This window comes from Mustela lutreola, chromosome X (genome assembly GCF_030435805.1).
Source record: "Mustela lutreola isolate mMusLut2 chromosome X, mMusLut2.pri, whole genome shotgun sequence".
Taxonomy (NCBI): domain Eukaryota; kingdom Metazoa; phylum Chordata; class Mammalia; order Carnivora; family Mustelidae; genus Mustela; species Mustela lutreola.
This window is the reverse complement of record NC_081308.1, coordinates 26288446-26576803: the sequence shown is the minus strand read 5'-3', so window position 1 is coordinate 26576803 and position 288358 is coordinate 26288446. Positions and strand designations below refer to the sequence as shown.

Genomic DNA, 288358 nt, shown 5'->3' with positions numbered 1-288358 from the left:
TCCGCAGACTTGTATATAATGGCCCCCACAGTCAGGCAAATTCTGGGCAAAAGCAATGTGTTTGGACCCCCCACCCCCAGCCCCAATGCTGGAACCACTCAGGACCCACTACCCAGGCCCTGACTCTAGCTCACGCTGCATACCAAGTCCCTCCACAATGTGCTGGCTTCAAATAATAAGCATTTATTAAATCCGCCGAGTCTGTGGATCAGCGGCGAGGTTCTGTTCTGGGCTATCTAGGATGGTCTCACTCACACGTTTGGTAGTTGGCCTGGGGGAGGTGGGGGGCAAGGTCTCAGAGGCCACAGCTGAGATGATGGTCTGCTCCCCGAAGACGCCCAGACCAGCCTGGGCTTCTTCACACTGTGGCCTCAGGTTTGCAAAGAGCACCAAGACAGGGCAAACCCCAAAGGGAGGACAGGAGCCCTCCAAGATTCTATTTGTGTCATTATTTGCTACCCAGATTCAAAGGGTAGGAAGATAAGACTCCACCTCTTGCTGGGAGAAGCAGCCAAATTAACTTGCAGAGGGAGTACATACCGAGATGGGAGAAATTTGTGGCCTTTTCTGCTATCAACTAAATGAACCACACTACCTGTGGCAGAAGAAATGCTCTCTAGGAGGCTTTGTCCAAAGTCCTCTGAGCGTAAATTTCCTTTCTGCACCAACGCATTATACAAGGCTACTCTTTCTTGTTCCCCACAATCATTTGCTTTGCGTCGTCAGTGACTGGATCCCACAGAGACATCACAATATTCCAACATGAGAAAATTTGAATAAAAATTGCTGGCATTCTATATTATCTCTTGATTTACATATTACATCCCCACACTGGTTATTTTTATCCTTGGGGTCATGCATGCATGCACCAAGTAAAACTTTTAAAAATGTATTGTTTTCCTATTAAATATATTTTATGGGACACTCTTCCTCAGAGAGCCTGCTGGTGGACAACGGCTTTCTGCCAAATAGCAACGTCACAAATTATATTTAGCGAATCAACGTGCTGTGAGACAGTAGCAGACTACATTAGAGATATAATGCTGGGCTGGTTGTTTACTGCATGTATTGAATATTTCTCACATATCAACGCATGGATGTTTAAAGGTCATGATTGCATTTACACTTGAGTCGTCTAAAATAAGAAAGCCATAACCAGGAAACTCAACAATATATTTTTCTGGGCACGCTCCATTTTCTCTCCGGCCAAGTCCTCCAGTATTCGGATGACACACAACCGAGCATGCATTCTAGGGTATGGGAGTGAGCTGGTGTCAAAGAGGCTGTGATTGTTTTTTAATGTGACAGGTTTCTAAGAAGAATTCGGTTTTCATTGGTGCTGGTGACATTTGATATGTTTATGTTTGGAAAGACCTGACTTTGGTATTTCTCCTCTCTACGTCTAAAATGTTATGAAATAGCTCAGTCACTTACAGCCCATCTATTCTACTCATAGAGAGAAAAGAGAAAAACCACCAGGAATCTATTCCAAATGCTCATCTCCTCTTAGAACCAGCTTTCTAGGTAGTGTGTGAATTCACCCTCTGTCAAAAGCAGCCATGAGGGCTACGTGGGTGGCTCAGTTGTCAGTTAAGCATCTGACTCTTGATTTTGGCTCACTTCATGATCTCAGGGTCATGGGATTGAGCCACGAGTTGGGCTCTGTGCTGGGCATGGAGCCTGCTTACGGTTCTCTGTCTCTGGGGCGCCTGGGTGGCTCAGTGGGTTAAAGCCTCTGCCTTCAGCTCAGGTCATGGTCCCAGGCTCCTGGGATTGAGTCCCGAATCGGGCTCTCTGCTCAGCAGGGAACCTGCTTCCCTCTCTATCTCTCTGCCTGCCTCGCTGCCTACTTGTGATCTCTCTCTCTGTGTCAAATAAATAAATAAAATCTTTAAAAAAAAAAAAGATTCTCTGTCTCCTTTTCCTCTGTGCCTCCTATCTACCCCCATCCTGCTGGCTCTCTCTTGTGCTAAAAAAACAAAAGCAAAAACCACCAAAAGCATCCATGAGCTGTATTAGCTGCGCTTACAGGTCATCAGGAGGTGCCCCATTTGTATGTGCATGGAGGTAAGTGTATCTGGGCACATGCATAAGAGAATATTGTTTCCTTCCAATGTGAAGCCACACGAAGTCCCAGACTCTTTGGAAACACGTCCACTTTGAGTGTAAATATGTCATGAATAATAAAACACAAGGTTTTCCAAACTTTTACTATAAAAGGCCAGATAATGAGTTTTGGGTTTCTCGGGACATATGTTCTCTTCCAACTGCTCGGGTGCACGGTTATGACAAGAAAGCCGCCACAGACAATGCGTGAGCACATGATGCTGTGTTCCAATGACACTTTATTTGTGGACCCCAAATTAGGAATTTCGTGTCCTTTCCACACGTCATGAAATAGTATTCTTTAAAAATAAATGTTGCCACCATCTGCAAATGTGAAAACCATGATTGGCCCTTGGCAAGTAGAGAAACAGGCTGTGGGTCAGATTTCGGCCATGAGCCATAGTTTAGAGACTCCTGCCTTGGTACATTTACGAAGGGAGCAGTCATCTGACAGAGGACAGGGATTCCAGCCTTCAGTTCTCTCAACTCTGTTTTGGCATGTCCCTTCTCTCTATAAATACATTTCTCTGGGAAAGCTGATTTCTTAAGAAAATTTTAAGCGACTCTGCTTTTATATATAACCGCAGGGAAGAATTGCTTCTTTGTGCTTCTGTATGTTTTTAAGTAAAGATAAAATCATTTGATAGCAAATTAGTTTTCCCTTTCTTTATTTGCACATCATTTCGTGGGTTTAGGTCTCTCCCTTTCCTTATTTATTCTTTACAAAGCTCTGGATTTCTTTGTCTGAGTGACGGGACAATGATCAGTGAATTGGCAACATGAGTAATAAATCACTAAGTTAAGGAACAAAACTCATTCCGATAATGGCAGCTCATTCCTCCATTCCAGAATCAGCAAATTTCATCCTTCGAGACCTTCCATTACGCATTGTAGTCCTAGCCCTGTATTGTCTTTGATTATAGTATATCATAAAGACCTGTGTTCAATCTGATCCTTTTTGATTTTCCAATTTAGATCTCAAGAAGTGAATAAAATCAATGTCAGCATTTTGACAGTGGTAGTACTTCAGACTTTGTTCAGCATTTTTTAGTAACTCATGTCGCTCTGTATTCTGATGATACATGAAGAATATTTTGCCGTGTTTGCATTGGTCTCATTGGATTGAAAGTTTTTGTCTGATAGGGAGGAGGCTAAATGCCTCCATGTCCAGATAAAACTGCTCCCCCCTCATTTCATTCCAGATGAATTAAACTGGTCTGAGGAATCTTTTAAATTTTTTAATTTTTTTTTAATTTTTTTAAAGATTTTTTTAAAGATTTTCTGAGGAATCTTTTAATGTTATTTTGCCATCCTATACCTTCAGATTTTTTTTTTTTTTGGTAAAAATATCATATTGGATTTATTTAATAGCAGCTTTAACTTTATAAATGGCTGTTTGAATTCTAAACCCATTTTGATTCTCTTTCTCCATAGTTAAGGTGATAGGATGTCAACCTGCTCTGAGTGGTTAAAGACTCCCCCAAGGTTCTTTTGAAGCACTTCCACTAACGTGTTATTTACAACCTGCTTCGTTCCTGTGTTACCACCTTAAAAAAATTGCATAAATCTCTGTTTTTCAGTGTAAGCCTTTTCCTTCTTTGGGTTAACCATGAATTCAATTCAATTCAGCGATTGTTGGAGACTCAACGAGACACCAGGTTTGGTGCCAGGTATTGTAGAAGGTACAAATATGCGTGGGACGATGCCCAGCCTCAAGGCATTCACACTCCTCTTGAGGAAGAAGAGCCCAAATACCAATATGGACCAAATGGGATAGAATGTGTGAACTGGGTTTCAGGTGGAGGACTCTAGATAATGGAGAGATTCTTTACTGCGGGTCTTACAGCATCAATTTTAAGCTTTAAGGGTCCTTGGCTGTTCATATTCAACTACTACTGTCATTGTCTACTTTGGTCGGATAAAATGAGTCAGCAGCCTCTTTTTGCCTTGAGATCCAATGATGAAACTTTAAACCACATTAAAAATGGTATTCCTGGGGCGCCTGGGTGGCTCAGTGGGTTAAGCCTCTGCCTTCCACTCTGGTCATGGTCTCAGAGTCCTGAGATCAAGTACCTGCAGTGGGCTCTCTGCTCAGCAGGGAGCCTGTTTCCTCCTCTCTCTCTGCCTGCCTCTCTGCCTACTTGTGATCTCTGTCAAATAAATAAATAAAATCTTTTTTAAAAATGGCATTCCTTACACCGACCAAATACACTCAGTATTCTTGCGGGGGTGGGGCAGGCTGAAATATGACATTGTTTGAGACATGACCTATTATATGTTTTGACTTCTTCATTTAGTGCAGTAAAAAAAAATGCTCATTAATTGCACAAAAAGTAAACCCACTGACTCAAAGAACGAAGTGCACCAGAGTTTGGGAATGTAAATTGAATTGCCTGTTTGACTCCACTGGTTCTCAGCTCAAAGTGGTAGAGCTAAAGCCTCGTTGGGTTGGGCCTGGGCACAGACAGCTGCGGTTATGGCAGGTGGAGAAATGCACAGGGACAGTTATTAAGGAACAGAGGGGAGAGGAAGTGACGGGGCTCACAAGTAAGTCAGCAGTGTGTAAGCAGTCATTATCTGGCCCATCTGAGATGAAGTCAGGGTAACGAGGTGTAAACAGCAACCGAAAAGCTAACCCAACGATCCCATGGAAAGGCAGTCTATGTGACTGAAGAAAAAAAGCAAGCCACCACAGAATCACTGCACCGAACCCCTGGGCCATTTGAAAGGGCTGGTGAAGAGACAATCAAGGGGATTGTCGTTTCCGGAAGAAAACGGGAAGAACATATTCTTTCACTTGGCTTCTTTAAGCCCATCACCAGAAATATACTTTTTAAAGACAGACCTTATCATTAATGAGTACTTAATTTAGCAAACTATGAGGTTTAACTTTGGGGATGAAGCTCTGTCTGAGGACAGATCCTGATGCTCCCAAGAATGGCGCTCAGAACATTGTAGAAATCGAGAGTTTCAAGCTTCTAGGGCTCACTCTATGAGTATTTATTTTTTTTTTTTAAAGATTTTTTATTTATTATTTATTTGACAGAGAGAGAGAAATCACAAGTAGGCGGAGAGTCAGGCAGAGAGAGAGAGAAGCAGGCTCCCGCTGAGCAAAGAGCCCGATGCGGGGCTCGATCCCAGGAAACTGAGATCATGACCTGAGCCGAAGGCAGTGGCTTAATCCACTGAGCCACCCAGGCGCCCCACTCTATGAGTATTTAAATGGCCACTCGGGAACTTGAAATTGGTAGGTATTTTCTTCTCCCTTTCCAAGCTGGCACTGCATCTTCTCTTCCTTATAAAGGACTATGTGAGAGGTGTCTGATAAAAGGTATTGCTCTGAAGGAGCGCAGGTGCCAGTGGAACAGAGCCCATCACCACCAGCTCAGTCCCGGAGACTTGTGTCTACAGATCACAGTGAAACTGAACACTGAGGGAGCCGGCCCCATGGACACATCTAATGGACCGGCGGCTGCCAGTTTATTATTTAAATGTTTGCCCTTCCTCAGTGGTGATTTTTCCCCCCAGAAACTGGCTCAAAGCAACATAGGATCCTTTTATATAATCTCTATAGATTGATGGTTTACTGCATAGCACTTGAAATTGAAAACACAAACGGATTCTTTGAGTGTCAGAGCAAAACAGCTTCGGACTTGCTCTGAAAATGCACATTGTGGAGATTCTTATCTGGAGGGGCCTTTGTCTTCCGGCCAAGTTTGGAGGAGGATAGTCTAATAATAACACAGTGAAGCAGTCTGAGTAGTAAATGCACAGAGTTTTTCAGAGAATGTGGAGATAAAATCCAAAATAGAAATTCTCCAAACAGTCCCCAAACCAATATATTCCGCTCCTCCAACACCCCCAAAATGAAAACGAAAGTGCAAAAGAGCAAGTCTCTGTGTATTACCAAGAATTGGTTATTTTTGCTCCATAAATAAATAAATAAATAAATGACACTTGTTGGGTATTTCTGATTACTTAAAAAAAAAAAAAATACATGCCAATTGTAGAAAATGGGAAAGTTCTGATAATCCCAGCACTCTAAGATAACTGTTCTTTCTGCAGACACGCGTCCTGTGTTTTTTCTAATGAAAGTGTTGTCATGGTGTGTGTACAATTTTGTAGAAGTAAGTTATTTTTGAGAAGGTAGCAATGGGGAGTTCAATCTTCAAGAAACATCAACCGTAAAGGTCAGCTGACAACACTTGTCACTTCCCTGATATACTTTCTCCCATGGCTTTGGCCAAATGTAATGCCTCTTGCAGGATCAAGAGAGACAGTGACACTTCAACCAATTAAGGAGAGACAAGTTAGATGCACGGAGAGTGAGGAGGGACTCAAAGGCCAGTCTGAGCCTTTTGACGCTCCCTCTGTGTTAATTAGCCCAGAAGTCTGTGAGCTGCTCATTTCATCCTCTTCTACACTCAAACCAAGCTAACTCCTACTTACCTTGGCCCCCCAAATGATCATGAATGCAAACAGAAATGTGCTCGAGAAGGAGATGGCTAAACCCACACCAAATTTCTGTGGCATGAGGAGGTGTGCACGTGCGCAGGTGCTGCTGGGGGCACACCCTCACCTGTAATGATCACCCCAAAATAAAGGCATTTTAGCTTTCTGAAGGGAGACCAGAAGGAATCATGAACTAATTATAAAAGCTACCATTTGCTAAGTACTACCTAGGCTCTGTGCTAGTCATTCTGCTTGCATTTTCGAATTACATTTCTTTCCTGATCACACCAGTCCAGCTGCAGCCTCCCTCCTGCCTCCTGCCCAAGGACCCGTGAGTCCCCTTACAACACTCGATGGGGCACGTTTTTCTATAAGGCTTGTCACTTTCATGAACTTCATCATTTACTTGTTTGGTCATTGTTATTACTATTATCTCTGTCCCACCATTGTCTCTTTTGTTCGTCGGTGTAACCAAAGCTCCTCAGACAGTTTCTGGTACATAATAGGGGTTCATTAGATATGTGTTCACTGAATGAATGTGTGAATGCTTTACTTCTTCATCTTCACACCAACCCTTTGAGATTGATGTTATCATCTCCATTTTTTTAAGATTTTATTCATTTATTTGAGAGAGAGCAAGAGAGCGAGCGAGCGAGAGAGAGCACACATGAGCAGGGGTATCGGGGTGGGCATAGGGAGGTAGAGAAGCAGCTTCGCCGCTGAGCAGGGAGGCCCAACTCAGGGCTCGATCCCAAGACCCTGGGATCATGACGTGGGCCGAAGGCAGATGCTTAACGGACTGAGCCACCCAGGCGCCCCAATCATGTCCATTTTAGAGAAGAGGAGGTTGCAAAGGAGGTTGCAAAAACTGACCTAGGGTCACATGGCTAGTAAGTAATAACATTTTGGTTTTGGAATCCAATCTCTCTCGAACCCAAATCTCGTACTTTAAAGAGTGGTCCCCAGACCAGTACTGTTCCATGAACTGTTACGATTGAGGTAAGTGAAATTGAGAGAGACTCTTTGGAAGCTTTTAGAATAGTTTGACATTGCTGCAACATCTACAAGAGCGTCTATCGGTGGACTGGTCTCATGGGACAGGGTGCAGAGCACCTTGGCTGTTGGTCACCCACGCCTGGTAAGTCACATACTGCGCCGGCTGCACATGAGTCATTCACTGTAAGACCACATTACACTACATCGTATTTTAGGATTATTCTGTCACCTGTAACTCTAAGTCTATAAGAATCAGAAACAATTTAGGAATTTATTTATTTTAATAATTTTTCAGTTTTTACAATGCTTTAACTCTTAGGGATTCACATGATTAACTAAATTAAGGAAGTAAATTTTGGTGCTGAATTACATTTGACAAAATAAGCTTTACCGGGCCATTTTTGTCAAGAAGATAAACCATTTATGATGGCAGCAGGAGTAGTAAATCAGATGATGCTAATCAAAGTTGAGTCCTGAAAATGGAAGGCCAAGAGGAGTTTGTACTAGTTTTAATTGCAAGTATTTTCCTTCAGGTGGTAAGTTCAGGCCTGCAGCCATAACTGATGGTAAAGTGCTTCAAACAGAGTGTACTAGTTGTAGAAATTTTCTAGCTAAGAAAGACAATAAAAATATCAAATTGAGAGCAGCATTTACAAGCCAAGCATAAGAAAGAAAGGGTATTGAAATAAAAAGCCAACAGAAGTTGATACTCGATTTTTCACATAGAAACACTAGTGCTATGTGGGCTTCTTTTTTAAAAGATTTTATTTGTTTATTTGAGAGAGAGAAAGCATGTGCATGGTTAGGGGCAAAGGGAGTGCGAGAAGCAGAATCCCTGCTGAACAAGGAGCCTGATGCAGGACTCGATCCAGGACCCTGGGATCATGACCTGAGCCGAAGGCAGAGGCTTAACCAACTGAGCCCCCCAGGTGCCCCATCTGTGCAGGCTTCCTATAATGGACCCCAAATCCATATATAATTGCCAACGCATCAGAGAAAGACACAACAAAGATACTTGCTTGGAAATGTTGGGTGACTTTGGCTCAGGTCATGATCTCGGGGTCCTGGGATGGAGGGCTGTTGGGCTCCCTGCTCAGCGGGGAGTCTGCTTAGCCTGCTCCCTCTGCCCCTCCCCCCGCCCCCCCTACACTCATGCACACTCAACCTCTCTCTGTCTCTCAAATGAATAAATAAAATCTTTTAAAAAGAAACTAATGCATTACACTTCAGGTTTGTGTCTATATTTTGTGATAACATAGAAGCTGAACATAAATAATGATTATTGCATACTGGGTATGATGATAAGCAAGAGAAAAGTTTATCAAGAATGTTTACACTATAGAATAAACTCAGCGTTTCTGCAAAATAGGAAACCAGTTTAATCCAACTTTTTAAAGGTAGGAATTAAACAGCCAGTTTGATATTTTTGTATTATATTTTCACTATATTTATGATCTGAGCTCTGTGCTTACCCTGTGCAAGGACATTGTGTGACTTGTTTTTCGACGGCAGGCAAGATCTAAAAACCAAAACAGAAGTTAGAACCTTGGAAGAACAAAATTCGTACAGATTGTTATGGCCTACTTCATAATTTAACAGTTATCACAGACCTGGGTAATGATCTCGATATTGCATAATCAGGAAAAAGTTTTCTTTGAAGACCTTACAACTCTGATAGAATATTTTGAGTTTTATTTTCCTTCAAAAAAAAAAAATCATGCATGGGAAATTCATGGATCTTTAACCCCTCCCTTTCAAAAAAAGAAAAATTTAGTTATATTTTATAAGATTAATTGTTAGAACAGGCTGCTGATGAAAGATTGAAGATGAATTTTGAAAATACGGCATGGCTTAGTTCATCTTGGATAAAAGTTAAAAACAAATTCCCCAGCTTGCTGAAACTGCCTTAAAATACTGTCTTCCCTTTCCCATACACACTTACGTAAGATTGATCTCTCTACTATGAGTGTTATTAAAACAAAACATAGAAACATTTTATTTATTTTTTAAAGCTTTTGTTTATTTATTTGACAGACAGAGATCACAAGTAGGCAGAGAGGCAGGCAGAGAGAGAGAGGAGGAAGCAGGCTCCTTGCTGAGCAGAGAACCCGATGTGGGACTCAATCCCAGGACCCTGAGATCATGACCTGAGCCGAAGGCAGAGGCTTAACCCACTGAGCCACCCAGGCGCCCAACATAGAAACATTTTAGATATGCATTATGGCCTGTGAGTAGTCATGTCTAGATTAGTTAACGAGCAAGAAGGAGGCCTCATTCCTTACCTCAAAACGGCAAATATTGGTACATACGATGTCTGTTCAAAAATGTATATAGGCATTTAATATAAGGAATTGCCACTTTGCTCCACTTTTGTTTAGTTGTAACTATAGCATAACAAGAAATTATATGTGATGGTGATTATATTCATCGTCTATATGCACATTTTTATAAACAACATATATGCTTTCTGTGCTTCTCTTTTTTGTTTTATTTGCTTTGATTATATTTATTCAAATGTAATTTTATGTCTGTTGAATCTAATAAGACAGACCTGAATTTTATGTCTTTGTTTCTTTTTTCTTTTATTTTTCTAGGCTTTGGGTTTTATTGCATTTTTACAAACGTATTGGTTTACTGTGGGCTGAAAATCTTTTAAATATCTAATCCTTTACCACAGATAGCTTGAGAAGCGCTGCCCCAACCGCCTCCACTGCAGGACCACGTTGGCCTAGCAGGGCATCTGCCTCCATGATGGTCCTGTAGATTTGGGCTGATCCGACTCACTCACTAAATCTCCCTGAGACTTTGGATCCAACGATTTAGCACAAACTGTTCCCTGGCATCCATGCACTCAGGACCTTCTGAGCCCTCTGGAACCCTTGATTCTTATTCTAGGACCCCAACCCAAAAGAAAGCATGACAGAGTCCTTCAGGCTGTTGGGACATGCTGATGGAAATATCTTCCCTTGTCCCTTAAGCACATAGATGGAATTGCGTTGAGCCAGGGCAGGCGAGATGGACTGAAAATCAAGTTGACAAGGAGAAACATGGTAAGAATGGAGCAGAGCCTAATTATTAATGACAAGGAAGCTTGCCAGCAGGAAGCAAGTGACCTGCTGGGCCTTCTGTTTGGTTTTTATTTGGTTTGGCTTCTGTTTCCACATTCCAGTCTGTGTGAGGCCTTCAGCGTGCCCTTGTCTCCGTGGAGAAGTGCTCAGAGATTTGGTAGTAGAGTCTCTACAGTCCAGAAAACATACACACAAAAACAAATCGTCCACAACTGCACCCATGAGCACTCTCAATTCTGTATCATGGGTCACCTCTTACCAACCAGGCACTTGAGAGGAATTGGGTCTTTCTTTAATCTTTACAACAACCTCATGAGCTAAATATTCTTAGCCATGTCTTACAGATGAGTAAAGCTCTAAGAATTTAAAGAAATTTTTACCAATCCACCTACTTTTCTCCTACTACATCATCATCCCACCTTGGCTTCCCCCACTGCCCCGCATCATTTGCCTGAATTCTGCTGATCTTTCATGACCCAGCACCAAACCTGTGGTTCTCAGCTTGGGCTTTATCTCGGAATCACCTGAGGAGTTACTGCTCTCTGGGTCCCATTCCCAGGGAGTCTGATTTCATTGATCTGGGATGTGGCCGATTAACATAGTCACCTCACTTTCAAGAATTCTAAGTAATTCTAAGGTTCCCCCAAAGTAGAACACCATTGGCCCAGTCTCTGAAGGTGAGTTAGATGCCCCTTTTCTGTGGACCCATGGCACCTTATTTTTGTTTGGTCATTCATTCATTTATTTACTTTGTACTACCTGTTATCAAATTTAACTTCACAGTATTCATATTGCCTGTTGTCCCCTGTAGATTTTAAATCATTGAAGGCAGAGACTTCCCTGTTCACATTTGTTCGTTCATTCATTCACTAACTTAGCAAGTATGCATCGAGTACCTACTGGAATCAGCCTCTGCTTTAGAAATTGACAATAAACGTGAGCAAGGTGCCATTCATCTCACGCTATCACACCACACAAAGAACCACCAAAGCATCATCTTCTGTCTTCCTCTTTATATATAAATGATTTTTTAAATTACCCAGAGTTTAGTGAAGGAAACAGAAAGTACAAAGACAATACATGTGTTCTTAAATATGCAGCAGAAGGATGCATTTGGAAGAAAGGTCTCAAGGGAGTAAGAGCCCTTTGGGCAAGAGATTCTTGGGCCCCAGCTCTCTTGAGAGGAACAAGCTGCATATTGGTATGGCCTGGTACAAAATGAAAATGCAAAGCCCCTCGTTCAAAAGGCAAGAGACTTGTCACCGTGTTGTTTATTTGCTATTTAATGCCATTCTAAAAAAGAAAAAGTAAAATTTTAAATTATTGGCATGAATTTTTATCATTCATCTTTATACCATGCAGTGCCAGTTTTAAATGCAAATATAAGGGGGGCCTGGGTTGCTCAGTGGGTTAAAGCCTCTGCCTTCAGCTCAGGTCATGATCTCAGGGTCCTGGGATCGAGTCCCGCATCGGGCTCTCCGCTCAGCAAGGAGCCTGCTTCCCCCTCTTTCTCTGCTTGCCTCTCTGGCTACTTGTGATCTCTCTCTGTCAAATAAATAAATAAAATCTTTTAAAAAAATAATAAAAATGCAAATATAAGAACTTTTCACTCATATGAAGGATCACTAAAATTACAGAATTCCCATTCTAAAACCAGCATGTGCATTTGTATCTCATTCTTACTGGAACAATGGAAAGCCTGCACAAAACCAACTCAACAGTTTTATTTCACTTCTTGATTTGTGCATTTTCTACTGATGGTCTGTACCTTCAGTTTCCTGATGAGTAAGGAAGGAGAGAAAGGAACAGGAACTGTGTAGTCACCTTTTTCCTTCTTTCTTTCTGTGTCTTCATTTTCAGCAAAAGTGGTTAACTAATAGAGGAGAATAAATGAGTAAGAAAGGATAGGATAGGGTTTCTTGCTTGCTTGTGTTTTCTTAGACTTCCTTCTGCCTTCAAACAAGTTCTAGTGCACGTGGCAAGTGTGGTATTTCTGGGTCGCTTGCCCTCACTGCCTCCATCATAGATGTAACACATATATTCTGTGCTTGCTCTGAGTCTCACAAAACTCCCACACATGTAGATCCAGCAGAATCCCAGGCTCAGGGGGAACTGTAAATGCTTTTGTGTTAGAGGAGAGACAGTGAGCCACCGAGAAGGAGCAGAGTGAAAATGCAGTGTACATCCCCTGCTCACGTGCATGCCCGCCATCCCATCGGACTTCATTTACAAAACACAAGCTCAAAGATAAAATTATGAAGCCTTTCAAGACAGTAATAGCAGAGTGTTAAATCAAGGGTGGGGCATTCTGAGCCCGGGGCCGTGGAGGATCACACAGAAGGCACACTTATGAACCTGGCCCTGACCTAGAATTTGGGCTTGAAGAGGCTCTCAGTGGTCACAAATTCTAAGTGGACTAAACTCAGGGGGTGTATTTCCTCAGTCCCATGACTCCTCATGTCCCCATGAGGACTGTAATCAAAAGAGGTCCCAAGTGGGACCCTCCACAGGCAGGTCCCATGGCAGGAGCGCTGTTCCTTGTGCCCGGTTCTGAAAGCATGGCATATGGTGACTTCTACTCCCAAATGAAAGATGGTGGGAGCGACAGGTCTGGGAAGACTAAAAGAGTTACTGTATCCTCAACCAAGCATATTGAACAGACTCAGTATATATTCATGAATAAATGAATGCAACACACATACAGCAAACAAGTGGTCATGCGAGCAAACCATTGAGAACATGTGTTTTGATGAAATGATACCTGACTTCCACTGGGAATGCAGGCCTGCATTCAAAGCCAACTCTTCCTCCGGTTCATTAAAATGTGATTTTACATATACCCTAATTGTGTACCATTCATCTCATGCTATCACACCACACAAAGAACCACCAAAGCATCATCTTCCGTCTTCCTCTTTATATATAAATGATTTTTTAAATTACCTAAACTAACAAAATACTGAGCTCTGTGCTTTCTTGCCTCAATTACGTTTTTCATCATTATATTCCTTCTTCAACCTTGAGAATTACTTTTCTTAAATTGCATTCCCCACATCTGGGATACAAACCATTCTGTTGATACAGCAAATGCATACGATAAGGGAATTATGCATCTGTTTTAATTCTCTAAAACCCAGGCAAGATTTGACCAAACAAATCACTAGGCCATTCAAAAATCCACTTTTTTCATTGAGTATATTCATACAGAACTGGTAAGAAGTCAACACTGTGGAAGAAAATGTTGCTCACCTATTTTTTTTTCCTTGGGAACAAGGCTGAAATATTTGGATTCTATTGTATGCCTTCTTTCAGTTTGATTAGGACAGTGACTCTGTGTCAAATATGTCCCACCACCAAAAAAGAAAAATTCATATGTTCACTGAAAGAAAATAACTCACTAAAAGAAAATAACCCACTAACATAGGCCTAATAGGTTCAATAAATATTAGCTCTAGTTTCTCTTTTCGCTTTGAATTTTGTGTTTTAAGCAGATACTCAAAAATCTCATTGCACAACTATGACCACCTAACCTTTATAAAGCAAAAGTACTTTTACTACAGTCTGAAACCTTCAGAAATTCTCCCTTCACTTTTGTAGCTGAATTCTCTCAACACTGGGCTTTTTTTCTTCAAAAGGCAGGTTTTGGTTGACAGACCCAACTCCTATCTTGCTCCCAGATGTACTTTCAATTACCTTCAACAATTCTAAGGCAATCTAATCGATAGAAATCAGCCTGATTTTAAAAGGCTATGCTAATTGCTCTAATTCCTTTTATTCACTAAACCTCCCTATATTTCACCCTTCCTTAAAAGAGAATGGTAATTTTTCTTTAGGAATCAATAAACTCTCCCGGAACCATTGAAGCTTCCAGAAAAGGCTGTCAGGTAAAATTTCTATTTTATCTTAAGTTCTTTCCATATTCATTGATCCCACTGGCTCAAAGACACAAAAATAGTACTGGATCTGAAAAAAATGAAATACAGCCACCAGAGCACAAAGTAATTAGTTAGCCATCTCCAGTACCAGTGGTTGGCCTGTGTCTGTCGCAGAGGAGGGGAGGCATTCAGGCATGATTTGTTGATTGTTTGACTGATGTGTAAAGGGCAAGCACTTGAGGGAAAATTGGAACATTCCTTATCATTCTATCCTTTCCAACTGTGTGAAATACTTGATTTTCTATAAATCATTCTCAAAATACGTTGTGTCAGTTTCAAGTATGAGAGAAAGGCAATTTGGATCAGTTCTCCAGCAATTTGTGATGAAAATTTGATGACAAAACAGTTCAACAGCAAACAGCATTCACATTTAGTGAGAAGAAGCTACAGGCCAGCCACTTACTAGGTACCAGACATATAAGATCGATTCCTTGACTTCTAAAAGTTCACAGTGAAGTGGGGGGGAATAGTGGTATAAATAATTATCATGAAACATGCAGGCTTGGAATACAGGTATGTGCAAAGCAGGGCAGGGACACAGAGACCCAAGAGTTGATGGCAATTCAGTAGGGTGGCGAGGAGCAGAGGCTCTGGAGTTAAATGGGGTTTGAATCCTGGATCTGTGATTCACTGGGTGACTTTGCAAATTACTTGGCCTCTCTGGGTCTCAGTTTTCTCCTCCATTACAGTGACAAAGACAGTACCTATCTTATAGGGTCATGGTGAAGATTAAATGAGTAACTTAGAACACTGTCTGGGAATACAGCACTCAAGAAATTTACACACTATTAATATGACCAGATTATACCTAAAAGGGAGCCTGAAACTTGACCTACAAAAGTAGATGGAGAAGTATAGGCTTCGCATTATAGGCATGCTTGGAGAATCCTGAGCAACTTGGAGAACCCGTGGCTGGAGAACAGATTGACAGAATGAAAATGTGAGGATAACACATGCTGATCTGGACTGTGACACACATGAACCTTAGTGCTGCTACTCACTCTCTAGCTGAGTGCCTGAGCGAGTCAGTCTGGAAGGAAAAGAGCAGGTGCTCCATGCACGAGAACAAGTATGACTCTAGGTGCATAGAAGGAAATGGTTTGACATTGGCACTGAAAGTCTGGCAGAGCTGAAGTTGTAGAAGCCTAGTATGTTAAATGCATTACTCCACTCCTGCCACAATAACGCCGTGTAACAAATAACACCCCCCCCCTCCAAATCTTAGCAACTTCCAACAGCAAACATTTGTTTTCTAATTCACAGGTGGGTCAGCTGAGGTTTGGCTTATTTTGGCTGATTTTTGCTGGGCCTCCACAAGTTTAGCTGGAGTTGGCTCCAGGCTGCAGACCAGTTCTGCTCCACATGTCTCACTCTGGGACCCATAACCACCTGCACAGAGAATGTATTTCCAGGCGCGCATTCCTCATGACAATAACTGAAACCAGAGCAGGGGATCCAAGCCATGTAAGCACAGCTGAAGTCTTCTCATGTCTCATCAGCCAAGATTCCGTTGACCAATGCAAGTCACGTGGAATGGGGAAGTATACTGTGTTCATACCCCGTAAAGCATTGCAGTCATGTGGCAAAGGGCATGGATATATAATTCTATTTGTGAGGAGAGGGAAGAATTAGGAACACTAATCCAATCTACCTACTTAGGGTTTTTCATTCGCTCTATAGATTAAAAGATCCATGAATGACATTATATTATGAAAATGAAGGATTAGACCTAAATTTTATTTTTTTTATTTTTTTTAAAGATTTTATTTATTTATTTGACAGAGAGAGATCACAGTACACAGAGAGGCAGGCAGAGAGAGAGAGAGAGGGAAGCAGGCTCCCTGCTGAGCAGAGAGCCCGATGCGGGACTCGATCCCAGGACCCTGAGATCATGACCTGAGCCGAAGGCAGCGGCTTAACCCACTGAGCCACCCAGGCGCCCTAGACCTAAATTTTAGAATGTTCATCCTGGTGACTATGTGGAAGGTGAATGGGGTGGGGAAGAACTCGAGGCATTTGGACCAGTGCTCTCCACAAGACATGGTTAGGATGTCGAACTGTATGAAGAGGATAAACGTGAAAAAAATTACTAAGTTAGGATTAGCAAGACCTGGTGACTAACTGGATGTGCCATGAGGGGAGGGGGCAGGGTGGCGAGAGAAAAAAGGTAGTGATGAGTCAGAGGTTCTAGGTTAGATGAGTAGGAGGATGTAATGAGACAGGGAGAGTGTCAGAAGGGCAATTTTTCTGAGAAAAAACGGCACAGCAAGATAGTGAATCTAATTTTGAAAAGGGTGGCTTTGTAATGTGTCAGCTTGCCTAGGCTAATCTTTGTTTCCCAGAATTCTTTTCAGTGAATGTGTTTGGTTACAGCTTGTCACAGGAGACATTCTGGGTGTGATTCAGAAGGCCAGTGCAGGGACACCAGGTAGCAGCTCATGCACATTGCCACTTATCTGCTGGCTCACCTGGTTGGTGTGGGTCAGCAGCTGGACCTGCCGCTGCTCTGTCTTCCACCTTGTCTACCTTCTGATTCTCTGACTGCTGGACCAGATGCATGGTTAGCCCCATGGCAAAGGATGCCAGATTCTCCTGCAGGACACCTACATCATCCAGGTTCTAGGCATAGGCTGCAAGAGACTGACATGGGTTTCAGTCCTTTCTCATGGATTCCTATTCGTCCTTGCATTAACAACTATCTTCCCTTCCCAGTTGCTCACCCTGCTATCTTTAAGCTACAGAATCCAGTGTGGAGACCACAGCTTTACAGAAGTAGTAGACTAACTTCTACAAGTACAAAAGTTCAAGTCCGTGCAAGAAATCATATATATGTGATTTCCTAGTGGTTCTGTCTCTGCTCAATCCCTGACTACTACAGATAGGTTGAGTTTGAAATGCATGTAGTAAATCTATGTGGAAATAAGACATATGGTCTATCGTTAAGAAAGAGAGCAGAAACTGGGCGCCTAATGGGCCAATCGCTTGGGTGACTGACTCTTGGTTTCAGCTCAGATCATGATCTCGGGGTCCTGAGACTGAGTCCTGCATCAGCCCCATGCTCAGTGTGGAGTCTGCCTGTCCCTCTCCCTCTGCTTCTGCCCCTGCTTATTCTCTCTCTCTCTCATAAATAAATTAAGATCTTTAAAAGAAGAAAAGAAAGGAAGTGAGCCAAAATGTAGATTTAATAGTATTTGCTAGGAAGTGGGAGTTATCGATACAGGAACAGATGCAATTCATTAGAGATTGTTTAAAGTAAAAAGAGAGACTACCTAAAGACAAGATGATAGGAAGTTCCAAAATTCAAAGATCTGGAAGACAGAAAAGAATCAGGAAAATGCAAGCAACAGTCAAAAGGATAAGGAGGGAATCAGATGTCAGGGATGCTCTGAAGCCACAGGAAGAAGTGTTTGAGAAGAAGAATGGGCTATCCACTGGGTGTCCCGGTTCTGCACAGAAGTCAAAGAGAATGAGAAGAGGATAAGGGGCCACCGACTTGGAGAATTCAAAGAGCTACAGTGGGTGGACAGGGCTTTGAGACAGATTCTGCTCTCAAAAGCTTAGTGAGAAGTCAAGGAATCAACAAGGCATCTGGTTTTTGCGTTTTCGAGGCATGGTGACGATGTCAAGAGATTTCCTTAGGATGACAGCAGTACAAACGCACTTATATTTGGAAGGGAGGAAGCAAATTAGAGATCAGGATTCCAGAAAGAATGAGGGTAATGGGTGTGGTAGGTGCCGGGGCACACGATAGGAAGCAGCACCTATGTATGGAAGTCAGCCTTGACGAAAACCAGTGGAGACAGGGCTTCCTCCAAGGCAGGCAGGAAAGAGGGAAGGATATGGTTGACAGTGTATGGGGATTACTTGGTGGGCATTATCTTCTTAGTAAACTAGGAAACCATGTCGTTATATCTGTCAGGGCTTTATTTCTAATCTGCATAAAAGCACTACGCTCACACTTCGCTGTGAGCCCTGAAGACTCTATCTGCTCAGAGTACAGACCTTTTTCTACAGATGCTATATGGGCTAGCACCAGCGCTGCCATCACTGGAGCCTCGAAAGCAACTGAAAAGGGGTGTCTGGGGGGCTCAGGTGGTTAAGTGTCTGCCTTTGGCTTCGGTTGTGACCAGGGGTCCTGGGATGGAGCCCAGTGTCAGGCTCCCTGCTCAGCAGGGCGTCTACTTCTCCCTCTTCCTCTGTGCTCCCTTTCTCTCTCTCTCTGTGTGTGTGTGTGGGGGGGTCTTCAGTAAATAAATAAAATCTTATTTTAAAAAAAGAAAGTTGGGGTGCCTGGGTAGCTCAGTGGGTTAAAGCCTCTGCCTTCGGCTCAGGTCATGATCCCAGGATCCTGGGATCAAGTCCCGCATCAGGCTTTCTGCCTAGCAGGGAGCCTGATTCCTCCTCTCTCTCTCTCTCTCTCTCTTTCTCTCTCTGCCTGCCTCTCTGCCTGCTTGTGATCTCTGTCTGTTAAATAAATAAATAAAATATTTAAAAAAAACTTTAAAAAAAGAAAGCTGAGGAGCATATGTCTGCCTTATACTTTGGGAAGATGGGAGTGCAGGAAGAGCGTTCTAAAGATTCTGGGAAGCTAAAAAAGCAAAATAAAGTCACACTCTCTGTGACTACTGAGCTAAAAGGGACGACAATTTCCAGAGAACCGTAAGTGTCTGAAGTTGCCATTAGGAAGATCAATAGTCATTAAGTAAAATGATTTCTCAGCAATGTGAGGTTACAAATAAGAATGGAACATAGAAGTTTATAATTCATTTGTTCAGTTAATTATTGAGCACATATTTTTTTAAATGCCATGTGCCAGGTACTATGCCGGGACTGTGGCGGTGAACGTAAAACTGACCGAGGTAGGCATCAAGGAGACAGTGATGAGGCGATGGTGAGCGTTTGGGGAGGGGAAAGCAGCAGGCTTAAGGGACTGAGGGGGATGGAAATAAAGACTGCGAGTATAGATGGAATTTTAAAGGAATGTCTCTCAAAGGAAGTGACATTTGAACAGAGCCCTGGATATAGTGAGGGAGAGAGCTGTATGAAGTGTCCCCCAAAAGCTGTTTACAGCACAGGTACCAGCAAGTACAAAGCCTTTGAGGGAGGAATAACCTTGGAGCCTTTGAAGAACACCAAAATGGCCAATGGGACTGTAGTAGGTGGCGTGGGGAGGGACGGGGGAAATGGTAGGATGTAAGGCCACAAGGTCAGCGAGCCTCTGTAACACAGGGCGGGCCTTGTGAGCCATGGTGAGAAGACTACATTTTAAGTGTGAGGACATCTGTTAGGGAATTTTGAGCAGGAGAGTGACATGAGTTGATCATGTTGATGACTGGACACCGTGTCAGCTCCAGGCGGGCAGCAGCGGTGGAAGCAGACGAGATCGGAAGGCATTACGCTGGTTTAGGTGGGAGATACAGCAGCTGGAAGAAGGTCTGAGTGGCAGGAAGCTGTACCGTAGGTGGCTGGCTTCAATAACATACATTTATTTCTGAGGCGCCTGGGTGGCTCAGTTGGTTATGCATCCAACTCTTGAATTTTGGCTCAGGTATGGTCCCAGGGTCCTGGGATCGAGCCCCATGCTGGGCTCCATACTCAGGAGGGAGTCTACTGGAGTTTCTCTCTCTCATTCTCCCTCTGTCCCTCCCCCCATGCATATTCACACTCTCTGGCTCGCTCTCTCTCTCCAATAAATCAATAAATCTTTAAAAAATTTTTCAAAAAGAGATAAGCACACAAACAAAGGCAGAAAACTAGAAAGTATGTGAAGCAGAATAAAAGCTACAAGAGTGCAGTGAAGACTGGATGGGCTGTGAGGATGGGGCATCGGAAAGGGAAGGTCGAGAAGAGATTGTTGGAAAAGTACGTGGGGGCAAGGTAATGGAGGACCTGCTTGTGTGCTTCCAACTGCATTTTGTTTAAGATTTTATTTTTAAGTAAGCTCTATGCCCAATGTGGGACTTGAACCTACAACCCTGAGATCAAGAGTCCTGAGCTCCACTGACTGAGCCAGCCAGGTGCCTCCAGATTCTATTTGAAAATATAATTCCCCTCTCGGAGAATTTTCTTTGCCATTGCTGGCATCAGGGGCAGTAATTCATGATCCCTGCATCCAGTTGTAGGACAGGAAATTTTCTGATCTTCTTGGATGACTTGAGTCTGGGCTGCAAGTTCATGGTAAGTCGGCTTCTGGCTTTTCCTGACTCCTAGAGTGGACTACTAGGGTCCCGACCCCTGACAGCCCCTGGACTCTGACTTTTACCTTCCTCGCCCTGAGAATCTGTCAAAGCACAAGTTGTTCTCTCAGCTGCCTGGTCAGGATGCTGCTGTCACCTTCCCAAATGTCCTCCTAGATCAGTCTCTCATTACTATTTCATTTACCCACTTGATGTTTTTAAGAAGACTGAAAAACTATTTTGTCCAGCTGGAACATTGTTCTGAATCACTTCGTTCTCCTTACCGGGTGTGGAAGTTCTGCTGAGTTGCTTCTTTCAATTTATGATTTAAAAACAAAACAAAACAGAATGAAAAAGACCTGAAGTGGACGCTCGGCAGCTGAAGTCACTCCCTCTTATTCTGAGAACACTGATGGATGCTTTCTTCTTTCTTCTCAAGGGGTCAGCACCCCTTGCTGCCTCCTCACTCTCAGCTGGGGCTCTCCATCCAAATCACGCTGAAGTATTAGAAGAAAATGAAACGGCTGCATCTCTCCCCTCCTTGTCGCCATCACCGCAGCCCTACCCACATGTTCCTCCTCTAGCATGGACGAAATGTCTCTACCCCTGCTGGAGCCCAGGGGTCTACTAATCACTGGATCCCAGCCCTTGTGCCTACTTGGCAGGTGACTTTCTCCTGTCCTTTGTCCCCTCATCCTGCAGCGCGCCTTTCTCTTTTCCAACCACATCTTCATGAAGACATAGCCATCACGTATTAACAAAATTTCATATTAAAAAGCAAAACAACAGCCTTTTCCTTTTAATAATTTTTGTTTATATTCAATTTAGTTAATATACAGTATAGTATTGGTTTCAGGGGTAGAGTTTAATGATTCATCACTGGCATACAACATCCCCCGCTCATCTGAACAAGCGCCCTCCACCCAATCACCCCATCTCCTGCCCACCTCCCCTCCAGCAACCCTCACTTTGTTCTCTATCATGAAGGTTCTGTTATGGTTTGCCTCTTTCTCTGCCTTTATCTTCTTTCATTTTTCCTTCTCTTCCAACAACAGCATATTCTTAACCACATATTCCCCCTCAGCTAAGCAAAACCTCTTGAAGGACATTTTTTTTTTTTTTTACTTGATTCTGTTTCCCTAATCTCCCATGCCCTCACCAGCAGGTCCCAGTTCTGGTTTCCTCCCCAGAACTCCACCATCTCCCTCTCCCATTGTGGTGGCTTATGACCTCCATCTTTTTAAATCCAAAGGTCAGTTCTCAAGTTTTAACATCGTTGGTCTCTCTCTTGTCTTTCAACTTTTTATTTTATGTTTTTTAAAGATTTATTTACTTATTTTAGAGAAAGAGAGAGTGAGTGGGAGTGGGGAAGAGAGAGAATCTCAAACAATTGAGCCCCAACATGGGGCTCGATCCCATGACTCTGAGATCATGACTAGGGCCAAAATCAGGAGTCAGATACTTAATGGACTGAGCCACTCAGGTCCCCCTGTTCTTTTCTTTGTCTAGCATTTTCCTCCCACAGCTTTTGTTTAATTTGAGGGACAACTGCCATTTAACATTATATAGGTTTCTGGTGTATCACATAACGATTTGATATTTGTATATATTGAGAAATGATCACCACAGTAAGCTTAGCCAACATCCTTCACCACACTGAGTTAGAGAATTGCTCTCTCATAATAAGAACTTATAAGAGGTACTCTCAGCAACTTTCAAATCTGAAGTATTTTTAACTATGGTCACCATGCTGTATATTACATTCCTGTGTCTTATTTATTACCTGGTTTGTACCTTTCTAACCAGTTTCACCCACCCTCTTTTTTAAACAGTCACTTCAACGAGATGTAAATTTATATCTCTCTCATCCAACAGTTCAAAGGAACAAAGGCCAAGCCTTCCGAGAGATATGGCTTCCGACTCTCCACCCAAGGCAGCTGCCCAGCTCTACCACGTCTCAGGTGGTCATCTTCCCTGCCATTCCGCCCACAAAAACCAAGTTCTTTTGCAAAGCCCACCTACTCTAGTAACTTGTCCTGGCTGGGAAGTCAGAATTCATCTGTTCCATCACTGTTTCTTTATCCATTGACTTTTTTTTTTTTTTTTTTTTTTTTTTTTTTTTTTTTTAAGATGAAGGTTTCTTGTGTATTTGACACAAGGCTGGGAAAGAAAAGGACAATGGAGTCACAGGCACATCGGCCTAACGGGCTGTCCAGAGCTGGTATCCACCAGGCCCTTCCTCTGCCAGGAGGCCTCTCTGGAAGGAGCAGACAGCTCACAGATGACCTGAATGCCCTTTGGGCCAATCACAGAAAAGTCAGTACTGTCCCTTTCTTGCCTACCTGCCTGGGCTCCCCGGGGGAACAAGCGGATACTTATCTAATCCAGGCCCAGGTCCTGCCCCTGTGTGAGGATCTCTGAGGACTGGTCACTGTGGCCAAGCTTCTCCTCGGCCGTGCCTATGCCACAGATGCAGGAGACAGGCAGCTGAGCGCAGGGCCTGGCAGAGCCATCTGCCACCCAGACCAGACCTGGTCACATACCACGTTCCCAAAGTGCTCAGGTTGGTCCCGATGGCTGTTGTGGCCGCACACAGAGGTTCTCCAGTCTGGCGGGCGCATGTGCACGTCCAGCCCAATGACAGGCACCGCTGGCAGGCAGGAACCGGAGAAGCCGCAGCAGCGGAGAAAAAAGCCATGCGTTTGTTTCTGGACTCTAATACATTCTGTAGTGTATCATACTTGTGTGTTGCTCACTCCCTAATATGTTGTGAGTCTGGAGAGGGCGGACCCTGTGTCTTGTCCATCTCTGTGTCACTGGCATCAGTGGCCTGGCTCTCTGCACAGAGGAAGTGCCCATAAACGTCTGCCACCTTGAACTTGACATCTGGAGAAGTGTCAAAGCTGCAGTTGAAAGCTATAGATTCTCTCTTCCAGTCTCCAGTTCTAATCAGATAATGCTCCCCGGTTTTACCCAACTTTGAAAAAGTTACTTTCAAGGTCAGGAATGAGAGAATATTCTGCCCATTTTCTTTTATGAGCAGACACAAAGATTAGGTTTGCCTTTACCTTTTTAGTTCTCTAGCATCAAGCTGATTGATGGAAGGTAGAGAAAAGTAATAAACCTTTATTCACAGACCCACCAAACCCTCTCTGGCTGCCACCTCCTTTCCTCTCAGGAGATAGATGGGGCCATTGCTATTTTGAAACATACAGCAGAGGGGTAGTTTTCCAGGAATCCCTCTGCTACTCATCTACATCTTGACTACTTGATAAAGATATCACCCTCTAGACAGAAGCTGTTATCCAAACAAGCAGGCCACATAGACCTCAACTCTTTGGTTTCTTAAAGAGAACAGCAGCCTCACCATGAAAAATGGCTTTTTTTCCCTGCATTAGAGAGCAAGCATACTGGGTCACCAGGAGAATTTTCAGCAATCCATTATTCATAATGTCCCACGCCACAGCACTCTCCCATTCTTTCTTTTAGTGAGTGACGAGTGGCTGGGGCCCAGCTGGCTGAGGGTAAAACCAGTGGGGATGACATGGCCCAGCATGGGTGTCTCGTCACCCCACAGCCTAACTCAGGCTCATTCCCATGGTGGTCTCGGGGCTCTGTGTGCAGCCACGTGGTGAGTCCCAGTACACGGGCTTTCAAGCCTCTACTTGGGTCAGGGTCCTGGGACACAAGGCCAGCCCAGATGGAAGATTGGGGAAATAAGGGCCCCCTTTGAATGGGAGGACCCATTCAAAGATGTACAATGTTCTCTTAAGAACATTCTAGCATGATTTTCCTCATTTGGAAGAAGCATTTCCTCATGGTTCTCCCAATGTGAGAAGCAGCACTCTCCAACTCCGAGGTTGTTGACTGTGGCCTGCTGGCCTCTAGTGGCTGGGAAGGAGTCTCCCAGCTCCTGGTTCTCCCTGGCTTCATTGTGAGGTGAGGGACGCCTGGAAGCAGCGGTTGGCGCTGTCTTCCCAATTGACCATGGGAAGGGCTTCTTGGGAACATTGGGCAATCTGCTTCTTTACCCAAACCACTATTTACCCAGATAAGAAACTTTCGTTGGCCTAGGACAAATCATGGAGGGGGCACTCGGGCCCAAACTCAAGTCCTTTGTTTCTGGGACGTGGATAACGCTCTGTGGATAAGGCTTTCTGGTTTCTCAGATGAAAGGTGCAAAAATTGATGGTGGACAAGATGTGTTTGGAGCAGATTCTTACAAGCCTGTGAGGAGGAAGTTCAAGTGGAAATGACATGTTTGTAAACTCTAAAGAAGCACATACACGGGGCACCTGAGTGGCTCAGTCGGTTAAGCATCTGTCTTATAGTTCAGGTCATGATCCCAGGGTCCTGCGATCAAGTCCCACATTGGGCTCCTTCTCAGCAGGAAGCCTGCTTCTCCTTCTGTCTGCTACTCCCCCTGCTTGTGTACTCTCTCTCTCTCAAGTAAAATTCTTAAAATGTGTATATATATATATGTGTGTGTGTGTGTATATACATATATACACACATATATATAAATAAAAATATATATAAATAAAAGTAATTACATATCCAACATTATCTTTAGAAAACAATCAGCAATCATGTGGCCTCTGTAATAGTCTCTTGGACATTTGCAACTCCTCCAAGCTTCGGTTTATTCATCTTGGAATAACAGTACATCCTACAGGCATGTATTGCTGAAATTATGTGAGTCAATAGGCAAAGGGCTCACTTGACCTTTTACTGTGTAGAACTGACACTGTCATAAATTTAGCTATCATTATTATTATTATATTGTATTATTATCGTCATCATCTAGGAGATATAGTCCCATCTTCAGTTTTATGACAGACCAGGAGACTCTTTCCCTAAATTGAAATTCTACTTCACAGTTGATAAAGGTTTTTCAAGTACCCATAGATCCCATTTAAGTAAAGCAGCACCAATAATTCCTCCTTCTCATGTAGTTGGAACCACCACTCTTCTAAGGGGAAGATATATTTGAAAGACCCCTTCATATGAAGATATCATAGAAGGGCTCTAAGTGGACTTTGGGGAGGTGACAGGATGGGCTTTAAAGCCCTCTCCAGGCCTATAATGCCACATCACATGACTCTAAGACCTGTGTTATTGCGAGCACAGGAAAACAGCACAAGAGACCAGAGATACATCACAGCACAGGCCCCGGGTCTGCCCTGTGCCACACCCTGAAGGGGAACTCCATCCTTTCATCCTCAGAGACAGGCACTCTGCTCCCTCCCAGCCACACAGCAATCCTCTCGGAACGGCACAGAGGCTGCCAGTGACAGCAGTCTCCCTCCTAGTTCCATGTGCCAAGAATGCTTTACAAGTAGACAAAAGATTGGCATCAAGCTGAAATAAATCAAAATAGTAAGATTTTGCAGGATGGCTGGAAAAACGAAACAGACCTAAGTAAATAACTGATCGTAAACACTGGCAGGGATGATTTAGATGTCAGTCTGAGTGCTGCGTGTTATAAATAATATCAATTCTTAGTAATGCAAATGATATCACATAATTTGTCAGTTCTCTATGACAGCAGTAGAGTTAGGAGAACTCTGTGATTAGTGTGCACAAGAAAAAAACATATATGTGTGTTTGGGGACATAGAGCATACATACACTCAATTCTTCAATACGGAAGGGCAAAATAACAAACAACTGTAGTAAATAATAATAATGAGCCAGAAACTGTTAAGAAAAATTCACCATTATAAATCAGCCACAGTTTGACATATAAGATATTTATAGTTTGGAACTACATGGCAAAAATATAATAATATCAAAATAGCTCCTTTTTCCTAAGCACTTATTGAACACCAGATGCTATGCAAAGTGATTTTCATAATTATCTCATTTAATTCTTTTTTTTTAACTTTTAAAAAGATTTTATTTATTTATTTATTTGAGAGAGAGACAGAGACAGAGAGAGAGAGCATGAGTGGATAGAGGGGCAGAGGGAGAGAAAGAAGCAGGCTTCCTGTGGAAGAGGGACCCCAACATGGGCCTGGGTCCCAAGACCCTGGGATCAAAACCCGAGTCAAAGGTAGAGGCTTAACCCACTGAGCCACCCAGGCACCCCTATCTCATTTAATTCTTCAAAGACATAGTGTATTATTCCATATGACAGATGATACTACAGTTCTTACAGAATTTTTTCCCTTCACTTTCATATAATTTGCTATAACTTATAATTACACATTTATTTCCTTGGGTATTTGATTGATGTCAACATGCAATTACAATGTATGCTTCTTGAGTACAGCAGCTATCACTGTTTTGCTAAGCTTTCCTTAGCAAAGTGCTCAGCACATAGCAATAAATATTTGTTAACTAAAGGAATGAATCTCAGAGAGGTAAGAAACTTGCCCAGGGTCACTCAACTTTGGGAAATGCTGCTTTAGGACCTGTTAACTTTTGGATATACTGCATATACTAAATTGGTTTTAAATACATGAAAATATGGAGCTGAGACAGCTTGAAACCATAAAAAGTCAGAAGTGACATCAGCAACATGGCTGAATAAGAGGTCCCTCATTCATATTTCCATTTTAACAACAATCTGGAATCTATTCATGGGCAAAAGTGCCTTTGAGGGAGCTATGTGATTGAGCACTGTAAGCCAAGGGACTCAGAAAAAGTATCACCCATCCCTGCATCAGGTAATGAGTAGACAAATCTTGATCTCAGCTGTGGACCCTGCAGTGGCCCATGAACTTGTTCCAGTCCCTTTTGGCCATGGTCCAGAAGCCCTTGGAGAACACAGTCTTAGATAGTTACCCATGTCCAAGAGAACCTTTGTACAAGTCCAGTTTTCCAGCGGACAAGTTGCAACACACCGCTGGAGGAAAAAAAATTATGAGTTTGGACCACTGGAGAGAGTAAGAGGAATAGAGGGACTTTACCCGTGGCACCCCTTTCCCAGGTGGCATAGCTCAGTGTCAAGGAAACCATCCCGGTCCATGATTCCTCCCATGGGGAGTGCGTGAATGAGTACCCACCTTCCCCAACTGTGCAGAATGCTGCTTAAGAGATCTATTTTTCTCTTTCACCCCATCTAGAGTACCAAACTGTGAGCTGCATGACTGAGGGGTGGGAAGAGGCTGGGGGCAGCAGGCAGGACACTTGAAGGGCATTAAAGGATGCAGATCCTAATAACTACACCCGGGATTCCATGTGCAGCTCAGAGCACGTCACCCACAGATCCCTGCAATGGGCCCTGTGCTTCATGCCTCATGCACATGCACCTCCAACCTGTGACAGGTTCCTTCTGCATGCTCTTGATCAGCTAAAGCAAGCTTTGGCAGATGGCTAGCGAGCATGTGTAGAAAGCCTGCCTAAATCTGTGGACAGGAAGAGACCACAAACTTGAGCTTTAGCTCTACCCTTGGGGACGCAAAAGGAAGGCTATCGCCACACAGGCCTGATACTTTGCAAGATCAACAGAGGCATCCAAGCTTAAGAATTCTGCCAAGAGAGGGAGCAGAAACACTGAGCAAGTATATCCATAGAAGGTCTGGAAAGCCCCAGAATCCCTACCAGCTCTGACAGAAGGTATTTATCTCCTAAAGACAGGCTAGTAGACTAGCAGACTAGTCTCCTAGTACAGACTAGAGGAGATGATGGTTACCTCAAATGGGGATACAGTGATGCAAGACTTCATAAGCATGAGAAATCAGAGAAACATGACACCACCAAAGAACCACAATAATCTTCCAGTAACCAACCCCAAAGACATGGAGATCTGTGCTTTATCTGATAAAGAATCAAAAACAATTAATAAAATGGCATGGGTAAATCGGAACTTATCAATAATTGCTCTAAAGGTAAATGAATCAAATTATCCAATCAAAAGGTATAGAGTGGCTGGATGGATTAAAAAAAAAGACACAACTATAAACAACCTACAAGAGACTCACTTCAGCTTTAAGGATACACATGGGCTCAAAGTAAAGGAATGGAAAAAGATAACCCATGCAAGTGGAAACCAAAGGAGAGCAGAGGTAGCAGTAGTTACATGAAATAAAATAGACTTAAAGCTAAAAATGGTAACAAGAGACAAAGAAAGTCATATTATAATGATAAAGGAGTCAATTCATCAAGAGGATATAATAACCATAAGTATATATGAACCCAACATCAGGGCACCTAAATATATTAAGCAAATACAAACAGATCTACATGGAGAAATAGACAACAATACAATAATAGTAGGAGACTTCAATACCCCAATTTCAACAATGAATACATCATCCAGACAGGAAATCAATAAACATTGCAACTGAACTATACTTTAGACCAAAGAGACCTAATACACATATACAGAATATTCCATCCCACAGCAGCAGAACATACATTCTTCTCAAGTGCACATGGAACATTCTCCAAGATACATCATAGGTTAGAACACAGAACAAGTCTTAGGAAATTTAAGAAAATTAAAATCATACCAAGCATCTTTTCTGAACACAATGGTATGAAACTAGAAATCTATAAGAAGAGGAAAACTGAAAAATTTACAGATCTGGAGATATTAAACAACATAGTCCTGACCAAACAATGAGTCAAAGAAGAAGTCAAAAGGGAAATTTAAAAAAATCTTGAAACAAATGAAAATGGAAATACAAGATACCAAAACTCATGGGATGCAACAAAAGCAGTTCTAGGAGGGAATTTTAAAGGGCTATCTGGATGGCTCAGTCAGTGGAGCATGCAACTCTTGATCTTGGGTTTAGAAGTTTGAGCCCCATTTGGGGTGTAGAGATTACTTAAAAATAAAATATCTTTTAAAAAGTAAAAGGAAATTTCATAGTGATACATGTCTATCTTAAGAGATAACAAAGATTTCAAATAAACAATGTAAGTATACCTCAAGAAGCAGAGAAAAGAGCAAACTAAGCCCAAATTTAGTAGAAGAAAGGAAATAACAAAGATCAGAGCAGAAATAAATGAAATGGAGACCAGAGACACAATAGAGAAGATCAACTAGACTAAGAAAAAAAGAGAGAAGATACAAATAAAAAACATTGAGTGAAAAAAGGCTCATAAGAGACTCTTTTGCATAATTACATGCCACCTAAGTAGATAACCAAGAAGAAGTGGATAGTTCCTAGAAAGATACAACTTACCAAGACTGAATCATGACGAAATAGAAAACCTAAACAGAGCAATAATAAGGAAGCAAATTGAACCAATAACCAAAAATCTCACAATAGAGAAAAGCCTAGGATCAACTGGATTTTCTGGGGAATTATACCAAATATTCAAAGAAGAGAGAATGCTGGGACACCTGGGTGGCTCAACCAGTTAAGATCTGCCTTCTGCTCAGGTAATGATACCAGGGCCTGGGATCAAGTCCCACATGGGGCTCATTGCTCAGTGGGGAGCCTGCTTATTCCTCTGCCTGCTTGCTCCCCTTGCTTGTGCTCCCTCTCTCAGACAAATAGATAAATAAAATCTTAAAAAAAAAAAAAAGAGTTAATGCCAATCCGTCTCAAGCTCTTCCAAAAAACTGAAAAGGAATTTACATCCCCAAAAACTACAAGACCAAACTACAGACCAATACGTGATAAATATAAATGCAGAAAAAAGCAAAATATTAGGAAACCAAATTCAACAGCACATTAAAAGGATCACTGACTGTGACCAAGTGCATCCCTGGGATGCAAGGATGGTTCAATGAATGCAAACTAATCTACATGATACACCACATAAATAAAGTGAAAGTTAAAAAATCAACTATACTGGAACTAAAATAAAAACTTAATAAACAAGAAAAAGAAAAGAAAAAAATCACACCACCATCTCAATATATGCAGAAAAGGCATTTAATGAAACACAAGTCCTTTTATGATAAGAATACTTAACAAATTAGGTACAGAAGGAAGTAGCTCAACATAGTAAAAACAGCCACAGCTAATATCACACTTAATGGTGAAAGACTGAAAACTCTTTCTAAAGCCAGGAATAACATAAGGGTGCTCACTCTTACCTCTCTTCAATACACTACTGGCAGCCCTAGCCAGAAAGATTAAGCAAGAAGAAATAAAAGGCAACCAAAAATGTAAATAAATAAAAGGCATCCAAATCAGAAAGAAAGAAGTAAAAATGTCTCTGTTTGCAAATGATATAACCTTATATATAGAAAATCCTTAAGACTCTACCCCTACCCCTGCAAAAAAAAAAAAAAAAAGTCCTGTTAGAACTAATAAACAAATGCAGTAAACTTGCAGGATACAAAATCAACATACAGAAATCAGTTACACTTCAATATATGAACAGCATAATATCTGTAAAAGAAATAACACAATCTCATTCATAATAGCATCAATGAGAATAAAAATACTTGGGAATAAATAAAAAGGAGGTAAAGATTTGTACTCAGAAAACTAAGACTTTGTTGAAAGAAATTGGAGAAGAAACAAAAAGAAAAATATTCTGTGTTCATGGACTGAAAAAATTAATATCATTAAAATGTCCATATTACCCCAAAACATCTATAGCTTCAATGCTGTATCTATCAAAATTGCACTAGCATTTTTCACAGAAATAGAAAAAGCAATTCTATATGAAAATTGCTTTGAAAATTTTGAAAAAATTCATATGAAACTCCAAAAGACCCTGGATAGCCAAAGCAATCCCAAGAGAGAAAAATAAAGTTAAAGGCATCACACTTCCTTATTTATAACTATATTACAACACTATAATTATTAAAACAATATGGCACTGTTGGGGAGCCTGGGTGGCTCATTAAGCATCTGACTTTGGCTCAGGTGATGATCCCTGGGTCCTGAGATCGAGCCCCACTTTAGGCACCCTGCTCAGCAGGGAGCCTGCTTCTCCCCCTCCTGCTTGTGTTCCCTCCCTTGCTGTCTCTCTCTCTGTCATACAAATAGATAAAATCTTTAAAAAGAAACAATATGGTATTGGCACAAAAATAGACACATAAACCAATGAGACAGAATCAAGAGCCCAAAAATCAACCCAAGTATATATAGTCAATTAATATTTGAAAAGGGAACCAAGAATGTCCATTAGGAGAAAGCATAGTCTCTTTAGTAAGTGGTGTTGGGGAAAGTGGATAATTATACAAAAAGAATGAAATTGGACCTTTTTTTTTATATCACTCACAAAAGTTAACTCAAAACGGATGAAAGGCTTAGACTTTAGACTTAAAACCATAAAACTCTAAGAAGAAAAAATAGGGGAAAATCCTGTTGACATTGGCCTTGGCAACAGTATTCTGCCTATGACACCAGAAGCACAATCAACCAAAGCAAAAAATAAATAATAGGACTATAATCAACAAACTGAGAGGGAAACCTACAGAATGGGAGAAAATATTTGTAAACCACGTAGCTGATAAAGGGTTAATGTAAATTGATGCAGCCACCATGGAAAATAGTAGGGAGGGTGCTCAAAAAATTAAAAGTGGAGGAGGAGTCAAGATGGCGGAGAAGTAGCAGGCTGATACTACATCAGGTAGCAGGAGATCAGCTAGATAGCTTATCAAACCATTGCAAACACCTACAAATCCAATGGAAGATCAAAGAGAAGAAGAACAGCAATTCTAGAAACACAAAATCGACCACTTTCTGAAAGGTAGGACCGGCGAAGAAGTGAATCCAAAGTGACAGGAAGATAGTGGGGAGAGGCCGGCTTCCGGCAAGCGGCGGAGCAACGGAGCACAAAATCAGGACTTTTAAAAGTTTCCTCCACTGAGGGACATTGCTCCAGAGACTAAACCGGGGTGAAGCCCACACAGGGTCAGCGTGGCCCCAGGTCCCACAGGGTTTCAGAAGGATCGAGGGTGTCTGAGTGTTGCAGAGCTTGCAGGTATTAGAGTGGGGAAGCTGGCTACAGAGACAGAGCCGAGGAGTGCGCTCTCAGCTTGGGTTTACCTTGAACCGGTCGCAGGCTTGGTGAGCTCAGAGTGCAGCCGGAAGCCAGGGAGACAGGAGTGATTGAGCAATCTTCTCTGAGGGTGCACTGAGGAGTGGGGCCCCGAGCTCTCCACTCCTCTGGGCCGGAGACCGGTAGGCCGCCATTTGTATTCCCGTCCTCCGGAACTCTACGGAAAGCGCTCAGGGAACAAAAGCTCCCCAAAGTGAACCCGAGCAGATTACTCAGCCCGGCCCCTGGTAAAGGTGGTGCAATTCCGCCTGGGGCAAAGACACTTGAGAATTACTACAACGGCCCCTCCCCCAGAAGAGCAACAAGAAATCTAAGACCAAGTTCACTTACCAAGGAAAGCAGTGGAATTCCAGAGGAGGAGAAAGCAAAGCAATGAATTCACGGCTTTCTCCCCATGATTCTTTAGTCTTGCAGTTAATTTAATTTTATTAATTTTATTTTTTTTCTTCTGCTAATTTTCTTTAACTTTTACCCCTTTCTTTTTTAACCTTTTTAACTAGTTTATCTTAACAATAACTTTTATTTAAAAAGTAATAATAATAATCTTTTTTTGAACCTTCATTATTATAGTTATACTTTATCCTTCACTGTATTTAACTTTATTTTTTTGTATACACATAGGGTTTTTTCTTCTAAAAATTTGGGGCACTTCTTCTAATAGATCAAAATATACCCTAAATCTAGCTCCGGGCTTGTTCTAGTCTTCAGCCTGAGCAAATTCTCTCCACTTTCTTTTTCTTTATTCTCCCAACAAACTTAGTTTATCAACTCCTTTTTCAGAAATTAAAAAATTTTTTTTTCTTCATCTTTATAGGCATATTCCATGCCTTCATTGTGTTTACCTTATATACGTTTTTCATTCTTTAAAATTTTGGGAGGTAGTTTCTTCTAAGAGACCAAAATACTCCCAAAATTAAGTGGGTGACCCTGTTCTAGTCACCAGTCTAATATATATGTATATATGTATATATATTTCTTCTTTCTTATATTTTTTCTTTGTTTTCTTTTTAAAATTTTTTTTCCTAAACTTCTTTTTATCCCCTCCCTGCCCCTGATTTGGGGTCTCTTCTGATTTGGTTAAAGCACATTTTCCTGGGGTTTTTGCCACCCTTTTAATATTTTATTTGCTCCTTCATATACTTTATCTGGACAAAATGACAAGGCGGAAAAACCCACCACAAAAAAAAGAAGAGGCAGTATCAAAGGCTAGGGACATAATCAATACAGATATTGGTAATATGTCAGATATAGAGTTCAGAATGATGATTCTCAAGGTTCTAGCTGGGCTCAAAAAAGGCATGGAAGATATTGGAGAAACACTCTCTGGAGATATAAAAGCCCTTTCTGGAGAAATAAAAGAACTAAAATCTAGCCAAGTTGAAATAAAAAAGGTATTAATGAGGTGCAATAAAAAATGGAGGCTCTTACTGCTAGGATAAATGAGGCAGAAGAAATAATTAGTGATATAGAAGACCAAATGACAGAGAATAAAGAAGCTGAACAAAAGAGGGACAAACAGCTACTGGACCATGAGGGGAGAATTCTAGAGGTAAGTGACACCACAAGATGAAACAACACTAGAATAATTGGGATTCCAGAAGAAGAGAGAGGGGGGGGAGCAGAAGGTATATTGGAGAGAATTATTGGAGAGAATTTCCCTAATATGGCAAAGGGAACAAGCATCGAAATCCAGGAGGTACAGAGAACCCCCCTCAAAATCAACAAGAATAGGTCCACACCCCATCACCTAATAGTAAAATTTACAAGTCTTAGTGACAAAGAGAAAATCCTGAAAGCAGCCCGGGAAAAGAAGTCTGTAATATACAATAGTAAAAATATTAGATTGGCAGCAGACTTATCCACAGAGACCTGGCAGGCCAGAAAGAACTGGCATGATATACCCAGTGCACTGAATGAGAAAAACATGCAGCCAAGAATACTATATCCAGCTAGCCTATTATTGAAAATAAAAGGAGATATAAAAAGCTTCCAGGACAAACGAAAAATGAAAGAATTTTCAAACACCAAACCAGCTCTATACGAAATATTGAAAGTGGTCCTCTAAGCAAAGAGAGAGCCTAAAAGTAGTAGATCAGAAAGGAACAGAGACAATAGACAGTAACAGTCACCTTACAGGCAATACAGTGGCACTAAATTCATATCTCTCAATATTTACCCTGAATGTTAATGGGCTAAATACCCCAATCAAAGACACAGGGTATCAGAATGGATAAAAAAAAAAAACCCATCAATATGTTGCTTACAAGAAACTCATTTTAGACCCGAAGACACCTCCAGATTTAAAGTGAGGGGGTGGAAAACAATTTACCATGCTAATGGACATCAGATGAAAGCTGGGGTGGCAATCCTTATATTAGATCAATTAGATTTTAATCCAAAGACTATAATAAGAGGTGAGGAAGGACACTATATCATACTCAAAGTGTCTGTCCAACAAGAAGATCTAACAATTTTAAATACCTATGCCCCTAATGTGGGAGCAGCCAACTATATAAACCAATTAATAACACCATCAAAGAAACACATAAACAATAATATAATAATAGCAGGGGACTTTAACACTCCCCTCATGGAAATGGACAGATCATCCAAGCAAAAGATCAACAAAGAAATAATGGCCTTAAATGACACACTGGACCAGATGGACATCACAGATATATTCAGAACATTTCATCCCAACGCAACAGAATACACATTCTTCTCTAGTGCATGTGGAATATTCTCCAGAATCAATCATGTCCTGGGTCACAAATCAGGTCTCAACTAGTACCAAAAGACTGCAATCATTCCTTGCATATTTTCAGACCACAATGCTCTGAAGCTAGAACTCAATCACAAGAGGAAATTTGGAAAGAACCCAAATACATGGAGACTAAACAGCATCCTTCTAAAGAATGAATAGGTCAACCAGGAAATTAAAGAAGAACTGAAAAAATTCATGGAAACAAATGATAATGAAAACACAATGGTTTAAAATCTGTGGGACACAGCAAAGGCAGTCCTGAAAGGAAAGTAAACAGTGATACAAGCCTTTCTAAAGAAATAAGAAAGGTCTCAGGTACACAACCCAAACCTACACACAGATGAGCTGGAGAAAGAACAACAAAGAAAGCCTAAACCCAGGAGGAGAAGAGAAATAATAAAGACCAGAGCATAAATCAATGAAATAGAAATTAAAAAAACAACAGAACAAATCAACGAAAGTAGGAGCTGGTTCTTTGAAAGAATTAATAAGATTAATAAACCCCTGGCCAGACTTATCAAAAAGAAAAGAGAAAGGACCCAAATAAATAAAATCATGAATGAAAGAGGAGAGATCACAACCAACACCAAAGAAATACAAACATTATAAGAACATACTATGAGCAACTCTACGCCAACAAATTTGACAATCTGGAAGAAATGGATGCATTCCTAAAGACATATAAACTACCACAACTGAACCAAGAAGAAAGAGAAAATCTGAACAGACCTATAACCAGTAAGGAGATTGAAACAGTCATAAAAAATCTCCAAAGAAACAAAAGCCCAGGGCCAGACGGCTTCCCAGGGGAATGCTACCAAACATTTAAAGAAGAACTAATTCTTAATCTCCTGAAACTGTTCCAAAAAATAGAAATGGTAGGAAAACTTCTAAACTCATTTTATGAGGCCAGCATCACCTTGATCCCAAAACCAGACAAGGATCCCATCAATAAAGAGAATTACAGACCAATATACTTGATGAACACAGATGCAAAAATTCTCACCAAAATACTAGCCAATAGGATTCAACAGTACATTAAAAGGATTATTCATCATAGCCAATTGGGATTTATTCCAGGGCTGCAAGGTTGGTTCAACATCTGCAAATCAATCAATGTGATATAACACCTTAATAAAAGAAAGAACAAGAACTGGGCACCTGGGTGGCCCAGTGGGTTAAAGCCTCTGCCTTCAGCTCAGGTCATGATCCCAGGGTCCTGGGATTGAGCCCCACATCGGGCTTTCTGCTTAGTGGGGAGTCTGCTTCCCACTCTCTCTCTGCCTGCCTCTCTGCCTACTTGTGATCTCTGTCAAATAAATAAATAAAATCTTAAAAAAAGAAAGAAAGAAAGAACAAGAACCATATGATCCTCTCAATAGATGCTAAAAAAGCATTTGACAAAGTACAGCATCCCTTCCTGATCAAAACTCTTCAAAGTGTAGGGATAGGGGGCACATACCTCAATATTATCAAAGCCATCTATGAAAAACCCACTGCAAATATCATTCTCAATGGAGAAAAACTGAAAGCTTTTACGCTAAAGTCAGGAACACGGCAGGGATGTCCATTATCACCACTGCTATTCAACATAGTACTCAAAGTCCTAACCTCAGCAATCAGACAACAAAAAGAAATTAAATGCATCCAAATTGGCAAAGAAGAAGTCAAACTATCACTCTTTGCAGATGATAGCTACTATATGTGGAAAACCCAAAAGACTCCACTCCAAAACTGCTAGAACTTGTCCAGGAATTCAGTAAAGTGTCAGGATATAAAATCAATGCACAGAAATCAGTTGCATTTCTATACACCAACAAGACAGAAGAAAGAGAAATTAAGGAGTCAATCCCATTTACAATTTTACCCAAAACTATAAGATACCCAGGAATAAACCTAACTAAAGAGGCTAAGAATCTATACTCAGAAAACCATAAAGTACTCATGAAAGAAATTGAGCAAGACACAAAGAAGTGGAAAAATATTCCATGCTCCTGGATTGGAAGAACAAATATTGTGAAAATGTCTATTCTACCTAAAGCAATCTACACATTTAATGCAATCCCTATCAAAATCCCACCCATTTTTTTTCAAAGAAATGGAACAAATAATTCTAAAATTTATATGGAACTAGAAAAGACCTCGAATAGCCAAAGAAATATTGAAAAAGAAAGCCAAAGTTGGTGGCATCACAATTCCGGACTTCAAGCTCTATTACAAAGCTGTCATCATCAATACAGTATGGTACTGGCACAAAAAAAGACACATAGATCAATGGAACAGAATAGAGAGCCCAGAAATAGACCCTCAATTCCATGGTCAACTAATCTTCGACAAAGCAGGAAAGAATGTCCAATGGAAAAAAGACAGCCTCTTCAATAAATGGTGCTGGGAAAATTGGATAGCCACATGCAGAAAAATGAAATTGGATATTTCCTTACACCACACATAAAATAGACTCAAAATGGATGAAGGACCTCAATGTGAGAAAGGAATCCATCAAAATGCTTGAGAACACAGACAGCAACCTCTTCAACTTCAGCCTCAGCAATATCTTCCTAGGAACATCGCCAAAGGCAAAGGAAGCAAGGGTAAAAATGAACTATTGGGATTCCATCAAGATCAAAGCTTTTGCACAGCAAAGGAAACAGTTAACAAAACCAAAAGACAACTGACATAATGGGAGAAGATATTTGTAAATGACATACCAGATAAAAGGCGAGTGTCCAAAATCTATAAAGAACTAAGCAAACTCAACACCTAAAGAACAAATAATCCAATCAAGAAATGGGCAGAGGACATGAACAGACATTTCTGCAAAGAAAACATCCAGATCTCCAATAGGCACATGAAAAAGTGCTTCACATCCTCAGCATCAGGGAAATACAAATCAAAACCACAATAAGATACCACCTCACACCAGTCAGAATGGCTAAAATTAACAAGTCAGAAAATGACAGATGCTGGTGAGGATGCGGAGAAAGGGGAACCCTCCTACACTGTTGGTGGGAATGCAAGCTGGTACAGCAACTCTGGAAAATAGCATGGAGGGTCCTCAAAATGTTGAAAATAGAACTACCCAATGACCCAGCAATTGCACTCCTGGCTATTTACCCTAAAGATACAAATGTAGTGATCCGAAGGGGCACTTTGCTGTTTATAGCAGCAATGTCTACAATAGCCAAACTATGGAAAGAACCTAGATGTCCATCAACAGATGAATGGATAAAGAAGATGTGGTATATATACACAATGTAATACTATGCCATCAAAAGAAATGAAATCTTGCCATTTGTGACGACATGGATGGAACTAGAGGGTATCATGCTTAAGGAAATAAGTCAAGCGGAGAAAGACAACTATCATATGATCTCCCTGATATGAGGAAGTGGAGATGCAACATGGAGGGGTTGGGGGGTAGGAAAAGAATAAATGAAACAAGATGGGGTCGGGAGGAAGACAAACCATAAGTGACTCTTAATCTCACAAAACAAACTGAGGGTTGCTGGGGGGAGGGGGGAAGAGAGAGGGGGGTGGAGTTATGGACATTGGGGAGGGTATGTGCTATGGTGAGTGCTGTGAAGTGTATAAGCCTGGCGATTCACAGACCTATACCCCTGGGGATAAAAATATATGTTTATAAAAAATAAAAAATTAAATTAAGAAAAAAATTTAAAAACTAAAAAGTTTTGAGAAATAAAAAAAATTAAAAGTAGAATACCATATGATCTAGCAGTCACTCTTTTGGGTATATATCCCAAGGAAATAAAACCAGGGTCTCAAAGAGAGATGTGCACTCCCATGTTCACTGCATCATTATTTATGATAGCTAAGATATATAAACAACCTAATTGTCCTTCTATGATGAATGGATAAAGAAGATGTAGCACACATATACAATTGGTTATTTTTTGGGCGAGAGACGGAAGCAAACTCCACCATCTGCAACAACATGGTTGGCTCTTCAGGGCATTATGCTAACTGAAATAAGTCAGACAAAGAATAGACTGTATGTGATCACTTACATGCGAAGTCTGTAAAGGTCGTCCTCATAAAAGCAGAGAGTGGAATAGTGTGGTTCACCAGGGGCTGGGTTGGGGCAAGGTTGGTGGAGATGCCAGTCAAGGGCTCCAACTTTCAATTATAAGATGAATAAGTTCCGAGAATCTAATGTACAGCACAATGACTATAGTTAACAATATTATATTGTATTATATATCATATATTTAGAATTTGCTGAGAATAACTTCAATGTTCTCGCTACAAAAAGGAAATGATAATTATGTGGGGTGGACTAACCCTGCTGTGGTAATCATTTCATAATATACAAGTCTATCAAATCATCATGTTGTATGCCTTAAACTTACACAATTCTGTATGTCAATTATATCTCAATAAAGCCAGAATAAAAACTGTAAGGGGTCAAACAGAAGGAAAAGCTCAAATGATGTACAGTTTCTGGCTCCAAAGTCCTTGAATTCCTGGAAAAATGCAAGCAACACCTAAGTTCAGACTTCCTGTTTTGAGGAAAAAAAAAAAGAGAGAGAGAGCCCTGTTTCTATGGAAGCTGTCATAAGGCAGCTTTTATGCTACTTGCAGCTTAAAGTACTCATGATGGACTCCCCTGTCCCCCTGAGAGCCACAGTTGTTCAGCTGCTCGCATGGAGAGTTTTGAACAACTCACCACAGAGGTCCTATGTTATTGGGAAAACAGTCTGTTTCACAGGGCAGTTGAGGAATTCGAGGGCTCTTGGCTCTTTGCGCTTCTAAGAATGGGTGGCAGAGAGGGAGGAAGGCAGGGACAGAGATAGTTTAGAACAAAGTTTCGGACTCAGCTCTAAAGACTGTGAGACTCGGGACCCCCAGATCTATTCTAAAATCTCTTAATGTGACATTAGGTTGACAAAGTGTTTACTCAACACAGAAGCCCTGAGGAGTACGGAGAAAAAGCAAACCGAGAGAGGTAAATATGAGGGGATGCAGAATATACCTGGAAATGAGGAACTGACTTTCAGGTTGACTGGCTTGACTGGCGTGGGTGAGCCCATGAAGACTGATGTCACAACGTAGGTCAGGAGTAGGAAGGGGAGCAAGTGGTTAGCCAGGCGAGTAGGCGTCCCAGGGCACCTGAGACCTGGGAACCTTCCTACTCATCTGCCCATGTGAGGCATAGCTCCATGCATATGCTCATGGCCTGAAGGACAGTCACAGATTTTCAGAGAGATCTGGGACCAAAAAGTGGTGGACACTCCCTCCTGAGTCCATCAACCTGATGAATTTCAGAATGCAGGTGGACAGTCATTTCAGCCACACGGTGATGCTGCACAGACATTTCCTAACACCTGGGCCCAACAGCAGTCACCGATGAATGCAACTCTTTGGTGCACATGATTTTGGATTCCGACCAGCTACTGTACTTGTGTCATTGAACTTCAAATTTGCATCCATGAAATGATAAACTTGTTACCAGACACTTGTTTGGATTGCTCATGCCTCCCGTATTAACCAGAACTGGAGGTGTTCAGGGCCCTGCTCTGTGTGTATGGTTGACAGAGTGCTGATTCCATCCCACCAGCAGAGCCCACATGGACTCAGAGAGCCATGGGTTGAGAAAGACTTCATAAAAGCAATCTCTTATTTTCCAAGTGAATAAACAGGCCCAAATGGTTACAAAGCTAATTTGAGTGAAATAAACAATATGCCACTACAATGTCATGCTTGTATCCCAGTGCACCCCTCCTGGGAGGGAGGTCCCTATGCAGTGTTTTCTAAAACACCCCTTATACAGTAGACATGAACAGACATGTCTCCACAGAAGACATTCAGGTGGCCAACAGGCACATGAAAAGGTGCTCAACATCACCCATCATCAGGGACACACAAATCACAACTACAGTGAGATATCACCTCACACCTGCCAGAAAGGCTAAAAATTAACAGCATAGGAAACAAACGTATGTGAGGATGGGGAGAAAAGGGAACCCTCGTGCACTGTTGTTGGGAATGCAAGCTGGTGCAGCCACGGTGGAGAACAGTATGGAGGTTCCTCAAAAAGTTAAAAATAGAGCTATCCTATGACCCAGCAATCGCACTGCTTGGTATTTACCCAAAGAATACAAAAGCACTAGTTTGAAGGGATATATGCACCCCTATTTTTACTGCACCTTCACTTAAAATAGCCACGTTATGGAAGCAGCCCAAGTATCCATCAAGAGAGGAATGGACAAAGAAGATGTGAGGAGTGTGTGTGTGTGCACACGCATGGGTGCATGTGGGTGTAATGGAATATTACTCAGCCATCAAAAAGAATGAAAATTTTTGCTATTTGCAACCACATGGATGGAGCTAGAGAGTATTATGCTAAGCGAAATAAACCAGAGAAAGACTAATACCATATGATTTCACTCATACGTGGAATTTAAGAAACAAAACAAATGAACAAAGGGGAAAAAAGAGACATAACAAAAAACAGACTCCTAACTCTAGAAAACAACAGATGACTACCAGAGGGGAGGTGAGTGGTGGGGTGGGGGTTATAGGTGAAACAGGTGAATGGGATTAAGGAGGGCACTTACCATGATGAGCACTGAGTAATAAATATATGGAAGTGTTGAATCATTATATTGTACACCTGAAACTAATATAACACTGTAGATCAACTATGTTGGAATTAAAATAAAATTTTTAAAAATAGGGTACCTGAGTGGCTCAGGCAGTTAAGCATCTGCCTTCAGCTTGGTCATGATCTTGAGGTCCTGGGATTGAGCTTCAAGTTGGGCTCCCTCAGCGGGGAGTCTGCCTCTCCCTTTGTTGCTCCCCTGCGCTGTGCTCACACACTCTCTCTTTCTCTCTCCTGGTTAAATAAATTAAATATTTTTAAGAAATTTAATAAATAAGTAATTAAACTAATTAAAGGCCCCTTATAGGGTTGCACCAACCAATGGTTATAGGAAGCTTTAGTGCCATATGGGATTGCCAGTATGTGATACGCATGTGCCTTTGGGAGGCAGCAATGACCGAAATGAGTCATTTAGCTGGAAGAAGGTGGGTTGACAATGCAGTCATTTGGAAAACCATTTAATTTAATTTCAGTTGCTGCCAACTTCAGATAAGCAGCATATACACAATCACATAAGCCAGGAGTAGCACTTAATACTTTTTCTAAGTATTTAAATATTACCACTTATTGGTGACTCCCTCTGCATATTTGTAGGAAAACAAATAAAATGAAACATATTACTGGGATATTAAGCTACATTTCGTTGTATGGAATTTAAATAAATTTTATATTTTAGTCTGCCAATTATGTTATTTCTTTCTAATTTCTGAATACGATTAATTAAAACAGTAATGGATCTACAATCCAAGTTTATATTAATATTTGGATTAAAGTACTGAGAGAAAATTATTTCCCACAAAACACATTTTCACTTAGCTAATTAAATAATTTCCCATTTTACACTAGGAGAAGAAAAGAGAGGTAGAAAATAACTTTGAGGTTTCTAACGTGAGCAACTCAAAGGATGAATTCACATAATTAGAAACACACTAATAGCTGTGGGGGAATGTTTGCAAAAAGAACTGCAATAATTTCCTCTCTCTCTACATGCCCTTGACACTGACTCTTGACTTGCCCATGTGACTTGCTCTGGTTAATGGAACAATAGAAGATGTGACGTAAGCGAAGACTTGAAAAGCACTTGAGCGTTGTTCTCGGGAGCTCTATAATCACAACTGTGCAAGTGAGCCCAGGCTAGCCCGCTGAATAATGAAGGACACACAGCCAAGTCATCCCCTGCCTCACTTGACACAGAGTCAACAACCAAACACATGAACAAACCCATTGGGGATGAGCCAACCGCAGCCTAGGTTATCTAGACCAGAAAAATAGCCAGGCAAGTACAAAGAAATTATAAATATTTCGCTTTCATAAAAAATGTCTCATGGGGGCACCCAAGTGCCTCAGTCAGTTTAAGTGTCTGCCTTTTCTCAGGTCATGATCTAAGGGTCTTAGGATGGAGCCCTGCATAGGGCTCACTTGCTCGGCAGGGAGCCTGCCTCTCCCTCTCCCTCTGCCCTCTGCTCCCCCTGCTTGTTCTCTCTCTCTCCCTCTTTCTAAGATATAAATAATCGTAAAAAAAAATCTTTTTAAAAATCTTAAAAATAAACAAATATGTCTCTTAAGCTTTTAACATTCTTTTAAATGTTATAAAAAGAAGCATCTTTAAACATTGAATTTATAGAGAGAGTAAAAGAAGATTAAACAATGTATAGCTCAGTTTCCTTATTCCATTCACAGTAAAATTTATTGGAAGAATTGTGTACACTCATTATGTCCACTTCCTTTCTCCTAAATATCCTTAATCTTTCAGTGGATTTCTGTCTGCTCCACTCTCTCGAAACTACTTTGAGAATGCCAGACTCCCCTGACCTACCACGCTTGCCCTTTTCAGTCTTTTTGCTGACTCTGCCTCTTCTTCCCAGTCTCTGAAGGTTGAGCCTCTGGATCTTCTTTTCTATCTTACACCACTTCCCTGCGTAACTCACCCCGTGCCACAGCTCTCCATGCCGTCTGTTCCACTCAGGACTCCCACACTTGGACCCCCCCAGCCCCTCCCCATCTTCGGAACGCCTGGCTTCAGGAGCCAACTACCTACCTGACTTCCACCTGAGTATCAAACTAACGTGTCCAAAATCGGACTCTCGATGCCCCGCCCCGGACACCCAACCTTCCCTGGCCACGGCTTTCCTAGTACCAGTTATTAGCATCTCCATCATTCAGACCGAACCAAAGGATAGACGCTGCCCTTGATTCTTTCCTTTCTCTCTCCCTTTAGGCAATCTGTGTTGGTTCTAAGCCCAAACATACCACAGGTGCATCCCCTTTTCTCCACCTCCTACTTTAAGATATTAGTTCAAAACACCGCCCTTCCTTTTCTGAGCTACCACAGTAGGCTCCTGAGGAACTCCTGTTCTCATCCCTTCTCTACCCTAATATGTTCTCCAGACAGCTATCAATATGGTCAATTAAAAACATCCAACAAGGGGCACCTGGGTGGCTCAGTGGGTTAAGCCTCTGCCTTCGGCTCAGGTCATGATCCCGGGGTCCTGGAATCGAGTCCCACATCGGGCTCTCTGCTCAGCGGGGAGCCTGCTTCCCCCTCTCTCTGCCTGCCTCTCTGCCTACTTGTTCTCTCTCTGTCAAATAAACAAATAAAATCTTTTTAAAAAATCATCCAATACGACTCTCAGTTTCGGATCAGGTCATGATCTTAGCATTGTGAAACTGAGCCCCGAGTCTGGCTCTGGGGTCAGCAGGGGGTTTGCTTGAGATTCTTTCCCTCTCCCTATCCCTTCCCCTCTGTCCCTCCCCATTCCCATTCTCTCGCAAATACATACATACATATCTTTAAAAACATCGAACAAATATTAGATCATATTACTACCTTGCTTAAATCCTCCAATGACTTTAAATTTCACCATAAATAAAGCACAATCTCCTTGCTGTATAATTAGCCTCTGCTTTCTTCTCTGACCAAGTGTAACTCCCCCACAAGCATCTTAAAATCAGGGACACCTGGGTGACTCAGTCACTTAAGCACCTGCCTTCAGCTCAGGTCATGACCCAGGGTCCTGCAGGGAGCGTCTCCCTTCCTCTCCGCCCCTCCCCCACTCATTCTCTCTCTGTCTCTGTCTCTCTCTCAAATAAATAAAATCCTTTAAAAAATGTCAAACTCATGACTTTTGCTTTGATTATATTTTTGCTCGTTGCCAGTGAGTCAATTCAATAAGCATGTATTAAATGATTCAAGAGTCATAAAGTGAATAAACGGCTATATTGGCACTTGTGTTTTTGATATCATCATTTTTTTTACTTTTTTATCTAATATGCCAGAAGTGTATGAAAGACATATACTTCAAAAACTTAGTAAATTTAAGTACCATGGTCCTTGAAACTCTGTGCTGACAGGTATCTGCAGGCGGTCACCGGATGCCTCCATGGAACTGGGGAATCTCAATGAGAATTATGAAATCGTGGAGTCATAAAATAAAATAATAGGGACATTTTCCTAGATTTCCCATGTATCTATATATTACAAACAATCAATGTTGACCATTATCTTCATACACAGTAATAAGAAGCATAGGACTTAAGGTTGAGCTACTCTCTACTGACCCATATTCCATTCTATCTCGTTTTGTGGCTTAGGTTGGGTGGGGTCGATGGAAGCATTAACAGGAGACTGGAAGGTGAGAGAAGAGTAAGGACAGGATTTTTTCTACTCTTCTGCTGGACTGGGAGTTGCCATATACTTCTCTCAAAGGCCATAAATTCTTTCTAGTGGTCCTTTCCATAAAGCCAGCTAGTCTGTCCTGGTTCTGGTCATTCTTTCTTCCCTCTGCTCCCTAATGTTGTTGCTAGCCCTGGAGAATGACACCATCCTTTCTTTGAACCCTGCCCCCACCTTTGTAAGCGGCTCCTTTCTTAACTCACCTCCATTACCCAGTTTAAATGTGCCGTAGGGTGTATGCCGGGTCCCCAGTTATTGGTCCCAGAATTGGCCCTAAGACACAGACCACTAAAATGGCATTCTTCGATAGGATGAATCACAAATTCGAGGAATCAGTAGAGAACTTCCTGGGGAACGTTGGTAATCCCTGGGGATTCAGTGACATCACAATAATTCAAATGATCACGCGGTGGAGGTGAAGGGCAAGGTTCTGTGAGAGCAAATGGTTCTGCATGGAGTTTGATCACCAAGCAGGGAGAGTAATGAAAACATGGTGGGATCAGCTGCTGTTTCTAGTCACCCCACAGCCCCAGAGCCCACAGGCCTGATATGACCAGAAGCACAGGGGCTCTGGTCTCTCCCCCACCCCACCCCCCGACTCACAAGTACTACAGTGGGAGGGATGCCACATGGCCTCCCTAGCAGCTCTTCAGCAAGGCTAGGTGGCAGAGCCCTGAGTGGCAGAGAGTTGAACCCTCCATATGGTGAACTCTGACCAATGAAAGATAGGAGAAGAGAGGGGCACCAGGGGGGCTCAGTGGGTTAAGCCTTTGCCTTTGGCTCAGGTCATGATCTCAGGGTCCTGGGATGGAGCCCCGCATCAGGCTCTCTGCTCAGCGGGGAGCCTGCTTCCCCCTCTTTCTCTCTGCCTGCCGCTCTGCCTACTTGTGATCTCTGTCAAATTAAAAAAAAAAAAAAAAAAAAAAAGACAGGAGGCAGGAGGAAGTCGGCAGACACCTTCCTCTTCCTTTTTCCTTCCAAAAGATGGGCTCCCAGGACCAGTGGCCAGCAAAGGACAAGTCACATGACTGAACAGTCAGCTTTTTTTTTTCTCTTGAAGGTCTGGCTAGCTTGTTAATGAATCACCAAGCGTTTGCTTTCCCTGATGCTTTGTCTTGCTTTCCCTTTTCCCTCATTGTTGCTGCCCTGGGATTGGACCTCTCAATTAGGGGGACATACCATCCAGGTTTGCCCAGGACTGATGGGGTTTCCAGGATGGGGGACGATCAGTGTTCAAACCTGGACAGTCACGGGCAAACCCCACTCTGGAAAACCACTAGGCTTTAAGCACTGTTGTCTGAAGAATCCTAGGAAAAACGGATGGGCCCAGTGGGAGCGGACCCCCGGAGTGGATCTTAAGGCTAGGTGGAAGAGAGCCTAGGGTCACCCAAGGACTCTCTTGTGATGCAGAGTTTAACTCCTGCCAGGGACACCTGGGACCGGTCTTGGTTCTTGAAGCTTTAGGCAGACAGCCAAGACGGCCTATGGCAGACAGGCTGAGACTGCCTGACAGAGCACGGAGCAGAGGTCACAAGGTGAGGGAGGGAGAATGTGGCAATGGATTAATATACGTAACTGGAGAGCTGCCATCCCTGACTTTTCTCTGGAGGGACCACAGGACCCCCCTTTTATTAAAGGAATAAGGAATGCACTGGAGAGAAGGGCCACGCTTGCTTTGAGAAATCCGGTGTAGCCACCCTCTGTATCTTCAAAATAAGAGATGCTGCCACGAAACCGCAGGCTTCGTAATACGAAAGGAGATGCAGCAGCTAGCCCTGGCCCTCTGGTTCCCACAAGGGCAGAGCACCAACAGGAGACCAGGGAACTCGGGGATGAGGGGCGCGGGGTGGGGGGGATATTCGCCCAGCGCCTCCCTTTGGGGTCGCCACAAGCTAGCCGCAACTCCACCGAAGGTCCAGGCTCCTGGAAGCGAGAGCTCTCCACACAGCCTTTCTGCCTCCAGGTCCATTTTCTCCTCCCTTCCCCTGTTAGTCCTCGGAAGCCCTTGTTACTAGCTCCGGGGAACGACGCTGTGACTGAGGGTTTCCCAACACCTCTCTCTACTGTGTAAATAACCCCTTTCCTTAAATTGATTAACTTGACTGTACCATCTGTTTCCTGCCGTGACCCCATATATGCTTAGAACACATTTGGAAATGTTTCCCAGAAACCCTGGAGAGAGGAACCAGGTGGCTAGGGAAAAGAAACGGGAGGAAAATTTTCCAGGGTATACTTTGAATTTAGAACCACATAAATGCATCCCTTATTTAAAAGAGCTTTCCATACTAAGGTATGCCTTTTTTTTTTTTCAATTTATTTATTTTCAGAAAAACAGTATTCATTATTTTTTCACCACACCCAGTGCTCCATGCAATCCGTGCCCTCTATAATACCCACCACCTGGTACTTATTGGGGTGCCTGAGTGGCTCAGTTGTTAAGTGTATGCCTTCTGCTCAGGTCACGATCCCAGGGTCCTGGGATGGAGCGAGTCCTTTGGGCTCGCTGCTCAGCGGGGAGCCTGCTTCTCCCTCTCCCACTCTCCCTGCTTGTGTTCCCTTTCTCGCTGTGTTAAATAAAATCTTTTTAAAAAATTTATTTATGTATGTATTTATACATAAATACATAAATACATACTCTACGCCCAACACGAGTCTTGAACTCATTACCCCAAGATCAAGAGTCACACACTCCGCTGACTGAGCCAGCCAGTCACTCCTCATGTACACCTGGTATACTTTTAATAGCTTTTAATAGCAAGGTTAAGTCTGTAAAAGACAGAGGGGAGGCAATGTGGCTTTGATATCATAAGTGACACAGTATTTTCAGTTCTAGAAATTGATTCTCAAAAAAGAAGAAAAGGTACAAAACTCATGTACATTACAGCCTTTCCCTATACAAAAGAACATTTGCCAACAATGTAACTCCCAACAATAGGGGCGTTTGGAAAGAAACATATGACAAACATCTCCATAGCCATCAAAGACTGTGCTTATAGAAATATTTTGAAGAACACGGGAGAATGTCATGATAGACAGTTATAGGGCAGAAATAGAATACAAATGAGTGTGTATAATTTTGTAAAATGTTTGTGTGTATTATCTCTCTTTTACCAATGAAGGCACCTAAGCAGAGAATAGCTAATACTTGAATGTGTTCAAGGTCACGGAACTTACGAATTTGGATTGGGGGGTGCTATGAGTAAAAGAATATCCAACTTAAAGAACCGAAGCAAGAGAAGTATTTACTTTTCTCACCAAGAGATCTGAGGGTGGCCAATACTAGGGGTAGTCTGGCTGCTCAGTTGTATCATTAAAGACCCATATTCCTTCTCTTATTACACTCTGTCACCTTCAGTGCGTGAGCTTTTTGTCCTCAGGTTTTTCACCTTAGGTCACAAAATGACTGCTGTAGTTCCAAACGTCACATCACCGCAGGCAAGGGCCAAAGCAGGAAGGCCTTCCGAGCCAGGATCTTGGGCTGGGTTAGCCCTCTGTGATGGCTTGCACCCATGATACAATCCAGGGTTTTTCCAAATCTATCTGCACTGCACAATGCGCTGCCTTATCATAACTGGACCATCCTTGCTTAAGTGACTTGAAACAAACCCAGAAATAAAGTCAAACTTCTAATGGCTTCTCTTCATCTGTAGAATGAGTAGGTTGGATGAGATCATCTCCGAGGTCTCTTCCAGCTCTGCCGGGCTCTGATGTGAAAAAAGCCTGGCAGAAAACCCACCAAATTATTAACCGTAGTTAATTTGGGATAGTGAGATTATGGAGCATTTTCATTTTCTTCTTTACACTTTTTCTTCTTGCCCAAATTTTCTGTAATGAGTATGTGTTATTTATGTAATGAGGAAATACATCATTTTAAAAATATCATAAAAGTTCTGAACTAGAAAACTGTTGTAAACTAACTTTATAAATGTAACATATGGGTTTTTTAAAGTTTGTCTGCCAGCAGTTCAGCCTGTTTCCATAGGATGTATTCCCATACTTTGACCACCCCACTGAATAGCTATAAATGGCATCTATATTCACGGTGAGAGGCATCCTTGTAAACTAGTGCACACAGAGAAGGGCAAGTGGTAAGCAAGTGATTTCTTCTCCTGTGAGCTTGATTGCTCTGAACAACTGAAATTCCTCCAAGAAAAGGCACAGAATATGTGGGTAAACTCATGATGCATTTAACTACCTGCAAAACTTACAAATCACAGGATCGTGAAAGTAATCACATCTGGATTTATTTACAAGACACTCAGAACTGCATACCAATCTTTGTACTTTGTTTCTCATGGAAACTGAGTTGTCTTTCAACAAATTCCAAAGGTCTTTGGGTCTAAGGCACCTCACAAACTCCTTACCATTCATGAGACACGGACCTGTTTCAAAACAAAACAAAACAAGAAGGTGAGCTAGTGTTTTTATTGGTAACAAACACTGTCAATTCAATTTCCTACAGTGACAGACTCACTTCATTCATGTTTGAGAAAACATCTACCAAATACCCACACAGCAACACTGTAGTATGTCTCTATTAGTTGCATTTTTTTTTAATTAAGTAGTCTCCATGCTATTAAAAAGGTATGTGTTCAAGGGTTGAAATTTAACAAAATTAACCATTTTTATTGCATATTCAAGGACACTGTAAGTGAAATTGCCTTTTTTGGGGGCAACTATGTGGACATAAAGACTATAATGACTATTAGTACAGTTTGTTGTCAGTGTCTTTATTTGTGTTAAGAAGTCAGCAGTTTTGCCCACATTTGCTTTTGCACCATGAATGCATTTACAACACAGAGAAAAATGCAAATAAAGTCTTGGTATTATTATTTTAACCTCACAGATACCCTGAAAGTATCCTGGAGACTCCCAGGGGTTCGCAGACCATACTTTGAGAAAACCACTGCTTTCGACTATGGGCGTGTAAAATTCAATTTTAAAAATAACTAAATGAAGAAGGGAATAAAACCAGGACAAAAATAAATTATATTTGTGAATGTAAAAAAGTAATAAAATTAGACTCTCATCCCTTAAATAAGTATATTCTATATTCTCAGTGTTCTCTGTAAGTTAAGTCTTGGGTAATAATAAATGAAAAGATAATTTGGATTCTTATACATTTTTTCTAAAATAATTTTTTTCTTACAGAGCAACATTCTATCACCCTACTGAATTTTCAAACAATTATTATGCTAGTTTGTTACATTATTCTCCCGATCCCAACACCACTCCACCCTGAGTTTCTTAAGATTAGAGACTATATATTATCCATAACTGAAACTAACAGGTGGCACGTAGTGAGTGTTCCACAGATGTTTATTTTACTGAATGAATATATTTATCAATCAAGAAAGTATGAGTTTTTAAAATTAAAACTGTAGGGGTACCTGGCTGGCTCAGTTGGTAGAACATGTGACTCTTTAACTCAGGGTTGTAAATTTGAGCTCCCCATTGGGGGTAGAGATTATTTATAAATAAAATCCTTGAAATATGATTAAAACTGTATGCAAGCTAGTTGACATAAGAAGCTAACATAATTTTTTTGGGATGCAGATATAAAATCTTACCTCCAATGAGTTCCTAATGTATTGGATTAAAGAGAATTTTGCCCAACATAACTTGTAGTCCTACTTCATTTTTCTTTATTCATATTTCTTTTTTTAAAGATTTTATTTATTGGGACGCCTGGGTGGCTCAGTTGGTTAAGCAGCTGCCTTCGGCTCAGGTCATGATCCCAGCGTCCTGGGATCGAGTCCCACGTCGGGCTCCTTGCTCGGCAGGGAGCCTGCTTCTCCCTCTGCCTCTGCCTGCCATTCTGTCTGCCTGTGCTCGCTCTCTCCCCCTCTCTCTCTCTGATAAATAAATAAAATCTTAAAAAAAAAAGATTTTATTTATTGACTTGAGACAGAGATACAGGGAGAGAGAGAGAAAAAGAGAGAGCAGGAGCAGTTGGGAGAGGCAGAGTGAGAAGCAGACTCCCCGCTGAGCAGGGAGCCCAACATGGGGCTCGATCCCAGGACCTGGAGATCATGACCTGAGCTGAAGGCAGATGTTAACCATCTGAGCCACCCAGGTGCCCCTCTATTCTTATTTCTTACTCCCCTAAATATCAAAAGCAGAATGTTTCCAATGTAGATGTGAAGTCTAGTGCCCTGAGAATCGAAGTCTAGTTTCAGACTATCAGAATGATTTTTTGCCACATAAAAAGCATAGAGCCAAGTCTAAAACCCCCACACATGAGCAAACACAAATGCATGCATGCACACCACAAAACACAGAAGACAGGAAACAAGGCATTTGACAAATGCACCAGAAGATAATAAGATAGATGTGTGTATGTCTGTGTGTTTAGCGAATGGAGTATGGTTCTCAGTTAGGTAATGCTACTATCTAGGCTAGAGGGTTTTTTTTTTTTTAATTTTCTTTTTTTATAATGAAGGGTTTGTTTTAAAGATTTTATTTATTTATTTGAGAGAAAGAGAGCACAAGCAGGGGGGAGGAGCAGAGGGAGAGGGAGAAGCAGACCCCCTCTAAGCAGGGAGCCGGATGCTGGGCTCGATCCTGAGACTCTGGTTTCTTGACCTGAACTGAAGGCAAACTCCCAACTGACTGAGCCATCCAGGTGCCCCTTTTAAAATTTTCTTTAGCAATTTTAAGCAATTTGAATAGGCCACAGAGGTCATTGATCCAATTCTACCAATTTAGAGATAAAGAGAAAGATGCCCAGTGAGCTGAAGTATTAACCTTTAAGACGATATAGAAACAAAGATGGGTTACTTTGTTGACATTTGGAACCCCTCCCAAGGCTCCCCATCCCCACAGATTTTATATATGAATGAAGACTCAGGGATTATGTCTATTATGATCCCCAATAGAGTGAGATTGCTTCTTCTAGATCTGCTTTCATTCATCGCCCCTGTTTGGCCAGCTGTTTATGAATGAGGCCATCTCCCTGATCAAACCCTCATTTGAATAATTTTCAAAACCGATCATTTTAGGTTAAGATACAGCTACCAGCAGCATGTAACCCGCATGATTGCAGCTTGAAAGGGGTTTCTAAGGTACAGGTCACTGTTTAAAGAAAACAGATATTGGGGTGCCTGGTTGGCTCAGTCAGTGGAGCATGTGATTTTTGATCTCAGGGTTGTAAGTCTGAGCCCCACGTTGGCTGTAAAGGTACTTGAAAATAAAATCTTTTATTTTATTTTTTAGTGGTGTCTGGGTGGCTCAGACAGTTAAGCGTCCCTCAACTCTCAGACTTCATCTCAGGTCATAACTTCAGCATCGTGAGATCCAGCCCCGTGTAGGGCTCGGTACTGGACATTGAACCTGCTTCAGATTCTCTCCTTCTCCCTCTGCTCCTCTAACCCCACCCCTGCATGCACACACACACACACACACTCTTTCTCTAATAAAAAGAAATAAAATAAAATCTTTAAAAAAAATAAAGATATTGCAGTGGAACTTCATCACCTATTCATTTAACTTATGTGAGTTAAACTATATATGTTAAGCAAAAAAGAATCAAATAGACAAATAATTATTTAAATATTATTTGTTTGAATATATTCAAATTTAAATAAATTGGTATTTTAATACCAGATGATTCTAACCGTTTCATTCAGTGAGATATGAATCTGATGTTCTCTCCGTTAGTGTCTGGATGTAGCAGCTAACAGAGGGTCATTCATTCAAAGTTTAGTGAGGATGTACTAAGCGCCAGTACTGTTCCACATTCCAGGGATCCAACAAAAAGATAAACAAGGTCATTTGCAAAATACTTGATGTGGGCTGGTTTGCCAGAGTTACTTTCTCAATGTCGCTGCTTCCAGCCTTGGAGTTCCCATTTGTGCTATACCGCTGAGACTGTGTCTCTCACAGACAGTGTGTGTCTCTCACAGACAGTGTGTGTCTCTCACTGAGAGTGTGTGCCTCTCCCAAGTCTGACCCCTGCCACCCCCACCCCTCCCAGCCCGCTCTCTTGCACTGTTAGTTTTACCTGATGCTTGTTGACCTGTGGTGAGGGCCAGGAGACAAAAGCAGTCTCATATGGTCTGATTAAGCCTCAGACTTAGAGTCTCTTGAGTCTCACAAGGGCACTGACTCTCCAGCTATAGTGTTGGCTTAGTACATGCTCTTTATTTCTTAAGTTTATTTACATGTTTTTTGTTAGTGATCTCTACACCCAGTGTGGCCTTGACCCCACAACCCAGAGATCAAGTCACATGCTCTTCGGACTGAGCCAGCCAGGCGACCCGACCGAGTACATATTCTTGCCTTTCCTTGGGAGGTAGAGTTGCTTTTTTTTTTTCTCTCTTCACACTACACTGGTTTTTCACCAGTGCCCTACAATAACTACTTGTGTTGTGCCAGTCCCAGCTTGATGCAAGCTTTGTCACCATCGTCCCTTAACTTCCCTTTGAATGCCTGGTGGGGTCTGAGGAGGAAAATCCTGCAAGAGAATGACATCTTCAAACTAGCTCACACTTGGCCTTGAGCAATTCTTTAAAAACTGTTGGCCGAATTCTCTTACCAGCTTCTCTGGAGTCCAGGAGCATCTGACCCGGATCACTAAATGTTCAGGTCCTCTACCTCCCTGCAAGAACTTGGCATTCCTCAGATTTTAGATAATGTGGTTGCCCTATAACCTCGGTTTTCTGTTTCATCCAAGAAAAATCACTAATTTCCAGTATGTCCAGATTTTCCTTGTTGTATGGATGGAAGAGACTCTCATCCAGCTCTCTACACCTCTAAGCTAAAACCGGAAGTCTTTAGAGGAGGGTTTTAAGCAATGCAGTAACATAATTGAATTTACATTAAAAGCACAGTGGGGGCTCCTGGCTGGCTCAGTAAGGACATGTGACTCTTGATCTCAGGGTTGTGAGTTCAAGTGCCGTATTGGGCATAGAGCTTACTCCCCCCCCAAAAAAAGGAAAGAGACCACTCACTGTGGCTCTTATGTGTCATATGAATGGACTGTGGAAGTCTAGGAACAGGATAATGGAAAAGGAGAAAAACCAGACAGAAAGCATTTGTTCCAACATGTTGGCGACTTGGGCTTGGCTGTCAGCAGTAGAAATGGGAAGGGTGGATGTTTCAGCACATGTTCTTGAGGAGAACGAGGAGAGATGTGGTGACGCGGGGTACACTAACCAGCATTAACTCAGGAGACAAAAGCCACAACCATAATTTGCAGTGGGAAAATTTAGTGTAAGTTATTATTAACTAGCGTGACTACTACTAAGAAGAGTGAAACTAGCTCTATAGGAATGGCAACGAAGGAAGCAGCCACTATTTCTAAGGCTTTGGGAGAGGAATCCAAGAAGGAACAAACTGGGAGAAAGGCACGGGTTCAGAGATTCAGACCTTGCTGGAGAGGGTACGGTCCCCTGGATGACCTCAAAGTTCACTGAGGTGCTCTGGGCCTGGGATGGCAAGAAGGAAGCCTGTATCTGTGTGCCAGAGACACTCACTACAAAGCTGCTGATTGTGATGCTTGCAAAATTCTTTGTTCTTAGATTTCGTGGTAAATTCTAACAACTCTATGCTCACTTTGACCCAGCAACGCCGTTTCAGGTATTTACTTAAGAAAAATGAAGATATATGTCTACTGAAAAGGCATGAAAAGAACTTTGTGGGATGACGGAACTGTTCTCTATCTTGACCTTGGTAGTGGTTCCCGTGTGTATACATTTGTCAAAAATCATTGAATCTTACACTTAAAATCAGTGTTGGAAGAAGGGGGGGGGATCTTGGAGATAAAAGAAGAGAGAAGAAAGTGTGAAATAGTTGTCGCAGATTTGGGAAGTGAATTTACAAGAGAAATATAATAGGATTAGCCAGGTCTACTGAAGGCTTGCTAGAGATCTGCAGTAACAAATTTAGCGAGTCCTCAACAGAGGTTGTATCATTTTTTCCAGCAAATTTCATGGTGGAGTAGATGGATAATTAACTATATCCAGTGTTAAGAATTCTGCTAGGAGAACATGATGACAGGGAGACAGACAAGGGGTTGGAGCGTTTGCAAGACATGAATGATTTCAGTGATGATCCAGTGGATTAGAAAGTGAATATTTAAAGATACAGAATGTGTGTGTCCCATAACAATGGCCCCAAACACAAGCCAATTATTTCCTCTAGGGCTCAAAAGAAAATTAACAATCTCTCTCAATAGCAGAGGGGAAAATGTTAGCTTTGATTGTAAACGGTAACTGCCTAAGGGATAGCCAATGGCAATTTTGACTTTACATGATTTTTTTTCCTTACACATTACTGGGAAACCTAACCCCAGAGATATAATGTGGCTTCACCATGTATCAGGAATGCCGTAGTTACTGATTGCTTCAAAACAAACCACCCTAAAACTTAGTGACTTACAACAACAGTCATTTTATTTGCTCCTGATTCTGTAGGTCAGCAATTGGGGCAGGGTTCAGCTCTGCAGTTCTTCTGCTGGCCCTGCTTTCATGTAGTTTCAGTTATCTAGTGGGTTCAACTGAGACTGAATGTTCCAAGATGGCATCACTCACGCACTGGCAGTTGCTGTTGGCTATTCACCGAGCCCTGAGTCTCTAGCTGACTGGCCCAGATTTCTTCACATGAAAATTGGATTCTAAAAGCAGCAAAAGTGGGCACCTGGGTGGCTCAGTTGGTTGATCAACTGTCTTAAGCTCAGGTCATGATCCTGAAGTCCAGGGACTGAGTCCCACATCGGGCCTCCCTGCTCAGCAGGGGGTCTGCTTCTCCCTCTGACCTTCCCCCTCTCATGCTCGCTCTTTCTCATTCTCTCTCTCTCTCAAATAAATAAAATCTTTTTAAAAAAAGGCAACAAAAGAGTAGGCAAACCCCAAAGCATAAGCACTTTACTAGTGTTTGCTTGTGTTCCATCTGCTAATGTCCCATTGGCCAAAGGAAGTCACAGGACCAAGCCTCCTGTCTATGAAAGGGACGGGGGACTCCCCAAGGGCAAACAGGGATGTGCTGTCCCTGGAGGGCTAGTAATTTAACCATCATCCCCAAGGATATTGGGATCAGTGTCCTCTTCTCACAGCCAGTAAGTAACAGCTAAAACTAAACTGAAAAGTGAACCAGTCGTGCTTCTGGAGAAGCAATCATTTTCCTAAGAGTATTATAACCTAGCCTAGGACATCTACAATTTTTCTCAATGTCACAAAATTCTAAAGACAATCAATTTGAAAATCCATGTGTCATCGAACATTTTGTGAAGAAAGAGTTCATACAATTGCATGGTGATAGTGTCTAGCAGCTTCAAAAACTGGTTAACTTGGCCCTTAAGCTCTGAACAAGCATGATTGTAGACAGAAGTCTGAACCATCTGACCTTTATTGTTCTTTTCCAGTACTGAGATTTTTACGATAACCCATTTAGTAATCAGTCTATTACAGCTCATTCTCTCTTGGCTGAGCAAATGCCCTTTTTTCTTACAAGCTTATACACATACGCCTCTGCATAAAGCAAAGCTCGGAGACAAATGACAGTTCTGTTTCATAATATTTGTCTCCTGACAGAAGAGGACCAGCTCTTGAGTTATTGCCTCATTAGTGAAAATAAAAATCATTGACAACTCCCAGGATTATGGGAATGGAAATATTGAAACCTTGATTTACAAGGGCTATTTCTGACTTTCATTTTTCTTCAAACACCAGAAACTCGCCTTTCTCTGCCCCTGTTCCTAGATTAGTGGAAAGGCTGTAGAAGGAATGTTGAAGGTCAGAAATAGCGAAACAATTTTGGGCACAGATAGAGAAGAAAAAAGAAGTAATCATCATCATGTTTCATGATGATGAGAAGGGAAAATAGAAATATTGTCATTGTTCTCTAAAGAATTCCCTCTTCGAGTTATAGTTCTTCTCTCGCATGGCATCAGGAAAGGAGAGCTTTGCTGACCCAGAATTAGATGCCCAAGTTTCTCATTTGATCTGCCAGTCCAGCAAAGCTTATGGGCAACTTATAATTGCCTCAGTGCCCAAAGGTTATGAATCAATCCCTCAGACTGCCAGTCATGCCAACTCTCGAGCCTGGGAATAGTCAGAGGCTTGGGATCTTTTTCTCACTAAGGCAAGATGGCTTATTGTGAGATTTGGGGGAAAAACAGAGTGAAAGGGAAATGCTATTGAGCGTACTTAGCGAGAAACATCATTTATATCTGACAGTAGCACATTTTTAATAATGAGGCCAGCAGGGAAAAGACAGAGAGGAGGAAAGATCTTACAAGGAGAGTTCTGCTCAGCGAGCCAACTCAGCTGGTGCGAAGTGGACCCAGAAGTCCACGAGCGGGGGAAAGAATATTATATTTTAAAAATGCAGTGTGCAGCATTTATGTTTATTTTTAGGGGGAAAAATGCTCGAGCGTCAACCCCACTCACTGACTTCACCTCATCTCGCCTCATTTATTCTTGCCAGCTAAAATGTCTTGATTACACACAACTGACATCTTTTTTTTTTTTTTGACAGAGCTTGTTTTGTTTTTCCAATTGTTCAAATATTGACATCACCTTTTTAAAAAATGGAAATTTCACTTTGCCACGGGTTAGTATTAGGTTGCGTCGTATGGGCTTGCCAATATTCTACTATTTTGGGCTCCAAAATAGCAACTCCATATTGTTTAGTTTCATAGGTGTATCTCTAAGTAATTCTACAATAGCTATGTGATATTTTTGGTGTATTTTATTTGTAGGGATAGGATGAATTATTGAAGAGGTTGTCCTGAGACTATCAGACAAGCACTTGAGAAAAAGTTAAGTAGGAGTCCTACATCAATCCATACACAAAAATCAACTCCAGCGGCACCTGGGGGGCTCAGTCAGTTAAGCGGCTGCCTTTGGCTCAGTTCATGATCCCACGATGCTGGGATGGAGCCCCACGTGCTCAGTGAGTGCACTCAGTAGCGCTCTGCTCCATGAGAAGACTGCTTCTCCCTCTGCCTGCCGCTCCCGCTACTTGTCCTCTCTCTGTCAAATAAATAAATAAAATATTCTAAAAAAAAAAAAAAAAAAAAAAACCTCTAAAAAAATCAACTCCAGATATTACCATTTACCTAAATGTTAGAAAAAATATAGAAAATGAAGAGAATTTGGACATTTACATAATTTGGATATTTACATAATTAAGTGCAAAAAGCACCTATCAAGAAAGCATGGGGAAAAAGCCATAACAAATTTAACTGAAATTTTTAAGTGCCAGAGCATCAATACATCTCTTTTAGAAAATCTGTAAATAAAATTAAAGCACAGCTTTAAAAGCAGGGAAAGTAGCTGCAACATATATGGTGGAAAAAAGCTGAGACCCTTAAAGAACCCTTAGCTATCGGGGCACCTGGGTGGCTCAGTGGATTAAGCCGCTGCCTTTGGCTCAGGTCAAGGTCTCAGGGTCCTGGGATCAAGCCCTGCATTGGGCTCCCTGCTCAGTGGGGAGCCTGCTTCCCTTCTCTCTCTGCCTGACTCTTTGCCTACTTGTGATCTCTCTCCCTCTCTGTCAAATAAATAAATAAAATTAAAAAAAAAAAAAAGAACTCTTAGCTATCAAAAAGAAAGATAAAGGCGCCAATGAAAAATGAGCAATTTCCAAAAGGAGACATCCAAATACCAGTAAACCTTACAAAGACAGGGCAACTGAAAACATTACTGAGATATCAAGCATCATATTTCAAATTAATAAAGTAAAAAGAATGATGTCCCAAGCACTGGTAAGAATACAGGACATACATAGCCTGCGAGGTGGGGCTAATCCATGATTTCTAATGGGCACTTGGTAAATTTGCTTCAAAAAATGTTAAAACTATGCATCTCTTCTGAACCCATTTTTGCAAGTTAGCTTAAGGATAAAACCACAAAGATGTCCAAAGTGACATGTGTAAGTAATTTCATGTGTAAGTAAGTAAGTAACTTCATCACAGTGGAAATTTAGAAGCTAACTAAATGTGCTAAAATAATGGAATTGTTCAGAAATCGCAAGGAAAAGGAAAAGACCATGCCAGGGATCAAACTGTGTCATAAAAAGTACTTCTAGACATGAGGAATGATATACTACTCACATGAAAAGAAGGGAGGGGAAAGCAGGTCCTCAGTCAATACATGCTCTGCGACCCCGGGGTGGGGGCAGATGCCACACCAGAGCGGGCACTGCGCACAGAGGCTTATTTCCTGGTCTTGGCCGATCACGTGACACCCGAGATGCTGAGATGCGTGATAGTGATTGGCTACCTACACAAAACATAATACTATCCAGCTTAGCCTTCTCTGGGGTGGGAGATGGACCATCTAGAATCATTGAGACACGGTTCTAGGTTGTCATGGTAGTGGTGGCTTAGGGAGGGGAGACATAAATCCCGCTTTGTGGGCTGGAGGAATCTGGCTTCACTGAAAACAATAGGAGTAATGAATTATTGTTATCCCAGTGGCGTGCCTCCTCCTACCCCCAAAACTTCAATTCTGTTTATCTTACTTTGTTTCTTCTGCATATACATCACCTTCTAATACTTTCCACAATTTACATACTTATTATTTTTATTATCTGTCTCCCCCTACTGGTATGAAGGCAGAAATTTTTGTCCGTTTTATTCACTTCCATGCCCAGCATCTGGTACCTGGTCTGCAGCAGGACCTCAATAAACATTAAATACATGAATGAATGAATGAATGAATGACGAATGAGTCGATGAAAAAAAGCTAGTATTTACTATATGCTTTCCATTCATTGGGCACCTTAATTCAATTGGTTGAAAAGAGCTTTTCAGGGGTCGGGGAAAGAGATCACAAGCCATATGCAGGGTACTGGAAAAGGGAGGAACTGTGACTCACCCTCTTGGCCTTGCTTGTGGTTGAGAGGGTGTTGGCTAAGACTTGATTGGTGATAAGTGAGACAAATGTCTTTTAATGCAAGTGTGGGGAGTTGCCTCTGTCTCCCCACCAACTGTCCCCAGGAGACTCTGCCCACTGGATACACAATAAGGACCCCAAAGTGAGAGAGCTAGGGACACCTCTCTCGTTCACTGTAGTCTACAGTAAAAGCTGATGGACACCTTACCAATAAGCCAGAGTCCCGCATCGGGGAGCAGAGGAGTGGCATTACATTATGTCTCAATAAAGAGCATAGTTCTAGTAGTAACCAGATATTCATAATGGTGGTCATTTCTAACGAATATTTTTATTTTATTTATTTTTTTAAAATATTTTATTTATTTATTTGACAGACAGAGATCACAAGTAGGCCGAGAGGCAGGCAGAGAGAGAGAGAGAGGAGGAAGCAGGCTCCCCGCTGAGCAGAGAGCCCGATGCGGGACTCGATCCCGGGACCCCGAGATCATGACCTGAGCCGAAGGCAGCGGCTTAACCCACTGAGCCACCCAGGTGCCCTCTAACGAATATTTTTAAAGCCACTTTTTTGGTCTCACTACTTAGAATCCCTCTTTTGCTTTCTATATTCAAATTCGTCATTCTCAGAAGGATCACACTTTGACGCTAGAAAGATTAGTTCTTTGAATCATACCTCGTTAATTACAATTCATTGTATTTTCCCGCTGAGCCAGATTAGCTTCGTGCTTGTTTAGGCAGAAGCGGGGTTTAAGAACGTGTGTCTTGCCCTTCTCTCCCCATGTTATCTGTCATAACTACTGGCTTTTGCCTCTTGCTGATCCTTGTTTGAATGTGCCTACAATGACTCACACCTTCATTACCGTGCATTAACAAAGGAAAGAAAGATGTCTCCTCCTGTGAGTATGAAACAGCTAGGTTTTACAGTGTGAACAGGGACTTCAAAATTATTGCCAGTTCCTGACATGCAAATAATTCTTTTAGAAATGCAGTGTTTCCCACTCAAATTATACTTGAAAAACTACCGGCTTCCTAGAATAAACTCTATGTAATAATGTCCAGCTCACACCACCCCCGCAGTTAACAGGAAGAAGACGGCCTCCTGTTTCTCCCTTGAAAGGCAGTGCAGTCTATCTGATAAGAGAACTGAGCAGACACCGGAAAACCTGACTGTATTTATGACTCTGTTTCTTGATACTGCACTTTTTTCTTTTCCTCTCTTGGCCTCTTTTCTCCCCCTCCTCCCTGTTCCCTCTCATCTCCTCTCTCCCTCCGCAACCCCTTTCTCTCTCCCTCTCTCTCCTCTGCCTCTCTCCCGTCAATCTGTCTCTCTCTCTCTCTCCTTCTAAAATGAAATATTTGGGGGCACCTTCGTGGCTCAGTCAGGTTAAGCATCTGACTCCTGATTTCAACTCAGATCATGATGGGGGTGTTGAGAGTGAGCCCCACTGCACCCCCCTTTGGCTGCACACTCAGCGGGGAGTCTGCTTGGATCTCTATCTCTCCCTCTCCCTCTGCTCCTCCCGCCTCTCTAAAATAGATAAATAGGGGCACGTGGGTGGCTCAGTGGGTTAAGCCTCTGCCTTCGGTTCAGGTCATGATCTCAGGGTCCTGGGATCGAGTTCCACATCCAGCTCTCTGCTCAGCAGGGAGCCTGCTTCCTCCTCTCTCTCTTTGCCTGCCTCTCTGCCTACTTGAGATCTGTCTGTCAAATAAATAAATAAAATTTTTTTTTTTTTAAAAAAAGTCGAGTTGTAAAACTGGAAATGCAAATGGATTCACCAGAGTAGGGCCATCTTAGTGGCTTCACACAATCAAGTTTCTTCCTTCTTCCCCCAAAGGCTATGTGGACATTCTTGTCCGAGCAGCTGTCCTGGACCTCTGTCCTCCAGATGACGACTCAGAAACCCAGAGACTTTCATTTTGTGTCTCCAGTAGCTCTGGTGCTAGCTAGTTAACAGCTGAGGAGACAGACATATAGACGAGATTGGGCCTAGGTTAGGCCTCGACGTGGCATACATCCATTGGGCCCAAATTCCACAGAGAACTCAGTCATACCATCCCACGTCTCATCCCACTCAGACGCAAGGGTGGCTGAGAAATTGGGTTAACTGCGTGCCCAGCACAGAGAAGAGCCAGACTGGTGACCACCAACAGTCTTGATCACAGCAAGGCTACTTATTGAGCAGTTTGAAAACTCTGAATGGCCAATGGTCAATGACTCCGAGGCGGCAGAAGGCTATAGAGTGGGGGCTGGAGATGGGGGAGGTAGGAAGGCATCTTGAGATAAAAAGTGCTGTGCTGGGGCGCCTGGGTGGCTCAGTGTGTTAAGCCTCTGCCTTCGGCTCAGGTCATGATCTCAGGGTCCTGGGATCGAGCCCCACATCGGGCTCTCTGCTCAGCAGGGAGCCTGCTTCCACCCCTCCCCACCCCACCTCTCCGCCTGCCTCTCTGCCTACTTGTGATCTCTCTCTCTGTCAAATAAATCTTTAAAAATAAAGTGCTGTGCTCCTCCTGGGGAATCGGGGAGCAAACAGTCGACAACTAAAACTAGGAGAGCCATTTAGGGCACAAAACAAATGCAAGGATACCCAAGAGGCAGAGAAAAAAAAGTAGCAGAGGGTGGGGGTCACAGTTATTCTGCCAAAGACATGACGAAATGGCCCCTTTGCTTTTAGAGCCCCCCAAGCCTGGAGCGGATGCATTGGTCAGAGCAGGAGTTTGGAATGGATCGACTGGACTGAATTGTCAGTAGATATCATTCCAGGAGTTTAGCTGCGAGCTCTAACCAGACACCACACACATTATTAGTTGGACTCTTGTTTTTTTCTCTTTGTCTATGTAGACTGAAACAATGAAGGACACTTGCTCAAAAATTTAAACATGCACGTACCCTATGATCCAGCAATCCTACTTGTGTGTGTGTGTGTGTGTGTGTGTGTGTGTGTATACCCCCAGAGAATTAAAAGCAGGGACACAAACAGATATTTGCACACCCACGGCAAATATTTGCACACCCACGGCAAACAAACAAACAAACAAACAAAAAAACACCCAAAGCTGTTCATGGAAGCTTTAGTAACAAGAGCCAAAATGTGGAAACAACCCAAATGTCCATCAACAGATGCGTGAATAAACAAAATGTGATGTACACAGGGATGCCTGGCTCGCTCAGTTGGTGGAGCATGTGACTCCTGATCTTGGGGCCCTGAGTTCGAGCCCCACCTTAGGCATAAGGCTTACTTAAATAAACAAACAAAAATTCAACATGCACATGCAGTGGAATATCATCATTCAGATTTAAAAAGGAAATTCTGACACATGCTACAACATGGGTGAAACTTGAATACAGTAATATACAGTTAAAAACAAACAACAAAAACCACACACACAAATACTGTATGATCTCACTTAATACGAGGGCTCAAGGATAAGCAAATTCATAGAGGTAGAAAGTAGAATAGACGTGACCAGGGGTAGGAGGTGGCAGTTATTGTTTAATAGGTATAGACTTTCTGTTTGGGATGATGAGAAAGTTCTGGAAATGGATAATGGTGATGACTGGACAGAGTTGTGACTGCATCTAATACCACTGAATTGTACACCTAAAAATGATTAAATTTCATGTTATGTATATTTTACCACAATAAAAAAAAAAATGTTCCCTCCCAAAGTGAGAGGCACAGGCTTTGGATTAGAGAAACAAATAACGTGTGTTAAGAGCCAGATAGAGGATTCCAGTTGGTAAACGGGGATGGGCGGAATCCAGTAAGGCTTCATATAAGAGAGACTTACATCAGCTGGATCATGGAAAACTTCTGGATGGAGATTAGAAGAGCAAAGACGGAGGATATAATCCGGGCTGTGGGGAAATGCGAGCAAGGGCGGAGTCATAAAATGATGCCCCCTAAGCCACGGAGAGTTTATTCCGTTTATTCATTGCATCTCCTCCTTTGCCCTGCTGGGGGCGCTAATACCCTCTCCCTGAAGCCGTGTTGCGTGAGCGCTAAATTGCTCAGCACTCCCTCGACAGCGTGCACGGCAGAAAACTCCTTGTGGGCTTAACCTGAAGAGGCATCACCCTCCGCTGTCTGCACAGAAATGTTTCCACTTGACTCCTACGAGGGGAGTTAAGATACAAGTGTTATCTTTTTCAAGAGGAGTCACTGTTCTGAGGAATTTCATCCACGGAATCTGTTTATATGTTGTTAGAGGCAGGAATGGATAGTCTCTGAAACGGTATCTACCGCGTTCTCCTCCCGCCCCCGCCCCCGCCCGCTTCCTCCTTTGTTGCTCCCGGCTCAAGCCGCTGGGCCAGTGTGTGCTTGGGGCGTCAGGAGCGAGCTGCAACAGAGGGGTGTGGTTTTCTGGGGTTCGTTTTTTAATCGAGGCATAAGTGACCTGTAACATATTCTTTTCAGACAGGGCTGTGTCTTAGATCCTTAGAGAAGTTAGGCAAGGCTCCTTTCTCTGGACAAGGCATCATTCTGATGCTCTTAAAAGCAACAAGATAGGGGCGCCTGGGTGGCTCAGTGGGTTAAGCCGCTGCCTTCGGCTCAGGTCATGATCTCAGGGTCCTGGGATCGAGTCCCGCATCTGGCTCTCTGCTCAGCAGGGAGCCTGCTTCCTTCTCTCTCTCTCTCTCTGCCTGCCTCTCAGTGTACTTGTAATTTCTCTCTGTCAAATAAATAAATAAAATCTTAAAAAAAAAAAAAAAAAAAAGCAACAAGATAGAAGTTTCTGAACACCGGTAGTCGGGTTTGCTTATTTGTGTATGCGGGATTTATAACTTTTTATTCTCTGCCCAAGGCAATTCTAAGCTATGTCAAGTAGTGTATTATCTGCACAGCTTTCAGCCTTCTGCTGCAGAACAGACTTCGTCTTCCTGTTTCTGAGCCGCCCTGCATCATGAGCTGCCTCAGTTTACCGGATCTGAGGAGTGGATTGACCTCACCCCTCAGCCCAGCCCTGGAGGCCTGCCAGATACACTCTTTGAAAGTGGGGAGATCTTCTGACCGTTTTCTTCCTTGTCCTGGGACAGAAATAAAGAGGTGGGGAGACAGCCCAGCTGCCCTTCATGCCTTACCCAGGGGCGGTCTCTCTTTAGTAACTGCATCAAACAGGAAGTCAATATAATTTCTCAAAACATATTTTTGTAGTAGAAAAATTAGACCATACTCTAGCCAAGTGATCACAGTTCACACCCCCAAGTAAAAGGCAAACAGACATGGGGAGCCTCCAGATGAGATACCCTGAGTCCTTAGCTTCCCTGAAAAGTATCCCCTCGTTGCTTTCAGGAAATTCGGGAGCATCCTCGTAATTAATTCCCTTGGTACAAAGATGTACCCTCCATGTCTCTTTTAAAGCAGTACTTCTTAAACTTTATTTGGGATCTTGCTCAAATGCAGATTCTGTTTAGTAGATCAGGGATGGGGCTCAACATTCTGCATTTCGAATAAACTCTTAGGTGTCCTGGGTATTGCTGGTCTGCAGGTTACATTTTGAAGAGCAGGGTCCTAAAGCGGGGGTTCTCAAAGTGTGGCCCCTGAACCAGCAGGAGCAGTACCCCCTTGGAATTTGTTAGAGATGCACATTCTCAGACCGGCTTCCAAGACTTACCTGCTTACTGAATCAAGAACTCTGGGCATGGGGATAACTAGGATTAGGCAACATTTAAGGAGGCATTTACTTCCTGGGTTCGTGCAAGTGCGAGGTCAGACCTGAGTCCAACAATCGGTGTCTTCCAATACACCCAGAAGATTCTAATACATGCCACAGTCAAAGAACCATTGTTTGCTTTCTTCTCACTGTATCACCTCACTCTAATAGCAGCCTAACTGTATTTAAATTATCTGGGCCCTGGGGGTGCCTGGCGGGCTCAGTCCAAAGAGCACGTGACTCTCAATCTCAGGATCATGAATTCGAGCACCACGTTGGGTGTAGAGATTACTTTTTTCAAAATTAATTTTAAAAAATTATCAGGAACCCACCTCAGACTCATGGAATTAGGACTTTGCAGGGGCAGAAAAGTGTTCATCTGATCCGTAGTAGGGTATGAATAAGGATGTTCCTCAAAGAGTTATTTGCCATGGAAGGATTTAGGATTAAAAAAAAAAATGTATCCACCATGATACACTGGATAAGCAAAATGTGTGCAGTCACACTGCAGTTGGAAGCAAGGAACTAGACACCTGGGTGGCTCAGTCGGTTAACCACCTGACTCAACCTCAGCTCAGGTCTTGATCTCAGAGTTGTGAGTTCAAGCCCTGCACTGGCTCCATGCTGGGTGTGGCGCCTACTTCAAAAAGGGGGGGGGGGGTGGACGAGGAACTAGATGTACTCAGAGCAGTGTGACAAAGGCAGAAAAAACAAAGAGACAAAATTTGGGAGAGCCTTGCTTTAGAGCACAATAACACTTATGTAAAATTAACACGAATATGTCTTCTTAAATACACTATTTCTTTTCAAATAAAGATCCATGAACAGAGTGGGGAGCAGAGTTGAAGTGGAATGGGAGTACTTCAACTCACTTTGAATGGATAAAGGAGGGCCAGGGATAAAGGGGAAAACACTGGTAAATAATGAGAGAAACAAGCAAGCATGAAAGGGAAGAGCTTTGCCCAGGCGGAGACGACAGTGGGCTTTGAGTGGAGGAACATGATTAAGTCAACTCCAACATGAGGTCCACTAGTTGGCAGGGTGTGTAGAAACCTCCACAGATGCAGTGAGGAAATCCACTGGAAACAAGACCCCCTAGATGAGTCTGTTGCATACCACCAACATACTTAATTCCAAAGCATTTTTACTTTTTAGCACTTGATTGATTGGGCTGCTACTTAACTCCCCGGTCACCCTGGCTTTCATGTGTCAACCCTGTACCATAGCAAATGTCATTATGTGTCCCACCGTCTATCTCATTCATGCTGTGTCTTCAGCCTGGAGCTGTTCTTTCTTTTTTCTTTTCTTTTCTTTTTTTTTTAAAGTAATCTCTATGCTCAACATGAAGCTGGAACTTCCGACCCAGAGATCAAGAATCAGATTCTCTACCAACTGAGCCAGCCAAGTGCCCCTGGAGCACTGTTCTCATCTTTCTTCACCTGCCTAACTTCTTTCCAACTCAGCCCACGTACCATCTCATCGGTAAAGTGTCTCTGACCTCTCTGGCTGGGTTAAGCTGATGCCCTGGCGTTCACAGGACTGGGTTACTTGGTGGTTGAAGATTATGCTGAAATCACGGATTTGTGTGTTTTTAAACCTCTCCAGCCCAAGGACTCGCTCTTACAATCTTTTGCACCTCAGTGCCGATTAATACGGTGCCTGAGATTTGATAGGGCTTCAAATGTGGAAGCCCTTAATCAGCACCAGGAATGTGATTTATGTATTCATTCACTTACACAAGACGTTGTTCAAAAAGGACTGAAGGCAGCACTTGAGAACTAAACTTCTGAGACACAGAATGTGGAGGTTCACTCTAACAGCCACCAGCAAAATCAGCCCTCTGCGGCCACAAGGATCCATCATGGCTGCCTGTCCTCACAGACCAAGATTGGAGCAGGAGACGGCAGTTCTGGCTGTGGCTGGTTGCCGAAAGATCTCCATCCCTGCCTGCTACTGCCATCTCCAGGGGACTGGTTGATTTTCAGCCAGCTGCAGGATGCCAGCTGCTGGGAGAAAGTCACAGCTCTGGGTAAAAGCACCTTCATCAATTAATGCAAAGACAGCTTCTTCTTCCTTCCCTTCTCAGGTCTCTAAGAGAGATGGTGCGCAGCCCTGTGTCTTCCGGTCAGGTAGAGAACAGAGACTGTTTTACATTGCTTCCTCACCTACATCAAATAATTTTTCAATCTACAGCCTCACAAGGAAACTCCAAAATACAGACTGCCTTTACAAAATCGGGGACTTACAGGATGGATGGATACAGAACATCGGGAAGTTCATTAGAAGGTTCACAAATCCTCCACGGAGAAAATTCTGCAGTTAGTTATAGTCATACTCCCTCCCCTCCCACAAAAAGGAAAATAAATGTTTTATTTAAATCAATGTTATGAAAGTTACAAAAAAAAAAAAAACAACACTGAGTCTAAAATGAATTTGCCTCTTATTTCCAGAGCATTTTCCAGTCTTATATCATTACATTTCTAAAAGAATCTTCATAAAGGACAGGTTCTTTGTCTTAACAGACAAAATTACACTTGCTTAATGATAGGAAACACGGTTTGGTAAAGCCCAAATTCAATTAGCTAAAATCACCTTTCCTATAATCTGTAAGGTACTGTCTCATAATGAATCAAATAATCAAGGAGAAAAACACAGTCATGAAAAAATTGGGATACTGGCTAAATCAGGATTTCTCAGCCTCAACACTACTGATATTTCGGGTGGGGTCATCCTTTCTTGTTGGGTGTGGAGGCTGTTCCACGTGTTGTAGGATGTTTAGCAGCATCCCTGGCTTCTGCCCACCAAATGTCCACCCACCCTCAGTCACCGGCAATCAGAATATCCCCTGGGTGAGGGAGGGGACAAGGTCATCCCCCATCAAGAACCACTGCACCAGACAAGAACTCATTAGCAATTTATAATGCAGCAACTATTCATTAAGTGTAGCAGTAGGCAGCATAACGCTCCTCCACCAGTCCAAGTCCTGATCTCCAGAACCTGTAAAGCAAAAGAGCTTTGCAGACGTGATTATATCAAAGATCCTGGGAGGGAGGGGCGCCTCGCTGGCTCAGCAGGTACAGCATGTGAGTCTTGATCTCAGGGTTTAAGTTCGAGCCCCAAGCTGGGTGTGGAGCTTACTTAAAAATATAATCTTTAAGGGGCGCCTGGGTGTCTCAGTGGGTTAAGCCTCTGCCTTCAGCTTGAGTCGTGGTCTCAGGGTCCTGGGATGGAGCCCCACTTCAGGGTCTCTGCTTAGCAGGGAGCCTGCTTCCCCCTGCCCCTCTGCCTGCCACACTGTCTACTTTTGATCTCTCTCTGTCAAATACATAAATAAAATTTTTTTAAAAGTAAAACAAAATCTTTAAAGAAAAAAATATCTTGAGATGAGAGTATCCTGTATTATCCAGGCAGGTTCAACGTAATGGCAAGGGTCCTTATAAGGGAAAGGGAAGGATATGTGATCCCCGAAAACAGAGGTCTGAGAGATGTGATTACTGGCCTTGAAGATGGACGGGGCCTGGAGCCAAGGAATGCAAGTAGTCTCTAGAAACTGAAAAGGCAAGGAATAGATCGTCTTCTCCAGAAGGAATAAAACACTGACCTTCAGAACAGCAAGAAATACGTTTATTTAAGCCACTAACTTTGTGGTTATTTATTACAGCAGCAAATAAAACTAGTGCAATGAAAACCCAACAGCAATAGTATTACCTGTGAAGCCAGGAGTCCATTTCATAATTTCAGTAAGCATAATTAATATTTTAAACCATAGTTAAAGATGTTGGACAATACAAAAATGCATTACCTCTCTCTAATGATAGCTGAGAATATCCAGCTCTTAGATGTTAGACCAAATGTATTACGATGTATTAATTCACTTAATCATGATATCAACACTGTGATGAAAATACTTTGAGGATTTCCATTTTTCTAATAAGAAAACCAGCATCCAGAAAGGTCAAGTATGTAACCATTTCGAGCTCACACAGCTAAGAAATGGCAGGCCTGGGCTTCAAACCCAGGCATACTGTCTCCAAAATCCAAATAAACACAACCCAGAGCAGGTCCATGAAGTTCAGAAAAGGAATGTTTAAAAAAAAAAAAAAATCCCCCTCCCACCTCCTCCGCCCACACTTCTACACCCGAAGAGGACGCTTGACCAGAAACACTATGGCACCTATTTGCAAAGTGTAGAGATGTCTGCTCTTTGGCCCAGCCAGCATTCCATGCCACCTTCCTTATTTGTCTGTTCGGTAGTTTATTTATTTTGTAATCTCTACACCCAGCGTGGGGCTCGAACTCATGAACCTGAGATTAAGAGTTGAAAGCTCTCTGCTCTCCCAACTGAGGAAGCCAGCCAAGCAGCTCCTTGCCCCCTCACTGGGGAGGGAGTATCTCAAATTTCGGTAGGCAATCACCCCCTCCCACACTGCCTACCATCTCTCTGGACTGTCAGTCAAAGTGCCCTGCCGTTGTTCTGGTCAATTTGATACAAGCCAGACCGATACAATCTCCTCCCCGCTCTGGAATGTGCAGAGATTCTCCTGAATTCCCTCCCGCCCCCTGCTTCCTGGAGTGTCCCTGGTTCCCATCTTTTCTAAGCCCTGCTAGGTCAGCTTTTTTCTGCTTTACTGAGCCACCCCATATCTTTCCAATAAAAGTCCTTTATCATTTAAGTGTACAGGAGTCAGTTACTTTCCTTCCAAATAAAAAAGTCTACCAGAAACTGAGCATTCCAGAGGCTTCTTACTTATTCCTAGCCCTAGCTGGGAAGTGACTAGCTCCGCACCCAAAAAGAGCTGGCACACTCGTCTCCTGGCCCCAGAGCTGGCAGAGCACAGGAAGCTCTGAGAGGACAGTCAGAGCTCGGAGTGAAGGAGGCTGCAGACCGCGGAGCCAGGCAAATAAAATAAAGCTGCCATGTGCTCATCACTCAGAGGCAGTTTGGGAGGTAGACCATTTATCCTTAGCAATCAGTGTTCCACAGACTATGGACCTAGACCCAACCGTGAGCCATGACTGGACCATCCCAGCATCCGCTAGTGTGGACACTGAACCCAGTCCACAAAGGAGGTGAGGTGAGGACCCCGCCGGCATGATGAATCCTCTTCTTGCCTTCGTGCTGCTGTACTGAGCTGTCTCGATCCAGTGGACATGAGGTGCCCTCGCCCGTCAAGATATTGTTGACAGAGTTGACAAATCAAATAAGGATGACTTCCAAGAGAATGCTACCTTCACAGGGCTTATTTCATTTATAGGTACCACACAAAAGTAGGACATGAATAGAACTGATTTTAGATCCCCTAGGCTTCAGCAAACCTAGGCATCCTCCTGATCTAAACATGTTTCATTGGGATGTGCTTTCCCTCCGCAGTACCCATTACACACACTTATAGCTCAAAATCCACAGCCTCCAACCCCTCCACCTGAAGATAAAAACTTTGAGATCAGCCACAGCTTCGTTGACCTGATTTTAACAGGTCTTAAAGTCACTTTCAGTTGTTAAAACTTTTTTAATTACAAAAAGCTACATTTTTCCAATAAATGAAATGTCAAACATTTTGAGAATGGTTGCCTGAGGCAGACTTTTTAAAGTATTTCGGTTTTTTTTTTTTTTTTTTAACTTTCCATTCGTGACTGATTCAGGGACATTAAAGTCCTTATGTATACTGTCATCACTCTCTCATCTTTTTCAACAGTTTTGTCCTAGATTCAGCCTATAGAAGGTAAGCTTTACTGTCACTCTTTAAGAATGTCACTGAGAAGTCACTGTACTTCTCTGAGATAGCTAACTCCATGATTAGTAGATCTTATGAAGAAAAAAAAAAATCTCCAGTGTAGTCTTTTGACTGAAAGCCATGCATTTCTAGGGACATTAAGAGAATAAAAGCAAATTAAGAATGCATCCAGATTTCAGTATTTTGTTGTTGTTGTTACTGAAATAGACTGCAGTGGGTCTGGATTCAACAACCATCGGGAGCTTGTTTGTTTGCTTAAATCCCTAGTACTTATGAGTCTTATAACTGGAAGTTTGTACCTTTTGATCCCCTCCATCCAACCCCTGCATTCCCCACAACCCGCCTCTGGCAACAAATCTGATCTCTTTGTCTATGAGCTTTCCAAAAAAAATTCCATGTATAGGGGTGCCTGGGTGGCTCAGTCAGTTGAGTGTCTGACTCTTGACCTCAGCTCAGGTCTTGATCTTGGGAGTCATGAGTTCAAGCCTCATGTTGGGCTCCACACTGGGTATGGAGCCCGCTTAAAAAAAAAAAAAAATTCCATGTATAACTGAGATCCTACAGTACATTTCTTTCTCTGTCTGACTTATTTCACTTAACACCCTGAAGTTCCATCCATGCTGTGGCAAATGTCAGCATTTCCTTTATTATGGCTGAAATACATATGTATACATATCTCACATTTTTTTAATCCAGTCATTCCTTGAGAGACATTGAGGTTGCTTTCATGACCTGGCTATTATAAATAACGCTGCTGAGAACATGGGATGAAGCTAGCTCTTCAACATGGTGTTTTCATTTTCTCTGGATACAGTCCCAGAAGTGGAATTGCCGGATCAACAGTCATCAGATCTGACTTCTCATCAAAGCACACCCACTAATTAGTTATGTATCAGGACAGATCACAAAAAAAAATCTCCCCAGTCCCTCGCCTTTCCCTGTTTCAGCTTCTACCATCCAAAAGTGGAGTCTAATTTCTCCAAAGAAGACATACAAATGGCTAACAGACACATGAAAAAATGTTCAACATCACTAGCCATTAGGAAAATTCAAATCAAAACCACACTGAGATACCATTTTACACCAGTTAGAATGGCCAAAATTGACAAGGCAAGAAACAACAAATGTTGGAGAGGTTGTGGAGAAAGGGGAACCCTCTTACACTGTTGGTGGGAATGCAAGTTGGTGCAGCCACTTTGGAAAACAGTGTGGAGATTCCTCAAGAAATTAAAAATAGAGCTACCCTATGACCCTGCAATTGCACTACTGGGTATTTACCCCAAAGATACAGATATAGTGAAAAGAAGGGGCACATCCATCCCAGTGTGCATAGCAGCAATGTCCACAATAGCCAAACGGTGGAAGGAGCCAAGATGTGCTTCAACAGACAAATGGATAAGGCAGATGTGGTCCAGATACACAATGGAATATTACTCAGCCATCAGAAAAGATGAATACCCACCATTTGCACGGACCTGGTTGGAACTGGAGGAGATTATGCCAAGTGAAATAAATCAAGCAGAGAAAGTCATTTATCATATGGTTTCACTTATATGTGGAACATAAGGAATAGCACGGTGCACATTAGGAGAAGGAAAGGGAAAAATGAAGGTGGGTATCAGAGGAGGAGACAAACCGTGAGAGACGGTGGACTCCAGGAATCAAACTGAGGGTTTTAGAGGGGAGTGGGTTTTCCCAGTGATGGGTATTAAGGAGGGCACGGATTGCATGGAGCACTGGATGTTATATGCAAACAATGAATCATGGAACACTACATCAAAAACTAATGATGTGCTGTACGGTGACTAACATACCATAAAAAAAAAAGAAGAGAAAAGAAAAGTGGAATCTATTTCCCTGCCCTTAAAATTGTAGCTGTTCTCAAGATTTGCTTTGGCTACAAGAATACAACCAAAGTGACATCATGTGAATTGTAAGTCTAGGCCCCAAGGAGCATTGCAACCTCCCCTCTTGCTGCTTTTGGAAGCCGGCACCACTGTGACTAGACCTGGACTAGTTTACTGGAGGCTAAGAGGACATGTGGAGAGGTGCTCTAGCCTCTGCTCCAGCCGTCCCAGCCAGGGTTCCAGACACAGGAGTGAGCCCCGTCAAGAAAAGCTGAGCCTCGTTCAAAATCATAAAAACTGCCATGAGAATGATAAGCCACTATTGCACAGAGTCCGCCTGAGATTCTCTCTTCCTCTGTCCGTCTGCTCACGGGCTCTTGCTCTCCCTCTCTCTAAAATAAATAAGTAAATCTTAAAAAAAAAAAAAAAAAAAAAAAAGACTGATGAAGCAAATACATGGTTATCTGAAGCCACTAAGTGTTAGGGTATTTGTGATGCAGCAAAAGCTAACTTGTATAATGGCCCTTAAACAGAACAGTTAAGCTCTCTAGGCTCTGTAAAATGAGGGGGCTGAAGCAGCCCTAGAATTTTCTTATTGCAAAAACATTCTTGGCGATATATTCACCCGGAGCACCCGAGTGGAAGTAAGCTAAAAAGACTGACACAATTGTATACAAGGATTCAAGGTGGGTAGCGTAGCACAGTACGTGAAAATGTTGGTAAACATTAAAATGTTATATGAAATTAAGCTGTCATTGTAATTACACACACATCAGGAGGACAAGTTAGCCTAAGGAAAGTAAATGAAGACCAGCAAAAACCCCTGGAGGGGTACTCCATCTCCAAGGAGCCTGGAAAATGGGAAGAAGGAATTAATGGTGACAAGCACTCACAATGTTCCTCGTGATTTGCAGACATTAGCTCGTTTAACCCTCAAAGTGATCCTAAGTAGTGTTATTATCAACCCATTTTACAGATGAGAAAACGAAGGCTTGAAGTGATAATCAGCCTAAATTCAAAGAGAGTAAGATATACTAAGGAGGGTATGAACAATGGCCTTTCGACTTCAAAGCCTAAGTATCTCTTTGCTTTCACTAACTTAGCTGTTGCCACCCAGCCGAGAAAAACTTAAATTAGTCATCATTAAACATTTTTTTCACTCTTTATTGTTGTGCCTATAGAGAAAATTGGCGTAAGAGGATTATCCATGTACTCAAGATCTTATTATCCCAAAATATCTGTTAGTTTCTGGACTGTTTTTCCCCCATTGGTTTTCTCTAAACTGGGTTTTTCTTTAACCAGGTAAAAAAGCATATTAAAATTGTGCATGTCATATATAAACGTGTTTATTATAAAATGTTAGGGGCGCCTAGGTGGCTCAGACATTAGTGTCTGCCTTCGGCTCAGGTCATATCCCAGGGTCCTGGACTAGAGCCCTGAATCAGGTTCACCGCTCAGCGAGAAGCCTGCTTCTTCCTCTCCTACTCCCCCTGCTTATATTCCCTCTCTCACTGTCTCTCTCTGTCAAATAAATAAATAAAATCCTTTAAAAAAGTCAAAGAGGGGTGTCTGGCTGGCTCAGTCAGCAGATCATGTCACTCTTGATCTCAGGGTCATGAGTTCAAGCCCAACACTGGAGGTAGAATTTATTAAAAATATATATAATATATATATATGTATATAGATAGATAGACACCTGTTTATTATAAAAAGTCCAAAAGGGGACGCCTGCCTTGCTTAGTCAGTGAAATATGTGACTCTTGATCTTGGAGTTATGAGTTTGAGGCCCTCCTCAGGTGCAGAAACTATTTAAAAATGAAAATCTTTTAAAAAAAGTAAAAAATCAAAGCCTTACAAGATTTTTTTAGGAAGGATCAATTTGATGTGTACTCTTCCAAACACATATTACATAAAAGATTCTATTGCAGTATAATAAATTATTCCTTAGTTATATGCAGACATTACATATTTCTGTTTTACATATATGCGATAATTCTAAATATATTTGTGGCGACTTTCTCTTTCACTTACCGGTAAGTCTCAGAGATCTTTGCACAATGGGACAGAAAGATCTGCCACGTTCTTTAAAACTGTGCAGAGGGTGCACATACCGTGTTTTATTCAACCCTTCTCTTATCCATAGACACTAAGACTGTTTTTAATATTTTACTGCAACAACATAATTATGTGCATACTTTTTTAAAAAAGGCCTTGGAAAATATAATTACACATACAGTGTTATAAATATGACAGCATTTCTATTTACAGATGTGAACATAATTTTAATTTTCAAAAATACTACCCCCTCGAAAAAAGTGTATTAAAAAGGGGTGCCTGGCCAGATCAGTAAACTAAGTGTCCATCTCTTGGTCTCAGCTCAGGTCTTGATCTCAGGGAGGTGAGTTCAAGCCCTATGTCAAGCTCCACGCTCTTACTTTAAAAAAAAAACCCAAATTTATTATCCAAAAAAAATACTATTCCAAAGATGGTATAAGCATCCATTTCCACCACTCTGGTAGTGAATACCAGACATACATGGCTCTTTTTTCTAATATGATTAGAGATACATTATTATTGCTTAATTTGCATTTCTGCTTTCACAAGTATTAGTTCTTATGTTCATCAGGCACTGAATTCTCTTCTTCAAGAAATTATTAATTTATTTCCTGTATTCAATTTTAATTGTTTTTCTTTTGCATACACACACACGCACAAATACAAAATGGGTACTGAATTTTTTAAAAAGATTTATTTATCTATTTGAGAGAGAGAGACAGTGAGAGAGAGCATGAGCGAGGAGAGGGTCAGAGAGCGAAGCAGACTCCCCGTGGAGCTGGAAGCCCGATGCGGGACTCGATCCCCAGACTCCAGGATCATGACCTGAGCCGAAGGCAGTTGTCCAACCAACTGAGCCACCCAGGCATCCTGATACTGAACTTTTTTTTTTTTTTTTTTAAAGATTTTTTATTTATTTATTTGACAGAGAGAGATCACAAGTAGGCAGAGACATAGGCAGAGAGAGAGAGAGGAGGAAGCAGGCTCCCTGCTGAGCAGAGAGCCCGATGCGGGACTCGATCCCAGGACCCTGAGATCATGACCTGAGCCGAAGGCAGCGGCTTAACCCACTGAGCCACCCAGGCGCCCCTGATACTGAACTTTTGATGCATATATTTAAAATACTCTCCCATCTTGTAGTTTATCTTTTATCTTGGTTTATTGTATATTTCAGTGTACAAAAATGTTAAATTCGTACGTATTCAAATATGTCAAGATTTTCCTTTTTGGATTCCAGGTTTTTTCAAAATAATTCTCCCCACTCAGATTGTGTGTGTGTGTGTGTGTACACGCGCGTGCACGCGCGCCTGTGTATTCTAGTACTTCTGAAGGTTTAATAGCTTTTAGATATTTATTTTCATCTGGAATTTATTTTGTATTTGATGTAGAATGGCTCTACTTTTTAAAAAAGATTTTATTTATTTATTTGACAGAGATCACAAGTAGGCAGAGGGAGAGATGGGGAAGCAGCCTCCCTGCTGAGCAGAGAACCTAATGCAATGCTGGACTTGATCCCAGGACCCTGAGATCATGGCCTGAGCCAAAGGCAGAGGATTAACCAATGAGCCAGCCAGGCGCCCGAGTACTTTTTTTAAAAAGATTTTATTTATTTACTTGAGAGGAAGAGAGAGCACTCAAGTGAGTGCACGGTGGGGGGGTGGGGGAACAGAGGGAAAGGGACACGCAGACTCCCTGCTGAGAAGGGACACCCCCACACACACACACACACACAATGTAGGGCTCTATCCCAGGACCCTGAGATCATGACCTGAGAAGGGCTCTACTTTTAGCCCAATGAACTGCTGGATTTTATAACACCATCACCCATGATGCCAATGCCAAAGTATTTTTATTATTTTAGCTTTATAATATGTTTTATGTCTGGCAGAGTAAGTCGCTCTTCATTAATTCTAATTTTCAAAAACCTCTTTGTTATTCTTGTACATTATCTCTTTTACATTAAATTTAGAATCACCTTATTAAGATTCTAATTAACACTGCATTAAATTTATAGGTTAATTCTGGGGGAAAATGACAGTTCTATGGGGTAGGCAGATTAATGTCCCCCAAATCTGCCCATGTCTTAATCCCTGGAGCCTGTTAATATGCTATATTACATGTTATATTACATGGCAAAGGGCAATTAAAGTTGCAGGTGAATGGAGGTTGCTAATCAGCTGACCTGAAGTCAGATTTTTCTGGATTCTCTGGGCTGGCCAATGTAATCACAAGCATCCTTAAAGAGGAAGGAGAAAAGTAGAGTCAGAGGGAGACATGATTATGGAAGAGGAGTCAAAAAGGTGCCATGTTGTTGGCTTTAAGGATGGAGGCAGGAGACCAGGAGAAAAGGAATGCAGTGACCTCTAGAAGCTGGAAAAGGGAAGCCAATGGATTCTTTCCTGGAGCCTTCAAAAAGGAATATAGTCCCCCTGGCACCTTTATTTTAGCCCACTGACACCCATGTTGAACTTCTAAGCTGTAGAGATATAAGATAATAAATCTATGCTGTTTTGAGCCCCTAAAGTTGTAGTCATTTAAGGGGCTCCTGGCTGGCCTAGTCAGAAGAGCATGCAACACTTGATTTCAGGATCCTAAGTTTGAGACCTGTGTTGGGTGTAGAGATCACTGAAAAAATAATAATGAAAAAAACTTTCAAAATAAATAAGTGAAAATAAAGTCGTAGTAATTTTTTTACAGCAGCAACAGCAAACCAAGAGAGTGACTGACTACCTCCTCCCATTGGCATTATTCTATGGGCTGCGAGCAAGTCACAGGGTCCACCACCACTCAAAAGGAAGGGGTTATCCAAGGGTGAGACTTGTTGGAGGGTCACCTGAGGGTGTGTTCACCATAGCTGGGATGTGGCTGCTGGCAGCAGCACCACACACCCCTGACGCTGAATTCTTATGACGACCATGCCTATGCATAATTTGTAAACTCTTCTGAATCTTGGTATCACTCCTTCAAGATTCAAGGAGGGTGGCATGTGTTGGCTGAACCTGATCATATGCTCCTTAATCCCCTCCCTAGATGATGATGGAAAAGAGCATATCTGTCCTTTATTTTTCACAGTGGTTCCACCAATGTTACACAAAAGAGAGTTTCCTTCCCAAATAGGAAAGTGTCTTCTTGGATGCCTGCTTGCTATATCTCTCCATTTATTCAGGTCTTCTTTTAGAACATAACATGGTGTTATAGTTTTATTCATAAAAGACTTCTGTGTTTTTGTTAGATTTCTTTTTAAGTAGTCACTTTTTAAAGATTTTATTTTTGACTAATCTCTGCCCCAACAAGGGACTCAACCTTCAACCCAAAGATCAAGAGCTGCATGTTCCACTAACAGAGCCTGCCGGGAGCCCATTTGCTAGATTCTTCTATTTAGTCCACAATTTCAGTTGCAAATGACAGGAACCAGAGCAGATGTGCTAAAAGAAAAAATAAAGTATATTGGCTCATTTATTGAGAATACCATGGATGGAACTAATTTAGAGACTCCAAGAACTCTTGAGAGAAAGGAGGGATGGGGAGAGAGATAACTAGACCTAGAGACAGAGAGAGATAGAAAGATGGAGATGTAGACAGGTAACAGATATATCCTGTCTACAACCCCTTTAAAGCACAGAAGACCTTCTTCCATGAGATAGGGAAATATGTGACCTAACTGCACAAAGACAGGAAATTCACAGTCTCAAAATTTGAATGCATAAAAATGTAACGTCGTCTAAATAGAATGTGCCAATATTTTACTGGGAGTTAGAAAACTCCTTAATTACATGAGATAATTTCTCAGTATTTAAGAGTCATCATTATAGAAATCCTTTAAATAATTAATATGTTTTTAAAATATTTTATCTAAAATAATTAAACTTTCCAATAACCTAAAAAAATGTAACCTTTTTTCTTTCTCCTTAACCATATTTAATTTAGTTGTTGAGCCCACAAGGCAGTCAGCAGTATAAAGGTTAATCTTGCCAATCCAAGGTAATTCAGCCATTTCCAGGCTGAAACTCAGACACTTTGGAGTAATTGAGTATCCCCATCCCCCTTGTCCTCAGAAACAAGCTAGGTTCTTTCTGGGTGACTTACTACAAATCGGGCTACAGGAACAGGGCTTCTAAACACAGAGGTCCTGTCTTTTACCCAGAATTAATTGGAACTCACTCATCTGGTCTTTGTCATTGAGTTCTGGCAGTCATTGCTCAATCCATAATCTCATCACGGCCTGTGATGACCAAGACACAATCCTGATTCTTCTCCGTCTTGACCCCAAGCCCCTCAGGCCCATTAGCGCTCTCTCCGAGGCTGAGGCACCCTCAGCTGCTTTCCTCACTACAGGCTGATGTACACGAGCCCCTTGGAGGCTGACATCGGGTACATCTGTGGGGGGACCTCTCTCAACATCAGTATCTTCTGTTCTCGGGCCCTGTTAAACGAGAGGAGAGGTTTCTCTTAAAGGTTTGCCATCCCCTGGATACACTCAAGATGCGTGACACACTTTCTTCCACTCTCAGATCCCATCAGAGGCTTGCATCCCAGGCCCTTCCCAGAGTGACAACCAGGTCCCACCGCTCTCTTAGAGACTCTTGCTTATCTCTAACTCCCTCATTTTCCTTCCAAATTCCACTCCTTCCTCATCCCAATGGAATCCCCTCCTGGTCTGGGGCAGGAATTACTCTCACATGATCTCGCATTCTTACTTTGTTGTGCATAGTCCTCATGTTCTTTTTGACTTAGGAAATCACAAAAAGAATAAAATGGAAAAAATGCTCTTTGAAGATTCTAAAGGTCTTTAAATATATCAGGTGACTTTGCAGCTAATGTCTATAATAAGTAATACCCTCTTAGTTAGAACTTAGTATTTTTTTTTAAAGATTTCATCCATTTTGACAGACAGAGATCACAAGTAGGCAGAGAGGCAGGCAGAGAGTGGGGGAAGCAGGCTCCCCGCTGAGCAGAGCACCCGACCCGATGCGGGACTCGATCCCAGGACCCTAAGATCATGACCAGAGCCGAAGGCAGAGGCCCAACCCACTGAGCCACCTAGGTGCCCCAGAACTTAGTAAGTTTCTTCAAACTTACAGAGTTAAAAAAAAAAAAAAAAAGGAAAAACTAAACAGTTCACAATTGATCATCTTAAAATCTGAATTTACAAAGTTTCTGGACATGATATTCTTTAACAAAATACCTTCTTTCTCCAGGGCATGACTCCCTTTTGCAGAAATTTACATTAGCTATAATAGCAGCTGGATTTTTCTTCTAGGTATCAAACTTAGGTTAAGATTTCATTTTTCTTATGTCACACACAATTAATTATAAATGACTTCTTCAAAAAACACTGACCACACTATTAACATATTCATAACATCACAGCCCAAACAGTCCATGGTCTCCAGTTAAAATAAAGAGGAGAGGGGTGCCTGGGTGACTCAATGGGTTAAGCCTCAGCCTTCAGCTCAGGTCATGATCCCAGGGTCCTGGGATTGAGCCCTGCATCGGGCTCTCTGCTTGGCTGGGAGCCTGCTTCCCCCACTCTCTGCCTGCCTCTCTGCCTGTGATCTCTGTCTCTGTATCAAATAAATAAATAAAATCTTAAAAAAAAAAAAGAGGAGAATGTGCGATGTTCAACTTGAAATCAGAAATAAAGTGCCCAGGAAGTATTAGAGGGATTCTATAAGTTGGGGGAACTTTTTATAACCTTTCTCACTCTTGCTCTCATACCAGGGTATCGCCAGGGTGGTCAGGTTTCTACTTTGTACAGTTTTACGCTGATATAAAATCACATCCAAACTTAAAGAAAAAAAATGTTATCATAAAGAGTATGCATGGAAGGGAAAAGGGCTAGTTGCATCTACCTGATTTACTTTGATGATGACCCTCTATAAAATGAAGAGCAGTAATATTTATTGAGCATTTACTGGGGGCAAGGCACTGTGCTAGATCTTGCACTTATATTATCTGGTTTAATCATCAAAAAAATATCATAAGGTAGATAGTCTCATTAACTTTATTTCATAAATGAGAAAAATATGAGCCAGAGAATTTAAGTAACTTACCCATGATCCACGATCAATCCTACAAATGAAATATTAGAATAAATAAATAATAATAAATAATAAGAGCACCTAACTTATACAGTTGCTTGAGCATAAAATGAAGTTTTCATGTAAAACAATCAGAATATTATAGAAGCTTAATAAACATTAGCCTTTAGGTTGAGAAAGAGAAAAAGAAGAGAACTGATCTGCAATGACAGAAAATTCAGTCAAAGCAATGAGAGAAGAAAAGATAAGAAACACGGAGAGAGAAAAAAAAGTAATAGTAGCAGTCACACCCTGGCTCCAAGTATTCCCAAGTACATCCTGGCATTCTGGGAGTCAATAAAGGCTCCACTGCTTTGGTCTGAATGCATTCTCCCAAAACTCATATGTTAAATCCTAACCCCCACGGGCAATGATATTACAAGGCAGGAGGAGCTTCGGAGGTCCTAGAGAGGAGTCCTCATGAATGGGATTAGTGCTTTTTTTAAAAAAGATTTTATTTATTCATTTGACAGAGAGAGAGAGATCACAAGTAGGCAGGGAGGCAGGCAGAGAGAGAGGAGGAAGCAGGCTCGCCGCCGAGCAGAGAGCCTGATGTGGGCCTCGATCTCAGGACCCTGAGATCATGACCTAGAGGCTTTAACCCACTGAGCCACCCAGGACCCCTGGGATTAGTGCTTTTTAAAAAAAAAGAGTTATTTATTTATTTGAGAGAGGGAGAGAGTGCATGAGCACACATGCATGAGTGGGGCGGGGAGGGGCAAAGGGAGGGGGCAAAGGTGAGAGAGAGATCATCTCAAGCAGAGCCCCCAGTGAGCTCAGAGCTGGTTGCTGGGCTCCATCCCACGACCCTGAGATCATGACCTGGGGCAAAACCAAGAGTCAGATGCCTAACCGACTGAGCTACCCAGGTGCCCCCAAGTGTTTGTCTTTCTATCCAAGCTCTTCATAAGGAAACGTGGCTTTAAAGACTCAAAGACACAGGTTTTTACTTCCAGCCATGATGGAACAACTGGGACTCAACCCACCCTCCCACCACAAACAACTCCAAACTGGTGGAAAATACAGGAGTCAATAGCTTTTGGACATTGCACAACAGCAGTTCAGGACCATAAGAACAGAAGGAAAACAAATAAGTGAGTCTTACAATCCCCCCAATGTTCTGCCTAGGCGCAATTTCCAGACTGTGGTTCAGAATCCAAGCATACCAGGGAGGTATTGCTGAACTGAAGAGACAGTGTTCAGGAAGACTTAGTTGGTGATACTTTGTGGGGCAGAGTACCAGAAGAGGGGAATTTGCAGAGAAATTGTTCCAAGGATAAACTTGGGGGCCCACTGAAGCTGTTGTTGAATATTAAGCTACACATTCATTGGGTGAAAATACTTGATGCAGGGCATAAGAGAAATTAAAGCTGTAATCTGAATAATTCCCAGAGATCACACTGAACTGTAAGATGTTTAAATTCTCACCAGCTAGAGAAAGTTCCTGTTGAACGTCCAGGCCTTCAGTGTGGAGTTCAGAACATCATGCTTTGGTAGAGAGACTAAACTAGCCCGAGAGTAAAGTCTTTTCTCACTTCACCCTCATAAAGCTAAAAATAAGCCTCAAAGTGATCAAAATAATCTGGAAGTAATTTAAGTGACCATCAGTACAATGACCACCAATTTGTAAAAAATTTTTTATTTTAATTCCAGTTAGATATGTCCAACATTTTTTAAAAACAGACAAGACCTAGCACTCTACAAGGTAAAAATCACAATGTTCAGCACCCAACTGAAAATGATTAGACATGCAAAGAAGCAGGATAATGTGATCTATAACAAGGAGAAGAAAAAAAAAGATCAGTCACCAGAAACAGAATCGAAAATGACAGCAGTAATGGATTCAGTGGAAGGGACTCTAAAAACAGCTATTATGTGGTGCCTGGCTGGCTCAGTCAGTAGAGCATGCAACTCTTTATCTTCAGGTCATGAGTTCAAGCCCCATGTTGGGCACAGCGGCTACTTAACCAAAAAAAAAATTAAAAGGTAAAATATTGCTTGGGGCATCTGGGTGGCTCAGTCAGATAGGCATCTGCCTTCGGCTCAGGTCATGATCTCAAGGTCCTGGGATCAAGCCCCACATCAGGCACCCTGCTCAGTGGGAAGCCTGCTTCTCCCTCTCCCTCTGCCCCCCAATCATGCTCACTCACTCTCCCTCAAATAGAAAAATAAAAAAATAAAAAGATAAAATAACCCTTAAAAATAAAGATTAAAAACACATAAACTTTTTAAAAATAAATAAAACAGGGACATCTGGGTGGCTCAGTCATTAAGCAACTGCCTTCGGCTCAGGTCATGATCCCAGGGTCCTGGGCTCGAGCCCCACATTGGGCTCCCTGGGCAGCAGGAAGCCTGCTTCTCCCTGTCCCACTACCCCTGCTTGTGTTCCCTCTCCCTCTGTCAAATATATAAATCTTTAAAAAAAAAAAGCAGCTATTATAACTATGTTCAAGTACTTAAAGGAAAACATGAGCCTAGTGAGAAGAGAAAGAAAAGATAAGAAAATAATCAACAGAACTTCTAGAGATGAAAAACACCCTCTGAGAGGAAACATAGGTACTGAAAAGAAAATAGGACAAAACATGCTGAACCCATTTTACAAAAGGACCAGTTCCTAGGAAGATAGCACTGAGAATTCACATAGAACACAACACTGAGAGGAGCCTGGGTGGCTTAGTGCGTTGAGCATCTGCCTTCAGCTCAGGTCATGGTCTCAGGGTCCTGCGATGGAGCCCAGCATTGGGCTCTCTGCTCAGCATGGAGCCTGCTTCCCCCCACCTCTCTGCCCCTCCACTTTGCTCAGGAGTGCTCTCTCTTAAATAAATAAATGGAATTTTTTTTAAAAACTGAGTGTATCAAATCCACATTGTACACCTTAAACTATACAATGTGTCCACTACGTCTCAATAAAGCTTGGGGGGGGGGGGAGAAGAAAAGCCTTCCATATGACATGACCTTCCAGAGATCTAGTCTCTATTTTCTAGGTCCTTGTGATCTCTGAGATCTACGGAAACTGCTATATCCAGCCAGAAGATAAGAAAAGAGAGAGTATGTGGATAAGACACACCAGCTCTTAACTGCCTCCTATCAGAAGGGACATTATCATTCCCAATTCACATTACACTGGCAAGAGCTACTGGTCACACGGCTCTGTTTAGCAGCGAAGGGACGGGGAAATACAGTTTCGCTCTGTGCTCGAGTTAATCATGAAGCTAGTCTCTGCCACAGCTACAGAAGAGAAAAAGCAAACAACAACAAAAACAAAAACTAGATTATCTAGGAGAATGACAGTCTGACAGCAGCCTACAAAACTGTAATTCAAGAGACAGTTTTAACACAGACTCTCAGACTAGCCCTAAAATAAATATTAAAGGAAAAATTTCAGCAACAAGAGAATGAAACCGAAGGGAAGAAATAAAGGGGAAAAAACAACATTAATAATGGGAATCATTAATATTTTGGTAAAGTTGATGACCTGTTGTATGTAAGAAACAAAGGTTATTTTTTTTTTTTTACTCATAAACTAACCAAAAACCATTTTTTTAATTTACTTTTTTACAAAAGTGATAGAAGTTTATTGAAAACACCTCAAGGGAGCAGTGGACAGGACAGCAAAGGAGAGACTACCTGCCTACAAAGTATTTTAAAAGAGAGATCTCATTTCCTATCATCGCAAAGTTTGGTACCTGCCAGTAAGGTTAACGGTTATTAAAGGACATACGAGAATAGCTAAAGAAAATAAGAGCTACGCTGCTTACGGATGGTGCATCAGTCAGCCTCGGCAAGATTGGGCTGACTTCAGAGTTAAGAATCTGTAGCTTCAGAGAGAGTCAAGTATCATATGGTTTCACTTATTTGTGGAGCATAACAAATAGCATGGAGGACAAGGGGTGTTAGAGAGAAGGGAGCTGAGGGAAATTGGAAGGGGGTGAATCATGAGAGACTATGGACTCTGAAAAACAATCTGAGGGTTTTGAAGGGGCGGGGGGTGGGACGTTGGGGTACAAGGTGGTAGGTATTATAGAGGGCACGGATTGCATGGTGCAAAAATAATGAATACTGTTACACTGAAAATAAATTAAAAAAATTAAAAAAAAAAGAATCTGTAGCTTCTTCTATTCCTCCAAAGTCCCTGAATTCAGGGACTGAATTCAGGACTCTACTCCCTCTCATTCTTGCTTGCAAAGGGACCAAATCTGGGCTGAGCATATCTCCTGCGGCGTCTCTCCAAATGCATCCCATAAGAGGGAAGGGGCGTTACTGCTCTTTCTGTTTCCTGTCCTGTCTCCCTGAACCCACAGGCTTGTTCTGCCCCATACCTGCCTTTCCAAGGCATCGTCAGTGATGTTCCATCAACGTTCACCACTTCGTGATATAGGATTGCCTTCTTCCTAGCCTTTAAGGACTCTTTCTTCTCTGTTTTAAGACTTTATTTATTTATGTGACAGAGAGAGCACGCGCCCAAGCTTTTTCTGGCTACTTTTTTTTTTTTTTAAGATTTTATTTATTTGTCAGAGAGAGACATAGTGAAAGAGGGGACACAAGCAGGGGAGTGGGAGAGAGGGAAAAACAGACTTCTAGCTGAGCAGGGAGCCTGAGGCAGACTCGATCCCAGGACCCCGAGATCATGACCTGAGCCAAAGGCAGATGCTTAACCAACTGAGCCACTGAGACACCCCTCACTGTTTCTTTTCCAAACACCACTTAACTTCAGAGATAATGCCACAAAGCCGTATGCTTCTTGGTTTTTATGACTGCATCTCACTCTTGCTATTCATTATCTCCTTTTGTCCATTTTAGGCCTTATTATAAAGCAGTTAACAGATGACACAAACAGCTCAGTGCCTTCCAACAGCAAAGTGGATTTTTTGCTTTTGTGACATGTGTCTCGCAGGACAGCCGCATTCTGCTCAAGGCTGTCCATACTCTGGCCTGTTGGCTGAGGGGGCAGCCTCTGACTGGGGCACTACAGCTCTCAGGGCGGAGGGAAGAGAAGCCTGTGATAGCGCTTCAAGTTTAATTCAAAAGCCGCACAGGTTGGGGAGCCCGGCTGGCTCAGTTGGTGGAGGATGCAACCCTTGATCTCACAGTTGTGAGTTTCAGTCCCACGTTGGGTGTAGAGATTATTTAAAAATAAAATCATTTATAAAAATGGCACAAGTTACTTTACACATCAGTTTATTGAAAGCGGCCAAACTTTACCTCAAATGGACGTGGCCATATCATGCTCTCCCAGAAAGGGGAAAAGACTCTTTGGAGTAACTGCATAATCTACCACAGATGTGAAACCTCGATATTGGAAAGCAGTCAGTTGTTCCCAAACAAAGTGATTAGTTTCATGCAATTCCAAAAAACTCCCAGCATGTTTATTGCTGTTACCGCTGGGGGGCTGATCAATTTAGCTTGTGTTTCTCTCATCTGTTTTGTTTTTGCGGAACCTGGAAAGCGGATTGCAAAATGCTTATGGCAGTACACAGTGCCAAAACTTGCCAAAGCCATTTTAAAGGGGGCCATTTCCTTTAAGGAGAGGAGATTTCCTTTATGAGATATTCTTCCTCATTATAAAGCTATATAAACTGTGAGACTGGAACATTGGGACAGAAATAGATTCGGCAATTCCACTTCTAGGAACACAGTGTCGAGGTATTACACAGATGGTTATGAAGAGATGCTCAAGAATTTTTAGCATAAAAATGCACTATTTCTAATAGCATAAAATAGGAAATAAACTATATGTGCATCAATAGTTGAATGAATAGGGGCGCCTGGGTGGCTCAGTGAGTTAAGCCGCTGCCTTCGGCTCAGGTCATGATCCCAGGGTCCTGGGATCAAGCCCCGCATTGGGCTCTCTGCTCAGCAGGGAGCCTGCTTCCTCCCCTCTCTCTGCCTGCCTCTCTGCCTGCTTGTCATCTCTCTCTGTCAAATAAATAAATAAAAAATCTTTAAAAAAAAATAGTTGAATGAATAAATACTTATAGTCCATGAGAAAGCACAACACTGTACTAACTTTTTAAATGACCCAGACCTACAAATATCAGTATGTGTTAACTCTTTTTTCTTTTTTTTTTAAGTATGCTCTATGCCCAATACAGGGCTTGAATTGACAACACCAAGGTCAAGAGTTGCGTGCTCTACTGACTCAGCCATCCAGGTGCCCCAGTATATGTAACTCTTAAAAACACACCATAGGGGCACCTGAGTTGCTCACTTGCTTAAGTCACTGTCTTCGGCTCAGGTCACGATCCCGGATTCCTGGGATCGAGTCCCACATTGGGCTCCCAGCTCTGCGGTGAGTCTGCTTCTCCCTCTGACTTTATCTGCTTTCATGCTCTCTCTCTCAAATAAATAAACAAAATAAAAAAAAAAAACGACAAATGAAAAAAAAGTTTTAAGACCCACACTTTATAATAATATGTATGCAGACCTTTTAAGATATGAGCAATACCATATATTATATTCACAGAATACATATACTGTACTATTTATTTATATACATATATGCAGTCAAATATTCGTACTTTGTATATAGGTTAAATCTACCGTCCTGGTAAAGATGCCATTTTGGCAAATTTGGGACAGTTGTGAACTTGAGGAGGGAGAGAGAGGAAAGGAATGGGATTGGGGTCAATATAAAGGGCTTCATCTATTCCTGAAATGTTTTATCCCTTAGAATGTATGCGAAGCAGGGGCTCCTGGGTGGCTCAGTCAGGTAAGCATCTGACTCTTGACTTTGGCTCAGATCGTGATCTCAGGGTTATGGGATCAAGCCCCTCCTCTGAGCAAGGAGTCTGCTGGAAATTCTCCCTCTGCCTCCGCCCCTCCCACCCACATGTGCACACACTCTCTCTAAAATAAATAAATAAATCTTCAAAAAGCATAGACTGTATCTGAGGCAAATATGGCAAAATGTTAGCGTATCAGGTATCATATATGCAAGTATTTATTTCTCAGAACTCTGTATGTTAGCAGTACTTCATAATAAGGTATGTCTAGCACTAGCAATAGTCAGTTAACATTTTCTACGGCAAACTGCCTGACATCTTCTATTCGTATTCGTATACATGTGCAAATATGTAAGTTCAGATTTTAAACAAGATTGAGCTCATGAACTTGATAGTACTTTATTCCATGCTATCACTCAAAAGCATCATGAAATCATTTATGTTAGTGAATATACAACAATTAGGATGTCTTAATGGTTTATAATACATCATTATACATTTGTATCATGGATTTTTTAAAAGATTTTATTTATTTGACAGAGGGAGAGAAACAGCAAGAGAGGGAACACAAGCAGGGGAAGAGGGAGGGGAGAAGCAGGCTTCCCGCTAAGAGGGAGCCTGATGCAGGGCTCAATCCCACCCGAGCCGAAGGCAGACGCTTACCAACTGAGCCACCCAGATACCCTTGTATCGTGATTTTTAATCAATCTTGTATTGTCATATATTGTTTCCAATGTTTCACTGTCATAATTTAAACTGAAATAAATGTTATTTTATTATATTTGTTCAATTATGTGGTGATATTCTTACAAAAAATTCCTTCAAGTGGAAACGCTTAGATAAAAGAAATGCACCTTTGAAGGCTTCAAAACATCACCAAGTTGCCCTTCTGCACATATATCCCAGTTTATACTTCAAGTGTGACTGAGATTCTATTTTTCTCTATTTTATTCTTTACCAGTTTTAATAATCTTTATTTATGGATCTTTGGAAGGTCTAAACATCCCACTGACAGAGGGTGGCCGGGGCTGTTTCTCTGAAAGCTAGTTGTCCTAAGAGAGTTGTGTTTGCTTAAATTTAAAATTTCTCAACGAACTACCTATAATTATAAATTGCATTTTGCTGAGTCATAAGAAATTTAACAAAACTTGAGAAAATATTGTCTATACCCTTGAGGTCAGTGCTATACATTTTATTATAGGTATTTTGAACTCTGTAGAAGTATGCAGTTTTCTTGTACTTTAACTGGTGACTTAACTCGTCCTGAGGTCTAATTAGTCTAATTGGATGAGGAGATTAAAAGGTCAAGGAAACTAATCCAGAGCAAGAGGTTTTTTATACCACTGGCAATTTCCTGCTGTTTCTTGAAACTGCCCTGAGTGCCTGAGTGCCGATTCTCCTTTTGTTTCTAACAGACCAATGAAAATTAAAATCATGTTCTAGGTTTTGGTAAATGTGGGCCTCACCCTTCCAGTTTCTGGTTTGACAAGTACTTTAGGGATGCAACAAAACAAAACGAAACCTTAACCAAGTTAGTGTGGTGCCAGGTTAAAGGAGACAGAGAAGAGTTTGCCTTGGAGGATCTTATTCAAGTTTTAACCCCTAGGGTGCCTGGGTGCCTGTAATTTTATTAAGGTTTCTTTTTTCTTTTATTTATTTGACAGACAGAGATCACAAGTAGGCAGAGAGGCCAGTAGGGAGAGAGAAAGAGAGAAAGGAGGAAGCAGGCTCCCCGCTGAGCACAGAGCCCGATGCAGGGCGCGATCCCAGGAGCCTGGGATCATGACCTGAGCTGAAGGCAGAGGCTTCAACCCGCTGAGCCACCCAGGCACCCTATTAAGGTTTCTTAAACTGCATTCCTGGTAAGGCTTCTTCATGTAGTAACAAATTATTTTTACAGGCAATCTTCTAGTTTCAACTAAACTACAGACCTAATGGTCTGCTGATCACTCAATTTAAATTCAGTATCCATTCCTACTTGATAAATATTATGTCTAAGATGTACAGGAACGCCTGGGTGGGTCAGTCGGTTAGGTGTCTGCCTTCAGTTCTGGTCAGGATCACGGGGTCCTGGGGTCAAGCCCCGCATTGGGCTCTCTGCTTAGGGGAGAGTCTGCTTCTCCCTCTCCCTCTGACTCTGCTTCTCCCCCCAGCTTATACTCTCTCTCTCTCTCAATTTCTGTCAAATAAGTGAATAAAATCTTTAGAAAAGACTGTTTAGATAATATTTTACATGGGCATGAATGGCTACTAATACACTCTTTCATAACTTTTGGGAACATCTGTTAAGAATAGCAGATTACTGGCCAGTTTAATTTAATTGACTTCTCCTTAACCATAGACTGTCAGATACGAATGGCAACTCACTGATCTCCACAAGTTCCCCTGATTATTCACATTTATTAGGGAGGGCCCTTGTCCCTGCGCCACTGTGAGAAACAGGGTCTGTTCAAAGGACCTCCTGAGAGCCAAGTCAATAATTTTAAGTGGTGTATTTTACGTCTGTATTCTACTGCCCTCCCCTCACTCTGTGTCTTGCCTAATTGCAAAACCCTCTTTTAGATAGCCTAGAATCAGATCCTCTCACTTTAGGTCCCATTGTAGAGCAGAAAGATTTGTTATCTGTCGTTACTGACATGAACTGGTAGCAATATCAACAGGCAATGAGTTGTAATCTAATTAGCATCAAAAATACTTCTAAAAATAAATTACTCTAAAATATCACTATTTGGGGCAAATGATCCTGTATCACGATTAAGACTGGTTGCATGTGATAGCAACTCAAAAAATAGTAGCTTCAATGCAACTGAAGTTTATTTCTCTCTCATATACTGAGGTATAGGGTTTGGTTCCCATACTCCACAGAGACCGTCCTAACTTGGCCTCCAGCTTACTAGCCACTTTCTTCCCCATCCTTCTCCATCAGCATGTCACCAATGCAATGAATCGACATCATAGTCTATGGAACTGCCCAGATCTCTTTGGACTATGTGGTAACAGAGGGTAGGCAAGGTAACATAGCCTTGTGGCAAGACAGTAAGTGTATATGGGAAAGACAAGAACACATTTGCCAAATTAAGGGCTGCGTATCAAGTACCCGAGACAATGTTAATCTGTTCTAACACGGACACCATGTCTGGAATGGCAACCATGAAGGGGCCTATCACGCAACAGCCCATGATCATTTCTCAGGATCCAACCAGTTTCTGCCAAGGCCAGACCACCAAATAAAGGGATTCATGAGATTTCTTTATGTCCTTACGTGTAGCAATAAGCACCATCCCCTAAGATACAATATTGTTTTTGAGGTACGACCTTGGCCACTGAGGTAAGGGCGAGGGAGTTTAGGATAGAAGACAGACCGTGTTTCATCCATTTGGCCTTCCCTACTGTGATGGCTCTCACCCCACACACAGACCAAGCACAAATGTGGGGATTAAATCAATTGTCAAGTGTATCCATCCAATTATGCATTCAAGGATTAGGAAAATTACTATTTATTGGGTCTATTAAAAAAAGACATTGTAAACTAGATTTTGGACCCCATATGTCTCCACTCTAACAAGAGGCCCGATGACGCTCTGGGTCTCTGTATATCAATGCCAACTCAGAGTCTATGCCCAACCATCCTCAAAATGTCTGTGTATTTCCCTTTCCTAACTGTAGGTGGGCAAAAATAATTTTCCCTCTAGTCTTCTAGGTTGTTGGCTGGGACCCCCATCCTGCAATAAATGACATTTTTCACAGGAGAAAAACAGAAGTCTAGTAACGTGGGAGCACCTGCCTGGCCCAGTCAGTAGAGTGTGTAGCTCCTGATTTTAGGGCTGTTGAGTCTGAGCTCTACACTGGTTACAGGGATTACTTAAAAATATTACTTAAAAATAAATTTAAAAAAAAAAACGAAAAGAAGTTTGGGGTGCCTGGGTGGCTCAGTCAGTTAAGCATCTGCCTTCAGCTCAGATCATGATCCCTGAGTCCCGCATTGGGCTCCTTGCTCAGTGGGGAGCCTGCTTCTCCCTCTGCCTGCCACACCCCCTGCTAGTGCTTTCTTTCTTTCTCTGACAAATAAATAAATAAAATCTAAAAAAATACTACTAATAAAACAGAAATAAGTTTAATAACATGTATACCTCTTGTAAACATGGGAGATATCCAGGAAAACTACTCCCTGATATGGCCCAAACCACCCCCTTAAATACCATCTTCAGTCAAAGACAAAAGATGTTTGTGGGGAAGGGGAAGATCAGTTATGGGAGGTGACCAGGAAAGGCCCAGTAATCAAGTGCGTGTGTGTTATGCAAATTTAAATCTTGCCTTCTAGAAACTTAGTCATGCTTTCCTTCCTGGTATAGAGAAGGAAACACCCTTAAAAAAGATGTTTCCTATGGAAACTAGTAACTTCTACTTAGTTTTCAGAGCTTCTCCTGTGTCTCCACTTTCTTAAAAATAAACATCCCCAAATAATCCTTATGCCAAAGAGGAATATTTGAAGATGGGAAATGCTGCTCCCCATCCCAAGTATACGGGTACCTGAGTAAACAGTAGCTAGTTCCCTTGGGAAAACCCTGGGGGAATCATGGTGGTCTTCTCATGGTATTGCAGGTTCCTTCCACCTGCGGAGCTGAGGACATGGCCACCTCTTAATTCAATACATTCCACTGCAGAAAACTGGCTGAATGGACAATAAAATGGACAATGGGTCATGACATTTTACTGGCGAAACACTCTAAGCTTTCTGCATGTCCACATTTGCCTCCTTTTGATCATACAGTAGTTCCCCGCCCCCCTGCCCCCATCCACGGTCTTTCTTCCTACAGTGTCAGTTACCCACAGCCAACCACAGTCCGGAAGCAGATGACCCTCCTTCTTAGGAATCATCCAAAGATCAATAGTAGCCAAAGGCAAGGCCACAATGCCCATAGGAGTCACATCACCTCATCTCAGCAGGTAAGTATCTCATCATCTCACATCATCACAAGAAGGGCAATACAGTAAGATATTTTCAGAGAGAGACAGAGACCATATTCCTGTAACTTTTACTATTCTATTCTCTTAGTTATTATTGTTAATCTCTCACTATTTTACTATAAGTCATTATTGTTCTATTTTACTATTCTATTTTACTATTTTATTCTATTTTATTTCTATTTTACTATTTTATTCTACTCTATTTCTATTTTACTATTAGTTACTATTTTACTATTCTATTTTACTCTTCTATTTTACTATTAGTTATTATTGTTCTATTTTACTATTCTATGCTATTCTGTTAGAACAGAACAGAACTATTCCATTCTATTTTACTATTAGTTTTTATTGTTAATCTCTCACTGTACCTAATTTATAAACCAAACTTTATCATAGTTATGTATGTACAGAGAAAAGCATAATATATACCAGGTTCAGTACCATCCATGGTTTCAGCATCCACTGGGGGGCTTGGAACATATCCTCTGCAGATAAGGGAGGTTTACTCTGTGTGTGTATATATACCTATATGCATATATACCATATATATATATTGGGTATATATTTATTTTATTTTATTTTATTTTATTTTATTTTATTTTATTTTTGGAGAGAGAGAGAGCACATATGAGCAAGGCCATGTGTGCACGAGCCAGGAGAAGAGGGAGAGACTCTCAAGCAGACTCCCTGCTGAGCAGGGGAGCCCGCTGCAGGACTCGATTGACCTCATGACCCTGAGATCATAACCTGAGCCGAAACCAAGACTCAGACACTTAACCCAATGAGCCACCCGGGCACCCCAGGACTATTAATGCTCATTGGTTCTCCCCTAGGCAGCTACAGTTTAGCCCCTAGAGAGCTGTAATTTTGTAAGCATCCTCCCAATTCTGTCCTAGTTAAAAGGCCCTTGGTGGCTCCTCTAACCTTTCTGGTAATGATAATTGTACTCTCATAGCTTTGGCGGTTAAGCATCACCATCTGGCCTCCACTGCTTTTGAGTCCCATTTTATCATCTCCTTCACTATCAACAAGCCAAACTTCGTGAGGGTCTCTCTTAACCTTACAGTGGAAGCCTCCACTCAGTTTCAGTAAGGCTGATATCCAGCTCCTCAGCACATTTCTGATGGTCTCGGTGAATGGTGTGTCCTCTGGATTTTTCCAAGCAGCATAATCCGCTGGTGAGTCATCGGGTCTCATGTAATATATGCATTCCTGTCTGCCCACCTCTCTCAGACTCTTAATTCCTTGCTCTATTGTTTGTTGTGACAATTTAGGCATTTCAACTTTGCTCAGTTTGGGCTACCACTTTCTCCAGGCATCTAGAAACTTCCTTAACAGATCCCATCTCTGGGGTACTTGCCAGGGTATCCCCAGAGAGTGTCAGTCAGACAATAAACTCTGCCTTACCCAAATACAGTTTTCAGGCCCATGAATCAATCATCCTCAAAACCCAGACCACTGTTTCTCCCACAGCTCTTGCTAGCAAACACTGACAGGTCTTGGAGATCCCCTGGGGTATGGTCCCTTTCCTCCTTTATCAGACCTAGCCCTTCCCCAGCTGAGTGATGCTGTTGCATGATTCTAGTTACTAGCCTGGCAACCGAGAGATAAAAGTTGGACAGATCCTGAGAGGGTTGGGGGGGGGGGGTGCTGTGTGGCTGTTTGCCTCATGGGGGAGAAGACTCTACAATATCTTTCTACACCGGAAGTAGGGAGCAGTATGGCTCTTGATAGGGAGGAGTGGCTCACCTTTGAAAGCTCTCAGGGCTCAAAGGAGCCTGGTGTTAAAGAACAAAATTCAGGGGCACCTGGGTGACTCAGTGGGTTAAAGCCTCTGCCTTTGGCTCGGGTCATGATCCCAGGGTCCTGGGATCCAGCCCCGCATTGGGCTCTCTTCTCAGCGGGGAGCCTGCTTCCTCCTCTCTCTCTGCCTGTCTCTCTGCCTACTTGTGATCTCTGTCAAATAAATCAATAAAATTTTTAAAAAAGAACAAAATTCAACTGAGTAAATTTTAAAATTTTTAGTGGCTTTATTTAGCCATCCAAGAGTTGAGCAAATTCCAATCTAGCCAAGAGAAAGGAGCTCCGAAGGGCTGTACACAACTCCAGAGGGTTTTATAGACCAATGTGAGTAGGAACAAGGAAGCTATGCTGAGTGTTTGCTGATGGGTTGAAGCGGGGTTACTTTCCTCATCTGGAACCAAGGGAAGTCTTGGAGCCTGATCCTCTCACTTGTGTTGGACAGGCCAAGTGCTGACCGGTCGACCTAGGCCTTTGTTTTCTGGGAGAGCTAAGTACCAAGATTTTGTGCCATTTTGGTGTGCAGTCATGGGCTGAGTGCAAATGTCTTCAACCTGTACTTCATCTGGTTTCTTGAACCCTGGGAAGCCCAAATCTGCAGGGGCCTCCACCCACATGTCCCCGTCTCACGCAGCGGAGTCCCAGGTTGCCGCAAACAGGACTCTGGCCTTGCAGGAACAGACTGCCTCAGTCAAGCGTGCAATTGGCTTTGAGGGCCGATGAATACGACTATTCAATCTTGAGTTTTGCCTTCAGATTCTCCTGCTCTCCCACTGCAGAAGATAAGAGCCTGTTTGTAAACCACCAGAGAGGACTTGTGGCCTTCACACCTGCTTTTCAATTGTGTACTGACTGCCCTTGGTTTCTCATTATCTCTCCGTAGGGTATTACAGAACTTAACACCAACCAGACAGTTCCATTGTTCTCTGCATGGCCTCCACCCCCACCTCCAGACTCCAGACTCCAGACCTCTCAAACCCTTGCACCAGCCTGAGCATTGCCCTCCGTGAGAACCTTCCCCTTTCCCGGCAGCAAACGAGGAGGCAGAGCGAAGGGTGCAGTATGTTCCTCGGATGAGTTTAACACGTGGGAGAAACAAAGGCAGAGGAAGCGGAGCCAACAGAAAGCCTTCCAACTGTGCTGCAGATCTGACATCAGTGAAAAAAAAAAGGGGGAGGAGAAAGAATGGGGGCACAGAGAACCTCAGACCGCAGGGCGGATCTGACGGAGCCTCCAAAGGAGCCAGGGAGCTCTGAGCAAGGACAGCCCGTTCCAGAGCACCAATGTTCAGCAGAAGTAGCCAGGCCTTTGTGGCCACGCGAGGCTCAGCCTTTGGCTAGGGCCCCCCCTACCAGGGGACAGCAGGGCCCCACAGCTCTGTGCAGAGGCAGGGCCCGAAGGCACAGCGACTGGAGGCTGATCGCTCACCGCACTCCCCACGGGGGACGAGCAAGTTCTTTCTTGAAGGAAGAAGCGACTGGCACACCTTGTTTGCCGGAGCAGCCAAATACAACACATGCCCCTCCTCATTTTCACCAGTGAAATGAATACTTTCTCTACTAATGACAGAGGCAAAGAGACTTTTATTGTTGTAGCTTCTTTTGAAAGAGAACTGCCTCACCTTCAACCTCCACTGACAGCAAAGCAGACAAAAAGGATAATCGTACCATCACTAAGCACCTGCTTCTGCAGATAGGCAACAAGGTGCCTGGCATAAATTATCATTAACCTTTACCCTATTTATTGCCCGAGAGTAACCCGATTCTCCAAACGGAGGCCACCTCACACTGTTGGCAGAACCGGACAGAACCAAAGCTGCCTCCTTCCCCCACTCAGGTTCATGCTCATTCTTGTCCCCTTTCTCCCACCCGAACTCAAGTGTGCCTTTGGCTGACACACGTTGCCGGTTCTATCTGTGGGTTTCTTCAACTCTGACTCCTCCTTAGATCGGCAGCTCATTGTTCACTTGGTTTCCCTTCCAGGCTTCCATGCCTCTGATACAGGGGTGCAGGCTTTGGTCTATTTCATGGCCCACACCCTGCTACCCTCTGGTCTCTATCCCAGTCATACTTGCAAAAGGCACCTAACTCTGGGGTACCTAGGTGGCTCAGTCAGTTAAGCATCTGACTCTTGACTTCGGCTCATGACCTCAGGGTCATGAAATCAAGCCCCATGTTGAGCTCTGTGCTGGGCAGAGAACCCACTTAAGATTTTATTTCTCGGGATGCCTGGGTGGCTCAGTTGGTTAAGTGGCTGCCTTCGGCTCAGGTCATGATCCCAGCGTCCTGGGATCGAGTCCCACATTGGGCTCCTTGCTCTGCGGGGAGCCTGCTTCTCCCTCTGACTCTGCCTGCCACTCTGTCTGCCTGTGCTTACTGTCTCTCTCTGACAAATAAATAAATAAAATCTTTAAAAAAAAAAAAAAAGATTTTATTTCTCTCCCCTTCCCCTCCCCCACCTCCTCCCACCTTCTACTCTCAAAAAAAAAAAAAAAAAAAAAAGAAGCACCCAGCCCCATCTTTGGCCTACCCATAGGCCATTCCTGCTTGGTCTCCATTAGCTGGGGAGTCAAGAAAAAAAATAATCAAGCAAAATAGATATTACTGAATTTGGGTAATTGTTCAAAAGCTAGTATGTTGTGCAGCTAGGTGTCTCAGATATTGCTAAGACACATTATTTAAAACTTAAGAAATAAGGGGGAAAATTAAACTGTGTCAGGGAGTAAGAATTCTTGTCCCTTTCAAGGGACCTCCTAGCTGGACTGATAATCTAACTGGGAGCTTCTGGGTGTCTCAGTCAGTTAAGTGCCTTCAGCTCAGGTCATGATCCCAGGATCCCAGGATAGAGCCTCACATTGGGCTCCCTGCTCAGAGGGGAGTCTGCTTCTCGCTCTCCTGCTACTCCCCTGCTTGTGCGCTCTCTGTCGCTCAAATAAAGAAAATCTTTAAAAAAGACTTAAAATCTTATAAATCTGAAATTTTTAAATCTTTAAAATCTACATTTAAAATTTATTATCATAAAAATAAATAAATATTTAAACTCTCTAAAAAAAAGATCTTTTAGAGAGAGAGGGAAGGAGGGAGGGCAGGAGAGGGAGAGAGCATGAGCAGGGGGAGGGGCAGAGGAAGCAGCAGACTCCCCACTGAGCAGAGAGCCCGATGTGGGATGTGGGACTCGATCCCAGGACTCTGAGATCATGACCTGAGCCGAGGGCAGACACTCCACCAACTGAGCCATCCAGGTGCCCAATAAATAAAATAAAATCCAAAAAAGAAGAATCAAACTGACATAAGACAGATTAACAGAAGAAAATGAAAGTTAATAGTGTATGTACAGGGAATCCACACAGACATAGAAATTCCAAAGACAGGCAAAATAAGATATATATGTTATCCTGAACTAAGAAGAAGGGGATAGGGGTCTGAGACTTCAGAAGAAAGAAATGGACTTCACAAGGCAGTAAGAAGAGCAGATGTTTGGTAATTAGATGTTTGTCCTGCCATACAGATGGGTCACTCAGATAAAGTTTATCTCTGATAATAACTCTTATTCTGGGAAAAATCCCCAAATTAGATTCTTCTACGTGGTTAAGAGAGGAGCAAAAGTTTCTCTTGAGTCCACAGGTCCCAAGGGCCTTCAGCTCAGAATAATCTTCATGCTAAAGGGGCCCATCTTGGGGTAGCCTGCCCTTGGATGTTGACAGGATACTCAAGGATTATTGGGTTATCTAAGGGATATATATCTGTGTGTAACTGCCATTTACTATTAAGTAAGGGCTCAAACTCTGAAGTTATATGCTAATTCTGTGCAATAGAAAATAGAGCCTCGAAGTTAGTTTTGTTGCCCTTTAGACAGTAATCAGTTTTTTCTCTAACTTAGCACATTTATCTCAAGCTGCCTTTCCTAGCAGACTATAAATAATGTCAGTCCTCAAAAATGCTATTAGAACCAGATTACCATCTTATTGATCCCCTCATTAATGAGCTGAATAAAATTTTTGACATACATCCATTCTATACTGGTATGAACACTGTGTTTTTAACTTTTGAAAATCACTCTCTGATACTATTATGTCTGACTTCAAAGTCCTTGGTCTTGGGGCACCTGGGTGGCTCAGTGGGTTAAAGCCTCTGCCTCCGGCTCAGGTCATGATCCCAGGGTCCTGGGATAGAGCCCCGCATCGGGCTCTCTGCTCAGCAGGGAGCCTGCTTTCTCCTCTCTCTCTGTCTGCCTCTCTGCCTACTTGTGATCTCTGTCAAACAAATAAATAAAGTATTTTTTAAAAAGTCCTTGGTCTTTTCCGATACTAGATGACCTTTCAAGATGGGCATGCTGATATATATTGGAACAGGAATAAAGTTGTCACCCCCTGAGGTTAATTTTCTCTAGAACTGAAATAGTTTATGCTCCTTATCTCTCCTCATGTCAAAGATAGGCCCCCATGTTAGGCCAGTTGTTTGAGAAGAGCTTTTCCCTTGCAGAAACTTCTGGTAAAAGGGAGAGCTTGGGTACAGTGACCATGAGATCTATCTAAAAAATTGTTTCTGAAATTTTTGAAATCTTCAAATACAGTCTAAGTCATTGAAGCAGAGCCTTACATTCCTCTTTGAGGGTTCTTTCACATTTGGAAGCCTCTGGGATACTTACAAGTAAACTCAAGATGCTATTCCAGAATGGACTTTGAGGAGTGGAGAGAGGGGCAGAAGGAGAGAATCTTTAGATTTCCCACTGAGCTCCTGGAGCCAAACTCAGGCTCCATCAATCTCACCACCAACGAGATCACAACCTGAGCCGACACCAAAAGTCAGATGTATAACCAACTGAGTCACCTGGGTGCCCGTAAATTCTTTTAAGTAAGGATAATAGTTAAAGATAGTGGAATATGCCACCCCAAAACATGCCAGGGAAGAACAACTATTTTGAGGTGGCAGATTTTTGAGAAAAAGTAGACACCGAAGAAGCTCTAAAATCAAAGTAGAATATACTCTTCTGTGAGAAACACTGATGTTTAGAAGGTTAATTACCACCTGCAAGCATGTCTCCGTATCAGTACCAGGAAGGGAAGGATGACTCTAAATTACAAGAAAGTCATCAATGGAGAAGGCAGGGAATTCAATCTGTGTAACAATTTGTGTTTTTCCAATAGCCTTCCATACCAGGGCTTCCCCTGTTGCCAACATCTTTCTTTTGTCTTTAGCTGACATTGCTATTTAAGGTGGTAGCTTAGGCCATTTTAAAGTTATTCTCAGTTTTCCTGGTCTCTCCCATGTATACCCATGTATACAGGAGGTATACATGCTATCAAACTTCTCTTTTTCTCCTGTTAATGTGTCTTTTATTCCAGGGGATGCTCAGCCAAGAGCTCAGAAGAGTAGAGGGAAAATTACCCACCCTGCCTTACATGGTTATTCAAGGGGGGTAGTTACTGAAAGGATGCATAAGGAGGGTTCTAGGATTCTGAAAATATTCTCTCTTTCGATCTGGACACTACTTACATGTGTGTGTGTGTGTGTGTGTGTGTGTGTATACTTGATGAAATTTTGTAGAGCTATGCACTTCAGATATTAAGATATTACATATTTATATTTTATTGTTTTAAAGATTTATTTATTTGACACAGAGAGATCACAAGTAGGCTGAGAGGCAGGCAGAGAGAGGGGGAAGCAGGCTCGCCGCTGAGCAGAGAGCCCACTGTAAACTTTTAATTAAAATATAACATATAGGGGCGCCTGGGTGGCTCAGTGGATTAAAGCCTCTGACTTCAGCACAGGTCATGATCTCAGGGTCCTGGGATCGAGTCCCGCATTGGGCTCTCTGCTCGGCAGGGAGCCTGCTTCCTCCCTCTCTCTGCCTGCCACTCTATCTACTTGTGATCTCTGTCTGTCAAATAAATAAATGAAATCTTTAAATAAAAAAAGCATTAAGAGATGACTAAATTGGGGTGCCTGGGTGGTTCAGTGGGTTAGGCCGCTGCCTTCGGCTCAGGTCATGATCTCAGGGTCCTGGGATCGAGTCCCGCATCGGGATCTCTGCTCAGCAGGGAGCCTGCTTCCTCCTCTCTCTCTCTGCCTGCCTCTCTGCCTATTTGTGATCTCTCTCTGTCAAATAAATAAATAAATTCTTAATAAATAAATAAATAAATAAATAAATAAAAGCGTTTACATACATTGTTTTTACACTTTCCTTTTGCCTTCATGACACTTCTCTTCAGTGAACTCAGGGTTTAGAAAAAATTCCAGGTTGGGAACTGTCTTTTATTTCACTTCTGCCCAGGGTAACCAACTTATCCCAGCTGCCCTGGGAGTTTTCTGGGTTGTTTATTTTTTTTTAATTTGTTTGTTTGTTTCAAGTAGGCTGCACGTTGAGCATGGAATCCCATGCAGAACTTAAACTTACGACCCTGAGATCAAGACCTGAGCCGAGATAAAGAGTTGGACCCATCCAACTGAGCCTCCCACGCACCTCCTTTCCTGGTTTATGTACGGAAAGGTCAGTTGGTCACCCTACTTCTGCCTATAAATATAACAGAATTTGGGGAAGAGATTATTAGCTAAAGTAACTAAACTAACTAAAAAGAACTGACTAACTTTCTGGAGTGGAAGGAAGAAGACCATACATCATCATCTCTATAAATTATACAATGGTTACTGTTATTACTCCTCATCACAATCAGTGAAAGATCTCTATTTGAAAAATCAAAGACTTTGAAAAGTCAGAATCTACATTAACCTAATAGCATAAGTCACACGTGCATACACACAGAACCATCTGAACCTAGATCCAGAGGGAGCCATTCGGTTGGAAAGTTTACTTTTAAAAAGGTCAAGTTATTCTCCCTGTAGTTCCTGTAGACAAGTGATTTTAGAGATAGAGGCCCCTTGAGATCTAAAGGAAATGCTATTATAATATAAATAAACCTCATGCAACCCAGCTGTGACATTTGATACCAGAGAGAATATGACCGAAAATACACAGCACCACTCTGGCTTTTCTCAAACAGAAAGGGAATTGTCAGAGACAACTGTAACTTGCAAGGACAAAACCCCAAACATGTTAATTTCCATTTATAGGATGAAGCCTGAAGATGCTGGGGAGGGGGGTGGATGGTAGGAGTATTGTGCAGGATAGCTACCTAACGGAAATACTGAATTCAATCTTGGTTGGACATGTCCAAAATGGGAAGCCAGAGAAGAGAAGACGCAGTTTAAATGAACTGTTCTCAGTCAGTAAGTCCCTTAAACAAAATGTTGTTCCTTTAATGTCTTCCATTACATAGTGATTAAATGGGCTCTCATGCAGCTCTGATTAAAAACACTTAATGTTCCCTCCAAAATTGCTTTGGATAGAGCAATCTCATGTCAGGGAATTAATTCAGAAGGACTTCCTCACAAGAGCTGAAGGAAATCTGCACCTTCAATCCACAATCTGGAAAGTATCAGGCTTTAGATTACCTTTGGAGGTTTACAAATTAAATTCAAGAAGCCTGATACTGAGTGAGGTGGTCTTTAGACAGTCCACATACACGTTTAGTCTTTTAAAACTACTTTCTTTTTTAAGGTAATCTCTACACCCAATATGGGCCTCGAACTCATGACCTCAAGATCAAGAATTATGCTCTACCAACTGAGCCAGCCAGGTGGCTCTGAAACTATCCTTTTAACAGGGGTGATTACCAGTATTCTTCAGTAAAATGTACTTGTTTACCAGAGTAAACTATTTGAATAGCACAGTTTTTAAGTATTAGCTTTTATAAAGTATCTCTTTTTCAGAGGCAGTACTCTGAACTTTTGCCTTTATGACTTTTGGGCACACTATGTGTTTAAACTCCGCACATGCACGGCTTACTATTCAGCTACAACCCATCCCAAAACAAGCCTCTTTGGCAGATTGATTATTTTGGGCTGATTATTTTTGAGAGGCTTAAGACACAAGAGAAAGCTCTAAAAACAGAGAGGTTGCCCTTTTGTTTTTTGTTTTGTTTTGTTTTTAAAGATTTTATTTTGAAGTGATCTCTATACCCAACATGGGGCTATCAAACTCAACACCCCCCAAGATTAAGGAGTCACATGTTCCATGTTCCACCAACAGAACCAGCCAGGGAACCCAGAAGCTGCCCTACAAACATAAACTTGTTTATTGTGCTTTCCTGGTAACCTCCCATAACTGACTCTGTGCTCCAACATCTTTTCTTTTTTAAGTAAACTCTACCCCCAACATGGGGCTTGAACTCACGACCCCAACATCAAGAGTCACATGCTTTACCTACTGAGCCAGCCAAGAGTCTCATCTCTTCTTGTTTTCAGCTGGAGATGGTATTTAAAGTGGTAGCTTAGATCATTTGGGAGAGTTACTCAGTTTTCCTGGGTCTCTCCCTTGTATAAAGGAGATATGTATGTCATTAAACTGCTCTTTTTCTCCCATTACTCTGTTTTTTATTTGGGCGGGAGGTGGCTCCTCAGTCAAGAACGCAGAAGGAACAGAGGTAGAAGTATTTTTCCTCACATACCTGGGCAATGATGTGTATTAGAACAGTTCACTTCTCCTTGTGTCCACCTGGGAAGAGATGCCTCTCAGCCTTTTCCACATGGGACTCTAATCCTTCTCTAGCAAAAGCCATAGCGTAACACCATTGTGGGGTGCACCATTCACATACATGATCCAAGGGGAGCTGGTCAACTCGAGTTGTGTGATGTCTAGGCCCTGTTGCTCCCTCCAGTTCTATTTCTGTTCTCGTGGGCTTTTTTTGATTGTCTACACCATTAGTACTAAGATTTTCTATCACAATCTCCAATATAGAAACATACCTTTATTTATGAAATACATACATGTGTCAACACACTCACACACTAATTTTATTAAGTTTAATATACAAAATAAATCTGTATAGAACTTCTACCTCTTCCTCTCCCTCTGTCCCACCCTCTCTCTAAAATAAGTAAGCCTTTTTTTTTTTTAGATTTATTTATTTATTTATTTGACACACAGAGATCACAAGTACGCAGAGAGGCAGGTAGAGAGAGAGAAGGGGAAGCAGGCTCCCCGTCAAGCAGAGAGCCCGACATGGGGCTCGATCCCAAGACACTGGGAATCACAACCTGAGCCGAAAGCAGAGGATGTAACCCACTGGCCCACCCAGGCATCCCTAAAATAAGTTAAGTCTTTTAAAAAAATGCATACAGGCTAAAAGTGAAAGCATGGGGAACTATATACTGTGCCAATACTAATCAAAATAAAGCTGGAGTGGTTTCGTTAATATCAAACTAGATTTCAGAGCAAAACATAAAACCAGGGATAAAGAGGGTCATTTCCTAATGATAAAGCAGTCCATTCATCAATAATGTATAAATCATAAATGTTTATGAACTTATTAACACAACTTTAAAATACCTCAAGCAGGGATACCTGCATGGCTCAGTCGGTTAAGCGTCTGTCCAATTCTTGATTCCGTCTCAGGTCATGATCTCAGGGTCCTGGGATGGAGCCCTGACTCTGGCTCTGCGCTCAGCAGGGGTCTGCTTGAGATTCTCTCTGTCTCTGCCTCTCCATGTGCTCCTGCTCTCTCTCTAAAATAAATAAATGAATAAATCTTTTTAAAAAAATGAGCAAAACTGATAGAACTGAAAAGTAGAGTACCGTAATCAGTCAGATACTTAAATATTCCCCTCTCAGTAACTAACAGAACAAGTACACTGAAACCAGCAAGTATATGGAGAGGTAAGCACTTATCAGTTCACATGACCCAATTAACATCTATGAAATATTCCATCCACCAAGAACAGAATATGCAATCTTTTCAAATATACGTAGAATATCTAGCAATATAAATCATAGTGTAGGCCATAATGCAAGTCTCAATAAATTAAAAAGGATTCCAACTAGGCAAAGTGTATTACAGGATCACAACGGAATTAGAAATCAAACAGAAAGATCTCCGGAAAATTCCCAAATGACAGAACTTTAATTCCTGGACAAAGAAGGAATCTAGAAAAATTAAGAAGTATTTTTAACTGTATGAAAATGAAACATGACATATTAGAATTTGCAAGGTACACCTAAAGCAGTGCTTAGAGGGAAATTTATTGCACTAAAAACCTGTATCACAAAAGAAGAAAAGTCTGAATTCAAAGACCTGTTTCTAGGATTAGCTGGGAAGTTAAAAGACTATATAAGCCATGTATAGAGATTCTCTGGACATAGATGCTCTTTTTTGAGATTCTTATTCTTGGCCTCTTTCGGTAACTGGTAATGACAAATGGGCCACATCCCTTCGTATTCTCGTGGCCCTTTCAGCTAGAAAGAAGCTCCACATCCCCACTTCCGTCACATTAGAAGCCTGAACAGAAACTAGATTCAGGCTCAGGAGAAAGAACACCTGCGGGGGCAGGGGGAGGGGCACCTGGGTGGCTCAGTTGGTTAAGCAGCTGCTTTCCACTCAGGTCATGACCCCAGAGTCATGGTATGGAGCCTGGCGTTGGGGTCCCCGCTGAGTGGGGGGGCCTGTTTCTCCCTCTCCCATTCTCCCTGCTTATGCTCTCTCTCTTTTCCAAATAAATAAAATAAATCAATCTTTTTAAAAAAATTGTTTAAGAACGCATGGGAAAGAGCCTTGAGGCCAGTTTCTAGTCTAGGCAAAAACAGTGCTCATTCAACATTAGTGATATAATTTGCCTCACCTAAGCCAAGATCTCCACACAGAGGTTTGGGGGCCAAAGAAATACAGAGTGTATATTAGTCTTCTTGGGCTGCTATTAAAAAAAAAAAAAAAATGGGATGGGCTGGGTGACTTAAACAGCAAAAATTTATTTGCTCATGTTTTTGGTGGGAAGTCCAAGATCAAGGTGCCAGCCAACTCAGCTCCTGGTGAGAGGCACTGGTTGGATTGCAGATGGCCAAATTCTAGGTCCTCCCATGGCCCTTCCTCAGGGCAAGGGCACAGAAATCAAGAGAGATCTCTCTTCTTGCCCTTATAAAGCCACAAAACCCATCATGAGGGGCTTACTCTCAGGACTTTGTCTAATCCAACCTCCTCTCAAAGGCCTCTCCAAATACCATCCCATTAGGGCTTCAACATATAAACGGAGGGAGGGCACAAATCTTCAGTCCAAAGTAGAATTCCTACTAAAGTAGCTCTCCCAGAAATCTGCAATATGGCAAGTTGCTTGTGAAGAATTCTGGGACTTTGGTTCCAGTCATCTTTATCTCCTCCTTGAAGACCCAGCAAATATTATGCATTGTTTTAGACACTAGAAGAGAAAAGAAGCCTTTATTAACTCAGGGCTCATGACATTACAGCATTAGTAACAAAGGGAGTCGGTAACAAAAAGGGAGATATGCTGCAGAAGGGGGTGAAGGACAGACGAAGGATAGCAGAGCAGCTGAATGCCAATAGAACAAAAGCCGGACTTTTTATCCAATGTGACCTTGAAGTCTAGGCTCTTCCAATCATCGGCTGTGGGACTTTGGACAGGTTCTATCTTGGAAACTCAATTTCTACATTTGTAAAATGAGACGCTCTCAAATTTGTTGTGAGACCAGAAGACTATCTGGAGAACACTTGAAAATATTTATTCCAATATTATGTTGCCAATCATTTGGGTGTCTTCTCAGCCATTATCTCCCACCAGAGACGCACATCTGAGACAGTGTATCACATAATCGTGTTCCTATGGGACACGATTTGTGCCCCTCCTCCTCTCTCCTGATATGAATATTTAGAGACATCAAATTGAGGTTAAGTATCTTCTCACGCAGTCTGAATGCTTTCATCAATTTCAATAGTCGAATTATATAGCCCCACCATGCCCTCTCCCTGTAAGGAACGGAAAAGACCCAACTCTATTCCAACGACTTTGGTTAAGTATTTTCCAATGTATTTTAGGATGATGAAAAAGAAAAATCCATTAATTTATTAACCCAATATTTATTGAGTGTCCACCAAGTACTGGTCTAGCTATCAGCCACACAGCAATGAACAAAATACATCAAAGTCCCTTACATTTCATGCCAATATAAATAACTATAATGATATAAACTTCTCAAAGTCTCTTGACCTTGTTCCAGAACTTCTGTTTAAAATGGTCGTCAAGGGCGCCTGGGTGGCTCAGTGGATTAAGCCGCTGCCTTCGGCTCAGGTCATGATCTCAGGATCCTGGGATCGAGTCCCGCATCGGGCTCTCTGCTCAGCAGGGAGCCTGCTTCCCTCTATCTCCCTCTCTGCCTGCCTCTCCATCTGCTTGTGATCTCTCTCTGTCAAATAAATAAATAAAATCTTTAAAAAAAAAATAAAAAAATAAAAAAATCGTCGTCAAATCCATTCTCAAATAAAATTGGTATTTAATTTGTATTTTGACAGTGCAAACTAATGAAGCCATCTATAGTGCTAGAGATGAAGGTATCTGGAGTACATTTATTACATGAAATGAACATTGAGAAAATGACATATAGAGAAAATGAACATGCTGGGAGGAGGAAGAAAAATTTCTTTGTGACAATCATTCATTTTTCATTCTCTATAAAAGTTTATTTTACATTGCAAGAAGGGAGGAAACATCATGAAGTATTTAGACTATATTACAAGTTACAGATCCATGTTCAATGTATCTAAAAGAGAATAAAAGAATTGCAGAAGTTAACTTAACCTAACAACCCTACTGAAAAATTCTAACAGTACACGGGTTTTCTCAACTTGAGTTTCTAAAGTCACTGTGTAGCTGTTTTACCAGATTTTCAAAGTCAAGTTTTTGACAGAGTCCAGGAAATCAGCCTTATTGCTAGTTAAAACATCATCTTTGAGCACTTATATCCAATATATCAAAACTAGCAAAAGTTTAGCTGCAACTTTTGGGGGCGGGGAGGGCTGGGGCTGTCTGGGTTTCCTTTCTCCTGGTGAGCCCTAGGACACTACACACTCTGACTATCTGAGGGAGCCAGATTTCTATTTCGCTAGCCCCACATCTCGTACAAGTTGCTGACTCACGTTATGGAGTGGAATTAAGAACCTGTCTGAATCAATAGGCATTTGTGGCAGCCAGTGCTAGTTGTCCCAACATCCATTTTCTCTTTCTTCTAAGGAAGTAGAAATTTCAGCTAGGCACAGCATTAACAAAGGTCAGCAAGATCTTGGAAAGCAGCTCACAGGCCGTGGAAGAATAGCACTGGGATAAAAAAGAAACATTTATAATGTTGAACACTGTCTGCTGCATTTTGCTGCTTCTAGCGACATCCTATAGAGGGATGGACCCCAGCCAGAACTAGTCAGACGCCAGGGAGCAAATCGCCCCCACGAGCTGCCCAGCTTCTGCGGAACTAGGGCAGCGGCAGGAGGGCACGCAGGGGTGCTGGGAACGGGACAGTCTTAGGCAATTGCACTATCTCAGTCAAGTTCCCGAAGCCTGTGAGCCCTTCAACCCCTAGGCCCTGCGGCTTTCTGCCTCCTTCCTCCAGAGGAGTTCAGGGCCAAGACAGATTCTTACTGCCCTGAGACTGACCCCTTGGGATGGTTTCTTCTATATGTAATTGACAAGCAGCACACAGACCAGAAGTCTATTAAATGTTAGAGAGAATCTGAAAGCCAAAGAAACCAAAAGGCTGGTTTGCAAATGCCTGTGATGATGAGCTCCTGCACAGGAAAGGAAAAATAATTTTCCCTTTATCCTTTGAGGTTCTTGGCTGAGATCCCCCTCCCCCTATAATAAAACCCAGATTAATAGGAGAGACAAACAAGTTTAATGACATACATACCTCCTGTATACATGGCAGAGACCCAGGAAAAGTGAGTAACTCTCCGGAATGGCTGCAGCCATCACTTTAAATACCAGCTTCTGCAAAAGACAAAATATGTTGGGGGTGGGGAGTCTGTTCTGGGAGGCTATCAGACCAGGCTCGGTAAACAAGGGTGTAGCCGTTATGCATACTTAAATCCCAGCTTTCTCCCGGGATGACAGTTTGTAGAGATACAGAGTCAACCACCTCTTCCAGGAACAAGGAGGGAGCCACCCTTGGAAATCCAGATTCCCCTAAGGCGTGTAAAGGTCTCTCACAAAAGTGTAACTTCTACTTGGTGTTCCGAGCTTTTTCCGGGTCTGCAGTATTTTGAAAATACCCAGCCCCAAATAATCCTTATGCTACAGAAGCATGTTTGGGGGTGGCAAATTCTGTTCCCCTCCACCTCAGGCAGTTTCAAGGCCCCCAAACTGCTCAGCAAAGAATGGATGGTGAAAGCGAACCCATCCCCAAGAGAGGCCCACTGCGAATGTGGCCATAAGCAATCAATGGAAATGAAGCTTCTGGAGGGTCAGAGAGGACACGGCCGAGGGTTTTCTTGAAAGGAGCAGAGCTAAGGGCTATCAGAGGAGCTAACTGAGGAAGGTGACCCAGTGCTCGGGCAAGGAGCTTTTGCATTTCCAAGCCAGTTGGTCTCCATCCAATAATCACCAGGAAAGGCCAGCAGCCAAGTGTTGTCACGTTGGTCTTTCCAGTAGCACCTTTTCTACTGTCACCCTGCACCTGCTCTACCGTGATGCTGTGGATGGCACACATCACTTGTCTTATTTCTTACATATTGCAGGATCACAAGAAGATACAATTTGAACCTCACACAGGGGATCACACATCCCTCAGAGATCCTGAATTTTGAAACGTATGCAAGTGTGGGGAAGGAAAAATCATTTTCTCTCTACTCGTCTCAGTTCTTGGCTGAGACCCCCACGGTAATAAGAGAGAGATTAACGGGAGGAAAGCAAACATAAGTTTAATAACATGTACTTCCTGTACACATGGGAGAGACCCAGGAAGACTGAGTAACTCCCTGAAATGGCCCAAACCACGTGCTTAAATACCTTCAGACAAAAATAAAAGAAAGACATTGGGGGAGAGGGGGATGCCATTTAATGGGAGGAGACTGGAAAAAGCACAGTAAATGCAGGTAAGGTAATTAGGCAGATTGAAGTCTTCCCCTTCACCACTGCTAAGGGTTTCTGGATTTATTTTATTTTCCTGAAGATTTTTTTCTTTATTTATTTGAGGGAGAGAACAAGCAGAGGGAGAGGTGATGAGAGGGGCAGAGGGAGAGGTTCGTAGAGCAGGAAGCCCAAAACGGGGCTTGATATCAGGACCCAGGGATTATGACCTGAACCAAAGGAAACGGTTAACCATCTGAGCCACCCAGGCACCCACAAGTTTCTGGTTTTAGTCATCCTCCTCTTTCTGGGACAGAAGGATCTATGCCTACAGAGATTTCCCTTATAAAGGTAAATGTCTCTCTCTCCTTTTTAAAAAAGATTTTCTTTATTTGAGAGAGAGAGCACGAGCTGGAGGGAGTGGTGCCGGTACAGTGGGAGTGGGAGAAGCAGACTCTCCCCCAAGCAGGGAGCCAGACTCAGGGTTCAATCCCAGGACCTTGAGATCCTGACCTGAGCCAAAAGCAGCCGCTTAACCCACTGAGCCGCCCAACTGCCCTGAAAGATAAATGTCCCTTACAAAAGAGTAACCTCTACTGGGTTTCAGAGCTTCTCCAGTAATCTGCAGTTTCTTAAAAATAACTAGCTCTCAAGATGATCAGTGACAAAGAGGCCTCTTTTAGGATGGCATAATCTGCTCCCCTTGGATAGCAATGGATTGTACGGGGGAGTTCTCTCCCTTAGCAATGCGTGTGCTCTTGTGTGTGGGAAGAAGTGTACACAGAGATGTTTGTGTGTCCAGAAAATCAGAACGACAGGGGCCAAGAGTTTCCCCCCAAATTTACTTTCCCCTTGTATCATAATAGAATTTTGAGCTGAGTGTGTAGCTCCCTAAAATAAACACTTCACTTACAGCCTTCCTTGTAATTAGATGTGGTCATGAAAACTTCTAGCCAATGGGATGTGAGAGGGCATGCGGTAGGTAACTTTCAGGTGGTGCCCTTAAAGGGAAGGCGCGAGACTTCCCCTCTCCCACTTCCCATTAGCTGGAGTATGAAGGTGGTAGAGAGCCCTCTGGGATCAGGAGACTGTGCAGCATTCTATAGATGGCAGAACAAGATAGAAGGAATCTGGTTTCCTGACACTAGAAAGCACCATACTAGCCTAGTCTTTTACAGAAGAGATTTTACTTATCTGTTATATATAGCCAAACTTATTAACTTATTCATAGGCAATTATGTATCATAATCTAGTTCTAGAAACTAGAATGGGGTATTTTTCACTTTTGTGTCGGAATGATAACTTCCGTAGCTTCAAGCAATATGAAATGTAAAATGGACAGGCAGAGGGAGAAGCAGGCTTCCTGCCAAAAATAATAATAATGGACAGTTCTGACCATGCCTACCTAGCTGTGATTCTAGTTCTCTTCAGATGGCCCTGGTTTCTGAGCTTTGGTAATCTTTTTTTAAGATTTTTTAAATTTATTTGAGAGTGAGAGGGAGCGAGAGAGAGCATGAATGGGCACAGGGAGAGTATGAGAGAGAAGCAGACTCCCCACTGAGCAGGAGCCCCATGTAGGGCTTGATCCCAGGACCCTGGGATCCTGACCTGAGCCAAAGCAGACGCTTAACTGACTGAGACACCCAAGCACCCCTGAGCTTTGGTAACACTACCTCATCCAAGTGTCCCTCCATCCCTACTGGTGGTGGCATCTTTCTACTATTGCCAATCTTTGAGTTAATTCACCATAAACTTTTCAGCTTCTCCATTATTATAAAGTCAATTTCCTCTTTTTTAAAAAGATTTTCTTTATTTGTCAGAGAGAGAGAGGGAAAGAGAACATAAGCAGGAGGAGCAGGAGGCAGAGGGAGAAGCAGGCTCCCCACTGAGCAAGGAGCCTGATGTGGGACTCTATCCCAGGACTCCAGGATCTTGACCTGAACCCAGAGCAGCACCAACTTAGCCACCCAGGCTTCCCAGAATAAGAGGAATCTTGATGATCGTACATGCTGGCCCAGGTTTCTATCCTTGAAAATGTAGCCTAAAGAAAGAATTTATTATAAACAATAACAAAACTGTGCACAAAGATGCCCATTGTAGCATGATTTATAATGGCAGAACATTGGAAACCATCTAAATGTTCAAGATTAGGAAAATGGACTAAAAAATTAGAATCTATAACCCAGTAGAGAATTATGCAGCCATTATAATCATTGCATCAGTCAGCTTTTGCTTGATTATCCCCCAGTAACAGATGATCCCCAAATCTCTGATTTATCTCAGATTTGTCACTCAGTTCACTGTAGCTCTGTTTCATCCCAGATCCCAGTTGGAAAGATCAGCTCGTGTTGGGGTCAAGGCAGTAGAAAAAAAGCAAGACAGGTTAATGTAATGGCTCTTAAAACTTAAGGTCAGATGTGGGTTTTGTCATTTCTGCTCAGATTCCACTGGCCAAAGCAAGTCATATGACCAAGCTTCTCTCAGGGATGCAGAAAACTGCTGTTACAGGGAGGCCCACCAGGAAGTAGCTCTGCACAAAGAGTTCCCCAGAAAAGGGGCAGCAATTTTTTTTTGAAAGCTTTTGTTTATTTATTTGTCAGAGAGAGCAAGAGTGAGAGAGAGAGAGCACAAGGAAAGGGAGCGGCAGGCAGAGGGAGAAGCAGACTCTCCACCAAGCAAGGAGCCCAGTGAGGAACTCGATCCCAGGACCCTGAGACTATGACCTGAGCCAAAGGCGAATGCTTAACCGACTGAGGCTTCCATGCATCCCGGGCAGCAAATATTTTTGAACAATAATAAAATCTACAATAATGAAGGCTATGAAGAAATATTGAAAATGTTTATTATAATAACTAAGCAAAATCTACAAAAAGATTTTATATACACTACTGTGGTGGAGCCTACCAGCTGTCGGACACAATACATTCTATCTAACCTGTTTCCTGGGCATGTGGAATTAGATGTAATCATATGATTAAGTTCTAATCAATGACACTATCTTCCTGGAAATAGCAGCAGATTCCACAGGTTCTGGGCTCGTTCCCACAGGACTACCCCTTCTACACTGGAGACACCAGTCACAGACCCAGTTAGCTATCTGTGCTTCTGACCAATCAGCTTGAGATGAGAGGCTCTCATCACCCCCTTCTCAGATTCAATTAATTTGCTAAAGCAACTCACAGAATTTAGGAAAACAGTTTACTTACTGGATCACCAGATTATTATAAAAGGCTGTAACTCAGGAACAGCAGGAGGGAACAGCCATATGTGTAGGGCATGGTATGGGGAAGAAGCACAGAGCTTGTATGGCCTCTCTGCAATTCACCCCCTTGTGGCACCCCCACATGTTCACCAACCCAGAGGCTCTCTAAGTCCTCTCCTTTGGGGTTTTTATGGAGGGTTCATTAAAAAGGCACGATTGATTAAATCATTGGCCATTGGTGATTATTTCAACCTCCAGCCCCTTTCCCCTCCCCAGAGGTTTGGGGATGGGGCTGAAAGTGCCAGCCCTTTAATTACAAGGTTGGTTCCCTAGGCAACCAGCTCCTATCCTTAGGGGTTTTCCAAAAGTTACCTAGTTGACACAAACTCAGGTGTGGTTGAAAGGAGCTTGTTATGAATAACAAAAGGCACTTTCATAGCTCTTAAGGCTTGGGAATTCCAAGGATTTTAGGCTCTTTATGCCAGGAATGGGAATACAGACCAAATATGTATCTCTTATTATAAATCACAATATAACAAGGATCTACTCCCGCGCACCCTGATTTATCATCTCCCAGATAGTCCCTCCCACACCTCTAGACTCGTGATGGTCGGTCAGAAAATTACAGAATGAGAAGTTTAAAAAGAATTCTTGTGACATTACTACTCGCTGATTGGGAGGAGACTTGAGAAGAAACAAACAACCTTTTTGGATATGAAAAGAAGTTTTTAAACAATACATAATTTTAAAACAATACATAACAATACATAATTTCACCCTGGTAAAATTGAAATAACGATAAACTTTAATTTGTATATTTATGATTTCATTTATAATAACTGAACATATATTTACTCATTTTCATTATGAGTTTTACACATGACCTCTTTGGGGACACTCTTCCCAGACAATCGTCTCCTTCTTGCAACTTTTCCTGGTCGCCACTATGCCAAACACTTCCTCTAGATCACAGCTTCTAGAACATCAAAGGTATGAACTATAAGTTCATTTGCATCATTCTATTATGCTTATTTGTTTATGTGACATTTTTCTCAAATAGACTAGAAATACCTTGAAGCCAAGGACTTTGTCTTATTCGTCTCTGTACCATCAGAATCTGACTCAATAAATGTATGTCAAACAATGAATGAATTCCTAAGACATGAGTAAATGATACTTGCTGTTTCTGGCAGATAGGTTATTACATTTGGGAAGAGAGGTTCAAAGTCCCATATTGACTGGTCCAGTTACTTATTACCTTGGGCAATTCTCTTAACTTCAATTTCCATCTGTCAAATATTTCTTGGTACTAGTCCATCTGTGATACCAAAGGCCGTCTGCCCCAAAATGTGCCATTTTGGCATATTGATTTTTTTTTAGATTTTATTTATTTATTAGACAGAGATCACAAGTAGGCATAGAGGCAGACAGAGAGAGAGGGAGAAGCAGGCTCCCCGCTCTATAGAGAGCCTGATATGGGGAGCCATCCCAGGATCCTGGGATCATGACCTGACCTGAAGGCTGAGGATTTAACCCACTGAGCTACCCAGGCGCCCCTGGCATATTGATTATTTTGAATTAAAGTTACTTAAATGGCGCCTCTCTGGCTCAGTCAATAGAGCATGTGACTCTTGATCTTGGGGTCCAGAGTTCAAGCCCCACGTTGGGTGTACAGATTACTTAAAACAATTTTTTTAAAGATTTTATTTATTGATTTGACAGAGAGAGACCACAAGTAGGCGGAGAGGCAGGCAGAGAGAGAGAGAGGGAAGCAGGCTCCCTGCTGAGCAGAGAGCCCGACGCGGGACTCGATCCCAGGACCCTGAGATCATGACCCGAGCCGAAGGCAGCGGCTTAACCCACTGAGCCACCCAGGCACCCCACTTAAAACAATTTTTTTAAATCTATGAATTAAAGTTACTTGAGGGGCTCCTGGGTAGCTCAGTCGTTAAACCTCTGTCTTCAGCACGGACCCAGGTTCCTGGGATCAAGCCCTGTGTCTTGGGGCTCCCTGCTTAGCGGGAGCACTCTCCCACTCCCTCTCCCACTCCCCCTTCTTGCATTCCCTCTCTTGCTGTTTTTCTCTCTGTCAAATAAATAAATAAAATCTTAAAAAATAAAGAAATAAATAGAAATAAAGTTACTTGAGAAACAGCCAGCGTACCCTGGCCTTTGTTGCCAGACGGCAGAAAGTAAATCTCTGATGTGACAGATGCCCTTCCAGTACCAGGAGACAAAGCAACACCCTTATCATCAGAGACAGGGAATTCAGAGCCAGGAAGCCTGTCTAAAGAAACTCGGTTACTTCCACTAATTTTCTACCCAGCCCAAAACCTGTTGAAGATTCCTTATTAACTGAAACTCCCAAACATATGTTTTCTTTGTCTGGTCACTTTCTCCCAAATTGATTGGTTCTTTGTTTAAAAAGCATAAAAACTGGGGTGTCTGGCTGGCTCAGTTGGGTGATTGTGTGATTCTTCATCTCTGGGTTCTGAGATCGAGTCCCACGTCAGGTATAGCAAGTACTTAAATAAACAAAACCTTTAAAAAAAGGTATGAAAACTCTCTGCCTTGGTCATTCTTTTGAGGTCTCAATTTTATTATTGGTCCTCCACGGACATGTAATTAAAGTTCATTTTCCCCCTATTACTCTGTTATGTCAATTTAATTCTTGGGCCAGCTAGAAGAAGCTTGATGAGTAGAATAAAATTATTCCTTCCCTACACATGTTTATTATGAAGAGGGAATTCTGTGGTTCAGAAAGTCCTCAAGACCATCCAGAAGCCATTGTTTAGCTGTCTTGTGGGGTTGGCCTTGTCCTCGGAAGAACAAAGAAGATTCTCAGTTACCATATTTTGTAAACTGTATTAATCCATAAATCATTAACATTTGGTGAGGAGGAGTTTAAATCTTGTCTTTGTCCAAACTCACTGTGCCACCTTGGTACTCCAGGTCTGTTTCCTTTTGTAGAATTATATTTAATTTAACAGATGCTTCTGGAGCCCTTAGGTCTCAAGAGGTTATATGTTGAAACCTGAAAGTTCTAAGAAAATATAGGATTCATTTTATCAACACAGAATATAAATATTTTTGGTTAACTTGCCTTCCCCATCTCAATCATAGTCTTGAGTGTTCCAACTATTCATTTCCTTTTTTTTAAGATTTTATTTATTTATTTGACAGACAGAGATCACAAGTAGGCAGAGAGAGAGGAAGGGAAGCAGGCTCCCCACTGAGCAGAGAGCCTGATGCAGGGCTTGATCCCAGGACCCTGGGATCGTGACCTGAGCCAAAGGCAGAGGCTTTAACCCACTGAGCCACCCAGGTACCCCCCAACTATTCATTTCTTATACTCATTCACTTATGGTATGTCAGTTTAGAATCTTTTGTTTGCAAGCAATAGAAAATTTACCTTAAACAGGCTTATGCAGAAAACAAAAGGTATTAGTTTATGTAACTGATGGTATAGGAGACAGGGCTTTTTTAAAAAAAATTTTTAAATTATTTTAAAGATTTTATTTATTTATTTATTTATTTATTTAGAGAGCAAGTGAGCATGAGCAGGGGGATGGCAGAGGTAGACAGAGAGAGAGAATCTCATGCAGACTCCAATCTGAGCATAGAACCCAATGCCAGGACTCTGAGATCATGAACTAAGTCAATATGAAGAGTCAGATGCTCAGCCGAGTGAGCCACCCAGGCCCCCTGTGCTGGCTTTAAGTACTGTATGATACAGGAATTCAAATGATATCCCCAAACCTAGTTTCCTTTTCTCTCATGTGCACTCTTCATCTCTCATTTCCTTTTGTTTGGGTTGTTACCATTCTTTTTTTTTTTTTTTAAAGAATTTATTTATTTATTTGACTGACAGAAAGAGAGAGCACACAAGGAAGGGAGCTGGAACGGGAGAAGCAGGGAGCCCAATGCGGGGCTCTATCCCAGGACCCTGGGGTGATGATCTGAGCTGAAGGCAGACACTTAATGACTGAGCCACCCAGGTGCCCTGGGTTGTTACCATTCTTTAGACAAGTTCCCTCTGTAGTCACGAGATGGCTACTGTAACTCCAGATCTTGCATCCTCTAGAAAAAGTGAGAATGTTTTCCCTGGATGTCTCACAAAAGTCTTATTGCATCTGAATTTTTCTGCCTGAGTCACATGCCCACCCCTGAACCAATTACTGAGACTTAAGGATTATGCGGCTCTGATTAGCCAAAACTGAGTAATGTGATCCCCCTTAGAGCTGATGGTAGACGAACTTCATCAGAGGCACATAAACTAAAAAAGGGGGGTAGTCTCTTCCCTCCCTCACCAAGGGAAATCTGGGATGATTACTAGCAGGGTTGGTAAGTGCCAGGCAATAAAACAACTCAGTGGGATATACATTCATTTTCTATACAGAGGGCTTAGGTGGGCTTCTCTGGAAAGAGATTTTGAGGTGAATAACTGAGTACAGGAGGTTTATTGAGAAATTCTCTTGGGAAATACACCAGTAAGGAAGGAAAACAAAATGGGGCAGAAGGAAACACTGACCCATGATGACAATGCAACCAAGACTTCAGCCTATGTCACAAGGAGCTCTGAAGCTAGAATGGTCCTTCAGAGTTTCCCGAATTAATGAAAGGTTGCCAAGTCTTTGTATTTCCTCTTCAGTCAGTCATTGGCTGTGGGTCACCCGCTAGGAAAGTGCATAATCTTTGTGAGGCAGATCCTTGAAGCAAAGGCAATTCCCAGTGAGTTACACAGATGTCACCTGTCAGAAATCAATAGCTCCAGTCACTTGGGGATGGGTGCAATGCTCTGAACAGGGGATCTCAGTGGATGACCACAGAGACAAATGCCCTCTACCAATGCTGTAATCTCAGTAAGGTCACTCCATAAGAACTTCTCCTAATTCTCCTACCCACTCATTCTCCTCTACCTGCCTAGCCAAAAATGGTGTTTATATCTCCTCTCTTCCCCAAGCACTGTTACCCACCCACTGTATTTGTGCAAATCTACATAGCTGGTTCATTACAGAAGAGAATTTTATTTATGTATGTACTTATTTTAAACTTTTTAAAAAACTTTTATTTATTTATTTGACAGACAGAGATCACAAGTAGGCAGAGCAGCTGGCAAAGAAAGAAAGGGGGAAGCAGGCTCCCCACCTAGCAGAGAGCCCGATGTGAGGCTTGATCCCAGGACCCTGGGATCATGATCTGAGCCAAAGGCAGAGGCTTCAACCCACTGAACCACCCAGGTGCCCCTGTACTTATTTTAAACTTTAAAAAAATATTTTATTTATTCATTTATTTGACAGAGAGAGAGCATGAGCCAGGAGGTGGGGGCGGTGTCAGGCAGAGGGAGAAGAAGCAGGCTCCCCAGTGAGCAGGGAGCCTGATGTGGGATTTGATCCTAGGACTCCACTCCTGAGATGACAAGGTCATGACTTGAGTCGAAGGCAGACAATGAACCGACTGAGCCACACAGGTACCCCTAAACTTTTTTTTTTTTTTAAACTAACCTCTCTGCCTAACACAGGGCTTGAATTTACAATCCCTGAGATGAAAAAGCATACTGTACTGACTGAGCCAGCCAGGAATCCCTAGAGAAGAGATTTTTTAAAGTTACTCTATTTATGATTCTCTCAACTTGAGAGCTGAGGAAGGTGGGCAAGTGGCCTCCTGTGCATTAGGAGTCCCTCAGAGCATTGCTGAGCTTATGTAGCATTAAGGAAAGATACAATAAGAGTTGCCGTGAGTTTATTTAGAAGTAGATACTGAGAATGTTTTCTAGTTGAAATGTACTTTTTTGGGGGAAAAGGGATTAGAGATAACTTTGTACTAGTCAAGAAAACTGGAACCCTAAATGTTTTTATTCCAATTTTTTTAAAGATTTTATTTATTTATTTGAGAGAGAGCGCATGAGAGTAGAGAGGTCAGCAGGAGAAGCAGACTCCCTGCCGAGCAGGGAGCCCGATGTGGGACTCGATCCTGAGACTCCAGGATCATGACCTGAGCGGAAGGCAGTTGCTCAACCAACTGAGCCACCCAGGCACCCTTTTATTCCAATTCTTAATCAACCTTTGACTTTAACCAAGAAAAAGATTTTGAACCAATTTTGATTATGCTCTATTAAGAGAGATAGGTTTCCACTCCTGAGATGACAGCAGCCTTGGTAGGGATGAACCAGTGGGGAGGTGACCACTGGATGGGGGCATTGGTGGTTAGGAATGTGGGCTAGCAAGGAAAGGGAGGGATGTGAAAGGGTTGATTCTGGTCAGCAGCTGGAGTTGCTGAGATTAGTGTACTATATCCTTCCAGTTCAGGTGATGGCCCGAGACCAATCCTATTTCTCTGGCTTGTTCTAAAAAGAGTGCTGGTGAGTATAGATGAGTCATGTTCCAGAAAGAGCACTATCCCAATATCCATCACCATATCACAACTTCCAACTCAGAGAATGCTGAAACATGAGACAGTGAGTGTGCTCTGCCCTGGAAGTGGGGCGGGGGTTGGTGGTGGTGGTGAAAGGGTGCTGGTGCTGAGCAGTGGGCGTCTTTATCTCCTTTGTCCTTTGCACTTAATTCATACTTTTATTTTTCTTCTTTAGAGATCTTGGTATCAGAGGGCTAAATCTTATTGTTCTTGGTGGTTAGGATAAGCACAATTAGAACTGGCTGCCTTTACATCTTTCAGCAAGCTCAGAAGGCACTTTGACATGCTCATTACTTAGGGTACTGGCCAGTATAGGGACAAGGGCTAAATTGAAGGTTAGGAGGGAAGCAAAATAATGAGGTAGAACAGAAGGAACAATTTAGGTTGTAAGGAACCTCTTTCCCACTGAAAATCACCAAATCACAAGGTAAAAATCAATCAAGGGGTCTAAAGTGAACATTAACATAATTTAAAGAGAGTATTTTAGTACAAAGAGCACACTTGTCTGAAAGTGATTCCAAGAAATTATGATTCTGGTTTGCAGGCAAAAAGCTAACTAGAACCAGAGAACTGCCTTTCTCCCAGAGGGATCAGTTGCACTCCAGCCTAGCCTCTCATGGGACCTCATTCTCTCACAAGAGGACTGCAACATCCCATCAGCTTCAAGGTCCCAGAAAATGCCTATAAACAGCAGGCACCCCCAAATCCAGATTACCGGCAGGCCAAGTAGTCCATCACCAACAAGGTTCCTTGTAGGCTTGCTCCATAAGAAGGGATCCTGTCAATGGAAGCCAGGCTCACTCTTCAGGTCCAACATGGGTTCCCTCTTGCTAAGGCTTAATTAGCTGCTACCGGCCCAACCCCCCACCTGCAGAAACCCACACTGAATCGCAGTATGGCACCATTTCTCAAAGGAGACCAGCCAGTCACTCAAGCAAAATGATTACTTTGGATCTCTTCCACATGGGGTGGGTGTGACTGTGGGGCAGCAATTCATTCTTTCCAGGACTGATTCATACTCTAGTTATGAGTTTGCCTTTCCTATTCACAGGTCCCCCAGCAGAACTACCATTCAAGAGTTTACAAAATGGTCATCCATTGACATGGTATCCCATACAGTGTTGCCTAAAACCAATAGATTGTGTTACTGCAAAGGAGTTGCACGTGACCATGAGAACCAGTGGTGGTGTTAATGCTTCCTCACTCAGAAGCAGAAAGCTTAATGAAATGGGCCCATTAAAGGTCCAGCTAACATTTTAGGTCTTGGTTTATGTGCTACAAAGTAAGCACAACTTTTTGGCTTTTAGACCATACCATGTGGAGTTGGGATGACTTGGTGAGAGAGGGCCTTTTTAGTCCCATGAAGAGCCACTATTCTTGTCACCATGAGTAACCCTGGGTGAGATCAGAAGAAGAGCAGCCCAGCTGAGGCCATCTAAATTGCTGACCTACTGGGGTACCTGGCTGACTCAGCCTGTAGAGTGTGTGACTCTTGATCTCTGGGTTGTAAATTCAAGGTCCACGTCGGGTATAGAGATTACCCAAAAAAACTAAATAAAAAAATAAAAAATCCTTAAATTGGGATGCCTGGGTGGCTCAGTCAGTTGAGCTGACTCAAAAAGATAAAATCTTTTTAAAAAATCCTTAAATTACTGACCCACTGTATAATGAACAAATAAAATGGTTATTAGTTTAGACTATTATGTTTTGGAATGGTTTGTGATGTGGCAACAGATTATTGACACAAATGAGGCCAAAAATATCTGAAACCATACATAGATGGATCTGATGCATCAGAAGAAAACACATTCTCTCACATTCCAAAGAGAGCTTTAGGCCCTTCCCTAAAGACTCACCAAGAGGCAGCAAAACTGGGTCTAGAACTATAACCAAAATACTTCCTCCAGCTGAAATAAGAGAAGACTAAAAGGGAGATTTTGATTAGTTATTATCACCCAGGGATTATTGTAGATTTTCTCTTCCACTGAGAAGGCAAAGCCAAGTGAGAGCTGAGTTCGGCATGTCTTAAAGATGTATGACACTCCAACGGCTTGACTGAACTGTGGCTACCTGAGAATTTTAGGGGAGACAGAATTTTAACTTTTTTTTTTTTTTTAAAGATTTTATTTATTTATTTACTTGTCAGAGAGAGAGAGCATAAGCAGGAAGAACAGCAGGCAAAGGAAGAGGTAGAGGCAGACTCCCTTATGAGCAGGGAGCCCCATGTGGGACTCCATCCCAGGACCCTGGGATCATGACCTGAGCCAAAGGAAGACTCTTAATCAACTGAGCCACCCAAGCGTCCCTAAAGACAGAGAATTTTAGGGAGAGCTGGCCACATACCCTTGGAGTTTGGAGAGCAGACTCAGCATAGACACTGCTGCCTGTCTTTTGCTAGAAGAATTTTGAAGACAGGAAGCTTGCTGAAGCAGCAATGAAAGGTCAGCCTATCTTACTCAGCATGGCAAAGATACGTGTGTTTCCTATGGATCGAGTGATGGTCACAGAAAGCAAAAGAGCTTGAGCCTCTTGCTTGTGCCCTGCCAAAGACCCTGCCAATGGGTGAGGGGATCCTGGCAGTAAGAAGCTGTGGGTATTCCACAAGGGCAGTCCGTATCAAAGAACTACACCAGGAGGTTGAAGAATCACACTCACTTCATGGAGTGTCAGCATTTGGATGCCAGTCACACAGAAGATATGGACAACCAAGAGAGGACTTTTAGCAACATCAGAAAGTAAAAGAGAGTGGGATGGAGAGAGAGGCCAGATAGAGGAAAGAGCATCTTATGTGTCCTAGGATGTGCTATCAAATCTTCACTGGGTGCCTAAGAAGAACCTCCAAAAGCAACCAGCAGAGAAGGAGCCAACTTTATGCATCTGCTGTGTCCAGAGAGGACAAAAAAAAATCTTCTGACTGTAACCCGTAAAGCAGGAAATTATCTACCTCCATTCCCACCCTCTTCATCCTTAGAGAAGAAACTGTGGTTAGGAAAATGGGGAGGGCGACCTGGAAGTGTAAGGAACAGAAAAGAGGATTATAATCACTTCTTTGACTTTAAGGCCCTTGCAGAACTCAACTGGGAAAGAGGATAAAAAATAACCATAAATCAAATTCTGAGCTTTGATTATTTTATCAAGCTGCTCGTTTCCCACCTCCACCTCCCAACACCTCCCCCTCCCCCATTTTTCTGAAGTCAGGGAATTTTTAGTTAAGTATGAGACTACTGAAAATAAGAACACATTTCTCAGTCTCCCTTGCAGGTAAATACATTAATGTGAATAGGTTCTGGCTAACAGGTTGCAGACATAAATGATGTCAACAACTTCTGGGTTGTACCCTTAAAGGAAATGGGTACATTTTCCCCTTCCTGATAACTGGAATGTATTGTGGTACTGAACCATTTTGGACCAAATATGGTAGGACAGTACTCTAGAGATGGTGGAGAATGAAGACAGAAGACAAACTCCAGCTCACTCTGTGGAACAGAGCTGCTGTTATTTGTCTATTTTTGCCATCTAATAAGTGAAAGTCTCAAGGCCATACTACATATGCACATTTCTCACTCATGGCTCTGGGAGTGGGCTGAGGCAGCTCTGTTTTATATGAAACCCTGAACTCAAAACATTTTTTTTTTTTTAAACCAGTGTTTTAACACGACGGTGCCTGCTAACACGACAGTGGGTTAGGTGACAGGAGTGGAAGGCCTCCTTTCTGACCACATCCAGCTTCTAAAATGAGTGGTTCTCCACAGGGAGCTGCTCTGCTGGTGGATGTGGGTCAAGTTCAGCTCCCCTCTAATGTCTCTCATTCCCAGGTCAGAGGGAGATTGCAGCTCTCAGGACAGTGCAAGTTCCTTCCCATAGCAGCAGCTGGATCCAGTTTGCTGTTTTTCCCACACTTAGAGACACAGCATCTTGAGCCCTGATCCATCAGAGACACCAACACCGGTTCCCTTCTCAGAGGTCTGACTTTCAGCTCCACACAGCTCCTCTTCTAGTTCTCTAAATTTTAATAATCTCAACCTCTTCCCTTGGTCCCCCTAGCTCCAGGCATAGTAGCTGCTAGGCCACTAGAGCACGGGCGCTATCTCTGCCACATACTGAGTTCTCTTCTTGCATTTTCAGTTACCTAATTATCATTTCTTTGTATTAAATTTTGTTACAATAATCGGGTGGTTTGTTTCCCAACATTCCCCTGACTGATTCCATGAAGTAAATCCTCTGCCTGTTAGACTACCCTCAAGAATTTTCTCTTTGAGGGCGCCTGGGTGGCTCAGTGGGTTAAAGCCTCTGCCTTTGGCTCAGGTCATGATCTCAGGGTCCTGGGATGGAGCCCGGCAACCTCGGGCTCTCTGCTCAGCGGAGATCCTGCTTGCTCCCCACCCCCGCCCCACCCCCGCCTGCCTCTCTCCCTACTTACGATCTCTCTGTGTGTCAAATAAATAAAATCTTTAAGAAGAATCTTCTCTTTGGCATGTTTCATGACAGTCCTTTCCCAGCACCTGCTACTCCTCTCTGCACTTATTTTCGTTATAGAATTTACTCTGCTCAACTGCCATCGTTTTTTTCCTCCGCCATAGCCATCCCAGGCCCATACCCACTTGAGGACAGAGCACATGTACCTTTCCTCAGTACCACGGGAAACTCAGAACAACACACGCTTCAATGAATGAATAAATTCATTGCATTTTCCCAGTAAGGAAAATAAAACAGGAACGGAAACTGTTAATAGTATGCGATTTGGAAAGCTCACGTAGCGCCAAAACGAAAGAGAAACTTAGATGTTGATGTGAGAAACAGGAGGGCTGTGGCTCCCAGCAACAAACCCAGCTCCGAGCAGCCAGCGAGCTCTCAATAAAAAAACGCGAATCGCCAGCAGGATGAAAGGACAGCTGAGACTTTGCAAAGAATACTCCGTGACCGGGAGAGAGGAAGGAGGATAGGGTTAGAGGACTCCCGAGGACGCCAAATTGGCAGTTCGGGCTCTAGAGGGATGACCCAGCCTTAGGGCACGCCCCTCTTTTCTCAACCAGGCCTGCCCAACCCTTTCCCGGGTTTCAGTTCTGGTTCCTCCGCCCACTCCTTCCCCGCCCCGCGCCTCTAGAAGGAAACTGGTAAAACACGGAGAACTGGGTCTCACTTCAGGAGCCGTTCTGGGCATGCGTCAATCCCTGCCCCTGCGCAGGCGCAATAACTTCCGCTGTAATTGGTACAGCCCATTTTCACTTTGCCGGAGCGTTTGCTCCCGCCAGCTAAGGCTGCTCTAATTGACCACTTGCCCAGTTGGCCCCCCGCCTTCTAGTTACGGTGGGGTGTGTGTGTGTGTGTGTGTAGAGGGGCTAGGGAGGGGGAAGTCTCGCGACATCGCCTTTGGCTGTCTCCGACGGCGCCATCTTTGTGTCTGGCGAGCGACGGCGCCCGACAGGAGTCCTGAAGCCGGCGGTTCGCTTACCAAGCTCCAGCAGAGACCGGATCCAGGAAATACGAGGCGGGCCTCGGTGGGAGGGACGCACTGAGGGAGGAGGGAGAAAAGGAAAGGGGGCGGCGGCGGCGGCGGCAGCGGCAGCGGCGGCGGCGGCGGCGGCGGCGGCGGCGGCGGCGGCGGCTGCTCCTCCTCCTCCTCCTCCTCTCACCGGATCCGGTCCCCGTGCGGCGCGTACCCGAGGGGGGTCGGGCGGGGAAGCGGCGCCGGCCCGGACCCCCCCGCGGGAGCAAGCGGCGGGAGAGAAAGTGAGGCAGCGGCAGCGGCAGACCGGGAGCAGCGGCTGCCGGGTGAGTGTCTCTGAGGAGGGCCCGGCACCTGCCCGATTCTGGGCGTCGGGGGTGGCGCCGGGGTCGTCTCGGTGACCCAGCGCCAGGGCGGTGGGCGTGCGCGCTACTGCGGGGGTCCTGGGGGCTCGGCTCGGCCTGGGGTTGCGGCGGACACTAGGAACTGCGGGACTGCTGGAGGTCTGCGCAGGGCCTGGCGCGCCCGCCCCAGACGCCCCGGGAGGCCGAGTAGAGAGGGAGTGGCCGGGGGCCTCGGTTGGCCCTCTCCCCTAGAACGGGGGGTGGGGGGCATGATGTCCTTCCTCGCCGCACCCTGGACATTGAGGAGAGTGAACCTCGGTGGAGGGCTTCAAGCCCCCAGCAAGGCGTTTGGGGATGAGGGCTAATCAGCATCAAGGTTCGGTCTGTTAATGGTGTTGAGATATACGGGGGAAGGTTAGTAGTAATAGTAATTGTTCTATAAGGGGTTTGTAAATGGTGGCAGGTGTGGAGTAAGGCGAAAACATTGTCTCCGTTCTTTAACAAAGATCACACAAGCAGTCCTCTGAGGTCCAGTGACAGACTAGAGTTATTCCCAGTTGGAGTTGTGTAGTTTGGTACTGTGTGCCAGCTCATTGAAGTGCATAAAAACAGGATTTGGGGGGATGGGAGAGGGGTACAAGGTGGGTTTTATATAAAGTAGGGTGCATGTAAAGTCAAAGTAAGGACAAACCTTAGTGAAACGTAATTTATTTAAATTACTTAAGGACACTTGTCACCTTTGGTCCAGACAGGGCATGTCAATTCCATGTGTTCTTCAGTGACATTTGTCAATCTGACAATAATTTCGGCATCTTATGTGTTTATTTTTGGTTTGTAAAAGGAAAAAATGTGTGGGAAAGAAGAACAATTTGATAAACGTTCTTCTTTTGCTCACTTTTTCATTTTGGAAGAATGAAGGGATTTTTTCCCCTTTTCCTTGTAAATGTTTTCCAGTCGTCTATCAGAACATTTGTAAGAAGGAAGAAATATTTCGATCAAAAGAAAAGGTTTTCCAGGTGAAAGTTTGGTTTGGGGTTATCGTGTTTTAAAGGGCATCATCACCCATAGTAAATTTTGTGTCCTATGAAGTTTTTCAACCTAACCTACCCCACTCTTCGTTTGCTTGTGACTGGTTTAATCAAAGGAAAGACTTAGTGAAGATAAATATTAAATATATGACTTTCATCTTAAAATTGAACAGAACCTATGTTCTTTCACTCTGAATTTTCTTCCATGTGTGGATTTGACACAGTCTTCTCAATTATATAGATTTTTCATTAGCAAAATCTGTACAGTTTGTGTTGGAGCGAATTGAGCTAGCATTGAGTATGTTTAGTCACTGGTTTTGGTGGGTTATGTATGTTTGCATTTAATCCTCATAGTCCTTTAATTTAATCCCCATAATCCTTGTGCGGGTAATTTTATTCCTGCTGTACAGATAACCACACTAACCTCCTGTATTCTTAAGTAATTTTCCCGAGGAGTTTATATAGCTGGTAAATTGCAGAGCTAGAACCCAAACTCATGTGTGTCTGATTTTAGAAAATGTGCTTTTTCTACTATATTCTGCATAAGTGTGTGTGCTGATAAAAATTTCAGAAAATGAAAATTTCTGTTAAAAAGAAACCTTTTAGTTCTTTTGGTAATCTTGAAAGATTTCAGTTTTCTTGGTTGAAGATAATCTTAAGGTTTTTCTTTTCTTTCTCATGTGTTCATTTTCTAGCTAGAGGTAACATTTTAACAGAAGTCTGCTGATTAGTAAGGATTCTTAGCAGCCCATAATGACCTATGTGAAATTCACATGTTTTCAGTAACTTTGCCTCCAGTTTCAGCATGCCCAGGGTAATTCATAGATTAAATATTTTGTTTATTTTGGTCCTGAATAGTTTTCAAATTATATTACTAAAATAAAATAGCAGCTATTTCTAGGGGTCTAAATTTGCTTTATCATAGCTTGGAGGTATACACACATACCCACCCACCTACTTTCTCCAACAAGTGGAGTACTTGATAACAGATGCTGTTTTTCTTCTCTTTAATTTAGTACAGAGGTTTATAGATCCACTTTATCGTTTGCAGAAAATACGGCAGCTATTCTGGGATCCAGCATAATCTGTGGGGCTTGGAGTAAACGATCTTCCAGGTTCCCAGGCAGTGTGGGATATGTCAGTGAAACAGCAGGAAAATCTTGCCAGCGCAGGGCTGATAGACACTGTTGTCCCTTAATGGTCTCTGCTCTTGCGTCTTTGATGTGTTGCTGAGCTTGCCTCCTGGCCATTATCTCTGCTGAGGAGAGAGTTGCACTGGAAGAGTAGTAGCTTAAATAATAGAGGAAAAAATGGATGCTAAGTTTCTGGCACTCATCCTCTAGCTGGATATTTGGTTAGGTTTACCTGTTGAATTAATTATCCCTGGCTGTGAGTTGTGGAAACGTTATTAGGGAATTTGGGATTTACTGCGCCATCTTTTAAGATGTAAATTGTTTGCGGAGTGGGGGGGGGTGCTCGGTTAAGTAGCCTTGTTTTATGGAAACCTGAGCTTTAGGGGCTGGAGGTAAAAGATGTCCTGTACTCCTCAGATGCATTTGTGTGTGTGTATGAGTTCAGAACTTTGCTTGAAATACTAACTTGGAGGCCTGACAGGCTGTGTTTGGTCTCAATGAGCAAGTTTTTCATTATAGTTAAACTCCCAAGAAGGAGTTAAATATCGTTCCTTATTTGTGAAGGTAATAACTCATGATATTTGGGCTATTGGGGTGAAAAAAATTGATAGATGATAATGTAACTGAGTGCTCACTCTGTAAATAAAAAAGCCTTTCTGAAATGATTTATATTGCCCCTGTATAAAGAAAAGGCAGCGGGAAATTATCTCACATTTATTTAAATGTATGTTTTCATATCTTCCACATAATAAACCTCAATATATTGCCATGGCCACAAATAGTCATTTGTTTAAAAGTGAAATGGACCTGAGGAAATACTGGTAACCGTCAAGATGAATTAATTCTAAATTAACTAACTTAAGAACAGTTATTATAGTTTAAATTGTTGGCAGTTCTATTAACTTATTTGTCTGGCCTTCCACCATCCCACTTCCTGCTTCAAATTTCCTTAGGTTCCTTCCTCTCTTTCTCCTACCGGTTGTTCCTGCTCCTACCTGGAGCCCTTACTTCCCTTAGTTCGAATTGACACCGAAGTCTTTAGCAAGTGGATGCTGGCTAGGAGGGGAAACAATACTCCTCTTAAGTTCGTTCCCATTCTCCCGTTCTCCGAGACCCTGTGCTCTAGGAGTTCAAGAAGGATCTGGACAAGACCTCTTCACCCACTTCTCTCTTTATTGAAAAGGAGAATGAGAGTATCCAGAGTGAGAGAGGCTGTGTTAAGATCCTTGCCACGGTTTCTTATTCTTTTCCTCCCCTCTCCTAAGCATTTAGGAGGAAAGTTTGTAAAATCTCTCTGCTCCAGGAGCAGGCCCTGCTCCCTTGTCCTTTCCTGCAGCCACTCTGACCCCTGCACTTTTCCGCAGCTCCTTTCAGCTGCCATCCCGCCTTTCATCCTTCTCTCTCAAGGAAGTCTTGCCTGTCTTATCAGGATCTCCCACTGCTGCTCTGCCTTTCTGTCCTAACTCTGAAACCTCGTGCGGTACCAAATGCCGTCTTTCCTGCCGTTTCTCCTGCTCGGCCTCAGTCGTGGAATCCTAGGCCTGTGGTCCTAGGGGAGGGAACAATTCTACTCCAGGGCTGAGTGGGGCAGGGGTACTTGGATTTATTGTAGGTTGATTGCTGGATGAGTTTTCCCATAGAAACATTGCCCATGCAGGTTTGGAATTTGTTATACTTCTGTAACCTTATGGGTGTTTTAGCTTTTGTGGACTCCTTTGGAAGCCTGCCACATAGACCTTTGTTTGCTGGGAAGGCAAGTTCTGAGCTTCAAATAGATGATTTAAAAAAAAATCAGCCTGTGCTCCAGAAGTTGTTGGGAGTTGCATGCTTTTTGTTAATTACTCAGTGAGATGGTATGGAGCACACCTTTTAGCTGTCCAAAATTAGATATGTTATGTGGATTAGGTGGCTCTTTTGGGAGATAAACTGATAGCCTTTTTAGATTGTTAGGGAAGAATTTCTGAATTTAGGCACATGTTTTGAAATGTAGTTCTTTGGTCTGTCTCAGGTTAATATTTGTCCTTAAAGCACTTGTTACAGTGTTGTGGAAAGAACAGAGTTTTATTTTGTCATAAAAAGAATATCTTGTTCCCACTATTTCTTGTTGCTGTTTTGAACTGTTTTGAAACTTTTCAAGGGTATTTGAACTCTAGCAGTTACTTTATCCTAGTTTACTTAATGGTAAACAGTGACAATGTGTTTATGTTGAAGATTTTGAAAAAGTTTTATTAGTCTGTTGAAGCTACATGCCTTTACTACTGTTAGTAGTGTTCAAACATGTTAAGTGAGGGATTTCAAGTAAAATACATTTTAAATTTATTCTCTGTAAATGTGCTCAGTCTTTACTTGGTGGAAAGATAGATTCTTAATAAAAGGCAAGATGGGTCTCTATCTCCTTTTTTTTTTGTCTCCAAATCACTCTTGTTTCAAAAGTAGAGTAAGCACCCTTTATTTATTTTAAGAGTTTGCCAAATTATTTAATGATACACAGAGTGCAATGGTTAAAAATATTTCTCAGGGTAAAATGCTTAAATGTTCAAATCTTACTTTTGACACTAGCTCTGTGATCTTGGGCAAGTTGCTTAATCACTGACCTGTTTCCTCATTTTTGAAATTGGGGTAGTGTAATACTTAACTCACAGGATTTTTGTTAGGATTAAGTGAGCCAGAAGATGTATAGTGTATTTTTAGAACATAACTAGTGATGATAAATACTCAAGAAGAGTTAGTTTTTTAAATTTTATTATGTTGTCATCATTATTGTTACTTCTGCTGTTACTATATTCTCAGATGACACCCCTTCTGTTCTGGGTGTGTATGTGTGTGTGTGTGTGTGTGAGAGAGAGAGAGAGAGAGAGAGAGAGAGACTGTGAGAGAAAGATAACATTTGTTTATTTCGTAGTAATTTTTCATGTAAAGATTATGGCGAGCCAGGGAGAGCAGTGTATTAACTGTTGGATAGATCCAAAATGGGTTGTAGTGCAGGAAATACATAAAATATTAAGATAAATTTTTTCAGCAACACCATCCCTATTATATGAAACTGTGCCACTTTGATATATGAGCAAAACTGGATTATGTGAGTAATTGTGGTCTTTTATTTAAATTTGTTTAGTTATCTTGGCTTCTATAAGGCCAAATTCTGTGTAGAAGGAGCCTCAATTTTTAAGTGGTCCATTTGTAAGAGTATCTTTTTTTAAAAAAGATTTTATTTATTTATTTGAGAGAGAGAATGAGAGAGAGAGAGAGCAGAAGAAGGGGGAGGGTCAGAGGGAGAAGCAGACTCCCCAGTGATCAGGGAGCCCAATGACGGACTCGATCCTGGGGTTTCAGGATCATGGCCTGAGCTGAAGGCAGTTTCAACCAACTGAGCCACCCAGGGGCCCTGTAAGACTTTCCTTTTGAAATTCACCACCATTTTCCCATAGAAATAATGTCACATATGGCCTTCAGATTCCCAGGCCAGTCCCACATAACTGAATTTGAAGACTGATAGTGCTCTATAAATTAACATGTATGTATAACAGTGTCTCAACAAGAATATGAACTGAGCGCCTCAGGTACTGCAAGATTATGAACACAATCTTGACGATGGAATGGGGAGGCACATTCCTTCACAATCCTAGCAAGGACTCCCAGGTCTTGGGCAGAGAGCTTGTCCTCTAAGTGAATGCTGAGGACCGGATGAGTAGTGAGACCTGGTCTCTAGAAAGCAGATGTTTTTTCCTGGTGTGGCTCCTCAAAAGGCCGTTTAGTATGCTGGTTGTCCTCAGATCTCCGTTCCATCACTTCCAATCTGTAAAATGTAGGTATTAGTACTGTAATGCCTACCTTAGAGATTCTTGGGAGGGTTGAATGTGTTAATATATGTAAAGCACTTAAAACAGCAGCAAGCCCGTAGTTGAGTGCATAAGTAACATTATACACATATTTATTATTAAGTGTTACCATTAGGACAGCTAGAATACCCCCCCCCCCCCTCGGGCTCATTCACTTAAGCCCTACAGCCTGGCAACAGGCTCCATGCTCCTCGGGAAGTCTGGTTGCCCCTCTCCCTCTGCTTCTCATGACTGTTCATGTGTGCGCGCGCTGTCTGTCGCGTGCTCTCCCCCCCCCCCAAATAAATAAAATCCTTAAAAAAATGAGAGAGTCCTGTGATAGTAGAAAGAATGCTGTGGGGATGGAATGGAGAGTAAAGCATTTTTATATTGTAAAAATGTTTCACAGGATTAAATGGGTTGTTTTGGGACGCCTGGGTGGCTCAGTTGGTTGGACGACTGCCTTCGGCTCAGGTCATGATCCTGGATTCCTGGGATCGAGTCCCGCATCGGGCTCCCAGCTCCATGGGGAGTCTGCTTCTCTCTCTGACCTTCTCCTCGCTCATGCTCTCTCTCACTGTCTCTCTCTCAAATAAATAAATAAAATATAAAAAAAAAAAATAAATAAATGGGTTGTTTTATGTACTGTATACTTTTGATGGAGTTAGCTTCAGAATGACAAGTCATTTTTCCTTTTAAAAGTGTTAAAGTTGGGGCACCTGGGTGGCTCAGTCTGTTAAGCGTCTGCCTTCAGCTCAAGTCATGATCACAGGGTCCTGGGACCGAGTCCCACGTGGGGCTCCTGAGCTGCCTCTCCCTCTGCCCGTCCTCCCCACTCATGCTTTCTCTCTTTCATATAAATAAAACCTTAAAAAGGAAATAAAAATGTTAAAGTAACATAGAAAGCATACTTCATATTAGACGTAGAAGCCAACTGGAATGATTGGAGAAATTAATTTTTTTGAACTTACTGATTTAATAAGAAATTAATATTATGTTAGTACTATGATTTTATTGTCATTAATTGAGTTGTTTTTTTTTTTTTTTTTTACTATGTACTGATTTCAGGTTGTGGTCATGATTTTTTTTTGGTCTTTTTTCGGGGTTACCATATGCTATAGGGGCCATTGTCATTGTAAATTACCACACATGTTTTAAGTTTGTTGTCGGAGTCATCATTTAGTGTAAACATAACGTGATCTGTTAGGATGCTCATCATGAACTGTACTTTTAGAAAGTCTTTATCTTTTCTGCTCCAGAAATAGCTTTTGGCTATTAGTCATAGATGGCAAAGAAATTAATTTTGACTTGGTAACATTTGGATGAAAATGTTTCAATTGAATAGAGCGTGTACTGAGAGTCACTGCCAGTAGACAGATTCTTCTGCTGGGTGGGAATCCTCTAGAACTTACAGAAAATTGGAAAAGTGATGAATTTGACTAAATAATTTTGTTTCTATTTATGGAGAGCTGCTTATGACCTTGGACAAATCAGCCAATTCAGAAGACCTTGGATTCTTAATAAAATTAGGAGATTTGACTAGATATGTGAATCTATTAGTTCACTTCTTAGATTTGAAAGACCTTGTTATTTAATAAAAACTAAGATCAAGTGGCTTGTGTTAGAGTTTTATGAATCAGTACTAGTCATTAGATCTAGATATAAATCAGTTTACCTTTTTGGGTTTGAATAGTTTCAGACCAATTTTACTGTAAGTTTGAGAGTTTCTAGTTGGTTTGGTACCTCTATGAGGTTTGGTTTTTTTTTTTTTTTTTTTTTTTTTTTGGGTAGTGTTTTAGTTAGTTATTTGATTTCTGTGATTTGACCTGAACCAATCAAACTTTTTTTTGCTCTCCTATTCCCTAACAAATTTTGAAAAATAAGTACTCCTTCATACTTAAAAAAGAATTTATTAAAATTTTATTAAATATGCAGAAAGCATACATCAGTAGTAAACAGCTCAGTGAATTTTCACAACTGAACACACTTTTGTGCCAGCACCCAGATCAAGAAAGTGAACATTACCAGCCATTTAGAAGCCCCCTTTTGTGCCTTTCTGATCATTTATTACCCTACCCATCCCTCCATTTCCCTTTTTTTTAAATAACTGGAAGTTTGTACCTCTTCATCTCCTTCACCATTTTCCTGACATTTAACATCACATGGTTTTCCTACTTTTGTGTTTATGTAAGTGGGATCCTCCTGTAGTCTTGGGTGACATTCTGAATATGAGATTTATTAATATATTGTGTATAGTTGTAGGCTGTTTCTTCTCCTTAGGGTATATTCTTTGTGTGGCTATATCACTATTATTCTGTTATTGATGGATATTTAGGTAGGTCTCAGTTTTTGGAGAATGTGTTTGTAACCTTGGAGTAGGCAAAGATTTCTTAAACAAGACTTTTCAATAAGTATTTCTTGAGGAGTTCTCACTGGAGAAAGAAGAGAGAACTGGACATCTGAAACATTTTTTAAAATGTTAATAAATAGTAAAATCATAATTTAAATCTCAGGGAAAGTATCAGTATTTACAACTAAATTTTCTAGGTGACTGAAGTTTGTGTTTTTAGAGCTATTTTGGGCTGAATTCTTTCAAGAATGTGTCATGTACTTCATTGACTATTTTGACTTGCTAATTTGTAGAAGTTCTTTATTATGTGCTAGAAATGAGCCCTTGCTGGTTTCATGAGCACGTTTTTTCATTTTTGGTGTGTCTTTTGATAAATCAAAATTCTTTAAAGTCTAATTTAGAAATAGTTTCCTTTGTATTTAGATTAGATACCAGGTTCAGTTTAAAAATATCTTTGTTTCCTTTGTATTTAGATTAGATACCAGGTTCAGTTTAAAAATATCTTTCCCTATCTCGAGGTCTTGAAGATATTTTCATTCATCTTCCAGAAGCTTTATTACTTTGGCTTTGTACCTGAAATTGATTTTTGTGCATTGTGTGAGAAAGGGGACAATATCGGTTTTCTTTTTTTAAGGATTTTATTTATTTATTTGACAGAGAAAGAGAGATCACAAGAAGGCAGAGAGAGAGGGGGAAGCAGGCTCCCCGCTGAGCAGAGAGCCCAATGCGGGTCTCGATCCCAGGACCCTAAGATCATGACCTGAGCTGAAGGCAGAACCCTGAGCCACCCAGGTTCCCCAGTATCATTGTTTTCTACATGGCTAGTTAATTGTCCCAGCACAGTGTTTTTCCTACTTTTGTTGGAAATCAAATATCCATGTGTTCGTGGTTCTGTTTCACAGCTGTCTATTCCGTTCCATTGCTCACTGTACTGATACCACACTGTGTTCTTCACTAAAACTTTATTCTAAGTCTTGATGATCATTAGAACAAGTTCTTCCACCTGCTTGTGTTTTCCGGCATCTTGGGTATTCTTGGCCCTTTGCACATATATAATGTGGTTTAATATCATCATGTCACTTTCTACACATCACATATACGCACACAAAAAAATCTGTTGTATTTGGAAATTGGATTTCTGTGAATTCTGTAGAGCAATTTAGAATTGACATCTTTATCTTTTTATTTTCTAATTCATGATCATGATCGGCTCTGTTTATTTAGGCCCTCTTTAATTTCTCTCAGTAATGTTTGTAATTTTCTTCAGAGAGATCTGTAACATTTAAGATTTTTATTCCTATGCAAGTTGGTGCAGCCACTTTGGAGAACGGTGTGGAGATTCCTTAAGAAATTAAAAATAGAGCTTTCCTATGACCCTGCAATTGCACTACTGGGTATTTACCCCAAGGATACAGATGTAGTGAAAAGAAGGGCAATCTGTGCCCCAATGTTCATAGCAGCAATGGCCACGGTCGCCAAACTGTGGAAAGAACCAAGATGCCCTTCAATGGACGAATGGATAAGGAAGATGTGGTCCATATACACTATAGAATATTATGTCTCCATCAGAAAGGATGAATACGCAACTTTTGTAGCAACATGGAGGGACTGGAAGAGATTATGCTGAGTGAAATAAGTCAAGCAGAGAGAGTCAGTTATCACATGGTTTCACTTATTTGTGGAGCATAACAAATAACACAGAGGACATGGGGAGATGGAGAGGAAAAGGGAGTTGAGGGAAATTGGAAGGGGAGATGAACCATGAGAGATTATGGACTCTGAAAAATAATCTAAGGGTTTTGAAGGGGTGGGGGGGGTGAGAGGTTGGGGGAGCCAGGTGGTGGGTATTTTGGAGGGCTCATTTGCATGGAGCACTGGGTGTAGTGCATAAACAATGAATTCTGTTATGCTGAAAAGAAATTAAAAAAAAGATTTTTATTCCTAGATATTTGATATTTTTGATATTGTAGTTCTAAAGAGATCATTTTGTTGCTTATCAAAATACAGTTGACATTTGGGACGCCTGGGTGGCTCAGTTGGTTAAGCAGCTGCCTTCGGCTCAGGTCATGATCCCAGGGTCCTGGGATTGAGTTCCACATCGGGCTCCTTGCTCGGCAGGGAGCCTGCTTCTCCCTCTGCCTCTGTCTGCCTCTCTGTCTGCCTGTGCTCGCGCACTCTCTCTCCCTCTGTCTCTGACAAATAAATAAAATCTTTAAAAAAAAATACAGTTGACTTTTATATTAACCTTGTATGTAACAATTGTGCTAAATGCTTATTACCTTTAGTAATTTATTGTTCAGGCTTTTTGTTTCTTTCGAATTGCTCTACTTTTGTTTCTTAGTGCTGACTAGTACTAAGATTATATTATTGAATATAAGTGGAAATACAGGGTACCATTGTCTTGTTCCTTTTTGCAAATGGGAAACTTTCAATATTTCTTCATTAAATATGTATTTGCTTTAATTTTTTCCCAGTTACCCTCTAATAAAGGAACTTTATTCTGTTCTTAGTTTGCTAAGGGCTTATCTCATGAGTGATACTGGATTTTTAGCTAATATTTATTGTTAAAAAGGAATTATGATTTTGCTCCTTAAATCAGATTATACCTATTGATTTCCTAAAGATAAATCAACTTTACATGGAATAAACCCAGTTAGTTACAGTTAGCATCACATTTTCCTTAGGAGTTTTGGGTCTTTGATCTTGAGTGAAATTGGCATCTAATTTTGTTTCCTTGTACTGACCTTGTCAGGTTTTGGTGGCCTTGTAAAATGAGTTAAGGAATATACCTGCTCTTTCTATTCTCTGGAAGAGAGTGTGTTAAGATTGGTTTTATTTATTTATTTTTTTTAAAAAAGATTTTATTTATTTATTTGTCAGGGATAGAGGGAGAGAGAGCGAGCGAGCACAGGCAGACAGAGAGGCAGCCAGAGGCAGAGGGAGAAGCAGGCTCCCTGCCGAGCAAGGAGCCCAATGTGGGACTCGATCCCAGGACGCTGGGATCATGACCTGAGCCAAAGGCAGCTGCTTAACCAACTGAGCTACCCAGGCGTCCCATGGTTTTATTTCTTTTTTAAAGGTATGATAGAATTAAGCCCTGAAGCCGTTTAGACCTAGAGTTTACAGGAAAGCTTTTATTTTTTTAAAATATTTAATTTATTTATTTGACAGAGATCACAAGTAGGCAGAGAGGCAGGCAGGGGGTAGGGGAAGCAGGCTCCTGGGTTAGCAGAGAGCCCAATGTGGGGCTCAATCCCAGGACCCTGAGACCATGACCTGAGCTGAAAAGGCAGAGGCTTAACCCACCGAGCCACCCAGTTGCCCCAGGTAGTAAAGGTTTTAATTACAGATTCAAGTTTTAAAGTAAGAGTAGTAGTATACTTAAGGTTTGTTCTTTTTTTTAAATTGAAGTACAAACATTGTAACATATAACATTGTATCAGCCCTACAACACATTGATTCCATATTTGTATGTATTGCAAGATGATGACCACAATAGGTTTAGTTAACATCTTTCACCATACATAGTTACTACCCCAGTGTTTTTCTTTTGATGAAGACTTTTAAGATTTACTGTCTTAGAAGCTTTCAAGTGTGCAATACTCTATTATTAACTATAGTTACCATGATGTACATTACATCCCCAGGATTTATTTTATAATTGGAAGTTGATACTTTTTGACCTCCTTCATCCATTTTGCCCACCATTGCTTGCTACCTCTGGCAGCCACTAATCTAATCTGTTCTCTTTATCTATAAGCTTTTTTTTGGGGGGGGGGAGATTCTACTTATAAATGAGATCATACAGTATTTGTCTTTTTTATTATAAATAATGCTGCAGTGAATATGGGAGTTAGTGTTTTGGGGGTGGTTTTAGGTAGATACCCAGAAGTGGAATTGCTGGATCATATGGTAGTTCTGTTTTTAATCTGTTGAGAAACTTCCATACTGTTTTCCATGGAGGTGGCTCTATTTGCATTCCTACCAGCAGTGGACAGGGTTCCTTTTTCTCCACATCCTCACTAGCACTTGTTATTTTTTTTGTTTCTTGGTATTAACCATTCTGACAGGTGTGAGATAATAGCTCATTGTGGGGTGTTTTTTTTTCTTTTTCCACTTTTTAAAAAAAGTAAGCTCTACACCCAATGTGGGGTTCAAATTCACAACCCTGACATTGAGAGTTGCATGCTCTACCAACTGAGCAAACCTGGAGCCTCTTGTTATACGTTTTTTAAAAAAATATTTTATTTATTTGAGGGGTGTCTGGGTGGCTCATTCGTTAAGCACCTGCCTTCGGCTCAGGCCATGATCCCAGGGTCCTGGAATTAAGCCCCATATCAGGCTCCCTGTTTAGCGGGATCCTGCTTCTCCCTCTGCCTGCCACTCTCCCTGCTTGTGTTCCCTCTCTCGCTGTCTCTCTCTGTCATAAATTTAAAAAATCTTAAAAAAAAAAAGATTTATTTGACAAAGTGCCTGTGTTAGTGCACATGCAGGGGGAGAGGAAGAGCGAGAAGGAGAAGCAGGCTCCCTGCTCTGATGTGGGGCTGGATCCCAGGACTGGGATCATGACCTGAGCCACACAGGTGCCTCCTTGAGCTTTTGATTTGTATTTCCCTGATCGTTAATGATGTTGAGCATCTTTTCATGCAGCTGTAGGCCTTCTGCATGCCTTGCTTAGAAAAGTGCCTATTCAGAACTTCTGCCCATTTATAAATTAGGTTGTTTGGGTTTGTGGGTTTTTTGTTTTTTGTTTTTGTTTTTGTTTTTGTTATTGAGTTGTATAAGTTCTTTATATATTTTGGATATTAACTACTTACCAGAGATATGATTTGCAGATATTTTCTCCCATTCAGTAGGTTGCCTTTTCAAGTTTGTTGATGATTTCCTTTGCTGTGCAGAGCCTTTAGTTTGATGTAGTCCCACTTGTTTGTTTTGCTTTTGTTGCCTTTGGTTTTGGAGTCAGATCGAGAAAAATCTTCACTAAGTCCGATGTCAAGCTCATTATAGCCTGAAACCTGTTGTATGGTTTCATGTCTTAAACATCATGTTGTATGGTTTCATGTCTTAAACATTCATGTTTAATCCATTTTGACTTAATTTTTGGGTCTAGGATAAGATCATGATCCAGTTTCATTCTTTTTCAAGTAGCTGTTCAGTTTTCCTGACAGACTTTATTGAAGAGACTACTTTCCTCACTGTATGTTTTTGGCTCCTTTGTCATAAATTGATTGACTGTATATGCTTGAATGTATTTCTGGGCTGTCTGTCCTGTTCTCTTGGTCTATGTGTTTGTTTCTATGCCAATACAATACTCTTTTAATGACTATAGATAGCTTTGTAAGATAGCTTGAAATCAGCGAGTATGATGCCTTCATCCCTGTTCTTTTTTCTTAGGATTGCTTTGGCCATTTTTTAGGGTCTTTTGGAGGTCAATCCTACACATTTTAATATTGTTTATGTGAAATACCAAACCATCACTGGTATTTTGGAAAGGATTGTATTGACTCTGTGGATTGTTTTGGGTGGTTATGAATATCTTAACAATATTAGTTCTTCCAATCCACGAGCATGGTATTTCCTACCATTTATTTGTGTCTTCAATTTCTTTCATCACTGTCTTAATCCCATTACATAATATCATGTCATTTGCAGATAGTAAGAGTTTTACTTTTCCCTTACCAATTTGAATGCCTACTTTTTCTTGCCTAATTGGTCTGCTGAGATTACCAGTACTATGTTGAATCAAAGTGGTGAGATTGTGGACATCTTTGTGTTTGTTCCTTTGTTGGAGTGTGCTGTTATGTGAGAGCTTGTTATATATGACCTTTATTATATTGAGTTATGTTTCCTCTATACCTAAATTTGTTCAGATGTTTTATCATAAAAAGATAACTGATTTTTTTTGCATCTATTGAGGTGATCATATATGATTTTTATCCTTTATTTTGTTAATGTGGTCTGTAACATTGATTTACATGCTTGTATCTCTGGAATAAATCTCACTCGATTCTGGTGTATGATCCTTTTAATGTATTGTTGAACTTGGTTTGTTACTATTTTTTTGAGGATTTTGCATCTGTGTTCATCAGTGATACTGGCCTATAATTTTCTTTGATTGTGGTGTTCTTATTTAGTTTTGGTATCAGAGTAATGCTGGTCTTGTAAAATGAGTTTGGAAGTGTTCCCTTCTTTTCCATTTTTTGGGGGAAGAATTTGAGAATGATTGATACTCTTCTTTGAATGTTTAGTAGAATTCACTAGTGTCACTGCCTGTCCTGGTGTTTTGCTCATTGAAAGGTATTTGATTACTGATGCAATCTCCTTACTAGTAATATTTCTTTTTTTTTAAGATTTTATTTATTTATTTGGGGCGCCTGGGTGGCTCAGTAGGTTAAGGCCTCTGCCTTCGGCTCAGGTCATGATCTCAGGGTCCTGAGATTGAGTCCCACACCCGGCTCTCTGTTCAGCAGGGAGCCTGCTTCCTCCTCTCACTCTCTGCCTGCCTCTCTGCCTACTTGTGATCTCTCTCTGGCAAATAAATAAATAACATCTTTAAAAAAAGATTTTATTTATTTCTTTGTTTGAGAGGGAGAGAGTGCATGTGCATGCACAAGCAGGGGAAGCTGCAGGCAGAGGGAGAAACAGGCTCCCCATTGAGCAAGGAGGCAGATGTGGGACTTGATCCCAGGACCCTGGGATCATGACCGGAGCCAAAGGCAGCAGCTTAACCAGCTGAGCCACCCAGGTGTTACACTAGTAATTGTTCTATTCACGTACTCTATTCTGCAATAATTTAGTCTTGAAAGGTTGTATGTTTCTAGGAATTAATTCATTTCTTCCAGGTTTTTCAGTTTACGTATAATTGTTTATTGTGGTCTCTTATGATCCTTTGTTTTATTTATTTATTTATTTATTTATTTATTTATTTATTTGACAGACAGAGATCACAAGTAGGCAGAGAGGCAGGCAGAGGGAGAGGAGGAAGCAGGCTCCCCCGCCAAGCAGAGAGCCCTATGTGGGGCTTGATCCCAGGACCCTGGGATCACGACCTGAGCTGAAGGCAGAGGCCTTAATCCACTGAGCCACCCAGGTACCCCCCCCCCACCGATTCTTTGTATTTATGTGGGATCTCTTGCATCCTCTTTGATTCTGTTTTTATATATTTGAGCCCTCTTTTTTTCTTGTTGAGTCTAGCTAAATGTTCTCAATTTTGTTATCTTTTCAGATAACTAGCTCTTCATTTTATTGATCTTTTCTGTTGTCTTTTTCATCTTTATTTCACTTATTTCTATTCTGTTCTTTGTCATTTCCTTCAGTCTATGAACTCTAGGCTTCCTCCCCTATCCCAGTTCCTTGGGGTGTAATGTTAAGTCATTTGAGATTTTTCTTGTCTTTTTATATAGGCATTTGTTGCTTTGAACTTTTCTGTTAGAACTGCTTTTTCTGCATTGCATAAATCTTGGCATATTTACATTTTCATTTGACTCAAAGTATTTCTTTTATTTATTTTTAAAAATCTTTAAAAATTTTTAAAGATTTTATTTATTTATTTGACAGAGATCACAAGTAGGCAAAGAGGTAGGCAGAGAGGAGGGGGGGGAAGCAAGTTCCCTGCTGAGCAGAGAGCCTAATGCAGGGCTTGATCCCAGGACCCTGAGATCATGACCTGAGCTGAAGGCAGAGGCTTAACCCACTGAGCCACCCAGGCACCCCTCAAGGGATTTCTTTAAAGTTTTTATTTAAGGGGTAGGCACCCCCGCCAAGCAGAGAGCCCGATGTGGGTGGCTCAGTTGTTAAGTGTCTACCTTCGGCTCAGGTCATGATCCCAGGGTCCTGGGATCAAGCCCTGTGTCAGGTTGCAGTCAAGTCCCTTGTTGGGCTCCCTGCTCAGTGGGGAGGCTGCTTCTCGCTCTCCTGCTCTCCCTGCTTGTGTTCCCTCTCACATTGTCTCTCTCTCTCTCTGTCAAATAAATAAATAAAATCTTAAAAAAATAGTTTTTATTTAAATTCCAGTTAGTTAACTTACAATGTAATAGTAGTTTCAGGTGTACAATACAGTGATGCAGCACTTGAATACATCACTTGATGCTCATCATAGGTGCACTTCTCAATCCCCTTCACCTGTTTCACTCCCCACCCCTCCCCTCTGGTAACCATCAGTTTGTTCTTTGTAGTTAAGATTCTGTTTCTTGGTTTGCCTCTCTTTTTTTCCTTTGCTCATTTGTTTTGCTTCTTAAATTCCACTTGAGTGAAGTTATATCATTTATCTTTCTCTGACTTTTTTTGCTTAGCATAATATTCTCTAGCTTTATTCACATCATTGCAAATGGCAGTATTTCATTCTTTTTTATGGCTGAGTAGTATTTCATTATATATTCCAGGAACCTCTATACTGGTTTCCAGAGTGGCTGCACCAGTTTGCATTCCCACCAATGGTGTAAGACTGTTCCCCCCTCTTTTTATTAATGATTTTATTTATTTATCTGACAGAAACACAGCGAGAGAGGGAACACAAGCAGGGGGAATGGGAGAGGGAGAAGCAGACTCCCTGCTGAGTAGGGAGCCCGACTCAGAGCTCGATCCCAGGACCCGGGGATCATGACCAGAGCTGAAGGCAGATGCTCAACGCCTGAGCCACCCAGGCATCTTGACAGTTTCCCTTTTTTTTATAGCCTCACCAGCACCTGCTGTTTTCCTGTGTTGATTTCAGCCATTCTGACAGGTGTGCAATGATCGCTCATTGTAGTTTTGAATTGCATTTCCCTGACAATGAGTGATGTAGAGCATCTTTTCATGTGTCTGTTGGCTGTCTGGACGTCTTCTTTGGAGACCTGTCTATTCATGTCTTCTGCCATTTTTTAACTGGATTATTCAATTTTGGGAGGTTGACTTTGACAAGTTCTTTGTATATTTCGGATACTAACTCTTCATCAGATGTCATTTGCAAAATCTTCTCCCATTCCATAGGTCACCTTTTTGTTTTATTATTTCCTTCACTGTGCACAAGCTTTTTATTTATTTATTACTGGTATTTTGGGATTACTTCCAAGCTTTTATTTTGATGTAGTCCTAGTAGTTTATTTTTGCTTTTGTTTCCCTTGCCTCTGGTAACATAACTAGAAAGAAGTTGCTATAGCTGATGTCAAAGAAGTTACTGCCTGTGTTCTCTTCTAGGATTTTTATGGTTTCAAGTGTTACATTGAAGTCTTTCATCCATTTTGAATTTGTTTGTGTGTATGGTATAAGAAAGTTGTCTACTTTCCTTCTTTTGCATGTCGCCATCCAGTTTTCCAAAGACCATTTGTTGAAGAGACTGTCTTTTCCATTCGATATTCTTTCTTGATTTGTTGAAGGTTAATTGACCATATAGTTGGGAGTTCATCTCTGGGATTTCCACTTTGTGACATGGGTCTATGGGTCTGTTTTTGTGTCAGTACCATACTGTTTTGATTACTGTACCTTTGTAATATAACTTGAAGTCTGGAATTGTGATGTCTCCAACCTTGCTTTTCTTTTTCAAGATTGTTTTGCCTATTGGAGGTCCTTTGTGGTTCTATACAAATTTTAGGATTGTTTTAGTCTGTGGGAAAAAAACCCTGTCAGTATTTTGGTAGGGATTGCATGAAATAATGTAGATTCTTGTCTTAATGTACTTCTTGATTTCTCTTTTTGATTTCTTTGTTAACCCATTCAATGTTCGGTAGCACGTTGTTTAATCTCCACATATTTATGAATTTTCTGTTTTTCTTCTTTTAATTGATTTCAGTTTCATACTATTATAGTTGGAAGAAGATGCTAAATATGTGTCTTTATTTTTTCTCACGACCATTTCTGAAGTTTCAAATGTATTGGCATTACAGTTACACTTTTTTGTCATTTAATGTGTACAGATTTCTTAGTGATAGTCCTCCCTTCTGTTCCTTTTTAAAACAGCTTTGAGTATACAATTTAATTTTTTTTTATTTGACAGAAAGAGAGAGAGGGCACAAGCAGGAGGAGCAAGGCTCCGGCTGAGCAGAGAGCCCAATAAGGGGCTCCATCCCAGGACCCTGGGATCATGATGTGAGCTGAAGGCAGATGCTTAGCCGACTGAGCCACCCAGGTGCCACTCAATTTAGTGGTTTTTAATACATTCATAGAGTTGTCCACCATCATCATAATCAATTTTAGAACACTTTCATCACCCCAGAAAGAAATCCTGCTCCCCTTTATCTCCCAAACTCTCTTCCCTCTTTATCAGCCTTAGGTAATCACAAGTCCTTTTTCCCCTTACAGAGTTGTTTATTCTGCAATTTTCATATAAATGGAATCATATGATATTTGGTCTTTTGTGAACGGCTTTCTTTCACTTTTCATAATGTTAAGGTTTACCTATATTGTAACATTTATCAGTTTTATATTTTATTGCCAGAAAATACTACATTTTATGAATATGTCATTTTATTTATTCATTTATCAATTGATGGACATTTGGGTGATTTTTATTTTCTGGCTACCGTGGATAAAAGCTACCGTAATCATTCATGTACAAGTTTTCATGTGGTTGTCTATTTTTATTTCTCTTGGGCCTTTTTCATTTGTTACTGGATATATGTATCCCCCCCCCCCCCGCTTTTAAAAATAATTTCCGTGGCATTTGGGTGGCTCAGTCAGTTAAGCATCTGCTTTCTGCTCAGGTCATGATCTTTGGGTCTGGGATCAAGTCCTGTGCTCAGCAGGGCGTCTGCTTCTCCATCGTCCCTCCCCCACATTCATGCTTCTGCATGCGAGCGCTCTCTCTCTCTTTCTCTTTCAAAATAAATAAAATAAAATAAAATAAAATAAAATAATTTCTGTGGAGGTTTAGCAATTAGAGTAATTTTTAAAAAACAACAATAACAAAAAACCCATTTGGGGTGTTTTTCTGTCTTGTTAATATCTGCTTTTATGTTCATTATTTCCTTTTACTTATTTAGAATTTACTTTGCTTTTCTTATTCTAACTTCTTAACAGGGGTAGTTAGGTATAAATGTGCAACCTTCTATCCTTCCTAACACACGGATTTAAAACTATCATTTCAAGGGAGACAAACTGTAAGAGACTCTGGACTCCTGGAAACAAAACTGAGGGATACAGAAAGGGGGGTTAGGGGGATGGGGTAACCGGGTGATGGGTTTTGTGGTGAGCAGTGGGTGTTATATGCAACTAATGAATTTGTTGAACACTATCTCAAAAACTAATGATGTACTATATGGTGGCTAACTGAACATAATAAAACTTGAAACAAAAAATTACATTTCACTTTCAAGTATTTACACGAATTCCATAATTTTGGGGGGTAATATTTTCATTATTTCCTATCACTTTCTGATTTCCATTGTTATGTCTTCTTTGATCCATGGGTTATTTAATAAAATTGTATTTCTTAAGTTCTAGTAATAAGAGAATTTTCTAAGTATGTGTATTTTGTAATTGGTTTCTGCCTTTATCACATTTTTCTTAGAGAACTTCCTTTGAGTGACTTTAAGATTCTTCAGATTTACTTTATGGTCAACCTGTGGTCATTTTCTGTAATGTAAGTGCTTGGCAAGTGTATGTTCTGTAGGTCTTGGATTCAGTGTTCTGTGTGTGCCTATTGGTGAAGTTTGTTAACTGTGTTGTATCAGTATTATTACAGATTTTTCATCATCTTACTCTTTTAACTACCGAGAGAGATCTTTTTTTATATAAAGATTTTATTTATTTGATAAAGACAAAGAGAACAAGCTGGGGGAGTGTCAGAGGGAAAGGGAGAAACAGGTCCCTGCCCAGCAGAGAGCCCAAGGTGGGGCTTGATCCTAAGACCCTGGGATCATTACCTGAGCTGTAGGTAGACGCTTAACCAGCTGAGCCACCCAGGGAATGGGGGAGAGATTTTTAAAACTGCCACTGTGATACTGACCTGTGTCTGTTTCTCCTAGTAATTGTATCCACTTTACCTATGTATATAATTTGAGGCCATGTTACTAGTTGCATACAAATTTAGTTAATTATATTGTTGTGGTGAATTAAATGTTTTACTGTTTTTGAAGTGACTCTTAAGTCTGGTGATGATTTTTCTTTGATGTCTGTTTTGTCTGAAACTAATTTAGCTATTGCATCTTTACTTTGGCTAATGTTTGCATGATGTATTTTTCTACCCTTTTAATTGTTTTTTTAAAAGATTTTATTTATCCATTTGACAGAGAGAAAGAGAGAGAGAGACAGTGAGCATGTGCATGAGCAGGGGGAGCGGCAGATGGAGAGGGAGAAGCAGGCTCCTTGCTGAGCAGGGAGCCGGATGCTGTGCTTGATCCCAGGATCCTGGGATCATGACCCAAGCCAAAGGCAGACTCTTAACCAACTGAGCCACCCAGGTGCCCCTACTTTTAATCTTTTTGCATTATGTTTTGGATGGGTCTCTTGAAAGCAACATCTATTTGTAGGTTTTTTTTTTTTAATTTTTAAAGACTTTATTTATTTATTTGACAGAGAGGGATCACAAGTTAGGCAGAGGGGCAGGCAGAGAGAGGAGGGGAAGCAGGCTCCCCTCTGAGCAGAGAGCCCGATGCGGGGCTTGATTCCAGGACTCTGAGATCGTGACCCAAAGCCGAAGGCAGAGGCTTGATCCACTGAGCCACCCAGGTGCCCCTCTAGGTTTTTTTCTTTTTTTTTTTTTTTCAAAAATCCAATCTGATAATCTTTAATGTTTTGGAGAACATTTAATTGATTCACATTTAATATGATTACTGGCATTTTGGGATTACTTCCAGTGTCACATTTCTGTTTCACCTGTTAGGTATTTTCTTTGTCTCTTCCTTTAGTTTGATTATCTTTTATATCACTTTTTCCATTATTGGTTCAAATATCACCTATTCACTTTAATTTTTTTTGTGATTACCCAGGGCTTACAGCATGTATATTTCACTTATCAAAGTTTAGTGTTAAGTGATACTTTTACTTTCCTCTTGGTTGAAGCAAGAATATTAAAACTCCTTAGTTCCATTTAACCACCTCCTGACATATATGCTTTTGTCATGTAACTTCACTTTCTGTATATATTTTTTTATAAAAGGTATACATATTTAATGTATATAACTTAGTTCAGAGAAAAGTTTCTGCGTGTATCTTAAATTCCACAAGACAATATTTTATACAGTGTTTTATTAGGTTTTAAACTGCTTCCTTAAACTTTCATGAAAGTTTATTCTTTTCTGTATCTCTGACCTTCCAGTTTGGATCAGTTTTCTTTTGCTTTATGATTTTTTGGGTTTGCTGGAAGTGAATTCTGTTTTTACTTGTCTGAAAATATATTTCATTTCCATTCTTGATGGATATTTTCTCTGCAGTTGTTGTTGGCAGTTGTTGGCAGTTGTTTTTCTTTCTGCTCCTCAGAAATTGTTTTAGCTTCCATGTTTGTTGTTACAAATTAAGCTATCTGAAGTGTTGCTTCTTTGAAAGTAATCTCCTCCCCCCTCATGCATTTAAGTTTTTCTTTGTTGATTGTGAGCTTGGAATTCATTGAGAATTTTTTAGAAGGTCTTATTTATTTATTTGAGAGAGAGAGAGCGAGAGAAAGAGAGAGGAAGTGCAGGAGCATGTGGCGGTACAGAGGGAGAGGGAGAAGCAGACTCCCTGCCTAACAGGGAGCCCGACATGGGGCTTGATCCCAGAACCCCAGCATCATGATCTGAGTGGAACCCAGAAGCTTACCTGACTGAAGCCCCGGGTGTTCCCATTGAGAATCTTTAGTATGTGGTCTGATATCATCTATCATTTTTGGAAAATTTCAGCTATTCATATATTGCTTTTGCCCCATACTGTTTTTTCTCCTGGGATTCCAATTAACTACATTGTATGGTAGACCTTCCACTGTACTCTAAGCTTTTTTTCTTCCTAATCTGTCTTTTGATTTACTATCCCACCGGCTTTAAACCTGTTTATTGAATTCTTAATTTTGGTTTTTGCATTTTTCAGTATCACGATTACTTTTTCTTTTAAAAAATCTTCTATGTCAATTTTTACGGTATTTTAGTTCATTGCTGGGTTCACGTTGTAATTTAAAAATCTCTATTTGGTAATTCCAGTATTTGGAGTCCCTCTGAGTCACTTTTTGTTGTTTGCTATTTGGCATTTGATCTTTATTTCTTGTCTCAAGTGTCTAGTTCTCAACTGTATGCTGGGCATTGGATTTGAAAGATCATTTTAGAAATTGAGACCAAGGATGTCTTCCAGAAAGGATTTATTTTTGTGGCATCTGGTTTGGTGTTTTTTTTTTGGGGGGGGGGTGGCGGGGAGAGAAGGAGCAGAGGGAGAAAATCTTAAGTAGGCTCTACACCCAGTGCAGAGCCCCACAGAAGGCTGGATCTCACAACCCTGAGATCATGACCTGAGCCAAAATCAAGAGTTAGATGCTTAACCACTTGTACCACTCAGGTGCCCCATATTTTTGTGACATCTGCTTGAGAGAATCCAGGATTACTTAGTCTCATCTCAACTTTTAAGACTTTTTCTTGGCCAACCAGTTGACTCAGGGCCAAATTCCATTCAGTGTATAGATTGATTGATTTCTTGTTCACCCTTACTAATATGGTACTGCTCTTCAGTTTCCTGACCTGAAGGTGGGAGAAGAGGATTTCCTTTTGTCCTTCTCAGCCTGTCAGGCTGTCAGATGCAGTTTAACCTAAGTTTCCTCTGAGTTGTTGGGTAACTTCTCAGAATCTTCTGATCCTTTAATCAATCCAAAAGCACTATCCTGTTGGTTCTTCAATCTTTTACAAAAGTCATTCCTTTTTTTAAAGATTTTATGTATTTATTTGTGTGTGAGAGAAAGATAACACATGAGAGGCATTGGAGAGGCAGAGGGAGAAGGAGAAGCAGACTCTCTGCTAAGGAGGGAGCCAGACATGGGGCTCATTCCCAGGACCCTGGGATCATGACCTGGGCCAAACGCTGATGCCTAACTGATTGAGCCACCCAGGTGCCCCTGTAAGAGTCATTTCTTTTATTTTGTGTAGTTCTGTTTATATGTCTTCAGCAGGAAGATTGGTTTAAATCAAGCAATGTGCCATAACCAAAAGAGGAGGTCCTTCTGTTGGCTCTTTATGGCAGAATATGCTTTTGTTATGTTTCTCTAAGAGTTCAGACTCAGCCCCTAGTTCTCTTTTAAGTTTTGTTTTATGTATTTGTACTCACTTGGATAATTATATACATTTGTATTAAAAGGTTATGTTCTGTGTGTGTGTGTATAAATTATAAAGAAACTTTTACCAGAATACTCAGTGTTTTAAGTCTCTTCAATGTTGGGCAGTTTCTAGACCTTGACAATGGACACATTTGTTGTATTTAAGTTTCAGCTAAAAATAGTGTCTGGAATGAGTCTCAGAACATAAATCCCTCTTAATTGCTCTTGAAAATGGGATATGCAGTATCAACTAATTTTTTTTATGTTGTGGAAAATAATGCTTTCCTAGCTACACTTTTACCATCATTACATCTTTCTTAGTTTATCTCTTTGTAGGTATTATATATATCTGTCCTTTTGAAAATAGAAAGATGCCATTCTGCAGAGATGCCTTTTTGCTGTCCTGTGAGAGCTCTCAAACAGCCTCATAAATTAATATAGTTATTTGCAAGTGAGGAACATTTTCCTTCTTTGTGTAGTTTCCATAATAGCCTGGTAAAGTGGTGATAGTTACGTGTATTACACAAAGGGTTAGATAATAGGGCCTAAGAGAAATTAAGTGACTTGTCTGTTGCCTTATACCTGGTTAAGGGCATATGTCCTTTGTGACCATTAGGGCCATTTTTTTTTTTTTTCATCTCTTGTGACCCGTTAAAACTTGCCTATAGATACTCACTGATTGCCTAGTTTTGTCATGTTAATGCTTTTTTCTTTCTGTAAACTAAACGGCAGAATGACTTCATAATTCATGTCCTAAGGATTGAGACAATTGGGAGATTATGCCTTCATATCTGAGCTTCAGTGACTCCCCCACCCCTGCCCCACCCCCTTCCACTAGCTCTGGAATTTGCCAACTCTTCTGCCCTGTTGGAAAGCTTGCTTTTGTTACTGTCTTTTCTTATCCCCACGTGTATAGTCAGTCCTTTCCCTCTCTTTAGACATGCTTCTGTTTTTCCACTTCTGAGAGATACCTTTCTTTTTTTCTGACACATTTGCCATCCTTATTCTTCTTATGGTTAAAATCAAACTCTAACTCCCTTACTGGATATCTTCTGTAAGGCTTTTTTTCTTGCTTCTCTAATCACTCGATTAAAATCCTAGTAAAAATCTTGTTTGCTCTGATCATTTGAATCTTAGGGAGAACAAAAAGCTTTTCTCCCTTGGACCTTTTTTTGCAGCAATAGAGTCACTGCTTCACCAGAAGTATGGTGCTTCTGCATGGTGCTTACATCTCACTTCAATGCTCTTGATTGGGTAACCTTGAACAGTTATCTTTTATTGGGTCTGTGAATGTCAAATGTTCTTGTTTACTTGGAGTATATTCAGTTACATAGTGTTCATTTACTACATGTTTAAGGGTATGAGGATGTGACCTCATTCAGTATTACTCCATTTTCTTTCAAGAACTATTTTTTTTAGATCCCTGTCTAAGGGTTCTTTTCTTGAAAGTTCATTTATTACTTTTGCCTCCTGTCCTACTGACAAATCTGTCATGCATTGACATATTGATAGATCTGGGTGGTTCAATTGGTTAGGCATCTTACTGTCGATTTCGGTTCGGGTCATCGTCTCAGGGCCCTGAGATTGAGTCCCCCTGTGAGGCTCTGCACTCTCTGGGGGGGTCTCCTCTTCTCCCTCACCCTCTGCCCCTCTGTCCCTGTTCTGCCACATGAGTTCTCGCTCACTCTCCGATCTTTAAAAACAAAAATAAAATTTTGATAGAACTGTGACTGGTGCCATCATCTTTTTGGATATCCTCATCAGAACTTTTGCATTTTCCCCCTTCCTTTTTTAAAATCTTGTATCTATTTTGTTGTCTGCTTTGGTTATTTTTCTTTGGTTAACTGGTTATTTCGTTTCTTTCGTTTGGTTATTTTTCTTTCGTTTGCTTTACCTGAACCCATCTCTCCTTTCTCTGAACTCTGTTATTAGTGTATGGATTATGTTCTTTTTCACCAGCTCAGGTGGAAGCTTTAAACCGGGAATGGGCTTCCCAGTCTTCCTTTACCACTTACTGCAGAGCCTGCATATAATAACTTTTCAATAAATACTTAAATTAATATGTGCAGTATAATCAGTTATAAATGATAATGTGATCATTATAATTAATAATACAGTTACTAACATTAGTATTAAATTGATAGTTAAAATAAATAGTGTTGGCTTTTTAAGGATTTTATCTTTGGACTGTGGACTGCCTTAAGAACTCTTGCAGTAGTCTTATATCTGCAGCTTTTTTTGCGGTCTCTGTAAAAAGTAATGAAAGTGTTCTTTTAAATGTTAATTTGAATTCATTGTTGTTTTCTCCTTAGACTCTGCAGTGACTCTATTTGATTGCTTTTATTTTAACCCTTTTTGTAAACATTTTGAAGATTTGATTTATTTATTTGATAGAGATCACAAGCAGGCAGAGAGGCAGGCAGAGAGAGAGGAGGAAGCAGGCTCCCTGCTGAGCAGAGAGCCCGATGCGGGGCTGGATCCCAGGACCCTGGGACCATGACCTGAGCCGAAAGCAGAGGCTTTAACCCACTGAGCCACCCAGACGCCCCAACATTTTGAAATGTACACTAAGTTTAGTGAACCTCTGTGCTGTGGTCATCAACATTTCACCATACTTGTTTCCTCATCCCCTACTCCACTATTTTGCTGAGGATTTATAGCGTATCTAAGACATTATTTTATTCCTAAATAATATGTCTCCAAAGCAGCACATTATCTTGCATTACTGCAATTTATGATCATATACAACACACCTGATAATGATTTCTTTTTTAAAAAAAGATTTTATTTATTTACTTGACAGAAATCACAAGTAGGCAGAGAGGCAGGCAGAGAGAGAGGGGGAAGCAGGCTCCCTGCTGAGCAGAGAGCGTGATGTGGGGCTCGATCCCAGGACCCTGGGATCATGACCTGGGCAGAAGGCAGAGGCTTTAACCTGCTGAGCCACCCAGGCACCCTTGATAATGATTTCTTAATAGCTTATATGATATTTAGTCCATGTTCGAGTTTCCCCAGTTCTCTAAAAAACTTTTCTATGTAGTTTGTTTGATTTGTTGCAGGTTCAGGTGATAACATCCTGATCCCCTCATGGAACCCCACTTTTTACCTCATTCTTTTATCATCCATTGATTACCAGTGCATGGATTAGTTATTTAATTAAAAATTAGGAAATTGAGGGGTGCCTGGCTGGCTGAATTGGTAGAGCATGTGAGGCTTGATCTTGGGGTTATGTGTTCAAGCCCCACATTGGGGGTAGAGTTTACTAAGTAAATAAATAAATAAAACAAAGTAGTGATTTTTCTAATTTGGTCACTTCTGCCATTATTAGCTGTATTCTTTCTCTGTAGAAGATTTTTCCTCATTTTAATAGGGCTATTTGGTTAACCTGAAATATCTAATCCGTTTTTGAGCTGTTAACGCCTCTTGGGGAACTCAAGACTGCTTTCTTCTTTTTCAAATTGCTGTATAAGTAGTGTACAATGTTATATTAGCTTCAGGTGTACAATACACTGATTCAACAATTCTTTGTATTACTCAGTGCTCACCATAAGTGTAGTCACCATCTTGTCACCAAACAACATTATTACAATGTAACTGGCTATATTCCTTATGTTACTTTTCATTTAAGTGACTTAACTTATTTTATAACTAGAAGTTTGTACATTTTACTCCCTTTTGTTTCATCCATTCCCCCACCCACCTCCCGTATGGCAACCATCAGCTTGTTCTCTGCATTTAAGAGTCTGTTTTACTGTGTTTTGCTTTTTAGATTCTACATGTAAGTGAAATCATATGGTATTTGTCTTTCTCTGACTTACTTCACTTAGCACAGTACCTTCTAGGTCCCCATCTATGTTGTCTCAAATGCCAAGATACAATTTTTTATGGTTGAGTAATACTCCATTACTCACACACACATACATACACACTACATCTTCAGTGGTTCGTTCATCTATGGATGGGCACTTGGGTTGTTTCCATATCTTGGCTATTGTAAATAATGCTGCAATAAACACAAGGGTGCAGATATCAAATTAATGTTTTCATTTTCTTTGGGTAAGGACCCAGTAGTGGAATCACTGTATTATATAATATTTCTATTTTTAATTTTTTGGGGAACCTCCATACTGTTTTCCACAGTGGCTATACTCATTTATATTTCCACCAACAATGAGTGAAGATTCCCTTTTCTCTACATCCTTTCCAACACTTGGTATTTCTTGGCTTTTTGAAATAGCCATTCTGACAGGTTTAAGGTGGTATCTCATTGTGATTGGCATTTCCGTAATGACTGAACATCTTTTTTTTTTTTTTTTTTAAGATTTTATCTATTTATTTGACAGAGAGAGAGATCACAAGTAGGCAGAGCAGCAGCAGGCAGAGAGAGGGGGAAGCAGGCTCCCTGCCGAGCAGGGAGTCCAATGCAGGGCTTAATCCTAGGACCCTGAGACCATGACCCGGGCCAAAGGCAGAGGCTTAACCAACTGAGCCACCCAGGTGCCCCTGAACATCTTTTTATGTGACGTCCATTTGTATATCTTTTTTGGAAAAATGTCCATTGAGGTCTTCTCATTTTTTAATCAGATTACTTGAGGGGTTTTTTTGGCCTTGAGTTGTTAGATGTTCTTTTTATATTTTGGATATTAGCCCCTTATCAGTTAATGTATTTGCAAGTATCTTTTTTCATTCTGTAGGTTGCTTTTTCATTTTGTTGATGCTTTTCTTTGTTGTGTAAAAGCCTGTTATTTTGGTGTAGTTCCAATAGTTTAATTTTGCTTTTGTTTCCCTTGCCTGGGGGACATATCTAGAAAAATGTTGCTAAGCCTGATGTCTCTGAAATTGCTAGCTATGTTTTCTTCAAGGAGTTTTGTATTTTCAGGTTTTAGATTTATGTCTTCAATCCATTTTGAGTTTATTTTTGTGTATGGTGTAAGAAAGTGGTCCATTTTCGTTGTTTAGCCTGTAGCTTGTTCGGTTTTCCCAGCATCATTTATTAAAGAGACTCCTTTCCCCATTGTATACTCTTACCTCCTTTGTCATAGATTAATTGACTAAGTGTGGCTTTATTTCTATGCCTTCTATTTTGTTTCTTTGATCTATGTATCTGTTTTTGTGCCAGTAGCATAGTGTTAATTATTACAGCTTTATAGTATGTCCTGAGATCTGGGATTGTAGTACCTCCAGGTTTGTTCTTTCTCAAGATTGCTTTGGCTTGTCACGGTGTTTAGTATTATTTGTTCTAGTTCTGTGAAAAATGCTCTTGGTATTTCAATAGGGATTACAGTGAATGTATAGATTTCTTTGGGTATTATGGATATTTAAAAATATTAATTATTCTAATCCCTGAGCACGAAGTATCCTTCCATTTGTGTCTCTTCAGTTTCTTTCATTGGCGTTTTATAGTTTTCAGAATACAGGTCTTTCACATTCTTAGTTAAGTTTATTTATAGGAATTTTATTCTCTTTGGTGAAATTAAATGGAATTGTTTTAATTTCTGTTTCTACTACTTCATTATTAATGTGTAGAAATGCAACATATTTCTGTATATTAATTTTATATCCTGCAACTTACTGAGTTCATTGATCAGTTCTAATAATTTTTTGGTGGAAGCTTTAGGGTTTTTTCTATGTAGTATCACGTCAACTGCAAATAGGTTTACTTATTCTCTACAACTTTGTGCCCCCTTTTTTTTTCTTTTTCTTGTCTGACAGATCTATGTTGAGCAAAAGTGGTGAGCGTGGACATCCTTGTCTTCCTGATCTTAGAGGAAAAGTTCTCACTTTTTCATCATTGAGTATGCTGTTAGCTGTGGGTTTTTATATGTGTGTTTTATTGTGTTATGGTATGTTCACTCTCATCCTACTTTGTTGGGAGTTTTTATCGTGAGTGGTTGTGGTACTCTGTCAAGTGCTTTTTCTGCAACTGTTGAGATAATCATAAGGTTTTTTATCCTTTCTCTTGATTATTTGATGTCTCATTGATTTTTGAGTATTTTACCACCTTTGCATCCCTGGAATAAATCCTACTTGATCACAGTGAATGATTCTTTTAATGTAATAATGAATTGGTGTGCTCACATTTTGTTGAGGATTTTTCATTTCTTTTCATCAGGGATATTTCTCTGTAATTTTCTTTTATGCTAATATCTTCATCTGGTTTTGGTATCAGGGTTCTGCTGGTCTCATAGAATGATTAGGGAATTTTTTTTTCCTTTTTTTTGGAATACTTTGTTCAGGATAGGTATTAACTTTTTATTTATTTTTTTAAAAATATTTTTCTGGCAAAGAATTTTATTATTTTTTTAAGATTTTATTTATTTATTTGGCAGAGAGAGATTACAAGTAGGCAGAGAGGCAGTCAGAGAGAGGAGGAAGCAGGCTCCCTGCTGAGCAGAGAGCCCGATGTGGGGCTCCATCCCAGGACCCTGGTAACATGACCTGAGCCAAAGGCAGAGGCTTTAACCCACTGAGCCACCCAGGCACCCCGGTATTAACTCTTTAAATAATTGGTAGAATTCACCTGTGAAGCTATGTGGATCTAGACTTTCGCTTTTTGTAAGTTTCTTGATTACTGATTTGGTTTTATCTATTATAGTAATCATTCTGTTCAAATATTCTATTTCTTCCTGATTCAGTTTTAGAAAATTGTATGTTTCTAGGAATTTAGCCATCTCTTCTAGGTGTCCATTTTCATGCTGCATAATTTTTGGTAGTAGTCTTTCTCTCTCTCTTTTTTTTTTTTTAAGATTTTATTATTTATTTGACAGACAGAGATCACAAGTAGGCAGAGAGGCAGGCAGAGAGAGAGAAAGGAGGAGGCAGGCTCCCCGCTGAGCAGAGAGCCCGATGCAGGGCTCGATCCCAGGACCCTGAGATCATGACCTGAGCTGAAGGCAGCGGCTTAACCCACTGAGCCACCCAGGTGCCCCAGTCTTTCTCTCTTTTTTAAAGATTTTATTTATTTATTTGATAGAGATCACAAGTAGGCAGAGAGGCAGGCAGAGAGAGAGGCAGAGGCAGATGTAGGGTTCCCGCTCAGCCGAGATCCTGATGTGGGGCTCCATCCCAGGAACCTGGGATCATGATCTGGGCTGAAGGCAGAGGTTTTAGCTCACTGAGCCACCCAGGCGCCCCTTGGTAGTAGTCTGTTACAGTCCTTTGTGTTTTTGTGATGTCAGTTTGTTACTTCTCTTTCATTTCTGATTTATTTGAGCTCTCTTTTTTTATTGATGAATCTGGCTAATGGTTATCAATTTTATCTTTTAAGAACAAGCTCCTCATTTTATTGATCATTTTTTTATTGTAGTCTCTATGTCATTTATTTTTCCTGTAGTCTTTACTATTTCCTTCTTTCTACTAGTTTTGGGCCTTGTTTTTTCTAGCTTCCTTAGGAATAAGGTTAGATTGTTTATCTGACATTTTTCTCATTTCTTGAGGAAGGCCTGTATTGCTATAAATTTCCCTTGTAGAACTGTTTTTGCTGCATCCCAAAGATTTTGGACCAACATATTTTCATTTTCATATGTCTCTATGTATTTTTTGATTTCCCATTTGATTTCTTGGTTGACCCATTTTTTTAGTATCATGTTGTTTTAGCCTGCGTGTATTTGTGTTTTTCCGGAATTTTTTCTTGTAATTGATTTGTAGTTTCATACTGTTTTGGTTGGAAAAGATGGTTGATGTGTTTTCAGTTTTCATTGAGACTTGTTTTGTGGCCTTACATGATCTATTCTGGAGAATGTTCCATGTGCACTTGAAGAGAATGTGTATTCTGTTTTGGGATGGAATGTTCTGTGCATATCTGTTAGGTCTGTCTGGTCTAATGTGCTGCTTAAAGCCATTCTTTCCTTTTCATTTTCTGTCTGAATGATCTATCTGTGGATGTAAGTGGGGTGTTAAAGTTCACTACTATTATTACTGTCTTTTTCCCCCCTTTCTGTCTGTTAATAATTGGTTTACGAATTTTGGTTCTTCTATGCTGGGTGCATAGATATGTACAACTTTTATATCCTCTTACTGCATTGTTTCCTTTATTATTATGTATGGCTTTTGTCTCTTGCTACAATTTTCATTTTAAAGTCTATTTTGTCTGATATAGGTATTGCTACCCTGGCTCTTGTACATAGTAAGTTTTTGTTTGTTTGTTTTGTTTTGTTTTGTTTTTTTAAATAGGCTCCACACCCAGTGTGGAGCACAACACGGGGCCTGAAACCATGGCCTGAGATTAAGACCTGAGCTGAGCTGAAATGAGAAGGTCAGAGCCTTAACTGACTGAGCCACCCAATTTCCCGATATACTCTGGCTTTTTTTGTTTGTTTGTTTTCTCACTTGATTTGTATGATAAATGCTTTTCCATCCCTTCACTTTCAGTCCACATGTGTCTTTAGTTCTGAAGTGAGTGTCTTGTAGACTGCATATAGATGAATCCTGTTTTTTTAATTCATTGACCTGGTATCTGTTTTTTTGTTTTTTAAATAAGTAGGCCCCACACCCAGCATGAGGTTTGAACTCATGACCCTGAGATCAGGAGTTGCATGCTGTGCAGACTGAGCCATCCAGGTGCCCCTTACCTTGTATCTTTCTATTGGCGCTTTAGTCCATTTGCATTTAAAGTAATTATTGATAGGTATGTACTTATTTCTGCTTTCTTCTTTATGTATATTTATATATATTCACTGGCATTTATGATCAGGTATTTTTCTTTTTTCGTATTTTTGAGTGTTAGGTGATTGACTTTGTGAGTTGGGTTATGGGTTATGGTTAAAGACTCCCCAGTCTTTAGTGAGCAGTTGTAGTTCTTTTTTTTTCTTTTTTAATTTTATTTTGTAATTTTTAAAAAGATTTTATTTATTTACCTGACAAAGATCACAAGTAGGCAGAGAGGCAGGCAGAGATAGAGGGGGAAGCAGGCTCCCCACTGAACAGAGAGCCCGATGTGGGGCTCGATCCCAGGACTCTGAGATCATGACCTGAGCTGAAGGCAGAGACTTAATCCACTGAGCCACCCAGGGGTACCTCTTTTTTTTTTTTTTTTAAGATTTTATTTATTTATTTGACAGAGATAGCAAGTAGGCAGAGAGGCAGGCAGAGAGAGAGAGAGAGAGAGAGGGAGAAGCAGGCTCCCTGCCAAGCAGAGAACCAGATGTGGGGCTCGATCCCAGGACCCTGAGATCATGACCTGAGCTGAAGGCAGAGGCCCAACCCACTGAGCCACCCCTGCACCCTGAGCAGTTGTAATTCTATTGAGAAGGTATATCAGGTGACAAAGAACCATATACCCTCTTTGCTGTTGGGCTTTGCTGTAAGGGTGTGGTGCTCATTTGGGGTGTGGAAATCTGAAAAATTCCTTTACCAGAGAATAACTTAGACATGGTATGGAGTCATTTAAATTTTAAGACCTATGGCTCTTAAGGAACCTGAAACCCATTAAATTTTAATGGCTAGTATAAATGGGAAGCTACCAGGACCCCTGATGGTTTGCCAGGGCTGCAATTAAAGTTCTTCTTGCTAGCTTTCTGGGAAGACAAAACCTCAGAAAATCTTTGCCCTAATCCTAACCCTCTGCTGTTGATAGATCTCCCTTAGGTACTAAAAGCGACTTAGTGGGAAGGGGACCAAGGTGACTGATTTACTCAGGTGAACTTCCTGTTAGTGCTGATGGAACATCAACCTTATTTACTGAAATTTCAGGTAGTAAAGGTGTACAAACAAATGCTTTCTGTTTCATGACCTTGTATTTATTTGCTGTATAACTTGCTTATGCTCTTTTCTTTAAACCTTTCATAGTTGAAATCTTACCTGTTTGGTCTTTAATTTTTTTTAGGATAGTGTCTGCAGCCTTTTGTCAAGTTTTTCACCGTGAACTGTTGTGTGTCAAACTGGACAAGTTATCTTAGTTGAAGATTCATCATTTTGAAAAATTGGAGGTAAGGAGTTTATATCTATATCTATCTATATATATATATGTGTCTTTATTTCTGTAGTTATTAGAGCAAAAACCTTTTTTGAAATCTAATTTGTATTGCTCTTAGCATCGTTGTTTATCTTATCCCCTCACCCCCATCCTTTTTGTTGATTGAAGAGCAAAGATGAGAAAATAAAAGATGTCTAGGTAACTTCAGGTGTCCAGGCCCTAATTCAGGACCTTGAGGGAGGCGTGTGTACATTTCATCTTTTTTTTTTATTAGAAACCTCACCAGCCCCGACGGAAAGGGTAACTTAGAATTTGATTTTGAATTAAAGGGGCAAATCCCGCCCAGGTTCCAGACACCCAGTGATTGTGGCTGGAGCTGGGAAATTTTTGAAGCCCTGCCCTCAGGAGTAACTGAGAGTGGAATGTGTATATGCTGACCTTCCAATTCTCTGGTTTTTATTGTAATTTTTCTTAGAGGTCCATGTTCAGTAACCAAGTTGTATAGATGATAAATTTAGTATTAAAACAAATATGGGTATAATTTTTTAAATAGTATTGTAGTATCCTTTTTACTTTGAGCCATTGGTAGATCTGTTTCAAGACAGTATAATAATATCACCTTTGATTTCTATCGAGATAGTTTATTTTTCCACCTTACACAAACGTTCCCAACCTTTTCTTAAGAAAACGTTTTTATTTATTTATTTATTTATTTGACAGACAGAGATCACAAGTAGGCAGAGAGGCAGGCAGAGAGAGAGGAGAAAGCAGGCTCCCTACTGAGCAGAGAGCCTGATTCGGGACTCGATCCCAGGATCCTGGGATCATGACCTGAGCGGAAGGCAAAGGCTTTAACCCACTGAGCCACCCAGGTGCCCCATGTTCCCACTCTTTTAAAAACATCTGTTTCCTAGGATAGCTGGATGGCTCAGTCACTAAGCGTCTGCCTTCGGTGCAGGTCATGATCCCAGAGTTCTGGGATCGAGTCCTATATCGGGCTCCCTGCTGGGTGAGAAGCCTGCTTCTCCCTCTTCTACTCCCCCAGCTTGTGTTCCCTTTCTCACTGTCTTTCTCTGTCAAATAAATAATTAACACCTTTAAAGAAATAAATAAAACTGTTATATATATTAGATATATAATATACATATTATATATGCCCCAACCCCTGAGAAGCCAGCCTGCCTGAGGAGCTCTTCTGGCCTTTTGTTGGGGGGAAAAATGACCTTGAAACACCTTGATTTCCAATAAATATAAAATCCTGTATTTTGTCATTTTTACTAAATATATAATATGTATATTATATATATGTGTTATTTATTATTATTGTTATATATATACTGTTTCCTAGTATAATAACATGTGGGTGTGTGTGTGTTGTGAATTGAACACTGGACAAGATTTATGAGGCCTGTTTTATAAACTTTTTTAGCAAATTTTAAAATCCCTGTGGCCTTCAGTTACCTCCTTGTGTAAAACAAGGGGATTGTACTGAGTTGGACTTAGAATTTCTCAACCTTGGCACTATTGATATTTGGGACCAGATAATTCTTTCTTGCCAGGGCCTGTTCTGTGCCTGCAGGATGTTGAGCAGTGTCTTTGGCCTCTGCCTACCAAATGCCAGTAGCATCCCTCTCCAGTATGACAACTAAAATTGTCTCCAAACATTTCCAAATATGCCTTTTTGGGCAAAATCATCCCCAATTGGGAGCCACTTGGTTACATGATGTATAGAGTTCCTTCTAATGTTCTATTTCTGTTCTTATTTCAAAGAACCCTATTCTTTGCAACCCAGCTTAAATGTCATCTCTTCGATGAAGCTTTCATTCATACTCTTTTTCCTTGTCTTACTTTAATTGTTTCTGTATCTGAAAGCTTATTATAGTACTTAATCCCATTCTACTATAACTGCCAGTGTGTTTCTTTGAGGGGGCATGGGTCTTTTCTACCTCTAAGATGTGTGCTCAGATTTTGTTAAATGAATGAACAGTGGGTTTGGGAGGATTGTCAGATTTGTCATTGTTAAATAAATGATTATAAGTAGTACTTTGTTTATCTTTCATACCTTTCCAGTAGGAAATACCCATGGTTTGTGATCTTGAATTTCTGAGTTTAGGACACTGATTACTTAAAAAAAAAACTTTTTAGAAGGTAGGAACCTCTGGTAGTATGTGAGGGAGACACACAAAACACATTGAGGCTGCATTTGAGAAAGATACAGTCACAGAAAAATTCATAACATAAAGAGTTTTTTCGGCTTTTATGTCCAGATGTTCCTCAACTCCATTTGGTTAATTAGAAAGCTACCCATCTATTAAGATGAAAGTAAAATGGAAAGGTAGTAAATATTCTTTATTATTTAACCTATAATACCTCATTCTAAGTCAGTATTTCTTATAACAACCCACAGTAAAAAAACCAAACCAAAACAAACCCCTAAAAACACATTTACATCATTATTTAATACATATCTATACCTCAAATAAATTTTTTGAGTAACTGTTTATCATTACTATGTATAAAACACTCTGATGCTTTCTATGATACTTCTTTTCTTTTTCTAAAATGCTTGTCATCATCCAATAAATTTATTACACAATTCACTAATAGGCCACAACTTGCCATTTGAAAAACACTGTTCTAAGTAATCTCTTTAATAAAATGTAGAGATGATCTGCCTTTAGCATGTGTTACCCATCAATTGTCCTGTCTTTCTTTTTAAATAATGCCATTTAAGAATTGATCTAATAAAGGCCTTGGAGTGGGGAGGGACGGTCAGCCAAGAGAGCGGCACCCGGGTCCTGTGCTGAACCTGAGCCTGCCGGACGGGAGGCAGCCCAACCACAGCCTCGACCTTAGACCTGCCAGCATGGCTGGCTGGACCATATGGACTGAGACCCAGAGCTGGGGTAAGGATGACATCAAGAAAGGGATGGCAAGCATCAGGAAGGTCTAGAGATGGGAGAAGTCCTGAGTGACTGTGCGCGACATTTTCCTTCATATCTTCGAGTGGGTGCTAGTAGTGGACTCCAAGGAAGAAGAATGACAGAGGGCAGGTGGGGGTGTAGAGGAATCCTAAGGCCTAGGGTGGCAAGGTGGGGGCACCAGTCCCCAGGGGCGGGGTTGCCCTTTCATCCTGTTGGATTTCCGTGAGAACCATAATCAGTTTCCATTCGGAAGGCTCCCTGCAAAACGGCACTGATCCCAGCCCTGGGGGCATCTGCCAGCCCAGCTGCCCTTTGTCACCTCCCAGACTACCAAAAGGGGTTCCAGAGGGTGCTCGGCCCCCACGGCTGGTCTAAAGAGAGCCATCCCGGGAGCATTACTGCAGGCAGCATTGACGAACCCCAGTGCTGACCAAGGAGGATTCTGTTTCAGAACTGCTGGAGGCTGAGGCCTTTGGAGTTAACCCTACCTTTGAGCTAGTGCTGCCTGTCCCCAAGGCAGCCCAGGGCAACACAGAGCACTCAGGGTACCCTCTCCCCCTATTCAAGCACTACTGCCCAAATGCCCCGACCCCTGAGAAGCCAGCCTGCCTGAGGAGCTCTTCTGGCCTTTTGTTGGGGGGAAAAAATGACCTTGAAACACCTTGATTTCCAATAAATATAAAATCCTGTATTTTGTCATTTTTACTAAATATTTAGTGTGCACAAGGTACTGTTGGTTTTTGTTCTCAAGATTTACAGTGATAATACCTAGGGGACAATAAAAAGTTAAAAACCATTAGTTCAGGTGCTCATAGTGGTAATAAATGCACAGCTTTTTGGACATTTAGGAGGGGGAAAAAGCTGTGGTGATTTAGGTCACTGGAGGAAAGTTGACATGAATGTGGGGTGGATTTTGCATTGTCGTATGAGAGATTTGAAAAAGCTATTACATATGGTAGAACACAGCATTCGTGTAGGTGCCCAGAACTTTTGCTCATTTTGGGGGTAATGTTTAAGATAAAGTAATTAAGAAATTTAAAAATTTGGTAAAAATATGGTAAAGTGTGTGTGTGTATGTGTGTGTGTGTATACACAGTATAAAGTGTATATGAATATATACAACATAAACAGGGTGTGTTAACTCTCCTGTGGTTATAAAATGAGGTTCAGTCAGGAGACTTGTATCTCTCTGGTCCCTCTGATCTAAGGCATTATTTGCCCCCAAATGATAAAGTTAACACTGTAGTATTAGGGTTACTGGGATGAAGATATGGCAAACCCCCCCCCCCCCCCACTTTATCCACAGGGAATACGTTTGAAGACACCCAGTGGGTCCCCTAAACTGCAGATAGTACCAAAGCCTATATATACTATGGGTTTTTTTTTCCCCTGAAGATTTTATATATTTATTTGACATAGACAGTGAGAGAGGGAACACAAGCAGGGGGGAGGTGGAGAGGGAGAAGCAGGCTTCCCGCTGAGCAGGGAGCTAGCTCTACAGGAGGCTTGGTCCCACCACGGCTCGGATCATGATCTGAGCTGAAGGCAGTCTCTTAATGACTGAGCCACCCAGCTGCCCCTACTGTGGTTTTTTTTTTCCTGTATGTATATAGATACCTGTGATAAAGTTTGTATATTAGGGACAGAAAACGATTAATAATAATAAAATAGAACATTTATGACTGTATACCATAATGAAATTATGTGAATGTGGTGTCTCTCTTAAAATAGCTTATTTTTTTGTACTCACCCTTCTTATGAGATGATAAAATGCCTACGCGATGCACAGTGCGATGATGAATGGCGTAGGCACTGTGACGTAGTGTTAGGCCAGTCTTGACCTTCTGCTGATACGTTGGCAGGTGGGTCATCTGCTGCTGGACTGCAGTTGAGCATGGGCAACTGAAGTTGTAGGAGGCAAAACGACATGTAAGAGGGGACTCTTGTAGTTTCTGAGTCATGGTAAGAGAATGCTCATTTGTCAAAATAAGGCAGTAAGGCCACTGGCCCTTATATAAATTGCTCTTCATGGAACAGAAATGGGTTATATTATAGTCAGCATTTAAAAAAAGGCATTTATTCTTTTGGCCATGCAGTTTAAAGTTTCGTACATGCTTGCGGGGCCTGCACTTCATCCTTTCTTCTATAAATAGCTGAGGCCTCGGGATGTTACGTCACAACCACGTGTGCTGCAAAGCCTTAAGAAAACAAATGGTTATGTATTTCCCTCTTCGGACTGCCTTTGCCATATCCCATAGGCTTTGGACTGATGTATTTTCGTTCTCATTGGTTTTTCATTGGTTTCCATGAATTGTTGTTCTTTGGTTGACCCAGACATTCTTGGGCAGGATGGTCTTTAGCTTCCAAGTGTATGAATTTCTTCCAGACTTTTTCTTGTGGTTGAGTTCCAGTTTCAAAGCATTGTGGTCTGAGAATATGCAGGGAATAATCCTAATCCTTTGTTACTGGTTGAGCCCTGATTTTGTGACCCAAATGCCCATGGAGAAAGTTCCATGTGCTCTTGAGAAGAGTGAGTATTCTGGTGTTTTAGGGTGGAATGTGCTGTATATATCTATGAGGTCCATTTGGTCCAGTGTGTCATTCAAAGCCCTTTTTCTTTGTTGATCTTCTGCTTAGATGATCTGTCTATTGCTGAGAGTGAAGTCTATATATACAATGGAATCTTACTCAGCATCAGAAAGGATGAATATACCCAGGTTTTGTATCAACATGGACAGGACTAGAGGAGATTATGCTGAGTGAAATAAGTCAAGCAGAGAAAGTCAATTATATGGTTTCACTTATTTGTGGAACATAAGGAATAGCGTGGAGGACATTAGGAGAAGGAAGGGAAAAAGGAAGAGAGGGAAATTGGAGGGGGAGACAAACCATGAGAGACTATGGACTCTGGGAAACAAACTGAGGGTTTCGGAGGGGAGGGGGCAAGGGGATGGGTGAGCCTGGTGGTGGGTATTAAGGAGGGCACGGATTGCATGGAGCACTGGGTGTTAAACACAGAAAGTGCATCATGGAACACTGCATCAAAAACTAATGATATACTATGGTGAATAACATAACAGTAATACAAAAAAATAAATTTCCTGAATGAATGACGATCTAATCTGGCTCAGGAAAAAAAAAAAAAAGTTATTTAAAAGTAAAACCTGCTTATTATACTTTAAAAAAAAACAGTGGGTTATTTCTTAATTTTTCTTTGTTGCTGCTCTCTCCTTGGGATAATGTAGAATTTAATTACTGTAGAAAATATTTGTGACCTAAAAGAAAGGAAGATGGTTCAGCTTGTGATGCTACTTGGGAAAGAGCCACCTGCCCTCAAAGTGCGGTCTAGCATTCTGTGTGCTATTACTTAAAAGCTCCAGAAATCTGAGTTTTTGTCAGGTTTCCATACTGAGTTAGGAAAACTCAGCAAAAAGATTAAAAAAAAAGATAATTAACTCCTCATTTTGTCACATTTCTAGACTACTGAAAAGAAGGTGCTTTTAGAGCCGAAGATGTGAATAAGACTTCTGTGCTGGAGATTCTAGATCATCTTGAGGTAATTTTTAAAAAATTAGATCAATTGTTTTGTACAGATTTAATTTTATAGAAAAATTGAGAGGATGATACAGAGTTCCCATATGTCCAGCACTCAATTTTTTTATTATTAATAGATGACCTTGACATGGTATATTTGTTACAGTTAATTAATCAATATTGAAACACTTTTATTAACTAAAGTCCATAGTTCACTCACTTTTCCTTACTTTTTAACTAATGTACTTTTTCTCTTTCAGGATCCCATTGGGATAATGTTTAGTTGTCATGTCTTCTTAGGCTCCTCTTGCTGTGACAATTTCTTGGATTTTCATTGGTTTGATGACATTGTCAGCTGTGAGGAGAACTGATCAGGTATTTTGTAGAATGTCCCTCAACTGGGATTTGTCCCATGTTTTTTCATTGTTAGACTTGTGTTCTGTGTTTTGGGGAGGAAGACCAGAGAGGTAAAGTGCCATTCCTGTAGTCTTGTCACATCATGTCAAGAGTACGTACTGTCAACATGATTTATCACTGTTAATGTTGGTTTGGTCACCTGGCTGAGGTTTATGTCCACTTTCTCCCTTCTCCACTCAAGTGTTAGTTTTTTAAAAATCTTCTTTTGTAGTGTGTTGTTTTGGAATAAAGGCACTGTGTAGTTGCCACTTAAGTAGTGGGAAGTTATACTCCAGCTCCTTTAGGGTGTTCTACATAAATTATTGGGAATTCTTCTGCATGAAAGATTGTTTATTCTCCCCCATTTCCTTATTTACTTAGTCATTTCTTTGTATTATTATGGGTTCATGGATAATTATTTTATACTTTGGGTCATAATCCATTACTGCTTTATTGTGTTACTTAAATTTTTCTAGCCTTGGCCATTGATGAGCTCTTTTGGTTAGCCCGTGTGTTACTTTAGCATGCCTCCATTGTTGTGGGGTGGGATTCCTTTTGAGCACTTCCGTACTTTTGAGCATTGTAAGATATTCCAGACTTGTCCTGTGTATCCCTTGTTTTAGTTCTAGAATCAGCCATTTCTTCTCCACAATGCCCTGGTTCCTTTTATTAGAGAGTGCTAATGGTATTAGAAATCAAGATCTGAGTGCTAGGTAGGGTCATTGCTACTTTGGGGTGGTGGTATTTCTAGGCTCTGTTAGCTGAAATCCCAGGTATACACTATCTGAGTATTTATGCATGTCTATAAATGTTCCTCTGTATCTTATTTTTATATACCTATATCAATATTAAGCTAAACATGAGTTTTTACTTATGTCTCCAATGTAATCCATTAAGGCATGGATCATTCTAGCCTCCTCCGTTTGTTTATCTGTATGTAACCTCTCCCAATAGTGAAAAACCTGCCTGTCACTGTTCACCATCCATGTACTTAATTGTTCACTCCTACTTCCATGGGAAACACTTTATCAGCTACAGTACAGTGCTTATGTATATTTCCTTTTGCCTTTACTTTAGTCTTACAGATGCCACTCATTTCCAAAGTTATGTAGGTCAACAACTCCCCCCCCCCCTCGCCTCAACCCTCTGGGATGACATTGTGTCATACGTTTGTAATACAGTTAGATTACATCGTATGGTGTCTATTCCTTCCTGGGATCCCCTGACTTACTAAATGGTCTTAAATTTGCATACTTTAAGGTTCATTCTTGGGGCGCTGGGGTGGCTCAGTTGATTAAGCGTCTGACTCTTGATTTCGGTTCAGGTCATGATCTCAGGGTGGTGAAATTGAGCCCTGCATCAGACTCCGGGCTGGGTGTGGAGCCTTCTTAAGATTCTCTCTCTCCCTCTCCCTTGCTCCTCCCTTCCTCATAAAGAAAAAGGGTTCACTCTTTGTGTTAAAAGTTCTATGGGTTTTGACAAGTACATGATGTCACGTATTTACTATTAGAGTATTATACAGAATAATATCACCACCCTTAAAATTGCCGATGCTCCATCTGTGAACCTGCCCCACAAACCCCTGGCAACCACATCTTTTTGTTGTCTCTCTAATTTTGCTTTTTCCAGAATGTTCTTGAGATATTTTTAGAGTCACTTTATAAAGGAAACCTTTGATTTTTCTAACCTAGATACTATTTTTTCCTGCCACCAACTCAGTATTCCTAAATGAACAAAATACTTCTAATAAGAATCAATACTTTCCCATTTCTTTTTTCGTATGCCACTCTGTAAGGTTGTTTTGCTTTATTTTTTAATATCCTATTTCTTTGGAGCACATGGGTGGTTCATTCAATGGAGGATGTGGCTCCTGATCTTGGGGTCATGAGTTTGAGCCCCCTGTTGGGCATAGAGCTGAATTAAAAACTAATAATTGGGCCACTTGGGTGGCTCAGTTGGTTGGACATCCGGCTCTTGATTTCGGCTCGGGTTGTGATCTCCTAGTTCATGGGATCGAGCCCCAGATCAGGCTCCCCGCTGGGCTAGGAGTCTGCTTCAGGATTCTCTCTGTCTGCCCCTCCCCCTGCTGGCTTGAGCTCCTACCCTCCCCCCTTTCTTTCTCTCCAATAAATAATTTAAAAAAATAAGTAAAAAACCCAAATAATAATATCCTGGGTTTTTTTGTTACCATACTCAGAATGGGAGATGATCCCAAGTACCTTTATTTTTATTTTTTGTTGGGGAGGTCAGTGGGGGGCGGCAGGAGTGGCACATATGATGGGTTCTGTAGAGGTGGCAGTGTGCAAGCAGATACTCACTTGGGAGTGTGAGAATGGGTGCTCATTTTAAATTTAAACTGAATATGGGGGTACCTAGGTGGGTCAGTCGGTTAAGTGTCTGCCTTAGGCTCAGGTTGTGATCCTGGACTCCTGGGTTTGAGCCCCTCATTGGGCTCTCTGCTCAGCAGGGAGCCTGCTTCTCTCTCTGCCCCTCTCCTCTGCTCATGGTCTTTCTCTCTTTTTCTCTGAAGTAAATGAATAAAATCTTTTTAAGATTTTGTGTATTTATTTGACAGAGAGAGACACAGTGAGAGAGGGAATACAAGCAGAGGGAGAAGGAGAAGAGAGAGGGAGAAGCAGGCTTTGTGCTGAGCAGGGAGCCAGATGTGGGGCTCCATCCCAGGACACGGGGATCATGACCTGAGCCAAAGGCAGACACTTAATGACTGAGCCATGCAGGAATCCCAAATGAATAAAATCTAAAAAAAAAAAAAAAAAGTGAATATGCTTCTATTTGTTTCTGGGGGACTGTATTTATGATGAAAATGCTTTTTGAGTCTTTTAAAAAATTTTTTTAAAAATTTTTTATTTTTATTTATTTGACAGAGAGAGATCACAAGTAGGCAGAGAGGCAGGCAGAGAGAGAGGAGGAAGCAGGCTCCCTGCTGAGCAGAGAGCCCCATGTGGGGCTCAATCCCAGGACCCTGAGATGATGACCTGAGCCGAAGGCAGAGGCTTAACCCACTGAGCCACCCAGGCGCCCTGCTTTTTGAGTCTTTTAATATAAGTATTATATTGATCTGTAGTGTATCTCCAGAATCCTGTGGGATGATTATCTTAGAAATCATTTGGAAGGCTTATTTAGGGGAAATAACAAGTATTGAATTCTTATCCCTTCCTTGTTATTTAGTTGCACCTTTACATATATGCATGAAAAGTCTTGAAATTAGAACCCTTACCTGTACCACTAATAAAAGGTCATTTGTTATGCTCCACTACTGCCCACTTCTTATTGTTGTTTACCTCAAAGAATTTACTATCCAGTACAAAAACCCCTTCTGTTTTATAATCAGGTTTTGATTGAAACTGTCTTTAAGAGTTTTTGACATCATCAGAGCCTTACCATGTAGCCAGATAAGTTTGTTTCCTAGATTTGCTGCTTGTTGACTGTGTGACTACAGGGAACTTATTTACCCTCTCTGAGCCTCACATTTCCTCATTGGTAAAATGTGGATGATATTATTGCCTCTCCTGTGGGATAAGGGGGATTAAATGAGACAAAGCACTTAGCCTGGTGTCTGGTACATACATATGGCTCAGTAAATTTCATTGAAAACCAAAACTTCCAAAGCAACAAGAAAATGGGTGAAAATTCCAAAGGTTTACATGAGTATACATGTTTCTGTTCAACAGTTATTGGCTAGGCCAGACTAATCAGAAAAATGAATGATTCCTTTACTTAAAAGTCCTCTCAAGACAAGTCTTACTTTTCTTCAAATCTCAGCAGTTTTCACCTCACCAAACTTAAGGTGCTAGCCGTGGCTGTCAGCCTGAGATGCTCTTGACTTTCTAGAGGCCTCCTGGGGGTGCCTTTAGTGTTTTACAGAAGGGGCCAGGATCCTAACCGCCTTGTGATACATGGGCCAAGCATGCATGATGAAGAATTATTGTACGCAAAATTACTGTATCCATAGCCTGTTGTGGAGACACACTAGACCCGACTGATACAGTACTGGCTTTAAACCTTTGATGGAACATAGTGCAGGTGGCGCAGACCCCTCAGTAGGCCAGTGAGTGAAGTGACCTCAGGCCTCTGTGTCTGTGATGCCCTAGGAAGTGTGGAAAGTAGGCAAGCTGGAAAGTATGTGTCCCTTTGAAAGGGTGCAGCCATGCCTCAGTTTTAACCAGTTGCCTGCTGTTGCTCTAGCTTCTTATTTTTTTCAGAGAAAAATTGGGTATCCAGATTGTTATGTAAAATTTCTCTATTTTAAAGCGTGGCTCAGGGCACCTGGCTGGCTCAGTCAGTGGAACATGCAACTCTTGATCTTCGGGTTGTGTGAGTTTGAGCCTCAGTTTGGTTGTAGAGATGACTTAAAGAAGTAAAGAATCTTCCCCCCAAAAATGTGGCTCAGCTTTTTTCTTTAACATTATTGAGGTCAAAGCAAACAGATCAGGGGGCTGGATTTGGCCTACAGACCATTGGTTTGTAATCTCTGCTATAATTATTTTAGGAAGTGAACTAAAATGTTATAGAAGTGAACACTGAGGTCTATAACTGCACTACCCTGCATATTTGCTGATCTCTGAGAAGGCTGTGGAAAGAAAGCACCAGGTGTGAGCTCATTTTCTAGAGTATGGAAAATGGCAGCATCACAATAGAGCTTTGGGGGAAATTTGTCTGTTTGGGAGGAGGAATTCTATGGGGAGAAATCCTGGTAGCTGCTTTTTGAGCCCACTGCACCTCGTGGTGCTGGCTCTTCTGAGTGGGAGTGAGGGCAGCTGCACCACCAGAAGAAGCCTCAGTATGATTCCACTGCTAAGCCTAGCGTCTGGGCCCCCCCACTCTCCATCCTGCTCTCAGAGATTGGAATTTGCCCGCAAAGCTGACAGACAACAAAGTTCCACCCCGTAGAACGTCTTGGTTTTTTTTTTTTTTTTTTTTTTTAGATTTTATTTATTTATCAGAGAGAGAAAGGGGGAGAGAGCCAGCACAGGCAGACAGAATGACAGGCAGAGGCAGAGGGAGAAGCAGGCTCCCCGCCAAGCAAGGAGCCTGATGTGGGACTCGATCCCAGCACGCCGGGATCATGACCTGAGCCGAAGGCAGCTGCTTAACCAACTGAGCCACCCAGCGTCCCTAGAACGTCTTGGTTTATGTGGCTTTAGAACCCTACACAGCTCCACAGTCCACAGCTGTGGCCATCTGTGCTTTAATGGGGTTGTTTCAAGGGTGTCCCAGGAGTTAGGCCACAGCCTCACCTAGCCAGTATAGTTCAGATACTGCTTGAGTTCTCTGGTTGGTTTCAGATTGTCACTCATCACTTAAGAATTGTCTAAAAAGAAGCAGCCCGTTAAAATGTAAAGGAACAAAGTTTGTGTCTCTTTTGCATAGTTGTTGCATACATTGATAATATCTGGACAAGACTAGATACTGTGTTTTGATGTGTATCATATCAAAATCTATAATGTAGGATACTATAGGACAGTGTTTCATTTTGGTTGTATTCGGTGGGATTGAATGCAGAAATGTACTGTAATACATGTTTTAAAATGTTGCTTTTTAGGGAAACAGGCTCATCTTACTGGCTAGAATAGTTTGTAAACTCTCTGTTGTTTTAACCTCTCATCAGAGAGGAAATTGCTTTTTTTAAGGAAGAATTTTAACATTCTTTTAATCAGCAGGAAATTATTGAGAGTGTTATAGGTTGTGAAATACTTAATAGTTATCCATGTCAGTTTGTGCTTATGTGAATGACCATTGTATAGGGCCGAATGCTAACCACTGTTCAGATTACGGACATAATCCCTTAAAGAGAAATTTTCATATTTGCTGTAACAAGTAGGCCTACTATTAATCATTTTTCCGGGGATGCCTGGGTAACTCAGTCGGTTAAGTGTTTGTCTTCTGCTCATGATCCCAACATCCTGGGATCTTGGGATCAAGATCCTGGGATCGAGCCCTGCATCGGGCTCCTTGGTCACTTGGTCGGTGGGGAGACTGCTTCTCCCTCTCACTCTGACTGCTGCTCCCCCTGCTTGTGCTGTATCTCTCCGTCAAATAAATAAATAAAATAAAGTAAAAAAATTCATCTTTTCAGATGGTTGCCATTTTTGTGGGTATGTAAATTGTTGGCTTTGATTATAAAGATGCTTTTTAATATTTTTTTCCAAAGATAAGTATTTATAACTCTTAAGAAAAGGATATTTTTTCCCCTTTTAGCTCTGCCTTGTTTGTATCCTAAAACAGCTTGTTTATACAAGGATTCTTTGCTCCCCTCTTAGCCCTTCGCCTCCCACACCCGTAACCCCTCTTTTTGGATGATAAAGTGATGGGGGTTTCTTGTCTTTTTTTCCCCAAAGAAAGGTGCTCCTCCTCACCTTCTGGCAATGTCCTTGTTACCTACCAGTGACGTAGTGGAAAGAGCACAGCCTTTGGAGAAGGCAGATTTGGATTTGAGTCATGATTCTGCCATATGCCCATTCTTTAGGTTGTTTTCTTACCTGTAAACTAGAGATCATTACAGCTACCTTTGAGGACACAATTGTTCAGTAAATGGTATATGATAGCAGTAGTGGTGAAATTAATGGTAATTTTGGTGTTGGTGGCACCTGAGGTTTTAAAAAGGTAGACAGAGCTGGCAGAGAGCTAGCAGCTTCCAAGACCTCAGAACCGGACAGAACCCAAGCTCTTGCTTGACACCTAATCCGTCTTTGTTTTTGTTTACCCTTGTTGCCTTTTCTTTTTTTGTAAAAAGGCAATTATATTATCCTTCTATTTTAAAGACTTGAAATTAGGATTGAGAAATGAATAAAACAGTTCTTTGGAGCCACTAGGGAAGCTTGAGTTAAGCTTTTGGGTGCTTCAGAAGCTCTTTGTGAACAAGTTAAATAGCTATCAAGTGTTCTGAATGTGGTTAGCCCCTCAAGTGTGAAGTATCATTTCCTGGTGGGAAGGTTGTCATCATTTCTGTAAATACAAACAGATTTGATGACTAAGGTAATTTTTACCATTAAATTCAGTGAATTACATTTTTTTTTCTATTTTACCTAACAAATACTCATTTAATATCTAGTCTGTGCCAGGCCCTGTGCTTAATCAATTGAATACCCTCCAAGGAGATATTGAATTATAGAATCTAAGAGTTGTAGGGCTTAGCCTTTTAATTGAATGAAAGTCCTAAAGCCTTAGAGCTGCGCTGTCCAGTAAGGTAGCCACTGCTAACTGTAGGTGGCTGCTAACTACTTGAAATGTGGCTAGTCTGAATTGTCATGTGCTGTTAGTATAAAATGCACAATGGATTTCAAAGGTCTAGTTGGAGAGAAATATGTAAAATAGCTCATCATTGATTTTTAAAAATATTGATCATATATTTTAAAAATACTATTTTTGATCAGATTAAATAAAATGTATTAAAATTTCACCTTTGCTTTTTCCTTCATGTGGCTTCTAGGACATTTAAAAGAACTTGCAGTGTATTTTTATTAGTGCTGTCTTTGACCTTCAGTGACTTGGCAGTGTTACTCATCTAGTTAGGACTCCTAACTCTAGTTAGGCTGTGCAAATTATATATCATCTTCCTGTGAAGATGGCAGATAATGTTTGTTTTGATGAAAATGGTGGGTAATTCAAACACATTTAAAGATTTTATTTATTTGAGAGAGAGCGCGTGCAGGCTGGAGGGAGAGGGAGAGAGAATTCAAAGCAGACTACTCACTGAGCACAGACGCAGGTCTTGATCTCACGACCACGAAATATGCCTGAGCCGAAACCCAGAGTCAGTTGCTTACCTGACTGAGCTACCCAGGCACCGAACAGGATTGAATTGACCCTAAGGATTAAAGTTAACACTAAGGACTTTGAAATAAGGTACATTTTAAATTAAGCCTGAATTGTTAATCTGGTAGACTATTTTAGCTTTTCAGATTTGGGATATTTTAAGAATGGAAAACTGTAAAAACATACTCACAGATCTAGTAGCTTAAATCAGTTTTCCCTTTTTCCTAAGCATTCACAAGTTGTTTTACATAGGTGATCACCGATCCCCCAGTATTTTACTGGGGGTGTGTTTAGGAGGTAGGAGCCAAGTTTTGTGTATATATTTTATCTTCTTGGGTAGATTGGTTTGGTATAGTGAAAGTGACTTCTTTATTTAACAGACATTTGAGCAAGTGTGGGCTCAGGCTCTGGAAACGCAGTGGTAAGCAAAGCATAGCCCCTGAATAGAACTACAACCTTTTTGGTTTTGTTTTGACTTTTTATTTGGAAATAATTCCAGAAGTACAGAAGTTGTGAGAATAAAAATTATACAAAGAGCACATCCTTTATCCATATTCACCTATTAACATTTTCCTCCATTGGCTTTATTTGTTCCTGCTCTCTGTGCATGTATGTGTGTGTGTATGTTTGTGTACATGCACATATGTACACATACATACTATACATTTTTTCCTGAATCTTTTTAGATTAAGTTGGCATATGCTTTACCCCTAAATATTTCATTGCCTAGTTTCCTAAAACTAAGTTTAGCCTCACATAAAACTGTAGCACGGGTATCAATTCAGTAAATTTAGTAAATTCAATAAATTAAACATAATGGAATACTTTTCATAATCTACCTTCTGTCTCTCATTTTTGTTAATTGATCATTCTTTTATAACATTTTCCCCACTTAGTATAGGACCCAGTCTAGGATCAGTTATTAGATTAGTTGTTATATACTCTGTCTCTTTTAATCTGTGATATTTTTCTTGCCTTTTTCTTTTATAACATTGACATTTTTAAGATGACATGCTCACCTTGTCTCCACCTCTCTCTCTCTTTTTTTTTTTAAATAGAGCATTTATTGTTTTGGCTTTGTTTCTTTCCTCACAAGTTTCAGGTTCTGCATTCCTTTTTTTTTTTTTTTTTTTAAGATTTTATTTATTTGAGAGAAGGAACACAAGCAGAGGGAGAGGGAGAAGCAGGCTTCTGGCCGAGTAAGGAACCTGACACGGGACTCAATCCCAGGACCCTCGGATCATGACCTGAGCTGAAGCCAGGTGCTTGAGCACCTGAGCCATGCAGGTGTCCCTCAGGTTCTGCATTCCTGACAGGAATACTGTAAAGTAATATGTTTTCTCGGGGTGACCTGCCTGGAGGTGTATGTTGTCCATCTTTCCCTCATTGATGTTAATTTTCATTAGCTAGTCATGTTATCGTTTGATTTATCTACTGTGTAATCCCCCCACTTGCAACTAATAAGCTGTTTTTGGGGGTATACTTGAAGACCATTCATACATACTACTCTTTATCCAAATCTACTCCTAGATTTAGCATCCTTGATGATTTTTTTCTTGAAGCAGTCTGTACTGTGATATCTGCAAAATGATGTTTTCTTAAGGCTTCAGCACTCCTTGAGTGTTTACCGGTTGGATTCTACCGTACATAAAAGTCCTCCCTTCTCCATTTATGTATGTATTTAATACTGATAGCAGCTCGTGGGTTCCTGTTTTCTACAGGCCTGTAATTCATTACTGTCCTTAATTATTTTACTCAAATTGTATTTTACTCAAATTGTCACAGATTTGGCCAGTGGGAGCCGCTTTAAGCTAGCTCCCAGGTCCTTAGCACAAGCTCCCATCATTTTTGAGTACTTCCCCTACTCGGTGGTGTAACACCATGTTCTGGGTAGAGCTACGGTTCATATGAGACCTTTAGGCACCCTAGTGGCTTCATTGTCATGTGTTTGGTGCACCTGTGAGGATAAGCGCAACCTGCAGTTACAGCATATGGAGGGTCCTCTAGCATGGTGGGTAGAGGAAAGGCTTGGTGGCAGGATTCAGGGAATGTTGTTGTCAGTGGAAGCCTCCAGAGAGGAAGTGCCATCAGTACCCATGTGTACAGGATCAGTGTGGCTTTGAGAAGCAGTGGGAGGAAGGAAGAAAAGCATCTCAGGCAGATGGATGATCATGGTATCATGCCCTAGGAGGAGGTAGCACAGGACAGCCATGCACGGGATTACAGCCGGCTCTCTTCTGTTGGGGTGCAGAGTGGAGGCGACATGATCAGATCTGCATCTTAGAGCACTAATTCTGTGGCTGTGATGTTGGAGGAAGGCAAGACCAGAGGTGAGAGAGCAGCAGGAACTTGGAGCCCTAACGTTGATGACAGTATTAAAAAATGCCCTTAATAGTAACTAATGCTTTCTGACTTAGTAACGGTTGACATTTAAATTTTACTACAGCCCTACTATTATTTCCATTTTGTAGGTGAAATTTCAAAGGTGTGAGGATTGAGTATATTTCTTAGACACTAACAGATGGCAAAAATGGGGTGGAAACCATGAGCACTTCCTTTCACCCTGTAGTTGGTTGTGCAAGAATGGGAAGTCAGGGATCACACCCTGGTTTCTAGTATTGTTACTGAGTGAATAGTGGTAACATTCATGGAGAGAACAGAGAGCATTTGGGGAAGGGTTGTGGTGAGGATTTCCTTTTTGAACATATTGACAATTATCTTTGGGCATATCCAGATGGTGCTCTGTAGTAGGCAGGTGGCTGTATGTGTCTGGAGTCTTGCAGAGAGCATGATGTTCAAGATACCGATTTGGGAATTCTCAGCCTTTAAATGTTACTGAATGCCTAGTAGTGGATACAATCACTGGTTAAAAGGATGCAGAATGAAAAGAGGAAGCAAATTAGGACAAAAACCAGACGGACGTTAATGGGACAAAAGAGGTGGGAAGAAACCAGGCTAGTATGTTGTCAAAGAGGCTAAAAAAAAGAAGTATCAGTCAATATTGTCAGAGGCTGCAGAGATCAAGGGGGCATAGGGACCAGAAAAATAAATGATCTAGATTTAGCATCAGAGAGATAAGTATTTCAGTGGAGCAGTGATAAGAGCCAGATTAAAGCAGACTAAGGAATGAATTGTAGGGAGAAGAGTACAGGGTAGACAGAAAGCCCATATGTGTGCCAAGAATGTTCCCCAACATTTCAGTTTTCCTTCATGTTCATTAGACAGCTTTTATATCGTGGCTGGAGGTCATTAAAGCAGTCACTAATGGCTCTTTTTATCTGTGGTTAGGCCGAATCTCATAGATATGGACTTTGTGACCACTTGGTAGACAGAAAGAGTGTCCATAACCCTTGACAGTCTTAGCTTGGAAGGAAGAGGAGAGCCAGCCAGACACCCAGTTGAAGCCGGCAGTTTGTGTGCAAAATGAAATGCCCTGCCTGTAATCAACATTGAGTTTGAGATTACATGGTGATTGTTTTTCAAGTATCTACTTAATTATAAACCAGCAAAAGTAATACTGATTTCAGTATTTTCCTTAAACATTTTTTTAAAAGATTTTATTTATTTTATTTGACAGAGAACGAGATCACAAGTAGGCAGAGAGGCAGGCAGAGACAGAGGGGGAAGCAGGCTCCCTGTGGAGCAGAGAGCCCGATGCGGGGCTCGATCCCAGGACCCTGAGATCATGACCTGAGCCGAAGGCAGAGGCTTCAACCCACCGAGCCATCCAGGCGCCCCTCCTTAAACATTTTTATTTCTTAATTTGTTTTTCAAAGATCCGTTCAGTTCTTTTTAATTAAATTTTATTTTTTTAATGATTTTTTTGTTGTTTTAATTTTTAATTTTTTATAAACATATATTTTTATCCCCAGGGGTACAGGTCTGTGAATCACCAGGTTTACACACTTCACAGCACTCACCAAAGCACGTACCCTCCCCAATGTCCATAATCCCACCCCCTTCTCCCAACCTCCCTCCCCCCAGCAACCCTCAGTTTGTTTTGTGAGATTGAGTCACTTATGGTTTGTCTCCCTCCAATTCCATCTTGTTTCATTGATTCTTCTTCTACCCACTTAAGCCCCCATGTTGCATCACCCCTTCCTCATATCAGGGAGATCATATGATAGTTGTCTTTCTCCGCTTGACTTATTTCGCTAAGCATGATACGCTCTAGTTCCATCCATGTTGTCGCAAATGGCAAGATTTCATTTCTTTTGATGGCTGCATAGTATTCCATTGTGTATATATACCACATCTTCTTGATCCATTCATCTGTTGATGAGCATCTAGGTTCTTTCCATAGTTTGGCTATTGTGGACATTGCTGCTATAAACATTTGGGTGCACGTGCCCCTTTGGATCACTATGTTTGTATCTTTAGGGTAAATACCCAGTAGTGCAATTGCTGGGTCATAGGGCAGTTCTATTTTCAACATTTCGAGGAACCTCCATGCTGTTTTCCAGAGTGGCTGCACCAGCTTGCATTCCCACCAACAGTGTAGGAGGGTTCCCCTTTCTCCGCATCCTCGCCAGCATCTGTCCTTTCCTGACTTGTTGATTTTAGCCATTCTGACTGGTATGAGGTGATGATTTTTTTAAATTTTATTTTTTCATTGTTCCAAGATTCATTGTTTATGCACCACACCCAGTGCTCCATGCAGTATGTGCCCTCCATAATACCCACCACCAGGCTCATCTAACCCCCGATCCTCCTCCCCTCCAAAACCCTCAGATTGTTTTTCAGAGTCCACAGTCTCTCATGCTTCGTCTCCCCCTCCGATTTACCACAATTCACTTTTCCTTTCCATCTCCCTATGTCCTCCATATTATTCCTTATGCCCCACAAATAAGTGAAACCATATGATAATTGATTTTCTCTGCTTGACTTATTTCACTCAGCATTATCTCCTCCAGTCCAGTCCATGTTGATACAAAAGTTGGGTATTCATCCTTTCTGATGGAGGAGGCATAATATTCCATTGTATATACGCACTATATCTTCTTTATCCATTCGTCTCTTGAAGGGCATCTTAGCTCTTTCCACAGTTTGGCGGTTGTAGCCTTTGCTGCTATGAACATTGGGGTACAGATGGTCCTTCTTTTCTTAATTTTTTAAATCCAAGAATAGTGGACTTACAATGTCAGTTAGAGCTATACAACAGACAACAGAGTGATTCAACAATTCTATACGTCACGAATGCTCACTACAATAAGTGTAGCTACTATTTGCATGATAGATCATTATTACAGTATATTACTGACTGTATTTCCTATGCTGTACTTTTTATTCCCATGACCTGTTTATTTTATAACTGGATGTTGGTACCTCTTAATCCTTTTCATGTATTTCGCCCATTCCTCCTTCCTGCTGGCAGTTACTAGTTCTCTGTGTTTATGAGTCTGTTTCTGTTTTCTTGCTTGCTTGTTAAATTTTTTTTTAGATTCTACTTGTAAGTAGAATCATATAGTATAGATCTTTCTATGATTGGCTTATTTCAGTTAGCATAACACCCTGTAGGTGAATGACAAGATGTTATTATTTTTTGTGGCTGAGTAATACTCCATTGTGTATATATACCGCATGTTCTTTACCATTCAGCTGTCAGTGGACACTTGGGATATTTCTGTAACTTGGCAGTTGTAAGTAATGCTACAGTAAAAGTGGGGGTGCATGTATCTTTTCAAATTAGAGTTTTCATTTTCTTCAGGTAAATACCCTGCAGTAGAATCACTGGATTGTATGGTCGTTCTATTTTTAATATTTTGGGGGAACCTCCATACGGTTTTCCATAGTGGCTGCCCTACTTTACATTCTCATCATTAGTGAAAAAGGTTTTTTTTTCCCCTCCACATTCTCACAACACTTATTTTTGTCTTTTTGATATTAGACATTTTGACAAGAGTGAAATGCTAATTCATTGTGATTTTATTTTCATTTTCAGGATGAGTGATGTTGAGTGACTTCTCATGTGTCTGTTGGTCATCTGCATGTCTTTGCAAAAAATGCCCATTCAGGTCTTCTGCCCATGTTTTAATTGGAATGTTTGGTGTTTTGTTTTGTTTTTGGTGGTATATGCATTTTTTATATATTTTCTCCCCTTCAATAGCGAGTATCTTCTTCCCTTCAGTAGGTTGTCTTCTAGGTTTGTTGATGGTTTCTTTTGCCGTGTAAAGGCTTTTAAGTTTGGCGTACTCCCCATAGTTTTTCTTTTGTTTCCCTAAAGGGAAATCAAGAAAAACGTTGCTAAGGTTGATGTCTAAGACATGACTGCCTATGTTTTCTTTTAGGGTTTTTATGCTTTCAGGTCTCACATTTAGGTCTTTAATCCATTTTGAATTTTTTGTATATAAGAAAGCAGTACAGTTTCATTTTTTTGACATGTAACTCTCTGGATTTTATTATTTTTTTTTTAGGACCGTTTATTGAGGAGACTGTTTTTTTCCCCATTGTGTATGCTTGCTTCCTTTATTGTAGATTAACTGACCGTGTAAGCCTGGGTTTTTTGGGGGGGATCTGTGTTCTGTTTCATTGATCTTAAGTGTCTATTTTTATAATTACTATACTATTTTGATTACCTTTGTAATATAGCTTGAAATCTAGCATTGTGATAGTGCATCACTATTTTAAAGAGGGAGAAAGAGCCCAAGAGAGAGCAGAGAGCACAAGCAGGGAGGTGAGGAGAGGGGCAGAAGTGAACTCTCTGCTGAGCAGGGAGCCCAATGTGGGGCTCTATCCTAGGATCCCATGATCATGACCTGAGCCGAAAGCAGACGCTTAACTGACTGAGCTACCCAGATGCCTCACAGTCTTTGTTTTAAAGTTTATTTTGTCTGACACTGCTAACCAAGCTTTTTTTGGTGGGGGGCTTTCATTTGCGTGGAATATTTTTCTATCTCTTCATTTTCAGTCTGTATGCGTCTTTTTGTCTGAAGTTAAGTTTCTCATAGGCAGCATGTAGATGGGTCTTTTTTTTTTTTTTAAATGCATTCAACCTGTGGCTTTTGATCAGAATATTTAGGTCATTCACACTTAAGGTAATTATTGATATATATGTACTTATTGTCATTTGTTAATTTTTTCTGATAGCTTTTGTAGTTATCTGTTTCTTTATTCTTTTGCTCTTCCCTCATGTTTGGTGACTTTTAGTTTTATGCTTGGATTCCTTTCTTTTTATTTTTTGATGTATCTCTTAGAGGTTTCTGTGTTGTAGTTACCTTGAGGTTCATATAAAACATCCTAAGTATATAGCAGTTTGTATTAAGTTGATGATTGTTAAAGTTCTATCACATTCTGAAGAATTGCATTTTTACTTTCCCATCCGTCTTTTATATGTTTTACATCTTTTTGTGACTCTCTTAATTTTTTAGATACAAATGATTTTTACTATTATTGCCTTTTAGCCTTCATACTCACAGTGTAAGTGATTGATGTACCATGTGTGCCTTTACACTTGAAATTTTTTCCTTTCATCGTTTTCTTACCTCTTGTCATGGCTTTTTCTTTTCCACTTAAAGATGTCCCTTTAGCATTTCTTACAAGGCTGGTTCAGTGGTGATGAACTCCTTTAATTTGTTTGTCTGGGTAACTCTAGCTTTCCTTTGATTTTACGTGCTAACCTTGTAGCATGGAGGATTATTGGTTGTTGGTTTTGTCCTTTCAGCACTTTGAGTACATCTTGCTACTTTCTTTTGGCCTGCAAAGTTTCTGCTGAAAAATCAGCTGATATCCTCATGGGTTTTTTTTTTTTTTTAAGATTTTATTTATTTGTCAGAGAGAGAGAGAGAGAGAGAGAGAACTCAAGCAGGCAGAGCGGCAGGCAGAGGCAGAGAGAGAAGCAGGCTCCCCACTGAGCAAGGAGCCTGATGCGGGACTCGATCCCAGGACCCTGGGATCATGACCTGAGCCGAAGGCAGCGGCATAACCAACTGAGCCACCCAGCCGTCCCTCCTCATGGGTTTTTTTGTTGTGGATGACTGTTTGGTTTCCTCCTGCTGCTTTTAAGATCTTCTCATTATCTTTAATCTTTGACATTTTAATTATAACATGTTTTGGTTTGGGCCTTTTTTGGGTTCATCTTATTTGGGGCTCTCTGCTTCTTGAACCTGGATGTCTCTTTCATTCCCTACGTTAGGGAAGTTTTCAGCTATTATTTCTTTCTATTATTTCTTCCCCTTTCTCTCTTAGCTCCTTCTGAGATCCATACCCTGGGAATGTTAATTTGCGTGATGTTGTCACAGAGGTCCCTTAACCATCTTCATTTTTTAAAAATTCCTTTTTGTTTTGGTGTTTAGCTTGAATGTTTTTTCTTACCTGTTTTCTGGAGTGCTTATTTGCAAGATAAAGAAGATTTGCTGTGGAATGGCCCTTCCTTATGTGTGTTCTTTAGACCATGTAGCTTAAAATTGTGGTTTCCATGCCTCTTAAGATGATGCAGGTGTTTACTTCGCATACTTAAAAATATTTGACCATCTAGTGAGTGAACACAGCAGAAATTATGGGATTGTATGGTATACACTACGTTTTTCCCCTTTAAAAAAATGGGAAATATATGTAGTTGAACCCTTGAGCAACATAGGTTGAAACTGTATGGGTCTACTTAACATGCAGATTTTTTAAAAATATTTTTTTATTTATTTGACAAAGATCACAAGTAGGCAGAGAGGGAGATTATTGCAGATTTTATGCAGATTTTTAAAAATAAATACAGTCAGTGCTATAAATGTTTTTTTCTTCCTTATGATTTTCTTAACATTTTTCTCTAGTTTTTACTCTATTGTAAGTGTAGAGTATATAATATGTCATTTCCAATACAAAATGCATATTGATTAATATGTTATTAATGATTAATTTGATTAATATGACTGTTTATGTTATCAGTAAGATTAGCAGTCGGCTATTAGTAGTTAAGTTTTGGGGGGAGTCAAAAGTTAAATACGGGGGCACCTGGGTGGCTCAGTGGGTTAAAGCCTCTGCCTTCGGCTCAGATCATGATCCCAGGGTCCTGGGATCGAGCCCTGCATTGGGCTCTCTCCTCGGCAGGGATCCTGCTTCCCCCCCCTCTCTCTGCTTGCCTCTCTGCCTACTTGTGATGTCTGTCTGTTAAATACATAAACAAAATATTAAAAAAAAGTTAAATACGGATTTTTTTTAAAGATTTTATTTATTTGACAGAGAGAGAGAAATCACAAGTAGGCAGAGAGGCAGGCAGAGAGAGAGGGGAGGAAGCAGGCTCCCTGCGGAGCTGAGCGCCCGATGTGGGGCTCGATCCCAGGACCCTGGGATCATGACCTGAGCCGAAGGCAGAGGCTTTAACCCACTGAGCCACCCAGGTGCCCCGTTAAATACGGATTTTTGAATGCTCTGGGGTTGGTGTCCATAACCCCTGTGTCATTCAGAGGTCAACTGTATTAAAACATGTATCAGTTCGTTGATTTTTTTTTAAATATTTTATTTATTTATTGGACAGAGAGAGAGATCAAAGGAGGCTGAGAGGCAGGCCCAGAGAGAGGAGGAAGCAGGCTCCTCGCTGAGCAGAGAGCTTGATTCGGGGCTCGATCCCAGCACCTGGGATCATGACCCAAGCGGAAGGCAGAGGCTTAACCCACTGAGCCACCCAGGTGCCCCGTTAAATACGGATTTTTGAATGCTCTGGGGTTGGTGTCCATAACCCCTGTGTCATTCAGAAGTCAACTGTATTAAAACATGTATCAGTTCGTTGATTTTTTTTTTAATATTTTATTTATTTATTGGACAGAGAGAGAGATCACAAGGAGGCAGAGAGGCAGGCCCAGAGAGAGGAGGAAGCAGGCTCCTCGCTGAGCAGAGAGCCTGATTCGGGGCTCGATCCCAGCACCTGGGATCATGACCCAAGCGGAAGGCAGAGGCTTAACCCACTGAGCCACCCAGGCGCCCCCAGTTCATTGATTCTTGATGCTGCCAGTTAATTTATGAATTGTTATTTCACTAGTTGCCTTTTTATATATGGGCGCTCAGCTTGAGTAGTGCCAGTGAGATTTGATGTTAATTTTTTCCACTCAAACTGTATCCTTAAATCCTGCCATCGTAGCACCTCTGCCAGTGGCATTAGAAAATAAGTGAAAGCCCAGCTGTTTAGGTCTGGCAGATGATGGGCCAGCAGCAGCGTCTTTTTAGTTAATTTTTTCTTCCAAGATTTTATTTAAATTCAAGTTAGTTAACATGTAGTGTAGTATTGGTTTCAGGAGTAGAATTTAGTGATCCATCCCTTAACATACAACACCAGTGCTCATCACAAGTGCCTTCCTTAATGCCCACTACGCATTTAGCCCATCCCCCCACCCACCTCCCCTCCTGAAAAGCATCATCATTAAAAACAAAGGAGTCTTCATTTCCATTTGCGTTTGCTAAGTTATTTCCTTTAGACTTTGGGTTCCCTTTACTCATACTTCAAATCCAAATCTTTTGGTCTCAAAGTACAAGTAGAACGTAAAACAGACAGGAGAGGTAATTCTTTGTGGTGTTATCATCAAGTCCTTGTTTTCTTATTACTTTAGACATCAAAATGACTTCTCTGCTCTGGGGAGTGATGTGATAGCCCTTGGGAAAACCTGAGTGATTATACACAAGTAGCATTTCTCAAGGCTAGTGAGATAAGGTTGCCAAAATAGTAATACTCTGTAGTTTTAATCTAGCTGGTGCTTTATTTTTTTTTTTAAGCATTAAACTGAAACTGAAGTTTTGGGGATGTCTTTTGGCTTTTTTTGTTTCTGAACCAGTGATCAGAAAAGTCTGGCTAAATTGAGTTTGTCAATTTTACGACTCGCCATTTTAACACAGTGACCGTTGCTATTTGAATGATGTGAAATATGTAATTAAATTCAACCATATTTTATTGAGATATTGTTGACACACAATGTTACAAGAGTTTTAGGTGGACAACACAGTGATTAACTTTGATTTCTTTTAATAGAAAATGAATGCGGTGTTGGAAGATCACTACTATCGGAAGGCTGGTTAGCGTCAATTTCCTAAGCGATACTTGACCACTATTTGTTCTGGCATGGCGCAGAGCACTCCACAGCTTGACATGCAGGTTCTCCATGACCTCCGACAGCGTTTCCCGGAGATTCCAGAGGGTGTTGTGTCTCAGTGCATGTTACAGGTAGATTACCTGATAGTGATATTAAGCTACAGTTCTCCTTAAGTTTTCTTGTCTTTGTGGAGGGCAGTGGGAGGTATTTAGAGCAGGAATTCTCAGCCTTGGTGCTATTGACATTTTGGCCTGGGTTATCTTTGTTGTGGGGCCCTGCCGTGTACATTGTAGGCTGTTTAGCAGCATTCCTGGTCTCTACCACTAGATGCCAATGGCACTCTTGCAGTTGTGACAACCAAAAATGTCTCCACACATTGCTAAATGTCTTATGGGAGGCAAAACCTACCCTACTGAGAACCACTGATTTAGAGGGGGAAAAAAAGGCCTGTAGCAAAACAAAAACTGATTATGTTCAGATTCCACCTTTTACAGTTTTGGAGTTGGTTGATCACTCCCCAAATTCTTAGATTTGAATTTTGAATCTCAGATTTATCATTCTAACTTTTTGGCTATACTTTTGAGCCAGTTTTTTAAAGTCTATAGAGAGTCCATTCCCTTTCTTACTGTTTTTCTAGTTAATAAATGCTTACTAACAGGTGATTTTAAGTGTAAGGCCACTTTGTCTAGTTTAATCATATTTCTTTGATTTTGTTGTCTTATATTGAAATATATCTTTAAATTGGATAGAATGTGTTTTCCCATTCAAGGGATAAGAGAGAAACCGGCCTAATACTCCCCTTGTTGAATTTTGCATCATCCTCCACAGGATCTCCATGTGTTTTGGGTTACAGCATTTCCCTGTTTGGTTCACTTTTGGTACAGTACTTTTGTCCACTGGACTTCCTCCCACATTGTCGGTTTGAATTCTGCCTTACTGCATCATATGCAGACTCTACCTTACTGCAGTGTAAGTGGCTCAGCTTATCACCTAAGCCTATATACTGCGGAGTTTAATTGCAAATAGAGACTCACAGAACAATTGTGGTAAAAGAGGTGCTTCCTAGCCCTTCTACTACGTTTAGGCCTTTGGGATTACAGTTTTTGTATTACAGCTTGCTTTTGTTTTTTCCAACACACATTCCCACTGTGAATTTCCATTCTTGACTTTAGCCACATTTTGGTCTCTGGTAGAGAAAAGGTGCTTCCCAAGGGAGTAAAACCAAGCATGAGTGAGGCTTTTAGTTAAATCCATTTCCTAGCAATTGCCTTCCTTACCTGTCCTCACCACCTATCCCCCAACTCTTTGTTTTTTCAAATTTAATTTATCCTTTTATTACCTGTATTTTTTCATGGCTTAGTGTCTTTATCACACTAAACTGAAGGAATGAACTTTACTGAAGGAATGAACTTTAAATTCAGCTTAATGAACATTTACTGCTAATTGACATTGACTCAAGTCTTCCTCTTCCTTGTTCCTTTGGGATTAATAGGAGTCTGTTGGCATAGAGACTTACCTTTGAGTGGCACTGAAAAGTTTTGCTGTTTGCATTTAAAGACTCAGTAGTTGACATTTAATATATAAGTTTTAAAGCCTCTCTCTCTGAGCCAGATATCATCTCTCAATTTAGGGTCACTTTTTAGGAGTATGATGCTTTTTTGCCTAGGTCTTTTCAAGAGTTTATATATGGTTTTTGTTTGTTTGTTTGTTTGTTTTAATTCTAACCTCTTAGGGCACCTGGCTGGCTCAGTCCATAGAGCATCCAGCTCTTGATCTCAGGGTCATAAGTTCAAGCCCCACACTGGACATGGAGCCTACTTTAAAAAAAAAAAAGGAAAAGAAAAAATAATTCTCACCACTTTATCCAACTAAGTAATTTTGTTTTATTTATTTGGATTTACTATTTGATAAATTTTGTATCCATTTTTTTTTCTTTTGAAGGCATTCTGCAGGTTAAAGATCACATTTGAATCTGTTTCAGTGGTATTTAAAAATGATTTCGTAAAGAAATCTTTTTAAAATTTTTTCTTCATAGGAAAATTTACTTACCTTGTCACTGTAGACATGCATTTGAATAGGCTGACAAAGCAACTTTGTATCATTGTGAATTTGGGTCCTATTTGTGAGGATACTGTTCAGGCTCCCTAATTCACTGTAGAAAACATGAAATTTCAGCAGCATTACTACAGTTGTCAAATAGTGAAGTATCCATGACTGCTTTAGGTTTCATATAAATGGGCTATTTTTTTTTAATTTTCACCAAATTTTTCCCTAGTTAGGAATAGTTTATCCCTAGTTAGGGATAGTTCTATAGGGATAGAACTATAGGGACCTATAGAGATCACAAGTAGGCAGAGTGTCAGGCAGAGATAGAGGGGGAAGCAGACTCGATCCGAAGATCCTGGGATCATGACATGAGGCGAAGGCAGAGGCTTTAACCCACTGAGCAACCCAAATGGGTTGCTCATAAAATGGGCTAAATTTTGTTCTCCTTTTATTCCATTTGCAGACATACTTTATTTTCACTTTTCATATTTTTTTCTTTCAGTTACCTGTCAGTGACATTTTTAGTAGGCAATCAGTTGGAACCCTTCGGATCCAAATTTGCTTAATACTGAGCTTCTCATCTCTTTAGCACAGTGATTTTCAAACAGGATTTTTTAAAAAAGGCCATACTCTTGAGTTTTAATAATTTTCTTCTTTTTTTAAAAATAATTTTCTTCTTAAATTTTGATAGTTACTTTTCTCTAGGGCTCAGAATTTTAGTATCACAGCTTTATATAAGGAAACAGATAGAAGTTATGTATGGACTTTTGATGAAGCCAGTTCTTTAAATTTCTAAGAATTCATTTTGTAAAGGTTTGTTTAACTGAATCTTTGTTTACTTCATGAGCTTTAATATAGTTACTTACTTTTAGCCTAACATCCTCTCCCTTGAAATTAAGGAGTTAGGAGACTGAGAATCTAGAACTGGCTCTCCTGTTAACTAGTTAAGTGCTTGTTCTCAAGCCATGTGTCCCTTTCCTCATCTGTAAATGAGTTGATTTGGAATAGATGAACCCTAAACGTTTCCAGCTCTAAAATTACAGCATTGTATGTTCTGTTTTAGGTTTAACCTTATTTGCTTCTCAGCAGAAGTAAAAGTGTCTCCTTTCATTTTTGTATAAAATGTGCTTTTTCCTAAAATCAGTATGCAGTAGTAGGTTTGTATGTGCGTATCTGTGTATTTATAAACTACAGAGAAAGTCATAGAAATTGAGAAATTTTATTATTCCAAAGGCAATGGATAATAGTGCTTTAGGCTAATAAAATAGTTGAGAATTTCATATTTTAATGGAAAACTACATTATATTTTCAAATTAAAAAAAGACGAACCTCCTTCATTAGTTACATTATTGTCAGAATGTCTAAAATGTCACTTTGGTAATACCATCTCTAAGTGTGTGTATAGTGACTCAAAAAATTCAGATCCTACAATGCTTGTGAAAGTTGACCAAGCTACTTTTCAGTGGGTAGAAAATGTGTGTCTGTGGGAGTGTGAATGAATTTCACTGAGGCAGTCGAGACTTGGTTTTCTGTTAAATAGCCTTAACTTTGGCAGTTCTGGAACCATAGTTCAAAAATGTGTGCTTGTTTTTACTGATTTCTTTGGTTAGCTTCATCTTTCCTAAGGATAGTTGAAGTTCTATAGGGATAAATTTGATGAAAAGAAAAGGCTGCTTTAGAATTTTTATTGTTTTGACTCTAGGAATTTTGTTATAATTTTTCTCCTTTTGTGGTTCCACTACCTTTCAAAAACTAAAGCATGACTATTTTCATGTTTTCTGGTTTTAAACTGGTGTATTCTGAGCAGTTATGGTGACTCCAAGATTGGCCCAACATGTTAATTTGTTGAAAAGCATCAGACCTAAAGTGAGTCCTGGATTTGGACTCCGACAACGTGGAGTTGAGTCACCGTGTTCATTAGTGGGTGCTTTCCATTTCTGTAGCAGTAGCGGGAGTACTAGTCATAGGAACTAAATGTCTGTGAAACAGTATGAATTGTTTGGGATCTCCTTGACAGGGTAGATGACTCTGAAGCTGTTTGTGCTTAAAATGCCATTCTCTACTTATTTTATGACAGTCGTATTTGCATAACCTGCAATGCTTGACTTCTTTTAGGATTTGTTCATTTTGTCATTGTTAATGTTACCACTTTTCTCCCCTAGAACAACAACAATCTTGAAGCCTGTTGCCGAGCCCTCTCCCAGGAGAGTAGCAAATACTTATATATGGAATACCACAGTCCAGATGACAACAGGATGAATAGAAATCGCCTTTTGCATATTAATCTGGGTATCCATTCTCCGAGTAGCTACCACCCAGGAGATGGGGCACAACTTAATGGGGGTCGAACACTGGTACACAGCTCAAGTGATGGACATATTGATCCACAGCATGCAGCGAGTAAACAGCTGATATGTTTAGTTCAGGAACCACACTCCGCTCCAGCTGTTGTGGCTGCTACTCCGAACTACAATCCATTTTTTATGAATGAACAGAACAGAAGTGCAGCTACTCCTCCTTCACAGCCACCTCAGCAGCCGTCTTCCATGCCCACAGGAATGAATCCATCTGCTATGCAAGGGCCTTCACCGCCGCCACCTCCTTCGTACATGCACATACCTCGGTATAGTACAAATCCGATTACTGTTACAGTGTCCCAGAACCTCCCTTCTGGACAGACTGTACCAAGAGCTTTACAAATTCTTCCACAAATTCCAAGCAATCTCTATGGGTCTCCTGGTTCTATTTATATTAGACAGACATCTCAGAGTTCATCAGGAAGACAAACTCCTCAGACTACACCATGGCAGTCCTCACCACAGGGCCCAGTGCCTCATTATAGCCAACGTCCTTTACCTGTTTATCCACATCAACAGAACTATCAACCTTCTCAGTATTCTCCCAAACAACAGCAGATTCCTCAACCTGCTTACCATTCGCCACCTCCTTCTCAGTGTCCTTCACCCTTCAGCTCTCCACAGCATCAGGTGCAGCCTTCCCAGTTGGGCCACCCAAGTTCCCACGTCTTTATGCCCCCTAGTCCTTCAACTACTCCACCGCATCCGTATCAACAAGGACCTCCCAGCTATCAGAAGCAGGGAAGCCATTCAGTAGCTTATCTCCCATACACAACATCTAGCTTACCCAAAGGATCCATGAAGAAGATAGAAATTACAGTAGAACCCTCTCAAAGACCTGGGACAGCAATGAACAGGAGTCCTTCACCTATCAGTAATCAACCATCTCCACGGAATCAGCACTCCCTGTACACAGCCACCACACCACCTTCAAGTTCTCCTTCAAGAGGAATATCCAATCAACCAAAACCTCCATTTAATGTTAATCCTGTGTATATTACATATACACAGCCCACTGGACCTTCATGTGCTCCGTCGCCATCTCCTCGAGTGATACCAAACCCAACTACAGTTTTTAAAATTACTGTAGGTCGAGCGACGACTGAAAATCTTTTAAATTTAGTGGACCAAGAAGAACGTTCTGCAGCCCCAGAACCTATTCAGCCTATTTCAGTGGTACCAGGCTCTGGGGGAGAAAAGGGAAGTCATAAATACCAGAGGAGTTCTAGTTCTGGATCAGATGACTATGCCTATACACAAGGTAATTTTAGCCCTTTTATGAAATTTAATCTTTGTAGTGAGGTGGCTTTTTCAAAATAAATTTCTATTAGCTGTTTAGTTTTAATGAAATGGTTAGGATTTATTCAGTAGTTCACAGTAGCATTGCTACCAAGAATAGGCTGAGACAAAAAGAGTGTCAGTGCTTCAGAGTTCTCTATAGGTTTTGTTTTAAAATTTGAAAATAGTGATCTAATAAGGCTGTTTTTAGGAAGAACATTCATTGGGACAAAAACATAGACAAATGAAAGTGATACTGTCAAAAAACAAACTACAGAATTGGAGATTCATAATGGGTGGGCTAATGTTTATCAAGGTTAAGAAATTTGAATCTTTTCTAACGAGACTGGCCTAGGGGGTGTAATATTTATAAGTGATACATATTTATAAGTGGGATTGGTGGTGAAGACTAATGTTGGATTAGTTAATAGTGGACGTAATTAAAGGGAGGATGGAATTTTTTAAAAGTCTATCCAGGTTTCAAGGTATCTGAGAATTTAATATTCTTTCATTGTGTAAGAGGAGTAGTAATTATAATTATGGTTCGATATGTCTGGTATTGAACCTGTTTAAAAACCACACAGGTATAGTTAAAAAATCTTAGGTTAGGGAAACGAAGGTCAACAGAGCAAGACGGACATATGGATGATGTCATTTTGGCAGGAGTTCCAAGAGCCAAATTAAAGCTTAATAACATTAGCAAGACACAAGAGTAAATGCCAGCTCAGAATGGAGGACAGGGTTTCTTTTGAGTATTTTATGCACTAGCAGTGCATATAGAAATTTCCCATTCACTTGTTCAATGTTACCCTCTGCAATGACTCTATCTGTAACACTATAGCCTTGCTGTTACATCAGCGAGCAAGGATGGAGAGGTTAGCAAAGCAGTTGAAACTTGAGAAAGAGGAGCTAGAGCGGTTGAAGGCTGAAGTGAACGGGATGGAGCATGACCTGATGCAGAGACGGCTCCGAAGGGTCAGCTGCACCACTGCAATCCCCACGGTAAGTCCTCTGTTAGCCTGTGTGGCCAGGAAGATGGGCGTGATGGCTGTCTGGGGCATGTGTTCTTCTTTGATGTTCTGTTCCTGACAGGGTCTTTCCATATTTTAAACAATGGATGAGAGACTTTTGCCTTCAGTAGTTCTTTTCCGAATAATTCGGTGCTTTTATTTCTTCTCACATGTATGAATTCCATAGATTCATCAGTATTTTCAAATGACTGACTTTCTAACAGAGGTATGGCGTCTCATTTACTATGAATTGCTCTCTGTCAAAATAGAGAGGTACACCCTCCCCAAGCATTTTATATTTTTTTCTCATCTGTTCATTTTATTCTTTTAAGCATATACTATACGTATAAATTCCAAAGATTTAAAAGTTATTTTCTCAAGTATGTCGATTCAAATGCATTAGAACAGTGTCAGTATGAATCTGGGAAAGTGTGCACCATAGAGCATTATAAGGCAGAGCAATTTTATTAAGTGTAAATAAGGTAGGAGCTAAGGTAACCATACTGACAGCAGTCCTAATAGTAACTGCCCTAATGAAAAGATTTGGATAATATATTCATAACATTTTAAGTACGGTTTACGAGTTCTAAAAAATGTTAAACTATTCAGAACGTTTTAAAACCAGTCTCCTAGAATCTTGTGATGGAAGTACAAGCTTTCTGTGATCTGATAGTCATTCGTGCAGCCCTTGTTGAGTTTATTTATGCATGTGGTCTGTATGTATGCACCAAGCTAGGTTCTTGGTGCGTACGTGCTAGTGAGAGAAATAGATCCGTGGGCAGATACTTAGAATTCGGTGTGGTAGGTGCTGGTAGTGCTCACGGGTAATGAGAGGACTCGAATGTCAACTGGTCTGTGTATGTACTCAGTGCACTTCTGCTGGAGTGCCCTTCTGAAGCTCTTCATGGCTAAGTCCTGTGTATGCTTCAGGGCTTCCCCTTACTCTACTTTGTCCTTGGAGCCATTCCTTATTTTCCTGATCTCTTTCAGCGGAGAGTAATTTCTCAGCATTTACAGGTTTGGAGAAGAGCAGCATGTCTGCAGCTCTGCCTTCATAGATAGGTTTTTAATGGAAGGTCATGGCTTCAAAGGCAGCCTGTGAACTCCTGAAGTCAGGTGCAGTCTGGAAGCATGTCTCCAGTTTCTGGAGTTTCTGATTTTTGTTAAGGTTAATAGAATGGAGGGGAAGAGGGTGAGGACCCACTGGTCTACATATAGTGTTGCTGTAGAGGGAGAGAGGAAAGGGGAGAGCATTTTAGAAGGGAAAACAAAAGAGAAAAGAGGGAAAGAACATAGAGGTAACAAAAGTGCGAAGTTAAGGCAGAGACAGACTTTCAGGAGGCAGCAAATACAGGTCTTACACTTAAGCTGAAATTTCTGGTGTCCTAACAGGTAAATGTGCACCTGTCAATTGCGGTTTAGACCTTGAGGGTGAAGTGTTTGAACTTCTGCTGGTAATGGGGAACCAGTGGAATTTTTCAGAAGGAAATTATTGATACTGATTATTGATAAAGAGGCATATTTAGTAATTTAATGAAATTTTTTCTAATACTGACAAAATTCCTAAGTATAGTCAGTATTAGAACCAAGAAGGAGGGAGGGTTTTACTTAAAGCACTAAGAAAATTATAAAGCTCTCATTAACTGAAAGGTAATAACTTTCTTAGTGTTTTCTCCACTTGAAATCTTAATTGAATTCTTCGATTGGGGGTGGTATTGAAGAACATAACCCACAGAGGAATCTATCCTGGTGGTTGGGCACTTTGGAGTCTTTTAGGTACTTATGGAGCATGAGCAGATTTTGTTAACATAAAAGTCATTTCCCTAACATAACTAAATAAGTTTTGTTTAGTGACCTCTTGCTGTGTGGTAATTCCTGCTGAAATGAACCCTATTGGTTTTTGTTGTTGTTTTGGAAAGTAAAGAACTGTCAAAGGTAACATAGGTTAGTGCTTCAACAAAATCCAGATTTTAGATGAGCATCTTTATTGATGAGTTACTTAAAAAAAGAAAAAGAGTAGAATGAACCCCCTGTGTAGCCATCACCCAGCTTCAGAAATTGGTAGCCCATATTGCTGACAATATTTAAGAGATGAGAAATTTGTGTGATTGCCTTGTGTTTCTGCTGCCAGGCCTAGAGTAAAGTGAGGGACTATTAGCTATGGCTGAGGGACAATTCTACATGGAGGTTCAGACAGTGCCTCTCTATCGGGTGTGAATTTGACTCCTCCTCCTGCTACTCATATATCCTTGGAGAAGTAACTTTCTCTGCTTGTTTTTTTACCTGTAATATCTTCAAGTGCCCATCTCATGGGATTAAATAATATTATACATAATCAATATATGTAATCCTCAACAAATAGTAAGTATTCTTACCAGTGTTGGTTGGACAACACTGGAAAATCCTATTTAAGATACACACACACACACACACACACACACCCCTGAACCATTTTGCAAAATTTTGACTTAACTCCAGGAATATGCATAACGTATGTATATTATGTAGGAAATTAATCCAGAAGTAAAGCATTTTGTCAGAATTCCTTTTTGTTGAAAGAGGCTCATTCGAGTCACCATGACATCCTTGTAAAGACTGCCCATATAAGGGGCACCTGAGTGGCTCAGTCAGTTAAGCAGCTGGATTTTCCTTTCTGCTCAAATCATGATCTCAGGGTCATGGAATCAAGCTCCACATTGGGCTCCATGCTTACTGAGTCATGTACTGGAGATTATCTTTCTTCCTCTTCTTTGTCCCCTCTCCCCCAATCTCTCTCACTTGTGCTCTCTAAAATAAATAAATGTTTTTTTTTAAGATTTTATTTATTTATTTGACACAGAGAGAGAGATTACAAGTAGGCAGAGAGGCAGGCAGAGAGAGAGAGTGGGATGCAGTCTCCCTGCTGAGCAGAGAGCCTGATGCGGGACTCGATCCCAGGACCCTGGGATCATGACCTGAGCTAAAGGCAGAGGCTTAACCCACTGAACTACCCAGGTGCCCCCCAAAATAAATAAATCTTAAAAAAAAAAGTGCTCACATAGGCTCTGGAGGCAGAATAGTTCTGGCAATCACTGACTATATCTAAGTTATCTGCATTTGATTTTCCCTATCTATAAAAGGGAATTCTGTTAAATATATTTTAATATTGTTGTCAAGATAAAAGCAATATATGTAAAGTGCCTGGCATGGAGTTAGGTTTTCAGTAAAATGGCTGTCTTTATCTTTGTCCCACTCACGTGTGGGATTACGTGATAGAGAATGGACTATTGTTTTGCTACTAAGCACATATTTCTACCTTCAGGTTTTAACATTTCTTTATCAAGCAGTGTACTAAGAAATGTGCATGCTTCAGGAAACTGAATGCACATTTGTTGCCAGCTGTAGAAGCTCAGAGCACCAGTGCAGTAATCTAAGTGGAAGATCGCCCTAATCTGCCATTTGCAAAGCACTGTTAAGTGCTGTCGAAGAGGTCATCTCATAAAGAGATCTTTATGTAAAAGGATAAATGTGTGTCTGTGACCTGATACGTGTTTGTGTGTGAGAGAGAAAAGATCATGTAAATTGACATTAAATCAGAAATGTTGGCCAGTTTAAGGATATTAAGTACTTTCAGTGTTTTGAGATAGAAATGTTAACTTTTTGCTGATAGGGTTCAAAGATGAGACAGTTTCATGGCGGAGAGGGAAATTTAAGTTACACGTTGAAAGATAAATAAGGTTGGATTAAGGCAAGAGATGCCATTTACCCCCTTAGTCAAGTTTTTCCTGTCATTTGTCTTATTCTAAATGGGTTTCTGGAATAACCGATGTTTGTTAGTCTCAGATGCATAATTAAGGCCAAGCCACCGAACTCCAGTGGTCTTCGACTGGGTCTCTGTGATACAACTTCTTCAAGTGCTCAGTTGACTTAAGGTAGTTTTGCCCCTTTTTGGAAAAAGCTTAAGAGTTTTTCACTTTGAAATGTCAGCTCTTTTACAAACAGATCTAAGTTACAGCCAATCTTGAAACCCCTCCTCCCTGAAAAGACAGTGTATTTTTTGGTGAATGGTACTGACTTTTCAGATTTTTTTTGACCTTGGTTTAATCAGAAACTATGAAAAAGGACATAAGAATCTTATAGGTATACCATTCTTTTAGTGAATTGGAGTGGTTCTCTTGTCTTTGGAAATGACTTTGTTGAGTAAATCTCTTGTTATAAGCAAATGTGCTGTAGCCTCTAGACTATATATAAAGTGTATTACAGTACTTCCATACTTAGTTATGGAGCTTCACTCTTTATGACCTCTGTGGCCAACCCCCCCCCCCCCGCCACCCACATAGGAAGAAGCAACTCCTCTAGGTCCTGAATTTTTCTGTTATGACTCTACAAAGAATGAATTCTTTTACATATTCCTAGGAAGACAATAGCCGTCTTTGAAACCTCTGGACAAGTCCCTTATTTTTAGTATAAATGCTCAGGTATATTTTAAACCCTTTTAATGTTGCCTGGCAGACAAGGTGTAAGCATTTTACTTGGTAATGTCCCATACTTTTGCAAATAGGAAAAAGAAAGCAATCCCTAATAAATAGTTCTAAATGACTTTTGTGTTCTCATAGCATTCTAAGCAATTGTAGCTCTTACTGTATTCTATCACATATTTTAAATGTTTCATACTTAGTAATGCAAGGGGCAGTCCCATTTATTCTGATGACGTGTCCTAACAGCATAAGAGCTTGCATTATTGTGAATTAAGAACCTTTTTACTCCTTTTTCTTTGCTCTTAAACTAACATAGTTTGTAGAAAAATAAAGGTTTTTAATGGAAGAGGATTTTATTCTGTCACAGCAGATATTTATCTTTTACTTCATGTAGTTGAAAGCACATTAGTAACTAACTGAGTTAATATCTGGGCTGTGCTGAAAGCTTCAGTATCCCTGCCTTTGGAATTCAGACGTGAATTTTGTTTGTTATTGTGTGTGTGTGTATGCGTGTGTGTGTGTGTGTATCTATATATCTATAGATATATAGATATATATAAAATCTAGAAGTTCCGGGGATGTAAAGACTTCCAAAAAACTTTATTTAACTGAAGAAGAGGGCATTCTGTACATTTTGATGTCTTGTGTGTGCCCCTCAAAGGCCGAAGAATAGGTAAACCAGGCTCTAAGTCAAGAAGAAGGAAACAAATATGGAGGAAGAATGGGATCCATTTGTTTGTGAAATTTTCATGTAATAGATTGTTTGATGTAAATCCTGGTTTTACCAATCATTGTGTTTTATAACCTTGGGAAAATTATATGCACTGTGGGTGCATCAGCTTCCTCATGTATAAATTAACAAGGATATTAGTACTTGCCTGAAAGATGTTTTGAGGAAAGAATGAGACCTCTGGTAAACACAGTGCCTGATACTTAGTATTATTGTTTTTTCAAGCCTGGACAGCACTAAAATCAAGGACATTGCTTGTTTTACAGATTGATTCTCATAGTTTCCCTTACCATGAAAGCGTAGAAGTAAATTATTTTTAGTGCCCTGTGATTAAAATGATATTTTGTATGATAAAACATAGTCTAGTACTGTATCTTGCCACGTTTTATGCAGATTTTGTGTTTATGTGGCCATACTGATGTCCCCATTTTACCTGATTGTTCCTTTAAATGTTTAGGACTTCTTAACATGCCCTCTTATGGACTAAGGCCATATTGTTGGTAATGACCAATCAGACCTATTAATATGAATAGCAGTTCTTAAATGTTGGGCTTGATAATGACTTTCCCACAATTGCTATTTTGGGTCCTTTCTTACTAGCCTGAGGAAATGACAAGATTGAGAAGCATGAACAGACAACTCCAGATAAATGTTGACTGTACACTGAAAGAAGTTGACCTCCTTCAATCTAGAGGTATAGACTTGATTATTTGGTAAACCATAAGTAATAGTGTGTTTTAAGCTGCTAAATAGCCATCATTTTTGGTTTTACAGGTTTAAGAGATAGTTTTTATCCATTATAATTCTACTCAAGAGATCCTTCTACTCCATGGTCATAGATTTGGGGGATCAAAAACAGTTTTACTTTGGCAGTTCCATCATTAAGCTCTTGTCATTTAGACTGCTCTAAGTGGTTACTCCGCATTTTTCTTGTTCTAGTCATTTACTATGAATATTTTGTATTGATGGGTCTTAATTATAAAACTTCCTAGAGTGATGTTATGGTAATCATCAGAAGTATCTGTTAAAATAGGGAATCACATATCAGAACACCAGATTTCTCACTTTTAAAGTAAATTCCATATGCCATTTTTTATATCTATCATATGAAAACATCCAGCTGTATCTCGGACTTTTTGGAGGTTTTTTTTTTTTTTTTTTTTTGGCTTTTTTTGTTTTTGTTTTGGCTCTCTTATAGACTTGTACTACAGTAGAAGCTCTCTTAGCTTTCACTTACCAAGCTCCGTAGGTTAGTGATGTTCTTTATTTCCCCCTGTACAATACTCTGACGCTGTCCGCAGCTGCTGCACACTGATGACTAGGGACCACGTGCTGGCGTGTTCAAGTACTGTCACTCCTAGTGGTTGAACGGTCTGCTCAGTGAGAGTTTGTTGTACCTGTTCGCTAACTTGCACATGCCAGTTACTCTGCTTCTGTAATTTAATGTTTATTAAGCTGACAAGAATGCAGGAGGAGCTGTTCTTTCTACCAAAAAACTCCCAAAGGCCAATTACTTTAAAAACAACAACAAAAAGGCACGGTTGGGGGGTGGTCTGAGCAAAGGGTTCAGGGGATAAATCACAAAAATCTAAGAGCATTCTGTTTTCTTACTCAAAACAATACAAAATTGTAGAATTTTAGGGCTCAGCAAACTAGCTTGTTGGTTCTTTTTGTAGCTGTAGTCAAATGTAGTCATGCCCATTTGTTCACATATTGTCTGGGGCTGCTTTTGTGCTTCACCAGCACTATTGGGGGCTTGCAGCAGATTGAATTACAGGTCCACACAACGTGAAATGCTGATTTTCTGCAACTTTACATAAGAAAAAAGTTTTCCACTTCCTCTGTAACTCATCATGGATGTTTATGTAAGAAAGACTGTGTAGAACTTCAGTGGACACGTGGTGAAAAAAAAAAAAAGTCTTTGTCCAGCTTTGAAGTTGACAAGTAGTTTTTCTTGAAAGGTCTGTTTCAATCAGCCTCTCTATTACCACCACTTATTGTTTTCAATTATGGCAGCTAAGGGAGCTTCTACTCTATTTTGACAGTATATAGTAAATCTCAACTAAAAATGGCAATGGGCTAACTTTAATAGTAGAAGCCTGGGACCCTAAAAGATACCGAACAATCTGAATAGAAGCAAATTTGAATATGAAAGTTGAGCAGCCTGGGCATTTCACAAAGTAGTCCCTTTACAGACTTGTAGCTTGAAGCAGTGGAGCTCTGCGTTATAGCCGGGTGATACAGATCATTGTTAGTGTATTGGGAGACCACATCAGTTTTTGCTTGGGTGCTTTTTAAAGCACAACACACAAACAACCAGTTAGAGTATTTATAGTCAGCCTTAGGAGATCTAGAAATTAAAACATCAGCTGTAACTTAAGTAATTGAAAAAATACATATGCAACATCTTAGAGCATTGTGGCTTCCATTATCTTCCAAATGGTTAAAAGCATTTGTAATAGGACCTGGACAAGAACCACTATTAAAGTTTTATAAGCAAAGAGCTGTGTTTTTGGTCTCCATTGGGCAACAAAGAGCTCTTTTTGGTGCTTAAGTATTTCTAAATCTCCTTTCATAAGGGGTCCAAATATGTCCATTTTATACTGAATTCTACTCTTCCACACTCTGGAAAAATTTTATACTGAATGCCAACGTGAATTTGAAGTGAGAGAATGGATCTAGATGCAGATCATTATTTGGATTGCTGAAATACAGGTTTATTGTTGGTTTTGGTGAGGGAAACTTGCGGGGGAATAATGTCTAGAAATCAAAACATCTAATATATTTGAACTGTTAGTAAGCATGGTAGTTACATTGCTTAATTGGAATTGTGCAGAACAAGCCAGTTACAGTGATGGGTTCACAGAAGTGAAGGTAGGACCTAAGGTTGCCACTGTATCAGAATCCACCTTGGAGCCATCATGGCAGGAGTTTAGACTGAAATCGGCACAAGGCCAGGGAGTGAACTTTTTAAGAGAGTTGAAAATTTTGTGGCAAGACAAAACTCTCAGGGATCATTGTATTTATTATTCTGAAATTGGCACCTTATCATCTTTGTTAAATCTTTAGACCACATTCAGTATTCTCCATTTCTTGAAATCTGTGAGCTGCTGCTAATATGTTTGACTTCATTCGTCTTTTGTAAATTTGTATGTTTGACTTCTTCCACTGTTAAATTCATAATGGATAACTTTTTAAGGTAAATTATGAATGAGATGAAGGAAACACTAGAAAATAGTTTAGCCTTTCTTTAATTTCTCCTACTCATTTACCTACCTAAGTGTGCCACGTACATAATCCTGCTGAAAGAGACTAGCTTTGCAGTTAGAAAAATATTCCTTCAAGTGATAGTGGTAAAATGCTGTGGTAGTTTGCTTGCAGTCTTTTCTCACAGGGACCAAGAAAAACATTTTCAGTGGGAAGGTGATAGGAGTTTTGAAACCCTAGAACACAGTTTCCCATTTTAGCTATTTTATTTCTATACATTTTTAAACAAAAAAGTCAAATAGGAGAAAGCCTTAAATGCATGGTGATTTTATTTTCTTTATAGGAAACTTTGATCCAAAAGCCATGAATAATTTTTATGACAACATAGAACCTGGCCCAGTTGTACCACCCAAGCCATCTAAAAAAGGTGAGTAGGGAAATGCCATAAACATCATAGAAATAAATATCAGAATTCTTTGAGAGTTCACCTCTTTAGCTGAAGAAATTTCTATTAGAGATGCTAACTTGTTCAGCATTAAAAAATTAACCATATTGATACTACTGTGCCCATACTTTAAAAAGCACTAAAATTAGTAACTCCTGGAGTTACTGTCATAGGTAATTAAATGGAATATGCAAATTAATCTTTTAAAAAGAACTTAAAGAATATATTATATAGCGAATATTAGAATTTCTTACCTCTATAATAACTGTAATCCTAAAAGATAATTCTTATAAAATCATGAGAACATAAAAGGTCTTACGTTAGAATGTTAAATTGTATCTGTAGTAGATCTGAGACTAGCAGGTTGCAGAAGAATCCTTGTGTGCCCAACAAGTGAACATAATAACTAGATAGGGACTAGGTGTTTTTTCATGAAGGTCAAAATAAATCCTCTGTAGCCAAGATTTGGAGGAATCACTTTTGGATCTGTTCTCTTTTATATTTATGTATCAGTGTTTAATTGGCATTTCAGTATCTTAAAAAATTAACTTGAATTAAGTTTACATCTTGAGTCATTGGATTTAGATAAATTTTTTCTGTCCCATTCTTACTTAAGGCTCATGTTCTTTTGTATAGTTCTCAAGACTGAGCTAAAGTATGCATTTCGTATCTTAATCCATTTTGCTTTAAGCAATTTAAGGGTGAAACAAGTTAAAATCTTGTTATAAAGTAACAAGTAAACAAGTTACTACTTCTTAGGTAAGATATAAATTTCGTTACCTAAATTTTAGTTGAACAGTTTTCTGTGTATTTTAAGTATTTAATTTATAGGTTGCAGTGCAGTAATACTACCACCATAGATGTTTAATCAGATCTGCGTTTAAAATAGTATGATTCCGGGTGCCTGGGTGGCTCAGTGGGTTAAGCCGCTGCCTTCGGCTCAGGTCATGATCTCAGGGTCCTGGGATCGAGTCCCGCATCGGGCTCTCTGCTCAGCAGGGAGCCTGCTTCCCTCTCTCTCTCTCTGGCTGCCTCTCTGTCTACTTGTGATTTCTCTCTGTCAAATTAATAAATAAAATCTTAAAAAAAAAAAAAAGATTTTAAAATAGTATGATTCCTAAAAATACAAATAAGAGTCTTAGTGGATGACTTCCAAGTATTAGATTTGGCACTATGGCAACATTATATGCCGTTTCAAGCTGAAAGTCACAGAGTTATGTATCACTGACCACTTTAACCATTTGGATTAATAATACATGGGGCTTGGGGTGCCTGGGTGGCTCAGTGGGTTAAGCCTCTGCCTTCTGCTCAGGTCATGATTTCAGGGTCCTGGGCTCGAGCCTGCTTCCCCCCTCTCTCTCTGCCTGCCTCTGTGCCTGCTTGTGATCTCTCTCTGTCAAATAAAAAAATAATAATACATGGGGTTTTAAACTTGATGTTGCCCGAGTGTCTACTAAAGAAGTATTTCCTATTACTAATCCAACACATAATTGTTTCATGGTCTGTTATAAAAGAATCATCCTGTTTAAGGGAGTATGTTGAAAAGTTGTTAATCTGGGGATAGACTACCCAGTTGATGAGCAGTGTGTCTACCATGAGCCATCTCATTAGCATAAACTCTCAGGTATGGTCCAAAGGGCCCACTGTAAATAACAGAGACAACTCCAATCATTTGGGAAATTTTTAAGATTTTAGTGGTTATCTCCTAGGAACTAGGGATTAAAACTAGACCTGCTTTAGGCAAGGTCAGATTCTTTACTTACACAGAGTTTATGCAGTGAGTACAAAGAAATTTGTAGATACACAAGACCTGAAGATTAATATAATCAGTGACCTAAAATTCCTTAAGCTAGGAAAGAACAACAAAGTCAAAGAGATGTAAAGATAAGTAAAACTTAAGAGTATATTGATTATGTCTATCTAGAAAGAACACAAATTCACAACTTTTCAAAATCAGAACCAGAAGATGGGTTACCCGTTAAAATAATAATAAAATGTGGTGAACATCTTTATGTAAACTCAGCACTTTATGTGAATGGGTGCATCTACTCAAAACTGAAAATGAGATGATATAGGACCTAATAATAGTCATATATCTGTTTAAGAAATTGAATCCATTATCTCAAAAATTGTCCCACAAAGGAAACTCCAAACCTAGATGACTGCACTGGTGGGTGTATACTATAACACATTAAAGGAAGAGATCCTACCAATCTTACACAGTCTTTGAGAAAATAGGGGAGGAACAAACTCCTCCCCTTTTTTTGGGTCTTATGGAATCAGCAGAGCCCTGATTTTTTTTTTAAGATTTTATTTATTTATTTGACAGACAGAAATCACAAGTAGGCAGAGAGACAGAGAGGAAGGGAAGCAGGCTCCCTGCTGAGCACAGAGCTCGATGTGGGGCTTCATCCCAGGACCCTGAGATCATGACTTGAGCCAAAGGCAGAGGCTTTAACCCACTGAGCCACCCAGGCGTCCCAAGAGTCCTGATTTCAAAACCTGATAAGGATTACCTACTCACCCTGTTCCCCCAAAGAAAATAGAATTTCAAATCAATAATCCTGCACTTAAAGCAAAAAAAAAAAAAAAAATCCTTAATATTCATGGTAAATAGAAAGAATAATATATCATGATCATGTTTGTTTTAGCTCAGGAATGCACTATCAATCAAGGAGAAAAAGCTCATGATTATTTTACTAGATGCAAGGAAAGCATCTGACTAAAGTCAGCAGCCACACCAACTAACATGGTTATTTGCAAAGATAACCCAAGGATACTAAACAAGAACTTAAGGTCTTGGGATGGAAGGTCGGTATACAAGAACTATATTTTTATATACTAGCAAACAATTGAAGAATGAAATTAAAAAGAGAATAACAAAACTATCAAAAAAACATGTTCTACTTACGAATAAATCTGACCAGCTGTATATGCTGAAAACTATAAAATGTTGCCAAAATAAATTAGAGTAATATACCATGTTTGCGGTTAAATCAAAATTGGGAAACTTACTTTTTCCCCTGATTTGTATGTAGGGTATCCAGAATCATCTGTAAAAAGAATGAAGTTGCAAGTGTTAGCCCTAACTAACCTTAGAACTTACTATAAAGCTGTAGCCATCACAGTGTGTTACTGGCATGGGGATAAAAAGTAGATAGAGAAGCGACTGTAGCTTTATAAATAGCCCAGATACAGACCCTCTCTTACACTGCCAAATTCTTGACAAAACCACTAAAGTAACCAATGGAGAAAGTCATTGTAGCAATCAGTGCTGGAAGAACTAGATAACCAAATGGAAAAATTACCAGTTTTGATTCTTACCTCCTACTATACACAAAAATCTGAGGTAGGTCATACTGAAGTGTGAAGCTAAATTACAGAACTTCCAGAGCAAAATATAAAATATCCTTGCATCTTTGGTTTAGCTTAGAATTTTTGGGACCCAGAACAGTTGGTACCTTAGCCTTCATTAAAATTTAACTCTTCTGCTCATCAAGAGGCACTATTAAGAAAGTGTAGAGGAAAACCAGGGGCTGGGGAAAAATATTTGTAAACACATATGGTCAAAAAAACCCAAAAACTGGTCTTTAGAATCTGTAAAGAACTTTTGTAACACGGTAATAAAAGGACAGTCCAGTTTTTAAAAGGTCGAAACATTTGAGTCGACACTTGACAAAGAAATATATATGTAAATGGCCAATAAGCACATGAAAACACTCAACTTGAATAGATATTAAGAAAATGCAAATTAAAATCTTGAGATTCCTGAATAGCGATGGCTTGAAACATTAATGAGAACATAGAACAGTGGAATTCTTACACATTTCTGGTAAAAGTTTAAGATGGTGTGACCATTTCTTACAAAACCAAACATTCATTCGCTTGCCCTGTAGCTCATCAGTTCTCCTTCTAAAAATTTATCCAAAAGAATTTAAAGCCTGTGTCCACAAAATGACTTGTGTTAGAAGATTCATAACATGTTTATTCAAAATAACCAAAAATTTGGGAACATACCAAGGGGCCATCAACAGATGAATGGATAAGCAAACTGATACACTGAGTGGTGCAAATCAGCATTTTTAAACTCAACATGGGCCAACCTCAAGGACATAATGCTGAAAGAAAAACAGCAAAGAATGTGTTCGGTATGATTGTTTACATGCATTTCATAAGCTGTATTTCTGTCAAAAAAACAGGACAGCTGTTATCTCTGGGAGGAGAGGTTGGGGATTAACTGGGAAAGGGCGTGGGAGGATTTTATAGGCTAATGATAATATCTGGATCAGGATTTGGATTATTCAGGTATACATGCATTTGTCAGAACTCCATATGGCAACACATGGTTTGTGTATTTCATTGTATAAGTTTTACCTTGAAAACTTACAAAGTAGTAAAAGGAGAATAGAATCTATAATGGAATAGATCAGCTGCCAGGAGCCCATATAATCCGTGTTCTAGCAGTGGTGAGAGCAGTGTGGCAGACGGTCACTCTGCCTGCTGTCTTTGAGACCAGCACCACGTGTTTGAGGTAGAGAGCTAGTGTTCAGCTCTGTTAGGAATAGTACAGGGTTTGTTTGCATCATTAGGATGCTGTAATATCAAGCTTCATTGGGCTCTCTACAAATAGTTTTATACAAAAAAAAGGCACTTTGAATTCAAACAAATTTTGCTAAAGCTGATAATTGGTTAGTCCTTCAGAGTTAGCTGTAATTAAATTCCAGTTGCGATCAGCTTTTAAATTATAGAGCAAATGCTCAGTGTGTAGATGGATAATGTGCATAGACACTTGATGCTACGAAGTTGAGACATGACTCCTGCCCCAAGAAGCTTATCTTCTACATAAACAGTTTTGAGTAGAGTAGAGAACTAATATCTTAAGTATAAATGAATCTCTACCATAGCAATGTAATTGAGCCTTCATTATATATACTGTTGGTGAGAGTATAAAATAGTATTATTTATGAATAGAACTTAATGCTGCAATTCCTTAAGAAGACTTTTCATTACATTTCTAAAAGCTATTTGATTTTCTCTATGAAGTCAAATTTGTTTTCTTCTAAGCATTTGCAGATTTTTAAACTAAATTGGCCTCTTCTTTAAAAAAAAGTTAATGTAGTTTAATGTAGATTTTCTTGCAGTATCACTTAAGATAAAGTATAAATAGCAGGTAGGATTGATTTATTGGTTAGAATAAATGTCTTGGAGTTATTACAGACGTAAACTGCAAATCCAAGTGGAATGCGGATGTTTGTCTGAAGTATGGTAATGAAAAGGGGAGAGTAAGGAAAAGAAACAGAAGGAAAAAGAGGGAGACCCAGAAACCTTTTTGGACTGAGCTTCGTATTAAAGCAGTGCAGTGTGCATGTTAGTTCCTTGGCTGACCCAGCAAGGCCTCCCCAAGCTGTCATTGGTAACACAATGGTGAGAGCATTGACCTTGGTGTCCAACAGCTTGATGTCTGGGTTGTTTTGGCCTCCTGACCTTGTTCAGATCTAGTCCGTGCACCAGAAAGGTGATCAGTCCAGTAGTTGGTGTATTTTACAGGGCTGTTACAAGAGTCTGTGAGAGTAAGTATGTGACACTATGAAAGTGCTTTACAAATTTAAGAAATAAAACTTGACACTATTCTTTGGAGCCTAAGGAGACCATTTACTCTGCTTTTGTTTACTCTGATAATGGTGTGTTTACATACCTAGGTACCAAGCTTAGAATTCTGGAGCAGTGATTTCCAAAGGTGGATCGTACTAGAGGATTGCTTATATGGGCTCAGAACTAATCAGAAAATAGAAGATCATTCTTTGGTTCTGAAGGGCAGATGATACCAAGTCTTAATTACAAAGAAAGGACTTCTTACTAACCATGTATAAATTAATAGAAATAAATTCATTATTTTGAGTTCTGATTTTTTTCAGTTACTGCTAATCCTACTCTTTAATTATGATGTACTATAGTTTTATATTATTTAATGGATTTTTTGGCTAACCTTATACATCATTTACTTTCAACCCATGGTTTTCTCATAACTATTGCTTACTAAGGCAGTTGCTGAAGTATCATCTTCCACATTTTGCCCTTACATTTAATTACCGTCACTGAGTTTGCACTAGGAAGGGGGAAAACTGGTAAAATTAGGCATTGCATCCAAGTAATTATAGAGGATGGAAGAAGTTCTAAGAGCACTGTTCTGTATAGGTTGTAAAAGTGATATTAAATATGGCACTTACCTTCACAGGAGAACTAATGATAATATGAAGCAATAGAAAGGACAAACACGCAACCGTCCACGTGCCATGGGAGAGCCTTGGGAGCCTGTCCACTCTTCTCATGGATGGCTTTAATCCCTTTTCTCCTGGCTTTGCTTCTTTTCATGCAGATTCGTCAGACCCTTGCACAATTGAGAGGAAAGCCCGAAGAATTAGCGTGACCTCCAAAGTACAGGCAGACGTCCATGACACCCAGGCAGCAGCTGCTGAGGGTTTGTACTTGTGTGTCCGGATTTTGTGCACAAAGTCCAAAGACACGTGTTCGCCCATGTAGACTTAACCACAAGTAAAGTCCACCTTTCCCCACCTCTTTATAAAAAAATTACTCTCTCCAAGTGCCTGGATGGCTCAGTTGGTGGAGCTTGTGACTCTTCAGCTTGGGATTTTGAGTTCAAGGCTCACGTTGGGTGTAGAGATTCCTTAAAAATAATTATTCTCTCTGCTGAGTTTCTAAGGCTGTGCTGCCCAACAGAAATATAATACAAGGCAAATACTTAAAATATTTAATCTAGTATATGCCAAGTATTATTTCAATATGAAGTCAATATAAACTAGTGAGATATTCTACATTCTTGATTTCATACACTATCTTTGAAATCTGGTGTACATTTTACACTTAGAGCACATTTTAGTTCACAGTGGTCACATTTCAGTTGGCCGGCAGTTACCATATTGGACAGATTGCTCTAATAATAGCGTCTAGAAAGCAAGGCCAAGTAATTAAGGAAATAACTTGAAAGTTCTGGCTTTTATAACTTCTCACTGCAGTTTTCTAATGCTTCTTGAATTTTACCCTGGGATTCCGTTGAAATAAGCATTCTAAAAATACTGTCTATGTTTGGGTTTATACAAATATGGCTATGTAATATAAACAATATTGGTGAAACTGTTGATTTGTGCTATTTTTGAGGATGGTTATTTTTATGGAAATCTGGCCTATGAACCCCTTTAAAAGTAGTATTTTTTAAAGTTTATTATTATTATTATTTTTAAGAATTTCTATACCCAATGTGGGGCTTTAACTGATGACCCCGAGATCAAGAGTGGCATGCTTTGCTGACTGAGCCTGCCAAGTGCCCCTAAAAATAATTAGTCTTAAAGGAAAAACATACTGATTTCACTTTTCATTTGTGTATACATATGCATATTAATTTTTCTATGAGACCTGAAATATTTTTCTTTTGAAAAGTCCATAAAAAGACAAAATTTTACAAATGTAAATCAAATGAAAACGGACATCTAAAATGTCTTTTGGGTTTTAAATACTTCTATTTAAACAGTATTTCCTGTGATGAAATGAGCAGCGTCTTACCCACAATAATTCTAAATTAGGTGCCTTTAAAATTCTTTTGATAAGTTTCTTCAGAGTGACTTGATTCCAAATTAAATCATTATGGTGCTGAAGGGAAAAATATGCCACCGCCAAACATGCCTCTTTTCCAAAAGGATTACTCTGAGAAACTGCAAAGGCAGGAGAATCTCTGACAACAGAGTAGAAGTTACCCTTTTGTAAGGAACATCTACAGTGATAAAGGCAATCTCCACCTAGAAATGTCTCCCTGCCCCTACCAGAGAGCCTAGTGACTAAATCAAAAGAGAAGTGGATCAGTGGAGAAGGGAATCTAGGCAACAGTCAGGTAACCTTCCCTGCTTGGTTCCCCTGCCTTCCCCCCAACACGTTTCTTTTGTCTTTAGCTGTAGATGGTATTTTAAGTTAGGTTTTCTAGGTCTCTGCCCTGTCTGTGTGAGCTACATATGTTAATGAACTTCGTTTCTTTTCTTGTTAGTCTGTCTTTTATTACAGGAGGGTCTCAGGCAAGAACTCAAAGTATAGAAGGGAAATTATTTTTACTTTGTGTACAGTATTAGACTATGAAGAGGAGCCCCAAGTATCCTGTATTAGTTATGCTAAAAGAGGTTGTGCAGTTATTTATAGAGTTTAGAAAATAACATTTTAGGCTAGGTTTGGAGTTATACTTCATGAAGTAAAAAGTTGCCTGCTCTGGGAAAGTATAAAAGTGAGTTTTCAGAGCCTGTTTATTAAAAGCCAACAGCAATATGGTTTACGTGTTTACCTTTTCGGAGAACAAAATGCCCTGAAAACCAAAGAGTACTGTATGAGAGAGGACCTTTTCTGGAAATGGCGTGCAGAACATTTTTCCTCTAACAGAAGGCCGTAGCAATTAAATGTGCTTTTTATTCTTCCATATTGTACAAAAAAGAAAACTATCAAGTCTCTGTGTTTTGGAGTCATGAGCCAAAAAATACAAGGTGGGTGATAATGGCCACTCAGATGGCCAGTGGAGGTCATACAAACAAACCCATTCTCCTTTTTATAGTTCTAGGAATAGGCTGATGGACCATTGGTTTTCTATTTTGTTGTAAAGCTAACATCTCCTTCCTGTTTCAGCCTGAGTCTTACTGTTTTTTTAAAGATTTTATTTATTCATTTGACAGAGAGAGATCACAAGTAGGCAGAACAGCAGGCAGAGAGAGAGCCCTGCTGAGCAGAGACCTGATGTGGGGCTTGATCCCAGGACCCTGAGATCATGACCTGAGCTGAAGGCCGAGGCTTAACTCACTGAGCCACTCAGGTGCCCAAAGCCTGAGTCTTATTATTGCCTGTTGTAGGGTTGGAGGTCTGAAGCTCAGTTCTCTCTATCTCTTGGAGAACGTCCACACCAGCCATTTGTCATGAAATACAAATTGCTAACCACAAGTGAGCTCATTAATTTCCAGTGGAAGATAGACTTAACCCCAAATGAGGACTGATTAAATCCTTCCATCTTAGTTCCTTCTGTGACCTGCTTAGATAGGTTGCCTACCTTAGATCTTAATCTCATTTACAGTTCACAGTGATGATTTCCACTGGTTTAACAGGTAGATTTTCCCAGCCTCTGGCCATGATCTGGATTCCAGGGGGAATTCCACCCAGATACCTTTCGCCTCATAGTCACTGCTGCCACCTTCAGTAGGGGCTAATCCACAAAAGCAGGATTTACAGATTAACTCCCGAAGCAAAGAGCCTTTTTGAGCTCAAGGCTGAGAGATGAGGATCTAGGAGGAATCTAAGATTCAAGTATTTTTAAGAATTTTATTTATTTGATGAAGAGAGTACATGAGCAGAGGAAGAGGGAGAAGCAGACCCCCCGCTGAGCAGGGACCCTGATGCGGGGCTCAATCCCGGGACCCTGGGATCATGACCCAACCGAAGGCAACATTTAACCGACTGAGCCACCCAGGCTCCCCAAGTTTCAGGTGTTTTTAAAGAAAGTCCTGAGGATATTAGGAGAAGGGAAAAATGAAGGGAGAGAAAACGTAGTGGGAGACCAACCATGAGAGGCTATGGACTCCGGGAAACAAATGGAGGGTTTTAATAGGGAAGGAGTGGGGAGTGGATGAGCCTGGTGGTGGGTATTAAGGAGGGCACGGATTGCACGGAGCACTGGGTGTTATATGCAAACAGTGAATCATGGAACTCTACATCAAAAACTAATGATGAGAACTGTATGGTGGCTAACGTAACACGCACACACACACAGTCCTGAGGACCAGGGTTACCAGGTGACTCAAATGGTTAATTTAAGTGCCTGTTCTGGCTCAGGTCATGATCCCAGGGTCCTGGGATCTTGCGGGCTCAGGCGACCTGCTTCTCCTTCTCCCTCTGCTCCCGCTGGCTCATGAGCTCTTTCTCTAATAAATAAAATCTTTTAAAAAAAAATCCTGAGGACCCACCTAAGGTTGTGATCATTTTATATTGCCAGATAATAGACTTTTTAAAAAACTACCTGAAGAACCTTGTAATGCCAAAAAGATAGGAGAAATTTGAGAATAAAAAAGAGTCTTTCAGGGATGCCTGGGTGGCTCAGTGGGTTAAGCCTCTGCCTTCAGCTCAGGTCATAGTCCCAGGGGCCTGGGATTGAGCCCCACATGGGGCTCTCTGCTCCGCAGGGAGCCTGCTTCCTCCTTTCTCTCTGCCTGCCTCTCTGCCTACTTGTGATCTCTGTCAAATACATAAATAAAATCTTTTAAAAAAAGAGTCACATGGAATGAATTTGGCTTTTACGAAAAACTGTAAAGTTTTTCTCTTTTAACCATTCCGAGCAACTTTGTTAGGAACCGTCTCTTCGTGAGCCCTTATTATTAACTGACATATGCATACTGTAAAGCTGCAGATCTCCCAGAAGGAGGCAGACATCCCAGAACATGTTGAATACAGTATGGCCACTACTCTAAGGGGCTGTGAAGTAGGGGCGCTGAAGTGAAGGGGGAAAGGTGGAGGCAGAATTTCACATGCTGGGGTATAGTTCTCTGTCCATTTGGCTATAGTACAGCATAACCACTATCTATGGATACTGAATGAGGGATGGTAGTCGATCCTGGACTTCAGTTTATTTTCTTAGACCAAGTACAATTTGTATCATAAACTTCCTGTTCTAGTAGCTATGGACATTCATTGGCTTTTATCCTAGGTCAGGTAGGAAACTACCTTTTTTTTCCTTTCTTTTCTTCCTTTCTTTCTTTTTTTTTTTTTTTTTTTTTGTAATTTTTCAGTTTGGATTATACTTGGAAGAATTCAATCTCTTTTTTCTCTTGATCCTAACTTCCCTCAGAGCATCTGACTGGCTCCAAACAGAGTCCCCGGACACAACCCCGTGATGAAGACTATGAGGGGGCCCCATGGAATTGTGATAGCTGCACCTTCCTAAACCACCCTGCGCTGAACCGCTGTGAGCAGTGCGAGATGCCACGGTACACTTGAATGCCCAAGAGTCTGCATCGACCTGAGAGAGAAACTGGGAGCACCCACTAGAAGAAAAGGAGCCTTGGGAGTGTGTGCATCTGCCCGGCCTTTTCATTTCCGATTCCACTGGGGGAGGAGCAGCGCCCCTGTAGGGCTCGTGCTCATTCAAGAAAAATGGGGAGTTCTCTTTGTTTTGGGTTTTCCTTTTTTCCTTTCTTAACTCATTGCAGAGTGAGATAGAAAGGGATACTTGAAACTGGGAAAGGATTCACTCCTGAAAGAATGTACACAGAGAAGTCAAGAGCTCTTCTGTGGAATCCCAATTGTTAAAGTTACTGCTGAGTGGCCCTTGCTTTATAAACTAGAACTTTAAGTCATGGTGTGACATGTTACAGTTCATGCAGACAAACTGTGAATTCTCAGAGCAGACTTAACCTGGTCACAGCTCTGTGGAAAACCAAGGTTCCCCATGCTTCTTCCCGTTGTTTCCTACTGAAGAGAAGGACAGGAGAAAGCACTCAGAATATGACTTGGGGGGGTGGGCAAAATAATAAGGGTATGTGTAATTGCTGCTTTTTTCAGAGATAATTTCAAACACACAAACATAAGTGGCTTAAAATGTGATTTGTAGCAGTTAAGAATGAGGCATATCGTGCCTTTCATTCAAAAGTACAATCAGAGATGAGAAGATCCCTTTTACTTGTACAATAATTCATCAAGCTAAATCAACACTGGTAACTAAGACCTAATTATGCCACATAGTAGATACAATTTTTAAGTTACTGCATGCTTTTATTGGGCCATTGGCCTTAAAAATAACAAGTCCTTATCAGTACGATTTTATGAATTTTATGAATGACCTTCTTGTAAAACTGCGCTTTGCCAATAGCACAGTGAATGTATGCCAAATGTAAATGCATTCCAAAATCCATTCGGAAATCTTGAGCTCATCTGTGGTTCTGTAAGAAATGTTTGCAGTCCATAGGACCTTTTTTATCCTCCTTCCAATTTTGTGATGAATTCACGATGTTTACAGCACAGTGTTTTGTGCCAGAATCCTTACTTAGCTGAAAAAAAAAAAATCAACATTAGCTGTTCAATACGGATTGATTTGCACATGTCAGTAATAAGCCAATGTGAGGGAAATTACAGTTGGCCAAGATCATAAAGTTGTACACTGCATTACCTGGGAGGAAGAGAAGGCTAGTCGAGAAACGGGATTTTAAGAGAAGGGTGAATACAAAGGACTTTAAAACCAAGAACTGTTTCAATTTAACATATTGTATTCTGAGATAATACTGAGTTTGTTCAAGTAGTTCAGGTGATACTAAAGCACTCCTTGTTTATGAAACCCCAGCTTTAAGGTATGAATAACTGAAGAGATATAAAATCATGTGACTCACTAGGGTGCACCACTGGAAAATTATTAATAGGTCATTTAATTAAGGTCTCTATCACTGTTGAATTTCCTTCCTAGCTCAGAATTGGGTTTTGGAATCTTCCTGTTATTTTGGTGAATATAAAATAAATAACAGCAATAAAACTAGTAACGTTTGTAATCCTAAAGGATTTTACCAGAGTTTTTGAGGAATATCCATTCTCCCATACTGTGTGCCCCACTACTCTCACACTCACACACTCTCTCTGTCTCTCTCTCTCTGTCTCTCTCTCTCTCTCACACACACACACACACACACGCTCTTGAAGCTGTCACTGTATTCTACTTTAGAAGTGATATCTGGCAGACCTGGAAAAACAAGCTGCACTTAATAGTATAATGAAACCAAAGGCTTAATAACCCATCATCATTTTCCATCAAAATCATCTAATTTCACACTTGACCTACAGCTTTGAAAATGTTCTTTTCCTATGTGGAAAATCCCCCCCCCCCAAATCCACTTGTCTCACAAAAATATGCATGGCTATGTTATGACACTGATAAAACATCTCTCATAAAACTGTGGCAAAACTGTGAAAATAATGGTGAGAAAACAGATGGGCTTAAAAGAATTGACCTGAAAACTGCATTCTTTAAAGGTTTCTGTGACACTGGTATCTGTCCATCTCCAGTAGCCATCTCTCAGTCCTGCTATTCTGTAATACGCCAATGCCTTTGCCTTTGTGTGGTTTTCGTATCTCTTTAGGGACGATCAACCCCCCCCCCCCCATGGTATTAGATAACAATTTCGGGGAAAAATATATATACTGCTTGGTGTTCTAGCTAAAGGTTTACCAGTATTCTTAGATCTGCTGAAGGGGCAGCAGTTAACTTGGGACATGTCCGTTGAGAATGAAAGTAGCATGTATGCAAACAGTCGGATGCTTTATTAAAACCCTGTAGGTGATTTTACAACTACTGCATGAACACACATCCCGGTTAATAAGCTGTTGTCACGCAATAGATGCATGGTTCCAGTCCTTTGGTGATCTATCTAGTAAATCATTGTTTTCACCTGCCAGGAAAAAGAAACAACCAGTCTCTCAGGTGTAGAGGGTGGGGTAGGAGACATCAGAGCTGGGTTTTAAAGTCGTTTCGTCTGTCTTCATTTCTGGTTGTGCACAAGTTTCATATGCCAACATAGGCTCTATTCATTTTTCAAGAAAGCAAAATTGTCTTACACTGACAGATGTGGTCAGTTTAACCATGTCCCCTGTATATACTTCTTGCCCGTGACCGCTTTAAACAAGAATTCAGTCCACTTCTAGGTGTCTTTTCAAGAGGATCTCCTGGTCAGATGGACGAGCACATGCAGTCGCGCCGGAGTGGGCGGAGAGAAGGTGCCTGTCTGCTGCCCTCCTTTGGCTCTCGGGGTCCGTTGGTGCACTCGTTTTTCTAGTGAAAAGTATGTTTTCTTATAACACGCCTAGTTTGATATACCTGGTAACACATAGGCCTGATGATACACGTTACGCTATTTCATGGTTTTGTAAACTGGGTTTTTAGAAAGCACGTTTGTTGTTTTGTTAAAAGTACATTGCCCCTTAACTTTTGGAGTAGGTCTGAGGAGTTTAAAGTGGGAATGGAAGAGCCAGAAACTTTCTCAGCATTGTCAGATATAATGACCTTGTATGCGAGAGGAAAGAGGCAGGGGGCTTTAAAGAAACTAAAGAACTGCATTGTAGAAAAGGTAGTTTTAGAGAAGATAATGGATGGTGGGGAAAGTGTTGCTAATTTGTTTATTTCCCTGAACGAAATGGGAAGTGTGATGAGCAGTTTAATTTTTAAGGAGCTGGTCTCGATTTTAGTACTTTTTAATTATTAAAAAAAATTATTGTTTCCGTAAATTTTGTCATTGTTTTGTCCTGGTTACCAAGGGTTCGTATCCAACTTTCTGTGGCAACTCCGTTTTCTATAGTATTTTACAAGGTAACTGTAATGTCTTTGACAGTATAAACAAAAAGCAAGGATATAAGGCATAGAAAATTTGTCCTTTGAAAATATCAGTGATGTATCCTGGAATGTGAAGATGTCCCTTCATAGTTAAATTTGATTTATTTTGCTATTGTAACCACTGTTCAGACTTGGAATGAATCCATGTTGCAGTGTGTCTGTATATCGATTGAGCAAGAAAAATGACCATTGAAATGTTACTATAAAAAATGAGAATAAATTGGGCACTGTCTGTTGCACCACTACTGTATCTTTTCGAAACAATTAACAGTATTTTCTTACTGTAAAAGTTAATTCTGATGGTGTTTTCACATTCACTAGACCTGCATTTTTTTCTTTATTATTTGCATCCCCAAATATTTAATACAAGTAGATTTTGCATGGCTTGGGCATTCAGAGATTAATAGGATGGTGACCCAATATTAGTTTCTAAAGCCATGAAAAGTTGCTTTGAGACTGAACAATTCTGAATTCTTATTTATAATGACACCCGATGTCCGTGTTTCCCTACTGTAAAAGAATTGATCAGTTTCTTCATTAAAACAGCAAGACCTTATTAAATCTTGTAAATACCATGTTTCTTCTAGATTTCTGTGTATGCTGTGAATCATTATTTTGAGGTGAAATTGTACAAAGGCATTTTAAAAGGCTATGCATGCATCGTACTTCCAAACAGTACATACTCGGAAAGTCGAAGATTCCTGCAAAATAAATTAATAAACTAAAAACAAACACTACATTCTGCATCTTTTCTGTGTAGTTAGAAATGATTTATTTATAGTCCAACACCTAGTTTTCTAGACTGAAATATGCTGTCTCAAAAACGTAATCTTCCATATTTCTGTTCCTCTTTTAGATCACGTCGTAATTTTAGATTTGGGGTATTAAATGTCCATTAACTTTAAAGCCTGGGCAGAAGGATAGATAAGCAAATTTTATGAAAATGGTGGACTAGGTTAGGAACTTAAATAATGAGTACTTTTCTTCTCAGTTTTTTCATCATTTGTAACTATAGTTGACCCTTGAACAATATGGGTTTGAACTGCACAGGTCCACTTACGTGTGGACTGTGCTAAAAACAATACAGGACGACAAATGTGTTTCATCTTATCCTTTTCTCCATACTTCCTTTTCTCTAGCATGCTTTATTATAGCAATATAGTCCATAGAACATACAACATATGCGGTGAATGACTATGGTCTCTGTAAGGTTTCCAGTCCACATTAGACTATTACGTTTTGGGGACCCAGAAGTTCCACACGGCGGATTTACACTTGTGCAGGGCAACAGTGCCCTTGACCCTCCTCTTGCTAGAGTCATAGTCCACCTTCCAACATTTGCACAGCAATCAGCACAGATGAATTCTAGTAGGTAGCCTTTTCAGTGAGTAAGCATATTTGGAGTCAAAACAATTTCTACTACTTTTTTTAATATATGAAAATTAATGCACACACTCAAATACAGAAGAATTGTAGAATGACCTTTCATTTGCTCATTATCCAGCTTCCAATATTATCCCTATGTAAGCAATTGCATTTCATCTATGTTATGATTTCCCCCACGCCCCCATTATTTTTGTTTTATAAAAGATTTTATCTATTTTTATTTATTTGACAGAGAAACACACAGGGAGAGAGGGAACACAAGCAGGGGGAGCAAGAGAGGGAGAAGCAGGCCTCCCGCTGAGCAGGGAACTTGATGTGGGATCTGAGCCAAAGGCGGATGTTTAATGACTGAGCCACCCAGGCTTCCCTCCCCGTGATTATTTTGAAATGAAACAAATCCCAGGCATCAAAGAAATCATCTATCAACTTTTTATTAAAAAGATTTTATTTATTTATTTGACAGATCACAATTAGAGAGGCAGGCAGAGTGGGGGTGGTAAGCAGATTCCCTGATGAGCAGAGAGCCCGATGAGGGGCTCAATCCCAGGACCCTGAGATCATGACCTGAGCTGAAGGCAGAGGCTTAACCCACTGAGCCACCCAGGCGCCCTATCAACTCTTTTTTTTTAAACCTAAGCGCCAAATGCTCCTATTGCACCGTACGAAATACTATCTTCTATCCTGTGTTAAATTTTCCAAGTAGCCTTTTTTTTTTTTTTTAATAACAAGAGTTCTCAATTAGGATCTGAGTAGAATACTTGTTGTCCCTTACATCTTGAAACTGCACAAGTCTATACCTTAAATCACAAGCTTTCCCTCATTACTCTTTGGTTACCTCCCCACCACATCTAACAGTAAGTAAAGTAATTCATAGAAAGAAAATCCAAGACAACTTCAAAAAACAATAGGTGGACTATTTTTCTTACTCCCCTGCTCCCTTTCTTATTTCCCACATTCTAGGTTGTCCCTTTCCAATAGTGGATTTTGAAAAAGAAAATGACATCGAATCTGTTAACACAATATTGATGATGGTGCTCGTTTTTGTAGTTAAGAGGCATCTGTGAGAACTACATGATCTCCTTCTCATAATTTCTCTCTAGGTATTGAGTAGCTCAGTTTCCCACAGAAGTCTGGCTCACTGTTGGGTGCGGGGAGCTTGTCTACCACCTGCATTCCTCCAAAGACTTCTTAACTTTGGTCTCTTGGCCTTTTCCTAGGATGCTGTCCGGGCCATGTTTTGTGATAGGGGTTTCAAAGGTTTTAATGAGATACAGAGTATGTGGGTGATGTTATGGTTCACCAGTTCCAGGTTCTCCTCTCAGGCAGACCACCTCACTTTTCCTGCCTCTTGGAATTTGATGGATATGTTTCTGGCCACTCTTTCTTGATATTTTGGTGGTTAAGAAGCACAGAGTGTGGGGGAAATCAGGTGCTTTTCACACAGCCTGGCTTCCTCAAGTTTTGCATTGTAGTTTGGAAACAAAGTGTTCATTATTCTATATTCCTTTGCTTGGTTTTGACTTATTTGTGCCTAGATTCTCTTGGGGTCCCAGGTGGTTTTCAGGAAGTACTGTTGCACCGGTCAAGAACCACTAACTTTTATAGCCTTTTTAAAATCCCATCCTCCAATTTTGATTTCTTTCAAATCACTAAGAATAGTCTGCCCTGGGTAGGTTAGGTTTAATTCAAAGATCTTTGGGTTACGCATAACTGAAATCACTCGCGTTCCCTATACACTGTGGCAAGGAATCTAACGGTCAGGTGTGGCAGGGGAACTCCTATTTTAAGATTATGATTTGAGTTTCTCTTTCCAGGTTCTAAAGTAACTAATGGAAACATCTTTAACGTTTGGAAAATAGGAAATGATGTTCTGGGGGTCAGAAATGACCAAGTACAGATGGGGACATACTGAAGGCAGTAGCAACCAGGATCAACCAGGCCACATTTGCAGTCACCAATGAAGCTTATCAAGGAAATCCTGCACAGCACATCTATGGGACTCCCCACAAAAGGCTTTGAAGCCCCCCAAGTTCGGGGCAGCAGACAATGCAAGGGTACGTGTGCTGGACAGGAAGCACTGATACAGCAGCTTTTGTTTTTGTCTCACTGCTGCCATGGGTTTCATTACAGAAGCAAGGCATTGAAGGGAGTAGTTTGGCCACTGAGATAAGGAGTGTGATGCACCAAGTAACTTCCAGCTACCACAACGAACCTGGAGGAAAAATCTGAATCTCCTAGCTGAGGATTCCAGGGAACAATTTTCAACTGTCCAGGAAATACCTAAAGCAGTACCCATGGGTGCTTGCTTACCAAGTGGCTAAAAACCAAGGCTTCACAGTACATGCAACTTGCTTGTCTTTCCTCGGCTCTGTCATCAAGGATTTTTTTCATTGAAGAAAATCCACAGAAAAAAGTACAAAGCTTTAGCTTTCTTTTTCATTAAGGATTACAAGATCTGAGCACTGGGTTCCAAGTCATCTTTTTAAAGACTCCTTAAAAATCAATACACTCGTGGAAAGATTTAGCATTCTTAAAGAAGGACCTCATCCTTGAACCAGTGCAGAAAACTTTATTTCTAATTTTAATTCCAAACAAAATGTATAGCAATGGGCTATCTTTCAGAAAGGATCAAATCAGATCAAAAACAGTTTCCTTCCAATGAAAACTTTTTTTTACAAAATCCTAAAATGCAAATATAGGTAGTTAAACTTAAGAAACCCAAGTCAACAGAAAATTATTCAAGAATTCAGAAGAAAGATGAAGAACTAACACAACAAGCATGAAATCTAGATCTAGGAGTAGCAATAATTAAAAATGCGATTAGAAATGACACAGCAAATGGGAGAGAAACAATAAATAGAAACATGGTGGGAGGGTTAAAAAAATAGTACCTACAAAGAAAAACAAAAGTGACACCGGAATTCTCCTGCATTTATGTTAAACTTGAACAGAATTCTGAGTGTGAAATGTAAAAACAGACAAATAGTATAAGAATCAGCTTACTGAAACCTCCATGCAATAAAATTATATATCTCACATGACCTAAATGTTCTTTTAAAAATTTACCAAACATTTACAAAAATAAAAAAAACTGGAAAACTGCAATTTTTAAAGCAATTATACAGGCCACATTTTTCTGACTGTGAAATATTAAATCTAAAAACAAATCAAGCCACCAGAAAGAAAACGGAAAAACTCTTCTAAATAACTTTTTATATTTTTTATAAACATATATTTTTATCCCCAGGGGTACAGGTCTGTGAATCACTTTTGATCAAAAACTGGAATTAAGAATAAAATCAGATTTAGTTCAGGCAAATCCTTACCAAGGGGCGTTGGCAAAGATGTTATCAGACACGAAAAATGCTTTCAATTCCCAGAAAACGGAGCAGAGTAAGACAGTACTCTGTGTTTAAAAGAATGTATCTGGGTGCCTGGGTGGCTCAATGGGTTAAAGCCTCTGCCTTCGGCTCAGGTCATGATCCCAGGGTCCTAGGATGGAGCCCCGCATCAGGCTCTCCGCTCAGCAGGGAGCCTGCTTCCCCCCCTCTCTCTCTGCCTGTCTCTCTGCCTACTTGGGATCTCTGTCTGTCAAATAAGTAAATAAAATCTTTAAAAAATATAAAAGAATGTATCCGTTGAAAAATTTCTACATGCAAATAAACTGTCTACACCTGTACAAGAACAGGTTGCACAAAGAAATGACACTTCAGACCTCTATAAATACATTGCCAGCACAGGATGTCTTCGTGCCAACTCAAACAGTGAAAGAGAAATATGGAAAATCACAGCTCAGCTATACGCTGAAAGAACATGCTGTATCTAATATACAGCCAGTGTCAAGAATCCTGGTGAGGTGGAGAGTTGCAGGGAAGAGCTGGATCAGAGCTCGAGGTTCCCGGGCTGTCCAGAAGCAGAGCATTCCTTTTCAAAGCTTGTGTAAGCTGAAAAGGCATAAAGGAAAGGAGCAGGCACCATTCATTTACAGGAGACATTTTCTGAGCACTCCTGGACCCCCCAAAATAACCTCTTTTAGGGTTTGTCTGACACCTTAGGACACATGTGGCTAAGAGATACACACACACACACACACACACACACACACACACACACACACACACAAGTCAGGACGAAGCACAGATGCTCACAGGGTGTAAGGCTCCGTCGGCTTGATGCAGAGACGTTCAGTGCAGTTCCCAGAGGGGGCCGCTGGGTGGGGCCACTCTCACTGCTTAAAGGGTTGGATGCTGGACACCTTTTGTTCTCTGCCTTTTTTGGTAAAAAGTAGTCCTCTTCAGGTTTCTTTTGGTTATCAAAAATACGTATGAATGTAGATCTTTTGTAAAAACCGATTGGTGTATCACAAAGTTTTGAAAGGCCAGAGATACCCGTATTCCAAGGCCAGGCTGTATAACTCCTACGGAAAAGTGTTTATACAAGCCCAGCGCTGGAGAAGGTCTGCGAGAATACATACAGGAGTCAAACCCTACAGCTGTCACGTGAGTGGAAAGCTGTTCACCCACGCAACCCGCTGAGAACTCAGGTACTGAGCCCTACAAGTGAGAAGCCATACCAAAATGCATTATGTGATAAAGTCTGTGCAAAAATGCTGCTTATTCATCCATAATCACAAGCGTTCTGGTGAAAAAACCACTATCAATATGAGGTATGTGATTTACAATTTACAACTTCTGGCAATCCCAAAATTCATGCAGGGACACACAGCAGAGAGAAGCCAGCACACTGAACTATCCTGGTCATAGGAACATTGGAGGAAAGTCTTATTGGGTCATATCCATGAACACGCATTTGCAGTCTCTTGTTTTCCTGTCACACACACTTAATAAAACATACAGAAGAAAACCATGACTGGGTGGTTATCTGTAGAAGAACTTCAACTCAACAGAAACTGTTGACCTCCTCAATAAGAAAGCCTGGACAAAGGGGTAAGATGCCCAGAGTAGGAGGATCCTAAGCTCATCTCATCCCATGGACACAGTGAAGTGAACAGATATGTCCATGCCCCTAACTCTGAAAATGACCTGAAGACTGGCAGACTGTCTCAAGAAAACAGGAAGGCAGAGAGATGCAGCTGGGAACCAAATCCCAGGTAAAACGAACCACAGATAGGAGAAACGCTGCAAGCCCACAGAAACAGGAAGATGAGATCCCACACTGGGCACCCCCCGGCACTGGGGACCCACACCGGGAAGACAAGTCTGCTTGCTTTGAAAACCTGTTGGGTTTAATTTGGGGAGCTTTGAACACCAGTGGGCTCCCTTCTAGGAGAACAAGAAGACAAATAGGAAATGGAGACCCTGCCCTTCAAGAGTCTGAATAAATAACTCCACCCAAGACACAGCATATATGCTGCAGGCTGAAACTGTCTCAGGGTACTTGTGAAGGTTTAGTGACTCATCTTAGAACATGTGCTAGAAGGGCAGGGATCTTCAGATGTCCCCAGGATGAAAAAAGCTAGTGGACACCAATTCTCCTCCACTTCCCTGGTCTAGAGAGCTCTCCCATCTGTCTTTCTAGCAACACATGCCTTGCCCCAGGATTCCCCTGCAGACTTACCCCATCCAACCCACCTGTCAGAGTGATTGTCCCCCCCACAGAGAAGCTCCTGCCTTGCTGCACCCCACAGGCAGTCCCAGCGGGGACCAGTGCCACTCCAAAGTGACTCCTGCCCCTGGGGGAGGTGGGGATAACCCTACAGTCAAGTCTCAGCAACATTGTCTCTTAGCTGGTTGCACGGGAAACAAACCCTGACCTTGGGTGCACCTGCAGCTATGGCCCAGAGGCTAGTTACAGGCATCTTGGTTGACTGCCAGTCCTGGCCACCAAAGAACTCACAGTGGCCTCAGACCTCTCAACAGTTCAGGGACCAAACCCTGCCCCGTGTACCCACAGCAGGCAAAGGAGCTCATTGCAGCTGGCTCAGCTAAAGATAACCCATGGCTTGGCTCCAATACTAGTGTTGATGTAGCCCACAGAGTGAACACCCCTTGGAGCACCTAAATCTAGTGACCGAGAGGGGAGGGGTTGGCAGGACTGTGCTACAGGGTGCCACAGGACTTCCACTACATGAGGCCACTACTTTCAAGAAACCAACACAGAAACTAAGACAAAATAGATAGAGGAATCTCTACAAAATAAAAGAACAAGAAAAAATCAGAGTGGAACACCTAAATGGAATGGAGATAAACAATATGCTCGATAAAGTTCAGAGTTATGGTCATCAAGATACTCAGTGGACTTGAGAAAAGGGTAGGAGACTTCAGTGAGAACTTCAACCAGGAGATAGGAAGTATAAAAAAGAACCAGAGATGAAGAATTCAATAAATGAAATAAAAAAATACATTGAAAAGAATTAATAGCAAATTAGAGGATGCAGAAAAACAGATCAGCAATCTGGAAGACCAAGTAATGGAAATCAACCAAGCTAATGAGCAAATGGGGAAAGAAGAATAAAAAATGGCAATAGGTTAAATGAACTCAGCAACATCAAGCATATAATATTTGTATTATAGAGGTCCCAGAAAGAGGAGAAAGAAGAGGGCAGAAAACTTATTTGAAGAAAAAATAGCTGAAAAGTTTACTAATCTCTGGGGAAGGAAAAGCACAACCAGATCAAAGAGGCAGGGAAAGCCCTCAATAACATCAATCCAAGGAGGTTCACACCAAGACACATATGAATTAAAATGGCAAAAAATAATGATAAAGATAGAACTTTACAAGTAGAAAGAGAAAATGAAATTCAGTTACATACAGGGGAAATCCCATAAGGCTATAAGCTGATATTTCAGTAAAAACTTTGCAGGCCAGAAGGGAGTCACAGGATATACTCAAAGTGCTGAAAGGAAAATACCTATAACCAAGAATACTTTTCCCAGCAAGGTTATCATTCCCAATTGGAAAGAGAGATAAAAAATATTCCAGACCAAAAAAAAAAAAAAAAAGAGTTGAAGGAGTTTATCTCCACTAATCCAGACTTACAAGAAATATTAAAGGAAATTTTTAAGTAGAATGAAAAGTCCATAACAAGAAGAGAATTGTGAAAAGAAAGAATTTCACAGATAAAAGCAAAGATTCAGTAAAAGTAGTAGATTAATCACTTATAAAACTAATGTGGAGGATAAACCACCAAAATAGCAAAATCAGTGTTAACTACAAAACCTGGTCAAGGAATACACAAAATAAAAAGCTATAAAATATGATACCATCTACATAAAATGAGGAAAGGGGTCTAAAAATGTAGTGTTTTTAGAACATGTTCAAATGTAAGTGACTGTCAACTTAATACAGGGTGTTATACATATAAGATATTATATGACCCTAGTGGTAACCACAATCAAACTCCTGTAATACATACAAAAGAAGAGAGATGAATCTAAACATAGCAATACAGAGAGCTATCAAACTACAAGAGAGCAAGAGAAAAAAAAATAGCAGAGAAGAATTATAAAAACAACCAGAAAGGGGCACCTGGCTGGCTCAGTTAGTACAGCATATGACTCTGGATCTTGGGGTCATGAATTCAAGCCCAACACTGGGTGTGGAGCTCACACACACACACACACACACACACACTTCAGAAAAAAAATTAGCAAAATGGCAAAAAGGAAAACCTATCAATAATTATTTTTTAAGTCTACATTTATTTTTTGAGACACAGAGAGAGCAAGTGAGTTGGCAGAGAGGGGGCAGAGTAAGAGGGAGAGAGAGAATCTCAAGCAGGCACAACTCCCGACACAGGACTCAATCTCATGACCCTGAGATCATGACCTGAGCTGAAACCAAGAGCTGGGTGCTTAACTGAGCCACCCAGGCACCACAACAATTACTTTAAATGTAAAGGGACTAAATACTCCAATAAAAAAACTGAACATATAAAAAAATTCATATACATATTGGTTACAAGAGACTTACCACATACCTAAGGACACATAGACTGAAAGTGCAAGGTTAGAAAAATGTGTACCATACAAATGGAAGTGAAAAAATGGTAAGGGTAATAATACTTACTTCAGATATTAAAAAGGGGGGGACTTTAAAACAAGGACTAGGCATGACTGGGTGTCTCAGTCACTTAAGCAGTGAACTCTTGCTTTCAGCTCAGGTCATGATCTCAGGGTCGTGAGATCAAGGCCCGTGTTGGGCTCCATGTTCAGTGGGGAGTCTGCTTCAGGATTCTCTCTCTCCCTCTGCTCCTACCCCCACTTATCCTCTCTCTAAAATGAATTATCTTTTTTAAATAAAAGATTATATTTATGGGGCGCCTGGGTGGCTCAGTGGGTTAAGCCACTGCTTTCTGCCCAGGTCATGATCTCAGGGTCCTGGGATCGAGTCCCGCATCGGGCTCTCTGCTCAGCAGGGAGCCTGCTTCCCTCTCTCTCTCTGCCTGCCTCTCCGACTACTTGTGATTTCTCTCTGTCAAATAAATAAATAAAATCTAAAAAAAAAAAAAAAAAGATGATATTTATTTATTTGGTAGAGATAGTGAGAGAGAGTATAATTGGAGACAGTACAAGTAGAGGGAGCAACAGGCAGAGGGAGAGGGAGAAACAGACTCCCTGCTGAACAGGGAGTCTGACATAGGGCTCCATCCCAGGACCCCAGGATCATAACCTTAGCCAAAAAACAGATCCTTAACCAACTGAGCCATCCAGGCACCCCTAAAATAAATAATCTTTTTCAAAAATAAAACAAAGACTAGAACAGAAAAAAAGAAGGGCATTATATAATGGTAGAAATATTAATCCATATACCCAACACAGGACCACCTATATACATAAAGCAAATTTTAATAGACATAAAAGGAGGAAGTGAAATTTATAGAGTAACACTAGGGGACTTTAATACACCACTTACATCAATGGATAGATCATCCCAACAGAACTTCAAGTCATTACCTTTGAATGACACATTAAACCAGATGGATCAAACAGATACAGATATTCCATCCCCAAACACCAGAATACACATTTTTTTTTTCAAGAGCACACAGAATATTCTTCAATGTGGATCATGTTAGGACACAAAACAAAACTCAGAAACCTGCAATTATACCAAGCATCTTTTGTAACCACACCAGTCTTAAACTAGTAATCAATTATAGAACAATCAATTTCTACAGTATGAAACTAGAAATCCGATCTGGAGAAAATGGAAATACATGCAAGCTGAACAGTAGGCTGCTCAACCACAAGTGGGCAAAACATGAAATCAAAAAGGAAATTTAAAAAAAATACATGAAGACAAATGATAATGAAAACACAACTGTCCAGTGGGGAGGAGTCAAGATGGTGGAGGAGTAGCAGGCTGAGATGACATCAGGTAGCAGGAGTTCAGCTAGATAGTTTATCAAACCATTCTGAACACCTACAAACTCAACAAGAGATCAAAGAGAAGAAGAGCAGCAATTCTAGAAACAGAAAACCAACCACTTTCTGAGAGCTAGGACGTGCGGAGAAGTGAATCCGAAGCTACTGGAAGATAGACGCGGGAGGAGGGGCCGGCTCCCGGCAAGCAGTGGAGCAACAGAGCACAATACTCGAACTTTTAAAAGTCTGCTCCATGGGTGCATGGGTGGCTCAGTGGGTTGAGGCCTCTGCCTTCAGCTTGAGTCATGATCCCGTGGTTTGGGATTGGGCCCAGCATCGGGCTCTCTGCTCAGTGGGGAGCCTGCCTTCTCCTCTCTCTCTGCCTGCCTCTCTGCCCACTTGTGGTCTCTGTCTGTCAAATAAATGGATGGAATCTTTAAAAAAAAAAAAAAAGAGTCTGATCCACTGAGGGGCTTGCTCCAGAGGCTAAGTGGAGGTGGACCACTTGTGGGGACAATGTGGTCTCAGGTCCCACAGGGTCACAGAAGGATTGGGGGTGTCTGAGTGTAGCAGAGCTCGCAGGTATCAGAGTGGGGAAGCCAGCTACAGAGACGGAGCCGAGCAGTGAGCCCTCAGCTTGGGGTTACCTTAAATTGTGATCCACAGTACAGATCCTGCTCTTTGAGCAGGGCCCCACAAGTGGCAGATCCAGGGAGGCCTACCTTCCTCCTCTGGAGGCAGGAATCTGCTGGGTTTGGAGACTCCAAGTTGTGCCAGAGACAGAAAAGCTCGGTCACAGGCCAGGTGAGCTCAGAGCGTGGCTGGAGGCCAGGGAGATGGGAGTGATTGAGTGCTTTTCTCTGAGCGCACACTGAGGAGTGGGGCCCTGAGCTCTCAGTTCCTCTGGGACAGAGATTGGGAGGCCGCCATTTTCATTCATGTCCTCCAGAACTTTATGGAAAGCATTCAGGGAACAAAAGCTCCCAAGAGCAAACCCGAGCAGATTACTTAGCCTGGCCCCTGGCAAGGTCACTGCAATTCTGCCTTGGGCAAAGACATTTGAGAATCACTATAACAGGCCACTCCTCCAGAAGATCAGCAAGAACATCCAGCCAAGACCAAGCTCACTGATCAAGGAGAACAGCAGAATTCTAGAGGAGGAGAAAGCAAAGCATGGAATTCATGGCTTTCTCCCCATGATTCTTTAGTCTTGCAAACTTACTTAAATTCTTTTAATTTTATTTTTCTCTTATTCTGATTTTTTTTAACTTTCTTCTTTCCTCTTTTAACATTTTTAAACTAGTTTATCTTAGCATACCTTTCTAAAAAAATCTTTTTAAACTTTCATTGTTATACTCATATTTTATCCTTCATTGTATCTTACTTTATTTTTTATATACATATAGGGTTTTTTCTTCTAAAAAATTTTTGGGATACAATTTCTTCTAATACATCAAAGTATACCCTAAATGTAGCACAGTGCTTTGTTCTAGTCTCCAGCCTGAGCAAATTCTCTCCACTTTCTTTTTCTAACCAACTTATCAATTCTTTTTTTAGATTTTTTAAAAAATTTTCATCTTTACAGTCATATTTCATCCCTTCATCATGTTTACCCTTATTGTTTTATATATATATATATATATATATATATATATATATATATATGTTATTCTTTCTTTAAAATTTTGGGAGGTAGTTTCTTCTAAGAGACCCAAATACTCCCCAAATCAAGTGGGTGGCTCTGTTCTATTCACTAGTCTAATATATATATATAAAACAAATATATATATATTTAATTTTTAAAATTAAAAAAAATTCTTTCTACACCCTTTCTTCCCCCCTGATTTGGGGTCTCTTCTTATTTGGTTAGCATACATTTTTCTGGGGTCTTTGCCACCCTTTTAGTATTTTATTCTCTCCTTCATATATTCTTATCTGGATAAAATGACAAGGCAGAAAAACTCACCACACAAAAAAGAACAAGAGGCAGTACGGAAGACTAGGTACCTAATAAATATGGACATTAGTAATATGTCATATCTAGAGTTCAGAATCATGATTCTCAAGGTGCTAGCCGGGCTTGAAAAATTCATGGAAGATATTAGAGAAACCCTATCTGGGGAAATAAAAGCCCTTTCTGGGAAAATAAAAGAATAAAAATCTAACTGAGCTGAAATCAAAAAAGCTATTAATGAGGTACAATAAAAAATGGAGGTTCTTACTGCTCGGATAAATGAGGCAGAAGAGAGAATTAATGATATAGAAGACCAAATGATAGAGAATAAAGAAGCTGAGCAAAAGAGAGACAAACAACCACTGGACCACGAGGGGAGAATTCAAGAGATAAGTGATACCAAAAGATGAAACAACATTATATATATAATTATATATATAATTATATAATAATTATATATATTTAATATAATATTTAATATAATAATTATTATATAATTATATATATAATGTTGTTTCATCTTTTGGTATCATATATATATATATATATCTTCTTTTGGGATTCCAAAAGAAGAAGAAAGAGAGAGGGAAGCAGAAGGTATATTGCAGCAAATTATTGTAGAGAATTTCCCCAATATGGCAAAGGGAACAAGCATCAAAATCCAGGAGGCAGAGACCCACCCCCTGCAAAATCAATACAAATAGGTCCACACCCTGTTATCTAATTGTAAAACTTACAAGTCTTAATGACAAAGAGAAAATCCTGAGAGCAGCTCGGGACAAGAAGTCCGCAACATACAATGGTAAAAATATTAGATTGGCAGAACACTGATCCGGAGACCTGGCAGGCCAGAAAGAACTGGCATGATATATTCAGAGCACTAAATGAGAAAAACACGTACCCAAGAATACTCTATCCAGCTAGGCTCTCATTGAAAATAGAAGGAGAGATTAAAAAAAAGCTTCCAGGAAAAACAAAAACTAAAAGAATTTGCAAACACCAAACTAGCCCTACCGGAAATATTGTAAAGGATTCTCTAAGCAAAGAGAGAGCTTAAAACTAGTAGTCCAGAAGGGAACAGAGACAATATACAGTAACAGTCATCTTACAGGCAATACAACAGCACAAAATTCATATCTTTCAAAAGTTACCCTGAGGGGCGCCTGGGTGGCTCAGTGGTTAAAGCCTTTGCCTTCAGCTCAGGTCATGATCCCATGGTCCTAGGATCAAGCCCCACATCGGGCTATCTGCGGGGAGTCTGCTTCCTCCTCTATCTCTGCCTGCCTCTCTGCCTGCTTGTGATCTCTGTCAAATAAATAAATAAAACCTTTAAAAAAAAAAGTTACCCTGAAAGTAAATGGGCTAAATGCCCAATCAAAAGACACAGGGTATCAGATTGGATAAAAAACAAAACAAAACCCATCAATATGCTATCTACCAGAAGCTCAGTTTAGGCCCAAAGACACATCCGGATTTAAAGTAAGGGGGTGGAAAACAATTTACTATGCTGATGGATATTAAAGAAAGCTAGGGTGGCAATCTTTATATCAGGTCAATTAGATTTTAAGCCAAAGACTATAATAAGAGATGAGGAAGGACACTATATCATACTTAATGGGTCTGTCCAACAAGAAGATCTAACAGTTTTAAATATCTATGCCCCTCACATGGGAGCAGCCAACTATATAAACCAATTAATAACAAAATCAAAGAAACACATTGACAATGATACAATAATAGTAGGGGACTTTAACAAGTCCCTCACTGAAATGGACAAATCATCCAAGTAAAAAATTAACAAGGAAATCAAGGCCTCAAATGACACACTGGACCAGATGGACATCACAGATACATTCAGAACATTCCATCCCAAAGCGACAGAATACACATTCTTCTCTAGTGCACATGGAACATTCTCCAGTGTAGATCACATCCTGGATCACAAATCAGGTCTCAACTGGTACCAAAAGATTGGGATCACTCCCTGCCTATTTTCAGACCACAATGCTCTGAAGCTAGAACTCAGTCACAAGAGGAAATTTGGAAAGAACCCAAATGTATGGAGACTAAAGAGCATCCTTCTAAAGAATGAATGGGTCAACCAGAAAATTAAAGAAGAATTGAAAAAATTTATGGAAACAAATGATAAAGAAAACACAACGGTTCAAAATCTGTGGGACACAACAAAGGCAGTCCTGAGAGGAAAGTAGATAGTGATACAAGCCTTTCTCAAGAAACAAGAAAGGTCTCAAGTACGCATCCTAACCCTACACCTAAAGGAGCTGGGGAAAGAATAGCAAAGAAAGCCTAAGCCCAGCAGGAGAAGGGAAATCATAAAGATCAGAGCAGAAATCAATGAAATGGAAACCAAAAGAACAGTAGAACAAATCAATGAAATTAGGAGCTGATTCTTTGAAGGAATTAATATGATTTATAAGCCCCTGGCCAGACTAATCAAAAAGAAAAGAGAAAGGACCCAAATAAGTAAAATCATGAATGAAAGCAGAGAGATCACAACCAACACCAAAGAAATACAAACAATTATAAGAATATATTATGAGCAACTATATGCCAGCAAATTGGACAATCTGGAAGAAATTGATGCATTCCCAGACACATATAAACTACCAAAACTGAACCAGGAAGAAATAGAAAACCTAAAGACACCCATAACCAGTAAGGAGATTGAAGCAGTCATTAAAAATCTCCCAACAAACAAGAACCCAGGGCCAGATGGCTTCCCAGGGGAATTCTATCAAACATTTAAAGAAGAATTAGTTCCTATTCTGAAACTGCTCCAAAAAATAGAAATGGAAGAAAAACTTCCAAATTCATTTTATGAGGCCAGCATTACCTTGATCCCAAAGCCAGACAAAGACCCCATCAAAAAAGAGAATTACAGGGCAATATCCTTGATGAACACAGTTGCGAAAATTCTCACCAAAATACTAGCCAATAGGATCCAACAGTACATTAAAAGGATTATTTGCCACAGCCAAGTGGGATTTATTGCAGTGCGCAAGTTTGGTTCAACATCTGCAAATCAATCAATGTGATACAATACATAAATAAAAGAAAAGACAAGAACCATATGATACTTTAAATAGATGCTGAAAATGCATTTGACAAAGTACAGCATCCCTTTCTGATCAAAACTCTTCAAAGTGTAGGGTTAGGGTTAGGGTTAGGGTTAGGACTTGTTATGGACTTTTCATTCTACTTAAACTCCTCAAAGTTTGGGGATAGAGGGAACATAACTCAATATTATCAAAGCCATCTATGAAAAACCTACCACGAATATAATTCTCAATGGGGAAAACAGAGAGTTTGTCCACTAAGTTTAGGAACACGGCAGGAATGTCCATTATCACCACTGCTATTCAACATAGTACTAGAAGTCCTAGCCTCAGCAATCATACAACAAAAAGAAATTAAAGGCATCCAAATCAGCAAAGAAGAAGTCAATCATTCTTTGCAGATGATATGATACTTTATGTGGAAAACCCAGAAGACTCCACTCTAAAACTGCTAGAACTTGTACAGGAATTCAGTAAGGTATCAGGATACAAAATCAATGCACAGAAATCAGTTACATTTCTATACACCAGCAGCAAGACAGAAGAAAGAGAAATTAAGAAGTTGATCCCATTTACAATTGCACCCAAAACCATAAGATACCTAGGAATAAACCTCACCAACAAGGCAAGGAATCTGTTCTCAGAAAACTATAAAGTACTTATGAAAGAAATTGAGGAAGATACAAAGAAATGGAAAAAGTGTTCCATGCTCATGGATTGGAAGAACAAATATTGTGAAATGTCTATGCTACCTAAAGCAATCTACATTTTTAATGCAATCCCTATCAAAATCCCATCCATTTTTATTTCAAAAAAATGGAACAAATAATCCTAAAATTTATATGGAACCAGAAAAGACCTCAAATAGCCAGAGGAATGTTGAAAAAGAACGCGAAAGTTGGTGGCATCACAATTCCAGACTTCAAGCTCTATTACAAAGCTGTCATCATCAAGACAGTCTAGTACTGGCACAAAAACAGACACACAGATCAATGGAACAGAATAGAGATCCCAGAAATAGACCCTCAACTCTATGGTCAACTAATCTTTGACAAGGCAGGAAAGAATGTCCAGTGGAAAAAAGATAGTGTCTTCAACAAATGGTGTTGGAAAAATTGGACAGCCACATGCAGAAAAATGAATATTTTTAGCAGCAATGTCCACAATAGCCAAACTATGGAAAGAACGTAGATGTCCATCAACAGATAAATGGATAAAGAAGAAGTGATACACACACACACACACACACACACACACACACACACAGGAATACTATGCAGCCATCAAAAGAAATGAAATCTTGCCATTTGCAATGATGTGGATGAAATTAGAGAGTATTACGCTAGGCGAAATAAGTCAATCCGAGAAAGACAATTATCATATGATCTCCCTGAGATGAGGAATTTGGGAGTCAATGTGGGGGGTATTGGGGAGGGGAAGGAAAAAATGAAACAAGATGGGTTCAGGAGGGAGACAAACCATAAGAGATTCTTAATCTCACAAAACAAACTGAGGGTTGCTGGGGGAAGGGGGTACTGAGAGGGTGGCTGAGTTATGGACACTGGGGAGGGTATGTGCTATGGTGAGTGCTGTGAAGTGTGTAAGCCTGACGATTCACAGATCTGTACCCCTGGGGCAAATAATATATTATATGTTAATAAAAATAAAAGAAAATTATAAAAAAAGAAATATGGCTGTTTCTTTTTTATTTAATTGAATAGATATTTATTTAAATAAATAAGTTTAAATAAAGAAAATTTGATTTAAATATTTATTTAAATTTATTTATTACATAGCTTTGGCCTTAAGGAAATCTGATTAGAGGCAAGAACAAGTCTGCTGGTAAGCAAATAATAGAAAAGGAAAATAATGGCTTCCATGTTTTGTTTTGCGTTGCTTTATTTTTCATTTATTTTTATTTTTTAATCTTTTTAGTTTTATTTATTTATTTTTGTAACATCTTTATTTTATTTTATTTTTTTCAGTGTTCATAGATTCATCGTTTATGCACCACACCCAGTACTCCATGCAATATGTGCACTTCTTAATACCCAATACCATTGGTCTTGTACTGAGAGAGCAGATTTTCAGCTAATAATATCTCTTCTGTCATCCTAGTAATGCATGAGATGAGCTACATCTCTCAGGTTATCCTTGGATGCTTGACTCCTAAAAATATATTAAAGTCATCAACAATAAAGGCAAGAACAAATGGGGGAAATAACACTCTATCAACACAATCAGTACAGTGGGGACTGCAAACCAGAACAGAGAAGAGCATTACTCCTACTTGCAAAGCCTTCCCCTTCTTTGTCTGATTGGATCCATCTTCTGCATATTAAACACACCTGGAATCCCAATGAACACTCTGCAAAGAGTTCAGCAGAAATCATTGATTACAATGCCATTGTTGTGTAAGCTACAATTTTTTTCCCTGCCTAAATGCCTAGAAAATCTCAGCTATGTGTGGATCCTTTACACTGATTTTTATTTCCTCCGAGCAATTAAAATCTTGGGAAATATTTCTTCATAGGACAATGGAATGGGGACACAATTAGTGGATTTCCCCATTTCTTGGAATTAAAATTCACCCTAAAGCATTTCAATAAGAAATTATAACACTAAATGTTATCAAAAAAAAAAGGAACCAACAATAGTAACAATGAAGCAAAGAGTTGCTAGCATATATTTATCTCTTCTGAAGCCTGCAATGACAGTAAATAGCGTAATGATACATGAGAACAATCTGGAAATGTTCCGAGTACTCCAACAATGTGCAGTACTCACTTCTTGCCTACACAAGTACATCATTCTAGCGATGCTTCCTTCTTCCTTCTGCATATTTTATTTTTCCTATTCTACTGGTTTATTATTATCAGCAAATGCTTCCATTTGAAAGCAATTTCTGACTTGACCTTTGCTTCAAGTCTCTGCCCATTTCTCTGTTGTTCATCTCATTGACAGTGTTATCTATAGTTAATGCCTATAATGCCTCCTCTATTTCTCATTAGTCCTCTTTAATCAGATTTTTGCCCCATGATAACACTGTAACTTTTTTGTCAATGTAACCAGTCAGCCTCCATTTTACTTAATCCAGTATCAGGGGCTCCTGGGTAGCTCAATTGGTTAAGCATCTGCCTTTCACTCAGGTCATGATCCCAAGGTCCTTGGATGGAACCCTAAGTTAGGCTCCCTGCTGAGCAGGGAGTCTGCTTCTCCGTTTCCCTCTCCCTCTTCCCTGGCTTGCGCGCTCTCTCTCTCTCACGCGTGCACACGGATATAAATAAATACAAATCTAAAAAAAAATCCAATATCAAATCTCAGCCATAATCTTATTATAGAATTTAGGAAATATTCAGAATAGGTTCTGAGAGTCAAGAGACAATTGCTCTTCAGCCACTGTGCATGTTGTTCCCTGATCTTTAACCTTCGTGAAAGCTAATGAACTTGGTGCTTTGTTGAGGCTATTGTGCTTTATGAGTTTGATTATCAATAAGAACCCAAGGCCACTGCTGCAATTTAATCACTGTAGGTCGTACAGGTTGGCATCTTGAAGAAGAAGGATTGACTTTCAGACCTACAACTCGGTATGGCAAGGGTACTTCGTGGTCAGGTAAGGTCAAGGGAAGAAAGAGCTCAGGTTTCAATGCCAGGACAGTTGCTGACCCACTCTTTGTACGAAGCAGCAAAACTTCTGTGGTAGAGATTTGTTTGCTTGCTTGCTTATTATTTATGAGTGAAAAGTTTTGACTCCTGTTGAGATGGCAAAATAAATTCATAAGGAAAGGGCAATGGAGAGGAGGAGACCGAGAAAGACTATAACTGGGTTAGTACTTAATTGAATTTTAGTGCAAGTAGAATTGCTGAAAACATAAGAAAAGAGTCAATCATAGTAGGTAAAACAGACAATTGAAAAAGTGTTATTGTACAAGGAAGGTTCTGTTGGGAATTTGAGAAATACTGTAATCAGTTATGATTTTATTCAGATGTGGTCATTAGTCACTAGCCATACTCCCAGGTACATGACACAGGAGAGAGGCCACCACGGAAGCCTGTCAATATAGTTCAAAGGAGTGTGACACTTTGTTTGAAAATCTTAGCAAGTCCCTGATAAATCTTCTTTCTCTCAGATTTATTAGTTAAATGATTGAGAGACTTATAATTTCATGGTAGACATAATTGAACAGAATGGACTATTCTGGTTGAGTCCCAGCAGAATTTAACATACAGAAAATTCTCCAGAATTTAGATGTAATTGAGTTGACCAATTTGGAATGAATGAAGTCATGAATTGAGCAAGTTTATGCTGAAAATTTTACCACTTGACTGTCTTGCCTTCTTTAAATAATGAAATATCCCCTGAAGTCCTTAAAATGTTACATGTACAAGCAAGGTCAGATTGATTTTATGACAACAAGCAATCAGCCAGCCAAAATAATGTGCCTCTGGTTCATTCAACCATATACCTTGTGATATAGGCAGTTCCTTCTGCCTAGGCCACCTTATTTCAACCTCATGTTCAGGGGGCGATAAACCACATGGAAAACAACCTCTTGCTACGATATCTGCCATGCATTGCTTTAGCAATGAGAAGCCATTCCAAAGAACAAAGAAGGCTAACAGAAACATAAAAATGATAATGAGAGAAATGGGAAAAAAATGGTTTAGGTGAGTCAGCTGTTCAGGTGGTGGATAAAGAACAGGATAAAAATCAGAATGAAATTGGCAATGTTATTCTTAAATACTGTTGATACAGAATCGCCAGATGACAATGGTAATGAATCCCAGCTCAGGGGGCTGCCTCTCTTCAAAGGCACCATAAATCCTTCTCCATTTAACCTGAGTTGGAGAAAAAGAAGTCCCATGATGCTAAAGAAGAATGGAGTGGGGGCACCCTGGTGGCTCAATGGGTTAAGCATGTGACTCTTGATTTTGGCTCTGGTCTTCACCTCAGAATCTTGGGATGGAGGCCTGAGTCAGTCTCCATACTCGGCTTGGAGTCTGTTTGGGATTCTCTCTCCCCCTTTCCCCCTGCTACTCTCCCTACTCTCTCTAGCTTTCTAAAATAAATATATAAAATCTTAAAAAAGAAAAAAAAAGAATGGGAGAAATATGGAAATGGTGTGATACATTTATGTAGGCTTTCAATTGCCAGCCTGTGGCTGGATGTCAAGAAATGCTTTTCTTTGCTACCTCTAATGGTCATGTCAAAAAGAAACTTTCTTATTAAACAGTTTTATTGAGATATAATTTGCATACTATATAATTTGCTCAAACCTCTCTTTGCAGTTAATATTAAGCAGTACTAAATGTCAAGATTTATGTCTTAATTCTATTTTGTATTATATAATCAACTGTCTCCCCCATTCACCTTTCATTTGGTTAATAAATATTTTTACATCCTTTTGATTTTAAAATTTTGAAAATATTTTGCCTTAAATATATTTATTATGTTCTGTATATGACAGGCTTCCTCTTTCATTCCATTGTAATAGTCTCTTCTTTTAAATAGATGATTTTAATATGCTTATATATTTTTCTATGAAAATGTCTTTTATAGTTATTTTAAAATTTAAATTATAAATATCTCTTCCCAATTCCAAATTCTTAAGTTATTTTCCCATCCTTTGAACATAACCAGTAAATTAGCATGTTTTACCTACCAACAGAAAATCACACAGAGGGGTGTCTGGGTGGCTCAGTTGATTAAGCGTCTGTCTTCTGCTCAGATCATGATCCTAGGGTCCTGGGTTGGAGCCCTGAGTTGGACTCCCTGCTCAGCGGGGAGCCTGCTTCTCTCTCTCCCACTTCCCCTGCTTGTATTCCTTCTCTGGCTGTTTCTCTCTCTTTCTGTCCAATAAATAAATAAAATAATAAAAAAAAACACAAAAACCACACACACACACACACATATTCTTTTTATGGTTGTCTAGAATTTTAGTTCCACTGAAAATATGAAGTTATTATGTAGTAAATATGCACCATTGGCCAATAGTTCCTGTTTTCTTTCTTTTTTGTACTTTACCACTATCTTTAAGTCAACAAAGATTGTTTTATGTTTGCATCTGTTGCATTTCAGTATTCAGTTTTAGTAAAACAAGTAAAACATCTTATAAATTAACAAATTGAATAGCTTTCCTTTTTAGTGTGTATGTTGAGGACAACTTTTTCATCAAATTTTTGGAAATTAGAGAATTTATTAGTAGGCAATCCTGAGCTGCATTGATGCTATTGGTACTGATTATATTGTGTCTGTTTTGAGGGTTTTTTTTCCCCTCAGGTTTGGAGGCTCCTATTGAGATATCCTCAAGGGCAGAGATTTTTTCCTCAGCTGTGTCCAGTCGACTAACAAGCCCATCAATGGTGTCCTTCACTTCTATCAAAGTGTTTTCTATCTCTAACATTTCTTTGGGGTTCTTAGGATTTCCATTTCTCTGCTCACATGGCCCATGTATTCTTGCATGCTATCTTCTCCATCCATTATAACCCTTAGAATATTAATTACAGTTGTTTTAAATTCCTAGTCTGATAATTCCAGTAGCCTTACCATGTCTGTTTCTGGTGCTTGCTCTGTCTCTTCAAATTGTGTTCTTTGCCCTTTTGGTATGCTTTGTTTTTTCCTGGTAGCCAGACATAGATGTACTGGGCAAATAGAACAGCTATAAATAGACTTTTGCAGGGCCTGGGTAGCTCAGTGGGTCAAGTGGCTGCCTTCGGCTCGGGTCATGATGCCAGGGTCCTGGGATTGAGCCCCACATGGGGCTCCCTGTTCTGTGGAGAGCCTGCTTCTCCCTCTCCCTCTGTTTGCTGCTCTACCTGCTTGTATTCTCTCTTTGTGTGTCAAATAAATAAATAAAATCTTTTAAAAAAATAAATAGACCTTTGGAGTTGCAGTATGAGGTATGTGGAGAGGGAAGTATTCTATAGTTCTATGATTAAGCCTCATGGTATTTTAGTGAGACTTTTAGTTAATGTATGTCTCTTCTGAACTATGAACTTCATAAGCATTTCTCAGTTTTGTTTTGTTTGCTTTTTCCCCTTTCCTTTAGGTGGTACAGGTTGGCTAGAATGGTCTATGCCTGTCTATTTCCCTTCTTTCCCATGGAAAATTAGACTGGCTGGACTTGGTTATTTTTCTTTCAGCAGGTGAGCTGGATCTCGTAACACCCCAGCAGGTTAGTTTTCCTTGAGGGTAGATTTTAAGGGGAAAGCAGTTTGCTCTGGTTAGTCCTTTTTCTTATCAAATTTTTTTTTAACTTTCTATCATTGTTTTTATTACTGTGGAAAATTTCAAACATTCACTAAAGTAGAAGGAATAGTATAATAACTTCCAAAACCATGAGCATTTCATCCTCAATAATTATGTACATTTACCAACTTCAAATATTTCCCGGCCCCTGACAGAAACACATGTGGGGTAAGTTTTCTCCATTATTTATTGAGGAAACCTGGTCAAGCTCCTGGAGGTAAATCTGGTGGCAGCCATTTTATGACTCTTCTCCCCAGGAGTACTTAACTCTTAGAGTTGTTTGTGTCGAGCCTCTAGGAACTCAGCAACTGCACTTCGGGTTTTCCTACCCTAGTTCTCCTTCAGTGGTGGTTTCTGCTGGAGTCTCTACTGCGGTAAGTCATAACTCCCGTGTCTTCCTGTGTTTGTCTCTCCAGTGCTGGGGGCAGTTGATTTGCTTGCCTGTGTCCTCTTTTAGAGAGCCGTGAAGAGTTACTGATTTTTTCAGTCCGTTTAGTGTTTTTTGTTTGTTAACTTATCGGGAATTTCCAAGTTCTTTATATGTGGAGCTGGGACTAGAAATGAGGGTTTTTAAAAAAAAAATTAATAGATTATATTTTGACTAGTTTTGGGTTCTAGAAAAATGAAGCAGAAACTGCAAATTTGGTGTATATCCTCTTCCTCCACATATAGTTTCTCATGTTAGTAATTCCCTGCATTAGTGTGATCCCTTTGTTAAAATCGAACCATTACTGATATGCTATCATTTCTTGAGGTACATAGTTTATGTTAGAGTTCACTTTTTGTGTTGTATATTATGGAAGTTTTGATAAATGCAGAGGATAATGTATATATTTCATTACAACGTGCTACAGAACATTTTCTACCCTATAATTTCCTGTGCTTTATCTACTTATCTTTCACTCTCAGCCCTAATCCCCAGCAACCACTTATCTTTTTACTATCTCCATATATTTGTCTTTTCAGAATGACATTTAGTTGGAATGATATTGTATGTAGTCTTTTTGGACAGGCTTCTCCATAATACACATTTAGGGTTTCTCCCTGTTTTTCAAAACTTGATGGTTTGTTTCTTTTTATTGTTGAGTAATTTTCTATTGCTAGGATGTACCAATTTATCTGTTGACCTAATGTTTGACATTTTGGTTGTTTCCCAATATTTTACAATTATGCATGAAGTGATAGAAACTTGATGTGCAGCTTTCTGTGTGAACATAAGTTTTCAACTCATTTGAGTAAATATTTAGAATAGTAACTAATGGATTTGTGATAAGACTGTGATGAACTTTGTAAAAACAAAAATAAAAACAAAAACCTTCCAAACTGTATTCTACATGTAAGCTATTAGACCATTTTCTCTCATGCAAGCAATGAGAGTTTCTGTTGCTCCACATTCTCATCAGTATTTTGGTTTGCTTCGTGTCTTGGGTTTTAATCATTCTAGATGCACAATGGTATCTTGTTTTAATTTGCAATTCCCTAATGCCCTAAGATATTGAACAGCTTCTTAGGTGCTTTCATTTGCCCTTTATTTTTTCTTCTCAACTTGAGCACCTTTTATGTACTTTTTTTTCTTACTATGTTAGCAAGGACTTCCAGGACAATGCTTAGTAAGGGTCGTGAAATGAGATCACCTTGTCTTGTTGATGATCTTAGGAGGAAATGATCTGGTTTCTCACTACTAAATAGGATATTAGTTTTAATTTAAATCAACTTGATTACTTTCCCCTCTATTTTAGTTGGAAGTTTTTTGTTTTTTTAATCATTAATTGTATTGTATTTTTCAAATAATGCTTCTGTATCAATATACTTTTTCATGTCTAATATGTTGTGATGGATGATAACAATTTTAAAATGTTGATGCGGCCTTATATACCTGGAATCCCTCCCACTTGTTCATGGTATATAATCGTTTTCAGACAGGGTTGGATTTTATTTGCTAATGTTTTGTTGTAGGCTTTTATATTTTCATGAAACATCTTGGTTTGTAGTTTTTTTTTTTTTTTTCATGTTGTCATCCAGTTTTGTTATTGGAGTAATACTGACCTCACAGGATGACTTAGGAAGGGTTTGCTAGCTATTTTTGGATAGATTGTAGAGAAATGTATCAGTATTATTGAAATTTTTGTCAGAATTCACTAGTGAAGCCACCTGAAACAGGCAATTTCATTTTAGAAGGTTGTTAATCACTGAATTTGTTGTTTTAATAGAGATCTATTCAGATTCTACATCTTCTTGTGTGAGTTTCTTTAGATGATGACTTTGAGGGAATGTTTTATTTCATCAAGTTATCAAATTTGTGGGCATGGAGTTGTTAATAATATTCATTTACTAACGTTGCAGTGTTCATGGGATCAGTAGTGATGGTCACTTTCCAACTTCTGATATTTGCAATTTGTGTCTTCTCTTGTAATTTTTTTTTTTAATTTGGTAACCTGACTAGAGGCTTATAAATTTTATTGTTAAAGAAACCTGAAAAAAAAAATAGTGGTCCACAGTTTGTTTTGGCGAAGTAAAAAGTGTTAACCTGGTTAAAGCAGGAGGTAGAAAATACACCTAGTGAAGCTGCTTTGGGAGAACAAGTTTGGGACCAAATGTTAATACCGCAGGGGATATATTACTAATTTCATCTTATTAATGACTATAAGAAGTTGAATTCAAAAGGAGTCTAACCGTTGGCAATCAGAGACTCACTGAAAGAAAACACAGATTTTCTAAAACAATCAGCATGGAAATTTGTGGCTGTTTCTTTATAAAATCATAACAGATTAGTTTGAGAAGGGCAGTGAATAACATTTTGCTACTTACAGTGCTCTCTTATGCAAAGAGAACACAAAAGGAAGCATGTTTATAAAATTCACTCGTAATATACGTGCATTAATTTAGTTCTTAGGGAATATTTTCATATGGGCCTCCCATTTCAAATTTCCTATAAATTGGTCAAATTAACAGAGTCTAGAAAAATTGAACCAACTATCTGAGCTACAACCATCCAGCAGAGTTCACATAACCTGAGTTAAAAATAAATGTTATTTTTGTAATTCATGGAGAATTTGCTTGATTTCTGAAGCAGAAAAGAAGTTGTGTAGTAAGGATGAGGGACAAAGAACCATTAAAACTGTTATTTCTCTACAGAAAATCTAACCTTCCCAATATTTTATGTTTAATGTGCATTTTTTGTTATTAAAAAGTGCTATCACGCTGGGCACATCTGATCTTCATAATTTGAGTTACACCAAATTTCTAGACTCAAAATTATAGTAATTTTCTAACTCCTAGGAAAGATGAAGAAAGACCTAGGTCTTTGGATTCTGATGGATTCCTGTTTCACGTTGAGGTCTTTGGATAATACAGCTAGTATTTCTTATTACACTAACTTATTTTGAAATGTATTATGCATTAACTATGTAATTTTACCTGGTTTATACTTATATTAGTCACTTAAATAGCAATACAAGAAATTAAAACATTCTTCAAAGACATACTGTTATTAATTCCTTCATTAGTTTGAGAAGATAATATATCCAGAAACCAGACTATGTGTGATCATAAAAAGCATGTAGATCACCTTGAATTTTAGAAAATATCACTGCATCTGGCTTCCTGATTTGTATCGTGACATTTAAGATGCAAAAAAAATACTAACGTTTCCTTCTGCTCTGCATCACACATTCTGACGATTGATTTTATTTTCATTTGTTTTCACCTCCAAGATTTACATATCCTCTGATATCCTTATATAGATTAAAATTTTTCAGAGGACAAAAACTTTTTTTTAGTTTTTTTTTTTTTCAGTGTTCCAAGATTCATTGTTTATGCACCACACCCATTCACCATGACTTTAAGAACAAATGGTAGATGTGTAAAATTTTTGATTCATTAAGTGACCAAATAAATATAACTTTCACTTTTATTACCAAAATTTGTGTTTAATTTTGTTAATATGGTACTAGTATATGCAGGGGCTAAACTTAAATTGTATTGATTTTTATGCATGAGAATTTTTCTTCTGATTAAGGAGTTCTAAATGAATAGCCCTTCTTGTGTTCTATATTGACTTTTTTGGAGAATATCTATTACTATAGTATGTATGTATCTATCAGACAAAAATAAAAACACAGTTCTAACCTCAGAGTTCTTACATTATAGAATGATTTTAATAAAAAGGTGGGTATGTGGATGGTTGGTATTATTAATAAAATCTTTTAAAGGAAATTTATAAAATTCATTAGTTCTCCAAGAAAGAAATAATTTCACTCTGCTTTATATTAATGAAATTTAATTTCATGGTTATCCAAAAACTTCAAACCTCTCAGTGAAAAAATGTCTTCAGCCTAATTAATGTCAAAATTTGGAAACGTACAGTCTATGCTTTGAATACTGATATTTCTGGTTAAGAATAACAAAAGTAAGACTTGATAGAATTTAAGAGGCAACATATTACCTTTTAGTTTCAAAAAATATTGATCCATACTTGAAACTTTTATATAAGTCTTCAGTGCTGGCACCATCGTTACTTAAATCCATTTACAAGTTACTATGCCATTGCTCCATTCTAAGAGAAGGTAATTTGCCCCTATTCCCTATAATCTAAAATGTAATAGTTCACTTGAAGATTGTTGAGTAACCCCTGAGGGTTTACTCCATGCAATCTCCAAATAATCATGCTTTCAACAGCAGAAGGAGACATCTATATAAATATTCAAGTCAATTTTTTCCAAATTTTTCTTCAGAATGAATAATGGATTTATGTGTATATAAATAGTTGTTGCGTGAAAGGTTAACATTATGTTTTCACTACTAAAATATTCCATTGTGCTGAACAAATTGTTTTTGTTTTTTGTTTTCTGTAATTGTGTACTACAATGCTTTTCAGAGTTTTTTTTCTTTAAACGCTATCATGTCCAAATCCTTCCCATGTATTGGCTTTACTAGTTGGTCCATGTTTTTACCTTTGATCCTAATAGTCCTGTTCTGCTCTCTCTAGAATTTAGGGATGTCTGCTTTATCCTTAAAATCCAATTTAATTAAATTGAAAACTCTGTATTGAGTTAGAAACTGTGTTCAGCTCTGAGGCCAAGTAGAAGAACAGTCCCCTATGAGTTTTCCTTGGGAGTGGACAAAAGAATATGAAAGAAGGCATGGAAACAAATAATTATTGTAAGTTAGAGATGTAACAGATTGGGAAAATATTTGCTTTATGTGACTAAAAGATGACAGTGCTACTACTCAACATAAGAAAGTTTTCATGTTTATGTGTTACCAGTAACCATCTGATTGTCTTATATAAAGCCATAATCTGTAAATCTGTATAATATCCCCAAACTTAATTTTGTTATGAGTTACATTGTTTCCTTATTTTCTCCAAGTATTGCAGTTTGAAATATGTCTTTTAATTTCTTAAGCAATTTCTAAGAGTACAACATACTTTAATAAATGGGTCAACAACTATTTTTATGGTCCTCTTTGAAGTCAAGACTGTGAAATCACCTCTCTTTGGTGACTCTGAAAGTTCTGAGAAAGCATAACAGATGAATTAGAAATTCCACATATGTACCATAGTTTCCTAATAGTAGAGACATCACACTGAAAATGGAAATTAGCTGCTGCATATAATTTTGGAAAACCTCAGATAATATTGATATTGACAAGAGTTGGAGATACATGTGTGTGTGTGTGTGTGTGTGTGTGTGTGTGTATTTATCTATATATATGGAAAACATGAGAATGAGAGCCTTAAATGATTATTCCTTATGTGACTTATTGTGGTGGTGGTTGTTTGGTCTTTGTAATATCTTATTTTCAAAATACCATTCTGGTTCTTATTTTCTTAGCTATTAAAATATTATTTTCTGGAGGCGCCTGGGTGGCTCAGTGGGTTAAGCCGCTGCCTTTGGCTCAGGTCATGATCTCAGGGTCCTGGGATCAAGTCCTGCATCAGGCTCTCTGCTCAGCAGGGAGCCTGCTTCCCTCTCTCTCTCTTTCTCTCTCTCTGCCTGCCTCTCCATCTACTTGTGATCTCTCTCTGTCAAATAAATAAATACAATATTTAAAAAAAATAAAAAATATTATTTTCTGTTATAATTTGACTTGAAGACTATTGACTTACTCAACTAGCTATATGATCTTGGATACACTGTTTAATTTCCCTGGTAAGACTGAAACATGTTGACTTATTCCTGATCATGCATAAGGTGGTCTGTATTTCAGCATTAATTGTGGTATCAGCCATAGCTTTTAGTTCCAATTTTGTTTTTGAGATTTAATTTATGAGGTTGAGAAAATTTACTAGTATTCTTAATTTACTGAGCAATTTTATCATGAATGTATATTGCATTTTCTCAAGTGCATTCACCACATCTTTTGCATTTAGCATATAATATTTCTCCTTTAATTTTAATGGAATAAATTATATATGTAGAAGAGGTTTTTTAATGTTGACAACTTTGACTTTGGAATTATTTTGTTCAACTAGCTTCTTTAAGATTTTTTTTTAAGTAATCTCAATACCCATTATGGGGTTTGAACTCACAAGAGTCACATGCTCCACCCACTGAGCCAGCTAGGTGTTCCTCAACTAATGTGGAAGTTTATGTCATAGACTGGACTCCTTTTCCTTTTTCTTTATTGCATTTAATGTTGTAAATCTAAGCACTGATTAGCTTATGAGACAAAGTTGTGTTTTCATCAATTATTTTTGACTTTTTAAAATTTTTTTAGACCCATGATCTAATAGAAATAGATTGTATAATCTTCAAGCATATGGAAATTTTCTAGATTTATACTACTTAGTGAGTTAGAATTGAATACTGCTGTAGTACAGAACAAATTCTGTACAAATTCTAACAAAATGTGACCTGTTTTATGGCTCAGCATATGGCTTTTATCACTGAGTATTTCCAATACATTTGAGAGAAATGTGTATTTACCAATATTTGGTGGGATGTTATAGAATGTCAATTAAGTAAAAGTGGTACAGCTCTTCCAATCTGCTAAATCTTTACTGACTTTCTTTGCCTAATTAAAGACTGGAGGAAGGCTATTAATGAGGCCAGCTACTAATTTATGAAGAGGTTTTTAGTTTTTTTTTTTCCAGATTGTTGTATTTACCATATATTTATTCTTCCAGGCATTGTTATCTATTCAGAATTAGTTTTCTTTTTTTTTTAAAGATTTTATATATTTATTTGACAGAGATCACAAGTAGGCAGAGAGGCAGGCAGAGAGATGGGGAGGAAGCAGGCTTCCTGCGGAGCAGAGCCCCATGCAGGGCCAGATCCCAGGACCCTGAGATCATGACCTGAGCTGAAGGCAGAGACTTAACCCACTGAGCCACCCAGGTGCCCCCAGAATTAGTTTTCTATATGGCATCTTTTCTCTTCAGTCTAAAATTTTTTTTTTAAAGATTTATTTATTTGACAGAGAGAAATCACAAGTAGACAGAGAGGCAGCCAGAGGGAAGCAGGCTCCCTGCTGAGCAGAGAGCCCGATGCGGGACTCGATCCCAGGACCCTGAGATCATGACCTGAGCCGAAGGCAGCGGCTTAATCCACTGAGCCACCCAGGCGCCTCCAGTCTAAAATTCTTTTAACAGACTTTATTTAGCAGGTCTGCTGGAGATAAATTCTTCCACATTTGTCTAAAATGTATGCATTCATTGATTTTATCTGCTATTTACAGTTCTCTTGAAAGTCCCCCAAAATAAATTTAATGCCTAATATAAACTTTTTTTTTTAATCATAGCATTTCCATTCAGTGCTTTTGAAAATTTCTGTCTCTTTATTGAAAAGCATTATTTATTTCCTCATGTTGTTTACTTCTTATTTAACATGTTAATCATAATTACATTAATCCATTTCTGGTAATTCCACCATCTGGACATTTCTGGGACTGATAACATTATTATGATAGTAGTATGTTTTCACATTTCTTAATATTTCATTAAATGTGAGATACTTTGTATAAAAAACTGATAAAAATGGTTTCCCATAAAAATGAAACTGTTTCATCCGCTGAGTTAACTCATCTGGAACTGAAGGATAGAGTGCCTGATGTATAGTGTAAGTTTCAGCCACCTTTTAACTTTCTCCTGTTCCTCTACATACATCCTTACTCTACCAGCCTCCTTGCTGTCCCTTGACAAGTGACCCTTACTTCTCCTGCTTCAAATCCAGGGACAGACAGTCATTTTCCATGTTTAAATGTCAGCTGTTTTCCTATTAACAGCATTTAAGGAGGTTTCTTCCTTCTCTCACTTCTCTGTTAAAAGTTAAATCCACCATGGATCTCATCTAGCAGGGGACTTGTTACTTTTTTGTGTTCACAGGTCTATTTTCTAATGGCATAAAATAACTATGATTTTGAGTATTATCTGTCTTGAAATAATTACTGAGTCTTAAGTGGCACTCTTTAGTGATTCTTTACTAGCCTGGTACTATTTTTAAATGGCACTTGGAGATATGGTCTTAAATTAGTTGTACTTGAAACTACTGTGAAAATCAGTGTATCAGTACTTGTGCTAAAATACCCACTGTGGGTATTTTAGTCACCCCTAACTCTGTCCCCAAAATTACAGTTTCCTTGAGCAAACTGTTGGAAATGGAAGAAGAAAAAGGAAAAGACCATGTAACATGTATACTGAGAAAAACAGGTTTATGTTTTCTAAGGAATCAGGTAATAAGTCTTCGCAACTGAGTCTAATACAGAGTAGATAAGTTTGGGGCCACTCCATATAAACATTCATTCCTGCTATTAGAGTAAAAATGAGAATGAATCATCTTATAGGAGGTAATTGAGTGGACAATTCTTATGTCTTGCCAAATACATATTAATTGAATTATTCTGGTTATATACTATGCAAATGAAAAAATAGACAATCACCACCACCACCAACAACAACATAAAGGACATTGGGGTTTATCTGCTTGATCAGTAAAAAGACCTGTCGATCTGAAAAGAGGGAGCCAGGCCATAGTTTAGAAAAGATAGTTGATTAATAATCAGAAGACAACTTATTCCATTGTTGTATTTTTACTTTTGTTTCCCTTGCCTCAGGAGACATATATAGAAAGAAGTTGCAGTAGCCAATGTCAGAGTTTACTTCCTGAGTTCTCCTACAGTACTTCCATTGTTTTCCTATGGTTTTATGTCTCACATTTATGTCTTCAACCCATTTTGAACTAATTTTTGTGTTTGGTATAAGAAAATGGTCCACTTCTATTTTTTTTGCATATTGTTATTAAGTATTTTGTCAAAATAAAAGCTTCTGCACAGTGATGGAAACAACAAACTAAGGCAGATTACAGAATAGGGTAAGATATTTGCAAGTAACATATTTGATAAAGGGTTAGTATCCAAAATATATAGTAGCAGGCTGAGACTGCTTCAGCTAGCCGGAGATCAGCTAGATAGCTTATCTAAAGATGGCAAACACCTGAAAATCCATCGGCAAAATATATAAAGAAGCTCAAAACCCCCAAAATGAATAATCTAATTTAAAAAATGGGCAGGAGACATGAAGACCCTTCTTCCAAAGAAGACACACAAATGGCCAACAGGTGTATCAAAAGATACTCAACATTGCTGATCATTAGGGATACACAAAACTATGATCAACTATCAACATAAACCTGTCAGAATGACTAAAATCAAGAACAGATGAAATAACATGTGTTGGCAAAGATGTGGAGGAAGGGAAACCCTCTTGCATTATTGGTGGGAGTATAAAATGATGAAGCCATTCTGGAAAACAGTATGGAGTTTGGTCAAAAGTTAAAAATAGAACTACCATACAATTCATCAATTTTACTACTAAGATTTTACCCATGGAATCCAAAAACACCAATTCAAAGAGATACATGGAGCATTATCTACGATAACCAAATTACAGAAACAGTCCAACTGTCTGTCAACTGATGAATGGATGAAGGGGTGGTGTGTGTGTGTGTGTGTGTGTGTGTGTGTGTGCATGCACGCAATTTCATTATTTTTATGGCTGAGGAATCAGTGGGATATTACTCAGCCATAAAAGAAATGAAATCTTGCCATTCACAGTGACATGGATGGAGCTATAATACATAATGCTAAATGAAATAAGCCAGTCAGAGAAAGACAAATACTGTATACTTTCAGTCATGTGTAGAATTTAAAAATGAAGTGAGCGGGCACCTGGGTGGCTCAGTGGATTAAGCCTCTGCCTTTGGTTCAGGTCATGATCTCAGGGTCCTGGGATCGAGCCCCACATCAGGCTCTCTGCTCACCAAGGAGCCTGCTCCCCCCCCCATGCCTGCCTCTCTGCCTAATTATGATCTCTGTCAAATAAATAAATAAAATCTTTTAAAAAATCAAGTGACAAAAGGAGGGAGAGAGAGAGAAAGACCAAGAGACAGTCTCTTAACTATAGAGAAAAATGGATGATTATGAGTGGGGATGGGTGAGGTGGGTGATGAGGATTAAGGAGGGCACTTGTCATGATGAGCACAGGGTATCTTACAGAAGTGTTGAATCATTATATTGTACACCTGCAACTAATATTACACTGCTAGAATTTAAACAAAATCTTAAATTCATTTTTATGTTATTTTTTTAAGTTCATAATAGAACACAAATTCATGAAATTCAAGCAAAAATTCATAAGGAAAGAACAGAGATAAGAAGAATGTAAGATAAAAAGGAACTAAGTGTGTCTGTTAGCTATTTGTATGTCTTTGGAGAAGTGGCTACTAGACACATGAAAAAATGTTCATCATCATTAGCCATCATGGAGATTCAAATCAAAGCCACCTTGAGATACCACCTTACACCAGTTAGAATGGCCAAAATTAACAAGAGAGTAAGCAATGTGTGTTAAAAAGGATGTGGAGAAAGGGGAACCCTCTTACACCGTTGGTGGGAATGCAAGTTGGGATAGCCACTTTGGAGAACATTGTGTACATGGTATGTACATGATATGCATGACACCTAAATATTATGACTAACTTTATTGGGGGATAAAAATGAGAAGACTCTTATATTTAAAATACTTGTTGATTGACAGGCCACATATCTGAAATTTCAGCAGTAAAATATTTTTCATTTGGGTTAAAGTGCATTTTCCAAAACTTTCACCCAAACCAATATACTCTGTTACTCAGACTCGCTTGCCATAATAATATATTAATAAATAATGAAAATTACCATGGATTAATTTATTTTAGTTTTATTTAGCAAGCACTTGATGGGTGAATGGCATACTGTGTAAGAAACAGTATCTGATTAATGTGCCAAGGTCACAGTCACAAAACAAATATTATACTGAAAAGAAAAAAAGGATTGCAAAGAAGTGTCTATCAGGAACTGAGATTTATGCCCAAGCTTTGTTTTGAGAAACAGCACAAATCCACTAGGGTATAACTTCTGTCCATACAATACACACATGTGTGTGCATATGTTCACACATGTGCTTATGTGTGTGTACACATACTTTTGATATTTCTTAAAATCATCTAAAATTCTATACAGATGTATAAAATGTAGGTCAGTTAAATTCAAAGGGGATATACTTTTGTATTTATCAATATATACATCTAGTCTATTAACATCTGAACTCTAAGAATTTTATGGTCACTAAATGTTAACATAATCAAAAATAAAACCACTTTAAGAAGATGAGACTTATAGACAGATGACTCAAACATTAGTTTATCCATGAACCCTTAGGCTTCAGAGTTTTAATACTGATTTTTCAAATAAGCAAATTTTTTATGGAAAAAGAATTCAATTTATTTCCTATTTTTGAAAAGTGTAAAAATTTTATAAAGGGCCTTGGGTATAAAATCTAAATGTCTTCAGTGTGATCTGTCAGGAGCTTAAAATGTCACTCTGCAACCTTCATCATTAATTAGTGTTTGGCGCAAAGAAAGCAGGTACCAGGAGACCCTCCTGTACCAGGAAAAATGACAGCTTCCCCAGGATGAAGCCTCAGCCTTGTGTGAGGAAAGGGGTGGGGAGCAGGAAGGAATGGGGGAAGAACTGAGGGGGAGGCTGGGACCCTTATGTACTGAGATCTACACTGGGAAACACTCTAATGTGCTAAAACACTTTAATCTGTCTTCTTAACTGCTCAACACAAGTGGCCTGAGGCTTGTTCTAGGTAAGTTAAACTGTTTTCTGTGTATAGGGCCAACCCCCATCCCACAGAGGCACAAATGTAGCCTCTACGAGGAAGGAAAAGCATCCACCAATGTAGCAAGAATTGGTTACCTTTGGCGTTGGTGAACTTGTGCAGGCATAAAGAGTCCTGGTAGGAGTGAGGATCACCCAGTCTCACAGCTGTCCATTTACAGAAGTAACCATATAACACTGCCATGCTAGTCTCCAGAATATAGAGTTTGAAGTCCCTTTGTCCTGACAAAGCAGTTGGGAATTTTTCCAGTGTAAAGTCATGACCCAGACCTGAAGGAAGATGCTGGGGGCGAAGAACATAGCTGTGAGGAGGGCGATCCCTTTGAACTTACGGAATACAGAGTTGCCCAGTGCCGCCTCCTGATGGTGCATGGGAGAAGAATGAGGCACAAAGACTTTGGTTGCAAGAGAAAGGGAGCTGGGGGGACGACAGTAGAAAGGACTGTCGCCCCCTGCTCCATTCTCTTACAGCTGACTTGTTTGTGCCTAATTTGTCTCCTGTGTCCGTCAGAAGAAGACAGGCCAGGCCAGCCTGGAAGACAAAGGTGTTGGAGAACAGGAGGAAAATGATGCTGACGTTGAAGAGAATTGCGGTAGCCTAGATAATGAGAAACACCAGGATGATAGGAGCCATTTAGAGTAGTTCTGCAAAGGAATTAACAGATCCTAGGACAGTAGCAGGAACTGCAGGGAGGACACCAGGATATAGTCAATGGTCTGGAGCATCTTCCTTTTGTTCAATTTGGCGCCCAGGTGCACGTTCCACATTTTCGCAGAAAACGGCAGCCAGATTTCTCCCTAGCAGTGAGGAAAAAGCACTAATGCATCAGAATTAGAGCTGTTTCCCTAGCTTTACTTTAAGACAGAATATTCAAAGAGCCCCTACATTGGTTGTCACAGGGATGCCATCCTGGCTTCCGGAAACTGGTTTTAAATCCCGGAAGTAGATGGCGGTTGCAGGCTCCACCTGAGCTGTGCTAGCTGGTGGTCCTCCTTTCTCCTGCAGTACTCTGTGGCCAGTCCAGCTGCCTTGTTTGGACCCCTGCTTACCTGGGCCCTCTCCCCTCCTTTCTTTACAGCATTGCTGCTCCCAACAGCTGCCCAAGGCCTCCTGTCCATACCACAGGGCCTTGCTAAGGGCCAGCCCCAGGGGAGACACTTCACCTCTGCTGCAATCCTTATGTTTCCATATGATGGGCAGGTGTGGGACGGGCGGAGCTGAGGTGCTCCTTGTGGAAGAAATGCCTGTGGAGGGAATGGAGTTGGGAGTCAGCACCGTGGTGTGCTAGGAGCCGACTGCCTTAAAACCCTGCACTTAATTTCCCAGGCCCAGCGACTATGTGTTAGTCTCCTGTCTTCTACATTCCTAAACTATTCCAGTTTTCTTACTGTGTATATGTGTGTGTGTGTGTGTGTGTGTGTGGTGTGTGAGTTTTTAAGCGCACACACGTTTATATGTGCGTGTGTGGTAACTTACTGTTTTTCTCCCACCACTCTTAAAATGCAAGCTCCACATCTGTTTGGAAATTTCTTTATTTATTTTCTTTTGCCATATCCACAGACCCTAAAAACATGCCTGGTATATAGGAAGCATATAGAAAACATATGTCGAGTGAATGAAAGATGAATTCAAATGACTTACCTATATTAGCAATCCATATCTCAAACGTATCCTGACCTACTTATGAGATATGAAACGTATGACTTAATAGAATTAAACATGTGTCTAATCCAAAGACCTATATTTGCTGGAAAGCCAGTAAAATATGTGTATATTATATTGGGAAAGGATAAAATTTGACTAAATTATATTAAAAGGTACATATTTTATATCAATCTAAGATCCTAGCTGTAATACTAAAATTACAAGGGTTTTATTAACATTAGAACAGTTACATTATTGAATATGTATGTTGAAATTTTATGAAGAAAAAGCTATCCAAATTGGTAATCCAGTCATTTTGAGAAGTTTATTATAAATAAAATCATTCTTCTACACATAGCTGTCCAATTTTCCCAGCACCATTTATTGAGGAGACTCTTTTTTCCACCGTATATTTCTTCCTGCTTTGTCAAAGATTAGTGGACCATAGAGCTGAGGGTCCATATCTGGGCTCTCTACTGTGTTCCACTGGTCTCTGTGTCTGTTTGTGCCAGTATCATGCTGTCTTGATGATCACAGCTTTGTAGTAAAACTTGAAATCAGGCACCGTGATGCCCCCAGTTTTGTTTTTCTTTTTCAACCTTTCCTTAGCAATTCGGGGTCTCTTCTGATTCCATACAAATTTTGGGATTGTTTGTTCCAGCTCTTTGAAAAATGCCAGTGGAATTTTGATCAGGATGGCATTAAAAGTATAGATTGCTCTAGGCAGTATAGACATTTTAACGATGTTTATTCTTTCGATCCATGAGCATGGAATTGTCTTCCATCTTTTTGTATCTTCTTTGATTTCTTTCATGAGTGTTCTGTAGTTCCTCAAGTACAGATTTTTTGCCTCTTTGGTTAGGTTTATTCCCAGGTATCTTATGGTTCTTGGTGCTATAGTAAATGGAATTGATTCTCTAATTTCCCTTTCTGTATTTTCATTGTTAGTGTATAAGAACTAACAATGATTTCTGTACATTGATTTTGAATCCTGCTACATTACTGAATTGCTGTATGCGTTCTAGTAGTTTGGGGGTGGAGTCTTTTGGGTTTTACATATAAAGTATCATGTCATTGTGGTGAGAGAGAGTTTGACTTCTTCATTGCCAATTTGAATACCTTTTATTTCTCTTTGTTGTCTGATTGCTGTTGCTAGGACTTCTAGCACTATGTTGAACAAGAGTGGTGAGAGTGGGCATCCTTGTTGTATTCCTGATCTCAAAGGAAAGGCTGTCAGCTTTTCCCCATTGAGGATGATATTTGCTGTGGGTCTTTCATAGATAGATTTTATGAAGTTGAGGAATGTTCCCTCTATCCCTATACTTTGAAGCATTTTAATCAGGAACAGATGCTGTATCTTGTCAAATGCTTCTTCTGCATAAATTGAGAGAACCATGTGGTTCTTCTCTCTTCTCTTATTGATTTGTTCTATCACATTGATTGATTTGTAAATGTTGAACCATCCTTGCAACCTAGGGATGAATCCCACCTGGTCATAGTAGATAATCTTTTTAATGTACTCTTGGATCCTATTAGCTAGAATCTTGTTGAGAATCTTGGCATCCATATTCATCAGGGATATTGGTCTGAAATTCTCCTTTTTGGTGGGGTCTTTGCCTGGTTTTGGGATCAGGGTAATGCTGACTTCATAAAAAGAGTCTGGAAGTTTTCCTTCTGCTTCAGTTTTTTGAAGAAGCTTCAGGAGAATAGGTATTATTTCTTCTTTGAAAGTTTGATAGAATTCCCTAGGGAATCTGTCAGGCCCTGGGCTCTTGTGTTTTGGGAGATTTTTGGTCATGGCTTCAATCTTGTTACTAGATATTGGTCCATTCGGGTTGTCAGTTTCTTCCTGATTCAGTTTTGGAAGTTTATAGTTTTCCAGGAATGCATCCATTTTGTCTATGTTGCTTAACTTATTGGCATATAACTGTTGGTAATAATTTCTGATGGTTGTTTCTATTTCCTTGGTGTTAGTCAAAAATAAAATAGATAAAATCAGACTCGCTACTTTAGGCTTAACATTTTGAAGCAAGGATCTTTTATCATTAGGGTGTATAGAAACTTTTCATAGAAGGAACTGAGAAATAGTTCACTTACAAAATTCATATTCAAAAATAAAAATCCTTTGGACAGATGGATAATGATGTGAAAGCGATTTAAGACCTATTTAAGGTTTTTGAAGTTTGTCCATTACTGCTGATAATAAAGTTGTAGGAAATTTCAGTCTGCCCAAAAGACCAAGGTCAGCATCTCACTGAAATATCTTTTTAAAAAGCAAATCAGGTAATCCTTATTCCTGTGTTCAAGTATCATATAAAAGGGTGCTGATAAAGAAGAAACCTTGAACCACAAGGCTGACTAAACAAAATCACTAAGTTCTATAGTGGTCTCAAGAGAACAATCCAATGAGGTGATAGAGTGTTGCTGACTCTAGAAATCCTTGATGTTCACAGCTGTCTCCAATTTCCTAAATATGATTTTAGGTTTGTGGTTGGCTAACATTATTAACAGTGGAATTCAAGGTTATATGTATAGTATATTCAGAAGTACATGGGAAAGGTTTATAAAATTCTTCCATAAAATTGTGGTGTCACATCCATAAGTTACATTTGCACTCAGCTTTTTTACTAGGTAATAGGCATTCATCACCATTCAAGACAGCTATAACTAACTGTTTACAAGATGGTAGATGTGCTTGAATGTAGCTCCCTTTTTCTCCAAAGTTTAAACTCTACACAGGAAATATTAAAAATGAGTACATTTTCGAGCAATGACCCATGCTAGCATCAAACCTATAACCTTTATCTCATTAGGGTTATTTTCTAACCAACTATTGAGTCATGCTAATACACATCTTATAAAGTTTGAAAAGAGGGAAAAAACCTAAGCTATTGAATGTATCCTCTGCAGTGCATTTATAAATGTAGCATTTGTAAAGTCTTATCAAGCCCTCTACTCACATTTACTGTGCCTAATCTATAAATGTAAAATTTGAGGATCAAAAATGTTAAGCTACCTGATGAAAGTTGCACACCTAGTAAAGGCCAAAACCAAAAGTCAAATCTAGGTTGTTCCACTCTCACATTGTTAACCAAAATGTTACATTGAGAGTTCTAGCTTGGTGGTATAAAATTGTTTCTTTTCGGGATGCCTGGGTGGCTCAGTTGGTTAAGCGGCTGTCTTCTGCTCAGGTCATGATCCCAGCATCCTGGGATTGAGTCCCACATCAGTCTCCTTGCTCGGCAGGGAGCCTGCTTCTCCCTCTGCCTCTGCTGCCATTCTGCCTGCCTGTGCTCTCTCTCTCTCTTTCTCTGGCAAATAAATAAATAAATAAAATCTTAAAAAAAAAATCGTTTCTTTTCATCAGAATGTATAAGCTAGTAGCCTTAAAAGGAAGAGTGTTTTCCTTTTTATTGATAGTTATGTAAGTTACAAGAATAATTGCACATGGAATATTTAAGGAGACTTTAATAATCAATAGGTGGTTTATATCAATAAAAATGTCACTGGCTTCAAACAAAAAGTAAAAATTTATAGAAAATGGGGGAGATGATGACCATGCAGTTTAAGAAGATGGAAAGTATATCGTTAGTGGAACAAGAAAACTGAATCCAGAGTCAGAAGTAAAAAAATCCAAACAAATGAATAATTTGGAATATACACAAGAACCTTAGAAATTCATGACATCCTGGGGCGCCTGGGTGGCTCAGTGGGTTAAAGCCCCTGCCTTCGGCTCAGGTCATGATCCCAGGGTTCTGGGATCGAGCCCCGCATCGGGCTCTCTCCTCAGCAGGGAGCCTGCTTCTTCCTCTCTCTCTGCCTGCTTCTCTGCCTACTTGTGATCTCTGTCTGTCAAATAAATAAATAAATCTTTAAAAAAAAAAGAAATTCATGACATCCACCACCTATAAATTGAAAATCAAATAAATTGGAAATTGAAGTTGAAAATCGCTGACACAGGATTTTTTTTTTTTTTTGAAATTCTATTTAAGATTTCAATTGTGCATAAGGAGGAGCGGAATGCAACTAAATCTATTGATGAAATAAAAATAAGTTCATGTATGATTAGTAAATAGAGGAATGAGTATCACTTTCAGATGGGCTGTATGTTGATAAAAGAATTTTCTCAGCATTTTAATACTTTGTGCTAACAAGTACCAGCAGTTGAATGCAAGAGAAAGTGTCAACTGAAACAATAGTATGTTACACATACATGACACAAATCTACTCCACATTTATTTGGTCACAGGCTTTGACTTACAAGTGCCATTGGGTGGTCTTCTCTAATCTGCCCATAGTTCAGTATCTTCAGCTCTTCCTTACATCCCCTCTGTTGAGCTATCTTCACAAATTTTTTAGGTAAGATATATTTATTACAGTGCTCCAGTATTTGATAATCTCCCATGCTTACCTATACTAGTATTTTTCCTTAGGAATTGTTGTTGGTATTCCAGCTGTAAGTTCCACTCATACTGAGTACACTGTCCCTAACTCTGTTTTTTTTTTTTTTCCTCCCAACTGTTCCGTTTAGCACCATGTAAAAATTTTTAGTAACATATACATTATATATGATAAATCTAAACTTCTTTGGAAAGATTTTCAATATACATGTAGATTTTTAAAGAGAATACATCATAGTATGCATAGGGTGATTGCAGTTTGGTATGAAGGAGGAAAAATGGAAATACATATAGATTTGCTCTTGTACCACAGAATATATTTAAAAGGTTTCCAGGTGGATAACACAATGGTAGCTACCCAAGTCTGTATCTCCCAATATTTTCTCCTAAAACAAAAAAGAACAATAAAAGAGAATGTCCTAAAAATCATACCTTCGGCTTTCACAAGTTAAAAACAGAGAATTCCCAAGCTGTAAATTAAAAGTAGGGAAAATAGAGAAGTTGCTAGATTCGGGTGTACATTGTATATTAATCCTGTCCTGCTGCAAGTCTTTGTGTTGAAAAGAGCAGAGAGAAAGAGGAGGAGGAGAAAAGGGAAGGATGAGAGGGAGAAGGGGGGGGAGGAAGAGCGATGAAGAGAGAGCAGAGGAACCTGTGACAGAGCTAAAGTTAATCTAAAACAACTGCCAGGAGAAGTATGACAAGGATCATAGTGAAAATACTTTTTGAAATAAAGCATTCAGAATTATCCCAGCATGACTGTCACAGAAGAAACTTAGGTTCTTACAATATGATGTGGCTTGTCTTTGAGACACAGAGCATCTGAGAGAAAAAAAAGGAAAAAGAAAGGTACCTCTTGGGAGGGGGGAATAATGGAATATAACCAAGATTTTAAACTAGAATCTCAGGTATCTTTTTGAAAATAAAAGAAGACCTGAATCTACAAATTGTGGACAAACAGGAGAAAATTATCTCAGAATGATTAGGTCTTAGAAGTATCCTAGTAAAACTATTAAACCTTGAAAAGAGTTGAAAAAAATAATCGAGACCTTTAGCAAAAAAGATCAAATAACTTACAGGGCAAGAAGGAATTAGACTGGAGGAGCCTGGGTGGCTCAGTGGGTTAAGCCTCTGCCTTTGGCTCAGGTCACAGTCTCAGGGTCCTGTGAGCGAGCTCCTCATCGGGCTCTCTGCTCAGCAGGGGTCCTGCTTCCCCTTCCCCCTCTGCCTGCATCTCTACCTACTCGTGATTTCTCTTTTTCGCTCTGTCAAATAAAAAAAAATTAAATCTTAAAAAAAGGAATTAGACTGACATTCAATATTTGAAAAGTGACATTCAGAGCAAGACCATAATGGAGCAGGATTCACAAAATATCATTAAAAGAAAGTGTGAACCGAGGATATTATATCTAATTAAACATTCCTTAAATAAAAAGGTTATATAAAAACTTTTAAACATAGATGGATTTAGGGAATTCTCTACTTACTAACAAGAAAGTCTTGTTAGACCTTTTTGGGGCAATTAGAATGAGCTCCATTATAGCAAGGGATGCCTGGGGAAACTTCAACAAACACACAGATACTGAACATTTTAATGTATGCAATTCAAATTTAATGCTGAAAAATGGAGATGAGGATGGACTACTAATGTACAAAATCCATAGATGGTGACATAGTACAACTTTTTAAAAAAATTTTTTTAAAAATTAAAAAAAAAAGATTTTATTTATTTATTTGACAGATCACAAGTAGGCAGTGAGGCAGGCAGAGAGAAAGAGGAGAAAGCAGGCTCCCTGCTGAGTGGAAAGCCCGATGCAGGGCTCGATCCCAGAACCCTGGGATCATGACCTGAGCCAAAGGCAGAGGCTTTAACCCACTAAGCCACCCAGGTGCCCCAGTACAACTTTTTTTAATCGGAGGAAAAAGGATATAGAAGGAATTTGGATGAGATCATTGATTCTTTTTAAATTGATGTATAACATTATACTAATCCTTGACACATGTATAGGTCAAAGATAGGAAATAAAAGATCCCATTAAAAACTGACAAGCCAGGTATTAAAAGTTTGAGTATGGAAACTGGGAACTGAGTGCATTCATGAGTTAGAAGTACAAAGGTAGTAACTAGAATAAAAATTCAAACTTTCCAAAATACACATTTTCATTAAAATGAGATTGTAGCATATAAAGAAACATGAAATTAAAACATAAAACCTCTAATTATAAGATATTGTTACAGAAATAAAGCCAAAAATATTTGGCAGAAAAATAAATGGGAACAAATGTAGTTTACCTCTTAAAAAATATACTGAATTTCCTCACAAAACAAGATGTGATTATGTTATTTTCAAGAGGCAGATGGAGATAAACTGATTTACAGTGGCACAGTTTTTAAGTAATGTCTAAAGTTATATTAGGCAACTAGAAACCATAAGAAAGTGGGATGGTAATGCTATTTATCAGACCAAGTATAATTTAAGTCCACAAGCTAAAACTTCATTTGACAGAGATGTTGATAAATCACAGTAATTGGGACAGATTAAAGAAAAAAAAATCCTATACAGTTATTGTAATCTAGATATTTTTCACAGGATTATAATTTAACAGTTCAGGTACCACATATATTTGAAGATTGAGCAAATTAATATATTATGATGAAAGTCAAGGCTCCATTGTCAGAGAATGTAGTTAGATGTAAAGGAAGGCGAAAGTTAGAATAAACCCCAGGTGTTGTTTGAATGGGTAGTATCAGTAAGAACTCATTACTTCCTAGGTCCATCTTCAGAGAGATCCTAGAAGCAGTGACCTTCTTGATGTTGGTTTTAAAATCTATTCTCAGTTAAAAGAATCAAGGTTCCTTAAAGAAATGGTTGATTGCATGGCAAGGAGAAAGCAGGATGAGTTTGGAACATCTTGGGGTGTAAAAGAGTTGGAAGTGTTCAACAGTTAGAAGAGGCATTGCAAACAGACGAAACATTACATTGGTGAGAGAGGTGGTTGGTACATAAAGTTAAACTTCATTCATTCTTCCGGCTGCTTCATTCTCATTGTATTAATATACCAAAATGTTTTTATGCATCCCCTCCTGGATGGGCATCTAGGCAGTTTCCAGTCCAGATCAATTTAGAACTGTGCTGCTATGAATTTTTTTGTACATATCTGTTAATAGACTAGTGTATACATCTATGTTGGGTATATATTTGGAAGAGGGACTAAGTTCTAGGGAAGGCATCTGTTAAGCTTTGATAGATACCATCAAACAATTTTTTAAAATATTTTATTTATTTATTTGACAGATCACAAGTAGGCAGAGAGGCAGGCAGAGAGAGGGGAGGAAGCAGGCTCCCTGCTGAGCAGAGAGTCTGATGTGGGGCTCGATCCCAGGACCCTGGGATCATGACCTGAGCCGAAGGCAGAGGCTTTAACCCACTGAGCCACCCAGGCGCCCACCTTCCTTTATTTTTATTTTTTAATCCATGTCATGCGTGAGTTCCACTTGATCCGTATTTTCTCCAAACCCTGTAATTTTCTTCCTTCCCATGTTAGCCATCCTGATTTTTTGAAAAGCCCATAGAGACCTATTGTCTCAAAGAAATGATAGTCATGACAATAGACCTCATAGAGGTAACTCTGGAAGTCAGAAAGTGGTAGAAAATACATCCTCAAACAGGTCTTCCAGCTTATGCCCTTGATTTTGTATAGGCTATCAGCAGCACAGCAACCCAAGTCCTTTGATCAAAACGTTAAGTCAGATCCTGTCTCTCCTTGCCTTAAAATTATCCAATGGCTTTTCCTCTCATTCTATTTTAAAAGCCCAAATTCTGACTACAGCACAGTTAGTTCTTCATGAACTGGTCCCCTCTGATGCTTCATTCTACTCTCTCATTCAGCCCTGACACCGACTCTTGCTCACACACCAGCATGTGCCCACTCATGTCCTTTGCCCGGTCTGTTCCTTGACCTGGAAAATGTTCCCCCAGATGTCTACATGGCTTCCTTGTGAAATATTTTCTCAAAATGTTTCAATAGCAACCCTCTTTTCAGCTCATAGCCTCTTTCTTGCACAATTCTACTCCTTGATATCTCTCCCCCTCTAAAATATGGGGTTTTTTTGGTCTTCATCAAACATGATACATTCATTATTTGTGAATTTTTTAAGCCTCTGTTGTATAAGCACAGCTTAAAACAACTATTATGTAAGAAAATCTTGAAAAATCAATAAATTGCTTTTTCTCAGTGGGTTTGCTCCCAGAACACAGGTGTTACAAAAACCAATGCTAAACCTAAAAAAAATGGGATAGGAAAAGTCTCATACCAATACTATTGTCATTGGACATGGAGATTCTGGCAAGTCTACCACACTACTGGTCCTCTGATCTACAAATGGGGTGGGATCCACAAAACAACTATTGAAAAATTTGAGACGGAGTCTGCTACGATGGGAAAGGGCTCCTTAAAGTAGTCCTGGATCTTGGATAAACTGAAAGCTGAATGTGAATGTGGTATCACCATTAATATCTCCCTGTGGAAACTTGAGACCAGCAAGTATTATGGGACCTCATTGGTGCCCCAGGACACAGAGACGTTATAAAAAAATGTGGTTACAGGCACATCTCAGGGTGATTGTGCTGCCCTGATTGTTGCTGTTGGTGTTGGTGAATTTGAAGCTGGTATCTCCAAGAATATGCAGACCCGTGAGCATGCCTTTCTGGCTTACACACCAGAAACAACTAATGTGTGTGAAACTAGCTGTGTGAAACAACTAATTGTTGGTGTTACCAAAATGGATTTCACGGAACCACCCAAGAGCCAGAAGAGGTATGATAAAATCATTAAGTAAGTCAGCATCTACATTAAGAAAATTGGCTAAATTCTTGACACAGTAGGGGTGCCAGCATGCCTTGGTTCAGAGGATGGAGTTACCCGGAAGGATGGCGATGCCAGTGGAGTGATACTGTCGGAAACTCTGCATTGTACTCTCGTCCAGCTGGTGAGCACTTAGATCTACTCCTTTAGGACATTTACAAAATTGTTGGTATTAGTACTGTCCTTGTGGGCTGAGGGGAGACTGGTATTCTTAAACGTGGTCACCTTTGCTCCAGTCAATGTTACAACTGAAGTAAAGTCTATTGAAATGTACCATGAAGCTTTGAGGGAGGATCCATTTGGGGGCAATGTGGGATTCCATGGCAAGAACATATCTGCCAAAGGCGTTCCTTGTGGTGATTCGGCACAGCAAAAATAACCCACCAAAGGAAGTAGTGGGATTCATGGTTCATTTGATTATCCCAATCCATCCCAGCCAAATCAGTGCCAGATAAGCACCTGTGCTGGATTGTCACACAGCTCACATTGCTGGCAAGTTTGCTGAGCTGAAGGAGATTGTTCATTGTTCTAGAAAAAAAGCTAAAGTTGGCCTCATGTTCTTGAAACCTGGTGATGCTGCCATTGTTGATAGGATTCCTGGCAAGCCTATGTGTGTTGAGAGTTTCTCTGACTATCCTCCTCTGGGCCATTTTGTTGTTGGTGACATTGAAACGGTTGCTTGTGGGTGTCATCAAAGCAGTGGACAAGAAGGCAGCTGGAGCTGACAAGGTCACAGGTCTGTCCACAAGTTCAGAAGGCTGGACGAGTGTTATCCCTAATACCTGCCACCCTAGTCTTACTCAGTGGTGGAAGAACAGTCTCAGGAAAGTTTATGTCAGTTGGCCATTAATAGTAAAAGACTGGTTAATGGGGGTGCCTGTGTGGCTCAGTGGGTTAAGCCTCTGCCTTCAGATCAGGACATGATCCCAGGGTCCTGGATTCGAGCCCCGCATCAGGCTCTCTGCTCAGTGGGGAGCCTGCTTCCCCCTCTCTCTCTGCCTGCCTCTCTGCCTACTTGTAATCTCTGTCTGTCAAATAAATAAATAAAATCTCTAACAAAAAAAGAAAGGAAGTTTTGTGGACCATTTGCTTATTGTATGTGTTGCGTGTGTGTGTGCGTGTGCGTGTGTCTGTGTGTGTGTAGCAGTTTTAAGTTACTAGTTTTTTAAATCAGTACTTTTTAATGGAAACAACCTGACCAAAACTCTGTAACAGATTTTTGAGACCCATTAGAGCAAAAGTGTAATGCGGGGAGGGGAAGAAAAATTAATAAATTTATATAACATAGAAATTTATTTTGAAAGTACATTTTTAAGCTTATAGTTACTTGTTTGAAGGAAATTGGTGCTATTTTCTCTATTGCTTAAAGTATTTCTTTCGTTTGGGTTTCAGAGTTTTAATTATACATGCCTGCCTGTACTTTGTCTTTATATGTATATTACTGTGCATTCATACTCATTTTTGAAATTGTGGATTGATAAGTTTCATAAATTTTGGATAATTTTCAGCTTGCATTTCTTAAGACCTCCATTCTTTCATCTTCTCTATTCTGGAACTGTAATTACACACTTTTTGAATCTTTCTACCATGTCGATATGTTTCTTTCAGACTTTACTATAATTTTCATCTCTGTTTTCTACCTGGCTGTCGTCGTCTTTTTTTTTTTTTTTTCTTTTTTTCCTTTTTTTTTTTTTTCCTGGCTGTCTTCTGATTATCAGTCTTTGAATTCCCTAATCCTTTCTTCCATTATATCTTCAACATCTATTTGTAGATACTATATTTTTAATGTTTTTAGAGTATTTGCTTTTTTTTTTTTAAAGCAAATACTAATTCCTTGGTGAAATTCTCCATCTTTTTAAGAATCTATTTTATTTTATTTTATTTTATTTTTTTTTTTAAGATTTTATTTATTTATTTGACAGAGAGAGAGAGATCTCAAGGAGGCAGAGAGGCAGGCAGAGAGAGAGAGAAAGAGAAAGAGGGGGAAGCAGGCTCCCTGCTGAGCAGAGAGCCCGATGCGGGACTCGATCCTGGGACCCTGAGATCATGACCTGAGCCGAAGGCAGCGGCTTAACCCACTGCGCCACCCAGGCGCCCCTTAAGAATCTATTTTAATAAAAATAGTAATTGAAGTACATTTTTCAAAACTCCATGTTTGGATCACTTGTGGCTTTATTGGGTTATCTCTGTTCATCTTGATTTTTGTAACATGGTCTTATTTTTTCCTAGGACAGTTGCTATTGAATGCAGCACACATGAACAATAGCAAAGGCTCAAGATGTTGTTTGGTCTCTCCACACTACAGTTAATTTTCTTCCTATAGCCAAATGGAGTGTAGTCAGATCATCTTACTCCAGCTCAGGTTAGTCTGTCTGGTTTTATTTTTTTTTTTCCTTCTGGAGTTTACTTCTTTCAGAGTCCCTCATGAAAGCCTGAATTTTAAACTTAATATCTCATTTTTGTCATGTGTGAAACCAATTTTTGTCTTCACTGTGTATATTCTGAAAACCCTGATTAGTGCTACAGCCTCTTTGGTGTCCACTTTAACATTCTCAACATCTCTTCCAAAGCAAGTAGTATTTATTTCAAGAAGAGATTATGTGAAGACTTTGCCGCTCATTTAATTCTATTTCTGTGATCGTGACACTCCTTAAATCCCAGCTGCCTTTTTTTTTTTTGATAGATTTGAACATCTTTTAAAAAAGACACGTGTTTAAGTTTCTGCAAGAAGAGTTAGCTAATACAGCTTCTATCATTCTACCTAAATGTGGAACTTTCTCTAGAAATATAGTTGGATTAAAATTTGCAACTTTTTCACATGAGAGCCAGTTGTGTTGACTGAGGTTTCAGAAAAGAAAAAAAATACTTCTCTCATTTTCAGACTAAGACATATTAAACTCTAACACCGTTTGAGTCAACATTTTAATTATAATATCAGAGAATTTATTGATAACTTTGAATTGTCATGGTAATTTCTTGTTTTACCCTGGTGGTTAATGGAAATCTATATCTACAAATGGAAACAGAGTTGGGAGAGATCTTTTTTATTGTGAAAGCCATTGAATCTTCCTAATAACAAAACAACAAATAATTCTCTGTATTAAGTGAAAGAGAAGTAAACAAGACTGGCTATATAATTTGTCTGTCCTAATTTGACAGAATGTAACATGAAAATGCAGGGCCCTTATTTAAAAATGAAGACTTTCAAGACCCCTAAAGCAGAACATTAAGTAGATTTTAGAATAACAACTATTCTTTCCTTATTTCTAAAGTTTATAAACAGGCTAGGGTAGAAGCAACTCTAAAAATTCCCCTCATTGTAATGTTCCAAGTATTTCTGTAATGATGAGTTATTCAGTGCCCAATATGATTTGTACACAGTAATACATAATCTACTAGGGGAAAAATTCCATATAAGAAGAAGGTATTTAAAGAGTATTTATTTAAAGGATATAGATGAGCTATGTAGGAAAACAGCTTATTCCTTTTTGATCATAGTTAGAAAAAATACAAAAATGTACATTTTATATATGAAGTATAATGTGTATTTTCTTCTTGAGAGCTCCTCTGAGAGCTGCCTGTTTTATGCTTAGAGCCACTGTTTGCATTCTGCTGTGTTGCGTTGAGCCCAAATATCCACAAATGGTACAACTTCTTTTTCATGTCCTGATAGTTTTTCTTGGTAAAAATTAACTTACATGTAAAATTGGATACTGTAATCTTTTAACCATTCTAATTAGAAACATTTGACAAAAGTGACTTTGAACCATTGCTTTATTTATTTATTTATTTTTACTTATTTTCAGCATAACAGTATTCATTATTTTTGCACCACACCCAGAACCATTGCTTTATTTAAAAAAAATAGTGACTTAGTTATTTCCCCATACATCATGTTTTCTCATGCTTTTGAAATTTTGTATTCTGTTCCCCTGGCCTAAAATACTCCTATCATCCTGATTTCACTGGAAAACCCTTGATTTCATTTTAAGATTCAGTTTAGACAGAAAGTCTTGGAACTTGCTGGCTGAGTTCTGACTGTGCTCTTGTAGCATCTTTTTTAAAAGAAAAATTAATCTATAATGTATTATTTGCTTCCCATAGCATTTTATACAGACTTAGAGCCTAATGGGCCATTAGGTACAGAGTAGCATAGACTCTCAATGTGTCTGCTTCTTATGGCAGTGCCATGCTTTATTAATCTTTATCTCAACATTTCTCAGGTGTTCAGCAAACACCTAAACTTTAGTGAGCTAAACTTTAGTGAGCTAAAACAATTGTGTTCCTGATTTCCCTCACCAAACATTTCTTGAGTGCCTGGCATTTTTTGGACAATGGACATATACTACTCATCAAGACAGGTTTGTCACTACCCTTAAGGAACTTAAAATACCAGATATAAAAATTAGAAATGAGAAAGAAATACTGTGATCATAGCTATAAGGAGAGTAAAGAGGGCTCAGGGCCTGTAAATGGATCTTAGGACCCCCAGATTACATAGCTTAAAATGAAGTTGCTCAAGTGATGTATTTAGTATTAGCATTACAAATAATCAGAAAGATTGTGCAGACAACTAACCTTGTTAAGTCTATTTTCTCTTTGTTATTAGAAAGTAATGTCATCACCCACTTACTAGATTCAGACTGACTGCCTTTGTATTCATATGAACCCTGAGGTAAAGAGATAAGGGACTGGTATTTTATTTTATTTTATTTATTTATTTGACACACAGAGATCACAAGCAGGCAGAGAGGCAGGCAGATTTAGAGAGGAGGAAGGAGGCTCCCCGCTGAGCAGACAGCCCAATGTGGGGCTCGATCCCAGGACCCTGAGATCATGACCTGACAGCAGCAGCTTAACCCACTGAGCCACCCAGGTGCCCCGAGGGACTGGTATTTCAAAAGCATGATTTAGATAGTGAGGTTTTGCATTTTCTTAATTCCAACCACTGTCAATTCCCTTATTGATACTCCCTGACCTATTTGTGAGGAGCCTCGCCCACACCTCCCATTTATTGGCACCAAGTAGGCACAGGATTAATACCACCTATCTCCAAGGAAGGAATAAGAAAATAGATTTCTACAAAAATCACAAGTAATACCTCAGTGTCATTTTCAGAAATCTAGGACAGCCCTTAAATTAATGCTTTTCTATTATAAATATTTACTGTATATTTGTTCTTGATAGTATTAAAATATTTAGTAATATACAGATATGAAAATATGAAATCGTATGTCACATAAACGGGCAACATACTATTTTAGTGTTAATTGTCTTGTTTGAAGAAGTAGGTAAAATGATAACAGAACATCAAAAACTTAGTCACTTAAAAGCTTTGTTATGTTACTTGATTATTCAAGTGTGAAGTCAAGTAGCAACACATCAAGTTATAAATGGAATGGACTCCAAGATCACCTGGTCAGTCTGATGATCTTTTATGCTTAGATAACTCTTCTTCTAGATACTAATCTTACATAAAGCTGAATTATCTGCCCTTCAGATCTGACTTTCTAATATACAGATGGTAATTTGTTTGTTCATATCACTAGCACAATTTATATTAAAATACAGTTTACATTATTGTCCATTTTATTTGTAAAATGAACAGTCTCAGACTTGGCTAAAAGCAGTGTGTGACTTAAAGAGTGAATAGGGTCTTGGAGGACATGCTAAATGAGAAGCTTTTTTTGTGTCCTACTGCTACTATACCTTATTGCTTTATGTTTTCCAAGTACATGTTTCCTATCATAAATGATTTTAGTAGTTTAAGCTCTGTTATGTTAGGGAAACTGCTTGTTAGGTAACTTTAGGAGACAGGTTTACCGTATTCAGGTGGAATATCTTGAGAATCACCGTGTGCATTTTTAAGTACAAATCTGCTAAGTAGTCATACATGACAGAGAAGCAAAGTTTTTCCAAAAGCATTTAGGTAAAATTTAGGTAAAATAAGATAGCCCATATATAGCACAGGCCACCATATTTGGAACTTATGTTCCCTGTATGTGTTTCAAGAGTAATCAGAGATACTTAGGTGAGATAACCTTTAAGTCCTCAAATCCTAATTACTGAATATAATTAAAATGTGAGCTTTGGTGTTGGTAATTTTTCAGTGGATACCATGATCAACTAATCAACTACTTTTGATTAACTAATCTGCTTCTTTTTTTTAAACTAGTATTCTTGAAAGACTGAGGCCACGGGTAGATAATTTTCTCTTTCCTATCCATTGGAGGAGACAGCAAATTACCTCAAGTACACACTCTGGCATTTGATCTTGGAACACTAGGACTAAATTAGTTTAGAAAAATAATTATAGTCTAGATGAGCTAAGATTCTTCTTTCCTAAGAACAAAGGAATAATATATCAAACTAATTTTAATACATTATTTCTAAGCCTACATGGCCAGAGGTATGACATAATAAATCTATTTTTAAATTTTAAATTGGTTTTCAAAAGTCTTTTTAATAGAGCTAAAACATGGAACAGACACAAAATATCTCCATTTTTAACATCAGAGGAAACTATTTGTATGTGAATATCTTATAGACTTCATACCTAAATCTGGGCTAAAGAAAATGTTGAATAATAACCTAGTAAAATAAAAGAGAAAAAAATATTTAAAACTCTAGAAAAAAATTCATCACTCTATAGCCCTTCCTTTTCTGAACTATGTATTTTAAGTATTAAACTTACCCATTATTCATATTAATTTTACTTTCGGTCTCTAGGGACCCAAGAAGTAAAACTGTAGGAAAAAAAATTAAGGTCAAGACGTTAGGAGAATAAAAGTAGAGTAATTCAGATTTTCTTCTAGATAGGCGTACTTGTGTTCTTTCTCTAAGTGCATCATTTGTTGAAGGCCCATCTACATAATTTGCAGGACCCAGTAGAAAATTAAAATGCCAGGCCTTATGTTAAATGACTAATATTTACAAGACAACCACAGCAGAGCATGAAACCAAGTGCGAGGTTCTCCCCAGCTTGGGAATTCTGTGTGATGCCTATTGGACACCCATGAAACCACCTCTACTTTGGTATTTTCCACATTGTTCCTTCTGATTCTAAAGTAGCTTGTCAATTCTTTGCCTTTTTCCATTTTAAATCCATACCAGTACTTATTAGAAAGTAGATGAATATTGATTAAAAACACTAAACCTGTTCATAATTTTTGATGTCAAAGAAGAATAATGTTATAATGTATTTGATGAGTTTATTGGTTGGCAGATCTATTCAAGAGAATTACCCTTGGTTAATTCATTATAAATACTGGCTGAAGTAAAGCCAATGATGAACTTCCTAGTTGAACTGGTATCAGTTGCTTTGTAATTGATTTATTTAGATAAAATCATTTAGCCCTTGTCTATTATTTAATACAGTATTTTATCTAATATCACTGCCATGTAGACTAAGTTTTGTTAAGTACCCACTGACAAATTGAGACTAATTAAATGTAATAAAGAAATGAACACTATATGTTTATATGAAAACTATTAAATTTGATTATAGGCAGAACATGTGAGTAAACTGAGAGTGAGTAAAGGTCACTACTGAAAATTATGTTAGATTTGATTTTTTAAAAAATATTTTATTTATTTATTTGACAGACAGAGATCACAAGTAGGCAGAGAAGCAGGCAGAGAGAGGAGGAAGCAGGCTCCCTGCTGAGCAGAGAGCCTGATATGGGGCTTGATACCAGAACCCTGGGATCATGACCTGAGCTGAAGGCAGAGGCTTTAACCCACTGAGCCACCCAGGCACCCCTAGATTTGATTTTTTAAATTTAATTTTATTTTTTCAGTGTTCCAAGATTCATTGTTTGTGCACCATACCTGGTGCTCCATGCAATATGTGCCCTCCTTAATACCCACTACTAGGCTCACCCAACCCCCCATCCCCCTCCCCTCCAAAACCCTCAGTTAGTTTCTCACTGTCCACAGTCTCTCATGTTTATCTCCTTCTGCGATTTCCCCCAATTCACTTTTCCTTTCCTTCTCCTAATGTCCTCCATGTTATTCCTTATGCTCCAAAAATAAGTGAAACCATATGATAATTGACTCTCTCTGCTTGACTTATTTCACTCAGCATAATCTCTCCCAGTCCCGTCCATGTTGATACAAAAGTTGGGTATTCATTCTTTCTGATGGAGGCATAATATTCCTTTGTATATATGGATCATATCTTCTTTATCCATCCATCCATTGAAGGGCATCTTAGCTCTTTCCACAATTTGGCAATTGTAGCCATCGATAGTATGAACATTGGGGTACATATGGCCCTTCTTTTCAATTTGGGGTAAATACCTAGTAGTGTAATTGCAGGGTCATAGGGTAGCTCTATTTTTAATTTCTTAAGAAATCTCCACACTGTTTTCCAAAGTGGCTGCACAAACTTTCATCCCCACCAACAGTGTAAGAGGGGGCTGATATCCAAGATCTATAAAGAACTCCTCAAAATCAACACCCAAAAATCAGATAATCATGTCAAAAAAATGGGCAGAAGACATGAACAGACACTTCTCCAAAGAAGACACACAAATGGCTAATAGACACATGAGAAAAATGTCCATCATCATTAGCCATCAGGGAAATTCAAATCAAAACCACATTGAGATACCACCTTACACTAGATTGAGTGGCCAAAATTAACAAGACAAGAAACAACAAGTGTTGGAGAGGATGTGGAGAAAGGGGAACCCTCTTACACTGTTAGATTTATTTTAAATTAATGTAGGAAAACTATCACTTTGTGGCCCATAAAAATAAATTCTGCCTATAGTTGACATATATCTGTAATGTTGTTAATTTCATAATTAAAATTTTAAAAACAGACATGGATACAGTGCATTGCATTTGTTTTTTTCATATTTAATATACAGCAATGGGTATATGCTTGGCAACAAAAAAATAAGGGATCATAAGTGAAAGCTGGAATCCTAGCTCAGCCCAGAACTACTTCTCATAAATCTGATTGTTACCCCTGTATCACTGAATAACATAACCTGTGTTCTTTATTTATCTTTAGAAATTATCTCATGACTTACTGCTAGGATGGCTAAGAGTATAGATCAAATTCACCATCCTGTTACTACTCATATCATTTAAAATTTCTTACTTCTGGGATATTTAAACGATACATTGTAACTTCTATTTTTTGTACTAACTGGTTTACATGCTGCCTCTTGATTTGCCTCTCAGATGAAGAAAATTCCTCCATTGATGGTTCTTTCTCCTTCCCATCAATCCTTTCCTGGCAGTTATAATATTTGCTTTCACATTGTCTAGATTGATTAAAATTTACACTTCTGAATATTGAAGTTTTCAGCCAAAAGGAAAAATAATAAATGTTAAAATTCTATGAATTATAACCATGCTACTTGTATAGGAAGTAGTATAATGATGACAAACTTGTTTCTCTGGGTCAGTGTCCTAGTTCTGAGCTGCTCAAGAATGGAACTCACATCTTGTTGAAATGGACTCTGTCTTCTTACTCATCATCAAGGTCTCAAAAGTGCGATTTTTTTTACAGTTATTTTATATCCAAATTAGGTCTGTATTGTCTTTTTCCAGAGTTTCTATTTCACCTTTATGCTGTCCTTACTGACTGAAGTAATGTGAGCTTTCTTTAGCATGGACTGTTTATTCCATACATATTTTTTGGTATCTAATCAGTTCCTATTCCTCAAGACTATTATTTCTTTAGATGTCACTCAGCTTAAGTTCTTATTTTAATGTTGTATTTCAAGGTCTCCTTAGTGCTCGTTATTATTTCTGTTTTGCTGGAATTCTAGGTGAACTTCACTATTGTGGGTATAGCCTTCCTTTATTTTACTTTTAACTTATATTTCTCTTATTAATATGTTCAAACAACATCCTCAAAAAGAAATGAAGATAGGGAGAGTGGCAGGCAGGCAGGCAGGGAGGAAAAGCGTGGAAGACACAGGAGGAGAGAAAACATAGTAGGTAAAATTTCTGTCTGGTTGTCTTGGTAGAGAGAGAATTTTAGGTTCCAAATAGTATTTTACAATCAAAATGTTAAAGATATGGCACAATTTTATTTGTACATTCCACTCTGGTGAAAATCTGATGCAGGTCTATACTTTCTCTCTAGAAACTTGATGCTCTGCATTTCAAAGTTATGTATGAAGGGGAAGATTTATTTAGTTACATTTTCCACCTATTCTCAAGGGCACTGAATAGTTTATTGTGAAATTTGTGGGTTTTTTCCCCTCTCAGCTTTTATAAATGATTTCTCTTCCTGCTGTAGGTATTTCTCCTTCTCCACAGCTCAAATCCATGCCATTAGTATATGGACACTATTGGAAGGCTGCATGAAGCTGCTTTTCTCTCAAAATTAATCGCTCTTAGTTTTTTTAAACTCTGAATAAAATTTCCTTCTTTTTTTTTTGCATTTTTTAATGTTTAAAAATTTTTTATTTACATAATGAGCATACAATTTTAAAACTCTCTTCCCCACCCCATTCTTTTTTTTTTGTAGTTCATTTTGTGTAATATTCTGGCTTTATGTAAACAATACATTCTCGAGTCATTCTGAAAATATGAATTTGAAATGTTTAAATTTTCTCTTGAATTCTGCAATTCTAATTGTTTTCACTCCTTTTGTGTTATTAGTTCTTCTTGGTCATTCCTTACTCTGCTGCTGATTTGCATCATGTGTGTAGCAATGAGAAAATATTTTAAATTCTGGAACCAGCATCTACCAAAGGATGTCTAATTCTTTCAGGAAATGTGGTAAATTTCTGTTGAGGCCTGTAGTTCTCCACTGACCTGGGTACAGTCTTCACCACTTAATCTCTGTCCTCTGTGTAATCTAACATGGCCAAATACAGGATACAGGACCAAGACTGTGAGGGGAGGGGTGTCACTTACTCCATTTGCTCCATATTTGGACTTCCTATAAACCACTCTCAATCCTTGCTACCCCCTCCCAAGCTTTCTGCCTGTTTTGCTTTTTTCCAAGATGGATCCAGGAGCCTTTCCAGATTACCTATCTGGCAATGTCCTCCTTGGCTTCATCAGTAAGGAGGTGTCCACCATCTCTTATTCTCCCATAAATAGATTTAATTCTGTTACCCACTGTGCTCTGTGTCCCCAGTTCACTCATACATCCCCAAATTTCTTGGCTGTGACAAGTATATTTCATGACCTCAGCCTAAGGCAGATGCTCAACCAACTGAGCCACCCAGGCACCCCACATTTCATGACCCTCATTTTTAAATGGATCTAAAGATGGATACGGGTCAATATATGTGCTCTGACTCCTCTTCAACAATTATCTTTGTTCCTATTTTTATCCATTCCTCTTTGGAATTTTCATTTTCTATTTGTTGATGAACTTTGTTATTTTGAAGCTACTGCCTATTTAGAAATAGCAGAGTAATTTTCAATTAAATAATTTTTTTAAATGTATTACTTGTTCTATCACCATTTCCTCTTAAATTTTTTGTTTTCATTCAAGGCTTAGTTTTGTATTAACATAAACCATGTGTAATACTTTCTACCATAGTTTACCAGTAGTAAACTTTCTTGTGCATTCTTTTGTCTGGAAATGCTTTTTCCCCCCTTAGTCTGGAATGATACCTTAATGGCATATGAACACCTAAATTGTTATTACTGAGCACATGGAAAGTGTTCTCTAGAAATTGGTTTGCATTGTGACCATGAATCCTGACATCGACCTAAATTTTTGTCATGTCATGTTTAGAATTACTACCCTTTCACTCTGCTTTAATATTCTTTGCTTTGATTTTCTCCCTTTTTTACTACAGTGTACATATAGGGAGTTTACCTGTGTGTGTGTGTGTGTGTGTTGTGTGTGCACACGTGAGTGCATGTGTATGGAGAGGGGGAGAGAGAGAGAGAGAGATACATGTATCTCCCTATATGTATATTTATGTAGAGAATAGCTTAAGCTTCCTTAATGTGAGAATTAATATTTTTCAAAAGTTCTAGAAAATTATTATTATTTTTTTCAATACTGCCTCTCGAAAATTTCTTATTTCATTTTTTGAATTTATACTGTAATTCTCCATTCTATTTTGGTGTCTCTTATCTCTTTTTTTCCTATTTTTTTATATTCTTTTAGAAATGGTAGTTATTAGATTTGATGGAACCACCAGCTAATAATACTGTGGTAACTGCGTTGCAATATATAAATGGATAAAATCAATATATACACACCTTAAACTTATGCAATGTTGTATGTTGAATGGGCTGTCATTGAGATCAGTTGATCCAGTGCTACTTATTTACTTTCCACAGGTTATAAATATATTCTGAAGTTTTGCATTTTTTCTTCTAAGTATTCTGCTGAATTTTTAACTTAGAAGAGCTGTATTTTAACTTTCAGACATTCTAATGGTTACATTACCCATCTCCTTGCCAGTTTGCCTGGTGTCTAACTTTCCAATATATTTTATCTGTTTTAGGTTTGTAAGCTAAGTCATTGTAGAGTCTTCAGATTTTGTTACTTTTTTTTTCAGTGTCCCAAGATTCATTGATTATGAACCACTTATTAGTTTCAGGTATACAATATAGTGAGCGGTTCAACAATTCTGTACATCACTCAGTGCTCATAGTGATAAGCATTCTTTTTGATCCCATCACCTATTTCCCTCCATCTCCCCCACCCACCTCCACTCTGGTAACTATCAGTTGGCTCTGTATAGTTAAGAGTTTGTTTCTTGGTTTGTCTCTCTCTCTCTCTTTTTTTCCTGTTAATTTTGTTTCTTAAATTCTACCCATGAGACATCTGGGTGGCTCAGTCAGATGGCTTAAGCATCTGCCTTTGGCTCGGGTTGTGTTGCCTGGGTCCTGGGATCGAGTCCTGCATTGGTCTCCTTGCTCAGCAGGGACCCTGCTACTCCCCCCTTCTTGTGCATGCTCTCTCTCTCTCTTTCTGACAAATAAATAAATAAGAAAAATCTTTTAAAAATAATAAATTCTACCCATTGGTAGTTATATGGTATTTATCCTTCTCCAGCTTCTTTCACTTAGCATTATATTCTCTAGCTCCATCCATGTTGTTGCAAATGGCAAGATTTCATTCTTTTATGGTTGAATAATAATCCATGTGTGTATATATGCACACACACACACACATATATGTACATACACACCTCTTTATCCATTCATCTATCTATGGACACTGGCTGCTTCCATAATTTGGCTATTGTAAATAATGCTACAATAAACGTGGGAGTGCATGTATCCTTTTAAATTAATGTTTTTGCATTTGGCGGGCGGTGGGTAAATACCCAATGGTGTGATTACCAGATCATAAGATAATTCTGTTTTTAATTTTGTAAGGAAATTTCATACTGTTTTTCACAGTGGCCGCATCACTTCATATTCCTACCAACAGCCACCAAGTATTCTTTTCCTCCATATTGTCAGCAGCACATGCGTTTCCTTGATTTTTGTTTTGGTTTGGGGTGTTGAGTTGTAGAATATATCTTTACATATATCTATTCTTTAAATATATCTATGTTGTATACTAACCATTTATCAGATACATCATTTGCAAGTATCTCCTCTCATTCAGTAGTTTATTATTCAGCTTTGTGGACTGTTTCCTTTGCTGTTCATAAGCTTTTTATCTGCTGTAGTCTCAATAGTTTATTTTGCTTTTATTTCCGTTTTCTATATTTCTAGATAAATTTTTCTATTTATCTAGAAAAATGTTGCTACAGCCAATGTCAGAGATCACTGCCTGTACTCTTTTCAAGGATTTTTATAGTCTCATATCTCAGACCCAAGTTCTTTTTTAAAAAAAAATATTTTTTATTTTCTATAAACATGTAATGTATTTTTACTCCCAGGGGTACAGGTCTGTGAATCGCCAGGTTTACACACTTCACAGAACTCACCATAGCACATACCCTCCCCAATGTCCATAACCCCACCCCCCTCTTTCACACCCCCCAACCCTCAGTTTGTTTTGTGAGATTAAGAGTCACTTATGGTTTGTCAGACCTAAGTTCTTAATTCATTTTGAGTTTATTTTTGTGTACACTGAAAGAAGGTGGTCCAGTTTCATTCTTGGGCATGTTGCTGGCCAGTTTTCCCAACACATTTGTTGAAGAGACTCTTTTGCTACTAGTCAGACATTCATTCCTCATTTAGAAGATTAATTGACCATATAATTGTGGGTTTATTTCTGGGCTTTCTGTTCTGTTCTGTTGATCTATGTGCCTGTTTTCTGGCTACTACTATACTCTTAATTATTATAGCTTTGTAATATAATGTAAAGCCTGAAACTGTGAGACCTCCAGTTTTTATCTTTTTCAAGATCACTTTGGCTATTTGAGGTCTTTTTTGGTTCCATATAAATTTTAGGGTTGTGTGCTCTAGTTCTGTGAGAAATGCTGTTGATATTTTGACAGGGATTGCATTAAATCTGTAAGGGGCATAGACTTTTTTTTAAATTTATTTTTTATTTATTTTCAGCATAACAGTATTCATTATTTTTGCACCACACCCAGTGCTCCATGCAATCCGTGCCCTCTCTAATACCCATGACCTGGTTCCCCCAAACTCACACCCCCCTGCCACTTCAAACCCCTCAGAAAAACAATCTGAGGGGGGCATAGACATTTTAACTATATTTGTTCTTCTCAACACCTGGGTGGCTCAGTCTGTGAAGCATCTGCCTTTGGCTCAGGTCATGATCCTAGGGTCCTGGGATCCAGCCCGGCACTGAGCTCCGTGCTCAGTGGGGAACCTGCTTTTCCTTCTCCCTCTGCCACCACCCCCTGCTTGTGCACTCTCTCTTTCCCTCTCTCTGTCAAATAACTAAAAAAAAAGCTTTAAGAAAATAAAAATAAAATAAAAATATTTATTCTCCCAACTGAAGAACATGGAGTATTTTTCCATTTCTTTATGTTATCTTCAATTTCTTTCATCCGTGTTGTGTAAGTTTCAGAGTACAGTTCTTTTACCTCTTTGGTTAAGTTTCTTCCTAGATATGTTATTGTTTTTGGTGTACATTTTTCTATTAAATTTCTGGGTGCTGCTCCTCCTTTATGGGCTGTATGTGATGCTATCTAATTGTGAATTCTCTCTTCATTGTGGAAATACCTCTCTGTATAGCAAGTGGATTTGATCATGTTAATATTTTGGCTTGGCAGTATAAGTTCAGACTCTGACTTTTTGGTAACATAGGATAGAAGTTTGAATCTTTTTTCATAAGTGACAATTTTTTTTTTTTTTACTTTAAGTCATCTTTTATTCCAATTTATTTTGTTTTTTATTCTCCTTCCCCTCCTAGAGAACCTTGACCCTGAGTGCATATTAGCCTCCCTCATGTCTTCTTGATCAGTGGGTGGAGCTCTGTCTCCTGTCACTTGGGGCAGCTTCAGTAGAATCTGTGTAGAAATCTCACTTGCAGTATATGGTATATGCAAATGTAAAACCTTATTTTATAATTTTTTTGCACATTATCCATCATTGTAGAATCTTTTGGCAAAAAATGGTTTTATTAAGTTCACAATGCTGTCAGAGCATTCTTAAGAATAGGTTACAAATTGAACTTTCTGTTTCCCCACACATAAAGATTTTTTTTTCTAGATTTGGCTAACTTTTGTGCTTGCTTCACCAGCTTATATACTAGATTCAGCTAACTTTTTCTTTAAATGGCTAGATTGCAAGTACTTTAGGCTTTGTGGGTCATACAGTCCTTTATCTACTCTGTAATTACACCATGAAAGCAGCCATAAATGATACACAAGATAATTGAGTTAGGCTGTATTCCAATAAAATTTCATTGATAAAACCAGCCACTGGGCTGGATTTTTCTCACAGGTCATATTTTACTGACCTCTGGTAAAATAAAATTTTTATTCTGATTCTCTGAACAGAAATCAGAAATATATAGTTCTTTATAAAAACATATGAATTTACAAGAGTTTTTGTTAATGTGTGTAAGTGCAAATACATGCAAATGTGTCTAATAGTGTCTGTGTGTGAGTATATGGATATGGGCGAGAGTGTGTTTGATGGGATTATGTGCGTGCGCCTGTAATTATTTCTCTGGGGAAAGTCTACATCTTTTTTCAAATGTTTGAAAATCCAAAGCTTGAAAAATATTAACAACATCATGCAAATATTTCTGAATTCTGAAACTTAAGAATTCCCTGATAAGCTTTTATCTTAACACATTCCCTTTCCAGCATAAAAACAAGTCATTGGATTTTAAATGACTTTAATACTCTGGTCCCCCTTTTCACCTGAATGTGGGAAAGGAAGGGAGAGCAGGTGGGAGAGAAGTGAAAGGCAGTTGGATAAGTCAAGATGAGAACATTATTTTTGGATAAAATTATAAAAGTCATGCCATGACATTTAAAGAACTTAAGGTCAACTTATTGAACAAAATACTTTCTCTCTCACTAATTTAAACTGCTAATTTTAACCTCCTATCAGCAAAACTTTATGTTCAAATCTGATGCAGAGTTCAAACAACCAATCTGGACTATTATTTCACCATTAACTGTTGGCTTCAAAAATAAAAAATTGTGCAATTATAACTTTATATGTTGAATGCAATACATGCTTCTCTTTCTTTTTTTTCCCTTCCTTCCTTCTTCCCTATATTCCTTCCTTCCTCTCTCTCTCTCTCTCTCTTTCTTTTTTACTTGGGCTAAGATAGATCTACTAATAAATACAGGTGTTTACTTCTGACTTTTATCCAGAGTTTATGTTTAAGGTGGTTGAACTGGGTAGCTCATCACTGGCAGGAATTTTTGCTTAAGTTGTTTCTTACAGAATGAAAGTAAATGAAGCATGTTGGGAAGTCTGTTAATGATACTATACTTCTTACCCCTAAATAGTTCATGTATGTACTTCCTAAGAATTGGATCCTTTGGGGACACCTGTGTGACTCAGTTGATTAACCATATACCTTCAGCTCAGGTCATGATCCCAGGGTCCTGGAATAAAGCCCCACATCAGGCTCCTTGCTTAGCGGCAAGTCTGCTTCTCCCTCTCCTGCTGTGATCTTTGTGCATCTCATTCTCTCTCAAATAAGTAAATAAATCTTAGACAGAATCAGACATTTTCTTACAAAAGACAGTGTGATTTTCAAAATCAGGGAAATTATTTTGATGTACTACTACACAAGCCATGGTCCTTATTCAAGTGTTGTTCATTTTCATCACAATGTTTTTATAATAAATTTTCTTGGTCTAGGAGCAAATTCAAGATCTTACATACTACATTGAGTCATCATGTCTCGTTAGTATAGAACAGTTCTGCCTTCTTTGTTTTTCATAATACTGATGCTTTGTGACAATTATTTTATAGAATATCCTACAATATTGGGTTGCTCTGATACTTAATATTTGATGGAGTTGTGTGTGCAGTTGGGGCGGGAATATCACACGAGGGATGTTTTTTGTTTTAAAATTTTTTTAAAAGATTTTATTTATTTATTTGACAGACAGAGATCACAAGTAGGCAGAGAGGCAGGCAGAGAGAAAGCAGGGGAAGCAGGCTCCCTGCTGAGCAGAGACCCCGATGCAGGGCTTGATCCCAGGACTCCGGGATCTTGACCCGAGCTGAAGGCAGAGGCCTAACCCACTGAGCCACCCAGGCACCCCTGAGGGATATTTTCTTATCAGGAGCCACATGCTGTCTGTTGGACATACTATTGGTAATGGTAACTCTGATCACTTGTTTAAGTAAGTGTCTGACGGGTTTCTCCACTATCAAGCTATCTTTTCTTCCTCTTTAAGTTATAAACTGTTTGCTTTTAAAGATTTTATTTTTAAACAATTTCCACACCCATCGGGGGCTCGAAGTCAAACCTCGACATCAAGAATCACATGCTACACCAACTGAGTCAGCCAAGCCCCCCAGTAATAAGCTATTTGTTAGGAGATGGGGGTCTTTAAGGGTGGGAAGCCCTGAACATATTTGAGAAGGAAGGAAGGAACTGGAGAAGCAGAGTTGGGAATGACGATAGAAAGCATGAGATCCTGGAGATGGGGAAGAAGTGGTAACAATGTGTAAATGAAAACTCCTACCTAATGTACCATACAAAACAGTAGTAGTCCCAAGAATAGGCACTTCATTAGTTCATTCATCACAAACTATAGACCTGACTAATAGATGATCCATGTTATTTTATTTCAGTGAATCTAGCATCTACAGCTCCTCCCAAAACTGGTATTGGGTTGTCACTGGTGAGAACTACACCAGTGAGGAGCAGGAAGGGAGAATACAGTTTTCTATTCTATGCTTTTATGTAACATTTGGTTGATGAGATCTTTGGTTACATTATCTATCATAAATATAAATTAAATAGAAATTATCTGGGTACCTGGGTGGCTCAGTTGGCTCAGTCTGCCTTCAGCTCAGGTCCTGATCCCAGGGTCCTGGATGGAGCCTCCTGCTGGGCCCCTGGCTCAGCAAGGAGACTGCTTCTGCCTCTCCCTCTGCCTCTGCCCCCTGTTCATGCTCTCTCTCTCTCTCTCAAATAAATAAATAAAATCTTTAAAAAATAAATAGAGAATTTCTGACCATTTTGAAAAGTAGTTGGTAATTTCTCTTCTTTACAAGTTTTACTTGGCCAAGGAAATCAATATTAATATGGCTCATAAATATCAAATTGTATATCTGTAGCATTATCAATGTATTGCTTGAGCACAACTATTTTTCCCTATCTTTACCATTTTTTTTGTCTTTAGGTCTTTGTAATTAAACTTCTTTTTAAAAAATTTCTCTTTTTTAGAAGATTTTATTTCTTTGACAGAGATCACAAGTGGGTGGAGAGGCATGCGGTTGGTGGGGGGGAGCAGGCTCCCTGCTGAGCAGAGAGCCCAATGCGGGACTTGATCCCAGGACCCTGAGATCATGACCTGAACCAAAGGCTTAACCCACTGAGCCACCCAGGTGCCCCCAAAAGATTTCATTTTTAAGTACTCTTTACATTCAACATGGGGCTTGAACTCACAACATTAAGATCAAGGGTCGCTCTACTGACTGAACCAGCCAGGTGCACCCCCTTTTTAAAAATTTTTCTTGTTCTTGATGAAAGGGGAACCCTCCTACACTGTTGGTGGGAATGCAAGCTGGTGCAGCCACTCTGGAAAACAGCATGGAGGTTCCTCAAAATGTTGAAAATAGAACTGCCCTATGACCCAGCAATTGCACTATTGGGTATTTACCCTAAAGATACAAATGTAGTGATCCAAAGGGACACATGCACCCGAATGTTTATAGCAGCAATGTCCACAATAGCCAAACTATGGAAAGAACCTAGATGTCCATCAACAGATGAATGGATCAAGAAGATGTGGTATATATACACAATGGAATACTATGCAGCCATCAAAAGAAATGAAATCTTGCCATTTGCAACAACGTGGATGGAACTAGAGCATATCATGCTTAGCGAAATAAGTCAAGCAGAGAAAGACAACTATCATATGATCTCCCTGATATGAGGAAGTGGTGATGCAACATGGAGGCTTAAGTGGGTAGAAGAATAAATGAAACAAGATGGGATTGGGAGGGAGACAAACCATAAGTGACTCTTAATCTCACAAAACAAACTGAGGGTTGCCGGGGGGAGGGGGTTGGGGAGAAGGGGGTGGGATTATGGACATTGGGGAGGGTATGTGATTTGGTGAGTGCTGTGAAGTGTGTAAACCTGGTGATTCACAGACCTGGGGATAAAAATATATGTTTATAAAAAATATATGTTTATAAAAAATAAAAAATTAAAAAAAAAATAAAAAAAAATTTTTTTCTTGTTCTTGCCTTCATTTATTTTTTATTATATATATGTATATATCATTGAAGTATAATTAATATGCAGCATTATATTAGTTTAGGTGTACAACATAATGATTCAACAATTCTTTGCATTACTCAGTGCTCACCATTGGAAGTGTAGACCCCACCTCTCACCAGACAACATTATTATAATCTTACTGACTGTATTCCACATACTGTACTTTTCATCTCCATGATTTATTTTACAACTAGAAGTTTGTACCTCTTAATCACTGTCACCCATTTTGTTCAACTCCTGTCCACCACCCCTCTGGCAACCACCAGTTGGTTCTCGGTAGTTAAGAGTCTGTTTTTTTTGGTTTGTTTCTTAAATTCTTTGTCTGGCTTTTTCTTTTTTAAAGAAAGATTTATTTATTTTAGAGAGTAGAGTGGGTGCAAGTGAGAGTAGGGGAAGAGTGAGAGAGAGAATCTCAAGCTGACTCCACATTGAGCACAGACGCAAGTGCAGGGCTCATTCTTATGACCATGAGATTGTACCCTGAGCTGAAACCAAGAGTCGGTTGCCTAACCAACTGGGCTACCCAGGCGCCCCTCTTTGTTTTGTGTCTTAAATTCCACATATGAGTAAAATCATACAGAATTTGTTTTTCTCTATAGAACTCATTTCACTTAGCATAATACCCCCTAGGTTCATTTGTTGTCACAAATAGCAAGATCTCATTCTTTGTTATGGCTGAGTAGTAGTCCACTGTATGTATGTATGTATATATATATATATACCACTTCTTCATTTGTCTGTGAGTAGACACATGGGTTACCTCCAAATCTTGGCTATTATAAATAATGTTATAATGAACAGAGAAGTGTATATTTCTTTTCAACTTAGTGTATTTATTTTCTTTGGATAAATACCTGGTAGTAGAATTACTGCATCATATGTTCTATTTTTAATTTTTTGAGCAACATCTGTAGTCTTGTCCACAGCGACTGTATCAAATTTAAAATCCCACTGACAGTGCTTGAGGGTTCATTTTTTTTTTAAAGATTTTATTTATTTATTTGACAGAGAGAGATCACAAGTAGGCAGAGAGGCAGGCACAGAGAGAGAGAGAGAGAGAGACCGAGAAGGAAGCAGGCTCCCTGCTGAGCAGAGAGACCGATGCGGGACTCAATCCCAGGACCCTGAGACCATGACCTGAGCCGAAGGCAATGGCCTAATCCACTGAGCCACCCAGGCGCCCCGAGGGTTCATTTTTGTCCACATCATTGCCGATTTTGTCTTTCTTGTCTTTTTGATTTTAGTCATTCTGACAGGTGTGAGGTGCTATCTCAGTGTGGTTCTGATTTACATTTCCCTGATGGTTAGTAATGTTGAGCATTCTTTCATGTGCCTATTGACCGTCTGTGGGTCTTCTTTGGAAAAATATCTCTTGAGGTCCTCTGAATTTTTTTTGTTTTGTTTTATTTATTTGACAGACAGATCACAAGTAGGCAGAGAGAGAGAGGAGTAAGCAGGCTCCCCACTGAGCAGAAAGCCCAATGTGGGGCTTGGTCCCAGGACCCTGGGATCATGACCTGAGCCGAAGGCAGAGACTTTAACCCACTGAGCCACCCAGGTGCCCCATCCTCTGCATATTTTTAATCAGATTATTGGGGTTTTTGGTGTTGAATTCTATAAGTTGTCTATATATTACAGACATTAATCCCTTATCAGATCTATCATTTGCAAATATCTTCTCCCATTCAGTAGGTTGTCTTTTTTGTTTTGTTGATGGTTTCCTTCACTGTGCAAAAGCTTTTTATTTTGATGTAGTTCCAATACTTTATTTTTGCTTTTGTTTGCCTATCCTGAGGAGACCTATTTAGAAAAATGTTTCTACAGCCAATGTCAAAGAAATTGTTGCCTGTATATTCTTCTAAGAGTTTTTTAGTCTTGGGTTTCACATTTAGGTCTTTAATCACTTTGAGTAGATTTCTTTTTAAAAAGATTATTTATTTGTTTATTTGACAGACAGAGATCACAAGTAGGCAGAGAGGCAGGCAGAGAGAGAGGGGGAAGCAGGCTTCCTGCTGAGCAGAGCACCCGATGCGGGGCTCGATCCCAGGACCCTAAGACCATGACCTGAGCCAAAGGCAGAGGCCTAACCCACTGAGCCAACCAGGTGCTCCTTGAGTTGATTTTTATGTACAATGCAAGAAAGAGATCCATTTTCATTCTTTTGCATGTAGCTCTTGTATGTATTATTTTCAAGCACCCGTTGTTGGATAGACCATCTTTTCCCCATTGTATATTCTTACCTCCCGTGCTGTAGATTAACAGACCATGTAAGTTCAGGTCTACTTCGAGGCTCTCTCTGCTGTTGCACAGCCCCACATCTATTTTAGTGTCAATCCTATATTCTTTTGATTACTGTAGCTTTGTAGTATATTACAAAATCTGGAATTGTGATGCCTCCAGCTTTGTTCTTCTTTTTCAAGGTTGCTTTGGTTTTAGGGGTCTTTTGTGATTCCGTACAAATTTTTGGATTATTTGTTCTGGTGAAAAGTGCTGTTGGTATTTTGATAGGCATTGCGTTGAACGTGTAAATTGCTCTAAGTAGTATGGACAGTTTAATGATATTAATTCTACCAGTGTATGAGCATGTGATATCTTTACATTCATTTGTATCATCTTTAATTTTTTATCATTTTTTATAGTTTACAGAGTCATTACTCTTTCACCTCCTTGGTTAAGTTTATTCCTAGGTATTTTACTCTTTTTAATGTAGTTGTAAATGGGATTTTTTTCTTAATTTCTCTTCCTGATACTTTGTTATTTTTATATAGAAATGCAACAGACTTCTGTGTATTTTGTATCTTGTGACTTCACTAAGGTCATATATCAGTACTAGTAGTTTTTTGATGAAATCATTAGGGTTTTCTCTGTATCATGTCATTTGTACATAGTGACAGTTTTACTTCTTTCTTTCCAATTTGGATGTCTTTTATTTCTTTTTTTTGTCTGATTGTTATGGCTAGGACTTCCAGTACTGTGTTGAAGAAAAGGGGGTGAGAGTGAGCATAAGGATGCTACTGTGTTATTTGTTTCTGATTTTTTTTTGCAACTGAATTTTTAGATTTATTAGAAAGATTTCACATCTCAGCTATATTGAGCCTCCTTATTTACAAATAGCATATTTTTTTTCATTTTGTCATGAAGCTGTATCATTTTTTTAAAAAATTTGTATTTATTGTTTTAATCTCTTTTTAGTGTTCCAGAATTCATTGTTTTTGTACCACACCCAGTGCTCCATGCAATGTGTGCCTTCCTTAATACGAACCACCAGGCTCACACAACCCTCCACCTCCCTCCCCTCCAAAACCCCCAGTTTGTTTCTTAGAGTCCACAGTCTCTCATGCTTTGTCTCTCCCTCCGATTTACCACAGTTCACTTTTCCTTTCCTTGTCCTAGTGTCCTCCATGTTGTTTCTCATGCTCCACAAATAAGTGAGACCATATGATAATTGACTCTCTCTGCTTGACTTATTTCACTCAGAATAATCTCTTCCAGTCCAGTCCATGTTGATACAAAAGTTGGGTATTCATCCTTTCTGATGGAGGCATAATACTCCATAGTATATATGGACCATATCTTTATCCATTCATCTGCTGAAAGGCATCTTGCTATACCTGATTTTAGGTGGAAAGTTCTCATTTTTTCACCATTGAGGATGATGTTAGCTGTGGGTTTGACATATATGGTGTTTACTTTGTTGAGATGTGTTCCCTTAAACCTACTTAATTGAGAGCTTTTATCATGGATAGATGTGTCTTGTTAAATGATTTTTCTGTTCTTTTTGAGAGAATCATATGCTTTTATCCTTTATCAATTTTGTTTCTTTTTAAGATTCTATTTATTTGAGAGAGTGAGAGCTAGTGGTATCACAGAGGCAGAGGGAGAAGTAGACACACTGCTGAGCAGAGAGCCCAATGTGGGGCTCAGTTCCAGAACCCTGGGATCATGACCTAAGCTGAAGGCAGGTGTTTAACTGACTGAGCCACCCAGGTGCCCCATATTCTTTCTCTTGTTTTTTTTTTTTTTTTTTTTTAAAGATTTTATTTATTTATTTGACACAGAGACAGTGAAAGAAGGAAAACAAGCAGAGGGAGTGGGAAAGTGAGAAGCAGGCTTCCTGTGAGCAGGGAACCCAATGCGGGGCTTGATCCCAGGACCCCTGCATCATGACTTGAGTCAAAGGCAGATTCCTAACTGACTGAGCCACCCAGGTGCCCCATCCTTTCTCTTGTTAATGAGATATATCCTGTTGATTGATTTGTGGATATTGAACCAACCTTGCATACCGGGAATAAATCCTACTTGACCATGGTGGATGACTTTTTAAAAAAACGTCTTGTTGGGACGCCTGGGTGGCTCAGTTGGTTAAGCAGCTGCCTTCGGCTCAGGTCATGATCCCAGCATCCTGGGATTGAGTCCCACATCAGGCTCCTTGCTCAACAGGGAGCCTGCTTCTCCCTCTGCCTCTGCCTGCCATTCTGTCTGCCTGTGCTCGCTCTCTCTCCCTCTCTCTCTCTGATAAATAAATTAAAATCTTAAAAAAAAAAAGTCTTGTCAAATTCAGTTTGCTAATGTTTTGTGAAGGATTTTTGTGTCTATGTTCATCAGAGATATTGGCCTGAAGTTTTTCTTTTTTATAGTCTTTAGCTTTGCTATCATGATAAGGTCTCAGAGAATGAATTTGGAATTTCCTCCTCCTCTTTGGTTTTCTGGAATAGTTTGAGAAGAATGGATATTAACTATTTTTGATGTGTTTGATAGAATTCACCTATGAAGCCATCTGTTTCTGGACTTTTGTTTTGGGGGAGGTTTTTTTGATTACTCTGGTGATTTCATTACTAGTAATTGATATGTTAAAATTTTCTGTTTCTTCCTAATTCACTTTTGGAAGATTGTATGTTTCTAGAAGTCTACCTACTTATCTTAGGTTGTCCAATTCATTGACATATAATTCTTTGTAGTAGTCTCATAATACTTTGCATTTCAGTCATGGTTGTTCTTATTTCTCTCCTTTCATTTCTGATTTTATTTTCTTGAGTATTCTTTTCTCTTGATGGGTCTAGTTAAATGTTTGTCAATTCTGTTGATCTTTTCAAAACCAGCTCCTGGTTTAATTGATCTTTTCTACTGTTTTTAGTCTCTATTTCATTTATTTGTGCTCTAATCTATATTTTCTTGCTTCTATTGGCTTTGGGCTTTGTTCTGTTTCTAGCCCCCTTCAGTATAAAACTTAGGTTGTTTATTTGAGATTTTCTTGTTTCTTGAGGTGGGCCTTAATCATTATAAACTTAGAGAGCTCTTTTTGCTGCACCCCAATGACTATGGACCATTGTGTTTTATTTTTTTAAGATTTTATTTATTTATTAATTTTTTATTTGACAGAGAGCATGCACAAGCAGGCAGAGTAGCAGGCAGAGGGAGAAGCAGGCTCCCTGTTGAGGAGGGAGTCTGATGTGGGGCTCAATCCCAAGACCCTGGGATCAAGACCTCAGCTGAAGGGAGACACTTAACTGACTGAGCCACCCAGGCACCCCTGAACCATTGTGTTTTCATTTTCATTTGTTTTCCTATATTTTTAAATTTGCTCTTTTCTTTGTTGACCCCATTCATTGTGTAGTATCTTGTTATTTAGCCTCCATGTATTTCTGTTCTTTCCAGATGTTTTCTTATAATTGATCTTTGGTTTCATATTGCCATTGTCAGTAAAGGTACAAAAGATGATTTCAGTCTTCTTGAATTTGTTGAGACCTGTGTTGTGGCCTAACAAGTGATCTATGCCAGTAAATGTTTCATGTGCACATGAAAACAATGTGTATTCTGCTGGTTTTGGAGGGAATATCTGTATATATCTGTTAAATCCATCTGGTCTAATGTGTTGTTCAAAACTACTGTTTCCTTATTGGTGTTCTGTTGGGGTGATCCATCCACTGATGTAAGTAGGGTGTTAAAGTCCTCTACTTTTACTATAGTAAAAAATTTCCCCATTTTTGTCTGTTAGTAGTTGTTTTATGTATGTAGGTACTCCCATCCTGTGTGCATAAATATTGACAACTGTTATATCTTCTTGTTGGATTTTCCCTTTATCATAATGTAGCACTTTTCTTTGTTGTTATAGACTTTGTTTCAAAGTCTGCTTTTTCTGATATAAGCATTGCTTCCCCAGTTTGGTTTTTTCTTCCATATACATGGTAGATGTTTTCCTGTCAGTTTACTTTTTCTTTTTTTTTTATTAACATGTAATGTATTATTTGCTTCAGGAGTACATGTCTCTGAATCATTAGGCTTACACACTTCACAGCACTCACCATAGCACATACCCACCCCAATGTCCATAACCCAGCCACCCCTATCCCTCCCCTTCACCCCCCAGGAACCCTCAATTTGTTTCCTGAGATTAAGAGTCTCTTATGGTTTGCTTCCCTCCCCTGTCCCATCCTATTTCATTTTTTTCCCTCCCTCCCCACCTTGCCTCTCAAATTCCTCATATGAGAGAGATCATATGATAATTGTCTTTCTCTGATTGACTTATTTCACTTAGCATAATACCCTCTAGCTCCATCCATGTCATTGCAGATGGCAGGATTTCGGAGTTTTTTGATGGCTGCATAGTATTCATACATACACACACATACACACACCCCTACATATACATACATATACATACATACCACTTCTTCTTTATCCATTCATCTGTTGATGGACATCTAGACTCTTTCCATAGTTTGGCTATTGTAGACATTGCTGCTATAAACATTCGCCTACACCTGCCCCTTCAGATCACTACATTTGTATCTTTACACTACATCACATTACACTACATCACTACATTAGTGTGATTGCTGAGTCATAGGGTAGCTCTATTTTCAATTTTTTGAGGAACGTCCATACTGTTTTCTAGAGGGGCTGCACCAACTTACGTTCCCGCCAACAGTGCAGGAATGTTCCCCTTTCTCTGCATCCTTGCCAACATCTGTCACTTCCTGACTTGTTAATTTTAGCCATTCTGACTGGTGTGAGGTAGCATCTCACTGTGGTTTTTATTTGTATTTTCCTCATGCCAAGTGATGTGGAGCACTTTTTCATGTGTTTTTTGGCCATTTGGATGTCTTCTTTGCAGAAATGTCTGTTCATGTCTTCTGTCCTTTTCTTGATTGTGTTGTTTGTTCTTTGGGTGTTGAGTTTGATAAGTTCTTTATAGATTTTGGATACTAGTCCTTTATCTGATATGTCACTTGCAAATATCTTCTCCCGTTCTGTTGGTTGTCTTTTGGTTTTGTTGACTGTTTCCTTTGCTGTGCAAAAGATTTTGATCCTGATGAAGTCCCAATAGTTCATTTTTGCCCTTGCTTCCCTTGCCTTTGGTGATATTTCCAGGAAGAAGTTGCTGCAGCTGAGGTTGAAGAGGTTGCTGCCTGTGTTCTCCTCAAGGATTTGGATGGATTCCTGTCTCACATTGAGGTCTTTCATCCATTGAGAGTCTATTTTTATTTGCGGTGTAAGGAAATGGTCTGGTTTCATTCTTCTGCATGTGGCTATCTGATTTTTCCAGCACCATTTGTTGAAGAGACTGTCTTTTTTCCATTGCCCATCACTTCCCTTTCAATCTGCACCTATCTTTAGGTCTAAAGTGAGTCTCTTGTAGGCAGCATATAACTGGGTCTGGCTTTTTTCCCATTCATTCACCCTATGTCTTTCAATTTGAGCATTTAGAATATTTACATTTAAAGTAACTATTAATTACTTACTGCCTTTTTTTATTTTATTTTTTTTAAGTTTTTTATT

At 40.0% G+C, this 288358-nt stretch overlaps 1 protein-coding gene, 1 long non-coding RNA gene and 3 pseudogenes across 7 annotated transcripts; 3 read left to right on the top strand and 2 right to left on the bottom strand.

The window, feature by feature from the left end:
* Window positions 1–49937: 49937 nt before the first annotated feature.
* On the bottom strand, window positions 49938–125462 carry LOC131820895 (uncharacterized). Its single transcript, XR_009349822.1, has 4 exons — window positions 125375–125462; window positions 109150–109229; window positions 104812–104972; window positions 49938–50092 (listed from the first exon to the last, which is right to left on the bottom strand). It is a non-coding gene; the product is annotated as an uncharacterized LOC131820895 (long non-coding RNA).
* Window positions 125463–125557: 95 nt separating this feature from the next.
* TAB3 (TGF-beta activated kinase 1 (MAP3K7) binding protein 3) lies at window positions 125558–215442 on the top strand. 6 transcript variants are annotated; one of them, XM_059156765.1, is made up of 12 exons: window positions 125558–125694; window positions 159046–159148; window positions 161870–162041; window positions 165539–165615; window positions 165854–165968; window positions 184714–184905; window positions 188983–190438; window positions 191297–191457; window positions 197253–197346; window positions 200203–200286; window positions 206681–206782; window positions 211184–215442. In XM_059156765.1, the coding sequence occupies exons 6-12, from the start codon at window positions 184804–184806 to the stop codon at window positions 211330–211332; spliced, it is 2148 nt and encodes a 715-aa protein (XP_059012748.1). In that variant the 5' UTR covers window positions 125558–125694; window positions 159046–159148; window positions 161870–162041; window positions 165539–165615; window positions 165854–165968; window positions 184714–184803; the 3' UTR covers window positions 211333–215442. The 6 variants fall into 6 exon arrangements, with proteins under 6 accessions (XP_059012748.1, XP_059012747.1, XP_059012750.1 ...); XM_059156764.1 differs by lacking the exon at window positions 161870–162041; XM_059156767.1 differs by lacking the exons at window positions 161870–162041; window positions 184714–184905.
* A 33542-nt stretch (window positions 215443–248984) lies between these two features.
* On the bottom strand, window positions 248985–250585 carry LOC131820906 (transmembrane protein 138-like; annotated as a pseudogene).
* Window positions 250586–260195: 9610 nt separating this feature from the next.
* LOC131821894 (elongation factor 1-alpha 1-like) lies at window positions 260196–260773 on the top strand (annotated as a pseudogene).
* Window positions 260774–260834: 61 nt separating this feature from the next.
* LOC131820905 (elongation factor 1-alpha 1-like) lies at window positions 260835–271101 on the top strand (annotated as a pseudogene).
* The last annotated feature ends 17257 nt before the right edge of the window (window positions 271102–288358 follow it).

Excerpts from the sequence above, each read along its gene's own strand:
- TAB3 (XM_059156766.1), top strand. The coding sequence starts at position 184,804 with ATGGCGCAGAGCACTCCACAGCTTGACATGCAGGTTCTCCATGACCTC. Across the intron at positions 200,287-206,680 it reads ACCCAAGCCATCTAAAAAAG|ATTCGTCAGACCCTTGCACA; the intron begins GTGAGTAGGGAA and ends CTTTTCATGCAG. Across the intron at positions 206,783-211,183 it reads CCAGGCAGCAGCTGCTGAGG|AGCATCTGACTGGCTCCAAA; the intron begins GTTTGTACTTGT and ends AACTTCCCTCAG.